We start from the raw sequence: 277,807 nt of genomic DNA, 5'->3' as shown, positions 1-277,807 counted from the left end.
GAGAGGAGAAAGGGAAGCAAGGAAGGATGATGGCTGGGAAATGCAATGAGACCTTGTCATGCTCAGGAGGGCAGGGGAGGAAACTGGTTACAGGTTCTGGGGACTCTATTACTTCCCCCCAAAGTTCGGCTGTTATAATCAAGTGTCTGTATTACAGAAGTGACTGTCATCCAAATCCTCTTCCCTCCCTTTCTGCCTCCTCCCTGTCCACCCCTCTATCCCCATTGGCCCTGAAAGGAGGGACATCCAGGGAGCAAACCAAAAAGTGATAAGATCTCACAGTGAGTGCAGGCTCCTCCTGTATAATTCTCCTTCCTCCACAACCTTGCCATTCTCAACACACACAGATTCACACACACACACACACACAAACACACATGCTCACATACACATGCTTACACACTCCCGCACACTTATCCAAATGAGAACAGGCAGACACTGTTTATTCCGAACTTGCTGTAGCAAAGGAGTCAACCACCATCACTTGCATTTTGGCCAAGACGCGAAGGCAGTCAGAGGAGTAGGAAAACTTGATGGTGGACAGAAAAGAGAAGGCTTCGAGTATGCCCTTAGAGGAGGATGTTGACCTGAGGAACTAGAATCGAGTTCTAATTACTGGCTCTGGTGTCTGGTTAGGGGTCCATATTTGGCTTTTCCAACTAGGAAAAAGAATAAAGGTAGGGCCTGTTGTTATGGACCAGTTACTAGAGATAGGGTCTGACTTGTACAAATTTGATTTATAGCAGTCTGGGTTCCTGAGTTGTTTGCTCCAGACAGTGGGTTACAGTCTTATTATTACATATATGGTCTGGCCTTTGTCCATCTATATATTGTCTCTCAACACACCCACATGCGTACTCACACGAAACATCCACCCACACTGAGACACATGCACACACTTTCCGAAGCTTTTTTCTCTGTCTAAATGCTAGATAGTGGTAGCTGATGACTCTTCAGTGCTTGCTTAACAAGAAGGCCGGATCTGAGACATGGTAGTAGGAAGAGTAGGGGGGCTCATGCAGGAGCCCCCATGCAGATAAGTGGGCAGGGCAGGGCTGGGGCAGGATTAAACTGAGCCCCAGAGTGTGCAGAGAAACTACGGCGAGGAGAGGGGCTGACGGCAATTCTGTTATATCTTGGTGAGCTTGGACTGCCACACAAGATACCATAGATCGGGTGGCTCAAACAACATTTACAGTTGACCTTTGAAAAACACAGGGGTTAGGGGCACCAACCCTTCACATAGTCAAAAATCCAGTGTATAACTTTTGACTCCCCCAAAACTTAACTACTCATAGCCTACCGTTGACCAGAATCCTTACGAATAATGCAAATAGTCCATTCACGCAAATTTTGTGTATGTATTATAGACTGAATTCTTACACTAAAGGAAGCTGGGGAAAAGAAAATGTTATTAAAAGAATCATAAGGCAGAGAATACACTGACAGTGCTATACCATATCAAAGAAAATCTGTGTATAAATAGACCCATGTAGTTCAAACCCATGCTGTTCAAGGGTCAACTGTATTTTCTCATAGTTCTGGAAACTGAAAGTCCAAGATCAGGATGCCCACATGGTCATGTTCTCAGGAGACCCTCTACCTGGTTTATAGATCACTGCCTTCTTGCTGTGTCCTCACATGGCATTGAAAACTCTCTGGTGTCCCTTATGAGAGACTAATCTTATCACGAGGGCCTCACCCTCCTGACCCCATCAAACCTTAACACCTCCCAAAGGCCCCATCTCCAAATACCCTCATATTGGCAGGGGAGTGCTCCAACATCTGAATTTGGGGGAGACAAAAATAGTCAGTAGCACACTGTCTTTGAAGCTGGTCCATCCTGACCGAGTACCCATCTGCACTTGTCAGAACCCTCAGTGGTCTCTGTCCCTGAATTCAGGCTGCTGCTGACTCTGGTAACACCCTCTTCAACTGGTCACTCAGAGAAGCTGTTGCAACATTTGGAGAATCCTAGGGCCTCCCACCATAGGCCTCAGCTTGCCCCTGCTCTGTGACAGAGTCTCCAGGGTCTGGGCAGATGGCCTTGTCACCAAAAATGAAACTGAGAAAGTCTGTGGTTAGGAACAGAAGTGGCGATTAGCATGTGGGACGCAGTGCCGATCTCGGGTCTGGAGGGCCCTTTGGGGAGCATCTGAGGAGAAGAGGCTGACCGGTCCAGGGACCCAGAGGCCATCCTCTAACTGACCAGAGTCTCCCTGAGGGCAGAAGACCTTTCTGTCTTGTTCTCCAGTCTATCCCCAGCATTTAGGGCAGTGCCTAATATTTTTTTTGAATGAACAAATGAAGAGCAGGTAGATTAAAAAATTCCTTTTATAGCAGTATTTTTTTTAAGTGGGTGGAAAGAGGAACCTACACTGGAATTATTTGGGTGGGCTTGTTTATTTGAGAGTCCTGGACCCCACCTCAGAACTACTGAGTCAGAATCTCTGGAGCTCAGGTCTACAACTCTGCATGTTTAATGACGTTTGAGGGGATTTTTATACATGCTAAAACTCGAGAATCACTATTCTAGAGTTTCATTTTTAGCTCCTGGAAAGATATTTCCCCATCCTCACATAGTAAGAAATAAATAGTACTTATATTTTGTTCCCCTTTTTGCCTTGTTTGCCAGGAAGCCTGGAATTAAGAGTAAAGCTTGACCGTGTAACTTTCCTTAGCCCAGCTTCCCTTACCACTTCTAGGAACATTTATTTCCCTGGCTAATGCAACTCATCTTTCAGGACATCTTTGGGAGATACCTCCACTAGGGAGCCCTTCCAGAAGTCTCTCTTGCCTCCCGCACAGCTAAAGGCCCTTCCTCTGTCCCCGGCTCCACTGCGTTGGTCAGAATAGACCCGGAAGATCTGAGAAAGTCCTCCCCACATGACTGCCCCAGTCTTACTCATCGGGGGCCTCCCACACCTGTTAAAAGGAGCTCAGCTTCTTCCACTGCTGCTTCATTTTTGATCAAATCATATCTCGATAACTTTTTTTTCTAAGTTCCGTCAAGTAATTTTTAAGTCGGGCATATGTCATTAGCAAATACATAGTATCTGTACCATCCACTTCAGAATGACAGATGCTTTGCCTTTTATTGGTTTTCATGTTTCATTTGACTTCCTAGATTCAGCTGATGGTGTCCAGCCCAATTGAATCCTCAGCACCGATGACACTAGAACATATAAAGGCAGAGAGGTTTCGGGGGAAATTGCAAATCAGAATAAGAAAGAAATAAGGAGAAACAACTGTGCAGAGCCTGCTTGGGATTCCCTCTCTCCCTCTCTCTCTCTGCGTCCCTTCCCGGCTCACACTCTCTCTCTCTCAAATAAATAAATAAGCTTAAAAAAAAAAAAAAGTAAATAAAACAGCGGCGTTGACTAGATAGCCTCTACAGCACCAGTACCCACATAACTTACTACGAAGCTGTGAGATTCTTTGTGGGGCAAGCTCACATAAACATTTTCAGAGGAGAGCTGGCCCTCTGTTTCCAAAGACAGGACCTGTTTACATACAGCCCAGCCAGGTTCTCAAGACTTTTCTTCAACACCGAGCTTCAGAAATGCAGGCATGTATTTACAGCAACGTGACAGCACCGGGCTGAATGAGAGTGGAGGGCAGGGGACTCCCAGAGCTGCCTGACAGCTGAGAATCACCGAGTGGAACAGAGCAGCCATGAACATGGTGGGTTGGACAAGCATGGCGGCTGTGGAACAGGGGCAGGAGGAAGGGAATAGGCAGGCAAGGGCACCGAAAACAAAAGAGGATGTGTGTCCTTCACTGTTTGGGAAAGAAGCAGGCTCAAAGCTCATTTAAAGACAGGAACAAGAGTCTTCAAAGTGTGCAGTTATGATCACATCAGCTTATAAACACACAGGGGCACCGGGCACTGCTGTCAGTTACCATGTTCCAGTGCCCAAAGGTCAGCAGCGGCTCCACTGCGTGGGAAGACATCACTTACCTATGTATGTCATAATTCTCTGAATTATAGAAATTATGTCCACGCCCTTGTTACTTGGCAGTTCTTCCACCCAAATAGGCAGCGTTTGTTTTCCTGCCTTAGTGATGTTGGGTCGGGCCATGTATCACTTGCTCTGGCCAGTGAAATATGGGGGGAGGGGGAGAGAGTATGCCGGGTGTGAGCAAAGTTCTTTAACAGCCATCACATAATCTGGCTTGCCTTCTTGCATTTCTGTGATCTGAGATCACAAGCCTCATAATGTGAAGCAGACCTCAACAAGGTCAGAAACCTGGAATCCAGCCTTGCTCAACCAAACCTCAGCTGACTTACAGACCCACGGGTATGAAAATGAATGTTTATGATTATAAGCTACGGGGAGATTTAGGATTGCAGCAATAGCTGACCAGTGGATCTCTTAAGACTCTTCCTTCACAAGTTGCAAACCTGAGTGGAGAAAATCACAGAAGAAAATAAGAGCTATTTTTGGCAAAGCCATGAAGTTTTGCATAACGTGGCTATCACACCATAGTGTGGACAGCAAAGCGAGGGCGGTTCGCACGCAACTCGCCACTGCCATCGTATTGCTTCCTCCTTCAAGGGCCACTGCTCAGTCCAGAGCCAGCAAATATATATGGCTGAGTCATGCTGTGTTACCACTCATGGCATTTCTGGACTTGAGTGCCTGAACAGCTGTACTCGAAACGCTGTCCATGGCAGTGCTTATTGGAGAGGAAGCATATTGATAGGACCTGCAGCCTTTTAGATCCACCCATGACCTTTATCACAACATATTTAGATGTTATAATTCAGACAATCTCTTTCTGCCCTAACTGACCATTGGCTTCTGGTAAGCGGGAACCATGTGTGAGTTAACTTGAAGACTTCCTCTAGCTCAAAGATCTGTCCCACAAGAGAGCCTAAAACCAATTAACACATGCTGAATGAACAGAGGAATTAAAGAATCTAAAAACGGCCCTTTTTCAAATGGGATTTTAAAAATCTCTTTTATGCCTTTGTAAATGGTCACAAGTTACTAAATCAGAAACAAGATAATTCTCGCTTTCTCCCTGCCAGGAGTTTAAATTCATGAAACTTCACAAGGGAGAATATTTACTCCCCAGTGCACACGCTGCCTAAATTTTCCTCCTCCAGTGTAGTTATTTTTTTCCCATTGCGTAAAACTGTTCTCCATCCTCAGGGTGGTGTTTTGTTCTGTTTTGTTCCGCCAAACACATTGCCTCTTTTTTGGGAAAAAAAAAAATCAAACACAATAGAATAGAGGTTTTCATGTTTGCGTTTTTGTATTTGAACACCTGAAAGCTGTATCTGGAGGTTTGTTTGGGTTGATCTGAAGGCGTTTGGCTTGCTCAGGGAAGGGCCATCTCGTGTGGTTGGAAAGTGGAGTGTAATGTTGGAAAGGAAGGCAGGGACAAAGTCCTGGAGGAATGGAACTGGATGCCTTGGCAATGAAATAGCGGTATGGTTTGACGGGTGGTCTAGAAAGTCCACCCCATGAAAAACATTTTCTTTTAAATAACATTTATTCCCCTGCCCATGTTCAAAAAAGGATCTGCATTTAAAAGCATTGCATTGATGTTGGTGGGTTTTCGCTGAGGACTGGGTGGCTTGCTACAATTTGGATGAAACAAGTTACTGAGGAATTGGAGGCACATAAAAATAGGATCTTGCACAGCTGTCCTTGTGGGTGCAATCTAAATACACGGCAAGTGAAGTCATAGCACGAATACTCGTATAAGTAGCTGTCATCTGACACTCAAATAGGTTTATACCTACAATTCTAAATTCCAGTGAATCAAAATAGGCTACAGTGTGTCCCCAGGATATCTAGTGTCATTTACATTTGTTAACTCTGGAATAGAGATCATCACCCTCAAAAGCATTAAAAAAGAAAACACTTATTTACTTATGGCACCCCACTGGGCCGTACACCAAATAAATTTCTGCCTTTTACTTACTTACCGTTCTTATATTAATATAACACTTTAATATTTTAAAGTCATATACACTCACTGTATATACACTCACTGTAGAAACATGAGAAAATGCAGGTCAGTAGATGGCAGAAAATAAAAGCGTCACCCATTTTTTCCTTTCCAGACCTTTTTTTTTTAAGTAATAAGAAAAGGCAAGAAAAGAAAAGAAAGAAAAATTATTTTTTCAAAGAATAATTCTGAAATCACACTTGTGTTTTCCCATTTAAAAATAAAAATGTTCCTGGAAAACAGTATAGTTAAAAATAGAACTACCCTGCGATCCAGCAATCGCACTACTCAAAAATACTAATTCAAAGCACACATGTATCCCAATGTTTCTAGCAGCATTATCAATGATAGCCAAAGTATGGAAGAAGCCCAAATGACCATCGACTGATGAATAGATAAAGAAGATGTGGAGAGTTCCGGAAGATGGCGGCGTAGGAGGACGCTGGGCTCACCGCGCGTCCTGCTAATCACTTAGATTCCACCTACACCTGCCTAAAGAACCCAGAAAATCGCCAGAGGATTAGCAGAACGGAGTCTCCGGAGCCAAGCGCAGACGAGAGGCCCACGGAAGAGGGTAGGAAGGGCGGCGAGGTGGTGCGCGCTCCACGGACTGGCGGGAGGGAGCCGGGGCGGAGGGGCGGCTCGCCGGCCAAGCAGAGCCCCCGAGTCGGGCTGGCAAAAGCGGAGGGGCCGGACGGACTGTGTTCCGACAGCAAGCGCGACTTAGCGTCTGGGAGGTCAGAAGTTAACAGCTCTGCTCAGAAAGCGGGAAGGCTGGAGGACAAAGGGAGGGAGAGCTGCTGAGCCCCCGGACGGACGGCAGAGCTCAGCTTGGCGGGGAACAAAGGCGCTCGCCAGCGCCATCTCCCCCGCCCATCCCCCAGCCAAAATCCCAAAGAGAACCAGTTCCTGCCAGGGAACTTGCTCGCTCCGCGCAAACACCCAACTCTGTGCTTCTGCGGAGCCAAACCTCCGGCAGCGGATCTGACTCCCTCCCGCTGCCACAGGGCCCCTCCTGAAGTGGATCACCTAAGGAGATGCGAGCTAAGCCTGCCCCTCCCGCCCCCGTGCACCTTGCCTACCCACCCCAGCTAATACGCCAGATCCCCAGCACCACAAGCCTGGCAGTGTGCAAGTAGCCCAGACGGGCCACGCCACCCCACAGTGAATCCCGCCCCTAGGAGAGGGGAAGAGAAGGCACTCACCAGTCTGACTGTGGCCCCAGCGGTGGGCTGGGGGCAGACATCAGGTCGGACTGCGGCCCCGCCCACCAACTCCAGTTATACACCACAGCACGGGGGAAGTGCCCTGCGGGTCCTCACCACTCCAGGGACTATCCAAAATGACCAAACGGAAGAATTCCCCTCAGAAGAATCTCCAGGAAATAACAACAGCTAATGAACTGATCAAAAAGGACTTAAATAATATAACAGAAAGTGAATTTAGAATAATAGTCATAAAATTAATCGCTGGGCTTGAAAACAGTATACAGGACAGCAGAGAATCTCTTGCTACAGAGATCAAGGGACTAAGGAACAGTCACGAGGAGCTGAAAAACGCTTTAAACGAAATGCAAAACAAAATGGAAACCACCACGGCTCGGATTGAAGAGGCAGAGGAGAGAATAGGTGAACTAGAAGATAAAGTTATGGAGAAGGAGGAAGCTGAAAGAAAGAGAGATAAAAAAATCCAGGAGTATGAGGGGAAAATTAGAGAACTAAGTGATACACTAAAAAGAAATAATATACGCATAATTGGTATCCCAGAGGAGGAAGAGAGAGGGAAAGGTGCTGAAGGGGTACTTGAAGAAATTATAGCTGAGAACTTCCCTGAACTGGGGAAGGAAAAAGGCATTGAAATCCAAGAGGCACAGAGAACTCCCTTCAGACGTAACTTGAATCGATCTTCTGCACGACATATCATAGTGAAACTGGCAAAATACAAGGATAAAGAGAAAATTCTGAAAGCAGCAAGGGATAAACGTGCCCTCACATATAAAGGGAGACCTATAAGACTCGTGACTGATCTCTCCTTTGAAACTTGGCAGGCCAGAAAGGCTTGGCACGATATCTTCAGTGTGCTAAACAGAAAAAATATGCAGCCGAGAATCCTTTATCCAGCAAGTCTGTCATTTAGAATAGAAGGAGAGATAAAGGTCTTCCCAAACAAACAAAAACTGAAGGAATTTGTCACCACGAAACCAGCCCTACAAGAGATCCTAAGGGGGATCCTGTGAGACAAAGTACCAGAGACATCACTACAAGCATAAAACATACAGACATCACAATGACTCTAAACCCGTATCTTTCTATAATAACACTGAATGTAAATGGATTAAATGCGCCAACCAAAAGACATAGGGTATCAGAATGGATAAAAAAACAAGACCCATCTATTTGCTGTCTACAAGAGACTCATTTTAGATCTGAGGACACCTTTAGATTGAGAGTGAGGGGATGGAGAACTATTTATCATGCTACTGGAAGCCAAAAGAAAGCTGGAGTAGCCATACTTATATCAGACAAACTAGACTTTAAATTAAAGGCTGTAACAAGAGATGAAGAAGGGCATTATATAATAATTACAGGGTCTATCCATCAGGAAGAGCTAACAATTATAAATGTCTATGCGCCAAATACCGGAGCCCCCAGATATATAAAACAGTTACTCATAAACATAAGCAACCTTATTGATAAGAATGTGGTCATTGCAGGGGACTTTAACACCCCACTTACAGAAATGGATAGATCATCTAGACACACAGTCAATAAAGAAACAAGGGCCCTGAATGATACATTGGATCAGATGGACTTGACAGATATATTTAGAACTCTGCATCCCAAAGCAACAGAATATACTTTCTTCTCGAGTGCACATGGAACATTCTCCAAGATAGATCATATACTGGGTCACAAAACAGCCCTTCATAAGTTTACAAGAATTGAAATTATACCATGCATACTTTCAGACCACAATGCTATGAAGCTTGAAATCAACCACAGGAAAAAGTCTGGAAAACCTCCAAAAGCATGGAGGTTAAAGAACACCCTACTAACGAATGAGTGGGTCAACCAGGCAATTAGAGAAGAAATTAAAAAATATATGGAAACAAACGAAAATGAAAATACAACAATCCAAACTCTTTGGGACGCAGCGAAGGCAGTCCTGAGAGGAAAATACATCGCAATCCAGGCCTATCTCAAGAAACAAGAAAAATCCCAAATACAAAATCTAACAGCACACCTAAAGGAAATAGAAGCAGAACAGCAAAGGCAGCCTAAACCCAGCAGAAGAAGAGAAATAATAAAGATCAGAGCAGAAATAAACAATATAGAATCTAAAAAAACTGTAGAGCAGATCAACGAAACCAAGAGTTGGTTTTTTGAAAAAATAAACAAAATTGACAAACCTCTAGCCAGGCTTCTCAAAAAGAAAAGGGAGATGACCCAAATAGATAAAATCATGAATGAAAATGGAATTATTACAACCAATCCCTCAGAGATACAAACAATTATCAGGGAATACTATGAAAAATTATATGCCAACAAATTGGACAACCTTGAAGAAATGGACAAATTCCTAAACACCCACACTCTTCCAAAACTCAATCAGGAGGAAATAGAAAGCTTGAACAGACCCATAACCAGCGAAGAAATTGAATCGGTTATCAAAAATCTCCCAACAAATAAGAGTCCAGGACCAGATGGTTTCCCAGGGGAGTTCTACCAGACGTTTAAAGCAGAGGTAATACCTATCCTTCTCAAGCTATTCCAAGAAATAGAAAGGGAAGGAAAACTTCCAGACTCATTCTATGAAGCCAGTATTACTTTGATTCCTAAACCAGACAGAGACCCAGTAAAAAAAGAGAACTACAGGCCAATATCCCTGATGAATATGGATGCAAAAATTCTCAATAAGATACTAGCAAATCGAATTCAACAGCATATAAAAAGAATTATTCACCATGATCAAGTGGGATTCATTCCTGGGATGCAGGGCTGGTTCAACATTCGCAAATCGATCAACGTGATACATCACATTAACAAAAAAAAAGAGAAGAACCATATGATCCTGTCAATCGATGCAGAAAAGGCCTTTGACAAAATCCAGCACCCTTTCTTAATAAAAACCCTTGAGAAAGTCGGGATAGAAGGAACATACTTAAAGATCATAAAAGCCATTTATGAAAAGCCCACAGCTAACATCATCCTCAATGGGGAAAAACTGAGAGCTTTTTCCCTGAGATCAGGAACACGACAGGGATGCCCACTCTCACCGCTGTTGTTTAATATAGTGCTGGAAGTTCTAGCATCAGCAATCAGACAACAAAAGGAAATCAAAGGCATCAAAATTGGCAAAGATGAAGTCAAGCTTTCGCTTTTTGCAGATGACATGATATTATACATGGAAAATCCGATAGACTCCACCAAAAGTCTGCTAGAACTGATACATGAATTCAGCAAAGTTGCAGGATACAAAATCAATGTACAGAAATCAGTTGCATTCTTATACACTAACAATGAAGCAACAGAAAGACAAATAAAGAAACTGATCCCATTCACAATTGCACCAAGAAGCATAAAATACCTAGGAATAAATCTAACCAAAGATGTAAAAGATCTGTATGCTGAAAACTATAGAAAGCTTATGCAGGTAATTGAAGAAGATATAAAGAAATGGAAAGACATTCCCTGCTCATGGATTGGAAGAATAAATATTGTCAAAATGTCAATACTACCCAAAGCTATCTACACATTCAATGCAATCCCAATCAAAATTGCACCAGCATTCTTCTTGAAACTAGAACAAGCAATCCTAAAATTCATATGGAACCACAAAAGGCCCCGAATAGCCAAAGTAATTTTGAAGAAGAAGACCAAAGCAGGAGGCATCACAATCCCAGACTTTAGCCTCTACTACAAAGCTGTCATCATCAAGACAGCATGGTATTGGCATAAAAACAGACACATAGACCAATGGAATCAAATAGAAACCCCAGAACTAGACCCACAAACGTATGGCCAACTCATTTTTGACAAAGCAGGAAAGAACATCCAATGGAAAAAAGACAGTCTCTTTAACAAATGGTGCTGGGAGAACTGGACAGCAACATGCAGAAGGTTGAAACTAGACCACTTTCTCACACCATTCACAAAAATAAACTCAAAATGGATAAAGGACCTGAATGTGAGACAGGAAACCATCAAAACCTTAGAGGAGAAAGCAGGAAAAGACCTCTCTGACCTCAGCCGTAGCAATCTCTTACTCGGCACATCCCCAAAGGCAAGGGAATTAAAAGCAAAAGTGAATTACTGGGACCTTATGAAGATAAAAAGCTTCTGCACAGCAAAGGAAACAACCAACAAAACTAAAAGGCAACCAACGGAATGGGAAAAGATATTTGCAAATGACACATCGGACAAAGGGCTAGTATCCAAAATCTATAAAGAGCTCATCAAACTCCACACCCGAAAAACAAATAACTCAGTGAAGAAATGGGCAGAAAACATGAATAGACACTTCTCTAAAGAAGACATCCGGATGGCCAACAGGCACATGAAAAGATGTTCAACGTCGCTCCTCATCAGGGAAATACAAATCAAAACCACACTCAGATACCACCTCACGCCAGTCAGAGTGGCCAAAATGAAGAAATCAGGAGACTATAGATGCTGGAGAGGATGTGGAGAGACGGGAACCCTCTTGCACTGTTGGTGGGAATGCAAATTGGTGCAGCCGCTCTGGAAAACAGTGTGGAGGTTCCTCAGAAAATTAAAAATAGACCTACCCTATGACCCAGCAATAGCACTGCTAGGAATTTATCCAAGGGATACAGGAGTACTGATGCATAGGGGCACTTGTACCCCAATGTTTATAGCAGCACTCTCAACAATAGCCAAATTATGGAAAGAGCCTAAATGTCCATCAACTGATGAATGGATAAAGAAATTGTGGTTTATATACACAATGGAATACTACGTGGCAATGAGAAAAAATGAAATATGGCCTTTTGTAGCAACGTGGATGGAACTGGAGAGTGTGATGCTAAGTGAAATAAGCCATACAGAGAAAGACAGATACCATATGGTTTCACTCTTATGTGGATCCTGAGAAACGTAACAGAAACCCATGGGGGAGGGGAAGGGAAAAAAAAAAAAAAAAAAAAAGAGGTTAGAGTGGGAGAGAGCCAAAGCATAAGAGACTGTTAAAAACTGAGAACAAGCTGAGGGTTGATGGGGGGTGGGAGGGAGGGCAGGGTGGGTGATGGGTATTGAGGAGGGCACCTTTTGGGATGAGCACTGGGTGTTGTATGGAAACCAATTTGACAGTAAATTTCATATATTAAAAAATAAATAAATAAATAAATAAATAAAACACAATAAAAAAAAATAAAAAAAAATAAATTGCAAAAAAAAAAAAAAAAAAGAAGATGTGATATGAATATAATGGAAAATCAGCCATCAAAAAGAAGGAAATCTTTCCATTTGCAACAATGTGGATGGGGCTAGAGAGTATTATGCTAAGCGAAATACGTCAGTCAGAGAAAGACAGATATCATATGATTTCACTCATATGTGGAATTTAAAAAACACAACAGTTGGGGCGCCTGGGTGGCGCAGTCGGCTGAGCGTCCGACTTCAGCCAGGTCACGATCTCGCGGTCTGTGAGTTCGAGCCCCGCGACGGGCTCTGGGCTGATGGCTTGGAGCCTGCTTCCGATTCTGTGTCTCCCTCTCTCTCTGCCCCTCCCCCCTTCATGCTCTGTCTCTCTCTGTCCCAAAAATAAATAAAAAACGTTGAAAAAAAAAAAAACACAACAGTTGAATACAAGGGCAGGGAGAAAGGGAAACCAGGAAACAGACTCTAAACTATAGAGAACACACTGAGATTTACTGGAGGAAAGTGGAGTGGGGGGGGGGGGTTGGTTAAATGAGTAATGGGTGTGAAGGAGGGCACTTGTGATGAGCACTGGGTTTTGTATGTAAGTGATGAATCACTAAATTCTACACCTGAAACTAATGTTATTACAGAGTATGTTAATTGGAATTTAAATGAAAACTTGAAAAATTTTCCATTTAACTAAGTAGAGGACCTAGTCTATCTTCCAGGTAACTCTTTTTATTCTTGAAGTTTATGCCAGTATGATACTGTAAGTAGTATTTGACTGTAAGGGGGGGGGGGTGGAATGACAACATTGCCTTATACATTGTTTTTATCTTAACTAGTTAATTTAATATTTTTAAATATTGTTAGTCCTTTAGAAATTCTGCCACTGGGGATTGATTGCTTGTTCCTATAGAGCACATTTTGGTTTTAACCCTGATAACTTACTTTCCTTTTCTTTTCCTCAAAAGAAGTTAAGAATCATTACTGATTTTATTTTATTTGTTTATTTATTTTGAGAGACAGACAGCATGAGTAGGGGAAGAGCAGAGAGAGAGGGAGAACAGAATCCCAAGCAGGCTCCGTACTATCAGCACAGAGCCCGAGGCAGGGCTTGAACTCACAAACCATGAGATCATGACCTGAGCCAAAATCAAGAGTTGTATACTTAACCGACCGAGCCACCCAGATGCCCCAAGAATCATTAATGATTTTGGAAGAAAGACTTTGATTCTGTTTTACTTCATTTTTCTGATCTGAAAAGGTAGAAGTCATTAACAGCTCTCTAAAACATGGAAAACGGGTCACACAGTGAAGGTATTACAACAATGAATAAAGATAGAAGTTCTGGAGTTATGTTCTAAATCACCCTTTTAAACCCTTTAAGCATGCTAGTCATGGTGCCTTTCATTGCTAACTTCTTAGAGTTTCAAGGAAGATATATCAGGGTATTTTATTGTCTTGCGGTATTTATTGGCTGACCGAAGGTGGCACTTGACCCAAAGCTGTCTAGTGATCACAAAGTGGTGGGCCTGAGGGCTTTTACCTATAAAGGTGATAATAAACTAATATAAATATGTCCCTCTGAAATCTGAAAGAATTTCTGGCCCTTTGGCAGTTGGTTAGTGGAAGGAGAAGGGTAGAACTCACAAACATAAGAGGAGAGACCTACGTGGGTCAGATAACCTGGAGGCAAGGAGAGGATAGGCCCAGAACTATGAGATGTGAGAGGTCCATCCACACACATCCTTACAATAAAACCTCTGTCTTTAAAGGTGGTCAGATGTCCTGTTTTTGTTTTGAACAACCAAAACCCATATATGCTTATTTTCATTTTAGTTCCAAGTGATTAGCATAAGTTTGATACAAAGTAAGTCTTAATATTTATGGAAACAAAATAATTAATTTGTTCTCTCAGAGTTGTATCAGAGACCTTGGAAAAACTCTGCATAAAATGTCATGATGCCAAAAGACAGTATCAAGATAATTGGAAGACAAGACCCAGACTGGGAGAAAATATTTGCAAAAGACACATCTGATAAAGGACTATAATCCAAAATATACAAAGAACTTACTAAAACAGCAATAAAAAAGCAAACAACCTGATTGAACAATGGGCCAAAGACCTTGACAGACCTTCACCATAGAAGATATACAGATGGAAATGAGACATGTGAAAAGATGCCCTACATCATATGTCATCAGGGGAAATGTAAATTAAAACAACATATCTTATCAGAATGCCCAAAATCTGGAATGCTGACAACAGCAAACACTGGTGAGGGATGTGGAACAAGAGAAATTTTTACTTATTGCTGGTGGGAATGCAAAATGGTGCAGCCTCTTTCAAAGACAGTTGGGCAGTTTCTTATAAAACGAAATAATCTCTTACCATACAATCTAGCAATCATGCTTTTTGGTGTTTACCCAAAAGAGTTGAAAATTTATGTCCACACAAAAACCTCCTACACTTGAATGTTTGAAACATCTTTGTTCATAATTAACAAAACTTGGGAGCAATCAAGATGTCCTTCAGTCAGTGAGTAGATAAATTACCTGTGGTACATCTAGACAATGGAATATTATTCAGTGCTAAAAAGAGATGAGCTATTGGGGCACCTGGGTGACTCAGTCAGTTAAGCATCTGGCTCTTGTTTCGGCTCAGGTCATGATCTCCGGGTCCGTGAGATGGAGCCCCATGGCTTGGCTCTTCTCTGACACCATGGAGCCTGCTTGGGATTCTCTCTCTCTCCCTCTCTTTCTGCCCCTCCCCTGCTCACACACTCTCTCTCTCAAAATAAATAAATAAATAACCATATTTAAAAAATGAACTATTGTGCCATGAAAAGACAGGGAGAAAACATAAATGCATATTACTAAGTGAAAGAAACCAATCTGAAAAGGCTACATATTGTATTATTCCAACCGATGTGCCATTCTGGAAAAGGCAAAACTATGGAGACAGTAAAAAGATAAATAGTTCCCAGGGGTTGGGTGAGGGAGGGATAAACAGGCAGAGTACGAGGATTTTTAGGGCAGTGAAATTAACTTTGTGTGATATCCACTGTCATGGTGGATTTACGTTGTACGCTTGTCCAAACAACACCAAAGGTGAACTCTGATGTAAACTTTTGGAAAGTGTCGGTGTAGCTTCCTCAACTGTAACAAATACACCACTTTGGTGGAAGATGTTTTAATGGGGAAAGCTATATATATGGGGGGAAGGGGTATATGGTTAATCTCTGTACCTTAATTTTGCTGTGAACCTAAAATTGCTCTTTAAAAATTGAAGCATTTTTTTAAACAAAAAAAAAAATATCATGATCCCTGATCTCAAGAAATTTAAGATGTATCCACAAATATCTGCAAACAAATAAAAATAGAGTAATCTTAAGATGGTTAAAATAACATGTATCACATAGGATGCCTTTGGCTTCAAGAAAAAGAAGACCTAATTTAAAATGGCTTAAACAAGGAGAATCTCACGTGACAAAAAGTCTGGAAACAAAGCAGGTCCAGAGTTAGTTCAGGGGCTCAAGGACATCATCAAGGACCCGGTTTCCTTCCACCTTTCCGCCCTGCTATCTTCAGGGGATTGACTTTGGTCTTGAGGCTTGTTCCCTCACCAATGCTACATGGCTATTCCTTCTCTAAGGATCAAACCTTCACACAACAGTCTGAAGTCTGGCACAAAGAACGTTCTTGGTTCCTGTTACAAGGAAAAGTTTCCCAGGGCCCCCCAGCTGACTTCCCTTCACATTGCCATTTTTATGCTAGTCACTGGCAAAAGAGGTAGAATTACCTTTCTTGGGTTGGTCTAATTAAGAGTCACCCCTGATAACACTGTCTTACATAAATGAAATTTGCTAAGATGGTAGAATTTAAAAGTCCTCCACATATACACATATAAAAGATAAACCTGTGAGGCAATGGGTGTGTTAATTAACTAGATGGGAAAAACCTTTTCATAGTGTATTTGTGCATCAAATCGTCATGATGTCCACTTTATCTTACAATATCGTTTGTCAATTACAGTTTTTTAAAATATATTTGCCAGTCACTTTTTTTTTAGAGTTTATTTATGTATCTTAAGAGAGAGAGAGAGAGAGAGCACAAGCAGGGGAGGAGGAGAGAGAGAGACAGAGGGAGAGATAGAACCCCAAACAGGCTCCACGCTGTCAGCATAGAGCCCAACACGCGGCTCAAACTCACAAACTATGAGATCATGACCTGAGCCCAAACCAAGAGTTGGATCCTTAATCAACTGAGCCACCCAGGTGCCCCATAAGTTACATCTTAATGAAGCTGGAAAAAAGATCACCCCTGAAACTTTAGAGGCTCTCATGAGGCCGATGACCACTCAACACCTCAACAAAACTGGGGCGGGGCTAATAGGAAAGGGGGATATAAAATGACCCTTGAGTGGGCAACTAACAGTCTGTTACGTGGGCCAAAAGGGCAAAAACAAACAAACAAAAAAAGATAGATGATGATAGATACATATATAGATAGATAAAATGAAGTGTAAATTAAAGGCAGTAAGAAAAATCTAAATAAACTATAAGAAAAAATCAAGTGTAGCATAGTTTAATGGGAAGAGGGAAACAAAAGCTGAGGAAAATTAAGATCTAGCTAAACACTAAATCCAGAGAACCAAAATACTTAAAGGATGAAAGGAGAAAATAAGACAGCAGTTCTCCAAGTGTGGTTCTTGGAGAGGCAGCACCAGGGTAACCTGGGGACTTGTTGGAAATGCAAATGACTGGGCTCCTCCCCAGGGCTCCTGAATCACAAACTCCTGGAGTGGGGCCCAGCAATCTGGTTTGTTTTTTTTTAACTATGAAATTTATTGTCAAATTGGTTTCCATACAACACCCAGTGCTCATCCCAACAGGTGCCCTCCTCAATACCCATCACCCATCCTCCCCTCCCTCCCACCCCCCATCAACCCTCAGTTCTCAGTTTTTAAGTCTCTTATGTTTTGGCTGTCTCCCTCTCTAACCTCTTTTTTTTTTTTCTTCCCCTCCCCCATGGATTTCTGTTAAGTTTCTCAGGATCCACATAAGAGTGAAAACATATGGTATCTGTCTTTCTCTGTATGACTTATTTCACTTAGCATCACACTCTCCAGTTCCATCCACATTGCTACAAAAGGCCGTATTTCATTCTTTCTCATTGCCACGTAGTATTCCATTGTGTATATAAACAACAATTTCTTTATCCATTCATCAGTTAATGGACATTTTGGCTCTTTCCATAATTTGGCTATTGTTGAAAGTGCTGCTATAAACATTGGGGTACAAGTGCCCCTGTGCATCAGCACTCCTGTATCACTTGGGTAAATTCCTAGCAGTGCTATTGCTGGGTCATAGGGTAGGTCTATTTTTAATTCTGTTTTAACAAGTTTTCCTGGTGATTCTGATGGAGATAAAATTTGAGGATCCAAAAGGAAAATAGACATTTTAAAACATCAAGCCTTGTAAGATGTAAAAGATCAATAGGCAAAAAGGGCAAAATAAAAACCAACACTGGACCAGTTCCAGGGTTAATGCCCTTGCGCTGGGCCAACAGGTCCTCTGACCACTCCCGACTGACCCCCTACTTGGCTGCCCAAAGTCAGAATAACACTGGAGGATATTTATATAACGTGGTATCACAGATCCACCTCAAGCCAATTAAGCCAGAATCCTTGAGGGTGGGGACCTGGCATTTGCATTTTTAAGAAATCCTTAGGTGATTCTTCTGTACAGCCATAACCTTGAACCACTAGCTGAGAGCCTCAGGGTTAAGAACTGAGGGTCAGAAAGGGCTCTTGCTCTCCGTGGCTCTTTGCCTCCTCACACTTGCTGCTTATATCCTGCACAGCTAAGAACATTTAGGAAAAAACATTGAGGAAAAGATAAAGCAAACATGTGAGCAGCTTATTTCTTTTCTCCAACAGGTCTGCATATACCCGTCCTACCCATACAAATCTGACCCTCCAATAAGACCACCCAGGCTCGGAAAGCATAGGCTGATGCTGAAATCCTTGACAGATGTCTTTTATGTTTTCTGAATACCTGCTGGGAACACAATGTCCTCACCTCCAGACAGGGCTGGTCCCCCAGCTAGCCAGCAACCCATTAGTGCAGCTGCTTTGGATGGGCACAGTGTGGGTCCCACAGAGACTGGATATGGCCATTAAAAGCAAACCATGGTGGTCAACAACTCAGCCAAACACTCCCTCAAAAAGTTACCCTATCTAGGTTCGTCGGGTACTTGGCTTTCTCATCAAGAATGAGCAACCCTTTTATCTCAATCTTGGTCATGTGTCCTAGCCATGTGTCCTTCCTGGCTCATTTCCATCCCCTCTCTGACATTTGTGCTTGCTCAATCCCTTAGTTTAATGCACTGGATGCCAGGGGCTCATGGCCCACACCACTGACCCTTCATTGAATCACCAGTGCCTACAAGGTAAGCCGCTTCCTATTGACTTGGAGAAAGATTTCTGGAGTCCTGAACATTAAAGGACCAGAATCCAGGCCTTTGGACCAGTTCTTGAACAATTTCCTTGACTCACATGTCTCTACAGACAGATTCCTTCTCTTCTGCATGCCTTACTGCCTACCTGCCCTTATCCACTGTGTGGATAGGACCTGCTGATTCATTTCCTTATCTTAAATGTCTGAATCAATGATTCTCGATTGTGACTAGACTCCCTGAGATTAGAAAGATAGTGTTTTGTAGTAATGCTTCTCACGAGGGTAAGGGCAGACAGGAAACAAAGAAGGTTGTAAGGAACCCAAGGAATTTATGTAACGACATATATAATGTATAAATGAATCTATATTAATATATTATTACATGTAATATGTAAGTTCATATATCTAAAGGAATTTACATATATAATAATTATATATTACAAATATAACATTATCATATGTGTAAATTCCTTTATATATCCTATGTAATGATAATATCATATGTGAATTCCTAACACATTTTATTATATATAATTTTATTTTATATATAAAATAGCAAATATAATATGTATATCATATATGTCATATACATGTTATTACATGCTACATATGTAATATACACGCTGTAACATATTTATGTATAATTGTATTACAATTTACATATGTAATTATATATATATGAAGTCTTTAAAAATTTTTTTTTTACATTTTATTTTTGAGAGAGAGAGAGAGAGAGACAGAGCACAAGTGGGGGAATGGCAGAGAGAGAGAGGGAGACACAGAATCTGAAGCAGGCTCCAGGCTCCGAGCCGTCAGCACAGAGCCCGATGCGGGGCTTGAACCCACAAACCATGAGATCATGACCTGAGTCAAAGTCGGACGCTTAACCAATTAAGCCATCCAAGCTCCCCTATATGAAGTCTTTTAAATATATCCTTAGGAAATTGTATATATGTATCATATAATTATATATATAAATGAATTTATATAAAATTTTATCATATATGTTAATTACATATTATTACACAGTCTATAATTACAATATATAAAATTCCTTTATGTAAACTTTCATATTATATTTAATATATGTAAATTCCTTATACATAATTATATATTTATTTATTTATTTATTATACATAATATATGTTTATTATATATATATAATACATATAGTTTCTTGAAACTTCTCAGGTGATTTTCCTATGCAGCCAGGATTGAGAACCACTGATTGAGAATGACCCCTTTGTAAACCAAGATCGCCAGATTAGGCAAATATAACGTATTTAAACGAAAATGGAGAAATACAGCTAACCAAAGTCCCCAAATAATTCATGTCAAAAGGAAGAAGACCTTGACTGTTATTCCCTCCTTCCCTTTACCCTCTTGAGAAGCACTACCACGGAGCACTATCAACAGCTCCCTTCGTAACACTGACTCTTCTACTGAATTTTCATCTTTTCGTGTCCCAAAGGCTTTGCTCACACTCCCTCCCCTGGGTAGTGAGCTCAGTTCAATTGCTTCTTCACATTAGCCCTCTACTGCTGAGCCTCCCTTGAGCCAACAGACCCAAATGATGCTCCTGAGGCTCCTTCCTGTCCGCAAGACTCAACTGAGCTGAACCTCCCCAGCAAAGGCAGAGCCAGATACATGAGAGAAGGGCCATGCAGAGACTGGTTGGTGGCCATGGTGGATCAAACAAAAAGAAGAAGATGGAGAGGGCCAGGCGGTAGGGTGACCAACTGTCCTGGTTTGCCAAGCTTCAGTGCTAAAACTGGGACAGTGTTGGACAAACCAGGTCTTATGGTCAAGCAAAGCTTTGTATTCTTCCAGAATGGAACCTCAGGTGCAGCAGTGAGACGTTACCTAACACAAGCATTTCCTGTTTGGTGTCCTGTGAGCATGCAGGGAGTTACTTTTCCAATTTCATTTTTTGCTTTTTAAAAAAATTAAACAATTGAGGGGTGCCTGGGTGACTCAGTCGGTTAAGCACCTGACTCTTGATTTTGGCTCAGATCATGATCTCCATGAGTTTGAGCCCCCCATGGGCTCTGTGCTGACAGCGTGGAGTCTGTTTGAGATTCTTCCTCTTTCTCTGCCCCTCCCCCGCTCGTGCTCTCTTTCTCTCTCTCTCAAAACAAACTAAAAAAATAAAATAAACTATTGAAAAACAATTAAAAAACTGATGCGTCAATCATGGAAAATTTTAAATCCTCAGAGAAGCAAGAGGAAAATTAATGAAATTGCTTGTAATCTCACTTCCCAAAGAGAACTGTATTTACGATTCTGGCATTTCTTACCCACATATATTCTAAATTTCGATATGTATATGAATATGTTAGGTTTCTTTTTCTATTAGAGTAACCAAAGTTGTCGGGAGAAGAGCAAAGATCATTAGGCACAGATAAAATAGATGCCACGCCAAGGGAAATGAAAAATAAAACATGAATGGCTAGGGCAACTACAGTCCAAGGGAAATGCATCTGAGCTGTGTCCAGAGCCCCACAGCCTTGCTGTGAGGCATCAGCACAACGCTTTGCTTGTGGAGGCAGGTGCTAGCACTGAGCAGCCATGCCCCCAGCACTCTCTCTGATGGTGACCAGGGTTCTGTGTGCATTTCTGCCCTCCCGAACTCAAGAGGTCTGGGCAGCACCATCACGAGAGACTGTCCCTATAGAACCTGAAAGAGCTCAGAGAAGCAAAAATGACTAATGAGAAGAGGAAGGCTTTCAAGCAAAGGCAAAAGGAAAGCAGAACTATTTAGCCAGAAAAGTCAGGAAGTTGGAGGGACATCTTAATAATGCTCTTCATGTAGATGAAGGGTTAGCACCCACAGGGTGATGTTCATTCTCTCCAAGACCGAAAAAAAAAAAAAGAGAGAGAACAAATAATAGATGTTACGTCTCATACGTGCTTTTTACTTTGCCAAACAAACACCTTTCATTCCCATCGGATGATACCATCCTCAGAACATCTTTGAGATACTGAAGATGCTTATGCAAGGTGGTTTAGATTTATGCAGGAGAGGGGTGCCTGGCTGTCTCAGTCGCTTGAGCGCCTGACTCTTGATTTCGGCTCAGGTTATGATCTCAGGGTCGCGGGATCGAGCCCCACATCCAGCTCCACACTGAGAGTGGAGCCTGCTTAGGATTCTGTCTCTCTCTCTCTCTCTCTCTCTCTCTCTCTCTCTGTCTCTCTCTCCCCGCTCCCCTCCCCCCCCCACCGGCCCTGCCCCACTCCTCTCCCCTGCTCCTGCTCTCACTCTTTATTTCTCGAAAGAAAAAAAAAAAATGTACCCAGGAGAAAACGCTGTGAGGGCTGTTAAAGCGTCCAACGTGATTTTCCATGGAGGTCACAGACTCTTCATGGTCAGTAAAAATAGAACCATTTCCTCTTGGTTTTGGCTCAGATCATGATCTCACAGTTTCATGAGCTCAAGCCCCACGTCGAGCTCTGCACAGGCAGTGGGGAGCCTGCTTGGGATTCTCTCTCTCTCTCTCTCTCTCTCTCTCTGCCCCTCCCCCACTCTCACTGTCTCTGTTTCTCTCAAAATAAAGAAATAAACTTTAAAAAAATAATAATGGAACCATTTTTCATCAGATAGGGATGTTTTATACAGTGCCCTCCCTGAGGACAGGGGATGATGAGTATTCCCTCCACTTAGATAACACATTATCTGAATATCTTTCCTCTTCCTAAATTTATTATCTATGAAACAATCATTTGAGGTGGCAAGGAGATATTATTTTCCCATTTTCCAGATGAGAAATGTAGGATTAAAGAAGTAAAGTGACTTGCCCAAGGTCCCACAGTGTATTGGAGAGCTGGAGTATATTCTAGACCTAGGAGTCTTGGTTTCCGGGACTCTTGCCACACTAGCTGTTCTCAGCCTTTGGCACACGTTAGAATCACCTACGGGACTCCTTAAAACACAGATTGCTGGACCCACCCCCAGAGTTTCTGATGTGGTAAGTCTGAGGCGGGGCCTGAGAATTTGCATTTCTTAAAAAGTTCCCAGGCAATGTTACTGCAGCTGTCTGGGGACCACGCCCTGAGAACAAAAGCGTCACAACACGCCTGTCGGCCGACTAGACTAACCGTAGAAAAAAATGTTTTCCTGAAGGCGACAGACCCGTAGAAGTTTTATCTGGCTTGAAAAATCATCTCCATGGAACTCCCTAACTCTGACCACCTTTGCAAACAACTGGCAGAATAGATCAAAACAGCACACACATCTGTTTACAGTGTGAAGGTCTAATTCTTCCCAGTTTCCCACAACCACAATCCACAAAGAGGTAGAAGCGGGGCAAAAAATTAAGAAATATTGAGCACATATGCTATTCTGTGGCAGACTTTCTTCAAGGTATTTTACATGCCCTATGTAAGGCTGGCAGTTACTCCTTGATATAGAAACAATTATTTGCATTTATAGATTAAGAAACTGAGGCTCGATGTGATAAGAAAAAAGTTAGAATATCTGGCTTCAAAACTATAAATTACTTTAGATCCATTACCTGATTTCCATTATATTCACCCTAATTTTTGTTAGGGCTTCAGCACCTTAAACTATGTTTCTTTCCCCCATTCTACATAGTCGTTTTCTCCCCAGCCTATGGCATGATATTGACTTCCTTCCTAATTGAGAAAGATCTTTTCTGGACTTTGGTGCCAAAATCAGTTGGCACTTGTTAGTTGACTGATTCATTTGATGCAAAAGACCTACCTAAGAAGGAGCTAACTGGGTAAATTGTGGTACATCCATATGATTCTGTTTCAGTACATATTGAAATGAAAAAACTGTCATAAAAGCAATTTTTTTAATTTTTTTTAACGTTTATTTATTTTTGAGAGAAAGAGACAGAGCATGAGTGGGAGAGGGGCAGAGAGAGAGGGAGACAGAACTGGAAGCAAGCTCCAGGCTCTGAGCTTTCAGCACAGAGCCCGACGCGGGGCTCGAACTCATGAGCGGTGAGATCATGACCTGAGCTGAAGTCAGGTGCTTAACCGACGGAGCCACCCAGGCGCCCCTAAAAGCAATTTTTTAAAAAGCAAGTTACAAAGGCAAATACCATATGATTTCATTCATGTGTGGAATTGAAGAAACAAAACAAATGAGCAAAGGGGAAAAAATGAGAAAGGCAAACCAAGAAACAGACTCTTAATTACGGAGAATAAACTGATGGTTACCAGAGGGGAGGCGAGTGGGGGCATGGGTGAAATGGGTGAAGGGGATTAACAGTACACTTATCTTGATGAGCACTGGGTAATATGGAAGTGTTGAATCACTGTATTGTACGCCTGAAACTAACGTAACACCGTATGTTAACTTCTGGAATTAAAACCACTTAAAAAATAAAATAAAATGCAAGTTAGAAAACATGCAAGGTATACCTTTTTTCTGTAAAAATAAAATCATAAGCAAACACACATGCGCATAGGCAAGTGCACACACACACATTTTGACACACTCAGGAAGAGCGTGCATCAGCATGGCCACGGTGACGAACCCCGGGTGGGAGGGATTATGGCAACTTTTTTGTTCTCTACAATTTGCTTTTCTAAATCTTGTCATTTTTCTTCCATGGGTATGTATTATTCCGTGTAGGAAGGCCACCTTTGCCAATCCTTAAAACCTCCCTCTTTGCACTAAAGTTCTTCACTTTTTCCTGGTGTTCATTCGCCTAATTAAATATTTAGCTCGATCCTCCTCTCTATACCAGAAAATAAGAGCTCTCTGGGAACAGAAAGAAACCCCCCCAGCCTCCCCTGTCAGTATACCTCGAAGAGAAAACAGGGCTGCTACCAAACCTCCCTGGGCTCACATTTTACATGTGCGGTGAGAGCACTATTCAAGGGCATCTACGAACGGCACATCTATAATAATTATTTCTTCAGGTTCTTGGGCTCCGCCAGGTATAAGTAAGAGTGGACTACACCACCTCATAAATCTAAATGATTTACAAGAGCAAATGTGCTGTGATCAGTACTTACGGAAATCGATGCATAAAACTCCTATGTTGCCACAGTGCCTAGACCACATTCAAAAATTAACAGCTGGACTTTGAAGCCTTCCATAGAGTAAGTAGTATGTTCTCTAGCAATTCTCTGCCCAAGGGAATCTGCTTGGGACTCCAGGACAGTGAGGACTCAGAGATGTGTAAGTTTGGAGGAGGAAGGTTGTGCAGTGCGAAGCGAGCGCCCTTTGAGGGGCAAGCCTCTGCGCCAGGCCTCTTTAGATCTTTCTGCAGTGAAACAGAAACCACCGCGTGATGCCCTGGGTTCTGATGAACTCGCTTAGTCACACACAGTGCCCTGGGTCAAACCACCCACCAACTTAAAGGGAGTGTGGGTGGCTATCTTCTATCCCCAGGAACAGACCACCCTTGACCTCTAATGCCATTCAAGCCAGAAAGGGAAGGAATACTTCTTTCAGGTGAGTTCACTGAAAGGCTGGAGGGCGGGGGAACCATGTACTGAGCAAAGAGAAATATTTGAAATCAGAACATCTCCAAGCCTGCAAATAAACGTCTATAACCTTCAGAGTAGGATCCTGAGAGTGAAAGCAGTTTCTGGCCTGAAGTGCTTCATCCAGACAATCCTTCTAAGGAAAAAAAGGAGTCCACCCCTCTTCAAAGCCCACTCGGCCTGGCCTGAAGGCCTGTTGCTTAAACGGATGATTGTTTTCTAAAGAGCTCTCAGGGAGAGCAAGTAAGAGAAGCATCTCATGTTTTCTATCTGGAGAGTCGGCCTCTGGCATCCTTGCTGCTTCTCCCAAGCCTTATCCATCACCGTCCCTTAGACCCTATCATGTGAGAGTGGGGGATACAAAAAAAAGGGGTGACTGGGTGGCTCAGTCTCTCAGACTCTTGATTTTGGCTCAGATCATGATCTCACAGTTTGTGAGACCTGGCCCTGCATCAGGCTCTGCGTTGACAGTGTGGAGTCTGCTTGGGATTCCCCTTCTCTCTCTCCCTCTCTCTCTCTCTCTCTCTCTCTCTGCCCCTCCCCCACCCACTCTCTCTGTCTCTCTTGAATAAATAAACTTAAAAAAAATTAGAAAAGGTTTAGGGGCGCCTGGGTGGCTCAATCAGTTAAGCATCCGACTCTCTGTTTCGGCTCAGGTCACGATCTCACGGTTCTTGAGTTCAAGCCCTGCATCTAGCTCTGTGCTGACAGTGTGGAGCCTGCTTAAGATTCACTCTCTCCCTCTCTCTTTCTCGCTTTCTCTGCCTCTCCCCCACTCATGCCCTCTCTCCCAAAATAAATGAATAAACTTAAAAAAAAAAAAATACCCACCAAAAAGAATGACTTCACAGCCCTTGCCCTGCATGTCGGGGAGCACGGTAACTATCTGCGGCAGGATGCCTGATGGCTAAGAGTTACCACGGTGCCACATTTCCACCGGATGCCCCTGGAAGGGATTTCTCCTGAATTATGCATTGACCCTGTTGCTGAAATAACTGTAACCCAGGCTCACTTCCTCTCCGAGGTGATCTTTCGGAACATATGTGCGTGGAAGGCTTCTGCTCCCTGCCCCAGCCTGCCTTCCTACCATGAGTCCCATCCACGCTGGGGTCCCCGCCATCAGCAGCGCCACGGCTTGTCCGTGAGCCGTTCTTTCTCTTCCTGTGCGCACCCCCAGGGGGCCCCAGAGAGACCGGGAGGGCAGGTCAGCAGGGAAATGACCAACCCGGCAACACCTCACATAGGGAGCCCTGGGCACAAGCAGCACTTGTGACCAATCTAAGAGGTAAATGCACAGCGGTGGCCGGGTCGCCTCTGCTTCAGCAGGGATGCTGACCCCGCACCTCACATCCACATGGGGGAGAAGACTCTTTAGGAACTTTGACAACAAGCTAGACACAATGAGGCACAAAGTGGTTTGCTAGCCATGGTCTCATACTCACAGCTGCACCTTTTGTATTTGTAACTCGTAGCCTCTGCATATTATTACTTGCCCCCTACTTCTCCAGAAAGGCCCAAGGAAACAGTATCTCACTGGGTAGTCTTCCAGAATAGCAGTGTTTCTCATCTCCCCAGGCCAAATGTAGCATACCTTTACTCCTCCTGCAGGAGACACAGGGCTTCCTTCCCCCTTCCTGTCTTCCTCCTCCTTATAGATCCATCTGAGAAAACACCCCCTCTGTTTTCTACACTGTACCTAAACACCCTTTCTTTGGACAGCATCACACTGATCTTTTTATCTGCTCTTCCCCTCCCCACAATTTCTCAGGGTGCCCTGTTTTACTCTCAGTTTCGAAAGCAGCCTGTGCAGGCAGGTGTCAGGGGAACAGCCCTGGCGTGTGGAAAGCGGCAACCTCAGCTGCTAAAACAGCAGCAAAACGTTTGAACAGGTCACCTGAAAAGCTCCACAGATGGCAAACAAGCACATGAAAGAATGCTCAGTATTGCCTGTTATTAGAGAAATGCACATTAAAACCACAGCCATGTAACACCACACACGCCCATTAGAAGGGCTTAAAAAAACAACCTAACAGGGGCACCTGGGTGGCTCCGTTGGTTAAGCACCTGACTCTTGGTTTCAGCTCGGGTCATGATCTCACCTTTCATGAGTTTGAGCCCCGTTGTCAGCGCAAAGCCTGCTTGGGATCCTGTCTCTCCCTCTCTCTCTGCCCCTCCTCTGCTTGCACACGCACACTCTCTCTCTCAAAATAAATAAATACACTTAAAAAAAAAAACAAAAAAAAAAACCCTAGCTAGCAATACCAAGTACTGGTGAGGCTGTGAAGCAACCGGAACTCTCGTATACTGCTGGTGGGGACATAAAATGGGGCAATCACTTCAGATAAACATCTGCGTTCACATAACAACCTTTATGCAAATGTTTATGGCTGCTGTATTCAAAATCGCCCAAAGTTGGAAACAACCCTGATGTCCTTCTACCGGGAATGGATAAACTACGCTACATCCATGGAACAAAATATTACCCAGCAATGAAAAGGAATGAAGCACTGAGACATGCTTTAAGCATGAATGAACCTCAAAAACAGGCTAAGTGAAAGGAGCCAGACTCAAAATTCTACATACCATGTGCTTCCACTTATGGGATATTTATGTGATATTTTTGCAAAGGAGAAACCTCAGGGACAGAAAACAAATCAGTGGTTACCAGGGAGAGGGGTTGGGCAGTGGGGTTGACTACAGAGGGGTATGGGGGAATTCTGGGAAAGATGGAGCTCTTGTATATCTTAATTATGGGGGTAGCTGCACAAATCTATGTGTTTATCAACACTCCCTGAACTATACACATAGGGTGAATTTTACCATATGTAAATTATACCTTAATTTTAAAAATGTGAAGCCAGAGTTGGAATCTGTCTTCCAGAAGGCTGTGTCAATGGCCATGACACCGTATCTCTAGTCAGCCTTTCCTGAAGAGGCATGTCACTGCCTCCTTCCCCGTCTATAGAAGAGAGGTCACCTCGGAGCCACTGAAAATAAGTACAGCTTCCCTCACAGGCTTCTAGCTCTGGAGGAAATTGCTGTTGCCGATTAGTTGACAGAGGTGTTACTAAAAAGAAAGTCAGCTTGTGTGGCTGATTAAATCCAACTGCGAGGGACTCTGTCAGGGCTGTCCTTTATAAACAATGTCATATCATTAGTGGTCATATAGTAGGTGGTAGCCACTGAGGTTGAACACGGTCACCATAAGCTATTCAACAGGAGGATAACCTCCAGGGTGAAAGTGATGGGGAGACAGCCCCGCCTACCATGTGCTAAGCATGTGCCAAGTTCAAGGAGGTCCCCAACCCCAGGTTACCTTCTGTGCCTCCCCTCTGCCACACCGAGGCCACGGGGGCCACTGTCCTGGTGAGCCATGCCTCACTCTCCCACCAGAAAGCCATCTGACTTTGGCTTAGAAAACAGAGAACCAGGTATGGCTCAGAATGGACAGTCCCTCCCCACCCATTGTCTTTTTTTCTCTGATAAGTGAGGTCTATTTCAGGACCAGTTTGGTAAGATGGGTTCTTCATCACAGAAAGCCTATGTTCCTGGGAGCCAGCCTGCCATTGGTTCTGAAAAGAATCCTTTGGGCCAAAGATGAACTGGGAGCCTCGATGGCTCCCCCCGCTAAGTTCATTTCTAGTCTGGCATGTCCAGGATGGGACCCAACAAGGCAGGCTGCCTTCCCAGTGTGGAGGTCGGAAGGTGCCAGGATTGGCCTTAACTCTGGTTCCTACCTCACCCTGGCTCGGCGCTTCTATTACTCTTTTCTCCTCATTGTTCTTTCCTGGCTCTTGGTCACTCTGACCCCTCTCTGTCTCATTCTCAGTTTTATTGACATATGATGGGCATATGATAAGCTGCACATTCTAAAGCATATACTTTGATAAATTTTGACATGTGCATACATCCAGGAAACCATCACCAGAATCAAGACAGAGAATGTGTCTGTCACCCCTATAAATTTCCTCATGCCCACTTTGTAATCCCTGTCTCCTGCCTTTGTTTGTCCCTCATTCTCAAGATCCACTGATCTGCTGTCACCATAGATTAGTTCACAATTTTTAAAAGTTTTATAAAAATGCGATCATACAAGTATTTCTCTCTCTCTCTCTCTTTCTCTTTCGCTTTATCTCTCTCTCTCTCTCTCTCTGTCTCTCTCTGTCTCTCTCTGGTCTGGCTGCTTTCAGAAGAATTATTTTGAGATTTGTCCATGTTGCTGCATTTATCAATAATTCATTCCTGGGATGCCTGGGTGCCCCAGTCCATTAAGCGTCCAACTTCAGCTCAGGTCATGATCTTGCAGTTGGTGAGTTTGACCCCCATGTTGGGCTCTGTACTGACAGCTCAGAGCCTGGAGCCTGCTTCAGATTCTGTGTCTCCCTCTCTCTGCCCCCCCCACCCCCCCACCGTTCATGCTCTGTCTCTGTCTGTATCTCTCTCTCAAAAATAAATAAACACTTAAAAAATAATAATTTAGGGGCGCCTGGGTGGCTCAGTCAGTTAAGCGTCCGACTTCAGCTCAGGTCACGATCTCGCGGTCTGTGAGTTCGAGCCCCGCATTGGGCTCTGGGCTGATGGCTCAGAGCCTGGAGCCTGTTTCAGATTCTGTGTCTCCCTCTCTCTCTGACCCTCCCCTGTTCATGCTCTGTCTCTCTCTGTCTCAAAAATAAATAAACGTTAAAAAAATAATAATAATAATTTATTCCTTTTTGTTGCTAAGTAGTATCCTATCATATGACTATACCATAATTTGTTTGCTATACCATTCATTTGCTGGTGGATATTTTGATTATTTCCAGGTTTGGGGCTGCCTTTCTCTTAAACCAGCAGGGCTGGTAGTTCTTTAGGAAACATTCAGACTTCCAAGGCTTCTTGCTCTGATCCCTCCTGATCTGCCACAGTGGGAGTGGCAGGAGTCAGTGTGCAGAGTACGGGAACAGCCGTGGAGAACTGGTATCTCCATACACCCCTCCACTTCTCCCCTTCTTCCCCACTGCCTCCATTCCAACAGCCTCTTAAGTCACAACAGCCCCTTGATCTGAGCCAGGAAGGGAGGTGACCATATGAGCACTGGGAGGAATGGACGGTTTGTTAATGACATCTTCCACGGTGATACCTCCCACCATTTGCCCTTTCAGAAGAAGGCGAGTCTCTGCAGTGGAGCAGGTCACAGACAGATTTTATGATACTGGCTCTTGGAACATGTTTTTTAGAGACCAATATAAAATAGCTATGGCAGTGCTTCTTAAACTTGGATGTGGACCCAGATCAGTATAAGATCATGCTAAAATGCAGATTCTGATTCAGTAGGCCTGAATGGGGACCTCAGATTCTAGATTTCCAAACAAGATCCTGGATGATGTAAAGATGTTGCTTTTCAGACCACGCTCTTGGAAGGGGTCAGTCACAGGTATTTAATCATTCAATAATTGCTTTTTAACAAGTGTCTAATCACTACCTATAAAACTCCACTAAATACAGGCTAATTCCTGTCTTCCTATCTCCTGGAGATCCCTGCGGCTATTCTGAATTGGTCAGGCCTCCTACTGAATGTCTGTAGTGCTCTGTGGAAACTAGGACTGACTTTTGAGCTGGATGGTGTCAGATTTTAGAGGGTCACAAACAGCACCTCTTGCTGGCAAAATATCGACTGCTCCTCCTGTTTTCTGCCTTATCCTTTAGTTCCCGGGAAATACTAAGTTCTGGAACTAAGATTCTACAGAAATGGGTTATGGGATAGGCAGAGACTAAAAGAGAGAAAAGAAACAAATGTATGAACAGGAAAGGGAGGACGAATTCCTAATTACGTTCCCCAGGCTGATCCAGCCAGGGACCCAAGGACTGAATGGTGAATCTGAGACATGCTGTAAGTTCCAGGCCTAGATCTCTAGGAAAAACTTTCCAAATGAGCCTCATCTGGTCCACTGTTTCCATGAAATGCCCCTACCCTTACTTTCATTGGCGCTCAATAACTCCTACGTTTGAGGAATGGCTCATTCTTTACTTTGGCTCATTTTTAGGCTGTATATACTTCCCCAGAGCCTAACTCTAATGGAATCTTTTTTCCACAGGGGACAGCTATCACGGACTTAGCTAGAGTCGAAATGAGCTCGTGATGGTAACTGGAGATCACAGATCTCCTGAGTACAAAGTTTTGATAAAGCAATTCATTCATTCAATCACGCAAATGAATATTTATCCCCTAAAATGTGCAAAGCACTAGGGATAATGTCCCTTCCCTCAAGGGAGGATGAGACAGAAGCGGATATATCTACCCTCATTCATATTGGGAGGTACGAATTAAATGTTTGAGGAGATCAGAGAAGAGAAGTGTCATTTCTAGCCACGGTAAACTGGGAGAAGGCAGTCCACGGCAGGTAGCATGTACCTGGGTGATTACTAGGAACTTGTTAGGTGGAAAGTTAGGGAAGGGATATTCCAAGTGAAGGGCACAAAGGTGAGAATGCCTGCTGTCTTTAGGGAAAGGAAGTCACCCAGTGTTTGTGTTGGAAGGAATGGCACAGGAAGTTGGGAAGAGGGACTAGAGGCCCACCCAGACTCTATTACTATCTACACCCTGTTAGTGGTTAATTGAGGATACAGAACTGACAGAACCAAAATGGAGCTTTAAGGTTGACTTGGCCCCAGTGTGGTCTGATGGATCAAAGCGAGGTGAGTGGAGAGGTAAGGGGTACAGTTAGGAGGCCACCGTATCAGTCTGGGTGGAAGGGCCTTGGCCAGCATGGGGTTCTGGGAAAAGAAAAGATGGGTTGGATGAAGGAGCGGGGAGATACAATACCCCAGAATTGGGGGTCTGTATGTCAGGGATGATAGAGAGAAGGCAGTGAGCATGCTGTGATTTGGAGTCTTTCTGGAAGAATGATGGTTCTGAACCATGAGTTTGGGTCCAGTTAAACTGAGACATGTATGGGAAATGTCCAGCAGGGAGTTAGTAACACAAATCTGTAGCTTTGAAAGCAAGGGCCTCCTGAAGACACACATTTGGTTACACTAAGTTCCTTCTAGAAACAAGCAGATGAAAACATGAGAATCTCTGGAACTCCACACAGTGCGACTCACTGGGTCTGAAAAAGTGAAAAAAGACAGGGTCTTTTCCTTGTGCAGTTCTCAGATCTGTAGAGGAAACAGGTCCTTCCTGCAGTAACAGATTCCGGTGCCTGGGCTGGAGGAAGTGCTCCAGTAGAGGGGCATTTGGGGTGTTGCAGAGACACAACTGCCCATGGGGAGACCCTTGGAGTGGGCAAGAAGTCTGAGGAGGCAGGGCCATGGAGGGAAGGCTCTTTTCCTGTGGGCTACATATTTTGAGTGCTTACAATGCGCCAGGCACTGTTCTATGCACCACGGAGTATGGGCCTGTGACCACTGGGCCATAGTGTCCCACTAAGCACTGTCTGCACTCTGCAAGCAGAGGAGAGAAATTGCAGGACATGGAGGGGAAATCAAGATACTGAAATGCCTCTGAAGTCAAAAAAAAGAGTTTCAAGTGATACCAGTGGTCATCAGTGTCAGAAGATGCTACCAAAAAGTCAAGAAGGCTAAGAACTGGGCAGAGACGACTGATCTAGGGACTCAGAAGGCATGGTGACGTTGGGTTCCAATTTCAGTCAAGAAGCATCAGGAAGTTCTATTCTAAAAGATTAAGGAATGCACGAGTTACCAAGAAGTGGAGGAACACTGGGTGTGGGTCTCTTTTTTGAAAAGTTTGATAATAAAAGGGGAAATGAGTGCTGGTAGTTCAAGATGGGAGCAATTTAGGATTTTTTTTTTTTTTTAAGATAAGAAAGCCCAGGGCATGTTGGTTTCCAGAGGAAGAAGGAGCCAGCAGAGAGGGAGTGTTCAAAGAAGGGGGAGATAATAATGACCTAGATCCCAGCAGGAGAATGTACAGGCCTCTTCAGCTCCTGGCCTCTGGGGACTCTGCTGTCCCTATGGAATCACCTAGCCTTTGCCGCTGGTGGCAGCCCTTGGTGGGGAGACTAGGGGCCCCAGGCAGAAGAACTCTGGTTGGATCCTGAGTCCTTCTGGAACGACTCTGCTGTGATCTGTGGTTTCTCCCTTGTGCTCCAATTCCCTGAGAGTGAATGGGTGGCTTGAAGCCCATTGCTCTAGTGCCCTTATTTCTGCATTCTCACCTGTAAATAAACTCGACCCGTTGCAAAGATCTGAAGAAACTGGTTGTCCTAGTCCTGAGCACCAGATTCCCCTGATATCCAATGACAGAGAGCTCCCGACCACCTGTCTGCCTAGATCTCTATGCACGCTAGCTTTATTTATATCAACACCCAGGATTTGGAACTTGGTTTGGAAATTTTGCTAGTTGTCCTTCTCCCATGAGACTTCACGTGGAAAACACCTTTCTAACCCACAGCTATTAATAACCTGCCTGATTTGCACCAAATCATGAGTATTTGGCTGTCTCCAGTTAGCTTAGCCCGCTAATGCCTCAGCTTTGGTGTTGAAAGCAGGAGAAATTGTGAGTGGAACTGCACTCTTTACTCCCTGGAAGTTTAAAGGAGGGGGAAGATTAAGACGTTCAGGCAGGTCAGCCTCCAGCTCCCTGTTCTCCAGCCAACCAGCCATCCACCTATCTACTCATTTATTCATCCTCTCAACTGCTCATTTATCTGTTTACCAGTCAGCAAGTTTTGTAAAGCACCCACTGTATGCCAGCTTCCAGAAACAAGAGACAGAAACACCAAGAAGCCTCAGGAAAGACTGAAACTAGCCCATCAGTGACTCAGAGACCTAGACTCGCCCAAATTCTCTCTTGCTTTCAGCCAAGGAGAAAGGGAAAAACCTGTTTTATTTGCACATCTCAGTACCGTGGCCTTCCTTAGCCAATTAGGATCTCAGGCCTCTCTCACCCTCCATTCTCCCCGGGGAGGCGTGAGCAAAGCCATCGTTTTGCAATTCTGGGAAATAAATAAGACAAGCACAGGAGGCCGAGTCATTTAAAGACCTTGCCCTGATTGCCAAAGCAAGAGGTGGGGATGAACGCTACCTGTCTAATACTTCTTGCTGTTCATCAAGACAACAGGAAAACGAGTGTTTTCAACATTTGAAATTCAACTCTAACACCAGGCTCCGCTCCAGCAGAAGCCCCAATACGGTCTTCTCAAATTTCCGCTGCTTACCACAGAGAAACCAGCAGTGGTCCCCACTCATCCCAGTCCTACCCTGGAGATACCGGCTTCCTGCTCCACTTCCTTCCTTCATAGGACTCATGGGACCCAGAATCCTGCCAGCTCCTCGAGGACCAGGATGGAGCCCAGCCTTGAGCCAGGGAAAGGAAACGGAAGTGCTACCGACTACAAGGTGGAGTGAAATTCAAGACTTTAACAAAGGAGCAGGAAGGATGTTCCACCTCACCCTGCCCCTGTCAGATAAGGGAATGTGCAACAGGGCTACATCTAAATAATCTTCATGTAGCGGTGCCTGGGTGGCTCAGTCAGTGGAGCGTCCAACTCTTGATTTCAGTTCAGGTCATGATCTCATGGTTCGTGGGGTTCATGTTTTTGAGCCTCGCATTGGGCTCTGCACTGACAATGCAGAGCCTGCTTGGGATTCTCTCTCTCTCCCTCTCTCTCTGCTCCTTCCTCCACTCTGTCTCTTTCTCTCTCAAAATAAATAAACTTTAAATAAATATAAATAAATAAATAAAGCTTGTTTAAAAATGGATTTGTATTTTTTTTTATTTTTTTTAACGTTTATTTATTTTTGAGACAGAGAGAGACAGAGCATAAACGGGGGGAGGGTCAGAGAGAGGGAGACACACAGAATCTGAAACAGGCTCCAGGCACTGAACCATCAGCACAGAGCCTGACACGGGGCTCGAACTCACGGATGGCAAGATCATGACCTGAGCTGAAGTCAGATGCTTAACCGACTGAGCCACCCAGGTGCCCCAGATTTGTATTTTTTTTTACATCTCTGATTAAAAGCTTAATATATTGTTGTGATGGAAATTCATAAAATACTGAAAAGGATTAAGAAGAAATAAAGGTCCCTCAGAAATAAACACTGCTAACATATGATCTGTTGCCTATATAGACATATATTTTCTTTGCCTATGTATGCATAAATCATGTATTTACAAAGTTGTTATCGATATTATGGATACTCTTCTGCAATCTGCTTTTTTCCCCCCTTCGTGTATCATATCCATTTCTCTGTATTTTTAGATGTTCTACAACATATTTAATGGCCATGTTGGATCCACAGAAAGAACAATAATAGTAACAGCAGTTAGCACATCGAATATAGCAGGCACTTTACACACAGTAACCCATTTAATGCTCACAGTGACTTAATGAGGCAGATGCTATAAAATTATCCTCATTTTACAAGCAGGGAAGCTGAAACACAGAGAACCACCCAGCTACTAAGTGAAGAGCCAGGATCTGAACCCCAGGCATCGTCAAGTGTACATGCTCTTAACCACTTACGCCACAGTATAAGTTACCGAACCTTTTCCCAGCTGATGGATATCAACCCAACTCAGAGGCTTTTTTACTATCATCAGCAATACTGAGCTGAACATCCTTTTGAACACTTTTATAAACATCCTTGAACACTTTTATAAACATGCTCAATTATTTCTTAATGATAATTCCTAGGCCAAAGAAAAACTTACTTTTAAGGCTTTTGATGCATATTGCCAAATTTTAGGAACATACCAAATTGTATTCTGCATGTATGAAAGTACTATTTTTGGGGAGCCTGGATGGCTCAGTTGGTTAAGCGTCGGACTTCAACTCAGGTCACGATCTCACAGTTTGTGAGTTGCATCTCTGCACTGGGCTCTCTGCTGACAGCTCAGAGCCTGGAGCCTGCTTCCGATTCTGTGTCTCCCTCTCGCTCTGTTCCTCCCCTGCTCATGATCTGTCTCTCTCTGTCTCTCAAAAATAAATAAACATTAAAAAAAAGAAAGTACTATTTTTTATGAATGTCTACCAATGCTAGTTATTTTTTCTTTGTGATTTATTTGGTGGAAATGTTTCCTCACGATTGTTTTAATGTGCATTTCCTTGTTTACTTGTTTCCTAGACAATTCTTTTCATAAAATTATTGGCCATTTGAATTTTTCTTTTATAAATAGCCAGTTTGTTTATTTACATACTTTTTTCTATTAGGGCCTTCTCTTTTATTTTATTTATAAAGTAAGATTTTTTCTTAATTTACATCCAAGTTAGTTAGCATATAGTGATTTCAACAATGATTTCAGGAGTAGATTCCTTAATGCCCTTTACCCATTTAGCCCATCCCCCCTCACACAATCTCTCTAGCAACCCTCTGTTTGTTCTTCATATTTAAGAGTTTCTTATGTTTTGTCCCCTTCCCTGTTTCTATATTATTTTCACTTCCCTTCTCTGTGTTCATCTGTTCTGTGTCTTAAAGCCCTCATATGAGTGAAGTTATATGATATTTGTCTTTCTCTGACTGACTAATTTCGCTTAGCCTAATACCCTCTAGTTCCATCCACATAGTTGCAAATGGCAAGATTTCATTCTTTTTGATTGCCGAGTAATACACCATTGTGTCTATATATATATATATATATATATATATATACCACATCTTCTTTATCCATTCATCCATCAATGGACATTTCTATACTTTGGCTACTGTTGATAGTGATGCAACATTGGGGTGCATGTGCCCCTTCGAAACAGCACACCTTGGATAAATACTTAGTAGTGCAATTGCTGGGTCATAGGGTAGTTCTATTGTCAATTTTTTGAGGAACCTCCATACTGTTTTCCAGAGTGGCTGCACCAGTTTGCATTCTCACCAGCAGTGCAAAAGAGATCCTCTCTCTCTGCATCCTTGCCAACATCTGTTGTTGTCTGAGTTGTTAATGTTAGCCATTCTCACAGGTGTAAGGTGAGATTTGTGGTTTTGATTTGTATTTCCCTGATGATGAGTGATGTTGGACATTTTTTCATGTGTCGGTTGGCCATCTGGATGTCTTCCTTGGAGAAGTGTCTATTCATATCTTTTGCCCATTTCTTCACTGGATTATTTGTTTTTTGGGTGTTGAATTTGATATGTTCTTTATAGATTTTGGATACTAACCCTTTATCTGATATGTCATTTGCAAATATCTTCTCCCATTCTGTCGGTTGCCTTTTAGTTTTGCTGATTGTGTCCACTGCTGTGCAGAAGCTTTTTATTTTGATGAGGTCCCAATAGTTCATTTTTGCTTTTGTTTCCCTTGCTTCTGGAGACATGTTGAGTAAGAAGTTGCTGTGGCCAAGGTCAAAGAGGTTTTGGCCTGCTTTCTTTGATGGTTTTTTTGATGGTCTTACATTCAGGTCTTTCATCCATTTTGAGTTTATTTTTGTGTATGGTGTAAGAAAGTGGTCCAGGTTCATTTTTCTGCATGTTGCTGTCCAGTTTTCCCAATACCACTTTCTGACGAGACTGTCTTTATTCCACTGGATATTCTTTCCTGCTTTGTCAAAGATTAGTTAGCCATATGTTTGTGGGTCCGTTGCTGGGTTCTCTATTCTGTTCCATTGATCTGAGTGTCTGTTTTTGTGCCATATATATTAAGATTTTAAATCTCATGTCTGCAAGGTGTGTTGGAAACATTATTCAAAGTTTCCATTTGCCTTTTAATGTTTTTTTTTACAGTGTTTTAAAATATATATACAGACATTTTTAGTTTACACTGTATCATATTCACTGATCTTTTTCCTTATGTTCCATTTTAATGGCATATTTAGAAAGGATTTCCCTATCTCAAGAGAAGATGAATATTCACTTATAGTCTCTTGTGGTTCTTTGCAATGTCCTTTCATGACTTTATGGTCCAGTGAGGAAAACTGCAGAAAATCTGAACAACGTATCCAATGACTTGATTGATTGCCCAGCTCAATATCTACTTTGCTGCTATTTTTAAAATGCCTCTCTTGGGGAAGGACAGGACTCCGTGCCATTTTGTGGGTCTCCCGGGAGCAGCCTATCATTCTGACTCGGGAACTTTCATTCCTCATTCTCACAAGGCTTTATTTCCTATTTCAGAGTTTGCCTGCTTGAGTCAAGATTATTTCTTTGCTGCTGTTGATGGGAGCTGTGGGTTTACCATCTGTGTGCAATTGGACCACTTTTCTTTCCTCTCCAGGCTTTCCAAAGAATATACTTAGGAAAAACAAACACCTAAAGCTTCCAAAGACATTGAAAAATTGATCCAAGGCCTCCAACATTTCTTTTCTTAAAAAAAGAAAAGAAAAGAAAAAAAGAGAGAGAGAGAATTGTCTTTGTAGATGCTTGATAAACCTTGTCCCTGCAGGAACGGTTCCACCCAGGAGACCACCCTCTACCTGGCTGTGATCCGAGCAATAAGGTTGTTTTCCAAGCCCCACCGGGCATTCTTGCTGAGTGATAGGAAGACTCAGAGTATTGAACTGCACCTTCTCAGCCGTCACTGGAAGTAAGAGAAAGATAATTTAAGTACAGGAAAGTCCCACACTGCTGGCATAGGCTCTCTTGCTAGACAAACTTTATCAAGTGCAGAGTAAATGAGATACATCCTAGATGTTTGAACAAGAAGCTGGCAGCCAAGCGAGTGGACCCATTTGTGAGTGAAATGCCTGTGAATATACTCTGCTTAGAATATTTCTCCCTCCCTGGTTTAAGTAAAAATAAAGAAAAATATTTTCTCTGCATGATTCATTCTTTATCCTGTAACCTCACCAGATTTCTCCCTCCCCATATTACAATTACCACCAAAGTCTTTCAAGAGAGCTCTCCAAGAGAAGCGTTTTCTCCCTGTAATGATAAAGATGTAAATGAGAGATGCTTCTGCTGAGACGGGGGAGGGGGGACAGGCCCAATTCACCTGAGTTCTTAGAAAACATTATTGTGTTAATCACAGCTTTCTTCCTTTCGCACCCCCACTCCCCATTCCTGCAGAAGAGGCAGGCATGCCAATGCATCTGCAGCCCTGAGGTAGGATCTGGTACCAAGTGTGAAGTGAGCACCAACCTGCCTCTCCTGGAGGAACAGGAGGACAAGAGGGTGCCTAGGAGATAGCACCTTTTAGTCACTTTCAATGTCTTCTCTCATAGACATACTTGAAACAGTCTTTGGCTAAGGAATGCAGGTTTGTGGGGGGCAAAAGAAAATTAAAAGTAGAGATGAGAAATTAGGGGCTCCTGGGTGGCTCAGTCAGTTGAACTTCTGACTCTTGATTTTGGCACAGGTCATGATCTCACAGTCGTGATCTCACAGTCATGACCTCACAGCCATGATTTCACGGTTCGTGTGGAGTCTGCTTAAGGTTCTCTCTCTCTCAGGGTACATGAGTGGCTCAGCCAGTTAAGTTTCAAGTTCGGCTCAGGTCACGATCTCGGGTTTATGGGTTTGAGCCCTGGTCAGGCTCTGTCCTGACAGCTCAGAGCCTGGAGCCCGCTTCAGATTCTGTGTCTCCCTCTCTCTCTGCCCCTCCTCTGCTCACTCGCTCTGTCGCTCAAAAAAGAAAAGAGAAATAAAAGAAATGAGAAATAGTGAGAAGTTCAGTCCATCGTACTACCACACGCTACTTAATAACCAACTTACACCAACAATACACTTTCTATTTTAGGACAGTTTAGATTTATAGATCTATTGTAAAGACAGCACAAAGAGTTCCCAGATACCCCATTTCCCCTATCATTAACATCTTACAGTAGTATGGTGCATTTGTTACAATTAAAGAATCAATACTAATATGTCATTATTAACCTAAAGTCCATACATCATTTATATTGTCTTAGTTTTTGCCTAATATCCATCGGCAAAATGTATGGATCCCATTCCAGGATCCTGACCAGGATACCACATGACATTTGTCATGTCTCCTTAGGTTCCTCTGGGCCATGACAGTTTCTCAGACTTTCCTTGTTTTTGATGGCCTTGAGAGTTTTGAGGAATACTGGTCAGGTGTTTTGTGGAACGGCCCTCAGTTTGGGTTTGCCTGAGTAGACTGGGTTAATGTGTTTTTAGGAGGAAGACCACAGAAGCCAAGAGCCATTCTCATTACATTGTACGAAGGACAATAGTATCAATATGCCTGACTGCTGATGTGATGAGCCTTGATCACCCCGCTTGAGGTAGTGTTCGTCAGGTTTCTCCACTGCAAAGTCCCCTTTGTCTCCCCGCCTCCCATGGCACTCTCAGCAAGACCCAGGCCCAGGCCACACTCAGGGAGTGAGGAGTTACTCTCCGTGAGGGGAAAGTATCTACATTCGTTACTGGAGTTCTTTTCCATTTGTCTCTTCTTCCCCATTTATTTATTCACTCAATATAAATATACTTATTTATATTACTATTGATTTGTGGACATTTATTTTGTACTTTAGGTTATTATCCAATACTACTTTAACCAATAAGCATTTAAAAAAATTTTTCATAATGAAGAATTTTGAATACATACAAAAATAAACAAAATAGTATAATAAGCCCTCATATCCCAGTCACCCAGCCCCAATAACCGGTAAGCCAAGGGCAATTCCGCCCTCCAAACATCATATCAGTCCATCCCAAAATATTTCTGTATGTAACTCTAAAAGACAAGGATTTTTTTTAATTTTATTTTTTTTAATTTACATCCAAATTAGTTAGCATATAGTGCAACAATGATATCAAGAGTAGATTCCTAATGCCCCTTACCCATTTAGCCCATCCCCCCTCCCACAACCCCTCCAGTAACCCTCTGTTTGTTCTCCATATTTATGAGTCCCTTATGTTTTGTCCCCCTCCCTGTTTTTATATTATTTTTGTTTCCCTTCCCTTATGTTCATCTGTTTTGTCTCTTAAAGTCCTCATATGAGTGAAGTCATATGATATTTGTCTTTCTCTGATTAACTTCGTTTAGCATAATACCCTCCAGTTCCATCCACATAGTTGCAAATGGCAAGATTTCATTCTTTTTGATTGCCGAGTAATACTCCATTGTATCTATATGCTACGTGTTCTTTATCCATTCATCCATCGATGGACATTTGGGCTCTTTCCATACTTTGGCTACTGTTGATAGTGCTGCTATAAACATGGGGGTGCATGTGTAAAAGACAAGGTTTTTTAAAAAAATAACCATAACAAAAAAAATAAATAAATAACCATAACACAATGACCACAGGTAAAACAATTAACAATAAATTCTGTAGAGCAAATAGTCAATATTCAAATTTTGAATTGTTTCATAATCATATAGTTTTTCTTTTAAATTAAAAAAAATTAATGCTTTTATTTATTTTTCAGAGAGAGAGAGAGAACGAGCACAAGTGGGGATGGGGCCGAGAGAAAGGGAGACAGAGAATCCAAAGCAAGCTCCAGGTTCTGAGCTGTCAGCACAGAGGCCAATACAGGGCTCAAACTCTCGAACTGATCATGACCTGAGCTGAAGTCGGACACTTAACCGACTGAGTCACCCAGGCGCCCCTACAGTTTTTCTTTTAAATCAGCATCCAAATAAGATCCATATATTGTGATTGGTCAATGTGTTCTTTAAATCTTATTGCTGTTGCTGTTGTTGTTTTTAATCTTTAAATTGCCCCTTTCTCTCTCTCTCCCTCAATCTCTCTCTCTCTCTCTCTTTCGAGACTTGCAATTTATTTATGAAAGAATCAGTTGTATATCCTGAGAGTTTTCCAGTCTGGATTTTGCTGATGGCATTCGTGGTAGTCCAGTATTCCTCTGGCCTCTGTCATTCCTTTAAATTGGTAACTTGCTCAAAATATTTAAGAATTTCAAGATGGCAACAGCCGAGCATTAAGCCCAGCATTGGGCCCCTCTAAACTTTGGAGCCTGTGGACTGCAGGGCCCAGGAAGCTGGTCCTGCTGGCCATGCTCCTTAACAGTTGAAATGGGGAGATGAATACTCATTATCTTCACCCATCACACACTGGAAGGAAAGGCACCTCTACAGAACAGAGCAATTCCAACCCCAGAAATCACTGAGTTCTTTGTGGACCCCCATGGGACATTGACACTTACATCCCTCCACGACAAATCTCTGCTTCTCTGACTCATGGACACCCAGTGGCAACACTGCGGAGGCCCTGACTGTGCATCCAGGGCCCTTTAGAACTGTTTCATGGTTTGTTACATTGCGCGGGGGTAACACTGCACCAGAGAAGTTCAGATTCCAAGATCTCATCTCCATTATTGTGGTTATGTGGGAAAATCATCTTGTTCTTAAGAGACACATGCATGGGACACCTGGGTGGCTCAGTCAGGTGAGCAGTGGCACTCAGGTCATGATTTCGGGGTTTGTGAGTTTGAGTCCCACGTCGGGCTCTGTGCTGACAGAGCCTGGAGCCTTCTTCAGATTCTGTGTCTCCCTCTCTCTGTGCCCCACCTCCCATTCACACTCTGTTTCTGTGTCTCTCTCAAAAATAAACATTAAAAAAATTAAAAAGAAAGAGATACAGGCTTAAGTATTTGTGGGTAGGGCATCAGAATGCCTGCAACTGATTTTCAGATGGTTCAGGGGTATGTTTTGTGTGTGTGTGTGTGTGTGTGTGCATGTGTGTGTACAATATATTAATATGTATGTAGTGGTAAGGGACAGCCTAACTGTGCACTGTGGAAATGTGGACAAAGAACATTCCAGAACAGGGAACCACAGGAACAAAGCCATGAACCAGAGTGCCCTAGCCTGGCAGACAATGTGGCAGAGCTAAAAGCCTACATTTTGGGTTTCAAAACCAAACAGGTATCCCTTATAGATCCCACTGTATCCTATCATAGTGTAATTTATCACTATATGAACTTACCCTGTCCTGTAGTTTGTTTCTCTCCCAACTAGAATATAAGCTCAGTAGAGAGGGGACCTATTTTCTTATTCACACCATATCCCTGTATCCCAGCACCTAGAATAGTGCTACAAGAGTAGAAACTCACTAAGTGTTTGCTGCCTCAGTGACAACGCATGAATAAATAGTCAAAATGATCGTTTACCCCAAGAACGTCAAGAGCACATTGTCCCCTGGTTCTGCATGCTGCTGGCCTGAGGGGTGGAAAGGAATCAGTAATGTCAGTTGCACGAGAAGCTCTGTTCCGTATGAACAGAGTTTGGACCCCATGGTCCCTTTCCCTGCGTGGGCTCTCCTAAACGCGTGTGTGGGGGCGTGGGATGCTCAGTTGCTACTGGTGTTACTTCTTCTTTGCTCAGCAACTCTCACCAGAAACAGGAATTCAAAGATGCAAGGGTTCAAATGCCACTAAGACCCCTCGCCAAGCTCCCTAGTGGGCTTCAATGTTAGAATTGATCTCTTAAGGTTTAGCCATAACCCACTGATTGATTTTATTATTATAATTTTTCACTTTGGAAACACACAGTAGCAATCTGGATTTAAAGGGAGATTTAGGGGCACCTGGGTGGCTCAGTCGGTTAAGCACCTGATTTTGGCTCAGGTTATCATCTCACAGTTCCTGAGTTGGGCTCCGGATGGGGCAAGCTCCAGCCACTGCTTCCGGTGAGTTTGGAGCCCCACTTTGGGCTCCAAGCTGACAGTGAGGAGCCTGCATGGGATTCTCTCTCTTTCCCTCTCTCTCTCTCTCTCTCTCTCTCAAACATAAATAAACATTAAATATATATATATACACACACACACACGAAACTTATAAATAAATAAATAAATAAATAAATGGCAATTTACATTACTTTGCTCAGAATATTGATGATCTGGCAGATTAGAGGATCCAGGGCCACACTTTTTCATCACTTTTAGCCTATTCTGGTGCCTAGATAAAAAGGGAAAGAAAATAATTGTCTGGGAGATCGAATAAAGTGATAGTTCTGGACTTTAAAAACCAGAGTTGGATACATGCCACAGGGCCGAACTCTCTTGTCAAACATGTTTTAAGAACAGCAGGTTTCTTAAGCATAGCACCGCATGTGGTACTGGGAAACCTGAGAGGCTGCTTCCCGGCCTTGGAAACGTGTGCATTTATTCATCTTTAAACACGCTGAGATTGTCAAATATTTAAAGTAAAAATAGGACATGCCGTGTCATAGAAATAAGATTTGTGAGTCAGATGTGGTCTGTGTGTCAGAGAGCAAACACTGGAAGTATCTCAGGAACTAGCTCGAGAAGCCTGAAAGTCTAACACGGTTTTGATATCATTCCCCAAAGCCAAGAAAACAAAATAAAGATTAGGCCAAAGTATTCCGATGTTTCTCTCTGCTAGTGAGTTTAAAATCTTCTTAGGGAACAGTCCATCTGTTTAGACAAAAAGAGCAACAGTCCCTTGGCCTTGACACAGGTAAAACTTCTTAAGAGACTCGGCCCTTTGCCTCAGGTGAAAGCTAGACACGCCAAGTGCACAGACATATCAGGAATGGAGGTGATTCCCTTCCAGGAACAAATACCAGTCTAGTTATTTGGCAAATGAATAGGTAAGCGTCCTGTTGGCAGACAGATAAAACTGAAGCAAACAGATGCTTGGAAGTTTCTGTCACTTCTCTCAGAACCAAAGATGCAGAAAGCTGGTCCTACTAACCAGCCCACTACCGACTAGGAACATGGGCATTAAATCATCCATTGCAGCAGAGCTCATGTCATACAGGTGACTAATGTAACCAATCTAAATACATCTAATAATAGACACATGCTTTAGAAGAATTGTCATCTAGCTTTCATCAGAAGCCATCGTAAGTTTTAAGAACAAACGTAAAACTACTAGCAAGATTAAGCAGATTCCTTCAGGTGTAAGCAAGGGTCTGGAGATGACCTGGGCAACGTAAGCAAAAGTTGAGTTCGTTGTGTTCTTTTTCTTTGAGGCTTTACTTCTGTTTCTTTTGCTTTCAGGCTGGGGCAAGCCCTTCCTTAAGAAACCAAACAGGTAAGAACAGATGTGGTAACATGTGCTGTTGAGATGTTTTCTACAACACCCAACTTACGCGATAACAGTATTTTTTAAAATAGTTGGAAACTTGAAACTGATCTCTAAGACCTATGTCTAAATATTAGTCAGATGACTTTAAAAGATCAGCCTTTCACTAATTCACTGGGGGGAAAAAATGTTTGTTACATACGTATGTTGGAAGCAAACAACACCTGTAAGTTTTAATCTCCTTTTCTTAAATTCATACAAATTAAATAGTAATGTCTATCCCATTGTTGCCACTGGCTAGAAAAAAATAGCCTCACACTAAGACTCTCAGCAAAGGGCGCTGATCACATAATGCATTTGGTTTCTCTTGTTTATAATATACACCATTCATCCTGTCTTTTGACTGAGCCTACTGTGTGCAAAGGAATACACGAAAGTCTGTGGTACACAGAGAGGGGACTCACGTGGGGATCATTTTCCATGAGATGTCTAGGATAAGGAACACATGGGACTGGGAGCTGAGAAATTGAGTTCTAGTCCCAGCTCTGTCACCAGCTATGTGACTGCGACTCTTGGCAAATCACTTAACCCCTGGAGGCCTCACTCTCTTCACTTATCAAATGAGAAAGAAACTAGATCAGTAATTCTTAACCTGGGGTCCTCGCCCCCCAAGATGTTCAAAGATAATATCCGGGGGTCTATAAGGGAGAAAATATTGCATTTTGTTTCCAGTAACCTTTAACCAAAAATGGGCATTTTCTCCCATTGTGAATGTCGTCAACAAGCTACGGCATTATTTGCCGTATATTAGCTGGGTTTTGTTACCAATAGAAACCATGGGCATCTTCATATTATATGACAATTGTTGCAGATATCTTGAAATATTGCTCAGGCTCACTGTTACTTTGAAATTATGATAAGGATTAGAACTTCTTAGAGTTTTTAAAATTCATATGTTAATAAAGAGCATATATATATTACCATATTACAAACTGGTTTTTAAAAAAAAACACTGAAAATTCTACCTCATACCCATTACGATGGCTACTGCTAAAAAATCAGAAAATAACAAGTGTTGGTGGGGATGTGGAGAAATTGGCGCCTTTGTGCACTGTTGGTAGGAATGTAAAATATGAAGCTACTGTGGAAAACAGTATGGTGGGTCCTCAAAAAATTAAAAATAGAATAGCTGTATGATCCAGCAACTCTAGTTTTGGGTGTATGCCCAAAAGAATCAAAAACAGGGACTCAAACAGACATTTGTATGCCCACATTCACAGCAGCGATATTCACAATAGCCAAAAAGTAGAAATAACCCAAATGTTCATCAACAAATGAATGGCTAAGCAAACTGGAATACTATTCAGGCATTAAAAGGAAGGAAATTCCAACTCAGGCTACAACATGGATGAATACTGAGGACATTATGCAAAGTAAAATAAGCCAGTCACAAAAGGGCAAATGATGCATGATTCCATTTGTGTGAGGTACTAAGAGTAGCCAAATTCCTATGGACAGAAAGTAGAATAGTGGTGGCCAGGGGCTTGGGGGACTGGGAAGAATGGGGACTTATTGGTTAATGGGTACAGAGTTTGTTTTGCAAGATGAAAATAGTTCTGGAGATGGGTGGTGGTGATGGTTGCATAACAGAGCGAATGGACTTAATGTCACTCAACCGGTATATTTAAAAATGGTTAAGGGGCGCCTGGGTGGCTCAGTCAGTTGAGCGTCCGACTTCGGCTCAGGTCATGATCTCGCGGTCCGTGGGTTCGAGCCCCGCGTCGGACTCTGTGCTGACAGCTCAGAGCCTGGAGCCTGTTTCAGATTCTGTGTCTCCCTCTTTCTCTGACCCTCCCCTGTTCATGCTCTCTCTCTGTCTCAAAAATAAATAAATGTTAAAAAAATAAAATAAAATAAAAATGGTTAAGATGGCAAGTTTTAAGTTATGTGTATTTTATCAGAATGAAAAACATAAAAATAAACAATAATATATCAATAATATATATTGATAAATATCAATAATATATATTGATAACTTTATCTCAACATGATTGACATTTCTGGAATCTTAGGCATTTTATTTTATGCATTTAAAAATATTATTCTGTAAGGGAAGGGAAGCAAAAACAATGGAAAATAGGGAGGGAACAAAACATAAAAGACTCTTAAATATAGGCAACAAACAGGGCGCCTGGGTGGCTCAGTCAGTTAGGCGTCTGACTTCGGCTCAGGTCATGATCTCTCAGTTCATGAGTTCAAGCCCCATGTCGGGCTCTGTGCTGACAGCTGGATCCTGGAGCCTGCTTCAGATTCTGTGTCTCCCCCTCTCTCTGTTCCTCTCATGCTCCTTCTCTGCCTCTCGATAATAAGTAAATGTTAAAAAATTAAAAAAAAAAAACAACTACACAGAACAGAGGGTTGCTGGAGGGGTAGTGGGAGCGGGGATGGGCTCAATGGGTAAGGGACATCAAGGAATCTATTCCTGAAATCATTGTTGCACTATGTGCTAACTAACTTGGATGTAAATTAAAAAATTAATTAACCCGAAAAAAATTATTCTAGAAGAGGTCAACAAGCTTTACAAGAATGCCAAAAGGACCCATGACACAAGAAGATTAAAAACTTAAAAAATTCAGAAGCGTTTTTCAGTTTTGAAATTCCGTAATCCTCTGCAATGGAAAAGGAAGCAAGAGAAAAATTGTTATTTCATAAAATGGATGACTATAGCTATACATAGGAATAGTTAAACCTTCACTATACATTAATGGTTTTTCTTAATAAAATTTTTAAGCTGGATTCAGAAATATTGAAAATGTTCTTTAAATTCCAAGTAAGAGCAATCATATTATATATAGGCTGCCTTTTTCTTCAAAATACTCACCTTGAGACTCTTATCAGGTATTCTATGAATTATTTTAAATATTGATTATAACTCATCAAGTCAGGGGTTTTCCAACATTTACCAAGATACTATAGCAGACTTTTGTATCATTTTGCATATAGGAGAAAAGATCTCTTTCTACTTTCTTAATATCTTGACTTCAAATGGGGAGAGGAAAGTATCTCAGATCTTTAAGGCACTTTATCTGCTCGGACCCTCCTGGATATAGGAACCGGGTATGTTTGATCCAGCCTCCCATTCCCTGCCCTAATTGGTCCCCCCACAGGAGGGAGGGGCAGTTTAGGCAAAAGGTCAGAAGGAATCTCCTTCTTCAGGGAGAAGCAAAGACCTCTTTCTCCATTCTGTTTCCCTTACCTGATCCCCAAGTTTTGTCTAATTACCTAAGCTGTAAGTAGGTCATTCTCAGTTGTAAAGGATTTGTATATAAACTGTTAAATAGTATGCCATTTGTATAAACTGCATGTCCTACAGAATGACTTCATAAGCATCATTTCAGTGGTCCTTAACCAATGTGACTTTGTCCTCCAAGGGAGACATCTTTGGTTTTCAGGACTGGAGGGTAGGGGCATGCTGCTGGCATGTGGTAGATAGGGGGCAGGGCCAGGGATGCTGCAATGCACAAAACAGATCCCCACAACAACTGTCGGGCTCAGAGCGACATAATGTCAGGGTTGAGAAATCCTGTTCTACCTGGTTTTGTTCAGAAGAAAATAATTCCCGGATGTCTCTTGAGAACCATCTTAGATGAGGGATGGTGGCAAGAGAGGAGAACGTCAAATCATGTTGAGTACTTTGGGCTTTATTTATGAGTACTTTAAAAAAAAAAAACGATTTTATTTTTAAGTAATCTCTACACCCAACGTGGGATTTGAACTCACAACCCTGAGATCAAGAGTTCAATGGTTTACCAACTGAGCCAGCGAGGTGCCCCTACTTATGAGTACTTTTAATGCTCACATACCCATGTGTTTTAGGTATTTTCTCGATTTGCGCAAGTGAAGCAATAGGCTCCATAAACAAGTCTCTCATTCGGGTCATAAAGCGACAGAACTAGTCTGGCCCTGAAGCCTCTGTGCTGTCTGTTATGTGGGCTGTAAGTACTGAAAATTCAGCTAGCGTGTAACAGGATGAACCTACTCTTTATTAAGCCTTCCATGCTGTGGATGGAGACATAGGGGCTCATACAATACTCTTTCTAGCCCAATTCTTTGTTGCTAAAGCACTATACAAAAGCAGTATTACATTGTTCTGGGGAGTAGAAATGAATTGAGGAGAAACAATGAATCCTCATGAAACTACTAAATAACAGCGCACTATATTATAGCCCAGCAGATTGAATTGAAATGATAGCTCAGTATACTGACAAGTGTTGAATTTGCTTGGCATCAACAGTGAGTGCCATTGGAGTTGAGAAGGGGACCCGGTGTTTTTTGGAGTGGACAGCAAGGCTTCATGGAAACAGTGAGAACTGAGCTTTCAGAGACCATAGGAGGAATGAAAGAATCAAATTTGTTTTCGAGAAGCAAACTATGGAAGCAGTGGGTAGGTCTCCACGAGGCAAGACCAGCGGCTAGAAGACAACTTATGAGACCAGAGAGATAGTCAAGGCCGGAGAGGGCGAGAGTCTGAAGCTTGCAAACTGCTGCAGGGATGGAAGGACGCCCCAATCGAGTAGTGATGGAGAAGATGATAGTAAAAGAAATAAAAAAATACCAACTGAGATTCATAAAACAATTACTATATGCTAGGCACTGTTCTAAGGAAGTGATGGGAATTATTTTATTAATTCGTTCAATAAATAGCTGAGTTTCTGCTATATCACAGACACAGATCCAGAGATAGCAGTGAATAAAACCAACAAAAATCCTTGCCCTCATAGAGCTTATATTCTACTTGGGGAGACAGACAATAAAAAAGCTAAATTAAAAAATTTAGTTAGTTAGATAGTGCTAAGAGCTAAAGGGAAAAAATAATGCAGGAAAAGGGAAAATGCAGTGTTGAGGAGGGGTGTAAAAATCTTAGATAGCAGAGTCCATAAAGACCTCAATAAAAGGTGAGATTTGAATAGACCTAAAGGAATGAGGGACCTAGCCACAAAGGCATCTAGGGAAGAGTCTTCCATGCAGAGAGAATAGCAGGTGCAAAGTCCCGGAGGCAGGAGCATACGTGATAAGTTCCAGTAGCAGTGGGAAGGTTGGTTTGGCCAGTCTCAGGTGAAGGAGGGGAAGAGAAATTACGAAAGTGGTAAAAGCAATAATAGGGTCCCAGTCTCATGGGACCTTGAAAGCCATGATAAGAACTTTGGTTTTTACTCCAAGTGACTGTCACTGGAACATGCTGAGCAGAAGAGTGACATGATGTAACTTGAATTTTTTCTGATTTTTGAGACTAGATTGCAGAAACAAGGGCAGGATCAGAGAAACCACTAGTGCTGTAATCCAGGAGAGAGACGATGGTGGCTCCAAACACAGTGGTTGCAATGCAGGTGATGAGAAGTGATCAGTTTCCGATTACAGTTGAAGATACACAAAGTCTATAAAATTTGCTAATGGATCAGATATAGTGTGTGTGTGTGTGTGTGTGTGTGTGTGTGTGTATGTACACGATTGAGAGAGAGACACCAAGGGTATTTCTAATGGTTTTGGCTGAGCAGCTGGAAAAAAAATGGAATTGGCCTTAACTGACATGGAGAAGATTGTGGGAGGAGCAAGCTATTTTTGCAGGGAGGTAGACATTGGGAGTTCAGTTTGGGACCTGTTAGATTAGAGATGTCAAGTTGGCAGCTGGATAATTTGGGCTGGACTTCAGAGGAGTGGTCTGCATTGGAGATATAAAAATGCAGGAATGATCAGCATGTAGGTGATGTTTAAAGCCATGAGACTGGGTGAGATCGGCTAAGGAGCGAATAGGTAGAAAAATGAAAGGGTCCCAGGACTAACCACTGGGCCTGCTGACATTCAGAGGTTGTAGAATTGAAGAAGAAGAAGAAGAAGCTATTACAGGACAGAAAGATGGAGCAGCCGGAAAGGCGGGAGAAAGACCAGGCAAGCGTGCTGTCCTGAAAGCCAAGTGAAGAAAGTGTTCCAAGGAGAAGAGAGTCAAGAAGCCGTACAATGCTGCTGATAGATCAAGTTAGATGAGGGTTGGGAAATAATTAATGGATTTATCAATACGGGGTCATGAGTACTATGTCAAGAGCAGTTTCTGAGTGGAGATTCAAGCAATAATAGGAGGAGAGAAGTTGATTCTGTGAGTGTAGACCATTCTCTCTGGGAGTTTTGCTTTAGAGAATGAGGGGAATACAGCAGTGCAAGATGGGGAGCTGGGGTCAAGGGAGGTTTTTCTTAAGACAGGAGAGACAACAGCATGTGTGTAGGCTGATGGAAATGACCTTGTGGAGACCGAGAAACTGATGAAGAAAGGGGGGAGAATTTAGTAGTGAGAGGGGTGGGCTCTAAGACGCTGGAAGTGAGTTGATCTTAACATAGAGCTAAGTTCAGCTATAGAAGCAGGACAGCACTAGGAGAATACAAGCATAGATAGATGCTTCACATTTAAATTAGTTAAACATTAAATAAAATTTATAACCTGTTTCCTTCTGTTGCACTAGTCACATTTCAGGTGTTTAGCAACCAACCACTTGTGACTAAGGGTATGCCAACAGGACAGAGTAGATTAAACATTTCCATCATGAGCTCCCGAAGTTCCTTTGGCCAGTGCTTGTCTAAGGTAAGGCCGTGGGGGTGAGCAATGGAGGTCCGGTAGGTGGAGGACAGGGTTATTGGAGGAGAAATCAGCGTGTTGGAAAGCTGATCTGTGTGTCCTTTGAGATGGCAAGACTCAAGACGGGATGATTCTGGGGAAAGTGAAGGTGAGACAGATATCAAAATAATCAAAATGTGGTAACAATGACTGGAGCCTGGTCTAGAGGTAGCAACAAGGAGCAAAAAGAGCTCCATCCCACCTCCAGCCCCATGGAAGAGATCCAACCACCACTGCAGAGGCTGCAGGGGAAGCAGTGTCCCTAGGGGACAGAGCCAAGTTTCAGTTAGGGAGGTGAAAGGAATACTCCGAGGAGATAGAATGAAAGGAAGATTCTGCCGATGACTGACCCAAGTTCCAGAGGGCCGGAGATAGGGAGGAATGCCAGATGAGGTCAGGAAATAGGGTGGGCATTAGACTCCCAGGGATGAGAGGTCACCTGGGGGTCTCATGGGGAGGGACATCAGTGAGGATAGGGGACATGGTGAGGTCAGCCCTGATGTTCACATGGCAGATTGGGAGGGACTGAGGGATCTTGACAGGAGCTATACGTGTTCTGGGATCCCCCTGGATGGCTGCTGGGAGAGGCGTGATTCTGGCACAGGGGTGGCCTCTTCTGGCTGCTGCCTAAAGGTAGCCTTATCTGATCTCCACAACACAGGGAAGGGAGTACGGCTATTATTCCAATTGCACAGAAGGCAGGTAGGATGTAAAATCAACAGGACTTGGTGAATGGAGGGCCTTAATTTGCAGGTTGAATCTGGTCTTAATTACCAGTGGGGAAGTTAAGAAGGGAGTCTATTTGGATGTGAAATTGGAGGAGGTGAAGGGTCTGGGAAGCAGATTCTCCAATTCCCATTTAGCAGGCTTTGAGTGGCAGGTGCAGACAGGGAAGATTGATAAATGGAAGGGAGTTGAAGATGCTCAGAAATACAGAAGTAGTCTTGGCTCATGTGTCTGGGCAGGAGAGGTTGATTTGGAAGTCAGCAGGCCAGGCAGAGCAGATTTCTCAGTCCTAGGTCTTCTCAGGTAGAGGTCTTACTACCACAGGGAAAGCAGAATTGTTTTCTAGGGGTGAGAAACAAGAAGAGATTAGAAGCAGATTTCAATTTAAGAACTTGACAAAATCCCAGCTGCTGCCCTCAAACTATCCGTATAATATCTTTTCCCTTGCCGTGTTCTGAAGGATTTTTTCTCAATTTTATTGCTGATGTAAGGCTTATGCTTTTGAAATATTGCTTTAACAGTGACCTCTAGTGTTACAATGAGATCTCTGCTAACCGATGAGGCGGGCTGCAAACAAAAATTCCTTAACCTAAGCATCATTGCATAGATTCATTTTGCCAGAAGGTACCTTAATAAATTATTCAATCCATCCTTCTGTCTTTGGGGAGGACATCGCTTGGACAATTCCAGGTCACTTCCCTTCAAGGCAGATGTAATGGAGTTTGAGAAAGTTCAGAGAATTGCAACTAGAGTAAACAGGGAAAGAGATGTATTTTCTAGTGAGAATACATTTTTTTTTTAGATAAAAAAGAAGACACTGCAGACTAGAAAGTGGGTGAGTCTAAAACGCTGAGCTAATAGAACAAACAAATCTCCAAGTGCAAGATCTAAGAGGCACCTCTTTGAAACTATGTCAAGGTCGCTTTAGCATAATATTGGCCACCACTTTGGGGCATTTGCTCTGTGCCAAGTATGCTGACAGTCCCCTTAAGGTAAGAACCTTTATTATCTCCATTTTACAGATAAGGAAATCAATGTAAAGCAATCAACTAATTAACCAGGGCAGCACAACTGGAAGGGGGCAAAATCAGGATGGGAACATAGAATTTTCCACTTCCATGTCTGTGCCCCTAACCTGTAAATGCAACAATCCTTTAATAAGCAAGAATGCTAATTTAGATAGAGGATGGCCATGAATCAGTAAATTGACAAATCTCAAAATTTAAGTTTGTTCAAGAAAAGTGTGGATGTGGACATGGCAGTTTGGGAACATAGGGGATCTTTTTGGGAATGGGAGGTTGGTTCCCTTTCCTTTCCCACGCGGAGCTCCTCAGTCCTAGAAAACCTCTGATCTGCCCCCTGAGTGCTGATTCTCATGTCCTTACTGCATACCAAATCTATGGACCTTCGGGGAAGAAACCCCAAGCAGATTGAGCCAGGCATTCAATCTTTGAAAATCCTCACCAGCAGAGAAAAAGTCTTTATGGCTAATCTAAATCCCTCTTGTTGACGCCCATTTTCTTGTATTCTGTCATCAGTGAAGATGGAAAGAGTTGACCATAATCCTGTCTAACCTTTTCTGTAGGTAAGCACTGTTGTTAAGTCACTCTCCAGCCTTCTGGTCTATCTGCCTTCACGATACATAGTCTTCATCCTTTTGACTATCTCCATAGGTCTTGTCTCTCTCGAGGCTTTAATGCCTCCTATGGGAGCATTTCCAACCTTAAAGAGATGTTTGTGCTTGTGTATTTAATAAATCATAAAATGTCTTCCTCCATAACATTCATACAATGTTTCTCATTTTCAAAGGACTCCCATATACCTTATTTTGCTTGATTCTCACTTGTTTGTCCTTGTTTGACAGAATTGCAAGTGAGGCTCTGGAAAGTGACATGATTTGCCCAACGTCCCCTAAGGGAATAGTGGAAAAAATAACAAGGTTGTCAAGAAAAGACAGTGCATGGTATTTGATGACTCAGGAAGTTAGAGACAACTTTTTAGAAGGCTTGTAAGGGCTGAAAAATAATCCTCTCTGCCTTTTCTGTTCATTTTAGTAGCTATCAGCATCTAGTAATACAAATATCCACCAAACTAAACAGAACAAAAGTACAACCTCCCTTTCTGGTCTTCTTCGGGGCTTTCATTTTATAACCGGAACCCACACCTCTCCTTCAACTTCTGGGACTTCAGTAGCTGGCAGCTCAGTGCCACCTAATTATTATTATGGTGCCAGTCATCCTATGTGTATCAACTCATGTAATCTTCACAATGAACCTATGAGTTAGGGGTTATTTTTACCTCTTGTTTTACAGATGAGAAAACAAGTACAGAAAAATTAAATAATTTGCTCAAGGTCATACAGGTAGTCCTGGTGAATATAAAGGTAACATTTATGTAAAACTCATCTGAATTCTGGGCCACCTGGGTGGCTCAGTTGGTTTAAGTGTCCAACTCTTGATTTTGACTCAGGTCATGATCTCGCGGTTTGATTCATAGGGCCCTGGGCTGACAGCGCGAAGCTTGCTTGGGATTCTCTCCTTTCTTTTTGCCTTTCTCTGTCTCTCTCTCTCTCTCTCAAAATAAATAACTAAACATTAACAACAACAAAAAAAGTCATCTAGGGCACCTGGGTGGCTTAGTCAGTTAAGAGTCCAGTCATGATCTTGAGGTCCGTTGGTTCGAGCCCCGCATTGGGCTGCAACTCAGAGCCTGGAGCCTGCTTCAGATTCTGTGTCTCCCTCTTTCTCTGCCCCTCCCTGGCTTGTGTTCTCTCTCTCTCTCTCTCTCTCTCTCTCTCTCTCAAAAATAAACCTAAAAAAAATTTTTTTAAGTCATCTAAATTCTGCAATTCAGCAGTGAGTATTCATTACAGACTATGACCCATAATAATGCTGTAGGTAGGCAGGACAAATATGCTTCCTCTGATGCATGAAGAATTTAGATCTCAAAGAGTTAAATTGTTCAGTATTGGTGGCACCGTAAGGCAGGGCTCATATCCTTGGACACCCATCAGTGTGGCCATATTAGTTGTTAAAATGATAAATTGTTCTATACAAGTTGGCAACGGCTACTGCCCGAGCTCCCTGAGAATCCCCATCACCCCTGCTGCCCGCGCCCCTCTCCTGCAAGCCCTCCAGAACTCCCTGTAGCCTGGAAACTCCAGAGAGCCCCTGCACCAGAGGTAGCTTTGCTCAGCCTCAGCAGGCTGCCTTTGGGAACAAGCAGAGGCTGGGCAAGGGGCCAGAGAGGACAACCCAGGACAGGGGGCTTTAAGGTATGTCTGCTGCATAGCTGGTTTCATTTCCCTCTGATTATTACCCAAAAGACAAAAATAGGGTGCAGGAAAGGCAGGGAATTATTTTCTCCTCTGTTTCTACATTAGCTGGAGAAACTCCAAGTATCTGAGCAGGGAAACAGATCTTGTCTGCAGTGTGAGGGTGCCCTGAGGAATTTAGAGGGCCAGCATTTGGGGAGAGCCAGAGGGCTGGAAAGGAAGACTAAGGGATTTCCCTCCTTTCTGTTGGTGGATACGTAGTGATATGTATCCCTATGAAACCCTCCAATGCAGTGCTGGGCCCTTAACCTGGTGCTCGGTAAATATTCGTGTACTTTCTTGGCTGATTAAGGTATGATGTTGGCTGTCTTAAAGAGAGCAGTGAGGGTCTGCTTTTAGCCTTGAATTTAGTAGGGGATTATTATAGCCCCAGAGCAGACATACAGGGGCCAGGGAGGGTCACCAAATACGGAGACATTGTTTTGGTTAAAAAGAGAGAGAGAGAGACTCTGAAATGGGCCAATAATTATAAATACTGGTGGCAAATGCCTGAATGCTGAGGCAAGAAGATGAATAGTAAGAACAGGACTGTCTTAGAAAAGACCTGGACATAACTGATTCTTCCAGAAGTAAATCTACTGGGTTGGTTCTGAGCCTCCTTGGGCCTTACGTGGGGGAAAAGGGCAGCAGACAAAGCACCCAGCTGCCTGCACAAACACACTCAGGGCACAAGGAAGCAAACAGAAGCAAATGCAGGAGAAATGGCACAGGGTTAGAAGTCAAGATGGTGAACGATGACCGACACATGAAGCCTGAGAGCCAGCGAGGAGTTTGTGAAGATGTGTCACGTGGTCCAGAAAGAGGTTCCACACAGAAGCTCCTGCGGAACATAGTAGCCTTGCTGCTGCAGGCTCTGGAAGAAAGAGAAGAGAGTCATAAAAAGGAAAAGATGTTTGCATTACTTTCCCAGCTCTGTCAGCACTCTGTGACTTAAAACAACAAAACTTTATTCTCTCACAGTCCTGGAGGCTGGGAATCCAAAATCAAAGGGCTGGCAGGGCCCTGCGTCCTCTAAAGGCTCTAAGGGAGGATGCTTTTGTTTCTTCCAGCTTCTGGCCATTCCTGGCATTCCTTGGCTTGTGGCTGCATTAACTCCAATCTCTGCCTCTCTTCACACGGCCTCCTTTGCTCTGTGTCTCTTTGTGTCCCTTCTTCTTTTTATAAGAAGACTAATCATTGGATTTAGGGCTGCCCTAAATCCAGGAGGATTTCATCTCAAGATCCTTAACAAATTACATCTAATTATGTCTGCAAAGACCCTCTTTTTTTTTTTTTTTATGTTTATTTATTTTTGAGAGAGAGAGAGAGAGAGACACGGAGTGTGAGTGGGGGAGGAGAAGAGAAAGAGGTGGAAACAGAATCTGAATTAGGCTCTAGGCTCTGAGTTGTCAGCACAAAGCCCAATGAGGGGCTCAAACTCATGAACTGTGAGATCATGACCTGAGCTGAAATTGGACACAACCAGCTGAGCCACCCAGGCACCCCTGCAAAGACCCTATTTCTCTTTTTTTTTTAATACTTTTTTATAAATGTTTTTATTTATTGTTGAAGGAGAGACAGAGAGCGAGCAGGGAGGGGCAGAGAGAGAGGGAGACACAGAACCTGAAGCAGGCTCCAGGCTCTGAGCTGTCAGCACAGAGCCTGACATGGGGCTTGAACTCACGAATCGTGAGATCATGAACCGTAAATCCATGTGCCTAAAAGAAGCTCCTAGTCAGTGACTCTTAGCTGAGGCTGGCCTTGGGGGCCTCACCTTAGAGCCTGCAGAGTTTATGGGGAAAGATGCCTTGCTGTGAAAATCCCCTGGACATGTGCTGTTCCATGGTACAGCACGTGGGAGCCACAGTCCTTGAGGATAAGGTAAAGGTCAAATTCGCTTTTGATTGCCAACAATCATTACATAGTTAGCTGTAGTAAGAAAAACAAGTTAATAATAAATAACTTTTCCATCTTATAAATGGATAACTTCCCCCTTTGTCCATTTTCTGCAATGGGCCACACATTGTAGTGGGTTAGATAATGTCCCCCCCAAACTTGTGTTCAATGAAAAATCGTAGAATGTGGATTTATTTTGAAATAGGGTCTTTGAGGGGGGTGCCTGTGTGGCTCAGTTGGTTAGACTCTCAGTTTCAGCTCAGGTCATGATCTCACAGTTCACGAGTTCAAGCCCATGCTGTCAGCTTAGAGCCCAACTTGGTTTTTTCTCTCTCTCTCTCTCTCTCTCTCAAAAAAAAAAAATGTCATTCCAATTTTGTTAACAAATCTGTGAGAAACAGAGTTTAATAGAGAATGATAAAGGTAAAACATGAAAATAAATTGAACATTTATCATCAAACTAACAATTACATACAATGTCATACTGTAAAATAAAATTTCAGGTTGCAATTCTTCTAAACTCAAAAATGTATATGTTCATACAAGTATATTTCATCTGTGTTTGTTGTCAGACTATCAACTGTCCTTTATGCCATGTCCTTTTTACTTTTTGAATGCCAAAATCTTATTTCTTTTATGAAATAATAGTTAAAATAGATTTCTACCTCAGGAAATATAAAGGGGGAAACTTTGTGTTGGTTCCATACTTTAAGAAAACATTTACTGAACATATTTTATATTTCAGTGATTTATTAGTGAATTGCTTTGAAACAAAGAATGATTACAGAAATAGGTTCCAGAATATAAAGGTATTTCACTATAAGAAAACCTGCCATTTAAAAGTCAAACTCAAAGGATACATTTGTTACAATATTATTATCTGTAATGTTTTTAAGAATTTGGACTTGAGAGAGGGTACACCATGGATACCCTTTATACAATAAACTCCTAAAGTGCATTTATAATACGATTTCATTTTATACTTAAAACCAAAATTTCAAGTGTATAGACACTTTGCAAATCAAATTATACCTCCTGTTTTTTCCAGAGGCAGCTGTCAGTAGGCAAGGTATTCCACACTTTTTTTTTTAAGTTTATTTATTTATTTTGGGAGAGAGAAAGGGAGGGGCAGAGAGAGAAGAAGAGAGAGAATCCCAAGCAGACTCCGCACAGTCAGTGGGGAGTCTGACGAGGGGCTCAAACTCATGAACCGTGAAATCATGTTCTGAGTGGAAATCAAGAGTCCAATGCTTAACCAACTGAGCCACCTGGGCGCTCCTCCCTGCCCCCATAAACACTTTCAGATCAGGCAGGTAGAATGACTGCAAAGGTAGGAGCCATAGCCCGGTCATTCTGCCCAGGACAATGGCTTTTCTTTTTCCTGGGCCTTACTCTGATTGACAATCATGTGACAAAAAATGATAGTAATGGCAGAGTCATTAGATCGTTATTACAATAGCTTTCAATTGTCAGAAGACCTGTCTTCCTTCAGATGGAAACTCTCACCCCTGTTATTTATTTATTTATTTATTTATTTATTTATTTATTTATTTATTTTTAATTTTTTTTTTTTTTAACGTTTATTTATTTTTGAGACAGGGAGAGACAGAACATGAACAGGGGAGGGTCAGAGAGAGGGAGACACAGAATCTGAAACAGGCTCCAGGCTCTGAGCTGTCAGCACAGAGCCCGACGCGGGGCTCGAACTCACGGACCGTGAGATCATGACCTGAGCCAAAGTCGGCCGCTTAACCGACTGAGCCACCCAGGCGCCCCATCACCCCTGTTATTTAAAGGAAGTATTGGGGCGCCTGGGTGGCGCAGTCGGTTAAGCGTCCGACTTCAGCCAGGTCACGATCTCGCGGTCCGTGAGTTCGAGCCCCGCGTCAGGCTCTGGGCTGATGGCTCGGAGCCTGGAGCCTGTTTCCGATTCTGTGTCTCCCTCTCTCTCTGCCCCTCCCCCGTTCATGCTCTGTCTCTCTCTGTCCCAAAAATAAAAATAAAAAACGTTGAAAAAAAAATTTAAAAAAAAAAATAAATAAATAAAGGAAGTATTGAGTACCCCCATCCTCCGTCCAAAGTGCTCCAGGAGGGTGGCTGAAGTCTAATCATGTTTTGTCTTCATTACCTCCTTGATGTTTCTCTTGTACAATTGCTTCTGTGCTTCCCTCCCTGTACATTCAGGGGGAAAAGGCAAAAGTTTCAGATGCCTTACTAGGAGCTGGTTTTGTCAGCCACTTATAATTATAAAAGCACCATGTCAAGTTGTCTTCCAATCTTTGTGAACATTTTGAGCTTTCAGAAACCAAGGTCATCACATTTAACATGTTTCTGAATTACAACCAGAGGCCTTGTTTACCCATATCCAGTATAAAGTCATAGTATAAGAAATATGCAGGTAACGGGACTGACTTACCTTCTAGTTGACTCTCATGGAAAGTTAACCGTACACTTATACATATGGGTGTGGGTATATGCGTATCCCTGGCTGAGTCCCAATGACACTTTTTGTTTGCCTCCATGGAGATACATAGTTTAACATCATGCATCAAATTGCTTCAGCCGGGCAATTCCAGAGAAGGAGCTGGCACAGACACACAAGGACAGCATAGTCTAAAAAGATGAAAACACTTATCAGTTTCTTCTGGGTCTTTCTTGTGCTTCTGCAATTCATACATAAAATATATTACGTCCTTGGAAACGTCCTTCTTCCCCTCTCCCCTTCTCCCATCATGTCAGAGTCTAATATATCATACTGCAAGCCAGATAGAAGCATCCTTTTGGATCGAGCTGGCCAGTAAATTAACTTATGCTAAACGGCTGTCTGCCCGTGACTGTCAGCCCTATCATCCTTGCCTGTCTTCTTTTCCCTTTCCCAGACATTGCATTTCATTGTGGATGACATTTCATTTCATTCTCAATACTATTTCATCTCCTTGCAATGTATGAAATTCTTGAGTGAACAGGATACTCGCTGACCCTTCCGAAACTGACAAGGATACTTGTACACTCCAAATAAGTTCGTAATACAACACTGTTTGGCTTCCCTTCCAGTTTCTTCCAAACTAGTCTATAGTTTGGAGACCAAGTTCTTAAAAAACATCACCTATCCGACCTGAGCTTCACTTTCAAAACTGGACTTAATCCTTCATTATAGACACCTACCTTCAAGGATTTGCAGTCACATGAAGGTGCTTAATGGGCTAGTGAACAAAGGTCTTCTAGGAAAGAGAAATCAACAGAGATTTCCTACGCATTTGCAGTGTGACTTTGGATGTTGGGCTGGTCTCAGAGCCCCCTTAGGAGCACATGATTGCTATGTGCTTTATTGTAATAAGAAGAGATCATTATTCCCAGCACGGTAGCTTTCTGGAGGTCCTCTATAAACATACTGTGGTTCTCAGTTCTCCCTATATCCCTTCAGTCCAGAAACAGGATCACTTTTTCACACAAATATTTATTGAGGTCCTATTAAGTGCCAGGATATCTGTTAAATGCTGAGAATACAGTGCTGACAAAGTAGGTGTGGCTGGTGGTCTGGCTGATGTTTCTTTAGCGCAATTGCTTTTGCGCTTCATACAGTTTGTGGTCTGGTTGAGAAGCTGGATGGAGAAAACTATTAAGGAAAGGGGATGGGAAGCACAGAATGCTGGGGGAACACACAGACAAAGCCCCTATGTGGGTCTGGGGAATTAGGAGAACTTCCTGGAGGAAGCAATAACTGAGCTGAGACCTGAAGGGTGAGTAGGATTTCGAAAAGGGGATAGTGAGGGGACCATGATAAACTCTCCTGTGGATTAAACATTGACTAGGTTTATTGTAGTAATCATTTGCATACACACACACACACACACACACACACACACACACGGCACTCTAAGTATCACAGACATCTTACTGTATTTCATGCTCTTCTGTAACCTGAGATGTAGTTGCCGGTTCTATTACCCAGTCCCTACAAGCTTAGGCTTGTCCACATCCACTCCTGGCATCACAGACCAGGAGCTTCTCGGGGGAAAAAACATCTAACGCCTATAGAGTGATGGTTAGCAAAATGCCAAGAACTAATACTTGTAATGGTTTCTAAACTGGCATGTGACTCATTTCATTGGATTCTTGCAATTTATTATCCTCACTTAACAGATCAAGAAACGGAGGCTCAGAAAAGTTAACTGACTTGACCATAATCACACAACTTGTGAGTGGAAAATCGGGACTCAAATCAAGAATCGAAGAGGTGTTAGTATTTGTAAAATGCTTTGGACGGTGTCTGGATCATAGTACCTGATACACAGGTATGAGTTAAGTAAAAAATGAAAAACGGTAATAGAATAGGCTTTCTGACTCCCAAAACAGCTTTTTCTCTTGATCACAATGGTTTTTCTTGTGTCCTGTGTAGTAGAGTTCTTTGGGGGTTATTAGGGGTCACTTTAGGGACTCTAGGAAAAGGCAAAGAAACTGGGGCTTAAGACCCATCCATCCTACCCTACCCCATGCCCCCAACAAGGGTAGTCCCTGAACAAACAGTAGATTTGCTTGAAGGCTTTCCCGTGGAGAGGAAGGGAGCAGCCTCACCAGTAATACAGCGTGCATGCATTACATAAATACTATCTGAGGGTGGCGGTGATGTTATTGGGAAATTGTAACCTAAATGTAAGAAAGAGAAACAGTAGTTTCTAATTTCCAAGTGCATTATGTCCCACGGGGGAGAATAGGTAATATTAGGTGGATCACAGGCAGAGGTTAACCTTATTTCCTGCGAGGGAAAGACCTGGAACTTTTAAATTTGCGAGGGTTCTATTTAAACCTTAAGCCTTCACTGGCTAACTGTATGAACCTGTTTTATCGTTGGTAATAATGGAGCTGATAAATCGCCTTTACAGGATTGTTAGGACAAGGCCCTTGTTTTCAATGCTGTATTCCTGATGCCTAGAACAGTATCTGGCATATGGTAGGCCCTCGATAAATATTTGTTGAGTGAATTAAATGAAATAATAATTCCGATACTTTCTAGCCCAACATCTGTTTCAGGGAAGAGGCCTTATTTTCTTTCTGGGAACGTGAATCGACGATAAAGACAGAGAATGTGTACTGGGTACTACTCTATGTGTTCATGCATATTAAATCTGTGCCCTTAGGAAAGACATTTAACTTCTGCCTCAGTTTACACATCTGTAAAGTGGAAATAATAATAGTTCTGACCTCACAGCTTTGTTGTGATCATGAAATCAGTTAATTGTCTATAATTCTTAGAACAATTCCTTGTACACAGTAAGCCCTCACTGTGCTTTAACTGTGATCAGTTGTGAAATCTCAAATACTCCATGTTTTACTAATGCGCTCTTCCTCTGAGTTCAATAAATAAAGGTTTTACGAGTTCTGTGATGAGATCGATATAGGCACTAGGAGCGCTTATCAGAGCACACAGAATTTAAGCTGGGCCTTCACTGAATTTTATTGGGCAGAGGGAAGTGGGAAGGGCATTCCTGGAGGAAAAAGATACGTAGCTAGGGATGCAGTTAGAGTTATCCTCTAAAGTTATGCTTAAATTCCAGCTTCAACACTTACTAGTTTCCCCACCTGTAAATCAGGATAATGCCTGCCCAGGGTAATTGCTATTCAACTGTTATATGAAATAATGAACATAAAATTTTTAGCATAGTGCCATGCACACCATAAGCATCCAATATAAGGTAGCTATCATCATCATAGAAGAAATAGACGGGCAGAAACTGATGTTTATGAGACAGTGAGAAAAGTAGCTGATTCTATCCAAGAAATCAGCGAGCCCTGGTTCCTCAGAATATATCATTAATGTGGTTATTTTTGACCTACGTAAAACCTTATTGATAGCACAAATCTGGTTTAAGTGGAGCCTCAAGTTTTAATGGTTTGGATTTGGGGCATGGGGATTGGGAAGTGATTTTGAGCATACTACTTAGGGTAAATGCTATACTTAAATTGGTTAAAGTCACTGAGAAACCGAAATCACTGGAAAGTAAACCAAATAGTAAGTTTTAGTGGAGAGGCGGTTTGTCCTTTCCGCACACCCTTTCCCGCAGACTTCTTTGAAGTCACCTTGTGCTGCTGGGGCAGGCAGCAAGGAGTAACATGAGCCAGATCACTTTCCAGCCACTCCTTCACAGGCTTGATATAAACTTCTAGCTCCCAAAATAATTTTCCTGACCTCAGTGCTCTCTTGGACTCTTGGTGTTCCCTACCTGATCCTCTCATGCTAGCCTACCCCAGAGAGCTTACATTCAAAAGCATGAGCTTAGGTCTGTCTGACTTTTTCTTTCACGTCTACGGCAGGAATTGATACTTTAATGATTGTAAAAGTTTCTCTGTGAAGGTTACATGCCCAAGTAGCACGGAAGGGCATTTTCTCTTTGGGGCTTTATGCGATCAAGGGTGGAGTTTGCTGGCTTCATCTACAAGCTGCACAAGCCCCTAGGTGGTAAATCAAAAGACTCAGCTTCTACAATCTACATTTGGAAGCGTTGTAAACGGACACTCTTCTTTCTTTCTTCTTTCTTTCTTTCTTTCTTTCTTTCTTTCTTTCTTTCTTTTTCTTAAAACTAAGTGTAATTTTTCCTTTCCTGGCTAATATCTGAAGTGGTATAAACAGTTGTTATTTTTTTTTTCAATATATGAAATTTATTGTCAAATTGGTTTCCATACAACACCCAGTGCTCATCCCAAAAGGTGCCCTCCTCAATACCCATCACCCACCCTCCCCTCCCTCCCACCCCCCATCAACCCTCAGCTTGTTCTCAGTTTTTAAGAGTCTCTTATGCTTTGGCTCTCTTCCACTCTAACCTCTTTTTTTTTTTTTTCCTTCCCCTCCCCCATGGGTTTCTGTTAAGTTTCTCAGGATCCACATAAGAGTGAAAACATATGGTATCTGTCTTTCTCTGTATGGCTTATTTCACTTAGCATCACACTCTCCAGTTCCATCCACGTTGCTACAAAGGGCCATATTTCATTCTTTCTCATTGCCACGTAGTACTCCATTGTGTGTATAAACCACAATTTTTTTATCCATTCATCAGTTGATGGACATTTAGGCTCTTTCCATAATTTGGCTATTGTTGAGAGTGCTGCTATAAACATTGGGGTACAAGTGCCCCTATGCATCAGTACTCCTGTATCCCTTGGGTCAATTCCTAGCAGTGCTACTGCTGGGTCATAGGGTAGGTCTATTTTTAATTTTTTGAGGAACCTCCACACTGCTTTCCAGAGTGGCTGCACCAATTTGCATTCTCACCAACGGTGCAAGAGGGTTCCCGTTTCTCCACATCCTCTCCAGCATCTATAGTCTCCTGATTTGTTCATTTTGGCCACTCTGACTGGCGTGAGGTGATATCTGAGTGTGGTTTTGATTTGTATTTCCCTGATGAGGAACGACATTGAGCATCTTTTCATGTGCCTGTTGGCCATCCGGATGTCTTCTTTAGAGAAGTGTCTATTCATGTTTTCTGCCCATTTCTTCACTGGGTTATTTGTTTTTCGGGTGTGGAGTTTGGTGAGCTCTTTATAGATTTGGGATACTAGCCCTTTGTCTGATATGTCATTTGCAAATATCTTTTCCCATTCTGTTGGTTGCCTTTTAGTTTTGTTGGTTGTTTCCTTTGCTGTGCAGAAGCTTTTTATCTTCATGAGGTCCCAGTAGTTCATTTTTGCTTTTAATTCCCTTGCCTTTGGGGATGTGTCAAGTAAGAGATTGCTACGGCTGAGGTCAGAGAGGTCTTTTCCTGCTTTCTCCTCTAGGGTTTTGATGGTTTCCTGTCTCACATTCAGGTCCTTTATCCATTTTGAGTTTATTTTTGTGAATGGTGTGAGAAAGTGGTCTAGTTTCAACCTTCTGCATGTTGCTGTCCAGTTTTCCCAGTACCATTTGTTAAAGAGACTGTCTTTTTTCCATTGGATGTTCTTTCCTGCTTTGTCAAAGATTAGTTGGCCATACGTTTGTGGGTCTAGTTCTGGGGTTTCTATTCTATTCCATTGGTCTATGTGTCTGTTTTTGTGCCATGGACACTCTTCTTTATATATGACACAGAAAATATCAGACTAAAACCCTTCAGTAATTCTTCCAACCTGGATTTATTACCCTGCACTTCACCTGTCCAGGACTGAAGCCTTACTGATCATGGCACCTCACACCACACTCTTCTCTGCACTCTGGGAATTCTGTTGCCGCAGTTGATTTGAAACTTAACATACAGCGGCTTGTATCATCCAGTGTGTTTATTCTGTCTTCCCAACTAGAAAGCACAATCCAAGGTAGAGACCAGGTCTTTAACTCCTCTGTGTCCCTCCTCACCACCTAACACAATACACTGCAGAGAAGGCTCTCAAAATAATATTTTACCCCATATGTGACAGTCCTCCTCCAGGTTCTGAAATAGCTTGGCTAATAATATTTGTATGACTGAATCATTATTTTCTTTGCTCTAAAAATAGAACACATGGCATTCCTGGGATGTTAGCTTGGAGTCTGTAACTCTAAGTGTTTAAACCTTGTGTTTCTGAGGCTTCACTAGATGATATTGTCACAGAGTGTCGCAATGAGCAAGTCCTGGTTATAGAGATTCAGCGTGGTACTCATTCTGGACTCTGTGTTCAGCGTCTAGAGAGCACAAGGCCTCAGACAGTTCTATTTATTAATTAGATTTGGCAAAAATTCCTTGCAAAAATATATAAGCAACTTATTAAAAATAACATTCAAAGAAGAAAGCTAAAAATAATATGCAATGGAAGAGCAAATTGCTTCACTCACATGCAAACTTAGAACAATAATTTGGGGCGCTGGGTGGGTCGGTTAGTTGGGCATCTGACTTCAGCTCAGGTCATGATCTCGTGGTCCATGAGTTCGAGCCCCGTGTCAGGCTCTGTGCTGACAGCTCAGAGCCTGGACCCTGCTTTGGATTCTGTGTCTCCCTCTCTCTGACCCTCCCCCACTCACACTCTGTCTCACTCTCTCAAAAATAAATAAACATTAAAAAAATTAAAAAAAAAAAAAAGAAAAAGAATTCTATCAAAATTTCTTCAGGTATTTATTGGAAACACGTGTTTAAAAAAGATGAATCAGATGTGGGCTGTTAGCTCAACCTCCTCAGAGACTGAGTTTTTTCTTCTTTGTAAACATCTTTGTATAGTTTTTAATGATGAAGAGTATAAATGGTGGGAAGATGAAGCAGGATTTCTTAGTGGTGAATCTTCCGAAATGTTAAGTTGTACATTCATGTTCTTTTTCTGGAGACAATCTAAAGTTTTATCTGGATTCTCAAAGAGGGCTATAGATCAGAAGAGATCTGAAAACATGGGTATTCTTCCTACTCACGACTCTGAGTTTAACAGGCGGGCTGAAGACACTTCCAAATTACCTTTATTCCAAGTACGTGTCAAGTTTCAATGCCTTTCTCACCAATTTCTTTTTTTTTTTTTAATTTTTTTTTTCAACATTTTTTATTTATTTTTGGGACAGAGAGAGACAGAGCATGAACGGGGGAGGGGCAGAGAGAGAGGGAGACACAGAATCGGAAACAGGCTCCAGGCTCCGAGCCATCGGCCCAGAGCCTGACGCGGGGCTCGAACTCACGGACCGCGAGATCGTGACCTGGCTGAAGTCGGACGCTTAACCGACTGCGCCACCCAGGCGCCCCAACCAATTTCAAAGTAAGTTTTAAAAAACCTCTACCTTTAACAGACTCAAAATTAAAAAGGAAATCCACAGGTGGTAGTTGTTCAAAGGCTAAATGTATGTAACGATCCCATGGGCCTATGGAGCTTGACAAGGATCTCTGGAGTTGCTCTTGAGAGCTTTGAACATCTGGAGTCCTCATAAGAGTGGGACTGCTAGATCATTAAAAAGTGTTAGCGTTTTAGTTGGCCTGATTAAAAAGATAGTGTCATCTCCCCCAGGTCCCACAAAAATGACTAGAAGTACTTAACAGATTCCAACACAGTGTAACCGTTCCCTGGGCAGTTAATTAGGAACAGTGCCTTTCCTAGACTCAAAGAATGTTTCAAACTGCTCAGCACAACGTGTCTATTACACACATTCCTGAAAGTAAAAAAAAAAAAAAGAAAAGAAACGAAAAGAAAAGAAAAGAAAAAGAAAATTGCCTGAACTTATAGGAAAGGTTCTTACAGAAAATAAAAATCAAAAGAACCATTTGCCAACCAGGGGTGTTGTGAGAAATACAGTGAGTTTTTAAGAAGTCTGGTTTCTTGTTAATTAAATACATTGGAGGTGGAGCAGAGTGAGAAAAATAGGTTGTTGTTTTTTTAATGTTTATTTTTGACAGAGAGAGAGAGAGACAGAGCATGAGCGAGGGAGGGGCAGAGAGAGAGGGAGACACAGAATCCGAAGCAGACTCCAGGCTCCAAGCTGTCAGCACAGAGACTGATGTGGGGCTCAAACTCACAAACCATGAGATCATGACCTGAGCGGAAGTCAGACGCTCAACTGACTGAGCCACCCAGGCGCTCCAGAAAAATAGGTTTTTAGTGGAGGTGATTTTAAAGACTCCTGCTCCTGCCAGTGTGCTCATCATAAAGTAGAGAATGACACTCCAGCTAAGAAGAGCAGTCACTTCAGTGAAAACAGAATTTGGAGAGGACAGCAAAGAGTTCTTTAAAAAATATTTTTTTCTATCTTTTATGCTGAGGATAGCTGAAGAATATGATTAAAATACCAAAGAAAATACTCAAAATAAAAAATTAGAGGAAAGAACCTTGCCTGTTGGGCTTTACCTGTGCTAAAACATACTTCTACTCTTCCTCTTTGACCCCTAAGCCCCAGTCTAAACATATCTTGTTACTACATTAGATACAAAAAAATGGGGAGGGGGAGAGACTCATTTATTAGAGAATCATTTTTTTCTTAAATAAAAATTTATTTTGCCTTTTGTCATATTTTTTCCTCCTTACACGTTGTCAAATCCTCCTTTTGAGACTCAAACTTTAAAATACATACCTTTTAGGTGGATTGTTTCTTTCTTAATAGCACTGAAGATGTGTTATTCTAAATAAGATGTTAATTCCCAGTGAAGACATTTCAGTGCATTGGCCTAACCTAACTCAAGCTGCCCCATGAAAAACCACACCTCAAAGCAGAGAATTAGGGGAACCCCGGTTATTATTCTACCTGTGCTTCCTTATTACACACTACAGTCATACATATTTATAGAGAAGTGGCAGAAAGGGAATCAAGAATGTTGTAGGGAAGTGTTGAAATTGATTTTGTTTTTGTAAAAATGTATGTCTTATAGTGTGACCTTACCTATTTGTTCCATGTATCTATTCTTTCCTTCTAGGTTGTAATTTACATTATTATTAGCCTAAAGGAAATGGTTTTACTCTTTCACCCTCTCTTGAGATGTCCAGGGCTCATCTGCCCTTCTCTTGGGCCATTAACAGTGGGTTGCTCACATGAGGAAGTAGATAAGATCTGCCAAGATTTGGAGGCTAGGACTGGCATCCCTTCTGCAAGGTGATTACCAAGCAAAGTACTGGCTGCTGCTGTCAGAGGAAGATTTCCCTGAGCAGGTGTGAGGAGGGAGGATGGCTGGCCTCGCCTCAGCTCATCCTGGTGCTCACGCCAGTGGGGTCTGGGCCATCTGCAGAGCCAACTGAGCTCCCATAGTTCTTGACCTTCAAATAATGTCCCTCTCAGTGACCTTGGCTTTCATCTTTCTTGTTGTATGGCTACATTGATGGCTCTGCTCTCAGGCCTTTATCTCTTTTCTCTCCATGGCAGCAGGGACTCTTGTTCATCTTGAGAGGAGACTTCCACTTCCTTCAAACTCCATATTCTCGCTAACATTTTGAGTATGTTCCAAGTCCCATTACTCTGCTAGGGCCTGGGCTTTGGAAGACAAAGATGGGAAGACTTCTTTTCCTTCTACATTTTTTCCTATCGCTAGGAGAGCTGGTGCTTACCCAGCCCTAAAGTTGTTGTTGTTGTTGTTAAGTTTATTCATTTTGAGAGAGAGAGAGAGAGAGAGAGAGAGAGAATGTGTGTGTGTGTGTGTGTGTGTGTGCGCGCGTGCATGGAGGAGGGACAGAGAGAAAGGGAGAAAGAATCCCAAGCAGGCTCCCCACTGTCAGTGCAGAGCCAATGCTGGGCTCAAACTCACCAACCCTGAGATCATGACCTGAGCTGAAATCAAGAGTCAGATGCTCAACCAACTGAGCCACCCAGGTGACTCAAAATAAACTTAAAAAAAAAAAAAATTTTAAGTTTATTTATTTATTTTGAGAGAGAGAGAGAGAGAGAGCGAGCGAGCAGGGGAGGAGCAGAGATAGAGGAAGAAAGAGAATCCTAAGCAGGCACCATGCTATCAGCACAGTGCCTGAAGCAGGGCTTGAATTCATGAATCGTGAGATCATGACCCGCAGCGGAAACCGAGTCGGATGCTTAACCACCTGAGCCACCGGGTGCCCCAAACGATTTTTTAAAAATAAGCTTTACTTGCTCACAAGTTGCCATTTCCGTTCAGTAGCAAAAAACCAACAAACTTAATCTTTTCACGTACACGTAACTGTCTTTTGGTTTAAGACTTAATTTCTTTGGGCACCTGGGTGGCACAGTCCTTTGAGCGTGTCTGGTTTTGGCTCAGGTCATAATCTCATGGTCCTCACATCGGGCTTGCTGATGTCAGCCTGTCAGCACAGAGCCCGCCTCAGATCCTCTGTCCCCCTCTCTCTGCTCCTCCCGAGCTTGTGCTTTCCTAATAAATAAATAAATATTAAAAGGAAAAAAGAGACTTAATTTTTCCTTAGAATTTATTCAGACATGGAAAGATTTAAACTCTTCCCCGGAATGACCTCTTGGTACAGGTGCAGGAAGTTGTTATGAATAGCAAAGTTATTACAAAAGGGTAAATTAGTCAATATATGGGGGGGGGGGGTTCCCTTTAGGAAAAATAAAGTTAGATCCTTGCCTCTACCACCCACAAAATAAATTTAAATATGAAGACAAAAATTTAAATATGAAGAAGAAAATACAGAGGAGTATTTCCTGGCCTTCAGGTAGGAATAAGAAAAATAATTAGTATAAAGAAATTAAGTGATTTTGGGACTCAGTCAGTTAAGCGTCCCACTTCAGCTCAGGTCATGATCTCATGATTCATGAGTTCAAGCCCCACATCAGGTTCTGTGCTGACAGGTCAGAGCCTGAAGCCTCCTTCGAATTGTGTTTCCCTCCCTCTGCCCCTCTCCTGCTCACACTGTCTCTCTGTGTCTCTCAAAAATGAATAAATGTTAAAAAAATTTAAAAATAAAGAAATTAAATGATCTTTATTAATAAATGATAATGAAATGATCTGATTTGAAAAACATACTGGAATTAATAAGAAACTTTGGTAATGTTACTAGATACAAAACAGTCAAAAACCACTCACTTTTTCTATACTAGTAGTAATCTGAAAATTAAAAGGAAAATATTGCATTTGCAGTAGCAACTAAACTATAAAATACGTAGGAATAAATTAAGAAAATAAAGGATATATATGGTAATCTGAAGTAAACACAATAGTAATTATGTAAATTGGCAGATAGATATTTGTATTGCATATACTTTCCTGTACTTTAAAAATTTAAGATTAGAGTATGCCAAATTAATGATTACCCTCTTGTGGCATTATACATGAGGTTTTTTCCCAAGCTTACTGTTGGCTGACTTTACAATAATTAGAAGAAATTAAGGGAGGCACATTGCTTAAGTCTGAGTCTTGTTATTATTTCGTTTCTTTTGTCTCCTTTTTTGGTAACTGTTTGGTTTAATTCAATTTGGTAATTAACTGTTCATTACAATAACAATATGAAATTCTCTTAGATATTTACTTTAGAGTGGGGCAGTTATCTCTGCAAGAGTTAAGAGATAGATTCTGGATCTTTTTGGCTAATGGTTCCTCAACTGGACAGATAGTGACAGGAAAGTAGCTCTTATCTCTATGCTGGGTTACCTATTTTGCAACATAGAAAATAAGGCGTGGTATCAGCCAATAACACAGGCAGTGACTTTGCATTAACAAAGAGTTCAGCAGCGTACAAAGAGGAAGTTAGGAGAAAACAAAACAAAAACCCCATCTTAATTACGAATTCAGGAAACAAGACTATCTGTAACTTTGCATTTAGTCCTCCAACTGAGCAAATATTTAATATATCAATAGCTTGTTTGTATTTAATAGGTACTGTTGGGGAGATAGATATAAAGGGATTATACAACAGCCCCACCTTAAAAAAAATCATCTTGCTGGATTTGATGAATAAGAAAAAATAAGTAGAAGTGAGTGAAGTGGGGCCCCTACCCTTTCAATTGTTTCGCCTGATACACCGTCTATGAGTTCTCTGACCTAGGAAGTTGATTTCTTTGAATTTAAATTGGGCTAATGCATGAAGATGAACGTGTAATCTATGGTACATTAAACCAGCAAGTCTGGTTTTTCACCAATTCAATACTATGCTATAGATCCTGTTTCACTTGGCAAAAAGATGTCTAGCCTGGCAGAGATGGGAAGATGTTCAGCAAGGAGAGTCAGAGGAATAGGAGATTCAGTTCCAGAATTTGCAAGTCAAATTTAGGAAATATCAAGTTCAGGCAAGCAAATTTTCATATACATGAAAGTAAAAGAAGTTAAAAAAAAGTTTGGACCTTGACATTTCACTCAATATAACACGTGCATTTAACCAATTCTCTATTGAAAACATTCGGGGTGCCTGGGTGGTTCAGTCTTTTAGAGTCCAACTCTTGATTTCAGCTCAAGTCATGATTCCAGGGTCGTGGGATAGAGCCCCAGGGTAGGCTCTGTGTTGAGTGGAGCCTGCTTAAGGTTCTCTCTCTCTCCCTCTGCCCCTCTCCCCTGCTTATGTGTGCTCTCTCTTTCTCTCAAACAAACATTCATACAGTTTTCAGTCTATTTTTTTTGTTTTAAGTTACTACAGGATCTGAAGGCCTTTCTGTAACCCATTTGATAGTAAAAACCAACCTACCATGAACTTATTTGACAATAAAAACTATGAAGCTATTAAGTTACTTATTAACTTTACATATCTGACTTCACGTGAATGCATTTCACTACAAAATTATTAATGTTTGATTATGGGATGTTGCCCTAGAATTTCTTGGGGATATTATATAACATGAAGTATATGCATATATTATCTTTTGCAAATCTGATAAATTCTGAATTCTGAAACATATGTGTCCCCAGGGTTTTGGATAAAGAATTATGGACTTGTATACACTGCAACAAATGTCCTCAATGTTTTTATTTTGTTAGGATAAATTTATTCCATGTACAGCATATTTTTGAGTCAGATTTTCTGGGTTTGAATTCTAGTTCTGTTACTTATTAGCTATAGCTATACTTAAATTTTCTCAGCAGTAAAATGGGGATGATAACTGTTGGGAGTTATTCTGAGTATTAAGTAACACAGCAAAACACTTAGAACAATCTGGTAATTAGAAAACACTTAACACATACCAACTCTAATAACTAAATGTGCCAATTTATACTTCCAACACCAGCGCACCCGTTTCTCTATGCTCTTGCCTACATTTGGTATTGCCATTTTTATAATCTTGTCTAATGTGATGGCCCCTCCCCCCAAAGACGTCCCACTTTTTTGCTTGCATTTCTTTGAGTGATGTTAACAATATTTTCATACTTTATTAGTATTTTTACACTCAACTATTCTTGAGTGTCATACCTTTTAAAATATTTTTCCTATTAAAATATTATTAAACATTTACATTTACCTTTACTTTCCTAGTATTTACAAGTTTCTTTTCTTTCTCCACATTCCTTTTCTTTTTGTCTTTCTTCCTTTCCTCCCTTCTTTCTTCATTTTTTTCTTTCTTTCCTTCCTCCACTTCTTTTAGAGTTTTTTTAATCCTTTTGGGATTCATTTAGATGTAGGACTTTTTTAAAAAAATCCTGTATCTTTAGCCAAGTTGCCCTAATATCGGTTACTGAATAAACCATCAATTTCACCAATGATTAAAAGCCATCTTTGGGGGTGCCTGGGTGGCTCAGTCGGGTAAGCATCCGACTTTGGCTCAGGTCATGATATCATGGTTCATGAGTTCCAGCCCCACGTTGGGCTCTGTGCTGACAGCTCAGAGCCTGGAGCCTGCTTCGGATTCTGTGTCTCCCTCTCTCTCTCTGCCCTATTCCATTCACACTCTGCCTTTCCCCCTCTCTCAAAAATAAACATTAAAAAAAATTTAAGCCATTTTTATCATATTATTTTTCTTTTTCTAGACATCATGTATTATTCTTTTGATTGGCCGATTAATTCTGTTGCCCATACCATATTGTTTAAAATTCTGCTATAGGTCAAATACTCCCTATTTTTATTTTCCAAAATTTTCTTAGATATCAATACATACTTATTCTTTTGGAAAAATCTGAATTATTTTGCAAAATTTTCAACAAACCTGCATTGGGATTTTGATTGGGATTAACTTAGAAGAAACAAACATATGTATTTCAATTTTGGGTCTGTCCATTTATTGAAGGCCATGAAAAATGTCCTCATTTCTTCTTAAAGTTTTATAAACTTTAAGGACCTTGCTAATAGCTATAGGTTCTGTAATATACATACCCTTTTAGCTTATAGCAAGTTGGAAACTGATACAGAAGGTCCATATTAATTAATATGTGAATGCCTTTATTGGTACTAGGTAATTGCTATGGACTGAATGTTTGTCACCCTCAAAATTCATACACTGAAGCCCTAACCCCCAGTGTGATGGTACTTGGAGACGGAGTTTGGGGGAGGTAATTAGGGTTAGATGAGATCTCGAAGATGGGTGCCTCATGATGGAATCAGTGCTCTTGTAAGAAGAGACAAAAGAGATCTCGCCCCCCGCCCCCATGCTGGCACAAAGAGGTCATGTGAGCATATGGTGAGCAATTGACTGTCTACAATATTTTGCTGAAATGCTTTGCATAAGGAGCAATTCAGGAAAACTTGAAAGTTTCTAAGTCACCTTATTCCCTCATTCAAAGTGAAAATGTTTTAGTTCTACAGATAAATTGCGTATTCCTAGAAATGTTGAATTCCCTATTTTATTGCATCGAAGAATGTCAATGGGAAAATTGTCATTGGTATTTAGTGACCACAAGGCTAATATCTGAGCATATCTGGAAGTAGTAGCACAGAGGTGCCTTTCTAGTCATACCTTATAGTTGGGGAACACTTCAGAGTTTGCTAAGTGTATTCATCTGCATAATTTTCTTTCATCCTTGATAAATTCAAATGAAGCGGCAGTTTCATTTTATGGGTGGTACAAACTGCTATTTGGAGAAATGAAATGTCTTTTGCAAGGTAGCATTGAACTGGACTAGATTTAATTTATTCCATTGAAGAATTTTTTTTCTGAGAACTTAGTGATGTACATTATGGTCCCCCAACCTAGGCCTTTCTCTCCTCTGATGGTAGGAATTCCTCCCAGCTACTGGTAGCTTCTTGGCTGCCTTATGCCGTGCTGTACTTAGCTAGGTAGCTCTAGGTGACCCCAAAGATCCAGCCCACCACTGGACTCTGAACCTGTTGGCAGATGTGTGTGCTGCCTCCCCTAAGGGACAAACCTCTCTCTGCCAGTCTCTATGGAGTCCCTACTGAGCCAATGATTGAAAAAGGACCTCCCTTCACATTGGAGGTGTTTGCTTGAGAAGCTCTCCTTCAATTCTCCCTCCCCTATTCCCCGCCCCCCTGCCAATTATTCTGCTTTGTATACAGTAAATGGGAGGTTTTACACTTGATCTTAGGTCCAGATGAGAAGCCAGGCAGGAAACATAAAACCCATAGGCCTTGGTTTACTCATTGTCCTACTTTATCCTGAACCAAACCTTTCACTAGTGAAGTGCAACAGTGTCCTAAATTCAACATAAGATTTGTTGCTTGATGAAGCAGACAAAAGGGAAAAACATTGTTGTAACAGTAAAAATTTATATAGCAAGAACAATAAAAACAATACTATATTTAACTGAAAAGCAGGTGAATTGCTAAATGAAGTTATTTTCTGAAAAGACAAGTGACATTTAGTCCCAACTTTGTGCTGATTATGTATGGAGAAGATAAATCAGGAGTGAGGTATGCAGGGATTGTCCTGGGAAAAGTAAATTAAAAAAACTTTTGTTCTGGGGGCACTTGGGTGGTTCAGTCAGTTAAGCGTCTGACTCTTGAGTTCAGCTCAGGTCAGGATCTCACAGTTTGTGAATTTCAGCCCCTAGTCAGACTAGACTCTGTGCTGACAGTGCAGAGCCTGCTTGGGATTTTGTCCCTCCCTCTCTCTCTGCCCCTCTCCTGATTGTCTGCACTCTTTCTCCAAATAAATAAACATTTTAAAAAATTGTTCTGAAAATAGTTTAAATGTATACAGCTTGTAAACTACACAGAAGAGTATACAACATTAACAACTTAAAGTTTATCTTTAAATTTAAATATGCAGGCATCTTTTTCTAATTCTCTATAGGAGCCTTATCTTCCTTTATCACCTTTAGATTTATTATGCCCCAGAAATAAAAAAAAAAAAAAGGAATGTCATGTAGGAGAAAAAACAGTAGGTACTTTCAGCATTTGGACATTAAAGTTGTTTCAAGTATTTCTGTTTGAACTCCCCTAGAGCCTCTGTGTTAGAGTGATACAGGATTACCCACTCACAAGGTCCCAGTGTTTCATTATCTCGGTGTTCTCAGGAGAGATCTCGGGAACAGAACTATCAGCATAGATCCAGCATATTCTCTGAAATATTTCACCCTTGGGTCCCTAAACTCAAGGGAAAAAAACAACAGAATTTTCTTTTACAGAGTAGAGAAAACAAGCAGAGGGGTGTATAGTTAGAGGAACATACGTCTAGGTGATAGGGAACTACTGCATTTTGGGTTTGGTTCTGAGATTTTAACCAAATTATCTTTTCAGGTTTCAATGTCCTCACCTTACCAAAAATGGAGGTAATAATTCTTATGTCACAGAATATCTGGAATGGTTAAATAAGAACATTTTATAGTAAGATGGTATGAAAGAAGTGGAGAAAGAGAGAGAAAAGAATTACTGAAGGCTGGATATATGCCAGGTACTCTAATTACAGCCAGGGCTCTTAAGAGAGATTAAGGTCCATGATTTAGGTACACAATTCCAATCACGCTAAAATTTTAAATCAAATCATTAATTAAAATATTTTCAATTAAGCTTCAGTAATCTATATTTCACTCTATGAGAAATTTCCTTCAGCTTAATATATTTTTAAGGCTTACTATCACTAAATCTCAAAAGCAGAGTAAATCAACAGTGGAAAATAAAAATACTTTCTATAAATATTTCCTTCCAAATGTGTCTTATGTTGGCAGACTAATAATTCATAATAAAAATAATCTGTATAACATTTTACACTTTTCCAAAATATTTTTCAAAGGGTACCCTAACTTATATGTAATACATTAAATAAGCATGACTTTTAAAATGTAACAACAGAAAAGTCTGACACATGATATTTTTCTAGTTTTAAAGATGATTTTATGGATGGAGAGTAAATAATTTCATACAGTATTTTCAAATATTCTATAGACAAAACTTCCTCAAACAGAAATTTAATACATTTGAAAGAAAAAAAGATTAAATATATCAAAATATGCTGAAAACACTCAGTTTTTCCTGAAAATAAAATTCAGTAAAATCAAGAAATAATTAAATATTATAGATTAAAAGTTTCAGCTGTTAAAATTAGAAACATAAGAACCACATAAGATATTTTCTTTTTTAGTAACTGCATATATATCTTCATATATACTTTTCAAGAGTAATCTTATTAAAATATATTATAAGAATTTAACAAATGTTTCAGTAATGTATTTTTCTATTAAATGTACACACATACATATAAATATTTAGGAAGAAACTATATCATCTTCTGGTTATAGATGACAGAAAGAATCTGATAAGGTCATAGTCTTTCATTTGACCTTATATAGAAATAACTGGAAAGTAGTGAGACATATATTTTTAATCATTTTGGTATATAATTGGGTCAGGCTTTATTTTCAGTGCTTATTCATAATTTCCTGTTAGCAAGATAAGCTAGTTACAAGAAAAATAAAGTAATTTAAAATTAATACTTGATATGAGGCTAGAATATATGTCTTTATAAAAATAAATATCTAAGTAATAGATATTTTATTTCCTAGACGAGGTAGATAAATTAAAATATTCTAGAACATGATCTGTGCTTTAAAAAAAAAAGAGAGAAAAATAGCAATCACCAATTCAACCTGTATGAATCAAATAGCTGGAGAGTTTTCTATTTTTGACATATGTACCATATATTTCAAGTACAAGGCCTCTGTAATACAGTTTCTACTCCCCAAAACCTTGGTAAGTTGAAATTCATATTTTTCATTTATTTACTCTTTATTTAATCTACCTAGGGCAACTTTGCTATTCAGGTCAAAGACATGTGCAATTAAACTAAAGATAGCTAGTTTTTAAATTTTTTGTGTTTAAGTGGTAGTTTCCCTTCATATACCTTATCTAGTAAAATACATTAGGAAAAGATGTTATACCACAGATAATTATTTAGATGATGAGTTAATAAAAATTTCAAGGTCTGCTAAAGAATTATGAAGCTCCTCATTCATATCTTGACTTCTAAGAAAACTTTTCAGAGTATCTAAAGCAGTTATGGCCTCATTTTTTGATGGTAAAGGGAGCTCAGTTCCTAGAGATCCACCATCATCCTCTTCATCAGAAGTATAAAGCCCAGTTTCATCTGATTTACTCTCTTCAGTCCATACAGAATCACCTCTTGGTGCCGCTTCGCAGGTCTCCAAATCATCATCGAGGGCAGCATACTCTTCTAGAGATAAACCTTCAGGAAATTCCACACCTGCTGCCTGAGCATGGGCAACCAAATCAAGACCAGTGTCTGTCTCTGCATTTGTCTTGTCACTTTCTCCCTTTTGAGATTTGAATCCTGCCTCTTCATAGCTCTTAACAATAGTCTCGGGGGTTACAGCCCTCCAGCAAAGGTGCAAAGTATCAACTGCGTCTAGTAGGGAAAATGTAAATTCTTTGCTGCCTTCAACAGAGCTTAAAAATTTTTTGATAAGACAATGTCGATATTTGATTTTAAGGCTTTTAATAACACCTTGTTTCATAGCTACAAATTTGGAAGATACACATGATGGTAAGAATGCTAACTCAATGGACTTTAGGTTCTTTACCTCTGGATGTGAAGGAAAAGAATCAACAAAGATCACCACTCTTCGTTGCTGGGCTTGAAATTTCTCATCGAGCTTCCGCATCCATTGTTCAAATACATCTGAGGTCATCCATGCCATCCTGTTAGCTTCATAACACACAGGCAATGATTTTATACCTTTGAAACAATGTGGATTTCTGTGTTTTCCAATGATGAGCAAAGGAAGTTTCTCTGAGCCATCCATGTTTGTCCCAACCACTAGAGTTATTCTGTCTTTACATAACTTTCCAATTGAGCACGTTTCTCCTTTAAATGCAAATGTATTTGTAGGTAACATTCGATAAAGCAGCCCGGTCTCTTTTATATTAAAAACATTTTTAGGATGATAATCATTTAAATAATAAGGAAGTACATTTTGGTGCCAGACAGTTGAAGGGTCTACTGAAACACCTGTAGCTTCCACAGGTTGAGCTCTGAATACTAAACCGTACCTGGATTTAAAGCGATCCAGCCAACCGTTACTGCACTTAAAATCATTATGTCCCAGTTTCTGTGCAAAATCATTAGCTTTTAGACGTAGCATTGGACCATTAACTGGTACATTTAGACACTGAGCAATTCGATACCACCTCATTAATGCCTCTTCCAGATCTGTGTAAAAAGCAGTTCTCAGTCTTTTTCTCTTTGGATCAAATCTCAGAGATTCAAAGGCTTCTAGAACTTTGTCTTTATTCTTCATAATAGAAGACAGTGAATTTTTCTTTATTCCATATTCAGCTGCAATTTCTGCCTTTTTCTTGCCACTTTCTACTGCGTTTATAATGTCGATCTTTTCTTCAATGGATAAACTTTTCTTTTTCTTCACTGTTACGGGCAGAGTCGAGGCATCCACAGAAGCTTCTGCCATCTCAACCAGTGCTTATGTAGAGATTTCTCGTCTTTCTGGTGTCTGTTTCTTTAAATTTCTTTTCCAAAATGATACAAATTGCTGCTTTCTATCCCGCTTCACATATTAAAAGTTGGCAAGTGTCTACTAGTCTTAATTCTCAGGAAATTGAGATGTATATATATTTTTTCAAAGGCTCTGAATAAGGAAAATGTTATATGCAACTAGAATACTTTAGAAGAGAAACTTCCTTCCCAGGACCTGTGCGGCTCAGTTTATAGTTTATTCAGAGTTCCAGAAGTCAAGCTAAAATAGAAATCTCATTATGTCAAACCTGTCCAGTCCTGCCGATATATTTTTGGAACTTCAATCCTTTAAGATGATCCATTTTATCCATGCATACTCAACCTCCTATTAATTCTCCACAGAAGGCCTCAGAGATAAGAAGGAATAGCATTCAGTAATTTTCATGCAAAATGTTACCCATTAATTTCCAAGTCTCTTCAGGGTAGAGAAGAAAGTGGTAGACTCCTAGGACCTGATGGTATATCTTCTGCCTCTTGAAAATGTAAAAAAAAACAACAACTTATTTTAGCAATTATGTGTCAATCGAATATCAAAAAGAATATTTATACTAATTAGTTATGCTTTTAATAATAAAGAAAAGAATGGGACCATGTTTCTGAAAATATAATAACCAAAGCTTCCAGGAGAAAGGCTTACCTCCTAAACGGCCTCGGTAAAAAGCCCTGTAGCTTTGCTCTATGCGTTTGAATTCTCACTTGCTTTTGAATCTTTTGTAATATACACTTTCAAAATAATTCAGACAAACTTAATCTGTTTTAAAAATGGGCACTTACCAAAATTAAAAAACTAAAAATTATGCTGGATAGATCTTTGGTGGCTATTTTTCACATGAAGTCATAGCCTGCCCCCTCTGACTCCTCTAAAAGAAAAACATAGTCAGACAGTAGTCACAAGGTTCAACTTTTAATAGCACATGGGAGACAGTGTCTCCTTTATAGGAGTCTGGTAGAAAAGGCTTCACTAAAAATCAAAACAAGTGATTCGATTACAAATTTTAAAAATCCAAGTCTTATTTTATCTAAATGCTTACAAACCTAGTAACTTTTCCATCAACTTGACACATCAGCCAGACGCGCAGAGGCCAGAAATAGTTGACAAAATGCATAGGAATAAGCAAATTCTTACGAGGATATAAAGCAGAAAAAGACCTAGACTAAGAGTAAGAAGGAGAGTGACCATGGGTCTTACTTAATGTCTCAGGACCTCCACTTCCTTATCTGTAAAATAGAGCTTATTATAGTGTAAGGATATGGGCTTTGGTGCCAGCCACACCTGAGTTGACAAGTGATTCTGCCATTTAGTACTTACGGGATCCTGGGTAGATTACTTAACCATTTGAAGCTTCAGCTTCCTTGTTTGTAAAATAGGTGTAACTACAGCCCCTACCAAATAGGGTCATTGCACATTCAATGAGATTCAACGAGAGAGTGTGAAGTGCTCAGCCCAGTATTTAGCACCTTGCAAAGTGTTCAGTAAATGCCTGGTCATGATCTCGTTATCATTATTTTCTCTCTAACGTCCCTTTGGCTGTGACAATCTACACAGTTCAAAGATTTTACAAAATCCTACTTGCAAACTGAAGCAAGAATCCCACCTTAAACATATACTGAAAGCAGAGATCTTCTTAAATCAAACAGTACTGTGAGAACAGTCACATGGACCAGATAAGCTTGCCCCTACCTTCCCAGGTAGCACCTACTATACTAGAATCTACAGGCTTCCGGCCTACTGCAGGCCAAGGTAACAAGCTAATTTGATGAGCAGGTGTTACTGCTGTGTGATATAGTATGGGCACTCCATTCCTCTAGTTTTTCTCTTCTCCCAGGTTTCAAGATGTCATATGCATTTTTTGCACAAAATTTTTTGACAAAACTTTTTGTCAAAATTCCTCCGCCTTTGCCGTCTAAAAAAAGTAGTTTTTATCATAGGAATTACAACCAGTAAAGGAGTTTTGTTGTTGTTGTTGTTGTAAAAAGACCTTAATAATAATTATGATAGCCCAGGGCTTTATTTTCCAAACACCTTTACTTCCTGTATTTCAAACAACTCAGGAGGAAGATAAAACTGAATTTCAAAGCTCATGTAGTTATAACGTGGTTGAGGGCACTAATATAAAATCTACCATTCTCTTCACTATATTACAGTGCCTTTGGATCACACTGGTGTGGCCTCCTTTGATAATAGTTGTACACTCTGTGTCCCCAGCACCCAACAAGGCAGCATTTGCAATGCCTATCCAAAACCCAACAACAACAACAACAACAACAACAAAGCAACATCAAACCTCTACAGAAGAATAGGCCTTTATGAATTCTGTGAACACAAATAGCAACCATATCCCAACGTTAGGGTGGGCTGACCTTTCTAAGTAAATAAGCTTTGAGCATTCAACAAAAACAAACAAACAAAACAAATTTGCTCATATATGGGACCTCCCTATACATATTTCTGCAATTCCCTGTAAATCTACAATTACTTCAAAACAAACATTTTTAAAATTTTTTTTAAATTTTAAAAAATTTAGAGAGAGAGCATGCAAGTGGGAGTGAGGGGCGGGGGGGGGACGTGGGGGGGGAGGGAGGGAGAGAATCTTAAGCAGGCTCCACGCTCAGTGTGGAGCCTGACATAGGGGTTCGATCCCGTGACCCTGAGCTGAAATCAAGAGTCAGATGCTCAACAGATTGAGCAAACCAGGTACCCCTCAAAATAAACATTTTTAAATATCTTGCTCTTATTAGGAAGATACCAACCTTTAGAAATTGAGGTAGCAAGAAACAATTTTTTAAGACAAAACCACACAGAACTACTCTCCAAGAGAAAAAGGGACTCTCCCAACTTCTCCCTTCCTTCTTTCTTCTGTTCTTTCCTTTCTTCTTCTTTTCTTCCTTCCTTCCTTTTTTCCTTCTGCCTATTTCATTTGTTAGAAATAAACCCTCTCATCTCAAATAACAAGGATTACAGAAAAAAATAACTTGAATTTCCTCCTTCACTCCCTCTTAAATAAAGCAATATAATATACACAGAGATTAGTGATTATCTTGATCAAACTGAAAATAATGATGTTCATTTAGGAAGATATTAGTTGTTTTCTGAGAGTTAACAGTATATATTTCCTTCTAAAACAAGAGTGAAACCTATAATTTTCCATGGTAATATACAATATATGTTTATACCCGAAACAACCACATTTCTGATGCTGAGCTAGACAAGCCAGACTTCTTTTCCCTAGAAAAGAACAAGGCACCAATACTGCTTAACCAATGAAGCTAACATTTTCCATTCTTGCACAGTATAATGTCTGGGATATTTCTTGCAGGGAGTAATGGCAGTAGCTAATATTTCTCAGAAGTACCCATTCTCTCAATTATGCTCATTAATCATTCTACTCCCTGAAAATATTACAGCAGAAAAATACCGTACACATTAGATACTATTTTCTCCATGTCAATGGTAAAGCTACCTAAAGAAAAAGAATTGGCAAGTCACTAAAAAAGACTTACCAAGTGAACTCCAAGTAAAGGAAACAATAATCAATTCTACTGGTAATAAGAGAAATGTAAATCTTCTTTCAAACCAGGAGATACCCTTTTTGTTTTTTGTTTTTGCCTACCAGAATGGCAGTATCTAGTGTTTGCCAGAATATAACATAGGTTGTGAGGCGGTATATAAACGGGTACAAAGCTTACAAAGGGCAAATTAGTAACATGATACAAAAATCTAAAAAATGTGCATCACTTTTATCCAGCAAGTCCATGCCTATGATTTTATCCCCAGATAATAATTTGAGATGTAAAAATAATCTAGCTTACAAATGTATTCATTTCCTACTCCTGCATTTAGTAGCTTAAAACAATACCCTCTTATTATCTCACAGTCCTGCAGGTCAGAAGTCCAGGTGAGCTCAACTGGGTCCTCTGCTTAGGATCTCACAAGGCAGAATCAAGATGTTAGTCAAATGGGACTTTTATCTGGAGGTTCTAGGGAAGAATCTGCTTGCAAGTTCATTCAGGTTATTTGCAGAATTCAACTTCTGTGGTTGTAGGACTGAGGTCCCTGAGTTTTTGATGGCTGTTAGCAGAGACTGCTCTCAGCTCCTGGAGGCCTCCTTCAGGTCCTCGACTGTGGCCCTTTTCATTTCAGCAACAGAGAACCTTCCTCCTGTCAAATCTCTCTCATGCTTTGAATCTCTCTGCCTTCTCTGGTGCAATCAGCAGGAGAAAACTCTCTGCTCTTAAAAGGCTCATGCAATCAGTTTAGGCCCATCCAGATTATCTCCCTGTTGATGAACTTAAAGTCAGCTGGTTGCTTCTGCAAAATCCCTTGTACATGTAATAAAATATTACAATGAGAATGATATCCTATCATGTTCAAATGAGAGGGAATTATACAAAGTGAGAATCACTGGAAATCATAGAATTTTACCATACAACAATATTCCTCCCACTGTTGTTTTAATTACAGACAAAATGGGAAAGAACCTAAATGTGTAGCAAAAAGGATTAGGTAAATAAATTAAGAAATATATATGCTAAAATACTGAGCCACTGAAGGAGAGCATTTAATGATTGGAAGAAAATTCCATAATATATTCAGTGAAAAAAGCAAAATACAAAACCATATGCCAACAAAACCAACATACACTGAAAGTTACATGAGGACAGGGGCTCGTGGCTATTCCTACCATGTTTAGTACTCAGCAAACAGTAGGTTCTAAATAACAATTTGTTAAATAAATGTAGAAAAATATATATTTATAGAAAAAAGACATTGACAAAAATGTTCAGTGTTAATTCTAGATAATGGAATTATGGATAGCTTCAGTTTTTTTCTCTTTGTAGTTAAAACAATTTCTACTCTTATGTTCTAATCATACTACTATTCACAGGCTTCTTAAATGTTCCATTTATCAGTACCCTCCAACACAGGGTTTGTTTCCAGAGAATTACATTGTGCAATCATTAACACAACATGTCTCCATGAAAAGGGAGCTGATGATAGAGAGTGATAAAATTATTGTGACATTACCAGAATCCCCCTAGAAAAGATTTGAAGGTAGCACCTCTTACTTTCTCTTGAGAAAGTATTATTTGTAAACAATATAAAGTATTTAACATCTAAAGCAAAGAAAAAAAGTTGAATGCACATTTCATTCATTCAGAAAGGAATAAAATTCTTTAACCTGTTGCCCTCTTTCCTTCTTGGTCAATAAATGAAATATAGGCCGTCAGAGTTCCCCATAAGCCAAGTGAAAAAGTGGCACCTGATTTTGCAAAAGCTGAATAATAGCCAATAGCAGTACAAAGGTAAATGAGTAGATAATCCCCATATCATAAACATATATGGCAGACAACTATTACCTTTTTTCTTACCTCTCCAAACATAGATGTCAATTTAGAGAAAAGTAGTAATCTTCTATTCTTCCTAAAGAGAATGGGCAGGCAGAATTCCCCAAACTCTAGGGCAAAGAAAAAGAGAGAGAGAGAGAGAGAGAGAGAGAGAAAGAACAAGAGAAAAGAAAGAGAGAAAGAGAGAGAGAGAGAGAGAGAAAGGAAGGAAGGAAGGTAGGTCTCCATCTAAGCAGAGTTAGATTTAAAATAAGAACTTTCTGTTAGAATCAAAAATTTCCCCCAAATCAAAGAATACCAGCTTCTGCTTTCTTTTTCCAAAATAAAGTTCATAGTATTTCACTGTGTTCCATCACCAGCTGAAGTAGCTTCCAGTGTTTTCTTTGAGCCAACCTACATTCTAATTTCCCTCGGAGCAGCAGAAGTCATGGGAAGATTAATCCTGTGTGTCGCCCTGTACTATGCATGAGGACTAATCATGCACAGTACCAGAAATGCACTGACCAAAATACCTAACATGATTAACAGCACCTTCACTAAACAGAAATTAGCATGAGTTCCAAGTGGTTCCAAGTCCATCAGAATCTCTAGCAAAACCACCAGCAGCTGCCAAGGAAACTATCCAGCTAAGGACAAATAATTAAAGCAAGCATCCACCCTTCCAATGTAAGAAACACCTCTGAGCCTAACAATTTAATAACTAGACTGATTCTAATGAAGTTAAGCATTCCCGAACTCAAGAGACACCTGGCAGGAATCGTTAAGACACCAGCCAACTCAGTCACGTACAGGTCATTCAAGCACGACTGAGCTCAGCCATGCACCTCTTCCTAGTCACCCTTCCAGAACTCTAAGAATACTTGCACTTTGCTACTATGTTCCATTCTGTTCCTATACAAGAACGGCAGTAATTATTCTAGATTGGGATCCTTTTCTTACAATTGAAAAGACTAACAGGATGGCTCTAAACAGAAAACTCCACAGTGGGCTATAGAACTGAAGATACAGTTTAAGTGAACTAGCATATATATTTGCTCTTCTCTTTTGTTAGGGACAGAGCCACTTAAGATAAGGGTCCTTTATACATAGATTTACATTTTGGGACTTGAGTACTGTTTTTGTCAGAGGAAGTGTCCTGGAGATCTCAGCTGATAAATATTGTTATTCACTTCTGAAACATTTGCGTTGTCGTGGGTATTAACCATTTATGACTATGGGGAAGATATTTGTACAGGGATATACGATTCACTATGCTGAAACTCCCTAGAATTTGTAAAGGCAGAATTCTGCCTTCGGGCACTTAGCCACTAAAAATGTATCATCAACTAATATGACAAATAAAGGAGGTAAGAAGTACGGTCTTTAGACCGTAAAAGAATGGTAAATTCTACGGAATGCACTGTTACCCTTCGCATTTCTACAAGTGAAGTGCTAAAAATGACCACCCAAGGCTGTCAAAGGAAATGCAGTCCGGAGCCTTGAAGGGGGATGAATGTGGATGGATCAACTGTATGTACTGTAGGCAAACGAGCTTCAGGTATGTCTAGCACCACTGCACAGCCATACATTCCCTCCATTGAGTTCCGGGGATGGGGAGAGTATCCAAAGTACAGGTTGGGGTCTCAACTTAGTAAACTACAAAGGGCTCTGAGAAAAAGGATTGTTCGGCGGTTTCCGTAGAGAGGGCAGTGATCTGCTTAAGAAGAAATGGGACGGGCAAATAAAGCAGAAATCAGTCATACGGATAAAGAAAGAGGAGCAGGAAATAAAAGTATCCGGGATCCACCGTTAGCGAGTGAGCAGTGCAGAAAGTGATCACAAAGACAGCAAGTGACAAGAACTCAGGGATGCCAGGCTTGGGGGTCTGGTCTTCCTGAAGTGGGTGGACGTGAGCGACGCAGCCGGAGTGGGGCGCTCCAGGCACTGGGGAAGCGATTGTGGGAAGCCCGCATCCCGTCTGTTCCCTTAAACCCGCATTCCCTCCACCCTCCCACCCGCCGCGGGACTGAAACAACCTTCTAAGTGCTCTCCAGCAGCTGAGAAAGAAGCTTTGGCTCTCCTGTGGTACGCGTGGCGGCGAGCTACGTCCACCTCCACCTTCCCGCCGCCGGCTCACCGTCTGCAGGGGGAACGCCTAACGCGTGAGGCTGGGGTGTATAAGTAAGAAAGAAGGGATGCTGAGGGCTTCTGGAGACCTCCGACCCCTCAAGACCAGGCCCGCGCGCGCCCTTCCGCAAGCTCCCAGCTCTGGCAGATGCATCGGGACCCGAGCGCACACCCCTCTGTGATCCGGCCGGAGCCAGAAAATTACCCGGGCAACGGCGCCGGCGGAGCCCCGGATGTGGTTGCTAGGGCCGCAACGGGAGGGGCGGGGCCAGCCTCCAGGAGTGGGGCGGAGGAGGCCTCAAGGGAAGCACGCTGGCACCACCGAGATGCGGCTGGGCCGGGCCAGATTGAGGGAGAGAGAGGCCGTCCAGGGCCAAGGACAACGCTACTTCCGGTCTCCTCACTTCCGGCTCCGCTGCTCTCAGTGCTGGTGCTGCAGGCCGGGTTGAGAGGCAGCCGGTCTGTGTGTCCTCGGCGGTTGGTCAGTGTGAGGCGGTGACAGCTGCAGTTGCTCCCCGCCCCCGAGGATCCGAGGTGCGTGGGGGGAGGGGAAGAACGAAAAGGCCTAGGTCGCGTTTCCGCTCACTTCTTGCCAGGTTTGAGGCTATTCCGGAGAGCAGCGGCAAAGATAATCCTCGACGTGAGAGCTGCCGGGTTCCCCGCAGACAGGTGAGGGCGGTGCTGGCCCGCCGGGAAAGAAGTGGGAGGGGGTTGGGGGTGGGAGGAGGAAGGCTGGTCTGAGGTAGTTGGCGGGGGTGGACACATTGCTTGTGGAGCTTGCCATTCCAGACTTTTCACTAGACACTTCTGCCCCTCGTCTGTGACATATCTGCCCAAGTATTCGGCATTTGGTTTCTGCCCCGACCCCCGGTGTCCCGGAAACAGCGGGTGGAAAGGGAAGACTGGCCCTTGCAGGGCTGCGCCCTCTCATCTTTGCATGCATTGGGTGGGAAAAGGGTTGGCAGGATCCAGGTCTTTCTCGGCTAAGTCTCGAAGTGGGCCACCTTCAGGTTTGGTGTCCAGTCTTTATTTTTCTCCTCCGCTCACTGCATCCCCTACTTCCTCTCTCCCGCAGTGAGAGGAATGGAGATAGTTGGTAGTCCCTCCAAGAAGTTCACTGGGCAGTGGTGCAGGGAGGAGCCTTGCCTAAGAAATGTCCCAAGTCTGACTGTGCTTGTGAGGACGGCCAACGAATGCTGGAGTTTGGGAAGGAAGTCCTGCTGTCGTCTTCTCATCCGTTCCTTTTTGCCAAGTTACTGTTTACGTGTCTAGGAAAAGGAAAGAGGTTTTTGTTCTGTTTTGTTTTGTTTCAAAGAACAGCTTCTAGACGTTTTCCCTTTTACTTTATTACTTCCTTTGTTTTGCTTTCATCTCCCTCTTGTACCCATTGATCTCAAAAAGTTTGTTGTTGATACTTCCTACAGATCCTTAAGCCACCCCCTGTTAGGATTTCTGTACCCTCCCTTTGTTTTCTCCTAGGTTAAAGTACATGATTTCTCTTACTTGGTCCTTTTTTTGTTTTAAGGTTTATTTATTTACCTTAGAGAGAGCGCGTGCTCGAGCACGAGTGGGGGAGGGGCAGAGAGAGAGGGAGGGAGAGTATGTCAACTAGGCTCCGTGCTCAGAGCTGGACTCTGGGCTCTGTCCGACCAGGGTGAGATCATGAACTGGGTCACACCAAGAGTTGGATGCTTAACTGACTGAGCCACTCAAAGCACTCCATCTAACTCAGCTCTTATCTGATAAGGAAAAATGGAATATTTACAGAACTTTTCATAAACTTGTGCTTTGACCTACAGGGGTGTGCTAACATTAGCCATTTAATTAGCTTCATTGGCATGGAAATGTGCACCAGAATTGGTTATGTTAAAACAGTCTTGTGTTAAGGCTGCAGGCCATTTCATTGCTGCTGTCTCAGAGTGACTACAATGGACTGTGTGTTAATAATACTGCTTTAACTCTACTTTTCTTGTTTGTCCCATGGTTTTTTGTTTTCCTTGCTCAACATGACCAACACCCTCTCCCAACCACCACATCTAATGCTCATTACCTGAGAAAATAGAAAATATTTCTGATTTTATTTTTTGTATGAAAATCTCTGCCTCCGTTACTTTCATTCCTTTTCAAACTGATAAATTAGTTTGCCTTAATCATGAGTTATGCGTGGGGTCCATGGTCTAGAAGTCTGTAACTTTCAGGGGTCTTCCTCATCCCCACCTTTAAAGTATGTGCAGTTTTGTTTGAATGCATTTTGGAGGGAGGTAGGGGGGATTGTCCATTTTAAAAAAACCAAATTCTTAAGTACATAACCTCCAGATAGATTAAAAACTATTCCTTAGTGTCTTGTTTAAGTTAATGACAACTTTTTTTTGTGGAGCTTTTTATTTTTTCAAACTGTAAATAGCTAGTATTGGGAGAGTAGAATGCAGAGATTCTAGGCATTAAACTGAAATTTCTTAACTACTTCAAAACATCTGCGTTTCTAAATTCCTTCCTAGACCTAGAGAAGGAAGTAAGACTGCCTACTTACTTAGTTCCTGATTTGTGGTTTTGAGGTTTCTTTTTAGGGATAGCTGTTTGTGGCCAATGCTGCGGAGATCCAATGGGTTTATAAGTTAATGTGTTTATTATTATTTAATACGTATTAAATATCACCATCCTGCTTGGTACAGTTCAGAATTAAAAAATTACATTTTGGTTATCCTATGCTTTCATTTTCTTGTTTTTTACTTGAGGCATTATTTTAGACTTTGGCTTTGCTAGGAATGGCAAATAAGATGGTTTAGTAGTGTGGTTCATAACTTTTGGTATGTTGCTGCTTATCTAGTCATCCCCTTTCCCTCTATTCTATATCAAGTATTTTAATGATTGTTCTTTCATATAAAAAAGTTAGTATCCCTCCAAATGTAGTACGAGTTTAGAGTGTGTACTTGAACTTACCGATTTGGTTGCCACATGTTTATTGGTCGAGGGTTGAAGTTGTAAAATGTTTGACACTTGCAGAAACCTATACAGCTGGTCATAAGCTCATGCAGAGCAACTAGATTCTTCTCACAAAGAGAACTTCCAGCTGTCTAGCATCCTAACTTGGGGGAGAAGAAAACATAATTTCATAAAGAGAGGATTATGCTAAATTTGCTTCTTTCTAAAAAGGTAATGACAGAGTCAGAAGATAGGTTATATCTGACACCATACCAACAGTTAACATTTGTTTGCTTACTATGTGCCGGGCCTTATGCTAATTGCTTTATGTGATTATCTCATCTAATCCTCACAGCAACTTTTACAGGGTGGCTAAAATCCCCATTTTTATAGATGAAGAAACTGAAACTAAACAATTAACTGAGGCCAAAGGAATCTGCTCAAAATTACACTGATGGAGCCAGGATTGAACCTAGTAGTAGACTAGTCTAGTCTAGACTGCTTCTGCTGTGTTTCCGTTACATTGTTTTTGGCATGACTTCGGGATATCTCACCTGATTTCTCTATCAGCTGTTAAGAAAAGAATATGTTTTCCCTTAATAATCTTCAGTAGATGAACACCTTGTTGAATGTCCTATCTAAAAGTATGACCAAAAGAAACGAACTTGGAGAAAGCTTATGGAGTATTATTTGGTAGAGTTTTCCCATCAGGATGGATATAAATCTGTGTGTATATGGAGTGTATGTGCATTTATGACATGAAGAGTGGTAAATGAGAAAAAGGTTTTAAGTAATAAACTTGGCTTTGTGAGATTCTGGAGGTATAAATACATTTGAGAATGATCAATTTGGGATGGAGAAAGGAATAAACTCAGGATGAAGGAAAGAATAAGAATAAATTCAACAGGGAATTTAAGATATTTTGGCCATGTATGAAAAAACTAACAATGTATGTACACACTGGAAAGAGTAGTTCTACATAATGAAAGATGATGATTTAGGGACCATGACAGTCTAAAACTATGCAGCAGCATTAGTTCTAGGATGTATGAAAAAGACTATAAAACGAAAGAATCTGAAAATAATCTTGTTATCTTTGGCCTACTACCTTTAGGCAAACATGGAAGCCACCGAATTCTCAGATTCTTGCAGATTCTCAGCTGTTTTCTACAAAAGTATATGTTTTCTTTTTCCTTTATTCCTTTTCTCTTTCTCCTATCTCTGATTCTCCTCTCCTCCATGACTTCTAAACCTTTGTCTTGTGGTGGTCATAGATAGGTGTTACTGGAAATTGCTCTAATCTTTTGTGAAAATATGGCAATATCTTTGCCATATTCTCATCTAAGAGTTTTTTATTTTGTTTCATTTTTGAATATCTCTGATAGCATTGGACTAAACAGCTCCTTGATCTTCTTTAGCCCTTTAGGGAACTGCGAGGCACTGTTTTTGAAGCAGGATCGTAAGAACAGTGGAACTTGTGATGAAGCCTAAGTCATACAGAGGAGAGAGTCGGTTAGCCAACTCCAGTTGCTGCTAGCATGCGATAGTATTTTAGAGCAAGGCTTCCAAATTGTTCTGCATCATGGCACACATAGAAAATGATTATATTTGTAGGGCAGACTATATTCAGGCTCTCTCTGGTTCCCTGAAGGCTGAGGGGGCAGTCATTGTTTCAGCACATCTGTAATTCATTCTCGGCATACTCGTTGGAAAGCTTTGTCTGGGACAAGAGGAATATGTTACTCTTTGTTTAATACCTTCTGTTTATTTAGCATGTAATAATTTACAAAGCACTTTCATATACTCAGTTTTCATATACATAGTTTTATTCTAGCCATATCAAGTGGATATGATAATATTACCATGTTAGAAATGAAGAAATTGAGATTTTAGCTAAAGTGCTTTGTATAAGGTCACACACCTAATAAGGGATGGAGTTCAAATCCCAGGTGGAAAGAGTCCCTAGGGGTTAAATCAGTGGCATGTAGCCTCCAGGATGGCCAGCCCCCTATCTGTTTTGTTTGAGTGCTACTACCTTCAGGGCATCTAGAGCAGTGCTAAGTCCATAATAGTTGTCGTTTATTAAGTGCTACTTTGGCTAGGCATTATGCTTTATAGATACTGTATATTAAGTATTCTTATTTTCTGTTAACAAATGAAGAAACAGGTACAGAAACCAGCAGAAGTAAGTAGTCCAAGGTCACCGGCGCTGTAAAAGGAGAACCACAGACTCACAATCGCAGTTGTTCTACTCCAAAGCTTGTACTCGTTTCATGATAGTGACTAAATGATTTCATGACATTGTGGGGTACAGATTGGGTTCCAGTTAAAGTGTGTGACATTAGTGGCAAAGGGTGATGGTAATAAAGGGAGACAGGCGAGTGGACTGTGTTTATTTTTGGCAGGTTCAAGGTTGAGTTCTAGAGATAGTGGCTGTCTAAAAGGATTTCCGAGGTGTTTGGAGATGGGGGTGGGAGAGAAGAGTAATGTGATAAAACTCAGAGAATAACTTGGGCCATTGTGCTACAAGTACTTCTAACAAAAGGGTTAAAAATACAGATCCTCTTCAGATATGAGTAAATGTTAATTACAGATTATTTCTTAAAGATAGATGTACAGATTATTTTTATTTTGTTCTTTCTGTATTTCCTAATTTTTCTATGTGGCATATTAATTACTTTTAAAATTAAAAATATGTTTAATTATACAAGTAATATATATTCTTGAAACTAAAATTCGAATAATGTAGTGGGCAGATGGAATGAAAGTTTCTAGTGCTCTAATCCCTCTATCACCCACAACCACTCACAGTTAATTTGCAGGGTAGTTGTTGGGGATTAGATGAAATAGATGAAGAAGTTCTAAACCAGCTCTAATACTGTAGCCACTAGCCACGTGTGGGTATTTAAATTGGTTAAAATAAACTAGGATTAAAAATTCAGTTCCTCAGTCACACCAGTCATATTTCAGGTGCTCAGCAGCCACATGAAGCTAAGCGGCTACTTTATTGGACAGCACAGGTATAAAACATTCCCAACAATGTTCACCAGCCATGCTAAAACCTTAAAATACTGCATGATTAGTGACATAATTACTGTACTATTGAACCAAGATTTTAAAAAACTCTGTATTTCCCGTGGTGCCTAGCAGTTTTCGTTTTAGCTGATGAAATATTATTGCCATGTTCTCTCTCAGCTTTTGTTTTAATTAAATCCAGATGGTCAAAGTCTAATGTTTTTCTTGGATATTTGGGGATTATAGTTAGCTGCTTTTCTAGGCTAAAGACGACAGCTTTTCTAAGGGTGTGTTTTCGATCTCCTCTGTGCTCTAGGCCTACTGTATATCTTGCTTCCTTGTTGGCACCCTCTGTTGAATATATTAAAGTTCTCTCAAATACAATATGTTTACAACTAAATTGATTTCCCCCTCACTCCCACACAAAACAAAACAAAACAAAACAAATGTTCATTTTTCTTTGCTCCTTATTTCAGTGAGTGACTGTATTATCTTTCCAGTTGTGCAAAACAGAAAATTAGGAGTGATCCTTAATAACTCCCTTTCCCAGTTACTGTCAACAAGTTTTATTACTCTTACTTTTTGAATATCTCTTTTTTTTTTTTATAAAATTTTTTTTTTTAACGTTTATTTATTTTTGAGACAGAGAGAGACACAGCATGGACGGGGGAGGGGCAGAGAGAGAGGGAGACACAGAATCGGAAGCAAGCTCCAGGCTCTGAGCCATCAGCCCAGGGCCCGACGCGGGGCTCGAACTCATGGACCGCGAGATCGTGACCTGAGCTGAAGTCGGACGCTTAACCGACTGAGCCATCCAGGCGCCCCTTGAATATCTCTTGAATCTGTTTACGTCTTTCCATTTCCACTGCTACCACTTTAGTTGTTACCATCATCTTGCCTGAAATTTCTATAGTAGCCTCCATTCGTCTCTGCTCACTTCTATTTTGGCCCCTCTCTAATCCATTATCCATCCTGGAGGCATAGTGGCTTATTTTGAAACACGCATCTGATTGTCACTTTTCTCTCCTCCCCAATCTTTCTATGACTTCCCATTGCTTCTAGAATAAAAATAAAACTCCTTAACAGTGCTTAACTCATCCTTGCCCTCCAGCCTCATCATTTACCATGTTCTGCTTAACTCTCCACTTCAACTGTGCTGGCCACCTTTTAGTCCTTTGTACTTGTCTTGATCCTTGCCATTACAAGGCTCCTTATTAGCTCCTAACTATCCTTCACACTTCAACAGAAGTTTTGTTTCCTTAGGGAATACTCTAACCACCCAGATCATACATTTACCACAGTTACAGTTTACATTTTGTGTGTGATTATATGCCTCCAAACTCCATGAAGATAGGGACCAAATCTTACATTCTTTTTTGGCTTGTTCTTAAATCCCTATCTTCTAGCTCAGTACCTCATGCCTAAATATTGCTTGAGTTTCCAAGTATATAGTATTAAAGATTTCAGTTCATGAAGTTTTAGACTACAGGATTTTGAATATAACTATTTTTAATATAGTAGTTAAAATAGTAGTTAAATTGAGTTATACTGTTTCTTAAGTGTATGAAAAATCTTATTATAAGTTTATATTAATTATTAAAAGCTATAACATATAACACAGTATTCTTAGATTATTTTATAATCTCTTATTTTAGAAAAATTTTAGATTTTTAGAATTATTGCAGAAAATGTAGAGATTCCTGTATACCCCATGCCCAGCTTCCCCTCTTATTAACATACTGCATTAGTGTGGTACATTTGTCACAATTCATAAACCAATATTTATATGTACTAATGTTTGTTCAGATTGCTTCAGTTTTCTCCCAATGTCCTTTTTCTGTTCCAGAATACCACATTAGATTTAGTTGTCATGTGCCCTTTTGGTTTTGACCAGTTCTCAGACTCCTTGATTTTGATTATAAGTTGATAGTTTTGAGAGTTACTGGTCAAGTATTATGTAGACTGTCCCTCAATTGAGATTTGTCTGGTGTTGTTCTTAGGATTAGACTGGATAATATGTTTTTGGGAGGAAGACCCACAGGAATAAAGTGACATTCTCATTATATAAAGAGTAAATATTATCAGTGGTTGTTGTTGACTTAGTCCCCTGGCTTGAGATTGGGTTTATTAGGTTTGTCCTCCATAAAGTTACTCTTTCCCCAACCTTTGCATATTGTACTTCTTAGAAAAAAGTCACTATGGGGCGCCTGGGTGGCGCAGTCGGTTAAGCGTCCGACTTCAGCCAGGTCACGATCTCGCGGTCCGTGAGTTCGAGCCCCGCGTCAGGCTCTGGGCTGACGGCTCGGAGCCTGGAGCCTGTTTCCGATTCTGTGTCTCCCTCTCTCTCTGCCCCTCCCCCGTTCATGCTCTGTCTCTCTCTGTCCCAAAAATAAATAAAAAACGTTGAAAAAAAAATTTAAAAAAAAAAAAAAAAAAAGAAAAAAGTCACTATGTGAAGTACATGCTTAAGAAGTAGGGAGTTATATTCCACCTTCTTAACAGTGCAGTATGTACATAAATTTTTTGGAATTCTTTTGCAAGGGAAATTTGTCTCCTTGTCCTCATTTGTTATTTAGTCATTTATTTATATGAATATTGTCTTGTGGATATTTATTTTATACTTTGAGTTATATAATCCAGTAGTACTTTATTTTGTTGCTTAGATTACTCCAGCTTTGGCTATTGGGAGCTCTTTCAGTTCGTTTTTATATCCCTTTGACATATCCCTATCGTTGTGAGGATTTTGTTGTTTGGTTTGTTGTTGGGATTTTTTTTAGCACATCTTTACTTCCTGGCACTACATGATGTTCAGGCTCATCTTGTATATTTCCTGCCCCAGGCCTAGACTCAGCTATTTCTCCAAGAAGTGCTGGTTCCCTTTACTGGAGAATGGTATTAGAAACCAATATCTGGGCACTATGTGTGCTCATTCTGGCTGCAGTTGCTTCTAAGAAATATACACCAACTCATGTAAATACGCGTATCTATAAATTTTTCTATATGTTACTATCTGTGTCTGTGTTTAAGCTGTATTCTTACTTTATTCTGAAGCTTTTTTCCACTGAAAAAAATATTGAGGGGTTTACTTTATATAGTTTTGGGAATTTAGTTACAGAATTAAAGTAACTCCCCAGTTCTTTCGGTTCTTGGTTGGCCTCACTGCTAATATTCTGGAACACAACTAGTTATCTATGAAGAATTCAGGAAGTACTTTAGTTTTGAGACTCTTATCATTTTACTTCTCATTAGTTTCTCTGAAACACAATCTAAATGGGGAAAATAAGACTTTCCCAGTTAATTTTATTACTTGGTTGAAAGTTAGTAATGATGGTGGAGATGGGAATAGTTGAATATTGATTTTTATTTATTATTATTATTTTTTAAGTTTGTTTGTTTGTTTTTAGTAATCCATACACCCAGCATGGGGCTCAGACTCATGACCCCAAGATCAAGAGTTGGATGCTTTTCCAGCTGAGCCAGCCAATCACCCCTGAATATTGATTTTTAAATTGTTTCCCATTATTACCTGTAATGGGGAATTAACTATATTTTGTCAAAGCTTTCTACTTTTGAATTGTCTAGACTGATGAGCAATGCAATCTTAACTTATCACTAAAAGGACTTGTAGGTGTATGGTAAAATAGCTTTTACAGATATAATTGTTGACATAAGGCAGCAGCATAATGTAAATGATTCGTTATTATCTTATTTCCTTTTATTTAGTTATACTTATGAAAGGGAATGTAATTGTACTTTGAACATATTGTGTTGTGAACCATTTTTAGTTCAATATTATTTGCATTAGATAGTAGGGAAAAGGATTTTTTCCTTACGTTAAGACTACTGTCATAAAAAAGAAAATTAAATTGTTTTGACTACAGCAGAAAGCTTCTGTATTTTAGATGTTATTTTTCAACTCTGAACACATGTAGTTACTTAATGTCACTATATGTTTTAACTAAGTTTTTTTATTGTAAGTTAGTTCAACTTTAAAATTAGTATTAAATTATGAAATTAAAACAAGTCTTTCCATTCTGTTTATTCATAAGCGAGAAAAGCTAGACATATTCTAATAAATTCCATCAAGAATGAAAGAAATAGAGTAACTTTCTTTAATATTTAGCCTGGCAACCAGTCTCTGGAACATCAGCAATATAATAGTCTAAAGAAACTAAGCAAATTTAAATTAAAGAAAGCCCAGGTTTTGCTACTTTTTGCTTTCAATTTTCTGTATTTACCTCCTTAGCATTGTCCTTATCTCACCAGTTCGAACTCCTTGGTCACATATATTAATAATTATTTATAGTATTTCTTCAACGTTTTTACTAAAGTACCTCTAGAAGGAAGTATCCCTCTTCAGATGTTTCTTTCTCCTCCCCCGCCAGATGTTTCTTTGGAGACACATATTTTATTACAAAACTTCAAGAAATTTCTTAGAAGACTTATGTATATTGTTTTATTCAAGTGAATTTTGTTTTAGATCCCATAATATTCTAGTACTTATTTTAATAAAAAGAATGTAAATTCTCATTCCAATATGATGTGCCATGTTTATCCTGTTTACCTCTGCCCTGTTTCTATTTGCCTTCCTGTGCCTTGAGCACACCGTTTCAGACTCTGTGTGGTATGTGAGTACCTTAATTTGAAAATTCATGGTTTCTGTTTAACAACATCATCCCATACATACATCCTTTAGTGTTAGACTTCTAACTTCTAGTCTTTAATTCATTGGAAACATGGAGACTGTAAATGTAGTTTTTTCTTTTCTGGCATCCATAGAATCTTCTATTTCCTCTTCCAGTATCCTGGCAAATTTGGTACCTTCTGGCCTCTCTTTCTTGGGTCCTTAGGAAGAACCTAAATGCAATTAATTAAGTATTATAGGGTATAGAATTCTCCCTCATTGAATTCTGGTTAAAGTTCTTATATAATATATTCCCCTTGGATAGATCTAGTTTATTCAGTTTATAGAAATTAAAATATGATTTTAATAATAAAATAAAAAATAATCCCAGACAGTTGGATGAATTATAAACTTCGGGTGATATTATTTAAGCACTTTTTCTAGTGCTCATTAATAATTCACGCCAAAGGTCATTTGTTCTTAACACTCCTTAGTTAATGAGTACCTCTGGCTGATTTATAGAATCAGAGCCCCAGAGATGACCTGAAGCATTTTTGGCCTGCAGTATAAATTTGCTTAAGAGGCTTGAGCATTAATGGTAGTTTTGAAAGAGTAGCTTATCATTCTATTTTGAAAACAGTTTTTAAAGATAATATGTGTAAAGATCAAAAACCATGTATCTTAAACAGTACAAACTAGAAGTCATTAACTTTTTAAATCTTTTTGTTCCCCATGTATATTAGTTATCAAACTTTATGAACAAACTTCTAAAAAATAAATGTGAAGTAGGTCAGAGCATTTAAAGAATATCAGTAAAACACAGATTATTTAGTACCTATCTCTGTAATTCTCAGAAATTTGATTTCCTGTTTCTCTCTATGTCCAGGGTTATTTGACCTTTTCTTCAGTTGGATGATAATGATATATTTTCCTAATTGATGCTACTGATTAATACAGAGAAGCAGATGATAACTTCTGTTTCATAAGAAAGTAGAAGACAGCGAAAGTGAATTGCCTTAACTTTCTTCTGTTTTCTATTCCACTCTTTGCTATCTCCAGGGGTTCCTTCCTTTCCTTCCTCCTTTTCATTCTTCCCTCAGTGGAAGAGGTTTCCTACTTTTAACTAAGGGTAATTCCTCAACCTTTGTTGAGAATTTCTTTCCGTTTTTAAAAAACTAATTTTGATCTAATTTTAGACTTGCAAAAATAGTGCAGTTTCCTTAGATTCTTCACCCCACTTCCCTGAATGCTAACATCTTACATAACTATAATTATCAAGAATAGGAAACTAACATTGGTATCATATTATTAACTAAACTACAGACCTTATTAGAATTTCGCTAAATTTTCAGTTGTCTTTTTTTCTGTTCCAGGATCCTATCTAGGAAACATGACACTTTTAAAGAGTATTGATCAGTTATTTTGTGGAGCATCCCTTAGTTTGCGTTAGTCCAGTGTTTTCTCATGATAGGCCTGAGCTTATGCATTTTTGGCAAGAATATCACAGAAATGATGTGTCCTTCTCAGTGCAGTGTTTCAAGGGGATTATGATGTTATATCTTACTACTGGTAATTGCTTGATCACTTGGTTAAGTTATATCTGTTGAGTTTCTTCACTACGAACCATGATTTCCTTTACTGTCTTTCCCTTTTCAGTTCGTAAGTACCTTGTGGGAGATACTTGAAAATTACGTAAACCCTGTTTCTCCTCTCTAACTTTTGCCTTCTAATTTTAGCATCTATCAGTGGATCTTGTCTGCAACATTTATTACTGTGGTATTTGCCAGATGGTGATTCTGTTTCCCTCTTTTCTGTGTTTATTAATTGAGACTTTGTCATATGGAAGTATTGCCTCTTTACCCCCATTTACTTATTTATTTGGCTATTTATATCAGTATGGACTCATTTGTCTTAATCTATGGGTCTAAATACAGTATTATCATAAGTTATTTTGTTGCTCAGTTTGTTCTAGCATTGGCCTTTAGGGGTTCCTTCAGGTTGGTTCCTGTATTCTTTCATTTCCAGAAAATGTTCCAGACTCATCTTGTATTTTCCCTGCTCCAGCCTTAGAATCAACCAATTCTTCTAAGAGTTACAGTTCCTTACTGAAGAATGGTATTTAGAGGGGCGCCTGAGTGGCTCAGTCGGTTAAGCCTCCGATTTTGGCTGGGGTCATAATATCACAGTTCATGGGTTTGAGCCCCATGCCGGGCTCTGTGCAGACAGCTCAGAGCCTGAAGCCTGCTTTGGATTCTGTGTGTGTGTGTGTGTGTGTGTGTGTGTGTGTGTGTGTATGTGTGTGTGTGTGTGTGTGTCTGTCTCTCTGTTCTTGTATTTCTTTTTGCTCTAATGAACAGAAACATGTATTTTCTTATATTCCCTTTGTTCTTACATGAAGGTAGTACACCTATAAGTATTCTTGGGCTTTGTGTTTTTTTCATTTAACAGTATGTCCTGGAAATCACTCCATATCATAGAGATCTTCCTCATTTTTATAATAGTTGCATAGTACTCTATTCTTTGGCTGTGCCATGGTTTATTCAGTCACTTTCCTATGTATAGACACTTAGGCTGTTTCCAATATTTTACATTTATGAAGAATACTGCAATGTCTATGTATTTTTGTATTGCTGGAGGTATATTCCTAGGATGGATTCCTAGAAATGAGATTGCTGGGTATAGCAGTAAGTGCATATGTGATGATGATCTTAGGCATCACTAAAGTTGCCTCCAGAATGGCTGCGCCAATTTGTATTCCCATCAGCACTGTATGAAAGTCCCTGTTTTTCCGTACTTCCTCACGAACGGAAAGTTTTGTTATATTTAAAATTTTTTTGCCAGTCTGGTAGGTAAGAAATGGTTATCTCGGTGTTGTCTTAACTTGCATTTCTCTAATTATGAGTGAATTTGAACATTTTTATATGTTGGAGGGCCATTTTAATGTCTTTCTGTGTGTGTGTGAATTTTCTGTTCATGTCTTTTTCCTGCTTTCAATCTGGTTTTTGAGTTTTTTCTTTTTGTTTTTAAGAGTTCTTTACAGTAGTCTCCCTTTATCTGTGGGGGATACATTCCAAAACTGCCAGTGGATGCCTGAAACTGGGGATTGTACTGAACCCTTTATATACTGTGTTTTTTCCTACACATACATACCTATGATAAAGTTTAATTTATAAACTAGGCACGTTAAGAGGTTAACAACAACAATAATAAAATAGAACAGTTATAACATTATATGGTAATAAAAGTTTTGTGAATGTGGTCTTTTTCTTTCTCTCAAAATATATTATACTGTACTCACCCTTCTTCCTATGGTAATGAGAGATGATAAAATGCCCATGCGATGGGATGAAGTTGAAGTGAATGATGTAGACACTGTGATGCAGTGTGAAGCTGCTGTTAATTTTTTGACAACATATCAAGAGGAGGATAATGTGCTAATCGACCATAGTTGACTGTAGGGAACTGAAACACAACAGACTAATATCCCTAATATGTACAGTCGTTTTCCTTTAGCTGCAATTTTACTTTCTCCAATTTCAGTTACCCAAGGTCGTTACTGGAAATCATGTTGAGAAAATCTCCCTTAGTTCCCTTTTCCTTGAGTACTGAATTTTGAATGGATGTTGCATTTTGTCAAAAGATCTCTCAACATATGTGAAGAAAACTGTGTTTTTTCCCTTAGGTTTAGGAATACAGTATATAGTAATAGATTTCCTAATTGAGCTAGTTTTGTATTCCTGGGATAAATCCCAATTGTTCATGTTGTATTATTTTCTTAATGTGGTATTGGGTTCGGTTTACAAACTGAAATTGTAAAATTGTTCCCTCCAGTGTATTTCAAAAGTAAAAATTTGTTTCTTTGCATTATAATACCTAACGTGGTATCTTGTAATTATTTCTCTCTGTCTCCTTGATTTGATTCAGAGTACTTGCAGACCATGAATTCGATTTTACTCTTCTTTCTCCTTAGTGCCTAGAAGAGTTCTTCATGTATAGTTGGCATTCTATGAATGTTGTTGCATAACTTAGAAGCAGAAATAGCTCAAACTTTTTATTTAATGAAATCTGGGTATAGTGTTTCACTTCGAGAATGAATAGTCATGTCTGTGTTATCAATATGAAAGAGCACTGGCCAGGGAGGTAGAAGAGGTCTGAGTTCTAGTCTAAAACTTTGGTTTTATGTAGGCCATGAATAATATTTTTGCTTCAGATATCTTGTATATGAGTTTTTCATCTGTCAAATCAAGTTGATGTTCTGGTCTTTTAAATTTTGTTTCATATCTAAAATGTTTTATGAAATTATTTTTTAATCATTGAGGTATATGTTTTCACATTCTGCATAAATACTTTTTCTCAAATTTTGTTGTTAGAATTGTTTACCTGTTATAATCAATAGATACTCATGTGATTGTAATTTTGCAGAGCACATTCTGACCGCAAATAAATTATGTTACAGAATATTTATAAGAATATCACTGAGATTGTACAGCTTTTTAAACTAAATTATTTAATGTGTGCTTAACACATTTTACTTTTAGGTATGTCTGACTGCAACAATGATACTACAACTCATGGTGCATCTAAACCAGGCACAGAAGAAGTCAAGTCTAATTCCGAGGTGATTGGATGGTATTTCTATGGATTTTTGAAATCAGCCCGTCTCAATCAGTTTCACACTGTCCAGATTGACTCAGTTGGTCTAAACATGGGCCTTTCTGAATAAACTCTTACACACATAGACACAGACACAGTAAGGAGAGGGAAGAGAGAGATTCCTTCATAATGGGAAATTATTATTTGCCTTCGGCATCTAAAATTCTAGAGTATATTTGTTACATAAAGATGAATGTAAAAGTTGGGGTCAAACTATAGTTGTTTATTTTTTATTTTTTTTATTTTTTTAGAGTGAGCACGTGAGTGGGAGAGGGGCAGAGGGGGAGAGAGAGAGAGTTCACGCTCAGCACGGAGCCCGACACGGGGCTCAAACCCACGACCCTGGGATCATGACTTAAGCTAAAATTGAGAATTGGATGCTCAACGAACTGAGCCACCCAAGCGCCCCAAACTATAGCTTTTACTATAAATATGAAATGAGATTTCTGTTGAAATAATATAGTAATAGGTTCATATTTGAGCTTGTCTACTCCTGTCTACTCTCTTTGGTTAGGTACGCATTAGAATCCAAGTGTAGAGTTAAAAAAAACCAAAAACCTGAGTTCTGGACTTAACTTTTGACTCACTGAATGTGAATCTATAGTGATAAGACAACCGGCCGTGTGGGATTTTTTTGTTTTTGTTTCTTTTTGGAAGTTCTACAAATGATTCTAACCACTTTGATGGTTCAGTGAACCACTAGCTCATTAGATTAAGGAAAGAGATATGAAAAAGTTAGTTTTATATTGAATTCAAGTTATCAGATGTTTTTTGAATACCTAATACTAGTAAAACCTTCAGGCTTATAGTGTTTGATGATTTACAGAGTAGCACTTTTATATTGTCCCATTTTGAACGTTAGAACAATTTGGTATCATTCAGTTAGGTATTAGAACAACTATTGTTTTCCCCATTTATTTGTTAAACATACTTAACTTTCAAAGAGATAGTGACTGACTCAGAGGAATTGGCAAGCCTGGAACACTACATGGAGTCTGAACCAATTTGCCATCAGTATAGGTGCACAATGCTAGATGTAGTGTGTCTTCAACCAAGCCAAGATACTGTGAGTCTGTGTGAAAGCTTTAATGTAGGATTTAGAACTAGATACTTTACTTTTAGTCCAAAAGTCAAAGATGAGTTCTGGTTGGCAAAATATGTGTTATCTAAGGGAGGATTCAAGATTCTTTGTGATTTAAAATAGTTTGGCTATTTACTATTTGTGAAAGCAATGTTTTAATTATGTTTAGTTCCGAGAAACTAGGAAATTATGTATGCTGTATTTATCTTAACTCATGGATTTGATTTTTATGATCAGATCTCAGAATCTATACTGTTGAGAGATGATCAGAGGAGGTTTCATGCATGTGAACTACAGGAAGGATTGGCAGCCCAGCCAATAAAAGGATTCATAAAAAATGAAAGTGTTGTGTTTGTGGTTTACCACTGTGAATTTCGTCTATGTGAATGTCACTCACATAGATGCTAAGCTAGAAATTTCTTGCTTAATAGAGAGTTAATCCTGGATGACGATGATCTGAAGGAAACCACTGCCATGTAATTGTTCTGAAATTTAATATATATTAACATTAAAATCCATGTTAAGCATTCCCTGCATTTTTAGCCATACCCATTGTGCACTCTTCACAGGGAATATTGTAATTTTTTTAAAAAAGATCAGGTGTGTGAGTATAGTCTGAATTTATGTCCAAATTTAATTTAAAAGTACTGTCTGAGTTTACAGTTCACCAGTGTAGGATTTAGGGGTTTATTTGGGGTTTAAAATTCCCCTTTTAGAGGCGCCTGGGTGGCTCAGTCGGTTAAGCAGCAGGCTCCGCACTGACAGCGCGGAGCCTGCTTGGGATTATCTTTCTCCTCTCTCTCTCTGTTCCTCTCCACTTGCAAGTTCCCTCTCTTTCTCAAAATAAATAAATAAACATTTTTAATTCCCCCTTTATTAGTATAATACTGACTTGAACCTTTTTTTTTTTCCAAAGTCCATGATGAAAACATTTTCAGGGGTCAGATTTGCTTACAAGAATTTTTCTTGTGGGGTGGCTCAGTTGTTAAAGCATCCAGATTTTGGCTCAGGTCACAATCTCATGGTTGTGAGATCCATGCTGAGCATGGAGCCTGCTTGGGATTCTCTCTCTCCCTCTTTCTCCACTCTGTTCGATCTTTCTCTCTCTCTCAAAATAAACATTTTTTTAAAAAGTTTTCTTTTAATATATTGCTGTGTGTATTATGGCTGTGAACTTCTTTTTTTTTTTTTTTTTAATTTTTTTTTTTCAACGTTTTTTATTTATTTTTTTGGGACAGAGAGAGACAGAGCATGAACGGGGGAGGGGCAGAGAGAGAGGGAGACACAGAATCGGAAACAGGCTCCAGGCTCCGAGCCATCGGCCCAGAGCCTGACGCGGGGCTCGAGCTCACGGACCGCGAGATCGTGACCTGGCTGAAGTCGGACGCTTAACCGACTGCGCCACCCAGGCGCCCCTGGCTGTGAACTTCTTAAATGTTCTATGTATCAGACTTTTCAGTAATTCAGACTAATCTTCAAGCTTAGCACATCATTGGTAGTCAGTTTGATGAATGAATTAATTTTTACTCCACTGCTATAAATGATATATTAATATTTGTTTCTTAGGAATAGAATATGATGACATGGGTGATAGTTTTTATTTCTTCAAAGGCAAAACAAAAAAACAAGGGAAAAACTCCAGCTTTTTGAACTGAGCCAAAAGCATTGTCAACCCTGGACAAGAAAAGACATAAAGTTCATTTAGGTTCTGTAAGGTGAATCGCCTTGCTCAGGCTCGCTCAGCTAGTTCACCGAGGAATCCAGGATGCTCATCAGTGATCATAAAAATGCTTTCTTCTTCTACGTGTAATTTTTTTTAAGTGACATTAGCTTTTCTTTTTAAGTTAAAAAAGGAGAAGAAAACATGGGGTTGGCTTGCTTTGTACCCTAGTCCAGTCTTGATTAGAGCAGATGAAAGTGGATTTTGTTCTTTGCGTTTTTAATATTTAAACTTTATACCTGGAAATGTGTTTAAACTGCTGCTTCTCTATCTGTAGGCACCATTCACTGAGAGTCTGTTGGTGCCAGATACCGTATGGTGTTTTACGTATTTATTATTTCATTTAATACCATAATAACCCTGTTTGCAGTTGAGGTTTTCTCCCTCATTTTACAGATTTAGGCAACAAAGACCTGAAAAGGCTTATACAGCTAATGAGGAACAGAGCTGTGATTTGAACTCAAGTTAATTAAAGTGAAAAATAGAAGTAAATTTAAGGAACTAAATAGGGGAAAAATTACTTAAAGGTAGAAGCAAGGATATTAGGAAAACAAGCAAATAAGACGTATTTTTAACAACAAAAAGGGAAAGAAAAGAAAAATAGTTCTGTTAGGTATTTATTAGTGTGTTCTAGGATTATTGCCAGAATTACTCTTTTTCTGTCTGCTCTTCAATATAGTAACACTAATACGTACCAGTTTCTAATACCCAAAAAACATACACAAATAATTGCATTTTTCTTTTACATAAGTAACTCAGAGGTCTAAAAAGGAAATACAGATCCTGCATTCTAATTTTTTTTTTAATTTTTTTTTTTTAAGGTTTATTTATTTTTGAGACAGAGAGAGACAGAGCATGAATAGGGGAGGGGCAGAGAGAGAGGGAGACACAGAATCCAAAACAGGCTCCAGGCTCTGAGCTGTCAGCACAGAGCCCGACGCGGGGCTCGAACTCACGGACTGTGAGATCATGATCTGAGCCGAAGTCAGACGCTTAACTGACTGAGCCACCCAAGCACCCCGAGATCCTGCATTTTAGGTACATGTTGATTAATAGAGGAAATTTAAAATAAATAAAATGTAGAATAATAATGCCTGTAGAGTGGTACAAATAAAGAATTTTGGCAGTTCAGAGGAGTATCAGCCAGGAATATCAGCACAAGTGGCATTTTGAACTGAGTTTTAGTTTTATAGTGTGGGTAAAATTTGAGCATATGAGTGATGATGATCACTGCTTGAGCAAAGGCATAGAGAAGGGAAATTGAGAGACATGTATGTGGAAGTGTGAATAATTAAGTTTGATTTAATAGGGTAAGCATAATTGGTGGAAAAAAGATAGTCCAGATCATGGAAGGATCTTGAGTGTCAAGAGGACAGCTTTTATGTTGTAAACATATTGGGGAGGGAGACAGACATGTTAAACATACGCATAAATAATTTTATGATTTAATATAGTCTTTACTGCTATAAAGCAGGCTAAAGGGCTAATGAGTGATGAAAACTGAATTTGCATTAGTTGGTCAGGGAAGGCCCTTCTTAGATGATGTTTAAGCAGAAACCTGAATGAGGTGAAGGAGAATTGCGTGAAAATCTGGAAGTATGAACTTTCCAGAGAGAGGAAAGAAGGGCAAAAATAAGATTGATGTGTTTGAGGGACAGTGGTGAGGGCTTTGTGGCTGAAACTGAGTGTCAGTGGGGAAAGAGTGGGAGGAAATGTGGTTCAAGTGGTGGCTGGCAGCTGAGATTGGCTTGATGTAGAAAAGAGAATGACAGGAGATGAGAAAGTTGAGGGAAGGTTTGAAATGCAGTGTTCAGGTAGCACCTGGTTGAAAATATAAGACAAATTAGGTATTGATACTAATATATTAAAACATTTTTTTAAGGAAAACTTGCAACATATGAAGTAAAGGTTAAATAGTAAATGAATTCCCATATGTTCATCATCCAGATTCAATAATTATCTGGATTTTACCGCATTTGCTTTATCCATCCTTTTATCATAGGTTTGAGGGTCATATTCCCTTTAAAACCATGAAATCTCTGAGATAGAACAAAATAAAAAAGAACAAGGTTACAAACATTAACATCTGGATTCCATTTCAACTGTCTTGATATTGGTCTGTTTAGAAAAGTATAGTTAGCAAGGGGAGATGTGCTGGCAGGTATTAGTGTTGACGGACCTATTCCAGTATTCATCGTGTTGGAGCCGAGCTGAAACCAATGTGCTCTAATTATAACATCTTTATATAAAATAGCATTTTCAGTTTTCAAAGCAATTTCATATTTGATTCTTATGGTATATAGGTGAGGTTAATAATCTCATTTTATGAGGAGGAAATTGAAACTTAGGAATATTTATAAACTTATAAAAAGGGGCAAAGCTGGTCCTTATGTCCACGTTTCCTGATAGGTTGGGTAGTTCTCGTGAAACTTCATGCAGGAGATTTATTCACCTAATATTTTTGAACCATGTTAACACTTTATAATAAATACATTAATCATTTTTAAAAGAAGGTCATATTTTTACTAATACAGAAGGAAATTTCAAAGACTATTTGAATTATGAGTTTAATATAATTGCTTTCTCTTTTAGTAGGCAAACAAAAATGTAAATAATTTCATCTAACACAGAAGGCATTTGTGCTTTTTGGTATTGGAACAAAGTATGGTCTCTCTTGACATGCATAATTACCCCAGTAAACACTGCAACCTTCATTGTCTGAAGCCATAACTAGAACAATTAGAGTTAAATATTTATGGCTTCTTTTTATTCTTTCACACTGTTTACTTTTTTCATTGCTCTTTTGTCTCAGATTGATTGAAATTAAGAAGTTAGTCTTTTAAATTAGAAGAAAATATAGCTACGTGATTGAACAACATGTCTATTAAATATATGCATCCAGTGATCTGAGCACTGAAAATATTTCACAGTACTTTTTAATGAATTTTCAAATAACTTTTTTTAAATAATAGATTTAAGAAAGAATTGGAAAAGCTTTACGCTTATTACTATATCACTTTATTTTTGCTTGTTCAGTGGTCAATTGGAATAAAAACCAATGTTAAATGTGTGTGTTTTAGAAGATACAGTGCCTTGTATAGTTCCAGAAGCCTAAGGCTAAGACAAGTTCTTTTACATCTTTTTTAGAAAGTTTCTACCTTGTTTCTAAGCATTGTAGAAATTAGGCTTTACCATTAATAAGGTAATAAATTGATAACAACAATTAATTGTATTTCCAGTATGCCTTCTCTTTCCTTATTAAAAGGTAGATTTTTGGGGTGCCTGAGTGGCTCAGTCAGCTAAGCATCATACTTCAGTACAGGTCATGATCTTGGAGTTCATGGGATCAAGCCCCATGTCGGGCTCTGCTGACAGCTCAGAGCCTGGAGCCTGCTTCGGATTTTGTGTCTCCCTCTATCTCTGCCCCTCCCCCACTCATGCTGTTTATTTCTTTTAAAAATAATAAACATTAAAAAAAACTTAAGCTAGATTTTTAGTCTGGGTGAATTTTGGTGTATGTTGTATCTTATTTTCCATAGGGTGTTCGCCTATAAATGTTGACTGTCATTTGTAAGGCCTTTTATGTTAGTGTTAGTGTCAAGGTATATTTTTAGAGTTTGAAAAACATAAGTTGTACCAGAAAAAATTACATGAGGAGCTTTTTTTCTTTTAGCCTAGGTTCAGTCTAGGTTTAGCCTAGACTGAAAGTTGAATTGACAGGGAGAAGAGTTGTTGTGCATCCTGAGTGTGAAGATGAAGTTATTTGGTTGCCTAATTGACCAAGTTGGAGATCGTTAGAGGAGAGAATGGTATGAGAAGCAGCTGGAGGAGTAGGTAGGGGTCAGACAGTAAGCAGTTTTATGAGCCATGTTATAGCTCTTATGGTGTTGAAAATGTTTGCTGGAATGATGGACAGTGTTAAGTGGTTCAGCAGAGGAGGGCATGGGGGGGAGTAATTCTCCCCCCAGTGCAGTTGGTCTCATGCTTTGGAATGGGTTATTTCTATGACATTAAAGTGAGTAAGTATTAAGGCTAGTGTACGAAGCAGTTTATAGCATCAAGCTGTTTATAGAGTCTTTCATCCTTGGCACTGTGACATATTTGGCTGGATGATTTTTTATTGTGGGGGATTATCCTGTGCATTGTAGGATGTCTAGCAACATCCCTGTCCTGTCCCTTCAGGATGCCAGTAGCACACCATCCTCAGCTATAAGAACCAGAAATGTCTCCAGACATTGCTAAATATTTGGGGGAGGGGGTGTGCAATTCAGCCTGGTTGAGAACCATTGAGTTATCAGGATCATTGATAACACATACATATTTTCTGGCAGTTGATGCCATTTGCAGTAACAGACTTGGTATCCTGAACCTCCTGATTCACAGATGTCCTAGCTTAATTCTGCATTTGCCCACAGTGAGGAGTAGGAAGTTCCGGGGTACAGCTGTCTCTAGGGCTCTGGTGTTAGCAAAAGACAGTGCTAATGATGTAATTGGAGGCTGATGCTTCATTCATTCTTCAGTTGTTGGAAATGAGGGTCAGGTAAAGACAGTGCTACTCTTTAACTATGCATGATGGTACGGAAATAGAAGAAACAACAGTACGAGTTGTCAACATTAAGAAAGCAGTAGGTTTGACCCACAGAAAAACCTGAATGCATATACATTGGTTGGCATGGCCCAATGATGTATTTCAGTCACCTTTGGAAAGGTAGTGTAATGTAGAGGTTGAAAATGAAGTTCTTAAAGCCAGATTTGAATCCCAGTTCATCACTTGCTAGCTGCATGTTATGAAGCAAATTTCTTAATCTTTCTGTTTTCTTACCTGTAAAACAGGAATAATAATGGAACCTATATTAGAGAGTTGTGGGGTTGAATGAGATAATGCACATAGAACAATTAGAACTAAATCAGTTAATATAATAATATAACACACACAACACACATAATATAACAAAAACACAATAGTGCCTGACACATGGTAAGTGCTCATTAAATGTTAGCTCTTAATATTCTTGTGGGCTGTGTACACAAGAGGATACGTTACTTAAATTCCTTAAGTTTCCTAGTCCTCAGTTTCCTCATCTGTAAAATTGGGAAAGTCTCCTCTACCTCCCAGGGCACCTTTGAAGGTTAAATGAAATAATTAATGTGAGGTGCTTAGCACAGTACCTGGCACATAGAAAGTAGTCAATAAAGATCAGGTTTTCAGTTACTATTGTTGTATTAGATTAGGGAGCCATGGCTATCAAACAAGTTTCATAGCATTCTAACATTCTGAAAACTTTCTAGACCATTTCATAGTTTTCACTTGATACTCAGAAACATTCACAAAGATATTCTAAGACCATTTTCCGTTATTCACTTATGCAGGTCTGATGTCAGGGTCTTATGTTGCAAGCAATGAAACCAACTCCAACTCACTTACATGGAAAAGACATTTACTAAGAGGACATGAGGTAGCTTACAGAATTGTCAGAAAGATTGACAAATCAGACTCCAGGCTTTGTGCCTAGGACTATGCCCAAAATCATGGTCCAGCACTGTTTTAGTGGGGGTACCAGTGCTCTGCCATTGCCTAGCAACAGACAGCAGCTTGCACTGCCAGTACCTCTAGCTATGGTGCCTGGATGCTGCCACGAGTGCTATGGCCTCTGCTGACCCAGAGTTTGATCTTGCTGCAAGTTACGGCTGCTCCAGAGTGAGTTCCTGTTGTCCCTCTTTCTTTTTATTACTGGTTTCTGATTCCAGGTCTGGGGCAATTGCCTTCGATTTGACAGAACCTAGGTTTATGGCAGTGCCAGCAGAGCTTGGGAAATAAATAATAACTTATATGGCACTTCTTGTATGCCAGGCACTCTTCTAAGTACTTTATATTTATTTCATTTTATTCTCACAGCAGTGCTACGAAGTAAGTACTATTATCATTTTACAAATGAGGAAGGAGAACTTTAGAAATTTGCCTAAGGTTACATAGCTAGTATGTGGAGGAGCCAGGGATTGAACCCAAGTAATCTGGATCCAGATATTTGCTTGATTATCTGGTATTTTGAGTTTTTATATAAGAAGACACAGGCTCTGCCTTTTACCAGCCTTATCACGTGGAGGCTTTCCCCAACATTGGAAGCAGGCTGTGTCTGGGCAGCCAAATGAATGAGATATATACAATACTTGACTAAAGTCTGATTTGGCAAACTGATTATTGCCCCTGTTGCTGATTTAAAAGATCTAGAAGGAGGGACACTAGATCTGAGAAACAGAGGGTTTTTTTTAATCTGCCATTTATTAGATATTCTCTTAGAAAGCAAGTGCTTATGATTTTCAGACTGGCTTAAAACGGGGACTATATATCCGTAAATGACACTTAGGACTTGGCAGTGATTTTTATAGTGAGAGGGTATTGGTCTAATACATTTTTGTCATGGAGACATATTTTGCAAAATGACAAACTTCATTTGCTATTAGGTTGTAGAGCTGTGAATCAGTCCTTATAAGTGGGTACTATGATAAGGCCATAAACCTCCCCCACCAGCTTGGGCTCTCTGGGTGGATTTGGGGCTAACAGGAGAAATGGATCCTCTACCATTAGGCATGATAGAATGGAATTTTACTCTTTCTTTGAAAAAGAAAATCAACAGTTTATTGAGATAAAATTTCTGTATAATAAAAGGCACCCATTGTAAATATGCAGTCTGATGAGTCTGATGAGTTTTGGTGAATGTATAAACTTGGGAAACCATAATTGTAATCAAGATACAGAATGTTTCCATCATCCTCAAGTTTCCATGTCCCTTTGAAGTCAGTCCTCCCCTCTCCTACCCTTCTCCCAAGGCAACAGCTGATCTGTCATTATAGATTAGTATGTTCTTAACTCCTATATAAATGGAATCATTTGGTATTTATTCTTTTGTGTCTGGCTTTTTTTGGCTCAGCATAATGTTTTGAGATTAATCAACAGTTACTGCATACATCAGGAATTCATTCCTTTTTATTGCTGAGGAATATACCATTATATGTATATACCACGATTTGTTTATCCGTAACCTGTTGATGGACATTTTTTCCTAGTTTGGGGCTCTTATGAATATGCTCATAAAAGTCTCTTCTGGATGTTTAATTTCTGTGGTGAATGATTAGAGTCATATGGTCAAGTGTGTATTTACTTTTATACGAATTTGCTAAACATTTCTCCAAGTGAAGTACTTTTTTACATTCCCTCCAGCATTGTATACAGATTACAGCTACTCTTTACCAACACCTGTCAGTCTTCTTAAACTTCAGCCCATAATAGTAGGTATTTAGTAGTATCTTATTATAGTTTTATTGATTTATTTATTTTTTAGAGAGAGAGAAAGGGAGAGAGAGCGTGCATGCACGTGTGTATGTGAGAGCGAGTGGAGGAGGGGCAGAGAGAGAGAGAGAGAATCCCAAGCAGACTCCACACTCAGCGAGGAGCCTGATGCAGGGCTCTATCCCATGACCCTGACCCTGGGGTCAAGACCTGAGCCAAAATCAACAGTCGGACACCCAACCGACTAGCCACCTAGTCGCCCCTTATTGTAGTTTTAAATTGCATTTCCTTGATGATTAGTGATGTTTCATATATTTTCTTTTGTGAAGTGCCTGTTAGAAGTTTGGCCATATTTTGAGCTATTCGTCTTCGTATTACTAAATTGTAAGACTCATTTATATATATATATATATATATATATATATATATAAATTTTTTTTTTTTTTACATATTTTGAATACTAGGCATTTGTCAGATACATAAATTATGTCTGTTCTCTTCCCGTCCGTGGCTTACCTTTTCATTTTTTTAATGTTTTCTTTTGAAGACAAATTTTTTTTAACTTTATTTTTTATTTTTTAAAATTTACATCCAAATTAGTATATAGTGAAGCAATGATTTCAGTGGATTCCTTAATGCCCCTTACCCAGTTAGCCCATACCCCCTCCCACAACCCCTCCAGTAACCCTCTGTTTGTTCTCCATATTTATGACTCTCTTTTGTTTTGTCCCCCTCCCCGTTTTTATATTGTTTCCCTTCTCTTATGTTCATCTGTTTTGTCTCTTAAAGTCTTCATATGAGCGAAGTCATATGATTTTTGTCTTTCTCTGACTAATTTCACTTAGCATAATACCCTCCAGTTCCATCCACGTAGTTGCAAATGGCAAGATTTCATTCTTTTTGATTGCCGAGTAATACCCCATTGTGTGTGTGTGTGTGTGTGTGTGTGTGTGTGTGTGTGTGTGTGTGTATATATACATACCACATCTTTTTTATCCATTCATCCATCGAGGGACATTTGAGCTCTTTCCATACTTTGGCTATTGTTGATAAGTGCTGCTATAAACATGGGGGTGCATGTGTCCCTTCGAAACAGCACACCTGTATCCCTTGCATAAATGCCTAGTAGTGCAATTACTAGGTCATAAGGTAGTTCTATTTTTAGTTTTTTGAGAAACCTCCATACTGTTTTCCAGAGTGGCTGTACCAGCTTGCATTGCCACCAACAATGCAAAAGAGATCCTCTTTCTCCACATCCTCGCCAACATGTGTTGTTGCCTGAGTTAATGTTAGCCATTCTGACAGGTGTAAGGTGGTATCTCATTGTGGTTTTGATTTGTATTTCCCTGATGATGAGTGATGTTGAGCATTTTTTTCATGTGTCGGTTGCCCATCTGGATGTCTTCTTTGGAGAAGTGTCTATTCATGTCTTTTGCCCATTTCTTCACTGGATTATTTGTTTTTTGGGTGTTGAGTTTGATAAGTTCTTTGTAGAATTTGGATACTGAAGACAAATTTTTAATTTTGATGAAGTCCAGGTTATCAGTGTTTCTTTTTTATTACTTATGGTTTTAGTGTCCTAAGAAATATTTGCCTACTCCAAGGTCATTAGATAGTAAAATAAGCCCGTTTCTGGCTCTTCATTTCCATTACAGTGATTTTGATCTCTAGCATATCTTTTTGGTTCTTTCCTACGACTTCTTTATCTGCTTACATTGCCCATCTGTTCATGCGTGCTGTCTACTTCATCCGTTATAGCCCTTAGCATATTAATCATAGTTGTTTTAAATACCCAGTCTGATATTTCCAACATCCTTGCCATATCTGGTTGTGATGCTTGCTCTGTTTCTTCAAGTTGTGATTTTTGCCTTTTGGTAGGCCTTACAATTTTTTTCTTGATAACCGGACATGATGTAAAAGGAACTGCTATAAATAGGCCTTGAGCAATGTGGTGGTAGGATATGGGAGAAAGGAAGCATTATATAGTCCTATGATTAGGTCTCAGTTTTTTTAGTGAGCCTGTGCCTCCAGACGGTAAACTTCATAAGTGTTTCTCAGTTTTTCTCTCCCCTGCCTGGGTGGGACAAGATAGCTAGAGTGTGCTGGATTTGTTTATTTCTCTTCCTGAGGTCACTTAGGGGCTGGTTATACCCAAGCAGGTTAGGTTCTGGTTTCCCCTGAGGGTAGGCCTTTTTAAGGAGAGCAGAGTGGTCTGATGTATTTCAAAATGGTTCATATCTCCTTTCCCTACCGAAAGGATGAGGGGATTTTTCTCCCATATTTACTGTGGTAACCTCGTCCAGCTTTTGGAGGTAAAACTCACAATATTGTGGGGCCCTCCTTATGACAGAGTACCCCTGCAGTTTTAACTTTCAGAGTTTTCCACAGTGAGCTTCCAGTAATTTGTTGATTACGGTTCAGCTTTTCCTACCCCAGCACTGGTTCCCAAGATGATTTCTACTAGTGAGTTTTTGCTCTGCTAAGCCTTGACTCTCTATATTCACCTATCTGTCTCTCCAGTTTTGGAGGCAGCACTTTGCCCTGTGTCTTTGCTGGTTTGCATCCCTCTCAGAAGCTTCCCTGGTGTAGTCTGGAATTCTCCCCCTGCCCCGCAAATACCTGGAGGGCAGGGAGAAACTGAAGAAAGAGGCAGGCCACTCCAGGTCAGTAGGTGTCAGTTTTAATAAGCTAAGGGAACTTAGGTACGAGACGCTTGTCTTGAGTGGCAACAAGATGAATGGATCCCTGTACCTACCTGCCAAATCTTAAGTTTATGCAGAGGCCTTAACTGGGTTCTGTCACATGTACACCGTGCAGCTGTTTTAAACACCACTTTACTGTCTCAAGGCTATGTCCTTGGAGGAGCCTCTGTAGCATAAAAGGCAAGTGGAACCCACATTCCAAGGACAGAGAAGAGGGTGAGGAGCCTCCAACAGCCTGGGTCCAGTTCATGGGTCAGCTGGCTGTCATCATGTCTGTTCAGTGACCTTCTCCAGCAGTCTTCCTCACTCTTAAAAATCCAAGCAGAGGGGCGCCTGGGTGGCTCAGTCGGTTGAGCGTCCGACTTTGGCTCGGGTCATGAACTCGCGGTCTGTGGGTTCAAGCCCCGCATCGGGCTCTGTGCTGACAGCTCAGAGCCTGAGGCCTGCTTATGATTCTGTGTCTGCCTCTCTCTCTCTCTCTCAAAAATAAATAAACATTAAAAAAAAAAAAAAAAATCCAAGCAGAGTTGTTGATTTTTCAGTCTGTTCAGCTTTTTACTTGTTAGGATGGCATGGTGATTTCCAAGCTCCTTACACGCAGAAATAGAAACTGGAAGTCCCACCTTCAAGGTCATGTCTTAGTACTCCTATCCTATCTCCGCCCACAAGGTGACCACTGTTCTGCCTATAATCATCATAACTTACTGGTTATTTGAATTTATTTTTATTTGAATTTAATCATGCATGTAGTGTATACTCTTTAGGTCTGTCTTCATTTGTTCAACATTATGTCTGTGAGCTATTTTTCTGTTTTTTATAGTAGTAGTTCTATTTCATTGCTGTATAGTATTCATTGCTGTATAGTATTCCATTGTATGCCTATATTATTATCTGTTTTACTGTTGATGGGCAGCTTGTTGTTTCCAGGTTTTAGCTCTTCTGAATAAAGGTGCTATGAATATTCTTTCAGCTATTTTTTGATGAACATATGCACTTTTATTTCTTGGTTATATTTCCTGGGAGTGGAATTGCTGAGTCATAGGATAGGCATATGTTTAACTCTAATAGCACTGCCAAATAGTTTTCCAAAGTGATTTTACTGATTTTTACTTGCACCAACAATGTAGAAGAGTCTGGTTGCCCCACATACTTGCCAACACTTGATTTTGTCAGTCTTTCTAATTTTGGCCATTTCAACTGGTATGCAATAGTGTAATTTTAATCTGCATGATAAGTAGAACTGAAGGATTTGTAGATCCCATTATTTGTAGATCCCATTATCCCATTACTAAAGTTTTTTTGCGTATATGTTTGTTTAGAGTCTAGAGCATGATCAAATCAGTGAGGTTTTTTATGGCAAGTGATTTTTTTTTTTTTTTTAAGTTTTATTTAAGTAATCTCGGCTCAAACTCACAACCCCAAGATCAAGAGTTGCATGCTCCTCCAACTAAGCCAGCCAGGTGGCCTGGCCAGTACTTTTTAAAAATATGTTTAAAAGCTCACCAGGTGATTCTAATGTGTGCCATAAAAAAATAAATAAATAAAATAAAACTTACTGGCTATTCATATGGGACTTACTGGGACCCATCATTAAATCATTGATATATGGTGGTATTTCAATTGTTTTCTTTTTTTCTTTTAATCCAACATAGTTAACACACAGTGTTTTGTTTGTGTACAATATAATGATTCAACAATCCATGTATCACCCAGAGCTCATCACAACAAGTACATTCCTTAATCCCCATCACCTATTTCACCTATCCCCCCACCTGTCTCCGTCTGGTAACCATCAGTTCTCTATAGTTGAGAGCCTGTTACTTGGTTTGTCTTTTTTTTTTTTCTTTTGCTCATTTGTTTTGTTTCTTACATTACACATTTGAGTGAAATCATGTAGTAGTTGCCTTTCTGTGGCTGATTTATTTTGCTTAGGATCATACTTTCTAGATCTATTCATGTTGTTATAAATCTCAATTTCATTCTTTTTTATTGCATCCATTGTATGTATATATACCACATCTTTATCCATTCATCTATCATTAGACATTTGGGCTGCTTCCATAATTTGGCTATTGCAAATAATGCTGCTATAAGCATAGGGGTGCATGTATCCCTTTGAATTAGTATTCTCATATTTTGGGGGTAAACATCCTGTAGTGTGATTACTGAATCGTAGGGTAGTTCTATTTTTAACTTTTTGAGGAACCTCCATACTGTTTTCTACAGTGGCTGCACCAGTTTGCATTCCTGTCACCTGCACATGAGGGTTTCTTTTTCTTCACATCCTTACCAACACTTGTTTCTTGTGTTTTGGTTTTAGCCATTCTGACATGTGTCAGGTGGTATCTCATTGTAGTTTTGATTTGATTTGTACTTCCCTGATGATGAGTGATCTTGAGCATCAGTTCATCTGTCTGGTGGCTGTCTGGACATCTTTGGAGAAGTCTCTGTTCATGTCTTCTGCCCATTTTTTAATTGGATTATTTGTTTTTTGGGGTGTTGATTTGTGTAAGTTTTTATGTATTTTGGATACTAATCCTTTATCGGATATGTCATTTGCACATATCTTCTCCCATTCTGTAGGTTGCCTTTTAGTTTCATTGATTATTTCCTTCACTGTGCAGAAGCTTTTTATTTTGATGTAGTCCCAGTAGTTTATTCTTACTTTTATTTCCCTTGCCTCCAGAGACCTATCTAGAACAGTGTTGCTACAGCCTATGTCAGAGACATCATGCTCTCTTCTAGGATTTTTATGGTTTCAGGTCTCACATTTAGGTCTTAATCTATTTTTTTTTAATTTTTTACAAAATGTTTATTTTTGAGAGACAGAGAGAGACAGAACGTGAGTGGGGGAGGAGCAGAGAGGGAGAGGGAGACACAGAATCTGAAGCAGGCTCCAGGCTCTGAGCTGTCAGCACAAAGCCCGCCGCGGGGCTCAAACCCACAAACCACAAGATCATGACCTGAGCTGAGGTCAGACGCTTAACCGACTGAGCCACCCAGGCACCCTTGAGGGTCTCTTAATTTCGAACTCCTTCTTTGCTCATCTACCCTCCATGTTTCAGATATTTCGTATCATATTTTACATTGTTTTATCTTGTGCTTCTCTTGGCTGATTTTTTACAGATATGCTTAATTTCCTTTTTCTTTTGTGCTTTCTGTTTTTCTTACTCTTTCTTACTTACGGGTTTCGTTTTTTGCTCAGAGTCCTCCATAACGTTTCCTATAGGGCTGGTTTAGTGGTCATGAATTCTTTTAACTTTTGTCTGTCTGGGAAACTCTTTATTTCTCCTTCTATTCTGAATGATAGCCTTGCCGGATAAAGGATTCTTGGCTGCAGATTTTTCCCTTTGAGCACTTTGAATACATCATGCCATTTCCTCCTAGCCTGAAAAGTTTCTGCTGAAAGATTAGTTGATAGCCTTATGGGTTTGTTTTTTTTTTTTGTACATACGTAGCTATCTTCTTTTCTTTTGCAACCTTAAAAAATTTTTATCACTATTTTTTGCTATTTTAATTACTATATCCACTTGGTGTGGACCTCCTTTGGTTGAATTTGTCAGGCGAGCTCTGTGCCTCCTGAATATGGATATCTGTTTCCCTCCCCATATTCAGGAAGTTTTCAGCTGTCACTTCTTCAAATACATTTTCTGCCTCCCTTTCTCTCCCTTCCCTTCTGGGATCTGTATAATGCAAATATTAGTACGCTTGATGGAGTCACTGAGTTGTCTAAGTCTGTTGTCATTATTCAGTGTTGTTTGTCTCTCACCTGTTCACCTTGATTGCTTTCCATTACTCTGTTATCCAGGTCACTGATAATATTTCTCTGCGTCTTGTAGCCTGCTTATTCCATTTAGTATATTTTTAATTTCACTTATTGAGTTCTTCATCTCTGATGTGTTAGTTTTTATTTCTTTGTCAAGGGTCTCTGATGTCCTCTACCCTTTTCTAAAGTCCAGTGAGTATCTTTATAATCATTACTTTAAATTCCATATCAGGTATATTACTCATTTCTGTTTTGCTTAGATCTCCTGCTGTAATTTTTTCCTGTTCTTTCATTTGGGACGTATTTCTCTTTCTCCTCACTTTGTCTATCTCTCTATGTCTGTTTCTCTGTGTTAGAAAATCAGCTACCTCTTCTGCTCTTGAGAGTAGGGGCTTTATGAAGAGGTTCTGAGGTGCCCTGGAGTGCAGTGTCCCCTGTTCACCAGAACCTGGCATTTAAGTGTCTCTGAGTCACTTTTCCTTTCAGTTCAGATATTTGCGCTGACTCTCTGCCTGTTGAGGGCTGTGCTTGCTGTCTGTGATGTTAGTAAGACCCAGGCAGGCTGGCTCTGGGGGACCTGGCCACAGAAGGGCTCAGGGGGCAGGGCCACAGCATTAGCAAAAATTGTGCTTAGTGCAGGATCAAGGCCATCAGGCTTGGAATGGACAAGTCTCTGGAGAACTTGTGGAGACATACTGCTAGCAGGTTAGGTAGCAGGTATCCGTGCAGCATCCCTTCCTGGAGGTGGCTCTGTTTATGCTGGTGGCAGAGGAGGAAAATGGCACCTGCTAGCTCTTTTGTTCCTAGAGAAGTTCCCCCAACACACTCCCTTCCAGCTTGCCCAGCTGACTTTTAAAGCTCTAGCCTTCCAAGTCCTGCTGGCTGTCCAAACTGACAGAATTAAGCCCCTCTGGTTTTCAAGGCAAGATGTTACAGGAATTCATTTTCCCCTTACAGGCTCCCTGGCGTTTTTCCCCTCTCTGTGGCAGCAGCTCCCTCCCTCCTGTGGGCAGCTCCAGACCCGTTTCTGCCTTTCTTAACCTCTCCAATGTGGCTTTTCTACATGTAGTTGTGGAGTTTGTTCTGCCAGTCTTCAGATCAGTCTCCGGTTTATTTACTAGGATGTGAGTGATATCTAGTTGTAAATGTGGGACAGGATGATCCTAGAGTCCTCTTATTCCACCAATTTCCCAAGCCTTTCTCGTCTGTGGGGTATTTTTAAAAAAATCTCCCTAGTTAGTTCTAAGATGCAGAGAAGGTTGAGAATCATTGGCATAATATGAATGAAACATTCCGTGCTTCTCAGGGCTTTGCTGTATACTCTTTAGAAATGAAACACCAACAATAAAACCTTTATTAGGTACTTCTATGTTAATTTATCTCCAATTTGACCCACTGAAGGGGTTTAAGAAACTAGTACTGAACTTGCACTTTTTTGGTCGTAGAATATATTAACTCTCCAGGTCAGTTCTAGCCTCCTTGTTTTGGTTTTGCATTTCTCTTCATGTTACAAGGCTAATTCTGCTTTTCAGGTGCATTCTAGCACATAATGGATCAAGACAATCACTTACTATAAACTAAATGCACTTTGGGGTGCCTGGGTGGCTCAGTTAGTTAAGCATCTGACTCAATTTCAGTTCAGGTCATGATCTCAAGGTTTGTGAGATCAAGCCCTACATCTGGCTCTGGACTGACAGTGTGGAGCCTGCTTGGTATTCTTTCTTTCTCTCTTTCTTTGTTCCTCCTCCACTAGAACACTTACTGTCTCTCTCAAAATAAATAAATAGACTTAAAAAAATAATAGATGCACTTTTACTGTTAGTATGTACAGCACTATCACAATCACATGTAGTATTAAATGCTCAGCTTTGATCGTCTCCTTAAATAGGAGTATGAATTTAGAATGTATTTGGAATTACCAAGGAAGGAAAGAAAAGGAGCATGACTTTGTTGTTGCTTTATCAAATAAAAAGGGAATAAAATGTGTTCACCTTTTTGTTCATGAATATAGGAATAAACCTAACCTCCTGTAGATACGTAGTTCTTCTGCATGAGGATGATTTTTGATCGTCTCCAAAGAAATAGAATCGTAATTGGGGGTGTGATATCCATATATTGGATTTAAATTTTTTTTTTAATTTATATCTCCGCATTCTTTCTTTTTTTTTTTTAACAATTTATTGTCAAGTTAGCTAACATATAGTATATACAGTGTGCTCCTGCTTCCTGGATAGATTCCCGTGATTCATCGCTTACATAAAACACCCAGTGCTCATCCCAACAGGTGCACTCCTCAATGCCCACCTCCCAGTTTCCACCTCTCCCCTTCCCCCTCTCCCCCCCACTCCCCTGCCCCTGTCAACCCCCAGTTTGTTCTGTGTATTTAAGAGTCTCTTATGGTTTGCCTCCTTTGTTTGAAACTATTTTTTCCCCTTCCCTTTCCCCATGGTCTTCTGTTAAGTTTCTCAAATTCCACGTATCAGCATTGTTCCTAAAGATTGAACTATATAATGTGTGTCCATACTTATTTTCTGACTTGGAAATAATTTGGTGCTGGCTGGAGCAGATTTGTACTGACCTGTAAGAGCTGTTTGTTAAATTTCCAAGAATTTTGTAAGCCAGCTGTTAAATACAGACATTATATAAAAATTAAGATTTATAAACTTAAAATATATATATTAAAAACAGTAAATACTTAAAACTTGTCAGTTCCTAAATATTTTACTATTATCTGTACTCTTGAGGTTATTTGTGTCTGTGGTATTTCTCTGGTAGAAATACTATATAATGATGTGTTACTGCACATCTCGTTCCATCTCTGGAATCAGTGAGGTCATGTTGGAAGCTTGAAATTGGCCATAGTGAGAGCATTGACACCCTGAAAATTAATGCAGAGAAGCCTCAATAAAATGGAGGTAGAGGCCAGAAAGGGGAGCTCTCATGCCCTACCACTCATCATCAATTGTAGACCCCAACAGGGAGAGAGTACCTTTCTGATAAGAACAACCTATACTTCACTACCCCAGCGGAACAAGAAAAGATTTTTCTTGTTGCCCAGCAATAGCCCAGCCAATGAGAGACTGTCACAACTCAGCCAATGAAAAGCCACTAAGACCCCCAGTTTATTTCAGTAGACTTTTTGTTTATAACAGCCCCTCCTAACTCCCCCCCCCCCACCTTTTTTCAGTAAAAGAATGTTCCTCTTCTTTGTTCTCTGGACTTGCCCATATTTTAGCTATGGTTTTGCTTGTAGCTTACATGTCCTGAATTGCAGTTCTCTACTATTCCTGAATAAATTCATTTTGCTGGTAAAGTAACTGGATCTTTTATTTTTAAGGTAGCATCATGGAAATGGGCAAACATCACAAATTAGGGCTTTTAAAAAATTATTTTTAATTTGGAGAACTGGTTATTAAACATTCACAAAGCACAGTATTGGAAGCATCTTTCTTTTATTCAGTTAATGCCTACTGTGGGGTAGGTACTCTTTATCAGTTGTTTGAATATATCTTTCCTTAAGTATTATTTAAGATGTATATATTTTCTTAATTTTATACATGAGAAATATAAGATTAACAAAGATCACAAAACAACTATATTGTAGATATGGTATTTTAACTTAAGTCTCTCATTTCAAAGTCCTTACCCTTCTCATTATATCATGCTGTTTTTCTGATGCTTTGGAATATGTTTTTAAAGAGGTAACATTTGAGCTGAGCCTTAAATTATGGGCAGGATTTTACTAGATTTGAAGATGAAAGAACATTTTAAACATTGGAAACCATTTGAGCAAATGTTTGCAGATTTCATTCCAGAAATGGCAGGTAGATTTATTGGTAGAGGCTCTTTAGAAGGGTAAAAGTTAAGTGCAATAAAGCCTGAAAAGTTGATTGGACCCTATTGTGGAGGACCTTGTCTTAGTCCATTCTGGCTGCTATAACAGAACAGACTAGGTGGCTTTTAAACCATGGAGATTTATTTTTCACAATTCTGGAGATTGGAAGTTCAAGATCAGGTGCCAGCAAAGTTGGGTTCTGGTGAAAGCCCTCTTCTAGGGAGCTCTCTTGGGCCTCTAAGAACACTAATTCCATCCATCCTTTCAAAGGACCTTCTAAAGGACTCACCTCCTAATATCACATTGGGTAATAGGATTTTAACATGTGAATTTGGGGAGTGGTGGATACAAACACTCAAGACCTTCGCAAACCTTAAATGACATGGATCTTAGAAGAGGCTCTAACTTTATTTCTAAAGGACATAATCCTCAAAGCCTTTTGTATAATTATTTTGAGTGTTTAATTTAAATTCAAATTCAAGTTTAATTTAAATTTAAATTCAAATTCAGTTTCAGTTTAAAGCATGAGTGAAGTACCGTGAATGGATTTTGTCCTGGAAGATGGCATGGAGTTTTTGGTGTTGAGCCCCTGCCAATTTATGTATTGGCTATTAATTTTCACTTCTATAATTAATGTTTTGTAAATGATGTTTCTAAAAGTAGGTCATTCTTTGTGGGTAAGTGAATAGATAATAGCTGGAATATTTATATATTTTTTTTTGGCAAATGACTATTCCTATTAACCTCATTTATGGCATAAAGTGGTATTAGTTTATCATACTTTTCATTTTCAGAACATTTGTTATAAACTAAAACAACACATGGTTTAACTGCTATAATTTTATCTGCTGCGTCTGTATCATTAACTATTTGTCCCTCCTCCCCCATCTCTTTTGCAGTGTTCTTTGCCTTTAAGTGTTCCATTGGATGCTCCTCTTCAGTTTCTCTTGTCACTCTTATCAATTCATGCCATCTACATTCCTGGATTGATAACTCCCAGATTTATGTCTTCATTCTGAGACTCTAGACCTGATTTTGAAATTTCTAATGTACTAGTGTACTTGGATAACCCCACAAACATCTTAAATTCAGAACATCTGCAACAGAACTCATTTTCTGACCTTCCCAAAGGCAAATAAACCTCCACTTTTCCCACGTTGTTGAGTGACATGGTGGTCTTTCGAACTGTCCAAACCACACATTGGGTATGGGTCAGGAGGAGGCATAGGTCATCCTAGATGTTTCTGCCTTTCTTATTTTCAGCAATCTCATCACTCTGTAAGTCTCTTCTGACTTTTAAATAACTCTCGAATCTACTTTTTTCCATTCCCATAACCTTAATTTAGATCATTATTATTTCTTAGAACTGTGAAATAGTGTCTTAAATAGTTTTCTGTGTGCAGTCTTTCCTACTTTCCCTTCAGTCTAACCTCCCACTAGATCAACAATAATTGATCAGGCTCTCCTGCTACTTTCTCCTTATCCCTTTCAAGATGAAGTCCAAGCTGTCTGGCATTATGAAGCCCATCATGATAGGCTGCTGCATACTTTTCTAGCCTCCTTATTATTATTACTTTAAAAACTTCTAATTTTGGTGTGCCTGGGTGGCTCAGTCTTCTAGTGTCTGATTCTTAATTTTGACTCAGGTCATGATCTCATCATCTCGTGATCTCATGGCTCTTGTAAGATCGAGCCCCATGTCAGACTTCACACTATCAGTGTAGATTCTCTCTTCTCTCTTTCTGCCCCTCTCCAACTCACGTGCACACATGCACTATCAATCTGTCTCTCAAACTAAATAAGTAAACACTAAAAAAATTCTAATTTTGATAAGATTTCATACTGAAAACTTAAACTCTTTACCCAGATTCACTAACTATTGTTTTGTCCCATTTGCTATAACATTTTTTCTCTTGGTATATACAACTTCTTTTTTGAACCATTTGAGAGTGATTTGCAGACGTCATGTGCCTTTCTTCCTAAGAACAACTTTCTCTTATATAACCTCAATATATTTATCAAAATTAGAAAATGTAATTAAAAAATAGATACTGTGTTATTGTTTAATCCACAGTTGTTCTGATAACATGCTCTACAGCTGTTTTTTCCCTTGTTTGTGAACCAATCCATATCGTACATCATACTTAGCTGTCATTTAAGACTCTTCTTATGTGCAACATTCATCTATTTTTGTTTCTTACGAGCTTAAGCTTTTTATTTTTTTTATTTTTTTATTTTTATTTTTTTTTTAACCTTTGTTTATTTTTGAGACAGAGAGAGACAGAGCATGAATGGGGGAGGGTCAGAGAGAGGGAGATACAGAATCTGAAACAGGCTCCAGGCTCCGAGCTGTCAGCACAGAGCCCGACGCGGGGCTCAAACTCACGGACCACGAGATCATGACCTGAGCCGAAGTCGGACGCTTAACCGACTGAGCCACCCAGGCGCCCCGAGCTTAAGCTTTTTAAATGTAGAGGACAGTTTTTGTACTATTTCCTTGATGTTTTAAAAAAAAAATTTAATGTTTATTTTTGAGAGAGAAAGTGAGCATGAGTGGGGGAGGGGCAGAGAGAAAGAGGGAGACAGAAGATCTGAAGCAGGCTCTGTGCTGACCGTGCAAAGCCCAGAGTGGGGCTTGAACCCACAAATTGTGAGATCATGACCTGAGCCGAAGTCCTATGCTCAACCGACTAAGCCACCCAGGCGCCCCTCCTTGATTTTTGATGTTTATTATTATTTCCTTCCTACTGCTTGCTTTGAATTTAATTCGCTCCTTTTTTTTATTTTCTTAAGGTGCAACCTTAGATCATTGGTTTAAGATCTTCTATTCAAATGTAAGCATGTAAAGCTACAATTGCTCTCTCTCTAAGCATTGATTTAGGAGCATCACACGAACATTGTTGTTTTTTCTTATGATTTCAGTTCAACATATTTTCTTTCATAATTTCTTCTTTGTCCCATTAATTACTTAGATGTGTTATTTAATTTCCAAATTTTGGCGAGGGGGCAGTTCATGGATATCTTATTATGATTGATTGTAAATTAATTCCCCTCTGTTCCGAGTACATACTCCGTGTGGTTTTAGTATTTTAAAATTTAATTTATTGAGGCTTGTTTATGCCCCCAAATATGATCTGTTTTGCTAAACATGTCATGTTCATGTGAAAATAATGTATATCCTGCCATTACTGAGTCTACTATTCTATAAATAGTAGACAAGGTGGCTGATAGTGTTCAGATCTTCTGTGTCTATGCAAATTTTCTTTGTCTAGTTCTTTTAATTGCTATGAGAGTAGTGGTAAAATCTCTAATTGTGATTATGGACTTGTATGTTTCTCCCTTTAATTCTGTCAGTGTTTGTTTCATTTATTTTGAAGCTCTGTTATTGAGTCCAACATACGCATTTCTGATTGTTATATATCCCTGATGAACTGATCCTTTTATCATTATGAGATGTCCCTCTTAGCTCTGGTAATGAAGAGAAGGCTTTCTTCATATCTGTTTTAGTCAGGTATTAATAAAGCTGCATTGACTTTGTAGGTCACCATCGTCTCCTGCTTAGATTATTCTGTTAGCCTCCTGATTGTTCTCTTTGCTTCTGCCTTTGCTCACTTTTGGTTTAATTCAACACAGCAGGAAAAGCGTGATCCTTTTTTGTTTTGTTTTGTTTTAAAATTTTTTTTAACGTTTATTTTATTTTTGAGACAGAGAGAGACAGAGCATGAACGGGGGAGGGTCAGAGAGAGAGGGAGACACAGAATCTGAAACAGGCTCCGGGCTCTGAGCTGTCAGCACAGAGCCCGACGCGGGGCTCAAACTCACGGACCGCGAGATCATGACCTGAGCCGAAGTCGGCCGCTTAACCGACTGAGCCACCCAGGCGCCCCAAGCGTGATCCTTTTAAAACACAAGTCAGATCGTTTCATTCTTACGTTCAGAACCCTAAAGTGGCTTCTTATTTCACTGAAAATAAAATCCAAAGTTCTTATGATGGTCTCTAAAGCCACACATGTTCTTGCCACTGGCTGCCTCTTGACATTTCCTGCTCTTCTTCCCTTGCCCTCCCTCAAGCCACACGGCCTTCTTGTCTTTGCTTGAAAAGCTGAGCTGCTTCTCACTGTCTCGTCTTTGTATTTACTACTCCCTCTGTCTGGAATGCTTTACTCTGAGATATTTGTATGGCTTACTTCCTCACTTTATTCAGGTCTTAACAAAAATATTAAAACTTCTGAAGTTTTCCCTGATATATGTGCACATATACATGCCCATTAGCACTTATAACTGTATGACATGTATATTTATTTGTTTTTTCACCTAACTAGAATGTAAGGTTTATGAGGGTGGAGAGTCTTGTCTGTTTTATTCACCATTTCTGTCCTGTGTCCCGTGTCCTGTTTGAAATTGTACCTGCACATTAGAGAGCTCAATAAGTTAGTTGAACCTGTGAGTATATGAATGAGTAATCACCATTCTAACCAATTTGCTTTACTTGCGGTTTCTAGACTATACCAGCTTCTTTTCCACTATGCTCCTATTATTCCATCTATTTAGAATCTTTTCTTTACTCTGTTACCCCACAAGATCCAGCTTAGATACCACTTCTGATTCCCTCTTGGTGTTCACCACATTGTTAAGTGCTTCCTTCTGGTGTTCACCACATTGTATTATAATTATTTCCTAAATACACAATACACTTTAAATTTCTGTACGCCCAAGACCTTATTTCTATTTTTATTTTATCCCTTGCACATTGCCTAGAAGATAGTAAATACTTGTTGAATCACCAGCTGTTTCTAGGAGGAAGAGGAGTAAGAACTTTCTTACAGCTTAAAAAAGTGATGACTATTTAGATAGCTAGATCTTAGTCATGAAGATTGGATTAGAAACCAAAGAACCTAGTGTCTCTTATTTGCAAGAAGCAGACCCTTAACTCCAGCAGCCACAAATAATCCAGCTGTATTGTAAGAATGTAGTAGTAGTGAGGAAAATAGGAATCTCAAAAGAATCTAAGATGACAAGAACATTCAGGATGCCAGTGGAAAAAGGAATGTCTTTTCAAGAGATGGTGCTGGGAAAACTAGATTATCCACATGCAAAAGAATGAAGGTGGACACTTATACACAGAGTAGCTCAAAATGGATCAAAGATCTAAATGTAAGACCTAAAACCATATAACTCTTAAAAAGAAAACCTTCATGACATTGGATTTGGCAAATATTTCCTGAATACGGTAGCAGAAGCACTGGAAACAAAAGTAAAAATAGACAAATTGAGTACATCAAAACTGGAAATGTCTACGCATCAAAGGATACAATGAACAGAGTGGAAAGGTGGCCTATGGAGTGGGAGAAAATATTGGCAAACCATATATCTGATGTGGTTAATAACAGAATATAGAAAGAACTCCTGGAACTCAACAATAAAAACACACCCCAATTAAAAAACTGAGCAAAGGACTTAAATAGACATTTCTCCAAACATGATATGCACATGGCCAACAAGCATCTGAAAAGGTGCTTGATAGCACTAATCAGAGAAATGTAAGTCAAAACCACAATGAGGTGTTGCCTCTTAGTTATTAGGATAGTTACAACCAAAAAACTAGTAAATAGTGCTGGTGAATATATGAAGTAATTGGAACTTTTGTGTACCGTTGGCGGGAATATAAAATGACACAACTATTACGGAAAACAGTATGCTGTTTCTTCCAGAATTTAAACATAGAATTACCATATGATCTAGTAATCCCACTTCTGGGTATATTTCCAAAAGAATTGAAAACAGAACCTTGAAGAGATACCTACATACCCGTGTTTATAGACTCATTATTCACAATAGCTAAGAGGTAGAAGCAACCTAAGCGTCCATTGTTGAATGAATGGATAAATAAAATGTGGTGTATACATACAATGGGATATTCATCTTTAAAAAGGAAAAATTCTGGTGCATGTTACAATCTAGATGAATCTTGACATTGTGCTAAGTGAAATAGGCCAGTCACAAAGTCAAATACTATATGATTTCATTGATATGAGGTATCCAGAGTAGTCACATTCACAGAAACAGAAAGTAGGATGATACTTGCCAAGGGCTTGGGGAGAGGGGAATGGAGAGTTATTGTTTAATGTGTGTAGAGTTTCAGTTTTGTAAGATGAAGAAGTTCTGGAGATTGGTTGTACAACAGTGTAAATACATTTAATAGTCCTGAACTATACACTTAGAAATGGTTAAGATGGTAAATTTTATGGTATGTGTTTTTATCACAATTCTGTCTATCTATCTATGTGTCTATTTATATATGTATGTATGTATTTATTTATTTTCCTTTGGGGGAGTTTATTTCCTGGTTAGAAAAGGAGCAGGGTCAGGTTCTTGGGCATTCTAGGCTCAGGCCTGACAGGGGAGGTAAGGGGAGGGGGAGGCACAGGGGTGGGCTCCCACTGTGTCCACTTGGTCCCACAGTTGTCCTGGCTGGATCCGGAGAGGGCATGTCAGGGACGGTGGCACCAAGCCTGGGGGCAGAGGTGGCAGGCCAGGGGGCCCAGAGGATGGCACATATGGAGACACTGACAGGCCAGGCACACGACTCCAGGCTGGCAGGCCCAGGCAGGATAAGTAAGGCTCAGCCACTGACCTTGTCCAGAGGGGGGCTGTCTGCTGGGACCATGGGCTCCAGCACTGCCCGCTGGGACAGAGAAAGCAGGGGCGTCAGGACACCTGGCCTCCTAGGTTAGAATGGAGACTACTTCAGTTATGGCAGTTTGGCTTTCCCCAAGCCCCTGGAGCCGTCCCCACAGCCCTGGCTCAGGGAGGGGGCTGGCTAATCCCGGCAGGCAGGAGAGCAACAGCAGCACGTCCCACACACCTCCCCAGGGCCTCAGGAATTGCCGATGGGGCTGGGACGGGGGAGATCACGTGCTCATGCAGACATAGGAGGTTAGAGGTTAGTGACGGCCCCCACAGCACATGTTCTACATGTTAAGGCATCATGGTTAGATGGTTACTAACAGTGTTGGATTAATTGACTGGACACAGGTGAAAGCTGGAAGGTGGCTGGCCCCCAGGAAGCCTCCAGTTATGCACCCCACCCCATTCCCACCCTGGAAGAAGAGAAAGAACAGGATTCAGGGCAACTGCAAAGGCCCACAAGGATCTGAGCACCCCATGAGATTCCCTTGGAAAAGCCGGGACCTCAGATCAGGCTAGGACAGGTAGGGGAACCTGAAGAGGTATGGAAGGGAAGGTGGAGACCTGGGCTGGAGGCTCCCTCTCTCCTCTACCCCCCCAGCACAGGCAGAAGCAGCAAGGCGAGACCACCAAGGAGACTTGCATTCCTTTTTGATGGTAAGGTTCCACTCCCAAGACAGGTAGTCAGTCTTATCGTCGTCTGTGAAGCAAGACTTGATGTTGTAGCTGTCATGAGCCAGCATATCCTTGGGCGCCTCCTCCATGGAGGTCAGAAGCTCATACTCCTCTGCCTGGGGACCATAGCTTTCCATCAGGTACCAGGTGGTCGATGTTGTCAATCTTGACACCTTTCCTGTATGTGTGCTGGATGTATTTCATGCCGGACACAGTCTCCCAGTTAACGTCTGGTATTCCATCCCCTCCTTCGGCACAAAGGACTGCTTCTTGAAGCTCTCCAGATCACTTATCAGGTCCAGCTCCAGAAGACCCAGGGCTGTACTGCACACCAGGATCAGGCGGGTCACAGCAACACTGGGGATTTTGGGGTCAGCAGACACAGCTACGTGGCCCAACAGGGCCTCCTTGTACTTGCGCAGACTCTCGTCATCCTTGTCCAGCTCCTGGATCTCCTGGATGCCCTTCTGGGTGGGGGGGCTTATGGTTGACCACGTGTTCATCCTCCTCATTTTCAGCCGCAGTCTGTGCTAGCCACTGAGCTATGGGTTCCTGCTCAGCCATGCTCACACCTAGCTGACTCGGACACTGGAGGCTTGACCACGCTGCTCTCATGCTCCCTCCTGCACAGAATCCACCACAATTTTAAAAAAAGAATCTAAGAACAGAAGATTTTCATAAGGTCATACTTCAGAAAGGAAGAAGTGGACACAGATAACATTGTCAATAAACTTTGACAAGCTTGATTAACACTTGTGAGCTAGAGTTTGGGAATGTTTAAGCTGTGACCTGTCATCTGCATAATTCTCCTCTTTGCTTTGCTTTTCCACTCATTTGTCTTCCAATACCCCCATTGACTAATTCTCTCAGCATCCCTTACTTACCCTTCAGAAAGAGTCTGATTAGCTCAGGACATTTCTCTTTCCTCTATTGGGCAATACTTTTCTAACCGGCCCTTCTATTAGCTTGTGACCTGTGGATCAGCCAGCCTGTGTCAGGGGCTCTTCTTTGTTTCAATTACTGGGCACGCCTTAATTAGGGACTATGAAAGAAACAGTTTCTCTTAGTAGAGACCAGTGAATTTCTGTAAATTTATGCATAAAGTAGCCAGATATCCCCTAAACAAGACATTTCAAGTTCTTTTAAAATAGATACTATTTTCGGGCACCTGGGTGGCTCAATCTGTGAAGCAAGTCTGACTTCAGCTTAGGTCATGATCTTGCAGTTTGTGAGTTCCAGCTCTGCATTGGGCTGTCTGCTGTCAGCACAGATCCCACTTCAGATCCTCTGTTCCCCTTTCTCTCTGCCCTGCGCCCTGCTCACGCTCTCTGACAGGTGTCTGTCTCTCTGACAGACAGCTGTCTGTCTGTCTCTCTCAAAAATAAATAAAATACTTAAAAAAAAAAAAAAAGAATAGGTACTACCTTAGTAATAAGGAGCTGTCTCCTTTTCTCCACCATCATGGTGCAGCTGACCGTTTCTCACCAGGTCTTCTCACAAGACTTTCAGGAACAGACAATTCCTTGCCAAGAAATAAAAGCAGAATTGTCCCATCTGCCTGTGGATTCAGATGAAAACTGGTAATAAAATCAGGTACAACTCCAAACGGTGGCATTGGAGAAGAACCAAGCTGGGTCTATATATATAAGGGATCGCATGTGAGATGGCACACATATTTATGCTGCCTGAAGGTCATGTGTTCTGTCCCATCCTTCTGTAAACCTCCCTACTACCTGAACAGCAGATGTTTTATCAGGGAAATGATTTTTCTCTGTTACTATGCTTCTATACCGTAGGTTGGTTCAGTTATAAATGTGTGAGACCTTTTGATTGAAAAAAAAATAGAATAGTAATAAGGAGGATATAGTGGATGCTGTGGTGCATAGCCCGTTTACTCCTTTGGAACTAAAGCCCTCATTCCAAGAGTATTGCTTGCTGAGGGCTCATAGCTGAGTCTTCCCAGGAATTGCCTCTGCCAATGACAGTTGCCTTGTCCATGGTTATACCCCTAGAGGATAGCCTGCACCTAATGATCACTGGTAGAGATGTGGGGGTACAAGGGCCTGGCCGCCTTGCCTTAATTTGGACAACTGTAAAGAGCCATCTCAGCTTCAGCGCTCCCTATGGTATTGGCCAACACATATAATGTTACGATAACATTGCTATTTTATCCAGTCTTACTGGCCTCTACTGAAGTACTTTACTGGAGATCTCTCCAGTACTTGTCTGAATGCAAACTTCTCTTTCACATCTATTTCAGAGACTCTTTCCCTTGGAATCCCCTCTAAAGTGGAGGAGTTTTGTTTTCCCTTTTTAAACTTTTGGAATCTTCTCTAATTTATTTTTCCCTTTACTTGCAAGCCTTAAGTAAGATTTAGTTTTACTGATTCCTCACTTGTTTGAAATCTGTGATAAGATGAGCTCTGAAATAAGACTTTTTAAAAAAATCAGTATTTGGGGGGGCGGCACCTAGGTGGCACAGTCAGTTGAGCCTCTCTTGATTTGGGCTCAGGTCATGATGCCAGGGTCATGGGATTGAGCCCCATATTGGGCTCCGTGCAGAGCATGGATCCTGCTTGGGATTTTGTCTCTATCTCTAAAATAAAATAATTAAAAATAAATTTAAAAATCAGTAGTTTTTATAATATATTTAGGAATGCAAGGAAATAAGTTTTTTGGTAAATGTTTTAACATTTAATTAAATGATTAAATGTGTAAGGATTTTGCATTATTTTGAAAGTTCTTTTTTCATTGGCCTAACCAAATAGTATTTCAGTTTGACATTTTAGTCTTTCATTATAACTGTCTCAAAATAATTAAAGTGCACTAATTTTGAAATATTGATAATTAACTTTTTTTTCTATTCCACACGTTTCCCCCTGGTTTGTTTTACTACAGTGATATCCACAAGAAGTAACAAATGTGTTATTCTGTACTCCTTGGGTGGGACAAAGGAGAGAGTGGATGTGGAGCACAAATGCATAATGATTATTTTAACACCTTCCCAACTACAAATCTGACTTTTGGTGTAACTCATGGCACTCCTTGCTGTTCAATAAACATTTATTGAGAACCTTTTGCTTGCCAAATCCTGGGCTAATCTCTGAGCACACAGATATGGCTAAGAGTGTCTCCATCCTCAAGGACCTTACTTTATTCACTCAGATCTTTGTTCTTTTGCCCTAGGAATACAAACAGGGATACAAGGATGTAGAGATAGTCCATTTTTGTGCCAGATAGTATAAACATTATTAGGTATAAGATTTATCGTGATAAAAAGGTTTGTATAACGAGTAGAATGTAACATAAATGAGGATCTACGGGAAGCAGAACATTTCTGGAGCTGCCAAGAAATAGAGATTTGGCCTAGAATGACCCTAGGATTTATGTTATCCGTAACTATTCCGGTAGGTTTGGTATTAGAGGGTCCTAAAGAAAGAGGGGCACATGCTTACTGTTCTAGGTATTTATTAAAGAGTCTAGTTGGGCTCCCAAACTAAATCAGTGGTGCTTTTTCCCAGAGCAGTGACTACCTTATTTGTTTTTTATATTCTCTAGAATTTAGTAAGAATGCCTTACACATAACAAGCCTTCACTAAATGTTGGGTAAATTTGTCTACACCAGTGTTTTTCAAAGTGTGGCTTGGAGGCCCTAGAGGTCCCCAGGAATATTCCAGGGAGTCTACAAGGTAAAACTTTGAAACATTACTGAGAAGACATTTGAATTGTTTGCATTTTTCGTTGTTGTGTCGTTTGCACTGATGGTGCACAAGAATAGGTAAATAAAACTGCTGGTGTCTTAGCAGGAATCAAGGTGGTTGTCCCAAGCTGTAGGAGTAGTCATATTCTAGACCATTATGTACTTGCATTTAAAACAAATTACCAGGGCACCTAGGTGGCTCAGTCAGTTAAGCGTCCGACTTTGGCGCAGGTCATGATCTCACGGCTTGTGAGTTCGAGCCCCATGTTGGGCTCTGTGCTGACAGCTCAGAGCCTGGAGCATCTTCAGATTCTGTGTTTCTCTCTGTGTCTCTCTGCCCCTCCCCTACTGACACTCTGTCTCTCAAAAATAAATAAACATTAAAAAAAAATTTTTTTTTAATTACCAGCTTCACTTAAGAATGTCTTTAGGGGTGCCTGGGTGGCGCAGTCAGTTAAGCGTCCGACTTCAGCCAGGTCACGATCTCGCGGTCCGTGAGTTCGAGCCCCGCGTCGGGCTCTGGGCTGATGGCTCGGAGCCTGGAGCCTGTTTCCGATTCTGTGTCTCCCTCTCTCTCTGCCCCTCCACCGTTCATGCTCTGTCTCTCTCTGTCCCAAAAATAAATAAAAAACGTTGAAAAAAAAATTAAAAAAAAAAAAAGAATGTCTTTAGTGAAGCAGTAAAAGTTTTCAATCTTATTAAGCCTTTTTAACATTCTGTGGGACAAAATGGGAAGTATGTATAAAGCACTCTTGCTGCATGACAGGGGTAGCTGAACTAACTGCAGAAGCAAACTGTGGCTATATTCAGACTTGGTTATTTAGGAGACATACTTTTGGAAAACCTGTTACTGTAAGTAAAATAATGGACATTATTTTTTGCCAGAGGTCAAATTCAAGTTTTCCAGCAAAAATTAGAATTTTGGAAAATTTGAATCCAAAGACTGTTTTTGATAAAAATCAGATATAAAAGTAGGACTTTTTATTATATAAGGAACTGTGTCAATATTTGGATGATATGTGTAAGTCATCAAACCAATGTTTTCTAAATGACCAATGCATGATGTTACCAAATCATGCATATGTGAAAGACACATTCAAAGTACAGGGTAGACCGATGGATTTTAATGCTATAGATTATGAAAGATGTTCATCATTATGGTATCATGCTTTTATATTCCACATTGTGTTAACTTTTAAGACAGGACCACTTGCTGGGGCGCCTGGGTGGCTCAGTCGGTTAAGCATCTGACCTTGGCTCAGGTCATGATCTCACGGCTTGTGGATTGGAGCCCCGCATTGGGCTCTGTGCTGATAGCTCGGAGCCTGGAGCCTACTTTGGATTCTGTGTCTCCCTCTGTCTCTGCCCCTCCCCTGCTCTCACTTTGTCTCTCTTTTTCTCTCCCTCTCTCTCAAAATAAATAAACATAATAATAAAAATTTTTTTAAAAAAATTGACCCTTGTCAAGTTTTGATATAGTATCAAAAAAGTATATCCACAATTATTTGAAAAGACAGTAGCCACATAAGCCATGTTTTCTTCATATACTTCTACCAAAACAACATATTGCAACAGATTGAATGTGGGAATAGATAGAAGAGTCCAGCTGTCTTCTCATAAAGGCAGAACAATTCAGAAATTTGCAAAACCATGTAACAGTGCTACTGTTCTAAGTTTTTGTTGCTTTAAGTATAATTATTTTCATATTAAGAATTTATGTTAACATGTGTATATAATTATTACTTTTTTTTTTTTTTTTTTTAGAGAGAGAAAGAGTGCAAGCTGGGGAGAGGGGTAGAGGGAGAGAAAGAGAGAGGGAGAGAGAATTCTAAGCAGGCTCCATCTTAGCACAGAGCCTAATGCAGGGCTCAGTCCCACAATGCCAGGATCATGACCTGAGCTGAAATCAGGATTTGGATGCTCAACCAACTGAGCCATCCAGGCACCCCTGTATTATTACTTTAAAATGGATTAATAATTAGCTTTTTTAATTTACAGCATTACTTTCTAATACAGTAAACATTGATAGATATAACCCATATAAATAAAAGCTTTTGGGGATACTTAATGATTTTTAAGAATGTAAATGGGTCTAGGGGTGCCTGGGTGGTTCAGTCAGTTGAGCATCCGACTTTGGCTCAGGTCATGATCTCATGTATTAAGGGTTCAAGCTCCTTAAGTCAGAGGCTGTGCTGACAGCTCAGAGCCTGGAGCCTGCTTCAGATTCCGTCTCCCTTTCTCTCTCTCTCTCTCTGCCCCTCCCCTGCTTGCTCTCTCTCTGTCTCTCTCTCAAAAATAAACATTAAAATAAAAAGAAGAATGTAAAGGTGTCTTGAGCCCAAAAAGTTTGAGAATTGCTGATCTGTATAGTGTTATCAATAGATTCGTTTAAGACCTACCTTATATATTTGAGAGTATCTTCTGTCTCACATACTTAATGATATACACACTATATGAAAAGTATTGTTGGGTGTCATTCAGTATTTTAATTAGGACTTTTTATATTTCATGGAAGTAGAGACTAGACCACAAACCAATTTGCATTCATACTTGCTTTTAGTAGTATAACTTACCTAATTATAAAAGTTCAGTGCAATTTTTTTTTTTTTAAGTTTTCTGGCCTTGGTGTGCCTGGGTGGCTCAGTCAGTTAGGCGTCTGACTCTTGATCTCGGATCAGGTCTTGATCTTGGGGTCGTGAGTTCAAGCCCTGTGTTGGGCTCTGCGCTGGGTGTGAAGCCTACTTAAAAAAAATAATAAAAGTGTTTTGTTTTTCTTTTAAATAAAGTTTTCTGGCCTTGAACCTTTCCTTAACCCCTTAAAAATTAGTAGTGCATGAGCTAGATATGACAACACTCTCTTAGTTATTTTAATCTTAAAAACAATTCTTTCAGAGAAAATCAAAGAACCTCTTATGCTCTTGGCAGTAAGGTTCAGTTCTGTAAATTAAACACACACACACATTTTAGTTATTTGGTTTGGTTTTGGTAATTCTGTGCAGTGCAGAATCAGGGGTAGCAGGATTCAGGTCTGAGTGTTAGAACATACAATGTTAGGTATCAATTGTGTACCTAACATGTATTTTATTCTAGTGGGCACTGTTGTTATAAGTGTGAGTGTATGTGCATGTAATGCTTTTAAAGCCATTACTGGTTTAAAAGGGAAGGGAGGCAAGGAGAAGAGAGGGATGAGAGATACCTGTTCTCTGTGAAAAGTGTAATCAATGGTTTAGTTATTTACTCTGAAGTTTTTAAAGTGAGGGAAACTAGATAATTTTTAAGACCCTTTACAGGTATAAAATTCTCATTTTATCTTGTAGCCATGCATGTTTCTTAAATCACATAGGATTGGAGCAAAAAAAGTTTTTATTAACCAGAATTGACTTTCTGTTACCGATTAACTATATTAAGTTCCAAAAGAAATTTATATTTTATAGAAAATGTGCTTATAAAATTAAGGAATGTATTTTTAAACATTATTTGACTGTTAGAACAGTAAAGCCAGAATGTAAAATTTTAATTCTCCTAGTATACAGATTTACACAGTTTTGTTGTATCAGGGCAACTCTTTAAACAAAAGCTGCCTGAGAAGCCCATTATGTACAACAGGAAAAGTAGAGCTGCTGTAGTTGAATTAATAATGAAGTGTGGCTTTCTGTGATATTTTTTTCAGTTGTAACTGGTAGCCTTACCATAATACTATTTATGAGGCAATTTATTATTGCCCCTGGGATCTGCAAGTAACTTGTTCTTAAATAAGAAATTTAAGTTGACTCCAGTTTTAAAAGCCGGATACATTTTTATGATATTAATATCATATTTATTATGTGTTAGGTAGGTTGTAATTATTTTTTTTAATGCTATAATGATGGCTTTTAAGTGCTATAAACATTAACAGTGTTTTGAATATTTGCCTCTTATGATTTGGTGCTATTTACAGCTGTTTCTTGTTTTGTTTTGTTTTGTTTTGTTTTGTTTTGTTTTGTTTTGTTTTGTTTTAGGAGTCTAGCATGGCTCAAGAATCTCCCAAAAATTCAGCAGCAGAAATTCCAGTGACTAGTAATGGAGAAGTTGATGACTCTCATGAACATGGCTTTAATAGGGTAAGAATATTTTCCTTTCTCTTGATACAGAGGACCACGATAAGCCTATCAGATGAAAGTAATAGAATTTAATTTAGGAATATTTTCTTAGATTGGCTGAAGTGTTAGGAACCTAATGTTACCACGTAGGGATGACTAGGTGGGTTATGTTCGTGATTTGTCAAGGTTAAGCTGCTAGCCAGTAAACATTCATGCTTTGATGTTATCATCAGTAGTTCTGTTATATGACTGGAACAAAGTATATCTGATAATTTTGGTATATGACTTTATGAAATTATTTAATATTTGTGATAAGAAAAAATACTAACTATAGGTTATCCTTTCAAAAATTGGCAGTAATCTCTTTTCTGTGTGTCTTCAGTACATATTTCCTAAGTAGGCTTCTCCTGACTTTGCCATTTACTTTCTAAAGTGGCATACTTGACTTGGTGGACAATGAAAGATGCAGTGCTTTCAATTTTGATCTGCCTCTCATTTGAAATTGAAATTTAATGCATTTTAATGGAAACACCATGGGTTTGAAGATAACTTGGGTGCACATTTTAGCTATGTCATTTCTAGCAGTGTAACGTTGGGCAGGTGTTTAATCTCTTCTAGTTTTTGTTTTATGATCTCTATAAATGAGAATCTTACTTTCATGGGGATATTGATATTAAATGAGATAAAATAAATAATATGCCTAGGATAGTCCTAGAAATGGTAGTGATGGTTATTATTTCTGGATATATTTACAATAAATACCCCTTTTTATTACATTTGATACGTGTACAACTTTAAAAATATAATGTTCATATTTTTGAAAAAGGAATAGTTGAAAGGAATGAATTATTTTATAGGTTTTTTTAATTTAATTTTTTAAAATAAATTTCTTTAATGTTTATTTATTTTTGAGAGAGAGAGAGAGACTGAGCATGAGCCGGGAGAGAGACAGAGAGAGAGGGAGACAACAGAATCCTAAGCAGGCTCTGGGCTCTGAGCTGTCAGCACAGAGCCCGATGTGGGGCTCGAACCCCCAGACTGCAAGATCATGACCTGAGCCGAAGTCACACTCAACCTACCGAGCCACCCAGGCGCCCCAAATTATTTTATAGTTTAAATAGGACTCTTTTTCATATGCTGAAGAATAAAATCCTTTATTTTAACATAATTTGACATTTTGGGTCAGATAAATTCCTTGTTGTAGAGGATTGGCCTCTGCATGTAGGATGGTTAGCGGCATCCCTGGCCTCTTCCTCCTGTTGTGACAAGCAAAAATGTCTCCAGACATTGCCAAATGACCCCTGGTGTGAGGAGAAACTCACCTCTGGTTGAGAACCACTGTTTTAGATTGTTTTAATTGATTTTAGTAAATTCCACTGAATTTCACTTATTTTTGCCTTCACAGTTTTTTGGAAGGAATCAATGTGTCTTCAAACTTGAGGGTTATTTTAATTGTGAGTGCTTTAATTTGGTGTCTATGTACCTGTGGCCTTAAAATAGAGGAACTCACAGAATAGAGACTCTTTAAATTCTGGGCACACAAAGGAAATCTTCACTTCAGGTTTTAGTCTTTCTTGTGTTGGAAAGTACTAAGACACACCTGCATAATAAGCTAATCACCATCATTAGACTCTAAGTTACCATCATTAGACTCTAGCAATTACTTTATAAACTTCCGTTAATTCAAATAACTCATTATACCAAGATTTTAGTTAATGATTGCTTCATTTTATTTTTGGTAACAGTCCTTTTGCAAACTTATTCTGCAGATAGTTACCGAGTATCTGCTGTGTATCGAGTATCTGCTGTGTATCACACTGTGGATATGGTAGTGAATAAAAATGACAAAAACACTGCCATCAGGGATTTGATATTCTAATAGACAGTCTAATGACTTTAGTCTAAGAAAATGCAGTACATACAAATGCTGCATTGTTTTGGATATTCACCTGCCACCTTAAGCCTATTTCTTTTTCTTTTCTGTTGGTTTTGTTCTCTTTTGAGCTACCACTTACGCACAGTAAAACACAGATGTTAAGTATACAGCTCAGTGGAAGCACCACACACATCAAGATGTAGAACATTTCCAGGACTTTAACTGGCTCCGTCTTGCCCCCTTCAAGGCAGTACACTGCCCTGTCTCCCAGAATAATCACTGCTACTCTGACTTTAGCATCACAGATAGCTTTGGACTATTCCTGAACTACAAATAAATGGAATCTTACAGTATGTACTCTTTTTTGACTGGCTTCACTCAGTGTTATTCCTGTGAAGTTTTATTCAGTACTGTTGTTTGTGGCAGTATTTCATTCTTTTTCACTGTGCTGTAGTTTTTCATTCTGTTAATATGTCACAATTTTGTATATCCATTCTTCAGTTGATGGATACCTAGGTTTCCAGTCTGTGGCTATTATGAATAAAGCTGTCGTGACCATTCTGGTGCAAGTCTTTTGGTGTACGTAATCACCTATTTCTATTGGGTATATACCCTAGTGTGGAATTGCTAGATACATGATGTTTGGCTTTGGTAGATATTGTCAGCTAATTTTCCAAAGTGGTTCCAGCAGCAGGTAAGAGTTCTAGTTATTACACATTCTTACCAATTCTTAGTATTGTCATGCCTTTTAATTTTAGCAATTCTGGTGGAAGCATAATATTCATCTCTCTAATGACTAATGATGTTAAGCGTATTTTCATATTCTTATTGATCGTTTGGATATTATCTTGCATGAAGTCCTTTTTCAAGCCTTTTGCCCATTTTTCTATTGGGCGTGTGCCTTTTTCTAATTTTTTTACAGGAGTTCTTTATTCTGGATATAAGTCATTTGTTTGGATAGGTGTATTTCACATATTTTGTTCTAGTCAGTAGCTTGCTTTTGTACTCTATTAATGGTATCTTTTGATGAACAAAAGTTGCTAATTTTAATGAAGTCAAATTTATCTGTGTCATTTTAGTGATTTTTGTGACCCTTTTGAGAAATCTTGGCCTATCCCAGTATCATAAAGATACTGTTTTCTTCTAAAAGTTTTTTTTTTAAGTTTATTTATTTATTTTGAGAGAGAGAGGGTGCAAGTGGGGGAGAAACAAAGAGAGAAAGAGAGAAAGAATCCCAAGCAGGCTCTTAGCTGTCAGTACGGAACCTGACGCAGGGCTCAAACTCACAAACCGTGAGACCATGACCTTAGCTGAGATCAAGAGTCAGATGCTTAACCAACTGAGCCACCCAGACGCTCCTGAAAGTTTTTTTGTTTTGCTTCTCACACTTAGCTCTGTGATTCATCTTGAATTAAATTTTTGTGTAGTGTGATGCAGGTGCCAAGGTTCATTTTTTTTTTCCCTCATATGAATATCTTATTGCTATTCACTGTTTATTGAAAAGACTGTCCTTTCTCCACTGGGAGCTTTTGCTGTCAGTCAGGTGGTCATATATGTGTGGGACTGTCTCTGAACTCTGTTTTATTTCTTTGTCTTTTTGTCTATCTTTACAATAATACCACACTATGTTACTTAATTACTACACTAATTAAGTCTGGAACAAATATTATCTTTAACCTTAATACCTGGTGGGTAATTCCTCCAGCTCTGTTCTTTTTCTGGGTTGCCTTATACTTAAACTTATTCATGACTCTTTACTTAACCTTATTTGCCTTTGAGTAGCACTGAAAAAAAAATAGAGTCTTAACTAGAGTGAAGTGATTTAAACCTTCAAATATCTGTATAAGCTCTTTGCTTATGCAGTTAAAGCCAGTTAACTTGCTGCTTTGTAAGTTTACTCACTGGTTAATGTCAGATTCTTTTTGGACATTTTCCTGCAGTGTTATTTCACTTCTCTTGGGTGGTAAAAGAAGAAAAAAAGATGTTCTCCTGGAGGCCTCCTTTTATTGGATGTGAACTTTACCTGGGAAAGGCTCCTTAAGAAGCAGTTAACCTGGAGCACCCAGGTGGCTCAGTCAGTTGAGTGTCCAACTCTTGACTTCGGCTTAGGTCATGATCCCAGGGTTGGGAGATCGAGCCCTGCATTGGGCTCCACAGAGTGTGGAGCCTGCTTGAGATTCATTCTCTCTCTCTCTCTCTCTCTCTCTCTCTCTCTCTCTCTCTCTCTCTCCCTCCCTCCCTCCCTCCCTCCCTTCCTTCCCTCCCCCTCTTCCCCGCTCACATGCAGTCTTTCTCTATCTAAAAATAAAAAATAAAAGTGCTCAGTTGGTTATGTGTCTGACTTCAGCTCAGGTCATGATCTCACGGTTCGTGGGTTCGAACCCCGCATCGGGCTCTGTGCTGTCAGCACAGAGCCTGCTTCAGATCCTCTGTTCCTCTCTCTCTGGCCCTCTCTGCTCTCTCTCTCCCTCTCTCAAAAATAAATAAATATTTAAAAATAAATAAATAATTTAGAAATAAACAATATCTACTTCAAGTAGTATACCCCACTTCACCTCCCTAAAGAAATTCAACAGGATAAAATTTCTGTATCTGCTCTTATTAAAAATATATGTATCACAAGAGTCTCTTATTTGATATGTTGAATTAAAATAAAATTGGCTGTGTGATCCCTTTCACCACGAGTGAAAATAATGTTTCAAAAGCAACTTTTGACCATTTTGAATAAATTATACTCAAGATCTTTTAGGCATATGTTTACTTCAGTTTTAGCATACTCCTTTGTTTTCCTGAGAAATAAAAGGAAAATTGCATTTAGCCTGAAATTCATGTTTATATTTTATTACTGATGAAAATTCATATGGAAAATAAGTGTTAAAATGTATTGTTTAGCGTTAGACTGTATTTTATAGACTAGCAAAGAGGTCTCATATTAAACTGGATAATAACCAGAGTTTGCTCAAGTATTTTACTTATATACATCTTCCTTTTACACCTGTTTGTTGTTTAAAATCATATCCTGGTTTTTATTTACGTTTATTTATTTTTGAGAGACAGAGAGAGAGCGTGAGCAGGAGAGGGGGCAAAGAGAGAGGGAGACACAGAATCCGAAGCAGGCTCCAGGCTGTGAGGTGTCAGCACAGAGCCCGACACGGGGCTCGAACCACGAACCGCGACCTGAGCTGAAGTCGGATGCTTAACCGACTGAGCCACCCAGGCGCCCCACATACTGGTTTTTATTTACAACCTAACTGCATAATGTACTCTAAAAAATAGTCTTGTATAAAATGAAGATGGTAGTTTAAGTCGTTGTATCCTGGCTGACCAGTTGGTGTCACTGTGGCACAGGCAGCGAAACTAAATGTTTCTGTCCTCGCTTTGGTGTCTCACTGCAGAGGTTTCATTTTTAATTTGGCTTCCCCTCTTAGTCTGTCCTACAAGAGGCCCTGGTTAGACTCTAACTTAGCATTCACATTCTAATAGAGATTATAATGAAAGAACTGGTCCTAGAAATCCCCTGGTAGAAACTTGACATATGTTAATATTTTGAGGTTTATTACTCTTTTTCTTAAGACAAGGAGCAACAATGATTTAGAGAGGATAGAATAAGAATCTTAGTATCATCACAGTTTTTGACAGCAAAAATATTTTTTTCTAAATAAAAATTCCTTTTTAAAGATTAGTAAAGTTTAATCTCTGAAGAATACAAATTATTCTTTGAGTTGTAAACTGCATATTATTTATAATTCTGTTAAAGTGCTGGTCAAAATATTAAAATCGTGAAATTCATGCCATGAATTAAAGAGAAGAAGCAAATATCAGTTCCATGTAGTTGAAATTTCTTGTTAATTAAGTTATACTTGGCAGATAGGGAAACTACCTTAGTATATATCACTGAAACAAAATTTTTTCTGTGGTTGGCCCAAAACTAAAATCCATAATTTCTGTTTTTCCACCTATGGACCTTTTCCTCAAGAAAAATGCACATATATACAAAACTACCAAATTTTGCATTTAGTTCTAGGGAGTTTAGGACTCCCTAAACTGAAGCCTGCCTATGGATCCTTAGTTTCCTGGGTCTTAAAAACCCCCGGTCTACAAGTTTTGAGTTAAATCACAGGATTTTAGTTTAGAGATCCCTGAGTTCCACTACTTTATTTTACAGTTGAGGAAAAGGGCCCTTGAGGTTGTGATGGAATTACCCAGATTAACTGGCCGTACCAAAGGCTTGTGTGATTTGATTGTAAGGAAAGTGAGGGCAAAAAATGTTTCCATTCATTACCTTATCTACAGTGCTGCCACATAATAGATCATTGAGGCTTTCATTTAAATGTTTGGTGAAGGGGCGCCTGGGTGGCGCAGTCGGTTAAGTGTCCGACTTCAGCCAGGTCACGATCTCGCGGTCCGTGAGTTGGAGCCCCGCGTCAGGCTCTGGGCTGATGGCTCGGAGCCTGGAGCCTGTTTCCGATTCTGTGTCTCCCTCTCTCTCTGCCCCTCCCCCGTTCATGCTCTGTCTCTCTCTGTCCCAAAAATAAATAAAAAATGTTGAAAAAAAAAAAATTTAAAAAAATTTAAAAATAAATAAATAAATAAATAAATGTTTGGTGAATAAATGAGTAAATGAATAAACACATGTTAAAGCCAGGACTAGAAACATGTTTCTAGACTTTTGTGGAAGATGTACTGCTTTTGGACTTGATCTATCCATCTTGTGTCCTTAATTTCCCAGCATGCATCATCGCTGTTGTTGTACTTGTTGTTGTTGTTGTTGTTGTTGTTGTTGTTGTTGTTGTTGAAGTTTTGTGTATGTGGTCTTTGTTGTTATTGTTGTTTCACTCTTTAATGCTTTTATTGAACTAAGTAGTTTTTCCATTCCCCTGTACATATCAGTCTGGACAGTGAACTCTAGCAGTCTGGAGAAGATTTGGAAAGGAATATAAGAATAGGAATTGTCAGAACACTTGTTTTGGATATAGATTTCCTCCCCTCCCCTCAGTGTTGTAACTGTCCATTTACTTATCTGCTTTTCCTAAGAGATTGAAATCACCTTTAGGGCAGCTTGTGTGCACACAGCACAGTTTATGATTCACAGTAGTTGCTCAATAAAGGAAGTGATTCCAGTATAAAGACTTAAAATTTAACATGTTTTCTACTTCAGCCATCCTACACTAGAGTTTCAATAGCATATGATGACCATTTGTCTCCGTACTATATACTATTCAGTATAACATTTCTGCATTACTCACATCTGAAGAATTTAGGAGTTCTGTCAGTGGCAACATTGATTTGATGGAGACTTTCTCCAAAGACCAATTTTTACCAAATGTATAGCTTGGACCCTTTTAGAAGTATGGCAAATATTTTTCAAGGATTGTTTAACCCATGCAAATCTGGATTCATTTTTTTTGATTTTTTTAGTGCTTTTTATTATTTTTTGAGAGAGAGAGAGAGACAGAGCATGAGCAGGGAGGGGCAGAGAGAGAGGGAGACACAGAATCCAAAGCAGGCTCCAGGCTCTGAGCTGTCAGCACAGAGCCCGGCATGGGGCTCAAACCCATAAACTGTGAGATCATGACCTGAGCCCAAGTCAGACGCTTAACTGACTGAGCCACCCAGGTGCCCCTAGATTCATTTTAATATTTACTTCAAAATATTAAAGTATTGAATATATTCTTAGTACTATTGCCACAAATTAAGTTTTAAAGTATGTGCATTATATAGAAGTCTACTAAATTAACTCTAGATTAGGATTTCTATTGAAAAAATATGAATAAATATAATTTTTAATGAGAGGCTGAAGCCTATCTATCTTAATTATGACATATTGTGCCTAGAAGATAGATTCTGCCTCTGTTTATAAGCAAATGCTGTCATATTTTTTTTTATTTCTAGAAGGAATTGTTTTGAATGTAGATACGTATAAATATTCCCACGGTGATAAGCCTTTGAATGAATTCAGCATTCCCTTGATGCAAGCTGGTATGTGATTCATTCTTACCAGACTTCATTACTACTTAGAATCTAGACTAAGGGGACTTGGGGATGGGGATGAGGTCAAGGAGGTAGGCAGTAAACCATCAAAAGATAGTAATTCTGTAAGTTCTTGTTAAATGTTTGTGGAATGAATGAGAGAGGAGAGAGAGAGAGAGGAGACTGAGAATTGTATATGTGTGTGTAAAATGGAGAAAATGGATGCGTCATATTTGCCAACTTGATCAAGTGGAATAACAGATACAGGAGCTTGTGACCACAAAGAGAGTTATTAGACTTAAAATTCCAGAAGTGTTGCTTCCTGAGTGATGGCAAGTTCCCAAGAGCGGCCGTGGGAGTTCTGGTGGCTGAAGTAAAATGGGGCATGAAGGATGAAAGGCATTAGAGATGTAGAGGTTACTGCAATCTGAGACAGAAGAGTAGGTTGGAGTTACTATGTTAGTCTAGTATATCTTTTATTTGTCCTCACACTTTTTTTGGCCCTTTGTCCCCTACAAATTACCAAACCTGTATCAAACTACCAACTTTAGGCTTCCTACAAGTATACTAAGGGGAAAAAAAAATCATACACTTTGACAGATTGTTAATACTACAACCCATTATTCTGTATCAACATAGGTAGGCAAGCTCATGCAATAGATTTTATTTCATTTTAAGTAATTGATACTTTGTATTAAAAAAAGTTAAGCAACAGACTACATACCGTGACATTATACATTGTTTTTTTTGATGAGCTATGAAAACTCAGCTTGGACCTTATATTTCAGTTTGGAAAGAATTGCAGACTGAACAAGGAATCATTTCATTTTCTGAAACTGCCCGATGGCTTGCAAAAGGTTGGGAACACCGAGAATAATGGTGGGAATTAAGGATAGAGCAGAAGGCCCTCAATAAATATTTGGGATTAACTAGAAAGAAGATAGATGAGAATGTTAAGGTGGAGAAGAGGGGAATGAGGTAGTGTGGCCCACAGGGAAATGCGGGATGGGAGTCTGTGTATTACACAAGTATGGAAAAACTGTTCTACGTAACGGAGTTCCTCAAAATGTAGACAAAGAATTACCTGCATCAGAATCATGTGGCTTATTTGTTTGAAATTCTGGTGCCTGGACTTCGCACTCCAACTTCATGAGATCACAATGGACAGCTGAGAAGAATCTGAATTTTAATACGGTCTCAGGTGGTTCTTACCCAAACTAAAGTTTGAGAACTGGTAGTTTAGAAGTACCAGCAGAGGGGCGCCTGGGTGGCGCAGTCGGTTAAGCGTCCGACTTCAGCCAGGTCACGATCTCGCGGTCCGTGAGTTCGAGCCCCGCGTCAGGCTCTGGGCTGATGGCTCGGAGCCTGGAGCCTGTTTCCGATTCTGTGTCTCCCTCTCTCTCTGCCCCTCCCCCGTTCATGCTCTGTCTCTCTCTGTCCCAAAAATAAATAAAAAACGTTGAAAAAAAAAAAAATTTAGAAGTACCAGCAGAAAGCTGAGAAAATGCTAACCCTGCCTTTTACTCACTTGATAAATAGCATGTTGGAGAATAATCAGCTTTGACGTGAAGTAATTGTGGAGAGGCAGAGAGGTCACTATGAAGATGTTAAGGATGTTGCAATATGTTTATAGTAGGATTGGGGATGTGGAGATCTGTTTGAATAATAGCTTTGCTTCTGGTGGGTACTCTTTATAGGCAGCTGTTAAAACAACAAAGGGGATTTTAAATTACCAAAATTCATAGAACATTTCACAGAAATTTTTCAATTTGTTTCTTTAAAAATTATGTAAATGTTTTGGAAGGTTTTATACATTTTGAGGGATGAGATAAGATGCATAAATTGAGAAAATTGCTAGTAAATGAATATATTGGTGTTATATCTACTAACCGCTAGGAATGAATACTAAAGGGGAACAAGATAGATAAGCATCCTGATCTTTAGAAAGCTTTTACAGTCTGCAAGAAGAGAGAATATAGAAATTAATTAATTTACAAATTAATTTTATTCCTTTAATGTTTATCTTGAGAAAGAGAGCGCACACATATGCGGTCATGCGAGATGGGGAGGGGCAGAGAGAGGGAGAGAGAATCCCAAGCAGGCTTTGCACTGTCCGGGCAGAGCCCAACATGGACTTCATCCCACGAACCATGACATTGTGACCTGAGCCAAAATCAGGAGTCAGATGCTCAACCAGTTGAGCCACCCAGGCACCCCCACAAATTAATTTTAATATCATGTGAAAAGTAATATACTAGTCCAAGTATAGCATGGTCTGAGAACTGATAGGAAGAGTATGGAAAGATTACCTGAAGCATTGCTAGGCAAGCTGAATCTGAAGGATGAGCTGGCCAAATGAAAAGTGAAGGGTGTTCCCATCAGAGGCAACTATAATGAGCTGAAAAGTGTGTGAAACTGCAGAATTGAAAATTTGCTGTTGTTGAAGTGGAGACTGTGGGGCCAGATGTGTGAGAAATGAGGCTAGAGAGTTAAGTAGAGACCAGATCCTGCAACACCTTAAAATCATGTTGAGGAGTTTGGGATTTTACCTAAAAGGCAATGGGGGAGGGGCACTAAAGGACATAAAAATGGAAGTATCTCAATCAGATTCACATTTTTAAAAAAAAATTTTAATGTTTATTTTTATTTTTGAGAGAGAAAGAGACGGACAGAAACAGACAGGTGAGCGGGGAAGGGGCAGAGAGAGAGGGAGACACAGAATCCGAAGCAGGCTCCAGGTGCTGCCCTGTCAGTACAGAGCCCGATGCAGGGTTCAAACTCAGAGACCACGAGATCATGTCTGAGCCGAAGTCAGATACTTAGCCGACTGGGTCACCCAGGTGCCCACAGAGTCACATTTTAGAAAGCTATCTCTGTCTACAGTTTGAAGAATGAATTTCAGGGGTGCCAAGACTAGAGACACAGGCGATGGATCGGTTAGGTCGCCAAGGGAAGTAGAGAAGTTAAATGTGAGACTTCTCTCTTGTGGAGAAGCTAGAAGCAGTAAGGAAAACCAAGCCATTTTTACAGAAGTAGATGGAGGAAAATTGGGAGAATGTAGTGTAAGGAAACTAAGGGAGAAGAGAGTTCGTGTAATTTGTAGACTACTTGGAGAATCCTTACAGATTGTTGGTGGTTACAGTACACACTTTGGAGAATCACTCCTTTATTCAAGATTTCCCCTTCTTGAGAAGAGAGGAGGATTAATTAGTCTCTAGTTCTGCTTATCTGTTGTAGTGTTGTGCATCTTATTAACGATGTGTGTTTTAAAGCAAGTTTGCTAAACATTTTGTGTTCTTTATATATTGGTTTTGCACTAACTTCAGTTCAAAAGTAGATCACCAAACTAAATTATAAATTCTAAAGTTATGTTTTTAATCTCATTCCTGTTCTTACCTTTGTGAAAATATGCAAAATGAAGGCAAGTTATTTTGGAGGAAAATTACCATCCCTTCACAGCTTTATGGAAGCTGTTACTACAGATACTATTTTGTATCCTCTCAGAAGGACTTGAAACATACATGAAACGTTTTTGCCAAAAGCATTCTATTTTGTCTCAGCTTAATTGTTTGAAAATTTATTTTTAAAAAGTATTAAATGCTGAGTATTATCCTAGTGCTTGAACAGAAAGTTAACTTTGGGTTTATTCCATTTTATTGTGTACTTGTTAAGCATGACTCTGCTAAGTCCTAAACTTTGAATTGAATGTCAGTGACATAAAAATGCAAATTAGGGATTTTATGTTGTTGGTTATAGTGGGCTCATTGTCTCTGAAATACATTCTGGAAACCATAGGGGTAAATGCAGTAGCAGACATTTGAATAGTTACTAAGCTATGTAAGACACTTTTAAAAAGAATTAAAGATCATGTAAAGGCACATTTTAAGTTTTTGTGAATTATGAGGCTAAACTATATTAGCTAGAGAGTGTGTATTTTATAAAAAACAAAAACAAGTCAACAAACACGTAAAATACTTACGTGTGTTATCTTACAAGTCATACATTCCCCCTCACATAACCCATATTATTTTGTGTTGCATTCAGCTGCTGGACAACTATCAAAATGATAATTCTGTTCCGAATCTGAACGGACCCATTTGTACCACTTTTGGTTAGGCTCCTTTTGTTAGTGACAGTTTAGGCTTAGGAAGACCTTAGTGCTTTTCAGATTTTACAGCTGTTTTACATAAAGGTTTTTTCTGGAAGAATTTTTGTTTGTTGAGTAAAGGACCCCTGGGAGATCATTGGGAGGGGTCTGAGTGAGATGTAATATCTTCAGACAGCCAGGAGTTTCTTCTAGAGGCCATGCCTGACAAGATGGGAGACATCCCTGTACCTTCTTGAAAATTTAGGTAGTCTGAGATATCCATCATGTTTACTGTTTAACCTCTTACCAACTACTACTACACTGTATCTCTCTACTGGGAATTTACACAATACTTTGGGACAGGACATATGATTAAAATGAGTAATGTTCTTTCAGATAAGTTCCAAGAATACAGCAAACACAGTTGTCCTGTACCTACTGTATGCCATTTTAATTTTGTTTGCATGCATGTTTTTATTCCTCATATTGTGAGGGATGTCTTCGATACTTATTTTCTTAGCGAGAGCTAAAAGCTGTCAAGACTTTGAGCAAGGCAACATTCAAGGAAACCATTCCAAAAATAGTTGAGCTTAATGACCAAACTTGCAAAGTTTAAAAAATGTCTTGGTAGTTTGGCAGTATTTATTTTGTAAGTGATAGATTTGTCTTTCAGAGAGAAAAGATCGTCTGGTTTTAATGTAAATATTAATAAAAGGATCATTAATATTTAAAAAATATTAGAAACCACTGGAGGCACCTGGGTGGTTCAGTCTGCTAAGTGTACAATTTCGGCTTCAGGTTATGATCTTACGGTTTGTGACTTAAAGCCCTGCATTGGCTTGTGCTGACAGTGCCTGCCTGCCTGGGATTCTCTCTTTCTGCCCCTCCCCCACTCACATGTGCCTGCTTTCTCTCAAAAATAAATAAATAAACTTTTTTTTAAAACCTAGAAATTACGGATTTAGTATATTAAAAAATAAACTGGAAAGATAATTTATTCCATGAAATGAACAGACTCAGATTTGGTTTAAAAATGGGAAGTAGATAAAACTGAGTGTAATTATTTTTCTTTTTAATTCTAAGTACTCTTCAAAACAATATTCAGATGAAAAGAATATTGTCCTGTGACGAGGTTTTAAGTGGCATTAGGAAAAGGGAAAAGGAACGAAAGAGCTCATTTCTTTAGTGCTATTAGGAAATTACAAGTTGAAAATGTATTTGCATTAGTGTTTAAACTTCAGATTCTGAAATTGTGACTTTTAAAAGGTATTTCTTTAAATCTTTTTGAAAACAATAGGAGCTAATGAATTCTAAGTCTCTAACAAATTGCTTGTAGCTCTTTACATTTACTCTACATTACAGTTAATATTGTTTCTTGAGGCCTAGCCCTAACTATATTGCTAGTTAGTAACTAAATGACACATTTTTGTGTCCCAGTTTTTTCATCTGAGAAATAGTAATAGTACCAATTGCTTGATCATTTTTACGGTCCTGCACTGTCATGCGGAGAGAAGACTGCCTGTACGTTAAAGTGATTAGAACAAATCCTAGCACATAGGAAGTGTTCACGAAATGTTTTTCACTCTAATTATTAGCAATAGCATTAATTAGTTATAAATATGATTGTAGTAGGGGAGAGGGATGGCTAACATTAACTGAGTGCCTAAAAATATGTACGAGGTGCTTTGCTTATATTAATTGTCTCACATAAATTTTCATAGAACTCTGAGGTAATTTTTAGCTTCTTTTTACAGCTGAGCAAACAGGGACTAACAAAGTTTTTAAGCACTTGCCCAGGGTCATATAGCCCCTTAATAGGAAAGCTGGTCTGTCTGAATTATCTTTCCAGGTCTTTCATGTTTCTAGTAATAGTTGGTTCTTGATGAGACTGTGACAATCTTTAAAAAGTAATTTAAGGGTCTTTGCTCTTGATAAACATCTTTAAAATATGCTGTACAAAATTCAAAAGATAATTCCTTGAGGGATTCTAATTAGGGTGGAGAAAGCAAGGTTAAATCTTTGTGGCTTGCTTGTATTTATTATTGTGTTATTGTGCTGTTTTTTTAATGTTTATTATTTTTTGTTTGTCCCCATAACGATTACAAATAAGATTTTTAAAATTAAAAAAAATTGTTCTAGTTTTGCTTGGATAACAAATTATTGGAGTAGGCACCTTTTTTAAGGCCAATTCAAAGAGATGTCCCTGGTAAAACTGATGTTAATTAGTTTTCTATTTGGGGGTAGACCTGTCACTTTCATTGGATTACCGAACAGTTTCTTTGGGTCTTGCTAATGAATCTTGGTTTGGTTTAGTTTGGTTTAGTTTGATTTTGCCGGGGGCGGGGGGGGGGGGGGGGGTAGAAATTGGCAAACTGATCCTATGTAAATGCAAGGGATCCAGAATAGCTAAAAGGGTCTTGAAAAAGGTGAACAGGGTTTTAGGACTCACTGGTTTTAAAATTTACTACAAAGCTACAATAATCCAAGCAGGTTGGGACTGGCATAAGGAGACATAGGTGAGTGGAGCAGAACTGAGAGTACAGAAACAGATCTCTACATTCATAGTTGAGTTTCAGCTAGGGTGCCAGGAATTTTCAGTGAGGAGAGGATAGTGTTCAACAAATGGTGCTAGGACAACTGGATGTCCATATGCAGAGAATGAAACTGGACATGGACCTCACGCCATGCTCAAAAATTAACTCCAGGGGCGCCTGCCTGGCTCAGTGGAGCGTGTGACTCTTGATCTTGGGGTTGTGAGTTTGAGCCCCATGTTGGGTCTGTGGAGATTGCTTAAACATAAAATCTTTAAAAAAAAAGGAACCTCAAAATTGATCAAAGATTTAAATATAAGAGCTGAAACTATAAAACTCTTAGAAGAAAAAACAGGTATAACTCTCTGACTTTGGATTAGGTACTTTAGTTTCTTAGTTCTAGAACACCAAAAGCACAAGCAACAAAAGAAAAAAAATAGATAAACTGGACTTAATAAAAATGTAAAACTTTTATGCTTCAAAGAACACCATGAAAAAACTAAAAAGGCAGCCCACAGAATGGGAAAAAATACTTACAAATCATATATCTGATAAGGGAATTGTGTCTTAAAACTCACATGGCTCACTCGCTCACACTTCTTTGAGGAATCTGCCCACATTTTACTACCCCGGAGAGACCTTCCCTCAATACCCAACCCAAAGTAGCACCCTTTTCCCTGTCACTCTGTATCCCTTTTATCCTGACTTAAAAAGAAACATACTGATTTACTACTTGTTACTTAACAGCACTCCTTACATGGCATGCATTTATTTGTTTACTATCGGGCTAGTCTTCCTTCCTCCCCCCATGAGAGTCAGATTTGGACAGAGACTGTTTCCTACACCGCTCCATCTGTAGTGTCGAGAGCAGTGACTGTCATTGGTGTTCAGTAAATGTTGTGACAATGAATAAATAAATCCTTTATGTTCCAGAGCTCATGCAGAACTTTCTCTTTTCCTATTTGGTTCTCATGGATTGAGTCCCTCTTCTTAATTCCTCTGATACCTGTTGTCTTTACTTTGGCGACAAGTTCAACTTTTACATTAATATTTGTATATCTTGTCTCTCCAATGAGGCAAGGGCTGTACCTTACCTTTTTCTTTGTGCAGAAAGTCTAACATACAGCAAGAGGAAGCAGATACTCATTAAATTAAATTTTAAAGTAAACCTGTTGCTGTAGCAGCTTCTTAATCTATATGGTGTTGAGTCACAAGTCCTTTAGTTCATTCAACAAATTCATTTATTCATTTGACAATATTTATTAAACATCTCCTACATCCCAGGCGCTATTTCAGGTGCTAAAAATACAGCAGTAAACAAACTAAGCAACATCCCTGTTCTAGTGAAACTTACAGCATATAGAAAGAGGAGGTAAAAATAAACACAAATACACGTAATATGTTACCGAGTGATAACTGCTCTGAGGAGGATAAAATAGAGGAAGCAGAATAGGGAGTTCCAGTGTGAGGTTGTGAGAGTTGCTCAAGGGGGAAAGCCTCTCTACCTAAAGGAGCAAGCCCTATAGATGTCAGGTACAAGAAAGCATTCAGGAAGAAAAAACAGAAGTACAGGGCCCTGAAACAAAGATAGGTTTATTGTTTTTGAAGGAACTGTGTGGCTGTAAGACTGAGGCTGGTAGGAGATGAAGTCAAATCCTGTAATCCCTTGAGAACATTTAATAGTCTGGGTTTTACATTAGGTGAGATAGGAGGCTATTGGAGAGTTTTTGTACAGGGGCTAATTTTGGTTGATGTGTGCAGTTAGAGGTGTGTGTCTTGGATAGAAGCAGGGAAACCAGTTGAGAGGCTCTTAGAGTATCCAGGCGAAATATGATTCTAGCTTAGACCAGAGTTGTAGCAGTGGAGGTGGTGAGAATTGCTTTCATCCTGAATGTATTTTGAGAGTAGATCGGATAGAATCTGCTTAATGGTTTGGATACGGACTTGAGAGAAAGAGTCGAAGATAACTCCTAAGATTTTGGTGGTAGAGATGCTGTTTAACGGAAAGGAGGGAAAATAAAGATGCCATTATTTTGTTTTGTCTGTTGGGCATTGGGGATTTACTGTGGAATCAGTCAGTTTGAGACATACCAAGTTTGAAATGCCTACTTAATATCCAAGTTGAAATAAAAGTATGTGATCAGATATATAGGAGTTAAAGAGGGAGGCCCAGGTAAGACACCTAAATTTGGGAGTTGTCAATGTATAGATGGTTTTCAAAGCCAGAAGAATCAATACAGTCACCCAAGAAGAGACTATAGGAGAAGAAGTCCTCTGACTGAACCCTGGGATGCTCCAGAATTTGGAGGAGATGAGGAGGAATCCGCAAAGGAGACAATAGAACATAACAGATGTTGTATGAGGAATATCAGGAGTATCTGAAGCTAGCTGAGATGTTGAAAGTACCACAGGAGAGGACAGTTACTTGTGTCAAATTACCTGTTTGATAAATGGTAAATGATAAATTTGATCAATCAAATGTTTGATGAGATGAGAATCGACCTCATTATTTATTAATTCATGGCCCATCACACCAATCAAATAATTGCCTAGACAAAATTAATGAGCTTCTCAAGAAAATCCCTCTCAACAACATGCCAGTTATGAGAGATTGTATCTGTTAAATTTTGACTTTGCCAATTAGAAAATTCAAAACGTTAGTTCTGAGTTTTCAAATTATAACTACATTATATGTGATATGGTACTGTATTAAAGATTTCAAAAGACATATTTATGTTTTAGTGCATCATTTGTCATTATCGTGGGAAACCAGTGGAATCCATTCATAGACTGATTATGAAAATTGGGTAATTCCTCATATCCAAGCCAGACGAAATAAAGAAATTTTGGACATCTGTATTTCTTGGCTTTCTCTCTCTCTTTTTTTTTTAAACTGTAAGACTGAATGTGGAATGTTGTATTTGTTACAGCTAGCTTCCAATTATAAGCCAGTCTGCAGTTGGATTGACTAATGTCAGTATTTAACATAAAATGAATAGCAGAAGATTTCTTTTTCCCCACCCTGATTGAAATCCAAGAAGCCTTGCTTATTACCTAGATAACCTTGAAATCAAAGGAAAATTAATATTGCAAGTGAATGATTTATTTATATTGACCAGGCTCATGATTGTATTAGACATCAGTTAGTTTTTACATAATAGTGACTTTTTAGTCATCTTAATTCTGTCCTTTAAAATGATTTTTCTGATGTATCAGTAGCTTAGAAATTTGAAAATTGAATTTTTGATATCTGCCTGTTGCTTAATTCTAGAATAACAAATATTTTGTATTTGACATTCACTATACCTCTTAATAGCAAATCTTGCTGAATTTGCTGCTGGTTATACATCATTATAGAATGCTACGACAGCATGAGAGAATACCACATATAGAGAAAAAGATAGTTGAAGATGTGATTAAAAGGGCACCATTATGCTGAACTGCTACATGGTGTGAGATTTTTTATGAAGATTTTCTCTTTTATTCAAATGTTGCCAAGGATCTGAAGCGTTCATTACCAGCTGGACTTGGTCTCTCAGAAACCCAAATTACATCTCATGGCTTTGACAATACCAAAGAGGGGGTTATTGAAGCAGGAGCATTTCAAGGTAAGAGCCCATGTATTTTTAAAGATGGCTGGGGTGGAGGATGGGAGAAGTGCATCAAAAGCAACCTTCATTTATAAACCATAGTAAAGTCATTTAATTCTGTGACAAAACACTGATTTTATAAGCATAATCTGTTTCTCTTCAATTTAAACAATCTAGGAATTGTCTTAGTAGTCTTCTTTATATAAATAAATCAATATGCATAATTTCACTGATTATTAAAGGATTGGTTTTAGAATATTAAAATACTCAAAAAGTTATATCCAAAATGCAGATTTAAACTATTTTAGCTTTTAACTACAGAATTTATAGCAATAAGTCAATGTTTTGTATAAGTACATATTTCCTGTTTCAAAGCAATTAGAAAAATAACTTTTATTTTTCCTATTATACATTCCATATAAGAGGTCTCCAAAACCACCCTCAGAGTCAGTAATTTGCTAAGAGTACTCACAGGACTCCGTACATAGTCATGACTATGATTATTACAAGGAAAGTATACCAAGCACAAGTAGCAAAGGCAAAGGATGCCTGAGGCAGAGTCTGGCAAAACTGGGCATAAACTTGCAAGGGTCTTCTCCCAGTGCAGTCACACAGGACATGAGTCGGCAGTCATTGATTATGCTTAATTCCCCTAGCAGATTGTGACAACGTGTACGAAACGTTGCTAACCAGGGAAGCTCAGGAAAGACTGAGTGCTCAGTGTTTTTATTGGAGATTGCTTGCATAGGCACCCTCTGCCTAGCATGTACCAAGATTCCAGACTCCTAGAAGAAAAAAAGGCGTTTAGCATAAACCACATTGTTTGTATAAATAGTTTAGGCAGAGTGAGCCAGTCTTAACCATTCGAGGAATGGAGGGAATTGTCCCCCCGCCTCAAAAAAAGTTTCCGAATGCCAACCAAGGGCCAATCTTGTAAGCTGGTCTTTTTAAGGATAAACAGACCTGCCATGTTAACTGTTTTCTACACCCATTTCATGTATATAAAGAAAAAGGTGATGTGCTTTTAATACTCTTCCCTATGATAACCTTTTTCAAGTGTTTTTTTCATTTTCACATGAGTGAAAGTAAAACCATGTAAACATTTGGATGTAAAAAATGGATTGTTTTCTTGACAGAGCTATAGTTAAAAATAGTAGCTACATTCGATGTTCAGTGAAATATATTTTAATACTTCATTATAATTTCATAAAATGAAAAAATTCTCGGCATCTTTGTAATCCTTAGCCCTCTTGTAGATAAATAGTATTCTATATTTTTATTATACTAATAGCTAGTACTTTATTGAAAAACAACTTCTGTTTTGAAATATATTCTTTCCTAAATGGGTCCTGAAAATAAGCATTTAGAAGAATCCAGAATAACAACCTCTACTCTAGGCTGTAAAGTGAATGGACTATCTAAGTGGTTTTTTTTCATCCTTATATTCAGAGAAATAAAACCGTAGAAAGGGAGCATATGTGTCCATATCTCAGTAGTCATTATGTAGCATTCTGGCATTCTTATCTAGGTTATCTAGGGGATAACTTTGATTTTGAAAGGGTTGACTGAGTGCCTAAAATTATGAGTACTTAAAGATAAAAGGCTTATTTTATGTAATGTGACCAGTTTTGGACCAGTCACCAATTTTCAAATTTAAATGTCAATAGAGAGGGGCGCCTGGGTGGCTCAGTCGGTTAAGCGTCCGATTTCGGCTCAGGTCACGATCTCGCGGTCCGTGAGTTCGAGCCCCGCGTCGGGCTCTGGGCTGACAGCTCAGAGCCTGGAGCCTGCTTCAGATTCTGTGTCTCCCTCTCGTTCTGACCCTCCCCCATTCATGCTCTGTCTCTCTCTGTTTCAAAAATAAATAAAACATTAAAAAAAATTTTTTTTTAAATAAATGTCAATAGAGAATTAAAAAATACTTTAAAAATAATTTTATTTATTTATTTATTTATTTATTTATTTATTTATTTATTTGAGACAGAGAGAGACAGAGCGTGAGCAGGAGAGGAGCAGAGAGAGAGGAAGACACAGAATTTGAAACAGGTTCCAGGCTCTGACGTGTCAGCACAGAGCCCGACACGGGGCTCGAACTCACAAACTGCGAGATCATGACCTGAGCCGAAGTCGGACGCTCAACCGACTGAGCCACCCAGGCGCCCCCCCAAAAAAATTTTTTTAATGTTCATTTATTTATTTTGAGAGAGAGCAAGGGGAGGGCCAAAGAGAGAAGAGAGGGAGAATCCCAAGCAGGCTCCACGCTGTCAGCGTAAAGCCGGACGCGGGCTTGAACTCACGAACTGTGAGATCATGACCTGAGCCACTCAGGCACCCCCCAGAATACTTTTACTATTAAGGTGTTTTAAGTATTCCCAATGAAATTATTTAACTGACGTTTGGGTTAATCTCTTTTCCCTTAAGTAGAAAAATATTATACAAGGATTGAAATTGACCATTATAAACTGTTGAGTGTAAGCATGGAAATGCTGATCAGTTTCACTTTCTTATTGATACATACTAGTCCTTCAGATTGGAATAAAAAATATGTTTCCTGATAATGGCAATAATGTATGTCTCTTTGAATTGACTTTATTAAAACATTTTTTAAAATAAACTACATTGTTGATGTGTATATTAAAAAGATAATCATTCTACCATATGCAGATTAATTAAGCACTTACAAGAAAGTTGTAGTTTTTGTTTTCTGGGTTTTTTTTTTAAAGAAAGTTGTTGTTTGGGGCGCCTGGGTGGCTCAATCGGTTAAGTGTCTGGCTTTTAATATCAGTGCGGGTCATGATCTCATGGTTCAGTTTGTAAGATCTGGCTCTGTGTTGATAGTGTGGAGTCTGCTTGGGATTCTCTCTCTCCCTCCCCCACCTCTCTGCCCCTCCCCTGCTCTCTCCAGTGCTCTGTCTCTCTCAAAATAAATAAATAAACTTTAAAAAAAAAAGCTGTAGTTTTTGTTTTTTTGAGAGAGAGTGACAGAGAGAGACAGTGTTAGTGGGGTAGGGGCAGAGAGAGAGGGAGACACAGAATCTGAAGCAGGCTACAGACTCTGAGCTGTCAGCACAGAGCCCAGCACGGCTCAAACCCATGAACTGTGAGATCACTGACCTGAGCCTAAGTTGGACACTTAACCCACTGAATCACCCAGGCACCTCAAGTTGTAGTTGTTTTAAGTCCCTTGTTTGTGTTTTTGTTTTTGTTTTGTTTTGTTAATGTTTATTTTTGAGAGAGAGAGAGAGAGAGACAGAGCACAGGAGGGATAGAGGGGGGGGGGGGACACCACAGAATCCGAAACAAGCCCCAGGCTCTGAGCTGTCAGCACAGAGCCTGACATGGGGCTCGAACCCACAAACCATGAGATCAGGACCTGAGCTGAAGTCACACGCTTAATCAACCCCTACCAAGCCACCCTCGCTCCCCTAAGTGTACTTGTTTTAAGGTATTTACAGATAAATTGGAATGAGAAAAAGTAACATGATTAAAACTTCTGAAATAGATCTTATGAAAAAAACGTTAAAGGAGTTGGGGCTGTTTTTTTAGCTCTCTGGAAAAATGACTGAATGATAACAATGACTTTATTACTTGAATGATAACAATGACTTTATTACTTGAATAGTTGCTCCAAGAAAAGTATTAACCATTTACTTTTCCATCTCTAGAGCAAATTTAGGAGAAATGATACTTAAGTTTAGCCTAACAACAATTATTGAAATCTACCTAACAAATACATTGCAAAATTAATAACAAGGAAATTATAAATAAATCAAAGCTCATGAAAGTGAAGTATACTTGGTACCTAGTTTTGTTTTAATGGGGTATCGATCATTACATACATATATTCATATTCCTAGAGTTCTGTTGTTGAAGTGAAATGGAGCTAATTCCCCAAATTTAGTCCCATTAGCAAGATTTTTGCTTTTTAAGAATTATTTTTTATTGGATAGTGAATGATTTTAGTAGCTAACTTCATCTAAATTAGTGGTTTAAAGGGTTGAAGTTACATAGAAATGATAATTTGAAGATAAAGAATATTGAAGATACAGAGAAGTGATAATTACCCTTGAAAGTAAAATGAGAAGGCTGAAGTACCCAGTTACCGGGGCACCATAGCTTTGGCTATCTTAGTTTGCAAAGTTCTGTATCATTTGTTGCATATATTATACACATCTCCTTTTGTGTCATGGGATTATTTCTTATGCAAGGTTAATAAACAGTAATAACCAGAACAACGGAGCTCTGTTCAGGGATCAAGAAATGGAACTACAGTAGTTGTCTTTTATTTAACGCTTGCTTCTATGATAGAAACCTTTGTGCCTTGGAGAGTAGAGATAGTCTTTGTTTAAAATGGTGATTGGATTGGATAACCTATTTAAATGCCTTCTAACTCAACAAGTAACTTATGGATCAGTGTTTCCTGTATTGAATTTAATAATGGAGATTTTTATGGTGTGAATTCAGAACATCTGAGTCTCCGATAAGCTGTTTTAACCCCTCTGGGTTTTCTTCTGTGGTTTAATGTCAGAGTTAGTTGATTTCTGTCATTCCTTCTAGTTTTAAATTTTATGGTTCGGCAGATTTAAAGAGATAAATATCTCTCACTTTGAAGGGTAATGCTAGTCTATTTCGATCTATTGTTTGGATTTTAATGTTAGATCTAGTTCATTTTAAGGTTTTCTTATTATTAAAAGTGGTGACTGTTTCTCCATCAGATCTTAGTATATCTGGAATATAACCAGTTATTACTAACTCTAAGTAAAGAAATTTGATCTTGATTTCTGTACTATTAGAAAATTTTAATTATAAATTTGATTGATTTCTAGAGAACTGGAAGAGAGTATAGCTGAAATAAAAGATGCTTATGGGTGTTAAAATATTTTCAACTGAATACTGAAGGACATTAATAATTTTTCAGCTTTCAATTATCATTCCCTTAAAGATGTACGACCTTCAGACTTTAAAATAAAGAAAGCAGTTGAAGTTATAAGTTTTCTTTGGTTTAATACTGGACATTATCAACAATGTTGGATAGTCCGTTTTCTCACTTTGCAGATAACTAAGGCTCAGAGACATTAACTAATTTGCTAACATATTCCTGATACTATGTGGTAAATAGAGCCAGAATTTCAAACACAGAGTTAAGAATTTAAAATTCAGTTGTGTTTGATTAAAATACTATTTTTTTTTTCCCTTCAGTTCTCAAACTTGGTTGAGTTAGAGAATAATCTGAGTGGCTTTTAAAAAACTATAGATGCCTAATGCACAACATGGTGACTATAGTTAATAATACTGTACTAGAAACTTGAAATTTGCTAATAGAATAGATCTCAAATGTTCTCACTAGACAAGAGAAAGCAAAAGAGGTGATAGGTGTATTAGTTTGTGTGGTAATCGTTTCACAGCGTATACACATATCAAAACGTCACATTGTGCACCTTAAATATATATTTAAATTTTATTTGTTTAATAAATAAAAACAATTAAATGAAAAAATTAATACTATCCAAAAAAACCCCAAAAAACAAAAACCTTACAGATGCCCACTGATGACCAGTAGATGCGGTGGAGTGTCACAGCTATGCTTTAAAAGCTCCATTCTGGGGCGCCTGGGTGGCGCAGTCGGTTAAGCGTCCGACTTCAGCCAGGTCACGATCTCGCGGTCCGTGAGTTCGAGCCCCGCGTCAGGCTCTGGGCTGATGGCTCGGAGCCTGGAGCCTGTTTCCGATTCTGTGTCTCCCTCTCTCTCTGCCCCTCCCCTGTTCATGCTCTGTCTCTCTCTGTCCAAAAATAAATAAAAAACGTTGAAAAAAAAATTTTTTTTTAAAAAATAAAAGCTCCATTCTTATGATTAGCTAGAATAGCACTTTATATCAGCACTTCTCAAGCATCAGAATGCATACAAATCACGTAAGGATCTTATGAAAATGCAGATTCTAGTTCAGTAGGTCTAGGGCGGGACCTGAGTTTTTGCATTTTCAATGACCTTTCAGGTGAAATAATTGATATAGGTCCCTTGCATCCATAGTATGAATAGCAGTGATCTACACTATGTGCTATTGGATTTATGATGTAAAATTTTAGGCTATAATTCCTGTGAAGGCTGTGATTCATTCACATTTTTGTGAATTTTAGTTATAATTTTGATACATTTTTACATACCTTTGGATTTTTACTTAAAGAGCTTTCCTTCGAATGTAGGAGTAACGATGTACAAAATATTTCCTTAAGCTTTAAATCGTTCAACTATGGAACTTTAACCACATTCTGTTAAGTGATTTGGAAATAGCAGAACCCAGGTAAAGTCCTGATTTTGCGAGGTCTTGCCAAGTTTCTTCCTATAGCTCTGTGTATTGTTTGGTTTCAACAGTTGCATGAAAAGTTTCTACAAGAACTCAGCCTGGTAGCACCCATTTATTGTTAGTCCATTCTTGCAAGAAAGCAAACTATATTAATTCCAATTTTTAATCCTCATTTTTGAGTATTTTAACGGAAATGTCATTAAACCTATATTCAAAGTGTACAACATGTGGAGGAGGAAAAGAGTTTTCACAGTTAAATGTCTACCCTTTTCAGGTTCCCCGGCACCACCATTGCCATCTGTTATGTCTCCTAGCAGGGTGGCAGCTAGTCGCCTGGCTCAACAAGGAAGTGATTTAGTTGTTCCTGCAGGTATTCTCTGCACTCACTGATTGGATAAAGCCCTTCTTGCTCCTTCTGAAACTAAACTAATTCACTCAGTTTCATAATCCCTTGCTTTATATTCTTAGGTGTGTGTAATTCTGGCTTTTGTGGTGGCTGCTTTTTTTCTTTTTTTTCTTTTTTTAACAATAATGTAAATAATCTTTTCTAGCCATCCCTATCTTTCTGGCTTTTCAAAGTTATTAACTATCTTAAACCTGAAATTTAATTCCCTTTGATTTAAAAACATGGTAAAATTTGATTCATTTTAAATCATGTTTTCTTTGCTCTATAAAATGTAGATTCACTTATTTGATCCTCTCCGCTTTGCAGCTCTACTCTGTTTTCAGTTCAACAAAAAAGGAGCCTTCAACAATTGGGTTGTTCATTATTTGGAATGGGTCAAGTGGAAAATGTTGTGTCTTCCTATTTTCAACCACAGCTTACAAATAGCTTGCAGATTGCAACAAAAGAATATGTAATTTACCAGTTATTGCCAGTGAAAAACACTTGGGAAAAATGCATTTCTTTGCATTGAATTTGTTCTATACTTTAATATGCTCAATTGTACAAACAGGAAAAAGTTGAAGTACATATTTCTTTTAACATATGAAACTTTAACATTCTGTATTTTATTTCCATGAGGATTTTGTACATCTTGCATGTATTTGATTTTGCATACCGTTCTTGATCTGAGGTTGTGGTAAAGTTGTGGCAAAGGCTGGTCTGACTATAAGAGTAAGTCAGAAAAGAAATTTTTGCTGACTCTGAGTTTAAAACCATTTTTAAGAACTTTTTCTCTTTTCCTTGTTTCATTGTTCTCTTTAAATTATGAAAATTTTTATTCTAAGTCATTAGTATCTTAAGCATTTAACTATTTTTTTTCTATGAAAAACATTTTATTATAGGAACTATTTAGGTGCAGAGTTGCTTTTATGTCATAATTTCTTAGCTGTTGTAGCAATACATTGTCAGGGCTTTATACTGTATTAATTATGGCTTTTTGCAGGAGGGTGGGTGGTCTCTTGAGAAAAAAAGGAGGTACAATGTAGACCTTGTTTTAGCCTAGCCTTTCATACTGGTGGTAAGATATTTTTAATGACTATTTGAAATTTGGATTATATTTTTAAATCCTCCAAAATTATAGTAACATTCTGTTGTTGCTCTGTTCTTCATAGTATGATGAAAGGAGATCACTGTGAAGAGTTCATAGCCTTCCAGATTTTTACTGGCACAGTTTTTTTAGGGTCATGAGGCTATAAGAGTAATTGTCAAAATTTTGTTTTCTAGAAGTAAAGAGCTTACTTAGAAAAGAAGTTTGGTTACAACATTTTTTTTTTTTTTTTTTTTTTTTTAAGACAGGCAAGCCACATAACATTTGCATTTAATGGACAGAAATGTTTTTTAAGTGTTTGGAAATTATTCTCAATGATTCCAGGAAATTTGAGTTCTTCACTTTGTCAAAACCTTTTTATTTTTAAATGCATAACTAGTTTAACTTGAATAAGCATCAGTGGTTTGGTTTTTTACTTACTTGTCTTTATCTGGTTTGTGTTTTGTCTTTTGTTATGATCATGCAGGTGGCCAGAGAACACAGACCAAAGGTGGACCAGTTATTCTAGCAGATGAAATAAAAAATCCTGCAATGGAAAAGTTAGAGCTTGTTAGAAAATGGAGTCTGAACACCTACAAGGTTGGTTTGTTTGTTTGTTTGTTTGTTAATGTTTCCACCCTAACTGGCTCTAAGAATTTTCATTTGTATGTTATTCAAATTAGTGTTTTGCAAATGTATGAATATATAGGAGAGAATGATGCCATCTAAACATAAAAATACAGTTAGAAGATGAAGCATTTTGTTTTATTAATCTTTGTTTGCATAGTTGTAGTTTAAATAGTAGCAAAAGAGTAAAGTTACCAAAATGCTTATTAATTGATACATAATTGAAGAAGAAATATATTGCCTTAGAACACATTTAGCTGTAGAACTGCTGTAGATATGTCTGTCCCTACCTCCTCTTTTTGATACTTTATGGAACTGAATTGCAAAAGAGATACATTCATTATCCAGAGTTGGCATTCACTGATCTTATTATAATGACTGAGCATTAACTGTACATGTAGCATCAGTTTGCAAGTGAGTTGGACTTCAAAAGTTTATTGATGTTGTTAGTTGCATTGCTTCAGAGTAATTGGTGACTCTTTTTCTTATGACCTCTGTGAAACAATAAGCAGATTATTTAATCTATAGAATTTTTGATGTATTACAAAGAGCTCAAACCCCAAATCCACTTTAGTACCTTTGAATCTTAACAGGGACAAGACAGTAGAATTTAAAGAACAGTTAAGTGAATGAAAGCCCTAGCTATTCAAGTTAGAGCACTGGCCATAAAACCCTATGTTTGTGAATTGTTTGTGGGTGTAGTGGTTTGCAAATCAAGGATTGCCTGTTATATTTTTATACAGAGCACATGTCTCTTATGTGTCTTCTCAAGAGTAACATGGAAGTGAGTTTATTCTTTCAGTTAATACTTTTTTTTACATTTTTAAAAATGTTTTATTTTTGAGAAAGAGAGCGTGCATACAAGGGAGAGGGGCAGAGAAAGAGGGAGACAGAATCCCAAGCAGGTGCCAGGCTCTGCACTATTAGCACAGAGCCTGAAGCGGGGCTCAAACTCACGAACTGCGAGATCATGACCTGAACCGAAGCTGGACACTCAACCGACTGCACCACCCAGGTGCCCTTCGTGGTTAATACTTTTAAAATATGATCTGAAATCATCTACAAAAGTACAGGTTCTCTTAAGATGATAAAAGTACCCTGAAACATGCTCATGAATCTTTCTAAAAATTATTTAGTGTTTGTTAGAGAACAGAAATAGACAGAAATTAAAGGCAGAAATCATGCAGGAACTGAAGTCCAAGAAAGAGAAGATCAAAGTCATGGCTAGAATCAAGTTACTCAAAAGTAAAATGGATGGCAAGCACAGTCCTAAATCAACCAAATCAAAATCTTATCCTTGAAGGATTATTGAAATGACAGTGCATGCCCAGTATAGCTCACAATTTGGAATGAAAAGGTAAAAAAGCCGCAAGAACAGAGTCAAAGAGACCCAATGTGGTCATTACACTTTGAGGTTCTTTTAGTTGAGAGGCATATGCCAGCCCAGACACACTGGGCTATAAATTCCATTAAACTCACATGACTTCGGGGCACCTGGGTGGCTCAGTCAGTTGAACGTCCCACTCTTGATTTCTGCTCAGGTCACGATCCCACGGTTCAAGAGATTGAACTCTGTATTGGGCTTTGCGCTGACAGTTTATTTAAGTTTAAATACACTTAAAAATTTTTTTAAATAAAAAGAATAATTGTATAAGTTAGAACTTTCTTTTTCTCTTCTATTTATTTTTGAGAGAGAGAGAGAGAGAGCACAAATGGGGGAAGAGCAGAGAGGGAGACACAGAACCCGAAACAGGCTCCAGGCTCTGAGCTGTCAGCACAGAGAACAGCGCGGGGCTCAAACTCAACAGACCATGAGATCATGACCTGAGCCGAAGTCGGACGCTTTACTGACTAAGCCACTCAGGTTCCCCAATTTTTTTTTTTCCAATTTTTTTAAAAAGTAAGCTGTAGGCCTGACATGGGGCTTGAACTCAGGACCCCAAGATCAAGAGTCTCATGCTCTACTGACTAAGCCAGCCAGGCACCCCTCTCTTCTGATTGACACTACAATATCCCAATTAAGCTTTTTTTTTTTTTAAATGTTTTTTATGTATTTTGAGAAAGAGAGAGCATGCATGTACTGGAGCGGGGGAGAGGCAGAAAGAGAGGCAGAGAGAAAATCCCAAGCAGACTCTGCACTGTCAGTACAGAGCCCAACCTAGGAGTCAAACCCACAAACCGTGAGATCATGACCTGAGCCAAAACCAAAAGTCAGGTGCTTAACTGACTGAGTCACCCAGGTACCCCTCCTGATTAAGCTTTGATGAAAAAAAAATGCAGTTAAAAACTGAAAAACTTTTCAGTGTTTTCAGTTTTCAGTTAAAAACTCCTTCATTTAGTATTATGCTATGTGTGCAACATTTTAAAGGCTGGTCAGTTTCATTAACATAAACTTTTATAAAAAGGCTGAATGTGGTATGTCAATATAAGAGGTAAATATGGAGTCTTAATGATTCAACTCAGATTAGTGTAGAAGTAAAAGACAAAACAAGGGGGACAGATAATAAACATATAGGAAAACAAGATAAAGAGCAAGGGAAACGTGAACTAAAGGACGCAAGAGAGGAAGGCTCAAATGAACAAAAATCTTAAATTTTGTAATTTGTAACTACTAGAACTTTGTTCAGAAATAGGACCTGTATTTTTTTTTAAGCTTGTAGTGTTTTAATTTAATTTTTTTAAGTAATCTCTACAGCCAACGTGGGGCTTGAGCTCATGATACCAAGATGAAGAGTTCCATTCTCTACCAACTGAGCCAGCCAGGCACCGCTAAGGCCTGTATTCTTTAGGTTTCAAAATGTGTGAATATAGAATGTTCCTATTTAGAGGCAAATTTCATGAATAAATGAACAAAGGAATGGCTGAATAAATAAGTTTAATAAATAAATGAAACCCAGTCTGGTATGAAAGATGAATAAGTTCAATGAAAGGGAGCAAAAAGAGGAATTCCAAGCAGCAGGCAAATATAGCCTCATGAACAAAGTTGTAGACATGTGAGAAAGCATGGTTTGGGAAATCTCTGGATAACTGGCATCACTGGATCCTTGAGTGGGAGAGAAAAGCAGTAGGAGATAAACTTGGGAAGGCAGATGGGTCTGATTCATGCCATTCTAAAGACAGTGGAGATCAACTGAGCAATTTTAAGCAAGAGTGAACCATATTACACATCAAGCAGAGTAGAATATGCAGTGTAAGAGATTTTGTCAAGAAGCTATTAGAGTAGGGGCGCCTGGGTGGCTCAGTCGGTTATGTGTCTGCTCTTGGTGTCAGCTCTGGTCATGATCTCACAGTTTGTGAGTTCGAGCCCTACGTCAGGTTTTGCGCTGACAGAGCAAAGCCTGCTTGGTACTCTCTCTCTCTCTCTCTCTCTCTCTCTCTCTGTGCCCTTCCCCCCTCAAAATAGATAAACTTTAATTTTTTTTTTAGTGTTTGTTGATTTTTGAGAGAGAATGTGAACCAGGGGAGGGGCAGAGAGAGAGAGGGAGACTGAGGATCCAAAGTGGGCTCAGCACTGACATCACAGAGCCCAATGCAGGGCTCGAACTCACGAACTGTGAGCTCATGACCTGAGCCAAAGTCAGACGCTTAACCGACTGAGCCACCCAGGCACCCCTAAATAAACTTTAATTTTAAAAAAGAAGCTGTTACAGTAATGTGAGAGAGTAATTAAGACATGGACTGTGGCTGTGAAGACTGGAACGGAGAAAAGGGGATAAAGTCAAACAATTTTAAGGAGGCAGAATCTACTTAATGACAAAGAAGATTTTAGTTTTGTATTTTTTTATTTTTAGAGAAAGAGAGCATGAGCAGAGAGGGGCAAAGGGAGAGAGAGAGTCCCAAGCAGGCTCCATGCTCAGCACAGAGCCTGACACGGGGCTCGATCCCACGACCCGGGGATCATGACCTGAGCTGAAATCAGAAGTTGGACGCTCAACCAACTGAGCCACCCAGGTGCCTCTGTGAAAGATTTCAGACCATATTTTAAAAGTATTAACTGAAAGAATAAATTCACTTCTGTGTCACTCTTGAGAAGACGCATAAGAGACGTGTGCTCTGTATAAAAATACAGACTATTCCTGATTTGCAAACCACTACAGCCACAAACAGTTCACAAATAGAGTGTTATGGCCAGTGCTCTAAGTTGAGCAGCTAGAGCTTTCATCCACTTAACTCTTCTTTAAATTCTACTGTCTTGGCCCTGTTAAGATTTGAAGGTACTAAGTGGATTTGGGGCTTGAGCTATTTGTGATACATTAATCACCGAAAGGCTTTCCGTCAACAAGAATATTTAGCACTTCCTTTATTGGTTGTTAATTTGGGCTCTAAGACCAGGCTGGTGGTTTAAACCAAATCTATAATGGGAACAAATGTAAGTTTAGGCCCTGAATATAAGTATTCTTAAGTATTATTTTAATCTACCTGATTTTATTCATAAAATTTGAATCCAAAGTTTATTTATGTTCTTACTTATTCTCATCTGCAGGAATAGTAGTGAATAGTGAACTCTGGTTTATCCCTTTTGTTTTTGTATTTTCCTAGTAGAGAATAGAGTATTTTTAGTGCTTGCTTCAGCAGCACATATACTAAAAAATTGGAACGATGCAGAGAAGATTAGCATGGCCCCTGTGCAAGGATGACACACAAATTTGTGAAGCATTCCATATTTCTGGGGATGGGTGAAATAGGTGAAGGGGATTAAGAGTACACTTACCTTGATGAGCACTGAGTAATATGGAAGTGTCGAATCACTGTATTGTACACCTGAAACTAATGTAACACCATATGTTAACTGTATTAGAATTAAAATAAAATAAATCTTACTTTAGGGGCGCCTGGGTGACTCCGTTGGTTAAAAGTCTGACTCTTGATTTTGGCGCAGGTCATGATCTCACAGTTATGGGATCAAGCCCTACATCGGGCTGACAGCGTGGAGCCTGCTTGGGAGTCTCTCTCTGCCCCTCCCCCTGCCAAATAAAGAAACTTAAAAAAAAAAAAAAAAGAATTAAAAAATAAATTTTAACTTACTATTATTTTTTTAAAGATTTTATTTTTGGGGCGCCTGGGTGGCGCAGTCGGTTAAGCGTCCGACCAGCCAGGTCACGATCTCGCGGTCCGTGAGTTCAAGCCCCGCGTCAGGCTCTGGGCTGATGGCTCGGAGCCTGGAGCCTGTTTCCGATTCTGTGTCTCCCTCTCTCTCTGCCCCTCCCCCGTTCATGCTCTGTCTCTCTCTGTCCCAAAAATAAATAAAAAATGTTGAAAAAAAAAAATTAAAAAAAAAAAAAAAAAAGATTTTATTTTTAACTAATCTCTACACCTAATGTGGGGCTCAAACTCACAGCCATGAGATCAAGAGTTGCACATTCTACCAAAAGAGCCAGATGCCCCCCAAGATAAAATAAAGGTAAAAAAAATTTTTTTTTAAAGAATAGACTAGGGGCACCTGCCTGGCTCAGTCAGTGGATGAGCCAGCATGCAGTTCTTAGTCTCAGGGTTGTAAGTTTGAGCCCTATGTTGGGTGTAGAGATTTTTTACTTAAAAATTAAAAAATCTTAAAAAAGAAAAGAATAGAGTACTTTTAGAAGTCCATCTTATTATTATTTTTATTTATTTAAGAATAATCTCGGTTTCAGCATTCAGAGCTGTTTGGCATGTTTCACAAACATTAATAAATACTTTTTTTAAATGTTTAAGAATTTGCCATCAGTATTCACACCTCAAATTAATCTTTGTTGCCTTTAAGCCAGTATCTTTTAAACTTTCATTCCTGTTTTTCTTGTCATATTGCCTTATTCATTTACTGGTTAACCTATTTCCCCTGTTCAATTTCTAGTATTTTCTTTTATGGTCCCTACTTCCCTATCCTTCACCATTAATAACTCTTTTAGTGTCTGTCAGCTTATACCATGAAATTATTCTTTTGATAGTATTTAAGTGTTTTTATTCACTTTTTGGTTTTACAGAAAAAGCTCTTGGTGCTATTTAAATACTCAGAGTACACAGTGACTATCTTGTAAATTCATGACCTGTATGACAATGATTCACAGTATTTTGTATACTGTTTATCACTTTATTATATTCACCCTCCCCCAAGTAGGAGATCTACATAGAGCAGTAATTTACTTTTGCTTCTTTCTGTCCCTTTAATCTTGCTCCTTTTGTCTCATTATCTTAATGGATTCTTAATTTATAAGTATGGAAAACTGAATGGGACTGCCAGCTCATTGTAATTCATCTGCATTTTCAGGAATGTAGGCTATCTGAAGTACTCTCACTTCCAGGTTACTTAGATTGTCCTTAAGGTTGTACGTTATCCATATTAGAATACAAGGTTGGAAAGTTCCATTTCAACACTTGTTTCCAGTGTCAAGATTTAACATGCTTCATAATCACTGTCACCTTATGCTTCTTGCTGCCCTGGCTTCCTGGAAACAAAAAACATTCCCTCATTAAACCTTTGACCCTGCTGTCTGCTTATAGCTGTTATTTCTGAGGAAAAATGGCCACTCAGACAACAGTAGACATTTCTTTCATTTTGTCCAGTCTACCAAGCTTCTTCAATGAATTCTGGCTTCTTGACTTTGAACAGACTGTTTTATCTGGGTTGCTGTGGAAGGCACCACATGCTTTGGCTTTCAAATGGAGTAAATGTGTGTGATGATATTGCACAGGGAAATAAATCTGTTTTGTGTGGGTGAATGCAATGGTATATCTCCTTTATCTCGTTACCATTTCAGGTAGTATTTCTTGCTGATGTTTCCCTCATAAAAATGACAAGTCTGCAGTTAAGCTTTTCTCTGGATATGATTTTAATCTCCTGAGTGTGTGTTTGTATGTTTTCCTTAGAAATAGTTTTATCTCTCTTCTGTGGGTTTGACCTCTCACCTTTCCTATCACTTTCCGTATAGTTAATTTCTCTACCTTAAAAAAAAAAACAAAACAAAAAAAAAACTCCTTTATTTTTAAAGGTTTATTCACAAAGATCCTTAATTGGGGTGTGAGGGTGGCTCCGTTGGTTAAGCATCCAACTCTTGATTTTGGCCTAGGTCATGATTTCATGGTTTGTGAGATCAAGTCTCACATTGGCCTCTGCACTGACAGCAGAGCCTGCTTCGGATCCTCTCTCTCCCTCTCTCTCTCTCTCTTTCTCTCTCTCTCTCTGCCCCTCCTCTGCTCGTGCTCTCTCTCTCAAAATAAATGAATAAACTTAAAAAAAAAAAAAAAGATCCTCAGTTGATGAGAACAGAGAATATGTCAGGGAATTCATTTCAATTTTAAATAGAAAAGTATGAGTAGTACATAATATACTGACATTAGTAGGATAAATATAGATTTATATGTATTGACAAGGAAAAGTCTCAAGATACTTGTTCATAGGAAAAATATTGAGGATATTATGTATAGCGTAGCCTGGTCTCATGTTTACTTGACAAATATCACATATGTGAGTATAGAGGTTTACAGAAGAGTTTAGACTATGTAAATAGCAGTTTTCTGTTATTTAGGGGGATTCAAGGAAGAGAAAATTCAACTTTTATTTCATTCATTATGTTAATTTTTGGAGTAGATATTAGTTCTATAACCAAAACTTTGAAAGACGTGATAAAAGAGCAAATTTGTAAAATTTAAAAATGACAATATTTATTTATTACTTTTTTAGAATATTTTTGTTAACTTTAAATGATGAAAAGCTTATTAGTGCCCTATACGGTTAGTTACTCTTATATTATTGAGTAGTGAAGTTGTTTATAATTTTTTTATTGCTAACAAAAATTTCCTGTATTATTATTTCTGGGTTAGGACACAATAATATCATAATTTAATACTATTCTTTCTGAATAAAGTAAAAGAATCCAGGAATCTCTAATCTCTACCTCTTTCTCTTCCTCCTTCCCTTCCCCAACCCCTGTTTCTCTCTCTTTCTACCCCTTTCTCTCTCCTCATTCTTTCCCACCTCCACCTCTTTATTCTTTCTCCTTCCTGTCTTCCCTTCATTCCTCCTATTCACACACATACACACAGCTAGTTTAAGAGGAAGATTGAAGGAAGAAAAGCATTTGAAACAAACAGGAGAGTAGAATTTTGGTATGCTTATTATTCCTCTATTAACAACCCAGTAATATTCTTAAGTCACTGCCAAGGATCTCAGTTGTTGTAAATAATCTACCCAAGTACACTAAGCCCGAAATAGGATTATGAGAGAGAGCTTATCTAGCAGTATATAAATTAGCTCTCTAAGTCTTAAAACTTCTTCTGATTAGTGGGACGCCTGGATGGCTCAGTTGGTTAAGCGTCCGACTTCGGCTCGGGTCATGATCTCACAGTTTGTGGGTTTGGGCTCCGTGTCGGGCTCTGTGCTGACAGCTCGGAGCGTGGAGCCTGCTTCGGCTTCTGTGTCTCCCTCTCTTTCTCTCCCCTTCCCTGCTCGTGCTCTGTCTGTCAAAAATAAATTTAAAAAACATTAAAAAAAAAAAACTTGCTCTGATTAGTAATAGTAGATATTACTGGTAAGTTTATTTGAGTCTGAGTGAACTTCTAAGTGGACTGATAGTTTTCAGTTTTTTTAAGGGTAGCTTGTTTGAAGCCAAAAATGCTATATGCCAAATGCTCTAGCATTAGTACTTTGGATCCTATATTACTCTTTTCTCTTTTGTTCTTTTTTTTTTTTTCTTCCTAAACAAAGTGCATCTTTCCACTTTTAGTGTACTCGACAAATTATCTCTGAGAAGCTAGGCCGTGGATCAAGAACTGTGGACCTTGAACTGGAAGCTCAGATTGATATATTAAGAGATAACAAGAAAAAATATGAAAACATTTTAAGACTGGCTCAGACACTGTCGACCCAGCTTTTCCAGATGGTGCATACCCAAAGGCAACTTGGAGATGCATTTGCTGACCTGAGTTTGAAGTCCCTAGAACTCCATGTAAGATTATTTTAAATAACTATTGGAGAGTGTGGAGGAGGAGAACGGCAATAGTATTCCAAGATATAATTTGTTATGTTTCTGATTTGCTTAACTCTTAATAAAACTGGAATCTTGAGGTGTTCTTTCAAGATATTTTATATGATTTTTAATAAGGCCCAAGTGACCGGAGATGTCAGCTGGAGGTTTCAGGGGAAGGGAACTTGGTTAGAGGAAAGGAAAAGGAAAATACTCAACCTGCTTGAATCTAGAATCATAGCTCTGTGTATGTGAGCATGGATAAAAAGTAAATTCAGGTACCTATTGAAAATCTCTTACCAGTTGTCCAAGTCTCTTGAACAAATAGTAACGTGCTTGACTGGATTCATAATATACTTTTACTGACTCATTAATAGGAATTGTGAATTTTAGAAATTAAGAATTTTAGAATAATTTTGAAATCATTTTTCTGTATATATCCCTATAAGCATTCAGCAGAGAATTCCTAAGAATTTCTTAAGATATATGAAGTGTTTTCTTTGATGTCTTTTTTTTTTTCCTCACCTGGAGCCAAAAGGTGCAAAATCCCTTTCCTACAGACATCTAACTTGAAGAGTTAGATAATTTAGAGCATTAAGACATTTGATAATATCTACAGTCTTGCAAAAGAAAGTTTGGCTAGACATGGCAATATATATCATAATAGCGAAGAATACTGAGATTCAATTCTGAGTCATTAGATAGACAAAAATAGCTAATCGAATATTTGGGAAGCTGATTAATCATAACAGCTGCAATTATTGGGTGTCCACAATTTCACTGTAATGATCTGGGTGCTTTATAGCCATTATATCATATAATTTATGTAGCAAGACTGCAAGAAATGTTATCCCCATTTTATAGATGAGGAAACTGAAGCCAAGAGAGGTTAGGTAATTTTTATAAGATCACAAAACAAATAAGAGGTAGAGCTTAAAATTGTATTTTATATATAGAATTTATTTGTATTTTATACATATGGACACACACGTATTTATTTTGTTTTGTTTAGTAGCCAAGGCCATGTACAGACAGGCCAGGAGGGGGCACCTCTGGGTGGAGCTCACCTATGCATGTGCACAGGAAGGAGCTACCAGGCCTGTCTATGTTTCTCAGTGGCCTTTTGGCTGTCCCTTGTAAGTAGAATATTTAGAGGGTCTGTGATCTAGAGAAAAGCCCCCACAGTGTGGAAGGAGGTAGCCAGGGTATAGGATCTGCAGAAGTGCTGCAACAGTGTTCTCAGTGTTCTCAGTAATGCTACATTCAGTAGACCCTGTTAATTATAGTAGTTAACACGGATTAGGAGTTTACTATGTGCCGAATACTGTTCTAAGTGGTTTATCTATGTATTAGCTCATTTAATGCTCTGTCTTAGCTAGTAAGAGGTACCTTTGATATCTTTTCTAGATGTCAGATCCTTTTGTTTTTGTTGTTTTTATAGAACTGAGAGGTTAATCCTCAGTATTCACGTCCATTGGACCCAGTTTGAGTTTTTGAGTTTTTTTTTTTTAACGTTTATTCATCTTTGAGAGACAGAGACAGCGTGAGCAGGAGAGGGGCAGAGAGAGAGAGAGAGGGAGACACAGAATCAGAAGCAGGCTCCAGACTCTGAGCTGTCAACACAGAGCCTGACGCGGGACTCGAACTCAGGAACTGCAAGATGATGACCTGAGCCAAAGTCGAACACTCAACTGACTGAGCCACCCAGGCGCCCCGAGTTTCTTGGTTTTTTTTTTTTTAAGTAGGCTTCATGCCCAGTGCAGAGCCCAGTGAGGGGCCTGAACTTGACCCTGAGATCAAGACCTGAGCTGAGATCAAGAATCGGATGCTTAACTCAGTTAAGCCACTGAGGTGCCTCTAATTTTTGAATTTCTTATTTGAACATTTCTAACCCTTTGCAAGGATTGATATTTTATGAGTTTTAGTCCAGTGAGAAAATGTACTTATTCCTTTTTTTTTTTTTTTTTAACAGAATACAACTTTTTATCTTACAACTACCATATGGGTCCATTGGAAATCAAAGACACAGAATGGGATCTTAATGATCATATTTTGCTACTTAAAACATTTTGCTATTTCATCATCTTAGGAATTATTTCATCATTACTCATCAGTTATTTCCAACCATGTTAAAAATTACCAAGATGATAAGAAAATAAAAGAATGATAGCATTGCCTAGAAAAAGTGAAATAGATAAGTATTCTTTGTGTTTCCAAAATGAAATCTGAAGAAACTGTTTCTGTAGTTTTTTTTTTAATGTTTATGCAACATAGTTGAAAATGTAGAAATTTTCCTTTTTTTCCCATAATGGCAAAGAGAAGATACTACCAGAGGAAGATATTTCACAATTACTAGACAAATCAGAAGATGACTGCAAAGAGACAGCAGCAAAGATACTCAACGGTGATGACAAAATAGATAATACAAGTGAAATCTCAGTTTATGAGTCTTCTGATGATGAGATACTAGATGAGTTTTCTTAAATTCAAGAGCCAGTGAGTTTTTAAGGACAAAAAGGAAATGTGGTACTATATTAGTCCAGTTCTCTACACAAACAGAACCAATAGGATATGTAGATATGTAGAAAGATGTATTTTAAGAGATTGGTTCACAGCACTATGGAGCGTTGGTACATCTAAAACCTGTAGGGTAGGCTGGCCGACTGGAGACTCAAGGAATGTGAGTTGCAGTTTGAGTCCGAAGGCAGTCTGTTAGCAGAATTCCTTTTTCCTCTAGGGAGGTCAGGTGATTGGATGAGACCCACCCACATTGCAGAGGACAGTCTGCTTTACTGCTTTTGCACTCCACCAATTTAAATATTACTCTCATTCAAAAAACACCTTCACTGAAACATCCAGAATAATATTTGACCAAACATCTGGACATCATAGCCCAGCCAAGTTGACATGTAAAATTAATCATCACAGGTAGTTTTATCTAGTTAGTAGTTTAATAGGCATGACACCATCATGTAGCATTTTTAAACAAGAATTTGGACTATCCTATTTTGCTAAAAAGACATACTATATTCTTCTTTTATGATGCTTATACTCCAAAACATACTTGATATGATTTGTTAGTGAACAAATGCTAAAGTCAAATGTGTATGCAGAAGTGATTTGAAGGAAATAATGTAAGAAATAGAAAATTTATTGGATTGAACATTCTAACTGGTGTTTATAAATATAAAAATAATGGTAAACTAGAACCTATTAGAGACTATGAAATTTGGAGTCAGTATTTACAGGGTGGATATTTTTGTATCGGGATTTTCCAGAGAAAACCAATAGGAGATGTGTACATAACACACACTGTACACACACACACACCAGCACACACACATTTATTTTAAGGCATTGGCTCACCCAGTTGTGGGACTTGGCAAGTCTGAAATCCTAAAGGTAGGTCAGTAGTGTAGAAACTCAGGCCAGATTTCTAATGTCACAATCTTAAGGCAGAATTCTCCTCCAGGAAGCCTCAACCTTTTTGCTTGGAAGAGCTGATTAAATGAAGTCCATTCATATTATGGAGAATAATCTCTTGAAAGTCAACTTTAAATCATATCTGGAGTGTTTATTATTGTAAATGTTAATCACATCAACAAAATCTGTATCTTGTTATTCTAGTTTATCTTTAAGTAATCTCTACATCCAACACGGGGCTTGAACTCACAATCCCAAGATCAGAGCTGTACACTGTTCCAACTGAGTCAGCCAGGCACCCCCAAAATCTGTATCTTCATAGCAGCATCTAGACTGGTATTTGACCAAATAACCGGACACTTTAATCAAGTTGACACATAAAATTAACCATCATCATTAAGCCATACTTAATCTCCAAATAAAGACAGTAACAAAGTCTTACTTTTACCTATCGTGATATGACTATCCTGCATACTATCAAAGACTCAGTAACCTATTCCCCAGAAGAGGATGCAGAGTTCTTGAGTGACATTCACTTTTTTCCTTGATAATCCTGTAAGTTAAGTTCTACAATGTAAAATTAATAATATATCTTATGTTGTATGCTAAGGGGATAAGAGACGGAAGAAAACAAAGTTATTTGCTTTATATACACACACACATATTAGTAACAAAATAGAACAGTTATAGTCCTCAGTTGTAGAAATTGTTATAAGGTCTTAGCTTCTTCCACTACCCATTCCATATTACATTGGCTCTAGCACCTCAGCCTTTCATGGTTCTTTGCCTGGTGGGATGACCCAAACCTTCATTCCTGAAGGGTCCAGGTCATTGGTCATCCTGACTGAAATGGGTTGTTGTAGTTTCCATTGACATTAATCACAGGGCCTGGTAGTGCTAAGAGATGCCCTAAGAGGTTGCCTATATTCCAGGCAACCTCTTCCTTATCAGTCCAGTTTCCTTTCTTTTGGTAATCAGGATCAATTATGCAAGCCAGCAAAATAACTCTCTTCTTTGCCAATGGATTGTTCTTGAAAAAAAGTTTATAGAGTTCAGTGATGAAGAGCTGGTGTTCACTTCCTTCTGCCTTAGGACAGGAGATTCATTGACAATACTTAGCACAGGCATGGCACGTAGTGGCACTGAAGAAAGTATGATGGTTATGGCTGTTTGGGGATTGTGGCATTTGGGAAGGAAGATTTTAAAGATCAGTTCAGTTCTTTCATTTTCTGGAGAAACAACCAGTATCCAGCAGTAGAGAAAACAGATCTGAGGGGGACAGGAGATGGAACTTTATTGAATGCCTGTCATCTGTCAGAAACTTTATGAAGGTTCTCTTATTACGCTTCCTGTCAAACTTGCAAGGGAATTATCTTCATTTCATTACTAAGAAATTGACACAAAAAGAATTTGAGTTATTCATAAAAGAGACAAATCCAGTCAACAGAATCAGGGTAGGAAATCCCAAACTGAATTCCCAAACTCGATTTTTACCATTTATGTGCCTCTGACTCCCAGTTGTGTTCCACCATGGCACCTCATTAAGTTGTTTTTTCTCAGTTTAGAAAGTAACATATACTTCAAGATTAGGGAATTTCACACAGTCCATAATATCGTCAATTATCAGTTAGTACCTGTGAGACTAATTTTTTATTGCTTTGCATGGTTTAAATTAACCCACTTGTTATTAATTAGGTAATAATTTATAGTACTAAAATTGGAGGTTTTAGATCCAGTGGCCGTTTCTATTATTTGGTCCTAATGTATAAGTTTAATGGGAAATAGTGGTCATTTACATCTGGTAAATGTTGTAAATGATGTAGGAGCTGCTAAAGAGAAAAAAAAATTGAAATGTTTTGAAACTTTATTCTTTCTCTGTATAAAGCAAACAAATATTGAGATTAAGGAATTGTATTGGCCTTCGCTGTTCAGTAGCAGATCAGAACCAGGGCCCTGTTCTTAATGCATTTACCCTTTGATTGCTTTATGTATAGTTTATTTGTAATTGTGAAGGCAGTGTACAATGTATAAAATGTCCCTGCCCAACCAGAAATACTGAGACAACTTATCAACTAAAGGAAGTTTATGAATCAAGTCGTGTTTTACTTATTTTCAGTGCCAAAAAAGCATACTTAATTATAAAAGAGCATACTTAATTTATGTGTTTCTTTATAATGCATATACATAATATATTCATTTCTTTCTGGCGTCCCAGTTGTATATCTTTTCATTACTATGTCTCTTGTACCTTACTATAAAAAAAGCCCTTTTATTCTAGCTAGTTTTCAAATTATACATTAAAACCTTAAGTTTTATATTCACAGAATTACAGGTGGGATTTATATTCGTGAAACAGAACAGTGGCAGTTTACTCTTCCTATCTGCTTTGAATTTAGGCCTGTTTTGTTATTGTAAATACAGTATTCCAAATTCTGCTTTACAACTTTTCAATCTGCTGCTGTTTCATCTTAGTACACTCTGGGGTTTTTTTATTTGTTTGTTTTTAGTAAAAGAGTAGTCTTCTAGGTTGTATAGATCTCTCTGGTTAAGTTAGGACTTGTGGCATTTTCAGTGTTAATAATGTAAAATTGTGGATGTTGAGAAGTTTTAGATATGAACAGTGTTACAGGGGTATGTTTTAATCATATATACTTTGTTATACAGTGAGTAGAAAAGGCTTTCTTATTTTTTATGAACCATGGTATTAACACCAGTTTAACTTCGTATTTTTCTTCCTCTTATTTATAGAATTTTTAATTTTACCCTGTGTCTCTTAATGAATGCCAAAGATAATAAGTACTTGTAGTATGTTATGTGAACTTTTTCTAAAAGTTGTAAAAATGTTTTCTCTTGTATTAGCAACAATAGCTCCTCGGATAAACCTCATTGGCTACAATACTGCCACTGCACAAAGCTTGTTTTCTCTTGTATTATTCTACTTCTAGTAGCATTTTTGTTTGCTTGTTTGTTTTGGACAGAGAGAGCAAGAGAGTGAGCAGGGGAAGGGCAGATGGAGAGGAGAGATAGAATCTTAAGCAGGCTTCACACCCAGCCTGATGTGGGGCTCATGCTTGATCTCATGACCACGAGATCATGACCTGATGTGAAATCGAGAGTCAGACGCTTAACTGACTGAGCCACCCAGGCGCTCATACTTACAGTAACATATAGTCTTCAGTATATAACTTAGCTTGTAAATACTTGATGCCAAAAAGCTTCAGCGGTCCTGCCTTTCATTTTCGTTTTTATATACATTAATTGATACTCCCTTTATGTAATCCTGTATCTGCCAATATTTACAAATCAAGGTTTATAAAATCTTAAAGACTGATTCCAGAGTAAAGAGTTACATGGATGTCTCTTAAATGGAAAATGCTTTTAGCACAATAAAGATAATCTTACTTTCTTGCTATTTATTAGTATTGAATATTTTATCACCTAGAAATTGAATTATATCTGTAGCACTAACATTAAACTTGCATTTTCTAATATTTAATTTAATGTTATATGTTTTTTCAGCTGAAATTAAAAAGTGTTTCATAACTTCAGAACTCTGAAGATATGACCAAAGTTTTTATTTGGTCATTTGTGTCCTCATAATAGGTTAATTAATCAAACTTGGACTGGAAAACCAGTCCAAGTTTGAAAATTAGAGTTACAACTTGCCATATGTGAAGGAGTTATATGTAATATTTTCTAAGCCAAGACTCAGTTTATTCAGAGAGAATGTGCTCAAACTGGTGTTGAGTGATCCTTCCCCAGCCGTGCACCTACGTAGACCTGAGCTTGGGAGTCAACTAGTCACTGAGTTTACAAAGAAACGTACATTGTTAATATTTATAGACTGAGGAGATTATGTCAAAACACAAAAATTGCAATCTGTCTTATGGCTGAAAGTTTTAGTCAATTGTTAACCTAATTTGGTTGTGAAAGTTATAGTTTTCTTTGATTAATAATCTGCTATATTTTTCTTTTTAACAGCTGTGCTTATAGTATAGTAGAAACAAAACATGGAAATGAAAATATTCTTTCTATTTCAAGTAGTTTAACTTTCAAAATCATTTAATTTTAGCTGTACATCTGAGCTGATGGCAATTTTGGTTTATTAAACTTTTTTGGTAACTATATAGCTAGCTAGCTGTGATTTAGATTTCCGTTTATTTAAACATTAAATGAAAAAACTTCTGGGGTGCCTGGGTGGGCTTCAGTCAGTCAAACATCTGACTCTTGATTTCGGCTCAGGTCATGATCTCACAGTTCATGTAATTAAGCCCTATGTCTGCAGTGTCAGTGCAGAGCCTGCTTGGGATTCTCTCTCTCTCTCTCTCTCTCTCTCTCTCTCTCTCTCTCTCTCTCTCTGTCTCTCTGTCTCTCTCTCTGTACCCCACCCCCCTCCTCAAAATACATAAATAAATAAACATTAAAAAAATAAAAGAAAAAACTTCTATAGCTAAGTATTTTAAATCAAATATTTTCCCATTAGTGATATGTTTGAGATTTTTTTTTGTCACATTCACTAACTTATTAGTGGGTAAGTTAAGGTGACTTTTTTGTTTTAGGAAGAATTTGGCTATAATGCAGATACCCAGAAGCTCCTGGCAAAAAATGGAGAGACTCTTCTTGGAGCCATTAATTTTTTTATTGCCAGTGTGAACACTTTGGTGAATAAAACAATTGAAGATACATTAATGACTGTGAAACAATATGAAAGTGCGAGGTAGGTGTAAATTTTCATTATATTCTCTGTTTGCAGATGGTACATAATTCATTTAAGGTCTTAGATTGCATGTGATAGAAGTCAACCCAGAAAAAGAATGCAGTGCAAGGTTATAGGATAGCTCATAGAACTAGTAGAAAGGCAGGAGAACAGATTCTAGAAACAAGCAGGAACCAAAGTCAAGGTAATGCCTCAGAAGAATCTAATTAGGACCTTGATGCTGGGTACCTCTGGTACTTGATGTTGCCACCGCTACCATACGTCACTTCCAAAAGGCCCCTGAATACTTTGCTTCATTGCCTAGAGAGTGTCTGATTGAACCTTGGTCATGTGCCCAACCCTGCCTGCTAGAGAATAGGGAGGGGGAGGATCTCCCAGCTCCAGCTTCCTTAGAAGAGGACAAGGGCCTTGTGTTCTACCAGGTAGATACTAGATGCTCTCCACAGTCTGGCCTGGGCCTATCTTTTCAGCCTTCTTACTGCTGCTTCCCAGTAGGAGCAGTGCAACAGCAGACGTACAGTTTCACTTTCTCTTCAGTGTACAAGCTCATACCTGCTTTCGTGATTTTGTTTGTGTTTTGGATACCAACTTCCTGGTCTTCCGTTTATCTAGGCTATGACCAGCTTCGAACTCTTTCATATTTTATCTTTTACTTATTTTCAGATCTGTTTGAATGCAGTGTTTTCATACATTTTATACACACACACACATACACTCATGATTCCTCTATCTCATAACTCCCCTGTTAGGTAACCCAAGTACATTTTAATAAATACTTACAAAGATCTAAAAAGTAGCAGATCAGTGATCGCATTTTTTAACTTTTGATTTCCAGCCCAGTTTTTCTCCCATTCATTCTGATTTCCTTTGAGGTTTTTTTTCCTCTAAATACTTGAAATCCTTATTTTCTGTTAAACTTTTTATTATAGCATCGTTGAAAATAAGTGCAAACTATACCTTTTAGAAGTATTTGGCCCCTTGCCCTAATATAATGACATGACAAATGGCCATGAAAACTAAACTCCTCTCTCTAGTCTTTGAGTGCTTATTCTGAAGTATATGTTTCCTTATGCCTTACATAGGTAAAAGTCCAAAACCCTTGGGAAGTTAACTTTTAATCTTTTCACAAGAACAGATGCTTCTGTCTTATTCTGTGTTTGTAATTTTAGGTTTAGTATTAACGTGACTCTTAATGATTTGGAAATGAAGGTCAAGATAAATAGCTGCGGGTGTTTGATAGAAGGGTAGAGATGGGGTTGTGTGCCTTATTTAGGTTTTAGACTTGGTTTTTTACTTTTCCTTATCGTTTGAACTATTTAATAACACAGTATTAAAATCAGAAGGTGGTAAAAAATAAACTGAAGGAGTCTATCAGTAACACTGAAGGAATTTCTCAGTAAGATACCCTTCAATAGGAATCCCTTCAATAACACTCTTAGTAATTGGTTCTCCAGTCTCTATTTAAATCTTTTTGTGGACATTGTCTATATTTTTCAAAGGAATATTATGTATATTATTTTATTTTTATAAATTTTATTTGGTTCTTTTCCAAATCTGTTCCTTATTCATAATGCCCTAATTTGTTTATAGTGAATCTTCCTTTTATCTCTTTAGTTATTTTAAACATTCTTATTTTCTGTTGTTTCAGATTGTTTTAATATTTGTGGGTTTTGAAGATAAAAATTCTCTTATTCCAAAATTACCCACTATCACCTCCCAGTAAAGAACTACAGGAATCTAGTTTCTGTTTCTGTACTTTGTAATTGTCCACCTATCCTGAAATACGTTTTTAGTGCCTAAAATATATTTTTGTTTAGTATGTTTTAAAATATGTTTTATTTTAAGCATGTAAAATCTTCCTCTTCAGCCTTTATTTCTAAAATGCTTTTAAAAATACTAACCCAGGGGAGCCTGTGTGGCTCAGTCAATTAAGCATCTGACTCTTGATTTGGGCTCAGGTCATGATCTTGCAGTTCGTGAGATGGAGCCCTGCGTTAGGCTCTGTGCTGACATACAGGACCCTGCTTGGTATTCTCTCTCTCCCTCTCTCTCTACATCCATGTGTGCTCTCTCTCTCTCTTTCTCAAAATAAATAAACCTTAACAGAAAAATAGGAGTGCCTGGGTGGCTCAGTTGGTTGAGTGTCCAACTCTTGATTTTGGCTCGGGTCATGATCCCAGGGTCATGGGATCGAACCCCACATTGCTCCATGCTGAGCGTGGAGTCTGCTTGAGATTCTCCCTCTCTCTCTCTCTCTCTCTCTCTCTCTCTCTCTCTCTCTCCCTCTCTCCCTCCCTCCCCCTCCCTCCCTCCCTCCCTCCTTCCCTCCCTCTACCCCTCTCCACAACTCCTGCGCACTTTCTCTCTTGCTCTCTTTCTAAAATAAAATAAAATTTTAAATATAAATTAATTAACCCATATAATGGGGTGCCTGGCTGACTCAGTTGGTAGAGCATGCAACTCTTGATCTTGGGATCATCAGTTCAAGCCTCACCTTGGACGTATAGCTTACTTAAAAAAATTTTTTTCTTGGGGCGCCTGGGTGGCGCAGTCGGTTAAGCGTCCGACTTCAGCCAGGTCACGATCTCGCGGTCCGTGAGTTCGAGCCCCGCGTCAGGCTCTGGGCCGATGGCTCGGAGCCTGGAGCCTGTTTCCGATTCTGTGTCTCCCTCTCTCTCTGCCCCTCCCCCGTTCATGCTCTGTCTCTCTCTGTCCCAAAAAAAAAAAAAAAAAAAAAAGTTGGAAAAAAAAATTTTTTTTTCTTAATATTTACCTGTATTAGAGAAAGACAAATTTCATTAGATAAGGCACTGAACAGCACACAGGTCATTTTTTGTTTAATTTGTAGAGGAGAAAAGCCTCTGGAGATTAAAAGGTTTGCTCATTTGGAGCCAATTTCAAAGCCAAAATGAGAGCCCATTGGCTTTCTACTTTTTACTTTTGATCATTCAGGCTCAAATTTGAACTGGATTTATCTCACATTTTCGTATCTATTTTAAAAAATATAAGGCACCTGGCTGGCTCAGTTGGTGGAGCGTGCAGCTCTGGATCTCAGGGTTGTGAGTTTGAGCCCCATGTTGGGTGTAGAGATTACTTAAAAATACAATCTTTAACAATAATAATAATTTTCACATCTTATATTGAGATATCTGATGTTTAAAGTACAATGTGATAAAAGATCTTAATCTATCCATTATATAGGTTTATTTGAAACTTTTGAGCAGAGTTATAAATCAGGTTATATGTACTTATCAGGAAACCTTTAGACAACCTCTGCCTACAGAGGGATAACATTAAAAAAGAATCCCAGATTAAAAGTTTCTCAGTAGCTGAATTTTCTTCTCTGTCAAAACCAGAATTTACTGACTTTTAGGGGAAGGGTCAGCTATTTGATCAGCACAAAAAGTGGCAATTTAAGCAAATGTCCGGGTGGCCTTTTAATGCTCCCTATTATGCATTGTGTACAAGTATTTCCTAGCCCTCTGGTGCTTCGTGTATAGAAAATCTTATAACAGCCCATTCAGCACTTCTCCATAGCAGCACCAACAAGGGAGTCATTTGTGGTCAGGACTTTTCAGATGTCAACACCTGTTCTCTAGAAGTTTTACATAAGCCATAGAGTAACCAACTATCACTAACTATATTGATATGGATTCAGTTCAGACTGGCACCCTTGAAGTGAAGAGTTGCATTTTGAAAATTTAGTGTGCTTCTCTTATTGGTAATGAGCACTGTTAGAGAAGCTTTTACGGAAAGTTTTACTTTGATACCATCTACAAACTCTGGATGTAAAAATTAAGGGATATAAGGTCAGTATTGTACCCTTGAATATGTTGAAATTAATCTTATTGTTTAGAAATGTTCTCTAAGACTAATGAAGGATATTTGTCTTCACATTAAATCACCATGTATCACTATTTTTGTTCTTTCATTTTTTTTTCTTTCATTTTTTATTGTTTTTAGTATATTTGCTTCTGGCTAGCTCCCTTCTAATTTGGCCATAATAATAAGCACTCTAAAGATATTAGTTATTACCAGGTATCCTAAGTACTTTACATGATTATTTTGTGGAGATTGTTATTCTCCTTTATAGATGAAAAACTAGAGTGGAAAGGTAAAAACATCTAGTTCAAGACATTAGAGCCAGCAAAGATCAGAGTGGTTTCAGTTTGGCTAGAAACCCATGGAATTTAATTTGTTATCATTACTAAGTCAGTCTTGCTTCCTAAATTTTTAATATCTGTCTCCCCTTTTTAGCCCCAATGCCATTGTCCTGATTCAGTGACTCATTTGTCTTTTGCCCATGGTCTTATATTTGGTTTCTTCTTTCTGTTTCTTAATCTCCTCTAGTCCATCCTCCATTTTTTACCACTAGAGCCATCCATCTATTCTGAATAGATAGAACATGTTACTTTCTAGATCAGAGTTCCTAAGTGGCTTCCCATCACTACTTGACCTTCTGGATTAAATCTGATTCCGTTTGACATTGTCTATAGGCCCTGCATAATGGCAGTTCTGCCTACCTGTCTGACTTTAATTCCTTCCATTATCATGTTCCAACTTCAGGTTCTAACATAGTGAATTACTTCCCAAATGTATCATGGTGTCTTACAATTCTTTGCTTTTGTACGTACTGTTCTCTTCCTGGATTGCTCTATTTCCCTGCCCCAGTCCACCTTGGAAGCTTTTACCATCCTTTAAAATTTAATTGTGGTGTTTTAATTCTGTTCTGAGATACCTAATTAGGCAACTCTTCCTCTTGATTTCCACCCTGCCTTATTCTCCCTCCCTCATGGCAGTTACCATTGTCTCATTTTGTTATAGCTGTTTAAGAGCTTCTCTCCTTCTAAACTGCAAGCTTCTTGAAGATAAACTTTTATCTATTCATCTTTAGAGCTCTGGTTTCTAGTACAGTGCCAGGAACATAGAAGGTGCTCACTTAATATTTGTTGAATATGCCAGTGAATGAATGAAGATAAACTTTTATCTATTCATCTTTAGAGCTCTGGTTTCTAGTACAGTGCCAGGAACATAGAAGGTGCTCACTTAATATTTGTTGAATATGCCAGTGAATGAATGAATGATTCTTTTGGCCCTGAAAGTTCAAGTTTGTTAAATTCAGTACAAGATAAAAATAAATTAGACTCAGTACAAGGGACCGATGTGTTCTTTCTCAAGTCACATATGCGATATAGTTTATGTTGTTTAAAATATTCTTTTTTTTTTTTTTTTTTTTTTCAACGTTTTTTATTTATTTTTGGGACAGAGAGAGACAGAGCATGAACGGGGGAGGGGCAGAGAGAGAGAGGGAGACACAGAATCGGAAACAGGCTCCAGGCTCCGAGCCATCAGCCCAGAGCCTGATGCGGGGCTCAAACTCACGGACCGCGAGATCGTGACCTGGCTGAAGTCGGACGCTTAACCGACTGCGCCACCCAGGCGCCCCTGTTTAAAATATTCTTAATTGCCACAATAGGAGATATAGATTGTACTCTGGATACTTGAATAAAGAGCTTTAGTTCTACGGCATAAGCTTTGTAATGCTGATTTTGACTAAATCAGAGGTCACATTGTTCTTCAGTAGAGACTGCTAGATAAGTCCCTGTTTAATAAGCAAGGTAGTACTATGTACACAAGTACTGTGACAGAGGCATCGTGAGGTGCTGTGTGATCATGGAGTGATGGTGGTGGGTAGTATTTCAGTTAGTGGTAGGAGAATATTAGGGAGTAGGCGTTTTAAGGAGCACAAGGTGTTAAGTGCTCTATAATAGATGGCACTGTCACGTTGTCAATACTAATGTTTCAGAAATCCACTCAGAGTTGCTCTGTCCCATATGGTAGCCACTAACCACATATGTCTGTTTAGCACTTGAAATGTGGTTAGCCTACATTGAGATGTGATAGAAGTGAAATATAGACAATGGATTTCAAAGATTCAGTACTAGCCCACCCCCAAAAGTAAAATAGTTCAGTAACAGGTTTTTTTTTACATTGATTACATGTTACAGTGATAACATTGGGTAAAATAAAATCTTTTGTTTAAAAGGTGAAATTAATTTTTATTCTTTTAATGTGAATGCTAGAAAATTTTACATATGTGGCTTGCATTTTATTTCTCTTGTGCCTTGCTGGCTAGATCATACTTTAAGGATGCTGACCCTCAATATACCTTCCTTTTCCCACTTAAAGTATGTCATCCTCAAGTCTGCCATCTTAATATGCTTTGTTTTGTTGGTATTAACCAATTCCCATGGGAGATAGATCACTTGATCTTGTTAGCGTTAGGTTTTGACACCTGTTTTTTAAACTGGTTTTTCAATTTTGGAAATTCTGCATGTCAGTTAATACTGTACTTTGGAAGGAATAGTTAATTAGATTAATAAGCAGCTCCCCCTTCATGCTTGTACTAACAGCTCTTTGTATTAAAGAAATATATGACTTTAAAAGCATAAGGTATAATATATAGGAGAATTATTATTTATTAATGTATGAGACTGTCACGTATTTCCAGCTCACCTCCTGAATTTATTTCACTCTGTTTTTGTAATATGCTTCACTTACTCTGTTCTTTCCAGGATCGAATATGATGCCTATCGCACTGATTTGGAAGAATTGAATCTTGGACCACGGGATGCAAACACCCTGCCAAAGATTGAGCAGTCACAGCATCTGTTTCAAGCACATAAGGAAAAATATGATAAGATGCGCAATGATGTTTCTATCAAGTTGAAATTTCTAGAAGAAAATAAGGTAAATTCAGTCTTTACCTTCTGAGATAAACTTTCACAGACTTTATTTATTAATTTTAATTTAATTTAAATCCAAGTTAGTTAACATACAGTGTAATAATGATTTCGAGAGTAGAATTCAGTGATTCATCACTTACATATGACACCCAGTGCTCATCCCAACAGGTGCCCTCCTTACTCCCCCTCACCCATTTACCCCTTACCCCTACCCAACACTCCTCCAGCAACCCTAAGTTTGTTCTCTGTATTTAAGAGTCTCTTATGGTTTGTCTCCTTCTCTGTTTTTATCTTATTTTTGCTTCCCTTCCCCTATGTTCATCTGTTTTGTTTCTTAAATTACACATGTGAGTGATATCATATGATATTTTTCTTTCTCTGATTGACTTAATTTCGCTTAGCATAATACACTCTAGTTCCATCCACGTTGCAAATGGCCTTTTGATTTCATCCTTTATGATCACCGAGTAATATTCCATTGTGTATGTATACCACACCTTCTTTATCTGTTCATCAGTCAGTGGATATTAGGCTTTTTCCATAATCTGGCTATTGTTGATAGTGCTGCTATAAACACTGGGGTGCATGTGTTTATGGACATTAAAATGATGTCACCCTACAGCTCAGTTGGTTAAGCGTCTGGGTCTTGGTTCCTGCTCAGATCATGATCTCATGGTCGTGAGATGAAGCCCCATGTTGGGCTCTGTGCTGAGTGTGGAGCCTGCTTGGGATTCTCTCTCAATCTCTTTCTCTCTCTTTCTGCCCCTCCCCCATGGACATGCACACAAGCTTGCTCGCTCTTTCTCAAAATAAATAAACATTTTTTTTTAAATGATTTTCTGGGGCACCTGGGTAGCTCAGTCAGTTAAGCGTCCAACTTCAGCTTAGGTCATGATCTCCCAGTTTGTGAGTTAGAGCCCCTCATCCTGCTCTGTGCTGACAGCTCAGAGCCTGGAGCCTGCTTCAGATTCCGTGTGTGTGTGTGTGTGTGTGTGTGTGTGTCTCTCTCTCTCTCTGCCCCTCCCCGCTCATGTTCTCTCTCTCATTCTCTCTCTCTCTCTCTCTCTCTCTCTCTCAAAAATAAATTTAAAAAAAATTAAAAATGATTTTCTAATTTTTTTTAATGTTTATGTACTTTTGAGACAGAAAGCAGAGGAGGGGCAGAGAGAGAGGGAGACACAGAATCTGAAGCAGGCTCTAGGCTGTGAGCTGTCAGCACAGAGCCTGACGCAGGGCCCAACTCACAAACTGTGTGATCATGACCTGAGCTGAAGTCAGGCACTTAACCGACTGGGCCACCCAGGCTTCCCAAAATAAATAAACATTTAAAAAGTAAATAAATAAAATAAAATGCCACCCTAAAGAGAGATAAATAGAAAGTTTTTTGTTTCTGTTAACTCCCTTTCATTACAGGTGCAAAATGGAATTTCAGCTGTAATCAGTGTTTGAGTTTTTAGAAGAACAAAAAATATATTTTATCTTTCTGTCATAAAAGTCATCATCAACCCTACTGTCCCAGTCTTTCACATGGAGTTGCAAAAAAATATTTGATGTTTCAACTATTGATGTTCAGATTGGTGTTGATTGACAGATGCTTTAAAAAGTTACATAATTGGGGCACCTGGCTGGGTCAGTTGGGGGAGTGTGCAACTCTTGTTCTCGGGGTTACTAGTTCGAGCCCCACACTGGGCGTAGAGATTACGTAAAAAAACCAAAATCTTAAAATAAGAACAAATAAATAAGTAAATAATAAAATAAAAAGTTACATAATGAGAGACTCTGCTTTGAATATTTTGAAACTTTTTTATTAATGATAGGTACAGATTTTAGGAAGAGAAGAACATTCTTCCTAGTAATTGATAAATGAGGAATGACTAAAAGGCTCATTAGCATAACCTAGAAGGAATAAGCCAAGAAATCAGTTTTCCACATTACTTCTGTGTAACATGAACCCATCCAAAGGCGAGAATGGTGAGAGCTGAGATGGGCCTGCTGTAGGCTTCATGTGGAGGTGGATTCACATAGTAACAAGCTCCCGAGTTTTGGTTTACGTATAGGACAGGTTCCTTTGTTTAACATGTCTGCATACTCAGTTTTGTGAGCGGGATTGCAGTTCTGGAAAGAGGAGCCAGTAGTGGACGCAGCACAGAGCAGGCGGAGTGGCTCAGTCTTGTGGCGATGGGGTCTTCCCACTGCATGTTAGTGGTCCACTCGTGCTTTTCGCATCCTCTGAAGGCACAGTAGGTCTTCAAATCTGCTTTCTTTAGGTACTGTACCTCTCAAAATTATTCTTCAGTTTTAATTGTCTGTTGATATCTTCTTGTTTTTCCTTAACATTTTTTTAGAACCTCTTTTGGCTACCATAAGAGTTGCAGAATAATACATTTCCTTAGGATCGACCAAGTCCTGCACCATCACTCACTTTTTTTTTTTAGCGGCAGTGGGTGAAAAGTATTCACCAGGAGCCATTACAGTGTCAGTAAAGGAAACCTGAGCAGAGTTATCAGACAGATTTCCCGCATCATTCCAGCAAGAATGCAGTGCAGCCTTTCAGGATTCATTAGCTAGCACATCAGATGTCATTCTTTTTAGTCATTCGTATATATCTCTGTAGATGTATCTCTCTGTAGGTACATATGTGCAGAGAGATAGATCAGTTACACTGCTTAATATTTTAATGGATAGGAATATGTTAATACTTAGATATATGTTTTAAATACAAAAATATTTTTTATATACTCCCACTGTAACAGTTCAGCACTGTATACTGTATAGTGCTACATGAGGTATGCGCCAGCTAACATTTTAGAGGCTCTATCCAAAGCTAATTTGAAGGGAAAGGAATTCACCTAATTTATGGGTACAGGACCTCTGCAAATAGAGAAAATGACTTTAGGAAATCTATAAAATGGTAACTGTTCCGTCGGAATGTAATGGTATTGTGTGCTATCCTCTGGATGGTGAGATCATGGGTAATTTTTGTTTTCTATATATTTTTCTATATTTTAGATGATTGTGTTGCCTTTCTAAAAAAGAGAAAGTAATGTTGAAAGAATCAGTATCGCAAAGCAGCTCTGCTTATATGGTTCTTGCCAGAGTAAATAAAAATAGACAAACCACACAAAGATAAGCAGTGGCCACGTGACTGTTACGTGTCTTAATAGAACTACTTTTGGATCTTAGGAGATCCCAGATGTAGACTTGAATTAGTGAAGGCACTTCTTATTTGTCAGTTACTGTGCATTTTACATGTATTCTCTCAATCCTCATGACAATCTTCATACTTTCATTCTTTCAGTAAAAATTATTGGATACTTTCTATACTGGGAATAGGTCAGTGAAAAAAAAGACAAAACTGTCCTTTTGAAGCTTACTTTCTGATTAGTCATATACTCTCGTCATCTGTATTTCCCAGATGAGTGAATTCATCTCATGTAATCTTCTGTGATCATGTATCCCCTTCACTTCTGATCTTTTGAACCTCTCTCTGATCTGCCCACTGCAAAGTTGCTCCTCACTTATGAGGAAGAGTTGTATGACATAACCTAGGCTCTTCCTTTTCATGTGTCCAGGAAAAGTTCTAGATCTGGGAACACCAAAATCAATATTTGAGCTGTGGAAGATAAACTGAAGAAATGATTTGGGGCCTAAATCTAGTGTCGTGACTGGCTGGAGTAGCCCTGTGTTGCTAATGTGAGAAATACAAAGGAGTACACAGGTGGCAGGTAGAAAAGAAATTGTATACTTTCTCCTCTGTCCTTGCTTTGCCTCACTTGTCTTTTGCTGTCCTCTGCTCTGCTCTAGAGTTGAGCACCATAGGCTAATGAATAGGCAAGTTGGACTGTATCTTTTGCAAAAAATTCCAGAGTAAGAACATGAAAACCTGGGTTCCAGACCCATTTCTGCCACCTGCTATAACATTATGATCTTGGACAAGTCTCTCCAAGCTTCTGTATTTTCCTCTGGAAAAATGAGGGTAAATCATACCTTGTGTTAAGCAAGTGAAAAAAAACACACTGTCTATAAGGGGTAAAGTACTGTTCACCAGTATTTATAGAATTCCTGCTGTATGCCAGGCACTTCGCTAGGTGAAGGGATGAAGGAGAAGGAAAATAAAGTTTATGATCTTAGGGAGTTACAAAAACATAGGATGGGTTTGTTTTCTAGAAGTCATCACCTTCACACCTTCCCCTGGTGGTTTTTGAACTTAACCTATATCCTGCCTCCCTTGTGTCTCTTTTGCGGATACGAGCAGAAATTGACATTAGAAAAGATGTGACAGGAGACATGAACTATATTTATTTCAACAAACATATTAATTTGAAATATTAAATTTATATCATTTGGCATTACATAAGCAATACTTTCTCAGTGGTAAGTGAAGATAATGCATTGACTGTTCAGGGAAATCTTAAAGACCCATGGAAGAGATAAGGACTTCAGCCTAGCCTTGAAAGATCAGGAGGACAGGCCTAAAAGAATTGGGAGGAGAACCTTCTTGGCAAGGGCAGTGGCCTGCATGTAAGAATAGAGGAATACTCATGTTTAGTAGAGAAATAGACTACCGTGATGGAACATAACCTTCACATGCTTTAAAGGAAGAGAGAGTCAGAAAGGTAATTGGAAGCCACATTGTATAGAGCCTTGTTCACATAAAGATTGAATTGTGGCCTCAAAAAGGATGCATACTGAGTAATGAGGGACCAGCCAGGTCATCTCTGTGAAGTTTAAATGTCTGCCAAGATGGCTCTTAAAATCCAACTCTATCTTGTTGGCATTGAAGAATTTGTAAAGTTAGGAGTAAAAAAAAAATACATGACTTAAAAACACTACAGTTTAAAGGAAGAAAGAAAGTAGAAGTACACAGACCAGTGAGGAATCTTTTATAGCCAAATGAAGTGATAAAGAGCCTGACGTAGGGTAAATTCCAATAGCAGCAGAAAGGAAAGAATACAGTGATTTCAAGTCTGCATGACAGGGGTTGGGAAATCAAGAGAGGAAGCTAATTTGGCTTGAAGGTTGTAAGGGATGAGGAATGGGTATTTATTCCATTTAACCCAGTGCTCAGTTTGAGGTGATGACAAAATATTCACATAGAAACAGTTGGTAGGATGTTAATGATGTGAGTTTGGAGTTGGAATGAGCAGGGTCAAGGCTTCAGAGATAAAGGTTTGGAAGTCATTGCCTTTGAGAATAACATTGTTGTCACATCTTCTTTTGACCTTACTATAAATTTTTTTTTAATTTGCCTTTATTCTCAAGGATTTATGTTCTTAGAGAGTCCTAGAGATAGTCTTTGTTTTCAGCTTTCCACAGTTGTCATTAACCTAAGTTTCAATTTGAACTCCGTAATCAGCTAAAAATCAACTAAAATAAAATCTATAAAGAAACTCTGATCTTTTTCTCTTATTTAACTCTTAAAAACTATAAAGAGATAATATTGGTCTCTGTTTTATGTTAAGCAATCAATAACTGTAATTTGGATGAAGACTTAGATTCATGAGAAAACTTTTTTATTGTTGAGCAACTTTTACCCTTTTATTTTTAATAACTCTAACAAAAGGAGGAAAAAGCAAGCCTTTAGGCTTACAAACTGTCTTATCATCCCTGCTTGCTTTCTTGGCAGTGTGAAATGCCTGAAATCTTGTGTTTTTTCTTCTTTTGTTAAAATAAGCTGAATTTGTACCTTAATATCTCCTTTATACAAAGTGTCAGGTAATCCACATAGCACTTGAATTTTAACAAAATATACTCTTCCTATTTCTTAAATATTGTATATTGAATTTTTTAAAACATAGGTTATTTTAAACATAATGTAGTGTGTTAGTTTGTAATTTGATAATATCCCAAAGGTTAATGCTTGTCTTTACAGCTGTTTTTTGCAACTTTTGGGGGAGGAGGCTTTGACATCTCTCATATCATGGCTTTTCAAGTGTCTTCCCATAGCAACACTTCTGTTCTAAAATGAGAGGCCAGATAACCCGACAGTTAAAATGATGCATAAAGTAAAAGCAAACAGTCACTGAGTAAAGGACTAAGAACCATTCCTGTGACTGTTGTAATATATTTTAGTAGCCAAACATTGTGAGAATGTTTTTGTTTCATTCTTACAACAATTTTTTTGAGAAGGATTGAAAGGTGGATTCTTCTCTATATTTTAGAAAATTGAAGCGTTTATATGTAGTTAGTCTAGCCTTCCTTCTTTCTGGGAAAACAAAGAAAATAGATGTGTAAAATACACACATTCCTGTGTGTGCATTCATGCTGAGTGATATGTGCACATCTCTCTTGTCATTTACTTTTAATGGAGAAATTTGAATTCTATTATGTACAATCTGTGCTCTTTATCCACCCACCCCCAAGATATATTATGTTTACCTTTAACCTAAACAATCCTTATTAATCTCTGATATTCTGTTCCTGTTTTACTAAACAACATTGAGTTGCATAGCAGTAACAACAGAGTTAATTAGGCTTTCTAATGTTTCTGTTTCATCATTATTTCTCTTTTTCCTGTCTTTTCAGTAATGTAACATGAGCTGTTTTGTGACTTAAGGCAGTTTATTTACCTTTCATTGTTCCTTTCATGGTTCAAAACAAAACATAGGCTACTTTAGTAACAAGAAGAGACTAGACATTCCTGAAATTTTGTAGACTTTGTGAGAAAGGTACCATGCCTCCTTTTACAGCCTCATGATGCCTAGCAATGGTGTTTAAATATATAATAGTTATTTTAGCAAACGTGAGTTTGTGTGTCTTCCCAGAATTGAGGTATACTGCAGGGAAGAGAAAGAGATGGAAGAAAATGAGAGTCCACCATAACAGGACAAAAGGGCAAATCCTGATTACTTCATTCTTTGCTTTAGTGAGGGCAAAGCATACTCTCAAAAATGCCTCTATCGTCTGCAGTGTGTACTGTTGCTTGTGAAGAGAAGGCAAAAAATTTACAGAAAAAATATGCACATCGTAGTGAGCAATCCATGGTTTTTTAAAAAAAAATTTTTAATGTTTTTATTTTTGGGAGAGAGCAAGACAAAGTGTGATCAGGGAAGAGGCAGAGAGAGAGGGAGACACAGAATCCAAAGCAGGCTCCAGGCTCTGAGCTGTCAGCACAGAGCCAGACGCAGGGCTTGAACCCACAGACTGAGATCATGACCTGAGCCAAAGTCAGGCGCTCAACCGACTGAGCCACCCAGGCACCCCTCATGTTTATTATTTTAAAACAACTTTTTACATGGCTTGGAATCACATAAAACATGAAAAGTCATTTAAGATTAATATTTCCTTTAACAGAACTATAATTTAATTTGGGAATGGTAAATCTCTTTTCAGGGCTCCTAATGTATTAGGGGAGGAAAACTTGAATATATCAAAAGAGTCAACAAAGCAGCTTAGAGTAAAAATAAAAAGTAAGGATCTTATTGATTTTATTGTGTTATTATTTTAAGAAAGATGAAATATACTCCTACTTTAAGGTAATGTCAATTAATTAGCAATACCCATTAAATGCAGGGTTTTTCCCTCTGTTATATTTCAGTGACTTGAGGATGACAAGGGGGACTAAAAAAGATGAACCAGACTTGGGGATGTATCCTGGACATATATTTGATTAATGCACTTACTTAATTTAAAAAACCTTTTTTAAAAAAATCATAGTCATTCTGAATCTTAGATTGATGAAAAAACTGTTGTTTTCACTTGATGCCATGTTTCATATATAATCATAATACAATAATATTCTTGAATATTAGGATTTCTTTTCTAATATATTATTTAATACACTATTTTTTTCTAGTATATTACAGATTTATTTCATATGTATCGTATTATGAATTTGGCTTTTCAGAAAATCCATGAACTAAAATGGGACGCAGGAGAAAGAGAGAATACACAGAGAATAAAACACCTAGAACAAAGTAAACATATTCATGTAATATCCAGCTATATATGTAGTTGTGATGCTTCGGTGACTATGCAAATACATACAGTAATAGGAGATATTTAAAACCTAGTACATCTTTGTAAAAACAGGCTATAAATGTTTGGAAAAGCTTGGAAGGCAAAGGTATTCTTATTTACTAAAACTTGTCTTTGAGAGGAAAAAAAATAAACGTCTAAATTTTAAAACTGGCTATTTCTTGCCAAATATTAAGAAGCTTGTTAATCATTACTTAATCTGTACAAGTAGATATTCTTGAAATCTTTTTCTTCACTGTCAAAAGAAAAGGACCCTAACTTCTTACTCTTGATAATTTTTAAATATTCATGCCAATGACTTATCATCATCTTTATTTCTACAACTGGAGGTATAAATGGGATTACCCCTTGGTATTTGCTCATAGGTCAAATGAAATTAAGTTCCACAGTAAAAGAACTCTACTGGTTCTAAATAAATAAGCATTTATAGATTGAAATATGTAAGTATGTATAATAAGCAACCTCAACACTGTGCCAAATATGATTACCTACATTTGGATTCTGTGGAACATTCCCTTACTCATGCAACTTTACTTCCAGACTTCATTCCTGAGTATATTTCATCATATAATTTGGTATCATAATATCGTGTTGTTATTGTTCTTTTTTTCATTCATTTAACAAACAATTATTAGATACATACTGCGTGCCAGGAAGTGTTCTGGATATTGTTGATACCCAGTGAGCAAACAAAAACAAATTCTACCCTCAAAGAGCTTATCGCCTAATAAAAGAAACAACATTGATCAAATCACACCGAAACATGTATATAAAATTTTCGCTGTAGCAGTGGTCTCGAGGAGAGGTACATAGTTCATTAAGTGGTCAGGGCAGGCTTCCATGAGAAAGTGATGTTGAGCATTAACTAGGTAAAATGAGAAGCAAAGAGTATTCCAAGTGGAAAGAACCACATATGTAACAGCCCTGTGGCAGGAGAGGGTGTGGTATGTTCAAAGAGTAAATATGATAGGAGCCAATGTGACTAGAGTATAGGACTGACCGGGAGGCAAGCAAAGGCCAGACCATCCATGCAGGTCTTATAGACTACATTAAGGAAAAGTTTGTTTTAGCATCTGTGGGGAGCCATTGAAAGAATTCTTGGCCAATGAGAAGTCTAAAATATGGAGCATAGATCTTAGTTAGAACCTGAGAGTGAATATAGTAGTTTAGACAAGAGATGATGAGAACTTGTTTAGGGTGGTGGTAGTGGATATGGAATGAACTGAGGATGTCAAGAGATACTTAAAAGGTAAAACAAAAAAACATATAAAATACTAAGAGCAGATCGATACGTAATTGGCACCTTTAACATTTTATTCTTTTATTCATCAAATATTTATTGGTTGCTTTTTTATGAGCCAGGGATAAATAGTAGAAATATAAATGGGCTTGCCCTTGTAGAGCTTATGGTCAAATAAGAGAAATCGACATTAACCAAATAATTATATAAATACAAACTATGATAAGTGTTGTAAAGGGAGAATAGAGGAGTCATGTGAGTATACAAAGGGGACTTGGCTTGGTGTGGGGTATTGTGGAAGGCTAGAGGAAGTGACATTGAGGCTGAATTCCAGAGGGCTACAAAGGAGCTGACTTAAGGTGTGTGGAGGAAAGGGATTTCAAATAAAAGGAGTAGAATATGCAAAAGCCAATTGAGGTCAGTGAGGCCAGAGCATAATGAGGATGGGGGAAGAATAGCTCTGGATGAAACCAGACAGGTATTTAGGGCCTACATAAGGATGAAGTGACATAGGTACAGGGTTATTCATTACGGCATCACTTGTAATATCAAAGGAAGAGAAACAATGCAGCAGTTCACCAGTAGAGGACAAGTTAAATAAACTGTGGTTCATTTACAGAATGGAATATTTTGTAGCTATTAAAGAAAAAAAGAGTAAGTATGCTATTGATAGAAGGATCCTTAGGACATAGTGTTAATTGAAAAGAGTAAGGTGCAAAGCAGTGTATATGGTAGAATATCTTTTGTGTAAGAAAGGAAGGAAATAAAAATGTATAATTTTACATAAAGATTTGTGCTTGCATAGGAAAACCTGGAAGAATTAACTAAAATCAGTTACCTATAAGGGGACACTGGTCAGAGACAGGAGTGAAAGTGAGACTTCTCATTATATACTTTTTATATTCTTTCAGTTTTGATCCTACTTATTGAAATGATAAGACTAAATTTTTAAAAGAAATGAAAGTAAGTATAGCTAGAAAATACTTGTTTTTTAAGGAGTGTACACCTTATCTTTGTTTCAAAATGAGACCCAACTAGATTTCTATTTTTCAGACATGATCTAATACATGTATTTATATAGCCTATAATTTTTCTTTAGGCTTAAAATCAGATGATCAATTTTGTGTTGGAGAGAATAGAAAAACAGTTAACTTGCCAGGACATGAGTTCCCTACATTATTCTTAAGTGACAGATTAGAAATGTAGGAATGGTGTGATATAGTACCTTTTATTTATATCAGAAAATATTTCCTAAATACAAATTTGAAAAGAAAAGAAAATGTTGTCATGTATAGTACCGTGTTTGCCATTGCTAGTGGTTTGGCTTCCATGCCTCTTTAAACATTTTGCTAGACCCACGTGAAGGAGGAAAAAGTTGTCTGGGGTTTGCACTGCCTCCTCTCTTTCTTCGGAAAAGAGGCAGAAATTAACTATCTTTGTATAAACCATGCAGCCAAAAAGAATTGGGAGTTGAGGGTTGCTTTTGAAATTAGTATCATCTAAGGCATACCTGTCTGGAATCAGTATGAAATTTGTAATCATCAACTGGTGAATGAGAGAGAGAGTACAACTAGCTAACCAATTCGTCAGTTGTGCTGAGATTTCCAGATTTTTGTGAAGAAGTATTTAAAATTTTTTTTTAATGTTCATTTATTTTTGAGACAGAGAGAGAGCATGAACGGGGAAGGGTCAGAGAGAGAGAGGGAGACACAGAATCCGAAGCAGGCTCCAGGCTCTGAGCTGTCAGCACAGAGCCAACGCGGGGCTCAAACTCATGGACCTTGAGATCATGACCGGAGCCGAAGTCAGGCGCTCAACCGACTGAGCCACCAGGCGCCCCATGAAGAAGTATTTTATACACAAGACTTAAAAGCCTCCCAGAAGGGATAGCTTTATAGTCATCAACTGTTGTTTTTATAGATTTGACTTGGTCTTCTCTGACTTTTATAGATTTGACTTAGTCTTCTCTCTCTCTCTTTCTCTCTCTCTCTCTGGCAATATAAGGTACTTATGTTTTCTGACCCTTTTTGGTCAGAAGTGATCAGTTCATTTGGAGGCTAGAGTTTGAGTTTCATTTTCCTTTTGTGTATGTTAGAGGGGAATGGATTGCTTGCTTTCACTTTGTGTGAATAGGGTGCAGTTATAAAAATTTACTTCTTGGGGCACCTGGGTGGCTCAGCTCAGTCAGTAAAGTGACTGACTTTGGCTCAGGTCATGATCTCAGGTCGAGCCCCGAGTCATGCTCTGTGCAGACAGCTCGGATTCTGTGTCTCCCTCTCTCTGCCCCTCCCTTCCTTGCGCTCGTTCTCTCTCTCTCTCTCTCTCAAAAATAAACATTTTAAAAAATTTACTTCTTATTACTTCTGTAGTGTTATCTGTTCTATAAAATGGTTGATACCTGTGTACTGCTCAGATCCACATTTCACTTATTTTGCCAACCTTATGTATCACTCAAGTCAGATTGCCAGGTTTTGTGATTAAGGTGAGTTTTCAAGCGATCAATTTAAGATTTGAACAGATCACTAGTAATCTGCGTTAGTTTTGGTGGCAGTGGCAGTACTGTACTTTTCTCCTTAGTTACAGTCTTTTGATTTACTTAAAAATAAAACCTTTAATTGGCATCTCTGAGTAAAATTGCAGAAGACACTAGCAGTGTTTAAGATGCCTGGGTGGCCCAGTTGGTGTCCAACTGTCGATTTCAGCTCAGGACATGATCAAGACCTACATGGAGGGCTCTGCACTGACAGCGGGGAGCCTGCTTGGGATATATTCTCTCTCTCTCTCTCTCTCTCTCTCTCTCTCTCTCTCTCTCTCAAAATAAATAAACTTTAAAAAAAATAAATCATTTGACTTAGCATTGTTCTTTTTAACCTTTACTTGAAGTCCTCTCAGTAATGACTCAACACTTTGGTTTTGACCATATGCCTTCCACCTATAATGTTACACCTTACAATATTCTGGTTTTCTATCTGTATTTCTCCCATTAAATTTTCAAAAAATGCACTTTTCACAGACTTTCAGTAAAATTTTTAAGGTGCTTGTTTGGGGCTATTATAATGCCTTATCCTAAGGAAGTATTGTATAAAGGTATTATGACAGACTTCTTGCTGACAAGCAATATACAGTCTAATGGAGGACATTTAGTAAAACCTACTATATACAAAATGTTGATTTATGCAGGAGAAAGAAGAACTATGGAATTTGATGAAGAATATTAGTGTGGACAGTGTGGGCTCTTAGAAGTACCTGCTAGGCTAGGTGGGATGACTTGAACAGAACCACACAAGAATGAGTAACATGAGCATTAGTGGAAAAGGTTAGGAAAAAAAAATTCTTGAAGAAACTCTGGAGCATATGTTTTAAGTTATCTGTAAACTTTTGTTAAATTTTCTGTTCTTAAAGTAGAGTGTAGTATAACTGCTTGTGGATTTTTTTTTAAAGAAAAATAGTGGTTTTATCATAACAAATTTTGATAAAGCTTTTTTATTAAGCTTATAAACAGTTGTTAGGTACATACGATCAGAATTTTTGTAAGTCATATAAGAGATTGGGTTCTTAATCTTTAAAAAAAAAAAAAAAGTTTTCCAAGATATAATACAGAACCACACTTACAATGGAAAACTATTTTATGAATATAACAATGGGTGTGAATGGGCCATTGGTTTAGCTGGAAGTTCTTGTTGCCCAATGTCCAAAGGCCAGTGAGAACAAGGTCACCTAATTGGTTGAAGGAAATACTCAGCTCCTTAACTACTCTTCTGTACCTAAATTCATATTTATCTAGGAGCTCAGATGCTATCTTGAATGATTGTTGGTACTTAATATTTCCACTAGCAACTTGAAAGTTTCTTTCTTCCCCTGTGTACTACCCTGCTACCCAGGGCTTTCTCCAATTAAAGCACATACCATACTGTGCTGTGAATGTCTGTTAGTCTGTTTCTTTCCTTAGAGGTAAGCTCCATGGCTGCATCTATAGAGCATTCTCCTTCTCCAGCAAGTGAATTGCTGCACACTGATCTTTGAGTAATCTGTATATGGAGGAAACGCTCTATAAGTATTTTGTTTAATACCTATGTGTGTATCTATCTACTGTAACCTAGATGATCATATACCAGCGTACAGATGATGATAATGAGGTTCAGAGGTTAAATAATTTGCCCAAAGTCTCACAACCAGACCAGGATTCAAATCTGGATCTGTTTGACTCCACAACCCTGCTTTTAATTAATGTGCTATAATGCTGCTCCAAGTAGGGTTCTTAACATAGCAGAGGAAGAAGATGGGAGATAACCTTGAAAAACAGAAGCCATGTGGGTCATATCCAAAACTGGAGCTCTTAGAAGGAAGGGAGAAGGGGGGGGGAGCTAACACTGTAAACCATAGAACGAAAGGGCGATAGACATTTTTGTTAAAGGGGGAGAAAACCTATGCATTGAGAATTTTAACCTACCATTGGATAAAGAATTATAAGGCCTCAGCACATTCTGTGACCTATCATTACTGGAATTATGTGTCATCGGTTATCTGCTTTTCGAAATAGGACTGCCCTTTTTTTTCCCTCCTAGGATGCTTTTTTTTTTTTTTTTTTTGAAACATACTTGTCCAAGATTTGTTGAAACCTATCCCAATGAGTCAAAAAATAAAATCTATTCTTCCACCTCCACTTGTGGTTCATATTTGTCTTTCCTTCCCTTAACTCCCTTCCCAGTGTCCACACCCATATTTTTTATCGTACTTTTTTCTCAGCTGTTGCTTTGACATGACAGGCATTTCCAAAGCTATTACAAAGTAATAAAATTACACTTCACAAACCTAATAAAAGGCCAAGACAGGTATACTTCCCTGTTTAAATAATTAGAGGTAAAGAAAGGAGTTAATTCTTTACATGTTAGTGGTTTAGAGACTTCTTACTAAAGAATAATTTTAGGGGTGCCTGGCTGGCTCAGTTGGTGGAGCATGCGACTTGAACTCGGGGTAGTAAGTTCAGGCCCCCCGTTGTGTAGAGATACTTAAAAATAAAATCTTTAAAAAAAATGATTTTATTTCAACTTTTCCTCACATGTTTAACCTAACCTCGGTATTGTTGTTCACTTAATATAAACCCTTATTTTATAGAGTTATTGGGAGAGTCAATGCTTTGAACAATTATAAATATATTAAAACAAGTTACTTTTATTTGAATTAGAAGTTGCCTCTTTTTGGGGCACCTGGGTGGCTCAGTAGGTTAAGCATCTGACTTCAACTCAGGTCATGATTTCACCGTTCATGGGTTCGAGCCCTGCGTTGGGCTCTGTGCTGACAACTCAGAGCCTGGAGCCTGCTTCGGATTCTGTGTCTCCCTGTCTCTCTTCCTCTCCCCTGCTCGTGCTCTGTCTCTCTGTCTCTCAAAAAAATAAACATTTAAATTTTTTTTTAAAAAGTGCCTCTTTTTTAAAGTATCTCTGATAAGAAAGTAAGTAATTAATCTAAATTTGATTTGGAAAAAAAAGTTCATTTGGTAGAAATAAAGTACCTTTTTATGGTTTTGATGCCTGTGCAGTAATACTTTAAATTTTTCGGTTGGTAAACTTTGTAAATGGTATTTATCTTCTATTGATATATGCTGTGTAAGCAGGAGAAAGTTTTCAGTATAATCCACTTGGCATCAGCTCTCAGGCCTGCTCTTAAATTTCTCTTACCCAGTTTCTATTTAAAACCTCAGCTTGTCTCTGCCTTAGTAGTCAGTGTTGAAGTTTGTTTTGCCCTTTAACAATCAAAGTATTGTATGGCATATTTTAGGTCATTCACCAGATGTTGCTATCGTGGTTTTGCTTATGTCTGATCCGGGTTGCTCATTGTTTGGCAGATCTTTATGAAAGTTCTTTGTAATTGAGTTCACAATGATTTAGTGTATTTCTAAATTACTGTAATTGTTTCTGCTGTTAGGTTTTGAAAATTTGTCAAATTTGTCATCATCCCATTTCTGCCTGGAACTGTTACCTCCATCTTCTTTTGCTCCTTTTTTAAATCTCTGCTTCTCTCTTGTATTTCACTCATCCTTATAACCTCTTTAAATCTTTTCTAAGTTAGGACATACATAAATAAATAGTTACTGCTGTGTAAGTATGGAAAGAGTGTACAAAAGTTTAATATTGCATTACTCTTCATAATTTAAAAAGAATTAACTTTTATTTCTTTCATCTGCTCCAAACCTTGTGTTAGATCCTGTCTTGAGGATGTTTAAATGCCACAGCAGAGCCAGTGACAAAATGAAGAAGGAGGTTAAAACATACCTTCTGTACATTGCTACCTTTCCTTTAAGTGCCCTGCCATACCTTTTGTTTATTTGTTTCAAGCTTTCTTTAAAAGCTTTCCAAAATGTCTGTTGCCTTATGAATAGAGTCTGGTTAGCATAGGTAAAAAAACATGGACCTGTCGTGGGATAAGACCTTCCACTCCCAGCTCATCTGCTAACTATCTAACCTTAAGCAAGTTACTTAACTTTCTGAGTGTTTTTTTGACTGTAACATGGAGAGAAGAGAAGCCTGTACAGAGTAGATGTAAGGGTAACATATTACCTGTCACATAGAAAGTGCTTCACAAAAGTGAGTGTCACCCACCATATCAAATAGTCTGACAAAAATACTTGGCGTTTTTTTTATTCTGTGTGCTCATCACTTCTCATGATCCGATAATATAAATATAAACGTAAATTGCAAAAGTGTAATGACCCTAAAATACTTCCTCAAGCATTTTTGGCTTTTTGCACCTTCTCCTGAAAGTACATTCTGACCTTTCCTCCACCTTACTTTCTTCATCTATCTTCCTCCCAGTTGTGTTTGAGAAACTGGTATCTACCCTACACTGACTTTCACAAGGCCAAATAGTCTACTAAAGTAAACCTGATAAACAAGCCAAGTAACTTAGACCAACACTTTTAAGTCTCATTAAAACTACTTATACATAGTGACAACTGCACAGTCATTATAAAGATTGCAAAAATTAGTTCTCTTTAAAATTGTATTTGCAGCTCTTTTTCTGTATTACTTAATTGTTCTTAAACGTCCTGAGGATTCTTTGTGGCATCGGTCAGAGCTGCATTGATATTCTATAAATAATACAGTCATTACATGAAGACATCATATGAATACATACTATAGTGAAAATTAGTTTATCAAAAATTTAGAGAAAATGAAGCAAAAATAGACAGAAAAGCCCAAAGCTTTTAATTTGTTTATGTAGAAAGTAAGTATATTAATATTGATAATTGACTTATTAATTTATTTTAGTTCCCATTTATATTTGGGCTAGTAATGGTTTGAGTGGTTAAGAGTCAGTTTACCATTCCTATTTAAATGTCCATCTGATTTTTAAGACCTACTACCAAAACTAAATAGTGTACTAGGATAACACTTACATAATCGGTGCTAATGGAAAAATGAGGTAAGTCAACCTGTTTTGGTATTAAAAGGCTTCTGAGATGAAAGTAACAATGAAGTTTTATACTTTATTTCCATGATTACAATTGAAAAGCTGTGAATCCCTACCGGCTGTCTCTATACCAGGGAACTGTCCTGAAGTGTGGATATACTTCAAGAGGCTTACACATCAACCTTCTCACAATTACTGGGAGAATGTTTTGGTGCAAATGGGTATTGTGTCATTTTGTTGTGAAAACTAGAAGTCAGTCTTAAAAAGCACCCTCTTTCCTTGATTTCCCACGGGTTAAGTTTCAGTGGAGTTGGGGAACATTTTGCATACAGGTAATACACCTGGCTTGAGGCTTTGTTGCTGTGTCTTTGTGTTGGGTTTGTCAGCCACCTCAAGAGGGTACAGAAACTGACTTCTCAGTGGACATCTGTGTTGACTGACACTCGTAGAGTTAGCTACAAAATTGTCTGACGCCCTTCCCACTTTCTGACAGTAACTTTCAGACTGTTGTAACAGCTCTCTCCAGGTACACCACATGAATCAAATCCCGCACTCCATGCTTACTGTCTCCTTTCATTCTAAAACACTGGGAATTAACATTCAAGTCAAAAATTTTCATGACCCAAAAAGCCATAAAGTAATTGTCTAGAATCTATTTCTTTTTTTTTTTTTTTTTTTTTTTTTTTTATTATTTATTTTTGGGACAGAGAGAGACAGAGCATGAACGGGGGAGGGGCAGAGAGAGAGGGAGACACAGAATCGGAAACAGGCTCCAGGCTCCGAGCCATCAGCCCAGAGCCTGACGCGGGGCTCGAACTCACGGACCGCGAGATCGTGACCTGGCTGAAGTCGGACGCTGAACCGACTGCGCCACCCAGGCGCCCCTCTAGAATCTATTTCTAAAAGTTTGAATCTCACACTAAAAATACAGAAACCCCTCAGTTGCTCTATAACTCCAGGAGCCAAGGGTCATCCAAAGAAAACAAAAAAACAAGAAAGGCCAGATCATACTAGTAAGGCAAGTTGTAAAATTACTTTGCGACCCAGGTAGGTTACTAGTGTGAAAGCTAAGAATACCTTTAAATAGGGAAGAGTGTTTAATTAATGGGCTGGTTCATAAACTTTCAATTGAATTTTAAAAATCTCTGAAAGAAAAGCTAGTTTTTGTCCTTAAAATAATGTTTTTCTGTTGAAAGAGAGAGCCTTTCAACTGAAAGGCTTTGGGGGAGCCATTTGAGTTTCCAAATATATATATTTTATTCCAAACACACACACACACACACACACACACACACACACACACACACACACACCTCTATTTAGAAAGAAGTTTTCTCAAAATTTTAGTAGAAAGGAACCGTAAAAATTATCTTAATCTGTTTCTTCACTGTACTGCTATCCTGAACTCTATCCAGTCTCAAAAATAGTTACTTACTCAGCATTGCCATGTGTCTGCCTGAAAAACCATCTCTCACTTGTCCCAAACTGAGTTCTTGATAGCCACATTTCCCCCTCCTCCACACTTGCCCTTCTCGTAGCCTTTGCCATATATCAGTGTGTGGTAGCTTTATGCTTTCAGTTCGTTGTTCAGGGCAAAACTCTTGGCACCTTCTTTGTCCTGGATCTCTCCCACAGCCTCATCTGTTGGCTTTATCTTCACAGTATTTTGAGAATCCCACCTCTTCTCACTGCTTCCTCTGTTACCACCTTTGTCCAGGCCACCATTATCTCACCTGGGTTATTGCTGTAGTATTCATTCTAACAGGTCTCTCTACTTCTACCTTTGCATGTTTATTAAAGTAAATCAGATATTGTCATGTCTCTGCTCAGAATCTTCCAGTGCCTTCTCATCTCACTCAGGAAAGTAGCCACAGTCTCTATGATGACATCTAAGGTCCCACATTATCTAGCCCCCCCATTACTTACCTGACCACATCTCCTACCACACCCTTAATACAATGACCAGCCACACTGGCCTCCTTGCTGTTTCTCAAACATACCAAGCACACCATCCACCTTAGGACTAGAGTACTTGTTATTTCCTCTATCCAGACTATTATTTATTCTTCTAGCCTCATTAGAAAACATAAAGTATCGGGGTGCCTGGGTGGCTCATTCGGTTAAGCATCTGACTTCAGCTCAGGTCGTGATGAATTCGAGTCCTGCTTCAAGTGAGCACGAGCCCCACTTTGGGTGAGCCCCGCTTCTCCCTCCTCCCCCCTCCCTCCCCTTCCCCCACCTTGTGAACTCTCTCTCTCCCTTGCCCCTCACTCGCGCCCTCCCTCAAAAAAAAAGAAAACAAGAAAACTTAAAGTATCTTAAAGCTCACTCTCTCACTTCCTTTAGGTCTTTATTCAAATGTCACCTCAGACCTTTTCTAGCGTTCTGTTTACATTGCTGCACTCTGCCATATATGTATCTCATATTCCCCATTGCTTAATTTTTCTGCATAACACATGCCATCATCTAACATACTGTATATTTTACTTACCTTGTTTCTCTTTCTTTTCAATAGAATATAAGCTTCTTGAGAGCAGAATTGTCTTTTTGTTGATTGCTTGCATTCCAGACCCTAGACTAGTGCCTGACAACAACAGACCCTTAGTAATATTTATTGAATGAATAAACGTAAGTAACATTTTAGGTGTGGTGTTTTTTCTCTCTGAATATAAAAGGGGGATGACTAGTTCATTAGAGCACTGAATAGTGCAGATGCTCAGCAAAGTTATGATATATAGACAGACTTTATCTTTCATAACCTTTCCCTTTTTTAATAATGTAAAGATGTTAAGTACATTCAAAAGAATGTTTAACATATAGGCAAAATATGAAGAATAACAGCAACAAAACAGCCATCCACCCACCACCCAGGTTAAGAAATGAAGCTTCCTCCATGCTTTCTCTTACTTCATCCTTCTCCTTCTCCTCCCTCCAGGACCCCTATTCTGAACCCCTATTTTTTTGTTCCTGTTGGTTTTCTTTACAGTTTTGCCACCTGTGAATGTGTCATTCAGTCACACGTGTATTTCTGAACTCCGGATAAATGGAATCTTCCTATGGGTGTTCTTCTGCAGCTTGTTGTTTTGCTCTGTCTGATGTTCCCAAGATTCATCCACATTGATGCACGTGGCTGCAGTGCATTTATTTTCACTCCTATATAGTATCCCCACTGCGTGAAGAGACTGCAGTTTGTTTATCCATTCTCCTGTAAATACAAGCTTTAGTTTGTTTCCCTGTTCTTTAGTGCTAAAAACAGTGCTGCTGTGAACATAATTGTCCCTGTCTCATAAAACACTGGTGCAGATTTCTCTAGGGTGTATTCTTACAAGTTAAAACGCTGTTCGGTGGGGTATATGCATCCTTCATGTTATGGATTAATGCCAAGTCGTTTTCAAATGTAGTTGTACGAACTTATACAACCATCAACAGTGGGCAAGAGTTTTAACTGTTTTAAGTTTTCTTAATGTAGAGGCTATAAAATGGCATCCCAGTGTCGCTGGGCGCAGGGGTGCCAGAGAGCCTGGTTCCGAGGGTCCCAAACAGACCAGGTTTGGCCACTCACTGCTGACAGAACCCAAAGGCAAGAGAGACCAGCGGTGGTGAAACAGAAAAAGAATTTATTTCAGTGAGGCCAGTACTGGGAAGACAATGTCTCAAAGACCGTCCTCCAAAGTGCTAGAAATACTTCTCCGTTTCTGTAAGGAAAATGTGGGACAAAGGGCGATGGGTTTGTACAGGTAGGCAGTAAAGGTCAAGTCAATCACTGTCTCGGGATGAGGCTCGTGGGGTCTTGTGGGCTCTCGGCAGTCCTTGTTGCTTGAGGCGATAGTTCTTGTTCCTCACTGGATGCCTTGCCCGCAGGGTATTGTGCCTGACTTAAGAGATAAGCTGGAAAGAACTTCGTCAATTAGAGATTTTGAGGTCAAAATGGAGATAGTTGAAGTCCTCTTTCATCAAGTTAGTTTTAATTTGAACTTTCCTGTTTTCTACTGAGGCTGGATATATTTTCAGATTTAATTGGCTGTCGCTGTTTCCTCCTCTGTGAAATACTCATCCACGTTATTTGTTCTTTTGGTTCGGGTTGCTTTTGGTTTGTCGAGTTCTTTACATTTTCTAGATATATAACCTTTGTCAGTACATGTAATGCAGATATATTTTCTCAGTTTGTAACTTGTCTTTTCACTGTCTTTGGATGAATAGAAACTCTAAATTTTAATGAATTTAATTTCTCAGTCCTTTCTTTATGAGTTTTTAGTTTTGAAAAGTTCCTTCCGGGGCGCCTGGGTGGCTCAGGTTAAGCATCAGACTCTTGATCTTGGTTCATGTCATGATCTGATCTCGCAGTTAGTGAGTTCGAGCTCCACATAGGGCTCTGTGCCAAAAGCATGGAGCCTACTTGGGATTCTCTTTCTTCCTCTCTCTCTCTGCCCCTGTCCCACTTGCACTGTAAACGTCTCTCTCTCTCTCTCTCTCTCTCTCTCTCTCTGTATGTGTGTGTCTTTCTCAAAATAAATTAAAAAAAAAAAACATTAAAAACAAAAAAGTTCTTCCCTATCTAAGGTCATGTGGGGACTCTTCCACCCTCTGTTAAAACATACTGCTCTTGGAGTCCTCTTTTGACCACTCCCTCATAACCTGTTCTCCAGAAGAACAGGTGACTGAGAAGAGCTCAGTTTTTAAAAACATTTTTATGTAAATAGGAATCAAATGAGAGCTAAGCTGCAGTGTCTTATTTTGCTTATTTTTTGCTAATTATAATTTTAATTGACCAATGTCTTACAAGAAAGAGATTTGGGGGGCGCCTGGCTAGCTTAGTCAGAAGACCATGCAAGTCTTGATCTCGGGGTTGTAAGTTCAAGCTTCATGTTGAGTGTAGAGATTACTTAAATAAATAAAACTTAAAAAAAAAAAAAAAAAACAAAGAAAGAGATTTGGTCCTGAAATTAAACTCTACCCATGTAAGGTGAACCCTGGTTATAACTTTAATTAGAATAATCTGACATTTTCTTAGTACTTATGCAAATCAGTGTATCATTTTAAAGCTTGTTTTAAAAGCGATTGCAATGTAAAACTTTTCTGTCTAGACATGGAGAAAGGTCAATATGAATTTAGTAGAAGTCTGTATTAAGAATGTTTTAAACAAATTTTATATGTAATACTATTAACTCCAATGGTGCTTACTGATGAATAATTTGGAAGAAGTGCCTCTGTGGTGCTTGAAAAATATGTTCATGTTAGAAGCACAGAATTGTGGGGTTGTAAATTGACCCTTTAAACTTCTGAGTTGTGGTGCCTTGCTCATTCAGTCAGTAGAGCATGCAACTCTTGATCTCGGGGTTGTAAGTTGGAGCCCCATGTTTGTAGAGATTACTTAAAAATAAAATCTTTAAAAAAAAAAAAAGTTCTTGGGCACCTGGGTGGTTCAGTCGGTTAAATATCCGACTTTGGCTCAGGTCATGATCTCATACTTTGTGAGCTAAAGCCCTGCATCAGGCTCTGCGCCGACAACTCAGAGTCTGGAGCCCGTTTCAGATTCTGTGTCTCCCTCTCTCTCTGTCCCTCTCCTGCTTGTTCTCTCGCTCAAAAATGAATAAATAAACATTTAAAAAAAATAGTTCTTCTGAGCGATCTGTCAAGCAGAGGAATTCCTTCCGCAGCATCCCTGGCTGTTTTCTGCCTCTTGGATGGAAGGCCATGCCAAGGCAATCAGCGTTGATAAGCCAGCTGTGCCCCTGCACCTTTTTAACAAAATTTATTTGCTTAGCACACACCTTTTTTTTTTTTTTTTTTTCTCCTCATGCTAGGGTAAACTTCACATCCGTTTCTTCCTTTGGAAAGGAGAAAACTCTGTCTTCTTTTACACTCATAGCACTTTTCAAACACTCTTGACACCAGATGTGTGGGGTTTCTCCTACACCAACTGATGCTCGATCCTGGACACCAGCTGGGTATCCTCCAGTTTGGTTCAGTTCTGACACTGCCCCCATCCCCTCCACCCTCAGACACCGGTTGCAAGTCAGGTTGCCACCTGTGCTTCTGACCGTACGTTCAAGGTTTCCACAACCTCTCAATTTGGATCATGTGCTAGAGTATCTCACAGAACTCAGCACAACAGTTTACTTACTAGATTATCAGTTTATTACAAGGAAATATTGAAGGATACATATGAAGAGCCAGATAAAGAAGTACATAGGGGTCAAGGTCTGTAAAGTTCCTGAGCACAAGAGCCTATGTGCCCATAGAGTTGGGGGTGCCCCACTTTCTTAACATGTGGCTATATTCACCAACCCAGAACCTCTCCAAACCTCATACTTGAGAGATTTTTAAGGACTCTTCATTACATAGGAATCATTGATGAAATCATTGGCCATTGGTGAATTATTCAACCTGTAACCTCTATCTCCTCCCCAGAGGTTAGGGAGTGGAGCTGAAATTCCCACCCTGTAATAACAATTTAGTTCCCCTGACAACCAGCCCTTACCTCTGGTTTTCTAGGGGCTTTCCAGAAATCTCATTAACACAAAGTCAGGTATGATTAGAAAGTGATTGTTCCAAACAAAAGTCATTCCTCCCACCTGTATAGCTCTGGGGCTATTTCAGGAACAAGACACACACTAAATATTAGAACAAAAGTTGCTCCCTTCACTCTTATCACTTTGGAAATTACAAGGGTTTTAGGAGCTTTGTGCCAGAAATGAGGACTAAGACCAAGTATGTGTTTCTTAATGTTAAATCACAATATTACAGTCTTACTTCTTGCAAGTTCCAAATCAGTGGGTTCTAAATAAGTGAAATTTTACCAGGAAAAGTCCATGTCGTTTGAGGATTTGACTGTCCACTAGGTAGACTTAGATTCCACTGAAATTGAATGAGTACTTATTCTGTGTCAGACACTGTGCTAGGTAGTATCTCATTTCACTTAACTCTTTACAATAGCCCTGCAAATTCAGTTTGGTAATGGCATCCCTGATAAACGGATAAAGACCTTGGGCAGTGAAATTGGAAGTGACCTGTACCTGGTATCACAAAGAAAACTGGAAAGTAGTACAACTAAGATCGCCATATATGCTTTCTGATTCCAAAGCTCTTTAGGGTAATTCCTGTAAAGGAACAATACCAATAATGGGGACGTTTTACTTAATAATCTAAATGAGTAACAAGGGCACCAGGGTGGTTCAGTTGGTTGAGTGTCCGACTCCTGATTTTGGCTCAGGTCATGATCTCAGGGTCATTGGATGGAGCCCCAAATCAGGCTCCTCACTGAGCATGGAGCCTGCTTAAGATTGATATTCTCATTCTCTCTCTCTCTCTCTCTCTCTCTCTCTCTCTCTCTCTCTTTCTCTCTCTCTCCATCCCTCTGCCCCTCTCCCCCACTCGCTCACTTGCTCTCTCTCAAATAAAGAATAAATAGGGGTGCCTGAGTGGCTCAGTCAGTTAAGCATCCAGCTTCAGCTCAGGTCATGATCTCACATTCCATGAGTTCGAGCCCCGCGACAGGCTCTGTGCTGACAGCTCAGAGCCTGGAGCCTGTTTCAGATTCTGTGTCTCCCCCCTCTCTGCCCCTCCCTGCTCTGTCTCTCTCAGTCTCAAAAATAAGTAAACATTAAAAAAAAATTTTATGAATAACAAATACAAATTTGGGGAAGCTGTGACCAGTATCAAACTATGCCTAATGCAATTGTTAGGTCTTCCTAGAAAATTGGAAGTAAAAGTTTTCAAAGATACCTATATTACATTTACTCCAAAAGTGCAATTAGATCTTGGGACTGGTTAGTAGCAGTATGCCTCTCTTGTTTGAATCTGTTTCCTAGCTGCTTTGTCTCCATTTCTCTCATCTCCCAACTCCTAACCTCCCCAAGTACAGGCCTTTCTTCAGTTCCTTTATTTATCACCCAGCTTAGCCTTTCCTTTTTCTAAGCCTGTTCTCCCCCTTATTCATTGTGAGGAAGCTGCATTCTTAACCTTTTTCATAGATGTACCACTTCTCTCTTATTGCATAACAAAATACCCAAAACTTAGTAGACTAGAACGGCGATGATTTATTATTTACCACAATTATGTGGGCTGGATAGATGGGTTCTTCTGGCTTCACTTTCAGCTGGTAGGCCTGCTGGGGCTCTGGGCATAGCAGAAATGACAGGTCCTCCTTGTGAGCTTCATGGAGAAAGGCTAGACTGCGCTTCCTCTCAAGGTGGAGGCAGTCCAGGAAGGCAAGCACTTGCTTATCAGGCCTCATTTTCTAGTATTACATGGCCAGGCTCATTTTCACTGCAGAAGGCTCCCCAAGGGTGTGGATGCGGAAAGGAGTAATTCTTTGGGGCCATCATGGTAACAATCCAATATAATCAAATACTTTGCTTGCTTACTAAATTGCCTTTTAGAAACCTGCTTTCCGTATGATTATCCTGTTTCCTTAGTAATTGCTCTTAGGTTGAGGCTCATCATCTTTTGAAATAGCCCTCATATCTCAAAAGCAGAGGGCAGAGGAATTATTGTTCTGTCCCAGACTTCTCCTCCAGCCTTTCTGGAAAAAACCCTATTCTCCCAGGAGTGCCCTTTAAAAAAAAAAAAAAGTTAACCCAGGGTACTTGTGCTGCCCATTTATCATACTGGCATTTTCTACTGCCCGTGTCTTACTATTCTTGTATTCTTGTATCCCTAGTACAGTGCCTGACATATGGTGTTAAATGTTTCATTGTTGTCCTTGTTGTACCTGGTACCAAAGGTTTTTATTTACAAAGGTTTCAGGCCTTAAAGGTCTGACCAGGTAAATGCAAGATGTACCTCTTTTAGTTTGTACAGATATTTTTTAGTTTTCATTGGTTCATGCTATCTGGTTTTCTTAAACTATATCCTTGCTAGAAATTTTTCTAATCTTTATCAGATGGAAAGAAGAAACTTCTATGGTTTTAAATAACTTTTAGATAAATCAGCAATGCCAGATGCCCTCCGGGTCTGAGAGTTAGCCCAACCTCTTCTCAAGGCTTGAGATACTAATTTCCTGGGATGTCAATCCTTATTTTTGTTTCTTACTTCCCTCCTCTCTTTCCCCACCCCCTAAGGTTAAAAGCTCATAAGGGAGGGGATTTTTTCCTATTTCTCTAACACCTAAAACAGTGTGTGGTACATAGAAGGTAGTTAAGTAATAATAGTTGAGACACATCTGGGTGGCTTAGTCCATTAAGCATCAGACTTCGGCTCAGGTCATGAGCCCACGGCTGGTGAGTTCAAGCCCTGCCTCGGGCTCTGTGCTGACAGCTTGGAACCTACAGCCTGCCTTGGATTCTGTGTCTCCCTCTCTCTCTGCCCCTTCCCCACTTGGGCTCTGTCTCTCCTTCTCTCTGAAAAATAAACATTAAAAAAAAATTTTTTTTAATATTAGGTGAATAAATATATGACTAGAATAAAAAAACTAAGATATTTTGAGTAAACAGCAGTACTGAAAGTGTGCATAGTGCAGTCTCTTTGTGTTTTTAAATATTATGTATATGCCTAGAAAAATTCTCAAAGGAAACACAGTAAAATGTTAATAGTGATTTTTGGGTGGCAGGGGAGGGGATAAGTGCCAAAAGTATGGATCAGAAGGTTTTACTTTATAATCTTGAGTGTGTTGTTTTTATAATATTTTAATTTTTAAATCAAGGCTTTACAAATCAAAAATATCCAATGTAAATGTTTGCATTGTGTCCTTTATTAGAGGTAAATGGATGAAGAAATAGTTAGACCATGCGTGTGTGTATAATAAAGTGAATGTAAATGTCATACCACATGTAAAATGCCATATCCTATTTCTTCTTAGCATTTATATCAGATGTTTTTACATCATTAAAACTATTGAAGTTCAATCTTAATAAATATTGCATTAGCTGGGTAAGTCAGAGTGTATTTTATACTTTATTGTCGAGCACTTACAGTTATAAATGAGAGCTAAAGAAACACCTTTATTCATAAATCTTTGCAATCCTTTACTGATTTCGTTAATAAAGATTTACACAAGTAGCATTACTTGGTTAAAACATACTCTTGTTATCGTTAGAAACGCTAAGTATTTGAAAACATTGGAGAGTCATATGAACTTCAAGTAAATTGGCTTTTGGGCAACACTTGCTGCCACTTGGCTTGATTCTTTGCAGGGAACTGCAGTATTTCAAAGTATCTGACCTACTCAGTTTTATAGAAGATTTAGCCTTAATGATGTCCGTACTTGGTATATAACATATACTGTAGAGTAACTGTGTAATTTTCCCTCTTCAGTAGTTAATTTTGAATATACTTATTTTGAGGGGGGATTTAATAATATTTAATAATATTTTAAATTAATGCCCTCAATAATGTCTGAGTATGGTTCAGCTTCTTAAAATGACCTATTCCCTTTAAAGAAATTAAAAAGTCATCAAAGCCTCAGTGACCCTGCAAAGCAACATACAGTTGGTGTGTGTGTGAAATACTTTGTCGTTATTAAAGCAGCTTTTCCTGATGAGAGATACACGATTTAGTTAGGACATGTAATAAGTCACCTTAAATTTCATTGCCATTGGTGTTAATGCTTGGTCTTGTAACTCTGCCCTGTTCACAGGTTAAGGTATTGCACAATCAGCTGGTCCTTTTCCACAATGCCATTGCCGCTTACTTTGCTGGGAATCAGAAGCAGCTTGAACAGACGCTTAAACAGTTCCATATCAAATTGAAAACCCCTGGAGTGGATGCCCCATCTTGGCTTGAAGAACAGTAAAAGCATACCTGGGGGGGGAAAAAAAAAGTCATGTTGTTCTATTTCTAAACAAACCTAATAAGAATTAAGCAGAGTTAGGTTAAGATTAGGGAAGGGGTGACCACAACCATTGTAGTGATTCTTGCACAAACAGCTTTAATTTTTCCCTTTTTCATACTTTAACAATTGAACTGTTAAATTTGATGGGAAGGTGGGTGATTTTAATGTAAACATAATTTCTATAATCGGAACACAATAATTTTCCTTTTTGAGAAATCCTTTTGTATTGTGAGGGTTGATGGCTATTTCTGTAGTTTGAAAACATCTAATATAGATTTGCACTGACAAGATAAAAATTCAAGGTTTTTGGTCCTGGCAGTGAGGGCCAGTTGTAACTTTTCCAAAGGGAGGTTTACATGATTTGTATCAACATCAGATATTTTATATATGAATATATTCAACATCTTTGAGAGATTCATTTTCATGTATTGTCTTAAAGAAAAAAGAAACTATTTTGCAGAGTAAAATTATATGGTGTTCCTGCAGCATCCACACAGAGGCAGCAGCTCTGATGAATGACTGATTGGCTTGTGGAGTTGTGGCAAATACCTTTTTAAAAATGAGTCTGTACTATTGTACTTTTGTTTAGGGGTTGTTTTTTTGGGGTTTTTTTTTTTTTTTTGGTTTTTTTTTTTTTTTTTAAGACGCAGGAATCACACTGTCATTTCTGTGAGGCTTTAGAGCTTAAGAGTTTGCATCACCCAAAGTCATTGGGCAGTTATGTTAGCAATTTCTTTTGATTCACAATGAAACCTGCTTAAGAGAATTTTTCTTTTTTTCTTTTTTTTTGGCAGGTGGACTTGGAATAGAAACTCTTGATGGTTTCTAGAGTAGAAATCTGTGCTTAGAATGCTAGTTTTGGGGTAAATTCCATTTTGACAGAAGTGAATTCCTAGACAGCTTTCATGGACTTCCATATGTAATAATACCGGTTAAGCCTTAAATCACAGATATGTGCCTTCTCAGATACAGTAATTCTCATTCAACCAATGTACATAATCCATAAAGAAACCCCTTTCAGATAATGTTTGACGTGTCTATTCCTTCCTTGGAGAGGAACACCGTGTATCAGTGTTGGGTTTCTTTGTATTCGTTAAACCGTGTTTAAGGTTTATGGTAAAATCAGCTTTTGAATTTGCTGTTTGGTGTTTCTTCATTCCTTTCGTGGAATGAGAAGATGGAGAAATATTTTTCATTCGAGCAATGAAAAGGTAATACGGGACAGCGCGGTGGTAACAAGAAAGGGGATTGGAAAGGCCAGTACTGTTTTAGTTGCTCAGCACTGTTGGTTGGTTTCATGTTATGTGGTTGACCTGTCTGCCGTGTGGTTCTATCAGTAATGTAAGCCTTTTAAATATAAGTTCCCTTGATTTTTGTCATAAACATAAATTAATATATCTTCATTTCTTTTGTGTTGAAATGAAGTACTTAAAATTACTGTTATACCTGAACTTTGTGGACTGTAAGATTTGTTATATATGTTCAAATGCCTTTTAGCTGGCTTTTTAATTAATATGCCTGTTTTCAGTGCTTAATATGTACAATGTAATGTGATTGTAAATCATAAGCCTATTTTAAATCATTCCTTCCTGTATATTTGTACTCTGAGAGAGCCTTATTTTATTCTTCCAGCAGAATTAATACTTGTGATAGTTCCTTTACATTCCCCAGAATGTGCCTCTGGTGTGAATTTTGTATTCTTATTAAAAGTGTTTGCTGCAGTACCTTGTTTCTCTGGCTCTTCATGATTTAAGAAGCAACTCTTTGGGGCGCCTGGGTGGCTCAGTCGGTTAAGCATCTGACTTCGGCTCAGGTCACGATCTCGCGGTCCGTGAGTTCAAGCCCCGCGTCGGGCTCTGGGCTGATGGCTCGGAGCCTGGAGCCTGCTTCCGATTCCGTGTCTCCCTCTCTCTCTCTCTGCTCCTCCCCTGTTCATGCTCTGTCTCTCTCTGTCTCAAAAATAAAAAAATAAACGTTAAAAAAAAAAAAAAAAAAAAAAGAAGCAACTCTTTGGAAATTCTGAGGACATATGTTTTGTCTTTTCCTGGCTTTAAGAAAAAACAACAAATAATTGGTTGATCTGTTACTTATAATTGCTTTTTTCTCAGTAAGTTATTCTTTTTCCTCAGTTGGAGCCCCTTTGGGGGGCAGAACATGTCCAGTCTTACCACATTTTGGAAACAATTTTAGTAGCTCAGGAATTAAGCAGTTTCAGGGACTGATGATTTTTTAGACTAAACTAAAAATGTCAGTGATTCTGAGTAGTGAGTAAATGTGCAAAAGAAAGAGTTAACATATTAGCCAGTGGTATATTAACTTGGTCAGGAAAGTAATTTATATTCATTGTAGAAAAAATTAGAAGATAACTTCAAAAAATTGAAGATAAAATAACTTCTCAAGTCTGTAAGTACTGCATGGGACCACCTAACTCCCCTGGAGTTAGAGATTCTTTAGTTCCCAGTTATTTATATTATAAGGTCTAGTTTGAATATTCTTTAACCTGCATGCATCCATCTTTGTCCTCTTACGTAGTTATTTCCTTGAGTTCAATTCTTAGAAGTGAAGATGAGCCCTCAAAGTATATATTCACTTTTAAGACTTTTAAGTAGTGCTGGTGGCTTTCAAGGAAGATTTTACCAGGAGCGCCTGGCTGGCTCAGTCAGTAGAGCATGAGACTCTTGATCTCAGGGTATGAGTTCAAGCTCCACATTGGGCGTGGAGTGTACTAAAAAAAAAACTTAAGAGTTTACTTGAATAAAAATGGACTCAAATCAGGCAAGATCAAATTAGAAATGGTTAGGATCCCTCCACCAACAGGAGCTAGGGAAAAGACATTTTAGAAGAGTGGAAGCAAAGCAAGGAAATGATTTGATTGGCTATAGCTGAAGCGTTGCCTTATTTAGGAAGGACTTGTTGACTGTCATTATCCTTAGATTTTGATTTAACCTTGAGGTGTTTCAGGCTTGGGTTTTGGGTTGCTTATGTAGGCTACTAAGTCTTTAAAGCCACCTCAATCTAATGGCCTCCTTGTTTAATTAAATAGCCCCAAAGCTTCCAAATCGTAGGGCCCAGGAAGGACCAGGGCTTGTAGAAGCAATTTATCTGAAATCTGCTAGACTTTAAGAACCATCTTTTCCATATTCAAAGTGCACTGCACTAATAATGTTAGCCAAGCTTGTCCCATCAGAGGGTGAAGCTAGATGCTTCCTTAGAGATGATCTGTTTAAGGTCTTTATTTTTACAGGTGAAGATATGAAGGCCCAAAGATACATTAAACTGGCTTAGACAACCCCCATTTCCAAGCGTAAGGCCAGGTAAGTTATTCGCAACTAAATATATGAATTTCCCTTTAAATCCTGCCATTTCAACTACATAATGAAATGTGTCAAAATGTGTCAATGTGTCAAAAATGGCATTTCTTCTCCTCAAGTACAATGTGTATTAAAGGTCTTTTTGGTTCAAAAAATAATCCATTCACCGTAAAATAGATTCATATTAGGTGTATTTCATATATCTACAATATATTCCAATCTACTGATCTTAAAACTGTTCTGAAAAAGAAATCATGTGAACCTGATAAGTGCTATATAAAGTAAAATTAGCATATTGGAAAGGCTACATGTAAGTGTCTTTCAATCATGGAATTATTAATTTGAAGAATAATGTATCTACCTTAAAATGTGCCCAGTCTCCTTATTCCTTCACTGGAGATGACTGTAGATGTGAAAAATAAAAGCAAATGATCTAATAGTTAAGTGTAACATTTGTATATGGTTTGTACTAATTTTTGTGAAGTATTAAGAATGCCTGTATTTTGTAATAATATTCCTAAATATCTTTTGCCAGGTAGCTCTGTCCTTGAAACTTCCAGTTGCCTAGGAGACTTGAGACCATGTAAGATCCTTCACCACTCAATTCTAACCATATTTAGCCATTTAAAATATCTTCCACCTGTAAAACTGCAAATTTTTATATTGGCTCAGACTACCCAGTTGTGAATAAGCTACTTTCTAATCAAAAGGCCAGTTATATTTTGCATTGGCTCAAAGCTTTTCCAAGGGCCACAGGTTCTTTACTATTGTTACAATATAGCAAGACACGAAAGTAGACAACACAAACAACTTCCTTCTTTTTGAAGACTTTTATTAAATTCTATTCCAAAGGGGCGCCTGGGTGGCTCAGTTATGCAGCCAACTCTTGGTTTTGGCTCAGGTCATAATCTCACAGTTCATGGAATAGAGCCCCACAATGGGCTCTGCACTGATAGCACAGAACCTGCTTGGGATTCTCTCCCTCTCTCTCTGCTCCTCCCCCACTTCTGTGCACATGCTTTCTTCCCCACCCCACCCCCCCCAATAAATAAACAAACTTAGGAAAAAAGATGAATTCATACTCCATGTTCCCATTGAAGGTTTCCTGCTCAACAGGTTTCTGGCAGAAATGGGCCTTTATAATAAATTGCCAAGTGGTTTTCCTAAATGTACAGAAAACTGTGCAGTTCATCTTTGTTTTGCGAAATGAAAGTTAACTCTTAGTAGTTTATATAAATGCAGTGAGAACTATTTGGTATTCTGGTGGTAACTCTGATATGGGAAGAGAAGACTATGGATACAAGGAAAGGAAATTAGACCCAGTCCAAGAACTGGGACTCTATTTCTGTGCAGTTAATTGGATTAATATCAGAGCTAGGAATTTCAGTGACATTTTTACAAATGAAACTTCATAAAAAAACAAAACCACTGGGGCCCCTGGGCAGCTAGTCAGTTAAGCATCTGACTCTAGGTTTCATGTGTTGAGGCCCACTTCGGGCTCTGTGCTGACAGTGAGGAGGCTGCTTGGGATTCTGTCTCGCCCAATCTCTCTGCACCTCCCCTGATCACGCAGTCTCTGTCTCTGTCAAAATAAATAAACTTTTAAAAAACTTAAACATAAAAAAAGCCAAACACTTTTTTGTTTGTTTGTTTGTTTGGACCAAATCTAGGGTTTGTCATGAATATCCTCTGTAAAGGAATGTGAGCTTTCTGCAACCATGGTTGATCATGAATTGTTGATTCATAAGGACGATGAAAGGGACAAGATACCATTTTGTTGATCTCAGACAAAAGTAACTTTCCATGACTTAGACTTCCATATCGCTTTGCTTTTGTAAAGCAAAGGTGTATGTGTTTATATAAATACTTTAGGGATGAGGGGCACCTGGGTGACTCAGTTGTTTAAGCGTCCAACTCTTGGTTTCAGCTCAGGTCATAATCTCATAGTTGATGAGATCGAGTCCCCCCACCCCCTCCAAGCTAACAGCGTGGAGCCTGCTTGGGATTCTGTCTCTCCCTCTGCCTCTCCTCTGGAAGTACACACTCTCTCTCTCAAAATAAACATTTAAAAAAATTTCGAAATGATGAAATTTTTAGAATAACAACATACCCAAATTATTTATATAATGTAACTTTATTTTTGTCTTCCCCCTAAATGATTTCTAATTCTATATTAGGAAGCTCTTTATGAAAACCTAGCTAAAGTTTTAGGCAGATAATTACAGTTCTTTCCTTTGAGGAGCGTATACTTATTATGGCTAGACTCTAAGCTCTTAAGGAAGACACGGTGTATGCTTTCTTATTTACCCTGTGTTCCCAACTCCATGCATAATTCTTTCTAAGGAGCCATGTAATAAACATTTGTTCAGTTTTTTGATACAGAATTCAATGCAGGAAAGCATTTGGTGGTTGCACTGCCATTTCATTGGTAGGAGTTAACAAAGGCAGTATATGTATAACTTATTCTAAGTTGTTAGGATGTTACATCAGATACTAGGATGTTTACAGAAGAATGGCCTGTTAAAAAATGTAGAAAGAGGGGCACCTGGGTGGCTCAGTCAGTTAAGCATCTGACTTCCGGCTCAGGTCGTGATCTCATAGTTCATGAGTTCGAGCCTGCATCAGGCTCTCTATCAGTGCAGAGCCTGCTTTGCTTTGGATCCTGTCTCCCTCTTTCTCTGCCCCTCCCCCACTTGCACATGCGTGTGTACTGTCTCTCAAGTATAAACTTTTTTTTTAAATGTAGAAAGATTGGCAGAATTAGAAAAATCACCATTTTGCAGCCCCCACTTAATACTGATTCACACAGCGATCACCAATTGATGCTAAAACCATCAGATTGAAGGAAAACAGATTATGTCATAATACCAAAGTATGACCTTACATACTACTCAATTTGCAAAGGAAAAAGTACCATTAATACGAGATTTGTGTTGGGGCACCTGGCTACCTCAGGTCAGTAGAGCATGTGACCCTTAATCTCGAGGTTGTAAATTCGAGCCCCACGTTGGGTGTAGAGGTTATTTAAAAATAAAATCTCTTAAAAAATAAAAGATTTGTGCTTACCATCCAACTCAAGTGATCAAGTTAGCATCACTAATAACCCGATAATCATGTGCCTCCAGATATAAGGCAATATAATTATGCAACATCACTCATGAGATATTCCTGTTGGAAGTGTTTAACCTAAGCCTACTCAAGCCTTTGCCCTTACTTCCAGTGTATAGAAAATAGAGGGGATTAAAATACAAGTTTAAATTACACCATGAGGAATCAATTGGACAAATCCAGAATCTGGAACATTCTACAAGATAATTAACTTGGTCTCTCCAAAACGTGAGCCACAAAAGAAAAAATATTTTAGAAATACTGTTATAAAATAAAAGACTTTATGGGGCACCTGGGTGGCTCAGTCCGTTAAGCATCCGACTTCTGCTCGGGTCATGATCTCGCGATTCGTGAGTTCGAGCCCCTCATTGGGCTCTGCTGACAGCTCAAAGCCTGGAGCCTGCTTCGGATTCTGTGTCTCCCTTTCTCTCTGCACCTCCCCTGCTCTCACTCTCTCAAAAATAAATAAACATTTAAAAAAAGTTTTAAATAAAATACTTTAGATCACAGTTCAGAAAATAACTACAGAAGACGTTTGGGGAACAAGAACAATTCGAATGTATGTTTGATGCTAGTAGGGACTTTCTGTTAGTTTTTTTAGGTATGTTATTATATCTGTAGGTGAAAAGCCTTATAGGAGATCCATGCCTAAAGCATTTAAAGAGAAGTGGCATGATGCTTACAATTTACTTTTAAATGGCTCAGCAAAAATATATACATTCATATGTACTTATGTATGTGGAAAGAAAGCTGGAGAGAAAGAGAAAAGGAAGAAGAGAAAGATGTTTTAAAGTAAATATGCCAGTATGTTAGCAATTGAAATGGGTGGATGTGGGGGGGGGGGGTTGTTGTACCAGTCTTTTAACTCTTCCCGTTACAAATTTTTCATAATAAAAAAAAAAATTATTAGGATATTTTGTCTAGAAATGCAGGTAGGATTCTGCCAAGTTTTCCCTCTTGCACCAGGGTGGCAATCAAGGGCTTATTTTGGTAAAGCTTATGATAACACTGGCTTCACTCCTGCAAATAACCAAATCCCTTCCCTAGCATGTGAAAGAAACTGGTTTGTATGTGGAAACACAGAAATGCAAGAAAGGGTAAAGTCGAACAAGTTTCTATTAGTAAGAATTAGGGCAACTGAAGTAAGTAAGTAAGAAAAAGGGCAACTGAAGAGGCATAACTAGTTTAGGATATGAGGCTAGTTAGAAAAAGAAGTCCTGTAGGAAAATCTGCATTTCACTAAACTAGGCTCTTTTCTCTCGTTTCTCTCAGCTTTCTAAATAGCTATTTGAAACTAAGAGAAGTTAAGCCCCAAATAAAACACTTTTTTTTTTTTTTTTTTTTTAAGTAGGCTTCATGCCCAATGTGGAGCCCAGTGTGGGGCTTAAACTCACAACCCTGAGATCAAGACCTGGGCTGAGATCAAGAGTTGGATGGCTTGACCAACTTGAGCCACCCAGGTACCCCCCAAACAAAACACTTTTATTTTAGCTTAAAACCAATGGTTTCTACTGTCTCAATTTCCCCGCCCCCCCACCTTCTCATAAATAAGTATATACTACTATTCCATACTGCTACTCTGGATTTCTTAAAACGTAGCTGATTATATAGTTCATTTATTGTAACAACTTAGACTGCTTAAAATAAATTATACTTGTACATTGATAATTTCTAATAAGTTATTTTCAATCTATAAAGCTATTTTATGAGCTGGTCAAATTTTTCCTAATGCACACTTAAATTAATAAAATAGCTTAAATATTTAAAGAATTCCCCAAATAAATAATGGATGTTTACATTGTTCTCAAATCCTCTGTTTCCTGTTCCCTCACCCCTCCCCTCCCTTAGGTCAAAACGCAGAAAATGTTGCGGATTGAAATTTTCTAACTAGTTTGCCTCAATAATAGGAGCAGCAAAAAGCCCAGATGATGTTTTGAGAACTGAGTTTTACCATGGCAATGGTTACTATAATAATCACTGGTACAATCAAGTGAGTCGAAAAAAAGTTTAAGTAAGTTTAAGTTTAAACGGTCATGAGTATTTGCTGAAGGACCAGTCTGTTTACCCATGTTGACTTTTCCTCACCTGATTCCACTAATACCCTCCGGAGGTCCAGATGGTCCCTGAAGTGGGTCTAACAATTTCTTCTTGCACCGATGTTGACCATCAGACAAGGCCAGACCTTTAGTTTATCATTTAGATTTCGTATAGATTTTAAAAAAATATATTTTTATATTCTCTAAAATTTATTTATCTAAAAGCCTCCCTATATTTTCTTTGTAAAGTTTGGTTAACATTTTCCTTCAATTAAGCCAGCCAAAAACTAAGAGAAATTGGTTAGAAATTGCAAATGAATAGCTACAAGTCCAACTATAGATGATAGGTAGATAGATACACACATATCATAAATATACCCACATACATATACACATATACACACATATATATGTTGAGAGAGAGAGAGAGATTGATAACTTGCCTAAACTGCCAATGGAAGAGAAAGTATAAAAGCTTCATAGCAGACTCTAGTCTTAACTTGCCTCTTTGTCCTTTTAAAAAATTACAGTGACATAATAAGAGTCATTGTGCTGTCTTTGCTTTTCAAGCTTTTGGAGTCACTATTTGTGCTCATGACTACAGCAATGAAAACGAGTCTTTTTTTCCCCAAGACACAAGTAGCCTCAGTTCAAGCCACTCCAGACTTCCTTGCCAGTGACCTTAACACTGACCTTGACTTACTTATTCTAGGAAGAACTCTTTCTGTTTAGTCCTTTTAGCTCATTTTTATGTGAATTTCTGTTCATAGTGAGCTGAGATCACCCAATTAATTAAGAAAAACTTCATGATTAATTAAATTACTAGTGTGCTGACTTTTCATTGTTTGAGTATCTCTTTTCCTTACAGTAGCCTCTTTGAAATCCTGTACACACAGCCTATGGAAGCAGTTTACCCAGGCAGTGACAGAGCCAGACAGCTGGCTTACCTGGGCATGCTTAGTCTCTTCTCTTTTGAAATCCGGAATCCACAGCTCAGTGGTGAAGCCCTGAGAGAAGGAGAGGATCCAAGCTTCATGCTTTGATTCCCAGTCCTCTGTATCTGATTTCAGAAGCCAGAACTCAATCCCAATCAGTCTTCTCCACAAACCATGTCAGAGCTGGAAGTGTTTTTCAGTCGGGCACCAGCCACATGGCTTTCTGTGGATCATCAACATGTCTTCGGAGAGGTTTCGCGTGACTGGCCCATGCGTGCCTCCATGTCTTTGGTTCCCCAAAAAATGTTACCATAGCTGGCCGTTCTCTCTGTGTGCTCTTACATCCTGCTTCAAAGAACTTGATCTGGTGGATTCCTTTCTGGATTAGGGAAGCCTCTTGAGGACAGAATGTTTGTGTGGCTCTCCCTGTGCCTTGTGTACAAAAAGCATTCAGTTTTGTCAGTAATGGCGATTATCATTGGGAGCCTCTCACTTTGAAGGATGAGGCCCACTCGTGTCATTTACTGGTGATGAGGCCCAAGTGTAGTTGACAGACACTGCGACCAACCATTGTCAGAGTTTTGACAGTATGTGCCATGGGATATAAAGATTAATAAAACAGCCCTGCTCTCAAACATTTTTAAAAAAAATTTTTATGTTTATTTATTTTTGACAGAAAGAGAGACAGAGCACAAGAGGGGGAGGGGCAGAGAGAGAAGGAGACACAGAATCTGAAGCAGGCTCTAGGCTCCAAGCTGTCAGCACAGAGCCCGATGAGGGGCTTGAACTCATGAACGGTGAGATCATGACCTGAGCCAAAGCCGGACACTTAACCGACTGAGCCACCCAGGTGCCCCTCAAACTTTTTGATTTAATGGGGAGAAAGTCTATGCAAATCCTGGGACTGAATGGTGTGGGACAAGGAGAGGGACCAGTATGCCAAACATGCTATTGCAGTTGAGTGTGCAAGGGGCCAGCCTTCAGCTCCAAATTGGAATGTCTTGTGCATGTGTCTATGTGTGTTGGGTACAGAAGAGTATATTTTACCACCCTGCCACCACAGCTGGGTCAGTGGAAATGGCCAAATCCATGTTGTCAAACTAAACCTCACATAAATCACATCTTCAATATGAATACAATATTATTTCCTTGTAGGCTCTGAATCTTAACACTCCTTTCCCCTACCGGTCATTCAACAGAATGCTCGATTCCTTTTTACCAACTAGGACTAGTGTGAATTTGGACAAAGAGACAGAATTTGTCTATAGCTTCTAGGTTATTCAATTCTCGGGAGAAAATTGTTGGTCAGAAGGTTTAGCAGTTTAGTATATGACCTTAAGGAGATACGAACATCTGGAGGCCAACCTGAGTGCTCCCATTTTTGAGAAAGAAAAGAACTAATAAATTAATAACCATTTACCTAGCACTCAAATGTGTGGGTTATAAGTAGGCACCCAAGCAGTGGGGTGCATGAGTGTTTCATGGTCATGAGAATTTGAACACAATCCTGGTAAAGTCCTTTATTGCAGTTTTGATTGTTGCAGCCTGATGAAGAAGAAATCAGCTTATTTTGACATGGAAGACAAATGCATGCAGAAGATGTCTTTGGTGGTAATCTCGTTAGAGCTTTGGCTAAAGTAGAAGATGTAACTTTTGTTAAAAACCTGGATGCCATGGCACCTGGCTGGCTCAGTTGGTGAAGCATGCACCTATTGATCTTGGGGTCGTGAGTTCGAGCCCCACATTAGGTGTAGAGATTACTTTAAAAATTGATTAATTTTTATCAACTATTAAAAATCTGGACGCCAGGGGCCCTGGTGGCTCAGTCGGTTAAGCGCCAATTTCAGCTCAGGTCGTGATCTCGCATTTCGTGAGTTCAAGCCCAGAGTTCAAGCTCTGTGCTGACAGCTCAAAGACTGGAGCCTGCTTCAGATTCTGTGTCTCCCTCTCTCTCTCTGCCCCTCCCCTGCTCGTGCTCTCTCTTTTTCTCTCTCTCTCTTTCAAAAAAAATAAACATTAGAAAAACATTTTTTTAATCTAGATGCCAATAAAAATTTGGGAGTGAGTCATAATCTTCCTTGTTCCCCTTTGCCCCCTATATCCCCCATCCCTGCTTCAGCCTTCTGAATTAGCCCCTCTGATTTCTTTATGGTGGCTCTACCTAGCCTGTCACATAGGACAAAGGTCTCTGAGCCATCAACTTGATTTCTGTAGACTCTGTACCATGAGCCTGAGGATCACAAGGGGCCCCCTTTTTTATGAGCTCCTGTGCAGGACGCTGCCAGGGCAGAATTCCTTCCTCTGCCCTCCCCTCCAGTAGACAAGGTTTAACCTGATTGTGCCCAGCAGGCAAATAGGCGCCTTTGGAAATTAGTCTCCTTATTGAGACCAAGTCTGAGAAGGGCATGCTTATAACGGAAAGAATGCAAAGCTAGAAGATATGTTCAAATCTTTGATAAGGGGGCCGGAAGGTAGAGGGGAAATGAAGACGGATGAACAGCTAGCATTTTCTCTGCTTTCCCTTATTTATATTCCTCTTGAAATTACAAATGTGATGTGTCTTTGTGACCCCAAACTTGGGGAGAATAAGAATCTACAGTGAGATGGTATTCAATTTCCCTGGGAAGAGAAATTGTCCTTTTTGGGGATGGGTGGGGGCACAATTTCCAACATAAAGATGATTCCATTGCATAGTGTAAGTTAAAGTCCTGTGTTCAATTGTGTGTTTGCCCACATCCCCTCTGCCCCTGTGTAAAAAGGACACCCGGAGAGCCAGTGCCTAGTAATCACCCCACAGGAAACACGACACAACTCAAAATGCAAATATTCCAGAAATTCACGTACCCGTGCCTTCAGCAAAGAGGTGCAGTGGGGAAAGAGCCTAGGTTTAATTTCAGATATCAGCAACATTTCGAGAAAAATTAAAAGTAAAATTATTTGCTCTTTTCTGTAGCCTCGTCCTGAGAAATCACCACCATTTTATAGCTCAATATACAGTTTAACACAGAAAAGTTGATCATGTGCACAAAAAACACCAGGTAAAAGAAACTTAGAAATGTGAGGGGAATGTCTTTCATTTATTGTAAACTACAAATGGCTGGATGTTTAATATCACCTGAGTTAGATTAAATATAAGAACCTCCTTCTTCAGGAGGGGGCCAGGAGTTAGGAGTGAAGATGAACAGAGAAGTCCAGGGTTTAACCCCAACACAGCCCTGTTCAGGTTTGGCCTGGTCAGGCCCACAAAGAGATGCAAATATGAGCTAATTGTGATGCTGCATGTTTTGGTGGGGATCTTCCTTGCTGCCAAGGCCTGTCAAAACGTAAATAATGAATGGTATTGCCACCAAAAGGCTTACTGTCGTTCTCAAAAAAGGGTCCATTTGAATTCTTTCTAGGTATCTGGCTTAAGTAATACTAAGATACTAATTGTTACGGGCTGGTTTTATTATTTCCTATCACACCCAAAGTATTTACCATCTTATTAGAAATAGAAGCTTAGCGCCGAAGTATTGTGCATAATTGGTCCCTAAACTAAGTACAAACTCAATTTGCAAGGGAAATAAAAAGGGCTTTACAAAATTGCTAAGTCACCAACATGTCCTTTTGCCCACCTTTATATGCCATACATCTTGTACAAGATTGCACATATTATTTCCCCAGGGAAGTACACACACACACACACACACACACACACACACACCATCACCACCACCACATACCAATATCGTTGATTCATTGAGTTTCTGTTTGCTGACTGCCTGTAACTGTGAGTGTTATGGTTTCAAATTACTCTTTGTTCTTCTAACTTCTTCAAAGGATAAACAATTTGAAACAGTTAAAACCAGTAGCAAAATAAATTGGCATCTGACATCCTCGTTAACTTAATTCCTCTCACTGAGACTCACATACTTGTTTTTTGATGATGGTGAGTGGAAAGAAGTAATACACTTTCATGTTGTATTTTAAAGGTATTTTTCTCCTGAAAATTTGAATGTTATAACAGCCAGTACCTACATTTTCAAACAGTACTGAGCGGTTTTCTAAGCACTGTAACAACTGTAAGCTAAGAAAAGGCCTAGCTGAGGGTTTTCTGGATGAGGGAGAGCCTCAGTAATGTGTACACTATTTCTCTTACCTTAGTCTCCGCTTCCATCCTGGTCTCCAAAACGCACACACATGCACACACACATACACCTTAAAAAGCAAATGAACAATGTGCTCTAAGGAAACATAGACAGCAGGAGAAAAAGGTCATCAGCTGCCTAATTACCTCATTCTTACATGTTGGTAGGGATTGTCTGTAATCTCTCTTATCCTCAAACAAATCAGGCATTGTTGTTGACCAAGTACCTGTGTTTACTTCTGGCAAGAGAAATGCCTGTTGATGTTACCATGGATATCAACATCACATGTGAAAGCATTTTCTATTTAAAACTTTTCAGAAATCACTTGTTAGCACCCAGAAAAAAAGTTTTCTCCCTCTTCATAATCAGAGCCCAGTCATTATTTACTACACTTAAAAGCAATTTACTGTCTACATTTCTTAGCCTGCAACAAGAAAACATCATCTTCTCAGTTCAAAGTTGTCTAGAAAACTATAGCAACCCAGTGTCTGCATTTTGCCAATAAGGTATGCGATGCAAATTCACATTCATGGTGACAGCAACAATTCTGTTGAATTTATTTATTTTACACTTTTCAACCTTTGAATGGAACAAGGCCTAGTGATTTCTCTTAGACATGGCTTTTACTAGAAGGGTTGGTGAGTCTTTGCATTTGTCTGCAAGTCTGTTTAAATCTAGAGTTGGTAGAGTTAGTTTCTTTTGCAGTGTCCAATTTTAAGAGCCTATAATCTAAATACTGAACAACTGATCTCATCAGCTATATTTTAAGAACAAAGATTAAGTAAATCTCAGTCTGCATCAGAGAAAGAGATTTCAAAAAATCAGTTTGATGCCTCAATCCTATGCCAGAGGGGACTTATTTCGTTGTGTCCATTGTGGTTCCTTAGAGGGCCCAGTAAGTCAGCTCATGCATTAGACTTAACTCCTTAAGCAAACACGCCTGCTTTAGAACTGAAAGTTTTGTTTTGTTTTGTTTTGTTTTGTTTTGTTTTGTTTTGTTTTTAAAAGGATGGATTCTGACATTTGATTCATTTTGGTTTCAAGGTTTTGTTTAGTGGCTCCTAATGACAGATTCAAATACAAAATGCTTGATGTAGGAGAAACCGAAAGCTTCTCAGGGCTGAAGAAGTGAAGCCAGAAGAGAAAAAATGAACTGGGCAAAGGAAAAGGAGCCATCTGCTATCTGGAAAGGAAAGTCTGGGGAGAGGGAAAAGCAAACCGCAGACAGAGAAGTTCTTCTGCAGGGTCGGAGCTGGCACCTGTGAGGCTCGTGGCCTGGGCCACACTAAGCTAGAACACGCTCCAGAGAGGTCAGCTTGCTTGGAAGAGTGCGTGCCGGCCACACTCCCTGCTGCTCAGATGTCCCTGCGGTCAAACAGCAGCTTCCTCCAAGCCACAAATTCCAGGGCCTGGGCTGACTTGGAACACACTTGGCTTCAGGAGTCTTTCCAGCCTTCCTCCCAGAGAGGGCTGCTGGCATTTCTGGAGTACAGAAGACAAACAGCAGACCCTAACTCCCAAGCACAAACTTAGGCGAGATGAAGCCTTCGTTAACAATCTGCATATAAACAGATGAAGAACAAACTGCCCATCAGATTTGCAGCCTTTGATTCAAATCCGTGGGGACACTGACTGTATTTCAGACTTGGGCTCTGTGCTACTCAACTACTTTTTGGCCACCTCATTTGCACACCATATAAAAAGAGCCAAAAATTGGGTGCTGGGTGGCTCAGTCAGTTGAGATTCTGACTCTTGATATTGGCTCAGGTTGTGATCTCCCCGTCCTGGGATTGAGCCCTGCGTTGGGCTCTGGGCTCCACACTGACAGCACTGAGCCTGCTTGGGATTCTCTCCCCTCTATCTGTCCCTCGCCAACTGGCTCGAGCGAGCGCTCTCTCTCTTTCTCTGCCCCTTCTCCACTCACTTGCGACACATTCTCTCTCTCTCTCAAAATAAATAAACTTTAAAAAACGTAAATAAGAGCCAAAAATTAAGGCTGACACATTCAGGACCAGCACACAATGCTGTTTGGGCACAATAGAACACTTCAGACTGCAGGAGGGGGAGGTAGGAAGCAGCCAGCATCAGACTGAAGATCTCCGCTTTCTTCGTGTACTGATGTCAAGGAGTGGACTCTGGAGTCCAATTTAACTTCTGTAAGCTAGAAAATGCAGAATGGAGAGTTTCTAGAATTGTTGTGAGAATCAAGTGTGATGCCTGACACATGGCCAACAGCAAGTATCAGCTCCTCCTTCCTCTAACTGGGGTTAATGGATGTGCATACAAAGTACAGATGTAAGAGACATGACTTGTGGAAAGAGCAAGTTTGGCAAATACTTAGATCTAAGGAATTTAGAAGAGAAAAAGAACCAGAGGAAAGCTGGGATTGTGAGTTTTATTTTACTTTATTTTTTAAAGTTTATTTATTTTGAGGAGGGAGGGGGAGAGAGAGAGAGAGACAGAAAGAGAGAATCCCAAGAAGGCTCCTGGCTGCCAGCACAGAGCCCAACTTGGGGCTCAAATTCATGAACTGTGAGATCATGACCTGAGCCAAAGTCAGATTCTTAACCCAATGAGCCACCCAGGTGCCCCTATTTTATTTTTTCTTAATGTTTATTTATTTTGAGAGGGAGGGGAGGGAGACAGAGAGAAGAGAGAGAGAATCCCAACCTGACACAGGGCTCAATCTTAGGAACTATCAGATCACAACCTGAGCTGAAATAAAAAATCAGATGCTCAACTGACTGAACCACCCAGGCACCCCTTGATTGTAAATTTTAAAAATCAGGTCTTAAGAGGTGCAGGCAGGAAGAGTCCTAGTTTTTTTTGTTTTTTTTTTTTTTTCAACGTTTTTTATTTATTTTTGGGACAGAGAGAGACAGAGCATGAACGGGGGAGGGGCAGAGAGAGAGGGAGACACAGAATCGGAAACAGGCTCCAGGCTCTGAGCCATCAGCCCAGAGCCCGACGCGGGGCTCGAACTCACGGACCGCGAGATCGTGACCTGGCTGAAGTCGGACGCTTAACCGACTGCGCCACCCAGGCGCCCCGGAAGAGTCCTAGTTTTAAGAGAAAGAAGAATTGACCCTTGGACACTTAATTTGGACCTGAGATATTACAGAGACAATTTAAGATTTAAGAGTCTGTGACACGGAGGTGAAATCAGAAGCGGATTTGCCTTGGAGCTCAAGTTTTGCTGCCCCTTACTTTCCCGGACACTACCAAGGACACATACCTAGTGTTGTGTCTGTAGGTTGTTATCATTTCTCTTTAAAAAGCTCCCTCAACGGGGCGCCTGGGTGGCGCAGTCGGTTAAGCGTCCGACTTCAGCCAGGTCACGATCTCGCGGTCCGTGAGTTCGAGCCCCGCGTCAGGCTCTGGGCTGATGGCTCGGAGCCTGGAGCCTGTTTCCGATTCTGTGTCTCCCTCTCTCTCTGCCCCTCCCCCGTTCATGCTCTGTCTCTCTCTGTCCCAAAAATAAATAAAAAATGTTGAAAAAAAAAAAAAAGCTCCCTCAAGAGTTAAACGAACTTCAGGCCCCATAAAATCTGGACCTTCCAGGTTCAAGTCAGAAGGTAGCACCCGTGGGGGAATGAGAGATAAAGAGTTGGAAGAATCTAGTTACTGTCCTCAAAGGACAAAAAGGGTCAGCAGAGGAGGCCAGAGAGGCAAAGGGAAGGCCGGTAGGTCAGGATGCTGCAGGGAGATCAAAAAGACACGAGGTTAAGGATGGGTCACTGGATTTGACCCTTCAAAAAAGTGGCTGATTTTAAAGTGCACACTTAGTACAGTGTGGGTAAAGCCCAGGTTTGGGGGTTGAGGGGGTGGGGGGGGTGGTTGAAGAGTGGGAAGTGTTCAGTGGGTGTAGACCCCTCATCTGGCCAGGCCCACATAAAAGAAAAGGAGAGGATACCATTCGGCTCCTCGATTTTGATACTCTATAATTCAGCTTTTGCCTGTGCAGTCGCTGTTCCTTTGGGATTAATATTATCTTCCTGAGCATGGGGCTTTCCCTTTCATTACATTCCCACTCCTTGAGATTTCCTGTGGGCTTGGTTGGACCTACCCCTCACGTGTAGTATAAGCCTGTTCAATGACTGATATATGGGCTCTTGCCTGGCATGGAATTTGTTTTTTGTTTTGCTTTGTTTTTGCCCTAATAGCTTCACTTTTTCCATCCATATGGAGGTCGGGAATTCTGTCGTGGGAGTTCAGGGGTTGAAGACCAGGGTGGAGAGTCAGAAGTCATGAGGCACCAGAGGCTGGCAAGGCTGTGCGGTCTGTTATCTGGGATCACAAAGTCAGAGGTAAGGATGACTTCATCCTCACACAGGGCACCTCCCCACCTGATTTCCGATGGGCCGGGCTTGCCCAGGATCTTTTGACTATGTTTCTCACTGGCTGGAGTCACAAGTTACTTTGAAAAAAAAATGCGATTAAACTGTCCCGGGTTTCTTCCTGTGAGGAGTCTTTCCCAGACAGCGTCCGTTCAGGAGATCTGGCTTGCACTGGACTTTTTCTTTGCTTTGCTTAAGTATAGCTGAAAGATTCCTGTTACCATCATCACTGAGAAGATTATATAGATATAAAAAGGTAACAAACCTACAGACTCTACGGAAGAGCTGACCTTTGGGTAGCTCCGGCTCAACCGGGATTCGGTTTTAAGGGCTGCGACAGTTCACCCAAATGCTGTCTTGTGCTCCAGGGAGAAACAAGCACGGGGGTAGAGGGTGGACTGGCGCGAGCGCGCGCTCGCGCGCGCGTGTGTGTGTGTGTGTGTGTGTGTGCGCGCGCGCGCGCGGAGTGTGTGCGTGCAGGAGAGTGCGTGTGCGCAGGGGGTGCCGGGGAGGTTGCGGCAGAGGCTGCTTTGTGGAAAGCACTTGCGGGCTCAGAAGCGGCTTGGCACCTCCCCTTGCTGGTTACTCGAGGACACCCTACTCTTCTTCACACTCCGTACTTGTCGGTTTCTCGCCGCCCCTACTCCCCTCGGGGGCTTTCGGGTGCGGGGAGCAGCGTGCGGGGTGGCGGCTTCCAGGCCCCCAGGGCCCCGCGTAGGTGAAGGTGAGCACCGCAGCGCCGACGGTGGCGCTCGGAGGGTGGGAGGAGGGAAGGGGCAGAGCAGGAAAGGGCGTGTTGCGCTTTGCGGCTGGCGCTGGGAGCAGCCTGGACTGCGGCATTGTTACCTGAGGCAGCGCCTGAGCCCCGCCCCGCGCCGCCCTGCCCCCTCGCGGTCCGGGGCCGCCCCGGCTGCAGAGACCCGGGAAGAAGCGTTGGTGCTGGAGACAGCGGTGGGGAGCGAGGAGCGCGCGCGCGGAGAGCCGGCCGCCGGTGAGTGGGAGCCGGACGGCCGAGGCAGGGGTGACCGCTGCTCGGGGGCATCGGGTCCCAGACACTTCCCGATTCTGTAGGGCCGAGGTGGAGGATCAGCCAGGACCCGGGACTGCGGCGCCAAGTCTCGGCTGCCTTCGAGCCTCAGTGGGAAGGCTGGGGAGGTTTGCGCTTCCTCCACACCCACCCGAGTGACTTTGGTGCTTGCTCTAGAGGACAGCGATCGGCCTCTTGAGGATAAGACGGGCTGGCCTGGACCCGCGTCTAGAGAACGAGCTAGGTCACGGGCCGCCTCCGGGTTGGACCTGGCTAATTTAGTTTTAGCTGCTAAGACTTTTGGATAAACTGTGCCCCCCGCTTGATCCCCGCCCGGTCCTAGAGCGCGCAACCGGCCAGCGGGGAGCCACGACTTGGCCCTCCGGACAGTGGGTGCGGGGTTGGCGAGGACCGCGTCCGGGTGATGCGGACTGAGGACAAGACGGCTCTTGCACTTGCACACTTGTCCTGGCCGTGCGAAGTTCAGGTTACAAATTGCGCCCTGAGCTTTGAAGTTTGGGGAGGAAGCGGGTGGGCTGGTGAGTCAGCTCCAGCCGCTGCGGTGCCCCTAGCTCAAGGACCGCGGGCTCTCGGTTTAATCCTCTGACCAAACACCAGGAGTCTCTCCTCTACATTTTTTCCGTCGTCTCTTCCCGGCTCCCATCTGGTGATTTGCAGTGCGGCCGCCAGGGCTTTCTCCCTTGCGCCCAGGACCCGGACCCCGGACGTGGGGGAGGTGTCACCGCGAAGGTTCGAGGACTGGGTGGAGCTCGCGTTTGCGAACCAGGAGACCCCCCCCCCCCCACCCCCGCCGCCGGCTTTGCTTCAAACACTGAGACACCTCCGCTAGTTAGCCTCCCCACCCCTCCCGGCTTTCTGGAGCTTTGTGCAGCTGCCGGGTGGAGGGGCGGGTACCCTGGGATCGGCGCGGGGCCGGGGGGCGGACCCTAAAGCCCGGGCCCTCCAGGCGGGGGGGCGGGGCCGAGAGACACCTCCCCCCCCTCCCCCTTGCACGCTCCGGCCAGCTGGCCTCTGCGGCCGCGGGAGCGGCGAGCTGGTGCGGCGGCCCCTCCAGTCGCTTCTGCCCGAAGACCGGCGAACGCTCGGCGCTCCCGGGAGGAGGAGGGTCCAGCCCTTCCCCGGCGTCGGCCCTTTCGGCCCCGCTGGTTCCCACACGGCCGGCACTGGCGTCTCCCTGGAGCGCGCCCTCGCCCCGCCGCAGGGGTCGCCGGCGAGCTTGCGCGGCCGTGTGGGAGTCTATCTCCGCGGCGCACCGGCGCCCGCTCCCCCACCGCGGCTCCTGCAGCGGTCCAGATAAAGACGCCGCCCGGGGCTCGTGCGCGGCCGCGGGACCTCCCTCCCGCGTCGCTCCTGCGGCCGCTGGCGCCTCAACGCGCTACCCAGGGATTCGGCGGACGCGGCGCCCCCGAGCCTTCTGTGCGGCCGAGCCGGGGCCGTTTTGGTGAGTGGCTGGGGCGGGACGCAGGACTCGGGGCTGGGGGCGGAAGGACTCGGTGGACCGCTCGGCGGTGCAGAGACCTGGAAAACTACTGTGTGTTTAGACCTCGCGAAAGAAATCGTGCCCCCGGTGTCCCCCACGCCGAATTTCTTCAGGACCCGGCAGTGTTCAAACATCTGCTTGCACAGAAATTGCCCCTACTGTTCGGCCGTCTGTGACCCCCCTCTACTGACCCATAGTTGTCTTCCTGGAATGAGTGGCGAGCGCTTCCTTCCCTCCCTCTCTCATGAGCATCTTTGGCGCTCGTTTGCTTTTTTTCTTGGTTTTGGGACGTTGAGAGAAATTGAAAAAGCACATTCGAACAACAAGCGTTCTTTCTCTGCTCTCCGGGTGTTGCGCTCAGGGGCATCTGTGAAGTGTTTATGTTGTGCTGCAGATTAAACACGCTGACTGCAAACAGTCTTGGGTTCTTTCGCTGCACGCTGGAGTGCCAAGGTGAAGGGTTGGATGTTGCCAGCTCTGATTTGACTGCGTGGTTGACATTCTGTGTTTAATAATCAAGAAAGGTTTTGAAAGATAGGTGGTCGGGGAGGAGCCTTTCCCAATGAATTAGTGGAGTGAGAGCAAAAATTCCGTATTTTAGAATCGCTCGTACTCTCCCTACCCTTTCTTCTTCCCCAGATTAAATAGGGCTGAGTGTTCGTCTTCTCTCCAAACCTGGCCTACTCTGCCCCGTTTGTCATCAGAAGGGTGTGGGCCAGCCCTTCCTGCTCCCACCTCATCTGTGACACAAGTCAGGAATGAAGGGGAAAGGTTTCCTGGAGGGTTTTCCTTGGCTGGTTTACTTTTGATTATTGTTGACCTAGAGGGTGAGTGAGGTGCTGAGCAATAGGGCCCCACTAACCCTCTTTGAGGAAAACCCTGAGCTCTGAACTGACTTTCAGGAACATGTTTTCCTCCTAAATATGCTGTGAAATGAAATGTACATTTTCTCTCTTCTTCCCTCCCACTCACTCCCTTTAAGAGAACACCAAGAGCAAAGCAATGCTTGCTGTTGGGCCAGAGGGCTTCGTTGAAGACCCTTATGAACATTCACATTCTAAGACGTTTTGCTTTCTGATCAGCTAAAGACATGGTCCCAGAATCCCCCTATTGAAAATTCACATGGTTAAAAGATGCTCCACGGAGCTACCGCCTCCCTTGAGGGTCCATCACTCAGGCACACCCCTGATGGGTCATGATTAGCACTCAGGGGACTTGAAGAGTTATCTTCAGAACCTTACAGTGACAGCCCTACATTTTACTCAGGGCTGGGCATTTGTCAGCCTTAGCAGCTGCCCTCCCTGCTGCTGAGGTCCCCAACCTGTAGGTGACATGTTAAATACAAACCTGTCCCTATCTGCCTTAGAGAGATCGATGGGACACTTGACACTTTCCAGACAGAGCCAAGGCTAATTCCATTGTCCCTGTTGGCAATTGGCAGCTGTGAGAAATAGCAGTGGGTTTAAGGCTCCCGCAATACCTGTGTTCTAGCATATTTGGAGAGCATGTGTTTGCATCTTTAGTGTGGACAGTACCCTAGTAAATCAAATGTTCTTTGTGTATCCTCTGTTTTACTGCCTGATGAGACTGTGGAAAGGGTTAGAATGTCTGTCTGTACTCTTTTTCCAATGTCTCTTTGACATTGGAAATCCCAGCCAAAGGGAAAGCCCTATCAAAGCCCTATTGAAGCCGGTAGTAAAAGCATTAGCATCTAAGCTAATCATTGCTGGAGAATTTATTCATTAGAAGCTGTTGGGGGCCTAGGATCCTTATTTGTTACCCTGGGAAAAAATTAGCCAGACAGCATACCAGCAACAGTGTTGTAAATTTTATTTTGTTCTTTTAACTTTTGAAAATAACATTCTTTCTCAAGATGGGGCAGTGGTTAGAATTATGCCAATGCATGACTAACACCCGTCACTTTTTACTTTGATAAGCTTTTATCTGGTACTTCTGTGCAATGCGCAAGACTCAGACAGACTTGCATCCTTCAGAGCTTTAGTGTTAGCAAAGCAATGCTGGTGCAGGACCAAGTGTATGGTCTTTCTCACTCTTAGTATCTCTGTATTTGCTGTGTGAGGTTTAACGGTATATCTGTATATATACTTATGCAGCACTGAGTGAGTTATTGCTTTCTAGGATGGAGACTTTTTAAGGTGATCACCTATTCTTGAGTAATCTATAATCGAGTCAGCATATCTGCAGTTGGAGGTGAATTGGAGGATTAGCAGCTCTTCAATACATGAGATATTTTATGTACAGAAGTATTTGAAACTATGTAAGGATAAACTGCCAAGATTACCTGTACAGTCTTGAAAAAAGAAGAGTTCAAATGTAACTATAAACTGTAATTGACAATGAGTCATTTGCTTAAGGGGTGCCAACTATGAAAACAGCCTAGTTATGCCCCTAATGATAATTATGAAAACTCCTTTTAAAAGCCAGTTGCATCTCGAGTGAGCTGTAAGTTGGCTTGGGTAAATAATTTCAGTTTTACTTTCTAAAAAATTATCTAGTGATGATGGCTACACAATGCTTTGAAAGTGCTTAATGTCACTGATGTACACTTATAAATGGTTAAAACGGCATTTAAAAAATCCAATTAGTAGCTGGCAGTGCCATCTTTTACCCACATATAGTTTTCAAAAGTTAAGTATTCAAATGTTTAATAAAAACATTTGTTCTTGTAATTTAGAGATGATATATAACCACTGAGTATTGAAAAAGGACAAACCTAGCAACTTAGAAAGCAAAGAATGGGACTACTAAAGGTATTTTTCTAGCAGCCAGGAGTAACTTAGCATTTTATCTATTAAACCCAATACATATTTTGAAGAAAATGTGGGAAAGTAAAGAGAAATCATATGGACATATGATACTGGTTATTGTTAATACTAGCTAACTATGGTACCCAGGCATCTTGGTACATGTAGTAGCTCATTTATTCTTATGCAAACCGATGAAACAGTATATCTTTATATTATAGACGAGGATACTGAGCTGTAGATCGAATAGCCTTGGGTTGCTCAGTCAAACAAATAGCAGAACCGAGATCTGAGGGGGAAAAATCTATTCCGAACTCTCCACTCTTATTCCCAAGGCAATGCTGCCTCTTGTACATGGTTCTGTGTAAAGTATCTGAAAATATTTGAATTAGTGCTATCAGACAGATCACTCCTACGTAATCCAGTGTTGTTTGACCAATGTGTGTCTGTAAGTGTGAGCTCTGACAATGATGTTGTAAAAGGATAATTACACTCAGAAGGCCAGTCTAAAAAAGCCTTTCCCTGTGGCCCTTTATGACCTGGAGGAAACGGTCCTTTTTACATGCCCACATAGTCGGGGTGCTCACTTCATAAGGGTCCCTGCATCTTCAGTGAACCAGTCCTCATCTCTGAAGAAATGTAGTTGTTTTGACCTCTGTTTTCATATCAGGTCCATAACAACTCAATACCAAAAGCAAACATTTAAAGGTCAATAAAAACACAAGCTACTAAAATTAGTCAGTGACTGTGGATAAGGGGTAGACATGGCAGATATGATACGGACAGCATATCCTCGTGTGTATATGTCTTCTTTGCTAATAATGTCACAGAAGAAGCAGAAGAGGTTGGCCAGAAGTTCTGATTGTTTCCTAAGAGTGGCTTAATTAGAATCTGAAATGAGAACATTGGAAGCAATGGGAGAGGTCATGTAATGGATCCCAACCTCCTAATTTTACAAATGACAAAACTGAAGTCTAGTGAGGCAAAGTGATTTGTCTAAAATGTAAGCAGTGCCACTTGATTTAGAGCCACAACCTTTAATCTTTACATTTAGTGGTTTTTTCCTCTATTTGTGGGGAAGCGCCATCACCAAGTGGAGCAGGGACTTGGTGGCCCCTGACTCCGGGGGAATGAGTTTGGTCACTATTTTATCATCTCCAGATGCCCTGCCTATTACATGCAAGGCAGAGTATGCCCTTTGACCAAGTGATTGGTAGGGGACATGTCCATACTGGTGAAAGGCAGGATCATACAGTAATACCTAATGCTTCAGCCATTTGGGTAATTTCCCTAGGGGTTGGGTATCCATTGCCCAAAGAAAATGAGCCAGTTAGTGAACAAGTAGTTTATTCATAAAGTGACCAGTACTTGCTGAACCTATAGTGAGCAGGTTCCCAATAAATATGTCTTTGATTGATTAACGGAAGGTTTCCAAGTTGATTTGTTGCTTCTGCTTTGGCAGCATTTCCAGGAGGTAAAATTTGTTTGGTTCACATTTAGAAAAGTAGTAGTTTCTTTTAATGCTCTTTTTTTTTTTTAATTTTTTTTTCAACGTTTTTTATTCATTTTTGGGACAGAGAGAGACAGAGCATGAACGGGGGAGGGGCAGAGAGAGAGGGAGACACAGAATCGGAAACAGGCTCCAGGCTCCGAGCCGTCAGCCCAGAGCCCGACGCGGGGCTCGAACTCACAGACCGCGAGATCGTGACCTGGCTGAAGTCGGACGCTTAACCGACTGCGCCACCCAGGCGCCCCGCTTTTAATGCTCTTTTGGATGATTGTAATACCCAGCCACTCGACGAGGACTGGCACTAGGCTCTGGAGGGAAGAGCTGGTATTCACATGTTTTCCTGTACTGATTTAAAGTTGTTTTATCTTTGTAGGTTTGGAAGATGACACACAACACAGTTGCCTTTTTCTCTGGCAGCAGACTAGCGGGTGAAAAAGTATGACACGAGTTTGATGTTTGTGTCTGCTTCCCCAAGGTCAAGAAATTATCTCCTTAGAAGGCAACAGTACTATGCATGTTATGAATTGTGTCTCCTTGGTCAGCGATAAAGAAAATGGGAATGTCGCCTCGGCAGCTGGATTCATGATCGGGCAAACCCCCCCACCGCCACCACCTCCACCCCCTCCACCTCCACCATGTCCATACTCAGGGGAGGGTTTTCTGCCCTCTCCCCCTCCTCCCCCCCCTCCTCCACTGCCCGGGGTGCCTCCAGTCCCACCTCCCCCTCCAGGACTACCCCCGGCTTCTCACATGAACGGCTACAGCCACCTGGGTAAGAAAAAGCGGATGAGAAACTTTTTTTGGAAAACCATTCCGGAGGAGCAAGTTCGTGGCAAAACCAACATCTGGACTTTGGCGGCCAGGCAGCAGCATCACTACCAGATCGATACAAAGACCATCGAGGAGCTCTTTGGGCAGCAAGAAGACACCACCAAACCTTCCCTTTCTAGGAGAGGAGGAACTTTAAACTCATCCTTCAGAGACCCTAAGGAAGAGGTAAGAACGGATCCAGGAGGGATGATCCTCCGCATGCTGCATTGTTTTGTGTTTGGAAAGCTGTGTACATTTCAGAACTTGCTAAATCACTCGCAAATACGATAATGCAAGCGAATGTGCTCTGGAAATGTAGAAAGGGCCTTATGCGATGAGCTTGAGCTGAGTAGCAAAAAAGTGTAAGAAGCATGCATGCCACATCCTCCCAGACATCCCGGTGGAGTATGACCTCACGCCGAGAACATGCTATCTGGGGCCATCGTCCTTTGGCCTCTCAGCACTGCCCTGTCTCCAACACATCTGCTGTGGTTTCCCCTGGTGGGGCAGTTCTGCTCAAGTCCATATTAGTAGTCTCTGTCGGAACAAAAACCGGAGTTCCTGAACTCAGTTAACTACGATTAACAGGAACTTTCTGAGACGAAATGCCTTTTGTTAAATACACCATTAACTACTCTCCATCCTTAAGATTTTACCCCTATTGCAATAAAAACTATGCCTCTAGTTTTCCTTCCCTAAGTGTTGTGAGTTAGTCTTGAATTAAACTATGGCTCTGAATTCAACTATGGCCACTGTGGAATAGAAATTTCCAGAAAGCTCAGTGCATAAAGCTAGTTTTTAGATGGATTTTCTAGGAAGCATATTTCCAGTGAACAATAAATGTCATACTGAGAATAAAGCTAGCAGGTTATAAGAAGTTCACCGAAAGCACGGCTTCAGAACTATTGATTACCATACATATATATTATAGAAACTGAATTAAAAATTGCATTTGAAAGTATTGTTTAGAAACAAAGTAAATTGAGAAACCTCCTCCACTTGCTAGCAGGAGTCATGAGGAAACCAGAGATTGAAAGGAAAGAATGTTGCCCACCGAAAAGAAAAAGGGGGGGAGGGGCAACAAATGTATTATTTCTATTTGTTTTATTTATTTATTTATTTATTTATTTATTTATTTATTTATTCATTTAATGTTTGTTTACTTTTGAGAGAGACAGAGTGTGAGAAGGGGAGGGACAGAGAAGGAGGGAGACACGGATTCAGAAGCAGGCTCCAGGCCTAGGACCTGAGCTCTCAGCACAAAGCCCAATGTGGGGTTTGAATCCATAAGCCAGCCATGAGATCATGACCCGAGCTGAAGTCGGACGCTTAACTGACTGAGCCCCCCAGGTGCCCCCAAATGTATGATTTTTAAAATCTGTTCTACAGGAACAGAAGAAATAGGTCAAAGATGGAGTGGATCAGGTAAGAGAGTAGGCAGGGCTCTGGGATGGAGTCGCATCTCTCTGCATGATTGAATTCCTGAGTTGACAGTCTTGACCTCTTTTCTCTGTGTGTCCCAGGAGCGTATGAATTTCTTCTCTCCACGAATTCACTTGGGGGTCCTTGAACTTGGTGGTATGGTCCTCTGTTGAAATAGCCAAGAGTCGATTAATTATAAAATGTGGAAATGCTGGGATTGGAATTAAGTGTGTAAAGTATATTTGACAGGAAGTCTTCAGGACTGTCCCTAGCGCCCTCCCCTGCTGAGCATAGACTTTCCCTGCTCCTTCCCTTTATGTGAAGCCCTTTTATTTCTTAGCGTATCCTTTCAGTATTGGAAAGAGCAAGAAGTCACTTCCTTAGTACCCTGGCCTTTGCCCCAGCGTCCAGCAGAGACTTCTTATTGTACAGTGGGGCATTTCTCACCATTGTTTCCTAGTTCTCTTTACTGAATGTCAGTGACTGTGAAGGAGAGAGCGGGTGGGCACATGTGGAAGTGGACCACATGTCTCAGGATACCGCCTCTAACAGATGGAAGGGGGTCTAGCTCACCAGGTTCCTGGGAAGGCACCTCCCAGGTTGGAATGGGTGGCATCCTTTATAAATTGGAGACCTTTATTTTGCCAAATGATGGTTTGAGGGGCTTCAAGGAACTTGCAGCTTTATGTCTGCAAACTCAAGAGGGGTTAAGAACCACTTAGGGAGGGAAATAGCAGGGAGTATGGCATCTTTTCTGAACTACGGCAGGAGCAGAAATGTCAATCTCTAGGCCGCATCTAAAATTCAGGAATAAAAAGTCTTTCCCCTCATCCCCCTCCACCCCCTCACCCTAGATGCATTTTTACTTTTTTTTTTTTTTTGCTTTCACTTAAAAAATAACTAAAATTAAATAATGATTATTGTTAAAATTATTTTTAATTGTGATAAAATACATATTACATTTACCGTCTTAACCATTTAAAAAATTTTTTTAGTGTTTTATTTTTGAGAGAGAGAGAGAGAGAGTACAAGCAGGGGAGGGGCAGAGAGAGGCAGACACAGAATCCGAAGCAGGCTCCAGGCTCTGAGCTGTCAGCACAGAGCCCGACACGGGTCTTGAACCCATGAACCGTGAGATGATGACCTGAGCTGAAGTCGGACGCTTAACCGACTGAGCCACCCAGGTGCCCCCATCTTAACCGTTTTTAAATGGAATCATGTGGTATTTGTCTTTTGGTAACAGTTTATTTTGCATAATGTCCTTAAGGCTCCTCCATGTTCCAGTATGTGTCAGAATTTTAAGGCTGAATGATATTCCATTGTACGTAGATACCACGTTTTGATGGATCTGGTCATCCATCGATGGCTATTTGGGTTGCTCCACATTTTGGCTCTTGTGAATGTGCTGCTATGAACATGGGTGTGCAAGTATTTTCACTTTTAATACTTGTAGGTCCTAAGCTGAGAGTCGCTAGAAAGAAAAATTAAATCACCATGACTGTGTAGTCATAAGATAATATAACTCTCCAACTCTTTAGTACTCAGATAGGATAAGTAGTTAGGTAGAAGGATTTAAGTGTATTAGGTAATACTGTCATATAACAGAGGGTTATCCGGAATTATTTTCAATTTTTCATGCTATCTCCAACATGGCTAGAAGTATATATACTTTTTAAATTTTTCAGTAAAAGACTACAGTACATGCTATTTTCTTCCCCCATTAGATTTTCTTCTAAAGAAATTACAACTCAGCAGTTATAGTTTCCACAAGGCCTGATAATAAATCTTCCGATTTACTTGGTAGTAAGTGGAGCCCAGGGTTAAACGTAATAGTTGTCACCACCTGTCTGTGTGGAATGGACAATACCCTGAACAGCAGGCTTGGCAGAGGGACCCATCCTGAGCCTGGAAACATGGCATCCCAACCTGCCACTACACAGGCCATAATTCTGGAGGTTCAGACATGCCAGAGATCAGATAATGTCCCCTTGAAATATGTGAAATAACCTCCTACAGAAGTGGCCTGCCATTATGTGGTTGACTGCTACTTCAAAGAGCGCATAAAGCATTACAAATAAGTTCCATTATACTCCAAAGAAAGAAGTTGCTAGAAGATAAGGAAGAGCTGGGTTCAGGAATGACTGGATTTAGGAAGAACAACACTCAAAATAGTAAATGAAAACATTTAGTACGTGGAGGAGGAGGTTATGAAATATTGCTATCCTTGTATCTCTGTTACCTATAAATTAACTTCAGGAAGCTACAAATGTTAGAGTAATAATTAAAGTATAATAAAGTAATTAGAAATAACAAAAATATATTACTGGAGATAATAATAACAAGAGTCAGCTCAAGCTCCACCTTCTTTTTGGAGTTCACTGACCTCTTCCCTGAGGTGTTCCCTGTCCATCTGTTACTGTGGCTCCCCAGCCCCCTCAGAGCCTCACTCACACTGGTTAGTTGGGTCTGTACCTGCCTCCCTCTAGAATATGAAATGCTCTTAAGGGAAGGGACTGTCTTGGCCAAGTGGTATCTTCTAAAGGAAACTAAAGGTAACTGAGCTGGCAGAACTGAACCAAGGATGCAAAGGGAGTATTTGCCCATATGATACATCAGAATTGGGACTGACAAAGAAAACACAAGATGAATGAAGCCCGAGGATGTAATACAGTGACTACAGTTGATAACATTGTGTTGTATAACTGAAATCTGCTAAGAGAGTGGAACTTAAATGCCTTTCTCCAAAGAAGAGAAAAAAGAGATAAATATGGGAGGTGATAGATGGGGGAGTCCTTCTACCATGTTTACATATATCATTATAAGCATGATGCACGCTTTAAATATCTTACAATTTTATTTGTCAAGTATACGTCAAAGTGAAATAAAAAAAAGAAAAGAAGATACAAATGTTGGAACACAATATGATGTCTGTAGTAATATTTACATTAAAAAAATTTTTTTTATGTTTATTTTTAAGAGAGAGAGAGGGAGGGAGGGAGGGAGGGAGAGACAGACAGAGAAAGAGGGAGACACAGAATCCGAAGCATGCTCCAGGCTCTGAGCTGTCAGCACAGAGCCCGATGCGGGGCTTGAACTCATGAACCGTGAGATCATGACTTGAGCTAAAGTCGGACGCTTAACCTGACCGATTCACCCAGGTGTCCCTGAATTAATCTTTACACTTAACATTAATTAATAATACCATGTAAGAAATAACTGAAATCACTTACTAGAAAAAGAGAAAGAGGAAGAGAGCATGGAAGGAAGATTGCTTTTTCTAAGTTTCTGAGAAGAAATATCTTATTCTCTCACAGTCATTCAGGTTATCAGTTATTTCTCAATTTTTGTTATGATCCCAGTAAGTTCTAGAATTCTGGGACATGCTCAATCCAGAACTACAGAACTAGATGAGTATTTGAAATACATTTGAAAGAAGAAAAAAAAACAACAACCTAGGTTTTTATATTTTTCCCCAAACCTGGGCTGGAAAAGTACACATAAAAAACCTCAGAAACCAAAAGCTACATCTGTAGAGGATACAGGAAGATTTTTAAAATTTTGCTTTTCAGAATTTGACATGGCATTGAAATAAACACCATTTAGTGGTACTTAAAGTAGTCAAGGAAGCTCTCTTGGATATATTGAAACAAAAGTGGCTTAAAAATTTCTTCTTCCACCTTGAAGATATTATGTTAAGGGAAATAAACCATTCACAAAAGGACAAATGCTGTATGATTCTACTTAATGTAAAGTACCCAGAATGGTCCAATTTATAGAGACAGCAAGTAGAAGGGTGGTTGCCAGAGGCTGAAGGAAGGAGGAAATGGGGAGTTAGGATTTAATGGGTACAGAGTTGCAATTTTGCAAGATGGGAAGAGTTCTGTGGATGTGGTGGTGATGGGTGCACAACAGTGTGAAGGCAGTTGATGATACCGTTTAAAAATGGTTAAGATGGGGGCCTCCAGGCTGGTTCATTCAGTAGAGCCTGCAACTCTTAATCTTGGGGTTGTGAGTTTGAGCCCCATGTTGGGTGTAGAGATTACTTGAAAAAAAAAATGGTTAAGATGGTAAATGTTACGTGTATTTTACCACAACTAAAAACGAAAAGCTATTTCTTCTCTTTAAAGAACAGGGGAGGCAGATTTTGTAGTAGTTGGTAGTAGATAAAAGTACAAGAATTGTAGAGGGGTGGGGGAGCGCCTTGATTAAGCATCCTGACACTTGATTTGGCCTCAGGTCATGATCTTATGGTTCGTGAGTTCGAGCCCCATGTTGGGCTCTGCGCGGACAGCACTGAGCCTGCTTGGGATTCTCTTTGTCTCCCTCTGTCTTTGCCCCTCCCCTGTGCATGGGATCTCTCTCTCTCTCTCTCTCTCTCTCTCTGTCTCCCTCCCTCCCTGCCTCTAAATAAACAAAACAAATAATTGTGGGAGGAGGTAGGAGCACTTATCTGGAGGTTTGCACAAGAGGAGCGGTACAGCCAATCACACCCTTTACTGAGTGCTGCGTGCAGTCTCAGTGCCTCAGGGTGGCGGAGCCCCCCGGGCCACCCTGGCAGTCTGTGAGGAGCCTGTTCCCCTAGCAGGGCCACTTCACATCCTGGTGGGAAGTCCTCGGGGTGGCACAAGGTGAGCCCCTTGTTCACCAGGGCTGGCTTAACTCTTGAGTGCGCCTTTCATGGGAAAGCCCCTGAACTCTACAGTACGCTGGCTGCACCTGCTAAGACAGGCCCTGACTTCTGTCCAGGTCCCGCGTCCGTGTCCTGCAGTGTTCAGAAAAGTAGATTACCTTCAACTGGAACTGGTAGGCAAGGAGGGAATCCTTGTTCCTGAGGCTGTCTGTCTCAGCCTGTGCAGTCCACTGCTCTGGATGCTTCCAAAACACCACCCAGTCCCACACGTATGGGGTTCCTGAATTGCCCAGCTCTGAGGCGGCAAGCCTTTGGGAAGTAAGATAAGCTAATTTACAGGTGAAATGATAATCTACTTTAAAGCACTTTAACAGACACTTTTATAACACTCCTTTAGAAGGATCGGATATGATAACCTGTGAGAGAGAGCCAGATTGTGCACTAGGCAAATCTGAGGATGCCAGGAGAGAATGGGACTGTCCCTGGAAGGCAGCCAGTTGTCTCATTTTCCTGTCGTTTTCCCTGGAAGGTGCTCTGTGATGGCCAGCCCAGGTTTTTCTTGGGACTGTTGCTGAATTGTCTTAAATTAGCGACCAGTTTCAGAAGGTTTGCTTCAAGCGATGGAGACAGTCGCTGCCCCAGGCTGTGGCTGCTCTGTGTCAAGTATGACAGCAGCTCCTGGAGGCTGTGTCAGCTGTGAGAACACGATTTCTCTCCATCATCCCACACAGACAGCTCTGGAGTCTCCAGGGAACCTGGCCAGGCCCTGTGGATGGCTTTCTATAGATCTGCCCCCATTCCTGGAGGAACATCCCAATGTGGATACCCGCCCGAGGCGGTGGGGGAACATTGCCACTTCTCTAATATTCCTGTGTCCTCAGCAGTGTTAAAACTCACAGGAACTAGAGAGAAAAGGAACCAGAGAGACCCAGGCTAGCATTTCAGTTCTCGTGTTGCTTTGGGGAAAGTATAAAAAATGACATCTCTGAGGCTCGGTTTCCTTATTTGTCAGATAGGAACAATAAGAGTAATTTCTCTGTCACTTCCAGCAGCAGTAGCTGTGAATCCGTCAAGGGCACAGAGCATCAGAAGGTTAAGGGTGGAGATTGGAGTTGGGGGCAAGAAGTGTGTGCTGAGGAAGTTCTTTGGAAATGTCTGTCACTGTATCAGTGTACGTGTTCTTACTTGTGGCTTTTTAATTTATGAATTATAATAAGACATAGTTTTCTGTCTTACTGAATTTAGATTCCTCTGTCTGGTGTGGGCTTTCCTCATTAAAGGGTGTTAAGGTTGACAGATTTTATTCTCTCCCTCTCTTCCCCCCTCTTCTCCCCTACCTTCACACTCAACTTGAACTATAGTCCTTGGGTAGGAGTCCAATAAGGAGCCTGTCCTGATTGCTTGGGAGTTTATTTTATGGCTGGCAGGTTATTGCGTGAACATAAAGTAAACCCCTAGGATAGTAAATAATGTGATTGTTTAAGATTAGTCTTCGAAAGGAGGCCGCCATACTCTTGTAAAAATTTAACCTTATAGCCAGGAAGTGCCATTAAATTGGGTTAACAGTTCTTGCTGCTGCTTATAAACTTAGAAGTAGGCCCAGAGACCAGGAATTTAATCTGAAACCTGATTCTCTTTTGTTCACAATGAATCACATACATTTGGAAAGGAAGAGAATTATAACAACATTCCTGTTTTAGCTAGTCTCCCTTTACCAAAAACCAGATGAAAAAAATTGCAGCAGTTTTAAGGCTATCTTGCCTCCACGCCTCTTGTATATATGCTGCCAGAGAAAGAAAAACTTCTGTTTATAATAACAACATCCACCCCACTGTCCAAAAAAGGTTCTGTCTAATTTCTAGTCTGATAAAACCCTGCCCAATTATTGATTTTGGACAGCTAAAACCTATTGCAGCCAAAATCCGGGTTTTGACAGTACATTAGAATAGCACCGTATTTCATTAACTCAAAGACGCCATACATTGTAAGATACCTCCTGATTTCAGAGATGTTAACATGGATCTTAGACTTGGTGAAAGACAGCACAAGAATTTTCCTTTATAAATTTTGAGTAAGTAAAATTTAGAAGACTTTCTTACCTCCTCCTGAAAGGGCTATTGGACATATATATTCTTTTTCAATGAAAAGAAATTTTTCTTTTTGAAAAAAAATTAATTTTATTACATTTCTGAAAATAACAGTATTGGTCCTTCTATATCCCTAAATCAGGGTTGGGACTCTGCAATATCTTCAGTTATTTTTTACTTTCTTAGTTTAAATTTCATATGATCTTGCTATGCTAAGACACCTGTTTTTCAAATTTGGGCTTTTATTATTTTTTTCTCTTTCTTTCTAAATATAATTTATTGTCAAGTTAGCTAACATACAATGCATACAGTGTGCTCTTGTCAAATTTGGGCTTTTAAATGCAGGCTGTTAGTTATTCTAAGAGGAAATTGCTAAATTAAAAAAATTTTAATATACATTATTCATTAAAAGTCATGTAAGAGGGGCACCTGGGTGGTTTAGTCGATTGAGCATCTGAATTCAGCTCAGATCATGATATCACTGCTTGTGGGTTCGAGCCCCATGTTGGGCTCTGGGCTGACAGCTTGGAGCCTGGAGCCTGCTTCATATTCTGTATCTCCCTTTCTCTCTCCCCATCCCCCATTCTCTCTCTCTCTCTCTCTCTGTCTCTCTCTCTCTCTCAAAAATAAGTAAACATTTTAAAACTTTTAAAAAAGTTATATAAGATTAAAATAGATATGTACGGGGCGCCTGGGGTGGCTCAGTTGGTTGGGTGACCAACTTCAGCTCAGGTCACGATCTCATGGTCTTTGGGTTGGAGCCCCATGTCAGGCTCTGTGCTGACAGCTCAGAGCCTGGAGCCTGCTTCAGATTCTGTGTCTCCCTCTCTCTCTTCTCCCCACCTTGTGTTCTATCAAAAATAAACAAACATTAAAAAAATTAAAAATAAAATAGGTATGTATAGTTATTATAGTCAAGGAAATATATCATTGCAGAAAATTTGGAGAGATGATAATATTTTAATGTTTGCAAAGCTGCATTAGGTATATCGATTAATCACCAGATTTACATATTGGAAGTTATTCTCTTATAAATTAGTGTCGTATTTTGATAGGTTTTAATTCTCTCCTTTCCTCCAACTCTTTTTATTTGTACTTTACTAGTCTTACGTGTGTCTATTTTTTTCAGATTACTATCTTGGATGCAAAACGGAGCATGAACATTGGGATATTTCTTAAGCAATTTAAGAAGTAAGGTTTTTGCACATATTTGCAACTTTAGTCTCATCCACACTGTCAGCATCAGTCTGGATGTGGCTGAGCTGAAATTCAGCTTCTAATAAAAGCAAAAGTCATTCCTCATACTTGTATACCCTTGTTAGATACATGGTGTGATGAGTACCCAAGTGTCTGTCATTCTCTGCTGTTTTCCTACATGAAAACAGAACCTAGTGGCTTGAAGTACAGGGAGAGTTGCCTAGGGGTGTCTGTTCAAGCCTGTCATGTCAGGGAATTTATAAATTCATCTGTAGTGTTGCCCCTCGAGTGGAAGTTGGACTGGTGAGTCAACAGTGGTTAAATGCCAGTGTTCTAAAGTGGAAAGGAAAGGCTTGCCAGGTTTCCATGTGACCAAAGGGGATTGCTTTTCTTCACCCAGAGAAGACCCCCAGTGGTTGCTGCCTTTCTGGGATGCCCAAGGATGGGCTTCTGGGTGAAGAGCGTGTCAACATCCCTGCTTTCCCTGGCAGTGGGGCTCTTGTGATCACTGACACAGCATGTCCCTCAGACTGGGAAGAAGGCGGGATGGCAGGAGGGTGGAGGTGATTTGTTTTAATTTCCACTGGCTTGTGTTTCTTTGGCACTTCAGCAAATGTGAAATGGAATCTGATTAATTGTCTTTTCAAGGTCTCCTCAGTCCATCGTAGAAGATATTCATCAAGGAAAGAGTGAACATTATGGATCAGAGACGCTGCGAGAATTTCTTAAGCTTTTGCCAGAGTCAGAGGAGGTAAGGAATTTGGCACATGAATTTTAGATGTTAGGAGTGATGATAAAACCTTAACATTTTTCAGAGTGTCAAAACTCACATGGGAAGGGGACTCTGCTACTCGGAGCCAGAGTTTTCTCACCTAAAAGTAAAAAGTCACCTAAGAGAGGGAGTGTAAGTTGTGGAGTTAGGGAATCTAGGTTTAAACTGGAGCTGTACCCTTGCAAGTTTCCTAACTCCAGTGAACTCAGTTTCCACACCTATGCAGAGAGGATGATGGTGCTTGCCTCGCTGGATTGTCACGATGCTGAAAGCCTAGCTATGCGCTGGATGTGGTACTCGGCATGTGGGACCTGAATATGAACTTTGGTTTCCTTTTCCATCTTCCAGTGATGGTTTTTGCCTAGGCTGTACCCAGGTTATTTTATAAATACATACACTTTTTAAACAAAAAAGTAAAACGAAACCGCTTTGGGATGGATATGCTCTAAAATTTGGGAGAGGTAGGTAAACTGTTAATAAATGTCTAATTGACTAAAAGGTGAAAATTGCTGTGATAGCAATATAGTACTACAATATAAAGTTATTGATCTTTTTTTTGGACTGAATTAACTGAACTGTTGAATGGTTAGGAGCTTGATAGAAAAAAACAGTTTATAACATTGTCATGGTGCCGATTATTTTTGAAGAAGGGGACCCTGAAAAACTTCAGTAAGAAATTACATGAATACATATGCTTGTAAACATTTGAATAATACAGGATCTTAAAGTAAAAAGTGTAAGTTATCCTTTCTACACATACCACTGCTTCCTCCTCCCGCATCCCTCTCTTCTTCCCAGACATAATTTATGGAATTCGACTTTAGTGCCATTGATAACAAGAGAAGTATATATCTGTAATTTTTCTTTTATATCGATCAATGATAAACTCACAATGCCAACTTGAGGGTCTTACGAGGTAACTGGATATTCTAGGTGTATTTGGTAACCTGAACCTCTCTTTCTATGTCAGGTTTTCTGTTTGCAAATTAAGTGTAATTTATCTAAGCTAAGATTAATTAACAGCATTTATTAATGTTAGTGGAGAGTCTTAAAGTCCTGAAGGGAAGGTACATTAAATCATAATTTACCCTGGGTCTTATATGCTAAACAGTCCTTAGTCTTTTTCTTTTTCTTTTTCTTTTTCTTTTTCTTTTTCTTTTTCTTTTTCTTTTTCTTTTTCTTTTTCTTTTTCTTTTTCTTTTTCTTTTTCTTTTTCTTTTTCTTTTTCTTTTTCTTTTTCTTTTTCTTTTTCTTTTTCTTTTTCTTTTTCTTTTTCTTTTTCTTTTTCTTTTTCTTTTTCTTTTTCTTTTTCTTTTTCTTTTTCTTTTTCTTTTTCTTTTTCTTTTTCTTTTTCTTTTTCTTTTTCTTTTTCTTTTTCTTTTTCTTTTTCTTTTTCTTTTTCTTTTTCTTTTTCTTTTTCTTTTTCTTTTTCTTTTTCTTTTTCTTTTTCTTTTTCTTTTTCTTTTTCTTTTTCTTTTTCTTTTTCTTTTTCTCTCTTTTTAATGTAAAGAATGAGAGTCCCAAAAACCTTTAATGAGGATGGGTAGGATTTAATTGATTTGAATTTTAAAAGGATTGCGTTGTTCTCAAAATCTTACTCCTGCTTGGGCTTTTTTCGTGCCTCCTCCTTAGGGCTGTTCTGGTTCCCACTCCTAACTGACCTCATCGTTTATTTAAGTGAGGATCAGATTTGATAGTACATGTGAATATGCTCTAAAAAACTCTGAGTTTCTAACTAAATGGAGGTTAGGCATGGGGGAGACTGCCAGCTTTGTGCCATGAAGAGCTGGCAGATTAAGTACAGTTTTCTTAATGTCTTCATTTCTAATTTTAAATTCAGAGGTGATTAGAGAATGCAAAGGCTGTGGAAGACTCTGGGATTTTTCAGAGAAGCAGCTTAGCTGTCAAACCTCTCGTGTTTAAAAGAACCCTGCTTTTTGAGTTGTGTGTGGGATATAATTCAAATGTGTGGTGGGGGGGATGTTAAGGGCAAGATGACGAAAACCCACCCAGGCGCTGCCCTGAGTCCTGAGGCTTTCACTCACCCCCAGACAATTAGCTGACCCCGGAGACAGTGTCCTGCTGGGATGAAACACCGCCCTGGGATCCCGATAGGCGTCCCAGCCACTGAGCCAGGCTGCAGCTGCTTCTCCCTCCTCTGCAGGGTCATCCTCAGTCTGAATATCCGACAAGCTTGGTCACACTCCTTCTTGTTTACATTACTGACTCCTGGCTTCAGTTCACCACACCCTCCACACTCAACTGGGAGCTTCCTTCAGCAGGAACACCCTGACAGTCCCCGGGCATCTTGGCGCCCCTCCCTAACCCACTCTGGGGCTCTGCACTGGCCTGGCCAGGGGAGTCTTAGGGAAAGCCGAAGCCACCTCATGACCAGTGCCCCCTGCAAGGCCTTGTTGTGAGTGCTGCATGGCCTCTGGCACCACCCGGACCAGGGCTGACCCCAGAGTCTTGGTGGAGGGTGGAGGATGGGGATGAGGCCAAGAGGGAGTCAGTGCCAAGTGAGAGAGGTTTAGGAATGTGGCAGAAATATGTTAATAAATGCACAAGTGTCTGCGTAACTGCATGTTGCTAAGTCTGTGGTGTAACGTTCTGTGCTCATTTTTTGCACAAGAAGGGACTAAACATTTATTGAGTGTCCCCGTGTTCCAGGCACTGGGCAGGGCAAAATCCAGTCGAGCGAGATAATGTGCTCAAGTGCGTCCATAGCCCAGTGCCTGGCACATAGAAAGTCACTAAACCATAGCTGGGATTATTTAGTGTGTCTCTTTCATTTAATTCTCCTAGCAACATTGTAAGATACTCCTCATTTTACAGAGGGGAAACTGAGGCTCACACAAGTTAGCCAGAGCCCATCTAGTGGCACATAGTTGATAAGCCGTTGAGGAAGGTGGATTTGCGCGTGATTTGAGCCCACAACAGTTCCTTCTGCTGCGCTCCACTGCCTCCCTTTGAGGAAGGAAGGGCAAAGGTTCTCAAGACCCCGCCTTGCACCGCACTGGCTTCCCAGCCTTTTCATCACCCCTACTTTCACAGAGGACCAGTGTGAGTGTCACTTGAATGATACCGTAATCTTATCAGCATGTTGAAAATACGAGCGGAAACAGCCCTTTTCTGTCCCGCATTCTCAGCTGACAAGCCAGCAGAAGGTTAATTTGTTTTCAGGATCTCTCTGCCCTTCACCACAAATCTTTTATCTGGCGTTGTTTGTTCATCTCGCCTTAAACTCGTAGTTGAAACTTGCAGAGGAAGAGGGTAGACCCAGAAATAAAAGCAGTGGGAGTGGGTTCTTTGTCCTGAAAAGTATTCCTGTGCCCAGAGAGGGGACAGGGAAGAGGCTTGTGTAGGAGCCGGGAGGACGGTGGAAGGGAGCCCTGACCCAGCCTGCAAGCCCTTCCCTGTGTTGGGGCTGGTGCCCCATCCCTGCATCACTGTCAAGGATAAAGGGCGGGAAGGTGGTAGAGATTTTCTGTTCTCTCTGGCATCAGGTTGGTTGCGTCCTTTGACATTTTCATCACTTCATCCCTACCTTCTTTGCTGACTCTGCCCCTGGGAGGGGAATGACAGGGGGAAAGCCCCAAGGTCTTCTGTTGGGTGAGTTTGTTGGTGGGAAATCTTGCTATTTCAAGGCCATGTGAGTGGAATTAGATGGGATGAAGGAGGTCTGCCCTTTGGAATGTGTGAGTCTTAAGGAGCATGCTGTTTGCTATTAGGACAGAAACCGGGCACAGCCAGGTCATAATGAGAGTCACTTGGCTCAGCCAACAAAATTATGCCTAACAATGTTTGATAAATGCTGTTTGATGATGACAAGAATGCACAATAATTATAGGGTTTGTTCACCTCTCTTTTACCTCCCTACCACTGCGAAGGTACGATAATCCCTCTTAATGAACATAAGGCTCATTTTGAAATGGAACTAAGAACTGTATACATGGCACTTAAATTCAGGACTATCTTTCCATCACTATTCTCTTGAAATCCATAAACATTTTTTAGCTCTTTATACAAGTGAAGGAGATTAATCATTGTTCAGTTAGAGTTGAGCACATGTTTAATAGAAATATCTACCAAGTTGATTTAGCATGACCTATTCCTATGTTTTAGACAGAAAATTGTGCTGTTTTCAGAAGCTTTGCACATGCTGCATAGATGGTCTTACAAAAGGTACAACCTCAATCTGCCCCTGCCCATATATAGTGAACTACCAAACTCTAGTTCACAAGGGATCAGGATTCATCCTGTGGCTTTCTCGGTTCAGCCAGGCACTGGTTTGGGTTTAGCTAAACCAGAAATTCCGTCTGCCCTTAAACTGAGTATGGCTAAAAATGGTAAATTCACTTTGGGGCCCTAAAGGTAGGGGAAATAATGCAGTTTGATAAATGGCTATTTTCTGCCCGTTGGGGAAAAAAAACCCAAAACCAAAAACACCGCAGTCTTAACCACCAGTGAGTCTGCACTATTACATTTTGAATTTTCAGGTAGTTGATGTAGCTACTTCAGCTTGTGGATCTTTGCAGATTTTCCCTCCCCTGTGTTTTGGAACTGTCGTTTCCTATTTTCCAAGAGACAGAGACATCATGTTATTTTTATGGGACCCCCCCATAACCCAGGGGATGGAAGAGAGTAGTAAGCTTTATAAAGAGTCCTGAGAGGTGGTAGGTGCTTATTGGCAACAGTTAGCTGCAGAGATAGGCCGTCTACTTAAAAGTAGTCCCAAGGTTCTACTTACCGTAAAGTATTTTTGTTGGAAGATGCTATACTACTACAGGGGACGTAAAAGAGTTTCTTCCACTGGGTGGGTCCTGTTTTCTATGTGAGGAAGGCATTGACTTGCTCTGATGCAGTTTGAGAACTCTCTCTTTGCTTCCATCCCCACCTGCTAGCTGTTTGGCTATGTTCCCATGTCAGAACTCTTGTTTTTCTTTGCTATGGTTGAAAGAATAACTTTTAGTTGAGTTTAATGTTTTACAAGAGTAATGCATGTTCATTGTAGACGTGAGAAAATAAAAATGAGCAGCAGAAGAAAACAATAGTCGCCTTAATCCTATCACCCGTGTAAGTGGCCCTTTTTAGTCTTTTGCCTGTGTATAAGGTGTGTACATGGAGGGTGGGGGGGGGGCATAGTGGACGCTTTTTAAAAAATTTATAGAAATGGGATCTGACTGTACATATTGTTTTATTACTTGATTTTTTTCATAGGGGGAAGTCTTGACCTTGACCTCAGCTGCTTAAGCCATTTTCCTTTTTACCTTCCTTCTGGAGAGCCAGAGTGTAGTGGCCTCAGCACACAGTATCCCCTTCCTATAAAGTTACTCTTGTGGAGGGGGACTTGGGCCACAGCAAGGTCGGTTAGCACTTACCCAGTCAGAATATTTTATATCCAGAATACCCAAAATATTAAGATTTTTTCATTAAGAACTTAGAGGACCAGGGGTGCCTGGGTGGCTCAGTCGGTTAAGCGTCCGACTTCAGCTCAGGTCACGATCTCGCGGTCCGCGAGTTCAAGCCCCGCGTCGGGCTCTGGGCTGATGGCTCAGAGCCTGGAGCTTGCTTCCGATTCTTTGTCTCCCTCTCTCTCTGCCCCTTCCCCGTTCATGCTGTGTCTCTCTCTGTCTCAAAAATAAATAAACGTTAAAAAAAAATTTTTAAACAAACAAAAAAAGAACTTAGAGGACCATGTTATAATGGTAACCCAGTCTTTTCTGTCTTCTCCCAGTGATCTCCCTTCCAGATTATAACTTTACAGAAAATTTTCATCCTTAGATCTGACCCTTTAGTAACCTCCCTGAGGATTCCTGTGGCTCCGGTTCTGTGGTTTGATCGGGATTGTTTATACCCACAAACGTGACACAACTCTTCTCTTTCTGATTTGTTTGGTTTATCATTCTTTCAAAAAACAACATAGTAAATGTGGTGATTGCCTTTTCTGTCTTTTCTTGGGCCTACATTTTTGATTTGAATTGAGCACTGAAGTCTCATTTTCTTAAAGGAATTTTAAGACGAAATTTAAAATAATGTTACCTTTTAATCATAAGTTATTTTTTTGTCTGCCTTCTTTTCCATTTGTCTTTTAGATAAAGAAATTAAAAACATTTAGTGGAGATGTGTCCAAGCTGTCGCTGGCAGATTCCTTTCTGCACTACTTGATTCAGGTGCCAAAGTAAGGATAATCCATCACTCTTCTTTTCAGAGTAAGGTTTTAAAATTAATGACATAAAATTCTACAGTTTTACTTTTTATTTTTCAGCTATTCACTTCGGATTGAAGCCATGGTGCTAAAGAAGGAATTTTTACCTTCTTGTTCTTCTCTATACACAGACATAACAATTCTAAGAACTGCTACAAAAGGTAAGTGAATGCGTGATGCTTCGTGTAATTTGTTTTTATTAATTTTGGTAGCAGTTTATTTTATTTTAATATTTATTCTTTTCTTACTCGTTTTTGAGAGACCGAGGGAGACAGAGTGCGAGTAGGGGAGGGGCAGAGATAGAGGGAGACACAGAATCCGAAGCAGGCTTCAGGCTCTGAGCTGCCAGCACAGAGTCCAATGCAGGGCTCGAACTCACAAACCGTGAGATCGTGACCTGAGCTGAAGTCGGATGCTTAACCGATTGAGCCACCCAGGCACCCCAAATATTTATTCTTTTTAGTAAGCATTCTTCTCTTAATTTTTACAAATTCATTTACTTTTTTAATTCCAATGTGCTTAATGTACAGTATGATCTTAGTTTCAGGTGTGCAATGTAGTGTTCAACAATTCTATACATCACTCGGTGTTCATCATGACAAGTGCACTCCATAATCCCTATCACCTCTTCCTCCCATCCCCCCACCTACCTCCCCTCTGGTAAACACCAGTTTGTTCTCTGTAATTAAGTCTGTTTTCTTGTTTGTCTCTTTTTCTCTGTTTTTGTTTCTTCCATTCCACATATGAGTGAAATCATGTGGTATTTGTCTTTCTCTGACTTATTTCACTTAGCATTATATCCTCTAGATCCATGCATATTGTTGCCAATGACAAGATTTCATTGTTTTTTATAGTTGACTAATGTTCCATTGTGTATATATATATATACACCATGTTTTCTTTATCCATTCATCAGTCAGTGGACACTTGGGTTGCTTGCATATCTTGGCTATCGTAAATAATGCTGCTATAAACATAGGGGTGCATGTATCCCTTTGAATTAGTGTTTTCATATATTTGGGGTAAATACCCAGTAGTGGAATTACCAGATCATATGGTAATTCTATTTTTCAGTTTTTGAGGAACCTCTTTACTGTTTCCCACAGTGGCTGCACCAGCTTGGTATTAGCTTTTTTTTTTTTTTTATCTTAAAAAATTTTTTTTTAATGTTTATTTCTTTTTGGGAGACAGAGTGCAAGCGGGGTGGGGCGGAGGGGGGAGGCAGAGAGAGAGGGAGTCACAGAATCTGAAGCAGGCTCCAGACTGTGAGCTGTCAGCACAGAGACTGACACAGGGCTCGAACCCATGAAGCGCGGGATTGTGACCTGAGTGGAAGTCGGACGCTTAACCGACTGACCCACCCAGGAGCCCCGGTATAAGCTTATTTTTAAAAACTATTCAATTGATGGGGCGCCTGGGTGGCTCAGTCAGTTAAGCGTCCGACTTCAGCTCAGGTCACGATCTCGCAGTCCGTGAGTTCGAGCCCCGCGTCGGGCTCTGGGCTGATGGCTCGGAGCCTGGAGCCTGCTTGCGATTCTGTGTCTCCCTCTCTCTCTGCCCCTCCCCTGTTCATGCTCTGTCTCTCTCTGTCTCAAAAATAAATAAAACGGTGAAAAAATAAATAAAAATTAAAAAAATAAATAAATAAAAACTATTCAATTGAAATTAGAAGTGCAAGCGCCTAGATCTGCTACACCCTAAAAAGGGAAATGAGATATTACCTGGGATGACAATTAAGGTTTATTTCCATTTACTTTCCTCCCTAAGTAATTAATTGATTAATTAGTCAATTAATTAGCCAATTAATCCATCAGTGAGCATATTATCCTCCTGTAGAAGAAGGTTTCTTTCATCCCAAGCTTCAGAGTAAGGCTTGCTGCTTGCAGCTTGCTCTTCTTCCTCTCCCAGGTCAGCTTTCTCTGACTATGCAGTGTGTAGTGTCTGCTTGTGGGTGCTGGCTCCTGCTCAAAGCCTGGGCGCCTAGGCCAGCTGCATTTTTCCTCCCCCACTCTGGCCCCTGGTGTCCAGGACCTGCTTTGCCGGAAGCATACCTCCTTGCCTCCTGACTCCTCCTGGGCATCTCCAGCATGACTCTTCTGCAGGTTCCTGATAGTTCTGCCCCCTGTTTCCTCTCCCACCTGCTTCCCCTCAAGACTCTAACACCTGGTGGGCTATTTACATTTGAGAGCAGCCAATGGGTTATGTCTGTTTCTTTGAATAGCTTGCTTACGCAGCTTGGATAGACTCCTGAGAGTTGCTCTGCTGTCTCACTCCACAGTGATGAGGTTTGGCCTTCTGGCATTTCTGGCGCTGAGCAGGCAGGCCTCACATGTGTGTGGGCACTCCTCATCTCCAAGGCAGAGTCCCTAGTGCTCCTTACCCCTCACATTTTCCAGGGTTTTCAGGGCCAGCCTGATTCCCTCTTGGTTGTTTTCTAGATTTCTAGTTATCAGTTAAGAGTAGAACTGTTGATTCCTATTTGATTTTCCTGTTTAGTTGCTCTGGTCTGTGTTGAGATAAAATGTTTCTCTTCAGTCCATCGGATTCATTTTAGAGAGGAGACTAAGAATTAAGGACGATTTTTCGTCTTTCAGTAGAGAGGCCTTTTAGAATTTTTTCCTGGGGGCGCCTGGGTAGCTCAGTCAGTTAAGCATCCAACTCGGTTCAGGTCATGATCTTTGCCGTTCGTGGGTTTGAGCCCTGCATTGGACTCTGTGCTGACAGATCAGAGCCTGGAGCACATATCATACTCTGTTTCCCTCTCTCTTTGCCCCTCCCCCACTTGCACTCTGCCTCTCTCTCTCTCTCCTTCAAAAATAAATAAACATTAAAAAAAATTTTTTTTTAATTTTTTCCTGTACACCAAGGCTATCGCAGCAATGTTGGAAGAGTTGTTCTTCCTCTTCAAATCGAGTTGGAGGAATAGTTTTCATAATGAGCAAGGCAAATTTGTGGGCACGGTGGAAACGTTTCTTATCTGGTTAACCTTGAAATACTGGCCTTCTTAGATAACATAATACAGGCAATGATCCAAATGTAAGTTTTTGTAAGTAATACCACACTTATTGGAGAATATGAACTTAAAAAAATCATAGGTGACATTTTATTTTCTATATATCGTGTAATTTTAATAAGCTTTTTTTTTAGCTTCTTAAATACATTAACAATTTTTAATACTGCTTATTTGCACAGATGTGTGTACAAAAGCCTCTGTGTTTGTTAAAGAACTAATTTAAATGGGCACTTGAGTGGCTCAGTCGGTTAAGTGTCTGACTTTGGCCCAGGTCATGATCTCATGGTTCAAGGGTTCGAGCCCTACACTGGGCTCTGTGCTGACACCTTGAAGCCCATTTCACATTCTCTGCCCCCTCTCTCTTTGCCTCTCTCCTGCTCACTTTCCCCTCTCTCTCTCTCTCTCAAATGAACATTAAAAAGATAAGTAAATAAAAATAAAGAGCTAATTTAAAAACATATTGCAGTGAGAAGCTCCTTTTTAACCTTTAAGCCAATCCAAATGAAATGTATAGTTTTGAATAAAATAAACAGATTCTCTGGGTGCTTGGCCCCTAAGGGTTAGTGCTTTGCAAGTTATTTACATGCCATCCCAACCTGTTTATTTTTTATCTCCTTGTAGCTCCTTGACTAAGCAGAATGTTGCTCTCTGTTTGCAGGTTCTATAAATGTAGTCTCAAAGGCTAATGGATATAAAGGGAAAAAATAAACAATTGCTGAGAAAAAGGTTATTCCTGTAACAGTATGCTGCTTTTCATAAGGCCTTTGCATTTTCCACTACTTGAAACTTTTCATTATGGAAGTATCTTGTGAAACTTAACTATCATACCTATTCGATTCCCAGGTAAACACTAGGACGTGGATTACCGGTAGCAAATGGCGCGTTAGATCTACCACAGCATGTGCTGCTTTGTTTGTTTCCTCCAGTTTTTGTATGCAGTGTAGGGTCAGAGTTTGCTTCAGACTCTCCTGAACTTGGATGTGGTCGCTGTCGTGTGCATTTAAGCTGAAGGGACTGTGGTGTGTTCTTTTTTGACAGAGCTGATGCTGTGTGAGGAGCTACATTCAATATTACACTTGGTGCTGCAGGCAGGGAACATCATGAATGCAGTAAGTAAAATTCAAAAGCATTAAAATGTTGCGTTTCTCACTTTATTTGTCTGTGCAGAGGTATATGTATATATTTTTTCTTTTGATTTGTCTTCTTTAGGGAGGGTATGCTGGCAATGCAGTAGGATTTAAACTGTCTTCTTTGCTCAAATTGGCAGACACAAAAGCAAACAAGCCTGGGATGAATCTTCTGCACTTTGTTGCACAGGTATGTGGAAATGGTGACTTCAGAGAGAGAATGAGTGTGAATCGTCCCCGGAGGTGGGGAGGTTTTTCCCAGGTGTAAGGGGGCATCACACGGAAATAGGAAAGGGTGTGGTGGGTTCTAAGAAGGTTCTGTTTGCAGAAGCACTCTGCAGATTCCTGAGCTGAACTGTGCCTAGGGTTGTAGGACAGTAGCAAAGAGGAGGGGGTGGGGGAGGCAGGGGACAGGGTTGGCAAAAGCCGATTATGAAGGGTTCACATCCTAAATGCTGGGGAATTTGGATTCATGCTGTAGCGTTTTGGAGCCAATAGAAGTTCATGCACGGCATAATGGCATGAGCAGGCTGGCTTTGTTTTTAGGAAAATAAGGCAATATGGAGAATGGGCTGCAGTGGAGAGAGAACTAGAAATGGGGTACCTCTTGGCAGAAGTTGGCTCTGATCGCTTGGCAAGAGCTGAGAATCAGAGTCCTAGCCACGCGGATGAAGAGCAGAGGCCTGGGTGTGAGACATTCCCAATGTTGGGTTGACTAGATTTGTAAGTGTAGAGTGAAGGGGTCAGAGCAGTGAAAAAGATCACCTCCACCGGTGTCCCTCTGTGAACTATAGGTTAGCTCACCTCGCCACGAGCACAGGGTTTGGTATCTTCCCCCTGTCCATCACCTCCATTTCTGACTGGGTCTTTGTGATACCGAAACAACCAATTACAAAGTAGAAAGTCAGCCAAAGACAGTTGCCTCTTTGTTGTTAAATTATCTCAAATTACGAATTACATCGATTTGTTTTTCCTTCACTGGATCACCTTTGTTGTTTTGACAGCAATCACACAGATGTAGGTTTAAGCTGGGGAGGAAGCTGGGCTCGTTTCTAGTGTGAGCTTCAGAACAGGATGGAATTAGGATTTTGACGTGTCCTTTATTAGCTGTACTTCCTCAGACAAGTTACTGAAACATTAAGACCCTCAATTTCTTCATCTAATCATGGGGCTAGTGATACTGCAAAACAGGTAACCAACAGGGTTGAAGGGGATCATTCCATAAAGTGCCAGACTCGTGTTTGGCACAGAGTAAGCGCTCCGTAAATAATACACACAATTACTATGACATTCTTCAGAAGACAAAGGACATGTTGAACTCAGGGCTAATTTAAAAGTTAATTTTCAGGGCATTAAAACCAGAAAATGTCTTCCTTACCCTATGTGCCTTGAAGGTAGCCTTCTGGCAGTTCTTTTGTTTATTTATTTAAAAGGTTTTTGTTGTTGTTGTTGCTGTTTTGGTTTGGTTTTGGTTTTGTTTTTGTTTTTTTGAGAGAAAAGCATGTGAGTGGGGGAAGGGGCAAAGAGAGGGAGAGAATTCCAAGCAGGCTCTGTGCTGTCAGCTCAGAGCCCAGCATGGGGCTCAGTCTCACGAACTGTAAGATCCTGACCTAGGCCAAAATGAAGAGTCAGACGCTTAACCAAATGAGCCACCCGGTGCTCCCCTGGCAGTCCTTTTAGATCCACGTATCCAGGTGCTCTAACTTGGTCCCTACCCATGTGGGGATGTTTCCGGAGTTGGTGATTGCTTCCTTCATACCTACCTTCCTTGTATCCTCTGAACAGATGAAGAATGCAAATACCTCCATGGCTTGTGCACCTTCTGATTAAAGTCATTTTGCAAACTGGTTTAACAGCTGAAGGTATCTTGGTCATATACAGGCACACTCATAGGTATGGGTGGTATTTAAGCAGGATTTATTGGATTCTCTTAGAAACAATGGGCCCTGCTAAGCTACCACCCACTTCCATTGACTCTGCATGCACATGAATTGTATTTCACGTCAGGATTGGTTGCTCTGGGAAGTTAAATATATCTTGAGAGTAGGGGAGTTCTGGTAAATCTTGTTAAGAATATCAGAGTTCATGTTTCAGTGAATTGCTTTGAATATACCAAGCATAAAAACAAGAACTTTAAGGTTCCTTTAAGCCTTGGGAAAATTGTTTCCTTCCAGTTTTATACATACAGTGAGAGAAAATTCTGTTTTTATTCTAGGAAGCCCAAAAGAAAGATGCCATTCTTCTAAACTTCTCTGAAAAATTGCATCACGTTCAGGAGGCTGCTAGGTAAGCAAGGAAGACTGAAAGTGAATTGTAAGATTCACATTTTTTGAAGCTATTTTTTAATGAAAACTGGTGAAGATATTATAACTTTAAAAAGTTTTGTCTTGTTGAATTTTCAGACCTTCCTTTTATTTGCTTACAGAGGTGTGTGTGCATCTTTGGAAATTGGGGGTTTTGAAAACTTAATCTTTTATTTTTAAGCTAAAAACCCCATTTCAGTCTTTTCTAATGAATATCATCAGTGTAAAAACAGTATGGATTGAGAACTTCAAATCCCTCCACACCCAACAGGTAGAGCTCAAACAACACAGCCTATTACCTCGGGAGTTGGCATATATCAGTCAAACGTCCAGGGCTGTTTCCCTGTAGAATCTAACATGGTACATTGATTTTCTATTGCATTAGAAGAAGTTGGAACCATACCAAGGGTTGTGAAAGGATTGTATTTAAATTAGTCACTCAACAGAGAAAGTAGCTACCGAACATAAAGCTGTGTTTACATCACTTTAATTTGCTTCTTATCCCAGTGTAAATGTGTGTTTTAATGTAGCTATAATCTGTGTCTATGTACTATGTTGAGTTCCGTGTTTTTATTTTTTATAAGTTTATTTATTTTGAGAGAGAGCACGGGAGGGGTGGAGAGAGAGGGAGAGAGGGAATCCCAGACAGGCTCCGCATTGTCATGTCAGTGCAGAGCCTGATGTGGGGCTCGAACTCATGAACTGTGAGATCACAACCTGACCCAAAATCAAGAGTCGGACCCTCAGCCAGCTGAGCCACCCAGGCTCCCCAGAGTTCCGTGTTTTTAAATTTACAGCACATATCTATGTATCCAGTGGTAAATCCAGCTTTCCCAGAAAGAAGCCCTAATTTGTAGCACCTGCTGATTTCCATAGTGTAAATACTGCTACGGTGGCAGATTTCAAGCTACCCGTGTGGCCTTACTGAGGGAGGAGCTGGGAGGGGATGCCAACACCCACAGTGGCCTCTTGCAAGCTGGCTCCGGCACCCTTCGTGTTACCTGCTTGTTATCTGTGTGACTATTTCTAGTTAGGGGAGCCATGAACCATATGCATAAATACATAAGCCGCAGCTTTTCAAGCTAAGCCCTGTCATTGGCCAGTGGCTCAGTATTATTAACTGTGAACATCTAACCACAGATTACATGTCTTTCCCAAAGGGAAATTATTGGTCCAAAGTTGTGAATAGTTCATAGTTCATGTTTATAGATTTTCAGATTATTCCCCCAAAGAATGAGCATCTTAAAAGATATAAACTGTTTTGGTTTTGAATTTCTGAAAGCAACTTGTGTGAGAATATTTTTTCCTCTGACTAGTATAGAAATGTTACTAAGAGGTGTACATAGAAATAATCATTACATTTTTGTTCTGACATTTCTGGTTAGATGGGAAAGTTCAGCTAGATGCTGTCTTAGAAGAAAACCTAGTCAGTAAAGTTTGTTTCTTTGAAATAGAAGATGAGGTATCCTGGTGAAGTACAGACAGATCATAAATGGATGCTGATGACCAGTGAAGGTGGAAAACGTGATTGCACGACGAAAAGTTAGAATTTGCGATAGAAGCAGGAAAGCATTCTAGTTTATGAATTTGCTAAGTGAATTGCACTGGGTTCTAGGTATCACCTATTCACTTTACCTGGTGACAAAAATATCACTCAGTGCACTACCAATCTTGATGTGATGTATGTAACAAAGGTAAAATGTAAGAAATGTAAAAAATGATCAGTTCTGTCATTGCAGAATTGTTAGCTGCATGGTTAGTTCTCTCTGAAATACCGAGTGCTTACTCTGGCTGTCTGTGGCCACATGAAGTCTGCTTAGTATCTCCTTATTGCCCTTAATGTCTACACTGCCTTGCTTTCCGTGAGTTAGAGCTTTTGCATTGGTTCCAGAGGGAAGTCTAAGTATCTGAGTCTAAGTACAGGGGTGGTAAATGTCATCGCGGTAGTTCTGCCCTTCTGTTTCTAGGTTTGACCAACGGCTAGTCTTGTTTGACGTGCCTGCGTGACACATGGCTTCCCTGTGCCAACTGCCCACTCTCTCCCCTTTCTTCTTTCAGATTATCTCTGGATAACACGGAGGCAGAACTGCGCTCGCTCTTTATCAGGACGAGATCTCTGAGGGAAAACATTCAGCGGGATGGTGAACTTTGTCAGCAGGTGGAAGATTTCCTTCAGGTTTGTGGGTGATTTGAGTCCGTCTCTCGTTTCGGCTCCAGGCACCTGGCAGGGCTGGTTAAATCTGCACGCGTTTGTGGAAGCAGCGGGTTCCGGTTCATGTATTTTTTCCCCAGCTCAGTAGAAGGAACTTTGTATTTCAATGCCCATTCCTTGCCACATTGGTTTTCTGGCAGGCGTTGTTGAATGAGGTCTGCACGTAAGGTGTTTGCTTAGGGCTGGCCTCCCTTTACCCCTGCTCCCCGTCCATCATTGCCCCGCGCTGTAGCCAACTGGTATCGGCATGTGGTGCTGACCCTTGACGGCATATGCGTGGCAGTTCAGGTTTTGCTTCGAAACCGCAGCGTACGAGTTCTTGCCTCCTAATCCAACTTTTGGACAACAGAAGGGAGTTCCACGGAAATCATAGACACCTGAGAACTTGGGCTGTTGTTCCTTCACTTGTTTTTATTCAAGAAACAAGCCAGGTTTTGGCATGTTTTTATAATGAGAGCAGGAGCACACACGATAGCCGTGACTATCAACACCCCAAACACATCAGCCACACAGGGTGTGTCGGGAGCTGCTCTGAATAACATCAACAAAAAACAGCCGAGTGGACGTGTTTGTGACAGCTCACTGTGACTCACTAATCACATAGTCTGACATACTTCTTGTATCTTCCTTATTTAAAAAAAAGGGGCAGCTTTTCATGCTTTTGGTCTCCAGGGAAGTGGTATGCTACCGTCAGTATCCGTGCTTTGCGCCTTTCGAGGCGGCACATGTGCAGCACGGCCACCCTTGGTGCCGGGAACGGCATGCTCCGAAGGTCCTGCCAACCTCAGCTTTCACTCGTTTCCTCGGAATTAAGCTACATCAAATATTGGAAGTTGCAGCTCCCATCAGCGAACACTTTGGTTCTGCTGCACGTTTATTTTTATGATTAAATATGTATTTTCTTTCAGATATAACCAAACAAATACTCTGTTTAAAGTGCACAGATTTTTCTCCACAATGCAAACACCACCATAAAATACCTAACAGGTAGGAAAGCTGGGGTACCTGGGTGACTCAGTTGGTTAAGCGTCCAACTTCGGCTCAGGTCATGATCTCACGGCTTGTGAGTTCGAGCCCCACATCGGGCTCTGTGCTGACAGCTCGGAGCCTGGAGCCTGCTTCGGATTCTGTGTCTCCCTCTCTCTCTCTCTGCCCCTCCCCCACTCACTCCCTCTCTCTCTCAAAAATAAACATACATTAAAAAAAAAATTATGGTCTAACAGGTAGGAAAGCTCTTAGCAGTAAGCACATGCAGACAAATGAGAGAAATCCAGAAATACGGGGGGAAGGCCATCTCATCCCACAGTGAGATGAGAATCCTGGATCTCTCATTCCCTGGCTCTTACATTAAATATTAATATTTTATGCTACATAGCAGCACAGAAAGGTTTATGATGAAAAGCAGCTCTGTCTTAGCCGTGCCCCTAGGCTGCTCTTTAAAGGCAACCTTGTTTGACTCTAAATGCTTCTTTCTCGTAATCATTTTTATCTTTGTAAATAAAATGTTCTCATACAGCTATTTATTTTTCTTTTTTATGTTCAATTTCTTTTTAAATGGTGGGGGGGAGCAGGTATTAATATTATAAGGTAGGGCGGGGTCAGGCCATGAAGGGAAAACGTTGGACTTTGTGCTCTTAGCCATGGGGAAACATTGAAGTTTTTTGAGCAGAGAAAAGACAAGAACACAGTCTTGCAAATCTCTGTCAGTATTTTGACCCTCTGGGCAAGAAATAACGAATACGTTGGTTTGGAACTTTAGTCTGGAGCAAACAAGTGAGACACGGAAAGTGGAGTCTCCTGGCACGGCTACTGATATCTTGTCCATTATACTTGGCCAGTGTGGCTCTGGACGGCCATTTGTGGTCCTGACTGCAAAAATTAAGTCTTGGCAAAAGACTCTGAGCCGGGTGATTTTTCACACCCATATTTGGAATGTTTCACTTTCCCAAGTCCTAAGGGTGACCACAGTGCATGTTAAGTTTTTCCTTCCTGGTTTTCTCTCGATCCCCACAGGATCTAGTGATGAGACATGGGAGGAGGAGCTAAGCTAATCTATCCCATGTAGATAGATTCTTGTCAAGAGTCCTGTTTTTCTGCTGTTGAGTTTTTCTTGGCTAGAATCCACCTTTCCCCCTGTGGAAGAATGACAGGCAAAGATTTATCTTTTCATGAATACCCTTCTCTCCATAAAGAATAATGCAGCATGAATGCGCACACTGCCTCGGGCTACTGACTCAGATGGTTACTTTCTCTGGTATCTGGTTTCCTGAATAGTTTTGGTTTCCTACTACCTCTTGAGTGTGTTTGGTGTAAGGAAAGGACTCTTATGGGGGAGAGTGTGTGGGAGCGGGTGAGAGGTGACGTGTCTCCTCAGAACTTCTCTTCCTTCTCCAAGCATGTTTCAGCAGCGATCCCACTCCATGAGAGCGGGCAGTCCATCGCTTCACATTTCCTAGGCCGGTCCTTCCACTCAAAGGAAGTGTCTCAAATAGAAGCCTTTTTAAGAACAAGATCTGTGTGATTTATAAAGTCACGTACTTCACGCATTCCTTCTTCACATAAGCCTTGTTCCCTGGTGAAAAAGAAGGTTGACTTGAGTGTGATCCCAAGTAATTTGGTCCCCATGCGGCTGTGGCTCCTCTAACCTGCTGCTTCCTCATTTCAGCTCAACATGAAATGTCCCCAGCGTGTCAGGGAAGTGTGCTCGTGCGCCTGATAGGTCCCCATCCTGAAAGGGCTGAGAGCTCACTGGAGGAGAGCAAACCTCTTTCGTTTCTGTTTCTTTGTTGTGTTCGGCACCTGAATCTGTAGGGGCACTGGAGACTTTGTCCTGGAAGAATGAGGAGGAGGTGAAGAAGTGAAGAGGATGGATTTGTGTAGGGCAGTAATTCCTGTCCATGGGGGCTCATCGGGGTCTCCTGCAGTTTTAATAAAATACCAGTGGCAGTTACACCTCAGACGTACTGAATCGCATGGGTGGGGTATGAGCATGCACTGTCGACACAGCATCTGAGCTGACTTGGATAAGCACCATGGTTAGGAAGTCTTGGCTGGGGCATTTGTCTAGGCACAGGGGCTTCCAGTCCTTTGGGATGACACTGACACTGATACAGGTCACTTGAGGTGAGGCTTAAACTCCTCCTCCACAGGATAACTCATCAGTACGAGTGACTTTTGGCACCCTGAAGTGAACCCTTGGCCAGTATCAGACCTTTTTTTTAATGTTTATGTATTTTTGAGAGAGAGAGAGAGAAAAAAAGGGGACAGAGGATCCGAGGTGGGCTCTGTGCTGACAACAGCGAGCCCAGTGGTGGGTCTCGAACTCACAAACAATGAGATGATGACCTGAGCCAAAGTCTAACGACACTCAACCGTCTGAGCCACCCGGGCGCCCCAAGACTCACTTAGAAGGAAGAACAGATACAGAATGAGTTTTCCTTAATAAAACCAACGTTACGCCTATGTCATTTTTCAGTAGCCTTAAAGGCTACCATTTTGTTAGAGGCATTCTGTAGATTAAAGCTCTTTAGGCTCATTTGTTGCTTCCAGGCCTTTACACAGGAGTTCACCTTGCTTCCCCAGGGCTTTGTTTGGGTTGAATTATTTTCCCTTCTGGACTTGAAATTGAGCCCAGGAGCACGGCTTCCCTGGGCACTAGACGGCGCAGAAAGTCTCTTCACTGCTGTTGACTTGAGCGTGTGCTTGTTTGTTTTCCCGCAGTTCGCTGTGGAAAAGCTGACAGAACTGGAGCGCTGGAAGCAAGAGCTCCAGGACGAGGCCCACACCCTTATAGACTTTTTCTGTGAAGACAAAGAAACCATGAAACTGGACGAGTGCCTTCAGATCTTTAGAGATTTTTGTGTCAAATTCAACAAAGCGGTTAAGGTATGGCCGATGGCATCTCCCTGTTTTCTGAGTTGTTTGGATTTTTGTTTTTCGCTTTCCGCACCCAGCCCTCTGTCCCTGGCAGAAAGATGGGTCAGCATTTCCACGCTTTCAGGGAAGTCTGGCCCAGGCAGCATTGCCACGCTCTCAGTTGGGGTTACCGGGAAGTGTCTGTGCCATCCTGGCCCCGAGCACCTCCCGGTCGCCGGGAGCCCAGCGTTGGCTGCCTCCGCTAAGGTGCTGCTCACACCAACACCTGCTTTGATGCCCTGAAAGAGTTATGTTAGTAAAGTTCATCTATGATGGCAGCCGTGATATTAACAAGTGTCTTTGAAGATCCTGAGTGTCTCCCTCCCCCCCCCCTCCCCAGGAGAGAATTTCCCCTTTGGGGGAACCCTTTGTTGCGGTGGGATGATTGGAAGGTGTTCTCTCACCTGTTTCAGACACCACGGCTATTGCCAGGCAGTGGGCACTGCAGAAACTGTGTCCTCCTCAGCCAGAGCAGGCTTAGAAATCCTCAAGCGCTTAGGGGTCTGCTGCCGTCTGAGCAATACGGCCGCGTTTCTTGCCCTTTAGCCTCCGATTCCAGTCATCTCTGGGTTCAGTGTAGGAGCCAGAAAACTCTGGGTTCCTTGGCTTTGCAAATACAACTTCTCATCTGTCCGTTAAAGACAAAACGACATCCCTTTACTTCAAGTGGTGGTGAGGAACCAAATACTTGTGCGCGTTATCCCTCCCCCGTATTTAAATGCAGGTTTGTCCATAGCTGAATTCCTTTGTGGGACTGGTCACATTTCCCTCCAGCCCTGAGTAGGCCAGAGTGACTTGAGTCCTCAACCCCTCCTTCCTCTCTCCAGCTAAGAGAAGGAGGCTGAGCCTGTGGCCACGTTTCCTCTCCCTTGTCCAAGCAGTGAGCTCAGCAGAGGGGGGCGGTGGTGGGTGGTAGAGGCCAAATTGGCTCTTTCTGAGGCCCTCACTCCCTGTCAGAATTCTGCAGGCCCAAGAGGCCACCTGTGTGATTCTCTCCGCCCAGCTGTTCTGAGCGCCAGGACCTGGCCCCACTCCCACTGCAGGCAGCTTTGGGGGAGAGGGCCTGGGGGACCTGGGACACTGGAGAGGCTGGACCAGAGCTGCAGGAAGGGCCATGCCTCCCCAGCCAGAGCCAGAGTCTCGAGGAAACTTGGAGGGGAAGTCCACCATTTGAGGAAATTGATCTTCAAGTAAAAAGTACTACCAATAACAGGCGTGGCTTGTGAGATCCGAGGGACTTGGCACCGAGGGACTGCATGCTCCCATCCCCCAGAGACACAGGCTCCACGGAGCTGAGGTCATCCAGGGTCAGCCGGGGCACCTCCTCTGGGCCCTTGGGTCCCTGGAGGTCGAACGGAGCCAGTCCTGTCACCAGCTCATGCTCCTTAATCCCCAGAGCCAATGGCGAGAGCGGAGAGGACCGGGCTACAACGATACAGATGTATTTAGGTGATACAAATATATTTAAAGTGCACAGCCAGGTGGTAAAATGTGCTTTAGCATATACATTTGTTCTGGTTCAGTTTTGCTGGGGTGAGGCCTGGGTACTTGGAGCTGGGTGAAGGGTAATCGAAGGATTTATAAAGCAAATCATCTTGTCTGATTGTGGAAGGGGGTGGAGCATGAGGGACCGAGCCAACATGACCTCTCTGGTGTTCTTTACTGAAGAGCATTCAGGGAACAGAGATTTGAAAGGCATCTCTTAATATCTAGCGTATACATTTATGCATCCAAAGCATTAAGTAGAATGTGCTGCTCGTGTGTGTGTAGATGCAGTCAACACAGATGCCACAGGGAGGTTTGATCTCTGACTCCTTTTTTTCCTCTCTGCCATTGCTTAACTCCCCCTTCCCTGGAAGTCCTTTCCATCTTGCCCTGCTTAGAAGCCAAGTTGGGTTCCCTTGGAAATGAAGTGGCAGGCATGTGTGGAATCACAGCCTACATTTAGAGGACAGTGCCTTGACTGGAAAGCTGCAAGTTGGGCCCAGGGACGATAAGCTTAGATTGGTGGGGCCACCCCCACGCAGCTTTGGGAGAACTAGCCCTGTCCACACCCACACAGGTGCAAACACCAGTATCTCTCTTGGTGAAGCTTACGCTGGGCTCTCCTCCCTGCGTGTATATCTCACTGGAGTCTTAGGGCAGGTGGCTCTGGAGTTGCACACACGTTCCACACGTCTCATGCGTCTTGGGGCTTCTCTCCACCCCTCGTTCAGGACAACCAGGACCGGGCGGTGCAGGAGCTGAGACAGCTGCAGCGGCTGAAGGAGCGGGAGCAGAAGCGTCGCTCCTGGGCAGCTGGGGAGCTCGGGGGCTTCTGCCGGAGCAGCAGTGAGAATGATGTGGAGCTGCTGACCAAGAAGGGCACAGAGGACCTGCCCCCCTTCCTGCAGCCCAGGCCCGTCAGCCCTTCCTACCGACCTCCTAACGCCCGCCGCTCTCGCCTTTCCCTGGGCGCCTTTGCTGACCGGGAGCTGCTGACCTTCCTGGAGAGTTCCACTGGCAGCCCCGAGGAACCCAGCAAGTTTAACAGCTTGCCCCGGAGCAGCCCCCGGCAAGCCCGGCCCACACTGGCCTGGATGGAGCCTGGGGGCCCGAGGGCCCAGGACCCCAGCCATGCACGCAGACCTCAGGCCTCACAGAGCCAGGAGGAGGCCCCTGAGCCACCCTCATCTTGGCAGAGCCAGCTCCCAGTCCCCCGACCCGAGGACCCTGCGCCCCTCTTCCCTCGAGCTCGGCGCAGTGGGGTGGGCATCCTTCAAAAGAGGAACAGCGAGCCCATGGGCCTGGCTCCCGCCCGGTCCCCTCCGCTCTCACCATTGGCTCTGGGGATTAAGGAGCATGAGCTGGTGACAGGACTGGCTCAGTTCGACCTCCAGGGACCCAAGGGCCCAGAGGAGGTGCCCCGGCTGACCCTGAATGACCTCAGCTCCGTGGAGCCCGTGTCTCTGGGGGATGGGAGCATGCAGTCCCTCGCTGTCAGTCACAGTGGCCTGCTGCCTGTGAGCTCAAGTGCCCCAGGGGGTCTCAGCCCAGCCCTGCAGGGGGATGATGGATCTGCCCCCGACCAACCTAGTGGCGAGGCTCTGGTATCTGTAGGCAGCAGCGACCCTGAGAGCAAAGACCCCGGCCCTTTGTTCTACATCTCGGATGCCACTGACTGCTCGCTGACCCTGGACTGCTCAGAGCCAGGGGAGGGGGGTGGTGGGGATGGCTCCCTGTCCTCTGGGGCTGGAGAGACAGGCAGCCAGGTCTCCTCTCACCCTCCTTCCAGCCCCCCCGGGGAGGCTTCTGCTCCCCTCTCCGGGAAGAGTGAGCCCAGCTGCAAGGACGCCCTTCCCAGGGACAGACCTGCCAAAGGGAAGGATGCGACAACACCAAAGAGAAGCTCCCTCAGAGAGGCATCCCAGGGGACCTCCAAGGCAGTGAGTGCCAGGCGGAGCCAAGGGGCGGCGCCCAAGCCTGTGCGGACCTTGACAGCCTCTGAGAGCGAGAGCATGCGTAAAGTCGTGCCCATCTCCAGGTCGAGCCGCAGCTCGGTGGGCTGGAAGCGGCCTCCCGGGGACACCCCCAGCAGCCCAGCACAGCAGCAGTGGTCGCGCCGGAGCTCCGTGCGGGGGACCTCGGACGTGTCGCCCAGGAGGCCCTCTACAGGGGCTGTGACCGTGCCGGAGGAGCCGAGGCTGGCGAGGGGGAGCGGCAGCTCTGGCAGCGTCCGGCCCGGGAAGGAACACCCCCTGCAGCCCAGGGGCTCGTTCAAGAAGCCCAGCGCCAAGCCCCTCAGGAACGTCCCCAGACAGAAGCCTGAGGAAAATAAAATCTGCCGCTCCACCTCCGAGAGCCCCGAAGAGGAGCCCAAGGCCCCGCCGCCCCCCAGCGTGCCCCGTGTCCCGCCTCCCGTGCCGAGCTTTGCCCGGAACACAGTTGCGTCCTCATCTCGGTCCATGAGAACAGATTCTCCTCCCGTGGCCAAGGCTCCTGGCATCACTCGGACTGTTTCCCAGCGTCAGCCGAGGCCGAAGGGTAGCCCCGAGGATGCCATCCCCAAGGACAGCGGCACCCTGCGGCGGGCCAGTAGCGCCCGGGCCCCCAAAAAGTGTCCGGAGTCTGCTGGGGGTCCCAGTGCCAACACAGAGATGCCTCCAAAGGGCCGAGGGGCTGGGGAAAGGGCCTCCCTCAGACTGAAAAACTCAGATCCGACCACACTGGGGAAAACCCTCGATCCCTTACGGAAGTGATAGGTGTCTGTCCTCTCGCTGCTGGGGGCTCAGGTGGTGAGGACTGACTCCTGTGACAGTCCAGCACCGGATGTCTCTGTTCACATAAAGTCACCCCCTGGTGCCAGCCACTAACGCTCATGTCACCGAAGGTGTGGTCCAGGAGGCTGGTGGACTGCCACCCACTGTGACGCCTCCTGCTGTAAAGTCCCCAGTCTGGATGTGCACCATGACGGCTGGCACCTCACACACTCCTCCCCAAGCAGAGACCGCATGAAAAACATAGATGTCTGAGATGACATTCTTCCGTACGGAGTAAAAGAATTTTGGCCAGTTTGCCTATTCCAAACTTATTTTTGAATATTACAAAAACTGCATATTTTAGTTCCTTTTGCAGAATGAAATGCCTCCTAGGAAAAAAGACAAAACCCTTAATATGAAGACATTTTTATTTTCCTGTGTTCCCTGGCCTCAGGGTTCCACCTGCCCACACACCGTCCATTGCTGGCAACTGGACTTCTCTGCAGGCCCTGGGTGCTCTGTGATTGGCACCGTCTCCTCGAAGTCTCTCTGTGTTGCTCATCTTTCTGTGTGTGACTTCGGGTGAGGGTTTGCTTGTGAGCAGGAGGGAAAGTGAGACTGGTGCGTGGAAATCGGATGCTCCCATGTGCTCAGGACAGGCACCATGGGCAGCGCCTTCCCTGCAGACGGGGAGCCGCCCCTGGGAGAAATGCTGGATCTTCCGGAACTTAGAAGTGCCATATTTTAATGGAAAGGCATTGAGGGGCTGTTTGGCTGAGCACACCTGCCCCTTCTGTGTTTCCCCATTTGTGTATCTGTTATAAAACTGAGTGAAGGCTGCTATGACCTGGGATCGCTCTAGTTACAGGGAAAAACAAACCCTTCTGTCTCCCAGTCTTGTCCCTCCCTTCTCTCTCTGCCTGTAGCCAGCCCTTCCTTCTCTTGCGAATGCAACACAAAGCCGGGAGGGTCTGTGCGTATTATTTATGCCACTGATGATGCTTCTAATGTCGATGTCTGTTCTTTGTGGTACAACGGTTTTTAAGTCCTGAGAAAAAACAAATACATTTTTTTAAACAAAAAACAAAAAACAAAAAAAAAAACTAAAAACAAAACAAAAAATAAAAAAAAAAAGAAACTACTTTCAGAAGAATTTATATCATCAGGAAATTTTTGGGAAAAAAAGGCTTTATTCAAAAGGGAGAAAACGTGTACTGTTTCTACTCACTGCCCATTTCACTACTTCCTTTTGAGGCTAATTAGGAAATGAAGCAATTCTGGAAACTTCCTTGTTATTTTAAAGTCATCCCCCACTCTTTTTCACTTTTGGTCATTTATTGAAATTGTAGTGACACCTTGGTGTAGATCCAACAGCGGTAGATGGATTTCAGCGAATCCACATGGTTGATGTTACAATCTTCCTCCTGTAGAATGTTGCCTTTCATCCAAATTAATTGGAAACTGAGCTTCCCTAAGTCAGCCAGATTGAAAAGGTAAATTTTATGATTGAAGAAGTAAGGCACCTGACCGCAAAATCTCTTATAAAAATAGCCTTGAATACGTATTTCACAGGCCCCACAAAATGGTTATGGGAATCCTATAGTGTTTTTCACCATCTCAAAAAGCCTAAGAAATCATATATTTAACCGTGCAGATAACAACATTCAAGGCACAGGGCCCGTGGTTGGGTGGAAAAGGACGAAAGAGATCAAAAGTTTGTGGATAGCGATGGGGTCAGGACCTCCAGGTAGGATCCTGGGAACCAGGGTCCCAGTCCCTGCTTGGTCACTGATGCTATGTGACTTTGGCAAATCACTCCCTCTCCCTAAGCCTCTGTTTCCCAGTCTACAGAAGTCGGGGCACGGCTGCAGTGATGGCTTCTAAAGGTCCCTTAGCTCAAAGAGGGAGCTATTATTATCAACAACCAAGGACCCACCTGCCCCAGGACCAGCTTCTCCAAACCAACCCCCAGCACCTCCATAACAGAGGCCTCAACGTCAAAGGCCTGCTTAAAATAAAGCACCTTCAGAATGTGTTGTTGCTTTGAAATCTAATAAGCTGAGTTTCTTGAGAAGCGGCATTTTACTTAGCCCTGTGGACCCTATGTGTATGCATCTGTGTGAGCAGGTGATCATTCTATTACCTTTTATTGGTAGTAAGCTTTGAAAAATAATTTAAGTATCTAATGCAGAAATGTAAATAAATTTCTATATAAATTTGTTTAAGATGAACTGAATGTATTTAAAGGCTCATTTATATGTTCTTTTATGTAACATGTAGTTTAATAAAGTTCCTGTTTATGGGAGTTGTGTTTTATCCTCAACTTGCTCTGCTGATGGGTGTGTATGTGTGGGATCCTGGGGGAAGAGTATATAATTTCCTGCACACAGAAAAGCCCTGATATAGGAGGTACAACAGCTTTGAGATACAGCAGTCTTGTCCTCAAAAGGCTCAAGAGCCAAATTAGGCTGTTAGTGTGTGTCTTCTCGGGAGCAGAGTCTGTGTTTACCTGAAGGCCTAGAAAGCAGGCCTCGTGCCAGACCCGTGGGAATGCAAGCATTGCATCTGACACGCAGGCCGTCGATGGAATGTTCAGCACCTCATACATGCTCACATTGTTCCATGTTTTGGGCCAAGCTTTGTGTAATCTCTGTGGGGCCAGCAAGTCTGGATCTGCTCCTATGTGTCCTCATGCATTTTGGCTCAGGACACTATTGGGAAATCACAGCTCACTTCTGCGGCTGCCTTAGGAATGAGCAGAGAGGGAGGGAGGTATGGCTTTATTTGAAATGCAGTGCTGGTGCTTATTTGAGAAGAGAGGGGAATTGTTCAGAAGGTGCACCTCATACCTCAGGGGTTCATGTCAAGTTTTAGTCCTGGCTACTCTTGTGCTTTATCTGAAACGGTTTACAGGTTGATCCCTGGGTCAGGCACTGAGAGATAGATGAGTAGATGATGTCCTTGTGAGTTGCTGTCTGCCCCCATGAACTCTGAGAGCCTGGTTCTGCCTGTTACAAGCTGGTTGGGCCACTGGACCCCTTCCTGTACCTTCAACCTATTGTACCAGGGGTTACTGACATCAAAAAAAGACTTCATTTGCACAGTGGGTCTCAAGTAGTTTTAACCCTTTTATTTTATGACTTTCAAAAGGAACCTGTGTTCCAGTCCTCCTGAAGATACATGTTGAGTTTAATGGGACCACAGTTCCTAATTGTTCATTCAAGATTCTGCTTATTTGTGTATTATGGTGGGACGCTCCAGAATAGTTTGGTGGAACTATTAATTCATCCCTGCAAGGTGAACAAATTCACCAACTTCTGCCTCTAAGGGTGCAATAGCCTACCTGCTCCCATCTGGCAATGATGTAAGCTTTACGCCCAACGTGGGACTCAAACTTGCAACCTCGAGATCAAGAGTCACTTGCTCTACTGACTGA

At 40.3% G+C, this 277,807-nt stretch overlaps 3 protein-coding genes, 1 long non-coding RNA gene, 2 other non-coding genes and 2 pseudogenes across 21 annotated transcripts; 4 read left to right on the top strand and 4 right to left on the bottom strand.

The window, feature by feature from the left end:
• Window positions 1-48,798: 48,798 nt before the first annotated feature.
• On the bottom strand, window positions 48,799-55,060 carry LOC131506980 (uncharacterized). Its single transcript, XR_009259255.1, has 2 exons — window positions 53,137-55,060; window positions 48,799-52,850 (listed from the first exon to the last, which is right to left on the bottom strand). It is a non-coding gene; the product is annotated as an uncharacterized LOC131506980 (long non-coding RNA).
• Window positions 55,061-77,443: 22,383 nt separating this feature from the next.
• TIGD4 (tigger transposable element derived 4) lies at window positions 77,444-87,590 on the bottom strand. Of its 4 annotated transcripts, none has more exons than XM_058721142.1 (2): window positions 87,265-87,590; window positions 77,444-80,376 (listed from the first exon to the last, which is right to left on the bottom strand). In XM_058721142.1, exon 2 carries the CDS (start codon window positions 79,836-79,838, stop codon window positions 78,303-78,305), a length of 1,536 nt encoding a protein of 511 aa, XP_058577125.1. In that variant the 5' UTR covers window positions 79,839-80,376; window positions 87,265-87,590; the 3' UTR covers window positions 77,444-78,302. The 4 variants fall into 4 exon arrangements, with proteins under 4 accessions (XP_058577125.1, XP_058577126.1, XP_058577128.1 ...); XM_058721143.1 differs by lacking the exon at window positions 87,265-87,590 and adding an exon at window positions 85,274-85,399; XM_058721145.1 differs by lacking the exon at window positions 87,265-87,590 and adding an exon at window positions 85,262-85,395.
• Window positions 87,591-87,752: 162 nt separating this feature from the next.
• Window positions 87,753-217,504, top strand: ARFIP1 (ADP ribosylation factor interacting protein 1). 9 transcript variants are annotated; one of them, XM_058721148.1, is made up of 10 exons: window positions 87,771-87,889; window positions 102,455-102,534; window positions 138,022-138,123; window positions 156,066-156,174; window positions 162,733-162,828; window positions 164,418-164,530; window positions 173,257-173,478; window positions 181,479-181,636; window positions 188,212-188,386; window positions 196,229-200,399. In XM_058721148.1, exons 2-10 carry the CDS (start codon window positions 102,457-102,459, stop codon window positions 196,385-196,387), a joined length of 1,212 nt encoding a protein of 403 aa, XP_058577131.1. In that variant the 5' UTR covers window positions 87,771-87,889; window positions 102,455-102,456; the 3' UTR covers window positions 196,388-200,399. The 9 variants fall into 9 exon arrangements, with proteins under 9 accessions (XP_058577134.1, XP_058577131.1, XP_058577139.1 ...); XM_058721147.1 differs by having other exon boundaries at window positions 87,780-88,024; XM_058721154.1 differs by lacking the exon at window positions 196,229-200,399 and adding an exon at window positions 200,780-200,988 and having other exon boundaries at window positions 87,782-88,024.
• Window positions 130,164-130,887, bottom strand: LOC131506258 (rho GDP-dissociation inhibitor 1-like; annotated as a pseudogene).
• On the top strand, window positions 131,368-134,448 carry LOC131506257 (large ribosomal subunit protein eL39-like; annotated as a pseudogene).
• Window positions 169,117-169,225, top strand: LOC131508162 (U6 spliceosomal RNA). The gene has a single exon (XR_009259873.1). It is a non-coding gene; the product is annotated as a U6 spliceosomal RNA (small nuclear RNA).
• LOC131508141 (U4 spliceosomal RNA) lies at window positions 179,689-179,835 on the bottom strand. The gene has a single exon (XR_009259852.1). It is a non-coding gene; the product is annotated as a U4 spliceosomal RNA (small nuclear RNA).
• A 15,976-nt stretch (window positions 217,505-233,480) lies between the features above and the next one.
• Window positions 233,481-276,676, top strand: FHDC1 (FH2 domain containing 1). 5 transcript variants are annotated; one of them, XM_058721141.1, is made up of 12 exons: window positions 233,481-233,604; window positions 240,811-241,433; window positions 250,516-250,577; window positions 251,232-251,334; window positions 257,451-257,536; window positions 257,624-257,724; window positions 261,615-261,685; window positions 261,786-261,893; window positions 263,919-263,989; window positions 266,065-266,182; window positions 269,939-270,103; window positions 272,350-276,676. In XM_058721141.1, the coding sequence occupies exons 2-12, from the start codon at window positions 240,948-240,950 to the stop codon at window positions 274,369-274,371; spliced, it is 3,393 nt and encodes a 1,130-aa protein (XP_058577124.1). In that variant the 5' UTR covers window positions 233,481-233,604; window positions 240,811-240,947; the 3' UTR covers window positions 274,372-276,676. The 5 variants fall into 5 exon arrangements, with proteins under 5 accessions (XP_058577124.1, XP_058577122.1, XP_058577123.1 ...); XM_058721139.1 differs by lacking the exon at window positions 233,481-233,604 and adding an exon at window positions 233,755-233,890; XM_058721140.1 differs by lacking the exon at window positions 233,481-233,604 and adding an exon at window positions 234,156-234,358.
• Window positions 276,677-277,807: the final 1,131 nt, after the last annotated feature.

This window comes from Neofelis nebulosa, chromosome 3 (assembly GCF_028018385.1).
Source record: "Neofelis nebulosa isolate mNeoNeb1 chromosome 3, mNeoNeb1.pri, whole genome shotgun sequence".
In the NCBI taxonomy this organism is placed as follows: Eukaryota; Metazoa; Chordata; class Mammalia; order Carnivora; family Felidae; genus Neofelis; species Neofelis nebulosa.
Note: the sequence above shows the minus strand (reverse complement) of the source record. Positions and strands in the feature narration are given on the sequence as shown.

What these genes read in the sequence shown, in the direction of transcription:
- FHDC1 (XM_058721141.1), top strand. Translation starts at nt 240,948, where the DNA reads ATGCATGTTATGAATTGTGTCTCCTTGGTCAGCGATAAAGAAAATGGG. An exon ending in TTTCTTAAGCAATTTAAGAA is followed by an intron (nt 250,578 to 251,231) that starts GTAAGGTTTTTG and finishes TGTCTTTTCAAG; the next exon opens with GTCTCCTCAGTCCATCGTAG. An exon ending in CAGGGAACATCATGAATGCA is followed by an intron (nt 261,686 to 261,785) that starts GTAAGTAAAATT and finishes TGTCTTCTTTAG; the next exon opens with GGAGGGTATGCTGGCAATGC.
- TIGD4 (XM_058721142.1), bottom strand. Translation starts at nt 79,838, where the DNA reads ATGGCAGAAGCTTCTGTGGATGCCTCGACTCTGCCCGTAACAGTGAAG.
- ARFIP1 (XM_058721148.1), top strand. Translation starts at nt 102,457, where the DNA reads ATGTCTGACTGCAACAATGATACTACAACTCATGGTGCATCTAAACCA. An exon ending in ATGAACATGGCTTTAATAGG is followed by an intron (nt 138,124 to 156,065) that starts GTAAGAATATTT and finishes AATGTTGCCAAG; the next exon opens with GATCTGAAGCGTTCATTACC. An exon ending in TGAAGCAGGAGCATTTCAAG is followed by an intron (nt 156,175 to 162,732) that starts GTAAGAGCCCAT and finishes TACCCTTTTCAG; the next exon opens with GTTCCCCGGCACCACCATTG.